General features: G+C 40.0%; 3 protein-coding genes and 1 long non-coding RNA gene across 11 annotated transcripts; 2 read left to right on the top strand and 2 right to left on the bottom strand.

Annotated features, from left to right (window-relative positions):
• Nucleotides 1–19,640: 19,640 nt before the first annotated feature.
• On the bottom strand, nucleotides 19,641–85,703 carry LOC122560134 (dnaJ homolog subfamily C member 5). The gene is made up of 5 exons (XM_043710417.2): nucleotides 85,567–85,703; nucleotides 44,831–44,943; nucleotides 37,131–37,344; nucleotides 33,928–34,102; nucleotides 19,641–26,136 (listed from the first exon to the last, which is right to left on the bottom strand). The coding sequence occupies exons 2-5, from the start codon at nucleotides 44,935–44,937 to the stop codon at nucleotides 26,045–26,047; spliced, it is 588 nt and encodes a 195-aa protein (XP_043566352.1). The 5' UTR covers nucleotides 44,938–44,943; nucleotides 85,567–85,703; the 3' UTR covers nucleotides 19,641–26,044.
• Nucleotides 85,704–86,011: 308 nt separating this feature from the next.
• LOC122560133 (glucose-induced degradation protein 8 homolog) lies at nucleotides 86,012–128,738 on the top strand. 2 transcript variants are annotated; one of them, XM_043710416.2, is made up of 5 exons: nucleotides 86,012–86,120; nucleotides 110,877–111,004; nucleotides 113,415–113,608; nucleotides 124,144–124,341; nucleotides 125,546–128,738. In XM_043710416.2, exons 2-5 carry the CDS (start codon nucleotides 110,887–110,889, stop codon nucleotides 125,717–125,719), a joined length of 684 nt encoding a protein of 227 aa, XP_043566351.1. In that variant the 5' UTR covers nucleotides 86,012–86,120; nucleotides 110,877–110,886; the 3' UTR covers nucleotides 125,720–128,738. The 2 variants fall into 2 exon arrangements, with proteins under 2 accessions (XP_043566351.1, XP_043566350.1); XM_043710415.2 differs by having other exon boundaries at nucleotides 113,412–113,608.
• LOC148147641 (uncharacterized) lies at nucleotides 113,777–148,636 on the bottom strand. 2 transcript variants are annotated; one of them, XR_015759572.1, is made up of 3 exons: nucleotides 147,672–148,492; nucleotides 115,310–115,422; nucleotides 113,777–114,128 (listed from the first exon to the last, which is right to left on the bottom strand). It is a non-coding gene; the product is annotated as an uncharacterized LOC148147641 (long non-coding RNA). The 2 variants fall into 2 exon arrangements; XR_015759571.1 differs by lacking the exon at nucleotides 115,310–115,422 and having other exon boundaries at nucleotides 147,672–148,636.
• On the top strand, nucleotides 148,358–204,674 carry slc17a9b (solute carrier family 17 member 9b). 6 transcript variants are annotated; one of them, XM_087994873.1, is made up of 14 exons: nucleotides 148,358–148,445; nucleotides 148,819–149,017; nucleotides 155,649–155,846; nucleotides 162,246–162,385; nucleotides 168,951–169,050; nucleotides 172,611–172,741; nucleotides 172,867–172,963; nucleotides 178,542–178,638; nucleotides 180,363–180,450; nucleotides 187,729–187,763; nucleotides 187,862–187,977; nucleotides 190,388–190,443; nucleotides 195,926–195,955; nucleotides 202,684–204,674. In XM_087994873.1, the coding sequence occupies exons 2-14, from the start codon at nucleotides 148,896–148,898 to the stop codon at nucleotides 202,824–202,826; spliced, it is 1,353 nt and encodes a 450-aa protein (XP_087850999.1). In that variant the 5' UTR covers nucleotides 148,358–148,445; nucleotides 148,819–148,895; the 3' UTR covers nucleotides 202,827–204,674. The 6 variants fall into 6 exon arrangements, with proteins under 6 accessions (XP_087850999.1, XP_087851000.1, XP_087851001.1 ...); XM_087994874.1 differs by lacking the exon at nucleotides 148,358–148,445 and adding an exon at nucleotides 148,504–148,589; XM_087994875.1 differs by lacking the exons at nucleotides 148,358–148,445; nucleotides 202,684–204,674 and adding an exon at nucleotides 199,832–202,677 and having other exon boundaries at nucleotides 148,547–149,017.
• Nucleotides 204,675–248,001: the final 43,327 nt, after the last annotated feature.

The raw sequence follows: 248,001 nt of genomic DNA, 5'->3' as shown, positions 1-248,001 counted from the left end.
GGCGATCGACTGAGTGTGGCATCAAGGAGCCCAAGCAAAACTGGAATCAATGAGTATCAGTGGGCAAACTCTCCATTGGTTGGAGTCATACTTGGAAAATAGGAAGATGGTCGTGGTTGTTGGAGGTCAGTCATTTCAGCTCCAGCTCATCTCTGCAGGAGTTCCTCAGCGTACTGTCCTCAGCCCAACCATCTTCAGCTGCTTCATCAATGATCTTCCCTCCATCATAAGGTTAGAAATGGGATGTTTGCTGATTATTGCACAATGTTCAGCACCATTTGCAACTTCGCAGATACCGAAGCAATCCACATGCAAATGCATTAATTCTGGACAAGTGACTAGTAAACCAGGCTTGGGCTGACAAGTGTGAACTATACTGTAAATAGAAGAGTCTTGGGAAAGGTTAATGAGCAGAGAAATCTGGGAGTTCAGGTCCATTGTACCCTGAAGGTGGCTACACAGGTGGATAGAGTGATCAAGAAGGCATATGGTATGTTTGACTTCGTCAGACGTGGTATTGAGTATAAGAGCTGGCAGGTCATGTTAAAATTGTACAAGGCTTTAGTTCCACTACATTCAGAATACTGTGAACAGTTCTGGTCGCCACATTACCAAAAGGATATGGACACTTTGGAGAGGGTGCAGAGAAGGTTTACGAGGATGTTGCCTGGGATGGAAAGTTGAGTAGGTTAGGATTGTTTTCATTAGAAAAGAGGGGATTGAGTGGGAGTCTATTGAGGTCTATAAAATCATGAAGGGTATAGACAGGGTGGATAGAGATAAGTGATTTCCCAGGGTGAGGGATTCAATAATGAGAGGTCACGCGTTCAAGGTGAGAGGAGGAAAGTTAAAGGCAGATACATGCAGCAAGTAATTTACACAGAGGGTGGTAGGTGCCTGGAATGCGTTCCCAGCAGAGGTAGTAGAAGCAGGCAGGTAGATTAATTTAAGGTGCGTCTGGACTGATGCATGAGTAGGTGCGGAGCAGAGGGATACAGATGCTTAGGAATTGGGCGACAAGTTTAGACAGTGGATTTGGATCGGTACAGGCTTGGAGGGCTGAAGGGCCTGTTTCTGGGCTGTGACTTTTCTTTGTTCTTTGTTCCAAATTCGCAATACACAAATACCATGCTATGACCATCACCAACAAGAGACAATCAAACCACTGCCCCATGACATTCAATGGTGTCATCACCGAATCCCCAATTGTCAGCATGCTGGGTATTACCATTGACCAGAAACTCAACAGAAACTGAACTTACTACATAGACACAGCAGCTGCAATAACAGGTCAGAGGCTAGGAATACTGTGGCAAGTAACTCACTTCTGAGTCCCCAAAGCCTGTCCAAAGTGCAAGTTGGGAATGTGATGAAATACTCCCCACTTGCCTGAATGAGTGCAGCCCCAACAATACTCAAGACTCTTGACATCATCCAGGACAAAGCAACCCACTTGATTTGCACTTCAACCACAAGCATCCATTCCGATCCAGCACCAATGCTCAGAAGCAGTAGTGTGTACTATCAACAGGTGCATTGCAGAAATTCACCAAAGATCCTCAGACAACACCTTCCAAACCCATGACCAATTCCATCTAGAAAGACAAGGGTAGCAGATATTCAGGAACACCACCACTTTCAAGTTCGTCGTCAAGCCACTCACCATCCTGACTTGCAAATTTCTCATCATTCCTTCACGGTCACTGGGTCAAAATCCTGGAATTTCTTTCCTAATGGCATTGTGGGTGAACCTACAGAAGGTGGACTGCAGTGGTTCAAAAAGGCAGCCCAGCACCACCTCCTCAAAGTCAACTATGGATGGGCAATAAATGCTGGCCAGCCCAGCCAGCAATGCCTACAGTCGACAAATGAATAAAAAAAAGGATGTCATGAATGGTGTGCCACAGCGGTCTGTACTGGGGCCTCAACTGTTTAAATTTACATAAAGGAATCAAAGATATGGTAGCTGAAGATGTTGATGTTACATAGCTTGACAAGTGAATTGTGAAGAGGATATAGGGGTATAGATAAGATAAGTGAGTGGGCAAAAAGCTGGCAAATACAGTATAATGTGGGAAAGTGTAAAATTATCCATTTTGGCAAAAAGAATAAAAAAAAATTATCTAAGTAGGGAGTAGTTACAGAACTCTAAAATATAGAGAATTCTGGCATCATGACGCATTAATTATAGAGGTTTACTATGTAAGTATAACAAGTAATCAGGAACTCTATTAGAATTTTATGTTTTATTACTAGGCAGGTTCAACCCATATCCTCTGGACCTTCGAAGAGCCATAGGTAACTTAATTGAAGCCTATAAAATCTTGAGGAGATTTTTCCTCGTGTCAGAATATAGATTCATAGTTTAAAAATAAGGGATCACGGATTAAAAAGAAAGATTACAAAGTATTTTTTCTTTCAGAGAATTGATGGCGTTGGAATTGTCTTTCTCAAAAGATGATGGTTGCAGAATCTTTAAATATTTTTAAGACCGAAGTAATTTAGTTCGATTACAATTGTTAAGATAGAAGTAATTTGGTTCTTGATTACAAAGGGGATTAAAGATTATCAGGGATGTGTAGGAATGTAGAGTTGAGGTTAAAATCAGATTAGCCCTTGTCTTATTGAATGACAGAGCACATGTGTGAAGGGTTGAATGTCCTACTCTTGCTCCTTGTTTGTATGTTCATTAATTTTGTGACCCCCTTTCTGTTTTATCTAATGCTCTTGCAATAGTGAGACAGCTCCACTGGCAGATAGACAAGAAAATATTTGGAAGCCTTATGCTCACTACGCAGTAAGCTTTTGAGGCTTTCATTTTAAAGATTCTTAAATCCACATATCTTGTTCCATTCCAGAGTGAAAATGATAAATTAAATGACAACTTTCACTTGGCTTTCTTAAATCACTCACCAAATTTAGAAATACGGTCTCATTCTAAGAGTAAGTGTGTGAAGGCTTTAGAAATTTTTTTTCTTAACTTTGGGAGGAAGGCATAATGGTCTGTATCTAATATACATTTCTCATTATTATCCCTCCAAAATTTACTGCAACTTCTGAAATCTGCACATGCACAGTTAAAGACAGAAATCCCAAAATTCCTGTCACTGTTTCTATACATCATCATAGAGTGTATTTGGAGGTCCCCAGGCTGCAACCAATTAGAGTTGTATAAGTACTATGGCTAAACAGTGTACTATGTTTATAAATCTGGTCCTTAAAAAGTAAGATTATTTTGTACATATCTCTATGATGAAAAATCCATTTTTTAATGTGTTCATGTTTCATTTTCTGCCTTCATGACCATGGTCCAATCATTTATTTTATTCTCAGCAAATGAAATAAAATTCAAAAATTCATCGTATTTATTGCTGGTTTGATGGCAATGAAAATAATTAAGCATGATTGACTGCCTACTCAGACATCAATGTTGCTGTGTATGTGGACATTCAAACTGGTTTCTTACCTGGTTCTAATGACACAGGAAAGGAGAAATCCACACCACAGATGTCACTGTATCACTTGAGTAGCTTTGTTTAAGTGAGTGCTGTTGCTTTACTATTTAATGTAAATTCTAAGCCTACTGGTATTTCTTGTGAATTGGTCTGCCCCTTCCATAGTAGAAGTAGATTTATCTCAAGAGGGTTGGAATGTAAAAGCAGTGATGTGCTACTGAGACTACATAAAGCTCTGGTTAGGCCCCATTCAGAATACTGTGTCGAGTTTTGGGCCCCACACCTCAGGAAGGACGTACTGGCACTGGAGTGTGTCCAGCGGAGATTCACATGGATGATCCCTGGAATGGTAGGCCTAACACACGATAAACAGTTGAGGATCCTGGGATTGTATTCATTAGAGTTTAGACGATTGAGGGGAGATCTAATAGAAACTTACAAGATAGTTCATGGCTTAGAAAGGGTGGATATTCAGAATTAGAGGGGGTCATTTTAGAATGGAAATGAGGAGACATCTCTTCAGCCAGAGAGTAGTGGACCTGTGGAATTCATTGCCACGGAGCACAGTGGAGACTGAGACGTTAAATGTCTTCAAGGCAGAGATTGACAAATTCTTGATCTCGCAAGGAATTAAGGGATATGGAGAGAGAGCGGGTAAGTGGCATTTAAATGTCCAGTCATGATTGAATGGCATAGTGGACTTGATGGGCCAAATGGCCTTACTTTCACTCCTATTTCTTATGGTCTTAGATAGCAATGATCGAAGTATCTTCAGCAGGGAAATAAAATCACCTCCTTGGCCAACAAACAAGATGATTGGCAAAAGACAGTATAATTTTAAACTAAATGAACTTGAATATTGTTGCCACATTTTTCTGAAATGAGTCTATCTTTGCCACAAATAATTCATAATGAGTGTTGGTGGCATTTCATTGTGCTGTCACCAAAAATAAAAGACATTGCACTGCCACATCAGAACTCAATTTAATAATGGATTGCACAACTTGATCTTAGTAAATACATAGTCATGGAGTCATACAACATGGAAACAAGCCCTTTGGCTCAACACTTTCTTGCTGACCAGGTTTCCTCAACCGAACCACTCCCATTTGCCTGCATCTGATTTGATTTAAGCTTTATTGTCATGTGTACTCAAGTACAGAAGCACAGGAATTAAGTGACAAGCTTACATTGTCGTCACACAGCACCATCTTATCTCCTCATCTCTGTTTTGAAAGGTAGTCCCTTTACTCTAAGGCTGTGCCCTCGGGACCTAGTCTCCCGTTCCAATCAAACATCTTCCCAACATCCACTCTGTCCAGGCCATTCAGTATTCTGTAAGTTTCAATTATATCCCCTCTCATGCTTCTAAACTCCATTGAGTATTGATCCAGAGTCCTTAAATATTCATCATGTATTAAGTTGTTCATTCCTGTGACCATTCTTGTGAACAGGCTCTGAACAGGCTCCAGAGCCAGTATACCCTTCCTGAGATATGGGGTCCAAAACTCCAAATGTGTTACCTCTCTCCAGAACTCAAGTATGAGAAGATGAGAAGGAGAGTGAAGAAAACAAAAAAAAAGCTGCTGTGGGCCTACCTTAATTGTGCCACCATGTTGAATAGTTGGCTCACTTTCCCCTCTGCGCTGTTGTGTCTCACGCTGTCCTGCTGCCACTGTTTTAAAAAGAAAAGAGGACAAAAAATCAAAAGCAAAGAAACAAAGAAAGCAGATGGAGGTGGAAGAGCCCTGAAGCAGGAGTTCATATCCCTCTAACCCTTTCAGAAATAACTCCAAAGAGGCCAGTACCCCATCACCAAGAGATCCTTTATTTACACATGGAGAGTCCTTGACACTAATCCAGCTTCCTCAGCTCTCAAAGTGAGCAGAACCTCGTCAGCCAGGGCTCCTTGATTGACCAAGATTAACAACTCCAATCAGAGAACTCATTTTCCAGGAGTCCAGCTGGCTGACCTCGTTACAATAACTACACTTTCCTATCCATGTACCTGTCCAAATGTCTTTTAAATGTTGTTGTTGTACACACCTCTGCCATTTTCTCTGGCAGTTCATTTTATATATGCACTACCCTCTGCATGAAGAGATTACCCCTCAGGTCCCTCTTAAATCTTTGCCGTCTCATTTTAAACCTATGTTTCTAGTTTTGGACTTCCCTACCCTGGAAAAAGGACTTGGCTATTCACCTTATCTGTGCCCCTCATGATTTTATAAACCTCTATAGGGCATCCCTTCAGCCTCCTATATTCGAAGGAAAAAAGTCCCAGCGTATCCAGCCTCTCCTTACAACTCTAATCTTCCCGTCTTGGTAACATCCTTGTAAATCCTTATTGCACCCTTTCCAGTTTAATAACATCCTTCCTATAGCATGGTGACCAGAAATATACACAATACTCCAAATGTGGCCTTACCAATGTTTTGTACAGTTGTAACATGGCATCTCAACTCCTGTACTCAATGCTCTGACTAATGAAAGTGATCATGTCAAATTCCTTCTTTACCATCCTGTATACCTGTGATGCAACTTTTAAGGAACCATATATCTGCACTCCTAGGTCTCCCTGCTCGATAACACTCCCCAGGCTCTACCGTTAACGGTCTAAGTCCTAGCTTGTTGTACCAAAATGCAACATATTTATCTAAATTAAACTCGGTCCAATGGCCCAGTTGATCAAAATTCCATCGTACTCTTAGTTAACCTTTTTCACTGTCCATTATACCAACAATTTTGAAGTCATGTTCAAACTCCTAATCATGCCTCCTATATACTCATCCAAATAATTTACGTAAATGATGAACATTAATAGACCCAGCACTGATCCGTATGGCAGACCATTGGTCCCTGGCCTCCAGTCTCCGTCCTACAATCCTCTGCCTCTTATCATTAAGCCAATTTTACATCCAATTGGCTATGTGATCTAACCTTACTAACCAGTCTACAATTTAGCCTTGCTAAAGATCATGTAGACAACGTCTACCACTCTAACTTCATCTCTCTTATTGATCAGCTGTTCAAAGAACTTCAATCGAATTTATGAGACACTATTTCCCACACACAAAGCCATGCTGACTATCCCTAATCAGTATTTGCCTTTCCAAATGTATGTAGATCCTGTCAGAATTCCCCTCCAACAACTTACCCACCACTGATGTCAGGGTCACCAGCCTGTACTTCCCTGGTTTTTCCTTGAAGTCTTTCTGAAATAATGGCACAACATTAGCTACATTTCAGGCTTCTAGCACCTCACCCATGGCTGTCAGTGATACAGATATCTCTGCTTAGGTGCTAAGCAACTTCTTCCTTAGCATCCCACAATATCCTGGTGTACACTTGATAAATCCCAAGAATTTATCTACCTCCAGCACCTCCTCTTCTGTTGTGTGGACTCTTTTCAAGACATTATTATTTATTTCCCTAAGATTCCTAGTTTCTATGTCTTTCTCCAGAGACAATACTGACATAAACTATTCATTTAAAATCTCACCCATCTCCTGTGATTCTACACCTGGATGACCTCAATTATCCTTAAAGGGGACCTATTCTCTTCCTCATTACTCTTTTGCCCTTAATATACTTCAAGAGTACCTTTGGATTCTCCTTATCTGCCAAAGCTACCTTGTATGCATTTTTTGCTCTCCTGATGTCATTCTTAACCGTACTCTTACACCCCCATATTCCTCAAGGAATTCACTTCATCCCAGGTGTCTATATCTGACATATAACTCCTCCTTTTTCTTGATCAGAGCCTCTTTAGTCATTCAGTATTCCCTACTCCTGTCAGCCTTGACCTTTACACTAACAGGAACATGCCGTCCCTGAACTCTCATTCTCAATTTTGAAAACCACCTACTTACCAGACTTGCTTTTACCTGTGAACACTGTCTGTCCCAATCAACTTTTGAAAGATCCTGTCTAACACCATCAAAATTAACCTGCCCCTGGTTCAGAACTTTAACTTATGGACTAGGTCTATACTTCTCCATAACCATTTCAAAGCGAATGGAATTACAGTCATTGGTCCCAAATAATACCTCAGTCACTTGCCCTGTCTTTGAGTTTGCCCCCTCTCCAATGCAGCCACCTATATATTAATTGAGGAAGTTTTCTTGAACACACTAAAATTCCTCCCCATTCAAGCCCTTAACACAATGCAGTCCCAGACTATATTTGGAAAGATAAAATCTTCTACCATTACACTATAATTCTTACAGCTATGTATTCACTCAATTTCCCGCTGGCCTATAGTACAATCCCATTGGAGTGATCATCTCCTTATTTCTCAGCTTTGTCCGTACAGCTTCACTGGACAATCCCCGAGGAATATGCGTGATGTTTTCCTTAATCAAAAACACCACTCTCCCTCCATCTTTCCTACAGCATCTATACCCTGGAGTTTGGGTTGCCAGTCCTGTCCATCCCTGACCCATATTTCTGTAATTGCTATGATACCTCAGTCCCATGTTCTTAACCACGCCCTGAGTTCATCTGCCTTACCTGCCAGGCCTCTTGCATAGAAATAAATGCAGTTTAATTCATCAGTCTTCCCTCATTCTCTGGTACCAGAAATTCCAAGCAGATGTACAGAGCATAGATCTGGAATTTGTTATGGAAGCAAGCTAACACGTAAACAGGAGAGTTTGTCAGCTACAGCTCATATTACTTGCTCTATAACAACATTATATGAATGTGTATAGGTTTAATGTGGAAAGATTAGAAGACAGTTCACAGAAGCATAGGCAGGCAAAGGAAGTTAAAAAGTGGATTTCATGGAGGGCTTGCAATTTAAAAAAAAACAAGATCAATGACAATTGCACAATTTGTAATAGAAGTCTAATCACTCAGTAGACAGCAGCACTCAAACATCAAATGAGGAAACTTTCTACACTCACCTTCAACCAAATCCTGTCATAGCTCTCTTTTCTGAACACTACAGTCATCTCCAAAATCCAAAGAACATGGGGGTAAACGTCAGGTAAAGAATACATAGAAGCACCACTTGCAAGCTGGCGTCTAACAAAAACTATAAAACCTAAACTCATCACACTCTCAACTCTCAGAATTTTTCACTGCTGTGTCAGAGTTCTGACACTTGATAGAATTTCAGTCAGAATGTTTTGTTCAAACACACTGCTGAGTCTTGTGTCGTTTTGAGAACTGATATTGGATACCATAAATGCACTGAGAAGTTTCAGATAACTTCTACTATCTGCAACAGACTATTCTCCCCATCAGCTGCAATTTTTGACCCAATATTACATATTAGAAACAAGGTTAAAAAAAATTACACAACACCAGGTTATAGCCCAACAGATTTATTTGGAAGCTCTAGCTTTCGAAGCGCTGCTTCTTCATCAAGTGGTTGTGGAGTAGAATCATACGACACTGAATTTATAGCAATAGGATTGCAGTGTTACGGATGTAATATTAAACAAGTTTAGCTTGAGTCTTTCATCTTTTAGAATTATGATGTTAGTTTCATGTCCTTCATATGTAAATTCCAGAACTTTTCTCAAGATAGCTTTTAACAATCGGTGCCATCTCAGCTCAGATAATGTATTGAAGGTGTAAAGTTAAAGTCTGCCTGTGCCCCAATGTTAGGTCAGACTGATTCTATTTCTAAGGTGAGATTTACCAAATTTTACATGGATTTTGCGTTTCTTGAGCAAAATTAAATGTAATTCTGCAAGTACAAATTCACCCTACAAACTTGTGTGTTTGTGCAGGGGAAACCAAGTGAGTGTGTGCAAGTGGGTATATGTGCGGGGGTGTGAGTATGTTAGAGAGTGTATATATGTGCATGCGTTTAATGGGGTATAAGTCTATGAGAGGGTGTGTGTGTGGGTGTGAGTGTGGGGAGTATGTGTGTGAGCGTACGAGAGAGAGTCTGTGTGGGTCTGTTAGGAGTGTGTGTGTGCACGCGTGTGCATTTGTGTGTGTCTGTGTGTGTGGGAGAGAGTGTATAGTATAGCGGGGTCACCTGACATGAACCCAAGGTTTCGGTTGAGACCATTCCATGGGTATTGAACTTGGCCATCAGCCTCTGCTCGGCCATTTTGCGTTGTTGCCTGTCTTGAAGACCACCTTAGAGGATGATCACCCGAAGATCTGAGATTGAATGTCCCGAAGGCTGAAATGTTTCCCGACTGGGAGGGAACACTCCTGGCTGGTGATTATTGTGCGGTGTCCATTCATCCATTGCCATAGTTTCTGCTCAGTCTCACTAGTGTACCATGCCTCAGGGCATCTTCGCCTGTAATGTATGAGATAGACAACGTTGGCCGAGTCACATGAGTCGCCCCAATCCAATACTGGCACCTCCAAATCAAATTAGAAACATGCTTAGAATAAACACATTAAGTAGTCAGCTTGAAATAGGTCAGGGATTAAATTGGTTCTGCAATCTTCATTTCACTGGAAATAAACCGGTAGAATGACTGGCCTCATATTATGGTAGTTAGTAAAAAGGTTAGCCATAGCTGACTAAGTGCATGAATAGACAACCAGGTTGTAAAGTGGTGTTAGTATTTTCTAATTTAACTTTGCTTAATTAAACTACTTGCTGGAATGTGAAATTAATTAATTTTTGCAGATAACAGTTCTCCATAGATAAATCATCTAATGATTCAATAGCCTGATAAGGGATTAAAGGTTAGCTGCCCAGTGTATTATGACGTGGAGGTACCTGATGGAGCAGCGCTCCGAAAGCTCGTGCTTCCAGATAAACCTATTGGACTATCAGCTGGTGTTGTGTGATTTTTAACTCAGTCCATTATAAACAGATTAACAACTCATGGGAACAAATCTGATATAAATTACAGATGAACAGGCAAATACAAACAATGAGCCCCTTGACTGAAAGTAGAAGAATAGAGTTTGAAGAATAGAGATACTACACTTCAAGAGTTAATGCAAAAAGGGCAGGGAGGCAGGCAAGCCAAAGCAAACCATGGAAGGAGGATGGAATTAATGTTGGGACACTCCTCTATGTTTCAAAGTACTTGATATATCATTGAACATTTTGTTTGAAGGGGATTGTTTATCAATGAGGTCCTGTTGATATAACTTCAAGACTGAAAAATAATATAAAATACAATTTTTGAAGCAAGCCATAGCAGTAAGCAAGACAGAGTGTCTGCCAATTTTGGATCTATTTAAATCCACTTCAATCAATTAACACTCCTGGTTGGTTTGTGTAGGTTTTGAGGAGAGGTAGGATACTAAGAAAGGAGAGGGAAAAGAGAAGAAGTGCACATACATACCCTACTTAGCCTGGATCTGTACTCACATCTTCTCAGAGCCAACTGTTTTTGTTATAGGTCTAACAATGAATTTCTGTTTAAGCATACCCACTATATAGTATGAAGTCAATCTGATATTTTTACAAATAAATTGTACTTAAAATAAATTGACAAATTTAAAAAATCAAAGCAGAATTTGCCGAAAAATAAATAGCACGTGAATAATTAATGTACATATCAGCTGCAACTTGAGATAAGAAATACTCAAATTGCCAATCACAGGGTGTGAATTAACATAGGAAAATAACACATACATAACACTTCATCCAACAAAGTTGTTAAGTAATTATCATTGTAAGTAAAAATGCAAAAACTTGATTGTTAATGACTACTAAATCAAATTCATGCCTAGCCAGTGAACAGGTACAAAAAATAGTTTTTAAAATTTATTCATGCCATAAATGCTGTTGGATGTGAATCTTATCAGATTGAGTGGATCGGTTGGAGAGACCGATAGAAGTGATGAGGAATTTGCAACAGCAACAGTATGTGATGGATGGCAGTTATTGGAATGAGGGAAAGTCTCAGATACAGTCACATAGATGGGTTAACTCCAGGAAGGGTGAGAGAGGTCAGCACCTAGGGCAGTACTCTTGTTGATATACCCATTTCAAACAGATATGCTGTTTTGGAAAATGTAGGGGGTGATGGATTCTCAGGGGAACGTAGCATGGACAGCCAAGTTTCTGTATTGAGACTGGCTCTAATGCAACAAGGGGTACATCGGCTTCCAAGAGATCAATTGTGTTAGGGAATTCTGTAGTCAGAGGTAGAGACGTTTCTATGGCCAGCAGAGAAAAAGCCCCAGAATGGTGTGTTGTTTCCCTGGTGCCAGGATCAAGGATGTCTCAGAGAGGGTGCAGAATGTTCTCATGGGGGAGAGGGGCCAGCAAGAGGTCATTGTCCACATTGGAACCAACGATATAGGAAGGGAAAAGGTTGAGATTCTGAAGGGAGATTACAGAGTTAGGCAGAAATTTACAAAGGAGGTCCTCAAGGATAGTAATATCTGGATTACTCCCAGTGCTACGAGCTAGTGAGGGCAGGAATAGGAGGATAGAGCAGGTGAATGCATGGCTGAGGAGCTGGTATATGGGAGAAGGATTCACATTTTTGGATCATTGGAATTTCTTTTGGGGTAGAAGTAACCTATACAAGAAGGACGTATTGCACCTAAATTGGAAGGGGACTAATATACTGGCAGGGAAATTTGCTACAACTGCTTGGGAGGATTTAAACTAGTAAGGTGGGGGGGGGGGGGGGGGGGGGGGGGGGGGTGTGTGGAGGATGGGGGAATGGTGGAACACAGGGAGATAGTGAGGAAAGAGATCAATCTGAGATAGGTACAGCTGAGAACAGAAGTGAGTCAAGCAGTCAGGGCAGGCAGGGACAAGGTAGGACTAATAAATTAAACTGCATTTTTTTCAATGCAAGGGGCCTAACAGGGAAGGCAGATGAACTCAGGGCATGGTTAGGAACATGGGAATGGGATATCATAGCAATTACGGAAACATGGCTCAGGGATGGGCAGGACTAGCAGCTTAATGTTCCAGGATACAAATGCTACGGGAAGGATAGAAAGGGAGGAGGAGAGGAGGGGGAGTGGTGCTTTTGACAAGGGATAGCATTACAGCTGTGCTGAGGGAAGATATTCCAAGAAATACATCCAGGGAAGTAGTTCTGAGAAATAAGAAAGGGATGATGACCTTATTGGGATTGTATTATAGACCCCCTAATAGGTCAGAGGGAAATTGAGAAACAAACTTGTAAGGAGATCTCAGCTATCTGTAAGAATAATAGGGTAGTTATGGTAGGGGACTTTAACTTTCCAAACATCGATTGGGACTGCCATGGTGTTAAAGGTTTAGATGGAGAGGAATTTCTTAAGTGTGTACAAGACAATTTTCTGATTCAGTATGTGGATGTATCTACTAGAGAAGGTGCAAAACTTGATCTACTCTTGGGAAATAAGGCAGGGCAGGTGACTGAGGTGTCAGTGGGGGAGCACTTTGGGGCCAGCGACCATAATTCTATTCGTTTTAAAATAGTGATGGAAAAGGATAGACCAGATCTAAAAGTTGAATTTCTAAATTGGAGAAAGGCCAATTTTGACGGTATTAGGCAAGAACGTTTGAAAGCTATTCGCAGGTAAAAGGACGGCTGGAAAATGGGAAGCCTTCAGAAATGAGATAACAAGAATCCGACGAAGTATATTCCTGTCAGGGTGAAAGGAAAGGCTGGTAGGTACAGGGAATGCTGGATGACTAAAGAAATTGAGGGTTTGGTTAAGAAAAAGGAAGCATATATCAGGTATAGACAGGATAGATTGAGTGAATCCTGAGGAGAGTATAAAGGAAGTAGGAGTATATTTAAGAGGGAAATCAAGAGGGCAAAATGGGGACATGAGATAGCTTTGGCAAATAGAATTAAGGAGAATGCAAAGGGTTTTTACAAATATATTAAGGACAAAAGGGTAACTAGGGAGAGAATAGAGCCCCTCAAAGTTCAGCAAGGCGGCCTTTGTGTGGAGTCACAGAAAATGGGGGAGATACTAAATGAATATTTTGCATCAGTATTTACTGTGGAAAAGGATATGGAAGATATAGACTGTAGGGAAATAGATGGCGACATCTTGCAAAATGTCCAGATTACAGAGGAGGAAGTGCTGGATGTCTTGAAATGGTTAAAGTGGATAAATCCCCAGGACCTAATCAGGTGTACCCGAGAACTCTGTGGGAAGCTAGAGAAGTGATTGCTGGGCCTCTTGCTGAGATATGTGCATCATCAATAGTCACAGGTGAGGTGCCGGAAGACTGGAGGTTGGCTAATGTGGTGCCACTGTTTAAGAAGGACGGTAAAGACAAGCCAGGGAACTACAGACCGGTGAGCCTGACCTCAGTGGTGGGCAAGTTGTTGGAGGGAATCCTGAGGGACAGGATGTACATGTATTTGGAAAGGCAAGGACTGATTCGGGATAGTCAACATGGCTTTGTGCATGGGAAATCATGTCTCACAAACTTGATTGAGTTTTTTGAATAAGTAACAAAGAAGATTAATGAGGGCAGACCAGTAGATGTGATCTATATGGACTTCAGCAAGGCACTCGACAAGGTTCCCCATGGGAGACTGATTAGTAAGGTTAGATCTCACGGAATACAGGGAGAACTAGCCATTTGGATACAGAACTGGCTCAAAGGTAGAAGACAGAGGGTGGTGGTGGAGTATTGTTTTTCAGACTGGAGGCCTGTGACTAGTGGAGTGCCACAGGGATTGGTGCTGGGTCCTCTACTTTTTGTCATTTACATAAACGATTTGGATGCGAACATAAGAGGTACAATTAGTAAGTTTGCTGATGACACCAAAATTGGAGGTGTAGTGGACAGCAAAGAGGGTTACCTCAGATTACAACAGGATCTGGACCAGATGGGCCAATGGGCTGAGGAATGGCAGATGGAGTTTAATTCAGATAAATGCGAGGTGCTGCATTTTGGGAAAGCAAATCTTAACAGGACTTATACACTTAATGGTAAGATCCTAGGGAGTGTTGCTGAACAAAGAGATCTTGGAGTGCAGGTTCATAGCTCCTTGAAAGTGGAGTCGCAGGTAGATAGAATAGTGAAGGTGGTATTTGGTATGCTTTCCTTTATTGGTCAGAGTATTGAGTACAGGAGTTGGGAGGTCATGTTGCGGCTGAACAGGACATTGGTTAGGCCACTGTTGGAATATTGCATGCAATTCTGGTCTCCTTCCTATCGGAAAGATGTTGTGAAACTTGAAAGAGTTCAGAAAAGATTTACTAGGATGTTGCCAGGGTTAGAGGATTTGAGCTATAGGGAGAGGTTGAACAGGCTGGGGCTGTTTTCCCTGGAGTTTGGAGGCTGAGGGGTGACCTTATAGAGGTTTACAAAATTATGAGGGGCATGGATAGGATAAATAGACAAAGTCTTTTCCCTGGGGTTGGGGAGTCCAGAACTAGAGGGCACAGGTTTAGGGTGAGAAGGGAAAGATATAAAAGAGACCTAAGGGGCAACTGTTTCACGCAGAAGGTGGTATGTGTATAGAATGAGCTGCCAGAGGATGTGGTGGAGGCTGGTACAATTGCAACATTTAAGAGGCATTTGGATGGGTATATGAATAGGAGGGGTTTGGAGAGGTATGGGCCAGATGCTGGCAGGAGGGACTAGATTGGGTTGGGATATCTGGTCGGCATGGACGGGTTGGACCGAACGGTCTGTTTCCATGCTGTACAGCTCTATGACTCTATTTTGTGAGCTGTGGATGTAACTAGCTGGCCAACATTTATTACCCATTCCCGGTTTCCCTTGAGGTGGTGGTGAGCTGAATTTTTGAACCGTTGCACTCCACCTGCTGTGGGTTGACCCACAATGCTATTAGGGAGGGAATTGTTGGATTTTAACCCGGCGACAGTGAAGGAACGAGAATATATTTCCAAATCAGGATGGTGAGTGACTCGGAGGGGAACTTGAAGGTGGTTGTTTTCCCATATATCTGTTACCCTTTCATTCTAGAGGTTTGGAAGGAGCTTTCTGAGGATCTTTAGTGAATTTCTGCAGTGCATCTTGTAGATAGTACACACCGTTGCTACTGAGCAACAGTGCTTGAGGGAGTGGATGCTTGTGAACATAGTGCCAATCAAGTGGGCTGCTTCGTCCTGGATAGCGTCCTGCTTCTTCAGTGTTATGGGGGCTGCACTCATCCAGGCAAGTGGGGAGTTTCCATCATACTCCTGCCTTGAGCCTCATAGATGGTGGACAGTATTGGAGGAGTTGTGAATGGTGCTGAAAACATCCCCAATTCTGACCCTATGATGGAGGGAACATTATTAATCAAGCAGCCAAAGATGGTTGGGCTAAGGACACTACCCTGAGGAACTCCTGGAGCGGAGATAACTGATCTCTAACAACTATAATCCTCTCCCTTTGTATCAGGTATGACTCCAACCACTGGAGAATTTGCCCCGATACCCACTGATTCCAGTTTTGCTAGAGCTCCTTGATGCTACACCTGGTAGAATGCAGTTTTGAAGTCAAGGACTGTCACTCTCACTCACCTCTGAAATTCGGTTCACTTGTCTATGTTTGGACCAAGTAATGAGGTCAGGAGCTGAGTGGCCCTGGCAGAATCCAAACTGGATATCACAGCAGGTGCTGCTTGATAGCACTGTCGACGACACCTTCCTACACTTTACTAATGATTGCAAGTAGACTGATGCAGCGTAATTGACCAGTTTGGATTTGTCCTGCTTTTTATGTACAGGACATACCTGAACAATTTTCCACCTTGTCTGATAGATACCAGTGTTAGCAAGTTTTGAGAAGATTTGTAGCTCAGGTTGAGGTTCAGGTTGTAGGTTTGCTCGTTCAGCTGGAAGGTTCATTTTCAGAAGTTTTGTCACCATACTAAGTAACATTTTCAGTGAGCCTCCAGATGAAGCATTGGTGATGTAGCCAGTTTCTATTCATATGTTTGGGTTGTGATGTCATTTCCTGTTCTTTTTCTCAGGCGGTGGTAAATGGTGTTGCCAATGTTGTAACTGCACTGGAAGAGTTGGCAAGGTCTGGAGCACAAGCTTTCAGTACGATTGTTGGAATGTTGTCAGGGCCTGTAGTCTTTGCAGTATCCAGTGTCTCCAACCGTTTCTTGATATCATACGGAGTGAATTGAATTGGCTGGAGACTGGTATCAGTAATGCTGGCAGCTATTGGAGGCGGCCAAGATGGATCATCCACTTGGCACTTCTGCCTAAAGATTGCTGCAAAAGCTTCCTTCTTATTCTTTGCACTGATAGGCTGGGCTCTTGAGGATGTGGACATTTGTGGAGCATCCTCCTCCAGTGAATGGTTTAATCGTCCATCACATTTCACAACTGGATGTAGCAGGACTTCAGATCTGTTGGTTGCGGGATCGCTTAGCTCTATCACTTGCTGCTTATACTATTTGGCAGCTTCACCATGCTGACACCTCATCTTCAGGTATGCCTGGTGCTGGTCCTGGCATGCCCTCCGGCAGTCTCCATTGAACCATAGTTGATCCTCTGACTTCATGGTAATGGGTCAGTGGGGGATAAGCCAGGCATGAGGCTACAGATTGTCCTAGAGTACAGCTCTGCTGCCCAATCTTTAGTTACTAGATCTGGTCAAAACCTACCCCAGTGGGCATAGTGATAATGCCACACAATAGGATGGATATTATTCTCAATGCGAAGGCAGAACTTTGTCTCCACAAGGACTGTACAGTGGTCACCCTTACAGGTATTGCCATGGACAGGTGCATCTGAAACTAGCAGGTTGGGAAGGATGAAGTTAAGTGTGTTTCAGGTGCCTGAATCTTTCAGGTTAACTGTTGAAGCGTAAATGAAGTCAAATTCAAAATGTTATTATTAATTTCTTTTCCACTTAATCCAATCTTTCTCTGTAATAAATTTGAGATTGAATTCATGTACTAATTTATCCTCTATTTCAGTCCTTCAGCCAAGATTTCTCAATAACTAAAACACATTTCAGCTTTTTCTCAGCAACCACCAAATGCTGGAGATCACAACAGGTCAGGCAGCAAAAGCTGGTTGTTCCTTACGCGCCAAGATCTTGTATGCTCCACAATCCACTAAGCTCTTGACATCTCCTACCTGGCAACATTGCACAGAAAATTAAATATGCATGAATAATTTCTAATCAACAGGACACTTGGGACTACCCTGGTCCAGCAGAATTTGGATATGTCATAAGTGAATCGCATAATATTTTTAACAATAGCTTTAAAATTAGGCTAACTTGTGGGTCAGGTGACCTGTTCTGCAGTCTGTCTCACAGTCAGCAAGGGTGGTTTGATTGTTAGAGACCAAAGGAAAGCTCCGATTGTTTTACTGAGAAGTTAAGCAAGGTACTTGGGCTTGGAGATGATGGCAGCAGTTTGAGTTTACCATGAGTAGCCTTCGACCCCAAACTTTTCTCCTGGGTTGGGTGCATTGAGGAGAAACCCCAGCTCTGTGGACCTAACCTTAAAAAAAAAGGCAGCCTGCACTTCTGACTTTCAATTCAGGTTCATGAGCTGGATTAGGTTCCTAATACCAACTGGGTGGAAAGTATGCCTTGGGGACTTCAATACAGTTGTCAAAGTTTACAAAACTTAAAACATAAACTGGCTCTCTTGTTCAATTCCCTTCATTCTCTCATGCTACCTATACATTATTCATGTCAATCCACCCATGCCCCACAACTCCTCGTACAACCCATTTACTATCCCCATATCTCATTATAACTATTTCCCCATTACTTATAATACTAACTCAAGTACCCACAAGCACTCACATTTAGAAAGAAGTTCTATTACTTAAAAATTTAAAGTCGAGAGAAAAGCTCTCTCATTCATTAAAAACAGTTAACAGTTCTTGATAGGACAACTTGCTGACACTATTTGATATTTCCAAGATCTTTTTGCACCTTTAAACTGTAGAGAAAATTGTACATATAATTTTCTAAAGGAAACTACTCTCTTCTGCCCAATTACCTCCACAAAATGATTTCCAAAATCCTACCCAAAGGATTGCTATGACCTATAAACAGTATGGCAGCTGTCCAAAGTAAAAGCACTGAACAGACCTGCTCTAATCTCCACTCTCATTTAAATAGCCAACTACCTCTGGGCAACTGCATGCAGGAACTATGAAACACACCCAGTCCAACTTTGGTGGGAATGCTGTAAGAGGTTTGGGATTAGGATTGCAATTTCCACCTTTTGGCATTTGCACTACAGCAAAGTGTCCTGAAGTGCCAGAAAGATGATGTTGGTATTTTTAATCAATTCATAGGACATGGGTGCCATTGGCGAGTTCGGAATTTATTACCTTCAGGAAATTAGAAATTGGTGGTGGTGATGAATGGTTTTTTAACCTCAAGGATTGCAGTGGTTCAAGGGACACCCAAAATGCAGTAAAGGAAAGTTCTAGTACTTTGACCCAATAATAATGGAGTGGTGATTATGGTTCTAAATCAGGATGAAGTGTGGCTCAGAGGGAAACGTGCAGTTGGTGGCAGTTCGGTGATAGAGGACTGTAAGGCACTGTTGAAAGAACTGCGGAGAATTACTGCTAAGCATCTCATATGGTACACATTGCTGCCAGTAAAGGAAGTGAATGCTTAAGGCTGCAAGTAGAATGCCAGTCAAATGGGCTGCCTTTAATTAAGCTTAACATTAAAGTTGCACCATCTAGGCAAATGGAGGGTATTCCAGCACACTCTGACTTGTGTTTTAGTCGACAGGCTTGGAGGAGACAGGAGAGTTACTCCCTACAGAATTTCTATCATATGACATGCTCTTGGAGCTACAGTATTTATGTGGCTGGCCTGTTCCAATTTCTAGGTTGATGGTAACTTGCAGGATGCTTTATAGTAGGGGATTCAGTGATGATAACATCATTAAACAAGAGGCGATGGTTAAATTTTTCTGAAGATAGTCATTGTCTGCACTTCTTGGACATGAATATTGCTTGACCCTCAGTCTTAACCTGGGTGATGTCCAAATCTTTCTGCATGTGGATACAGATTGCTTCAGCATCTGAGGAGTCACAAATTGTGCATAAGCAATTGTATTGTCCCTTTACTTCTAAAATGCAAGGGGATTAGGATTAAGGATAGCAAATTAGCCTTTAGGTGACTGCAATGTTAATGCATTTCATGTTGCCATGGGGGAAAAAGGGCAAAGTAGTCATTTCTGAGACCAGGTTACAGATTTCCCCACAAATCAGCAAATATGACAGATAGGCAGCAGTTGTGTAACTACATTGTACTATAGAAAATATGCAAGAGTTTAGGTGTGAGATTGGTATGGGAAAAAAGTAAATACAAACATGTTTTAAGCAACAGAAACATTTATTTTACAACTGCAAATCAAATAAATTACCAATGATTTTCAGCAATACAGTACATAAATAACCATGCTAAAATAAACATGACAGTTTTTATGTACAGGAGTCCATGGGCATCAAGTCCTGTAGTTAACATAACCACATCTACTTACATCAATTTCAACTATGGTCCTAAAGAATATACCAAAAAATTTGCAGAACAATGGTTTATTCTATTTTTACACCAATAACTTGAATTTTAAAGAAGGTCAAGTTTCAAATACAGTTCACACAATGCATTCTGGCTTTACATTTTTCTTCTCAGCAGCCACATTCAACAACATCTGGGACAATCTGTAATTCAGTGTTATCTCTGTACCAAACGAGAGCAGTATGCATCAAATTAAAAAATGACAGTTGTTCATTTTAATTCTGGTAACAGATTTTAAAACAAAATCAGTTTATTTGATCACTGATAATAAATGTACTGAATGACCAAACATCTCTTCTGTAGTTGCAAATTTCAGCACGGTATGTCACAAAAAAGTACACATGCAATCTTGATTCTACTTCAGACAAAGAAAATTGCACCCTTGGTCTGCAAAACCAACATTCAGACAACACATTTCACTTTGTTTTACAACTTAATTGGAGAACACAAAAGGTTTGATTGAATTAACATTTGCAGAACGGTGAGAGGAAGCAATAGGCAACCTAAGATTTTCATCCTTCAACAAACAGGCTAGAATCCCTGTTTCACAAGCTAATTTTGCATTCCTTCATGTTGCTACAAAGATAATGGTCTTATTATTAAACTATTATCTGGCATAATTATTAAGAAAATGTTTACAAAAAATAGTAAGAACCTACACAAAATTCATCTGAATTTCAGTCAGAATCCCCAGCAGGCACAATAAAACTTATATTCCTTTTCAATGCTAGATAACTAATTAAATAAAACAGACTGCAAACTAGTTATGATCATATAGACCACCTGAATGTTTGACCCTTTGTTTTCTACAATTTGGTGCATTACACACCCTGTGCCAATGTCAGTATATCAAACAAGTACCAGAAATATTCAAGCAGCAGGAATAACTGGCATCATTCACCTAGTTCTTAGGAATGTGTTAACTATATTGCAAGATTCTGTAGTTCATTTATGCTTCCAGACTCATGAACATTAAAAATTAAGTACTGTACTCCATCATTCAGCACCGTGGTACCAGCTGTTCAAAAATCTGTTCTTTTATTTCACAATGTTAGCCTAAATATAAACTTCAACGCATGAGAGGAAAATAACTATGTATAAACAAAATAATTTACAAGATATACTATTAAAAAAATCAATTACACCTATATTTTGTGCACCTGAAACTGAATCATTACAGAATAAAGCAGTTAAATTCTCCACAATAGCATTACATTTCCACATGTTACTGTAGCAGACATATTACTACTGCGATAGCCAACTAGACTGATGCCAATTTAACTGAAATGAAGCAAACCATGCTGGAAATGATAGTTCACTTTGAACTTTCTTTTAAATTAGAGATGGACAGTGCATATAAGCTATTTAATATTATCAATTTTAAGAAAAACTTGATAAATACCATAACTAGAAGGAATGCACACTAAACAGTAGAGATAGGCGGCTTAGAGACAATACTTGAATAATTCTACGGACATTGTATTGAGGGCTCACATTGTTGGCTCCTGGAAATGCTATTAGTGAATTGCCACATCTCATTTCAGCAACACATTTTGAAATGCAGATAGAGTCCATCTTGCACCTTACTACAGCCAACAGTTTACAGATCCTTAGAGACTGCAACTTCCATATCTATCAATTACTATAGTAAACAATCACGAAGGAAGAACTAAAGGTGGCACAGGAAAAGGTTTTGGATACATCAAATGCACAAAAACACTACAAAAACAAGTCAAATAAGTGAATGCTTCACATAAACAAGTATCGGGTATTCTCAGCTGACAGCTCCAGAGAAGCTGACCTGGATTCAGCATTAACTACGTTTTGTGAACATCAATACAAATTCCATGTCAACGTCTTTTCGGTCCATTGTTACCTATTTTAAAATTATAATAGAATGATGTCTGTGCATCAGGGAGACAATGGACATGTTTCCCATTGATTATCAAGCAATATAATTAAAAGCAAAGTTCGGAGGATGGTGGAGATCTGAAATTAAAACAAAGTGCTGGGGGTTTCAGTAAATTTAACAGTATCTGTGCTGACAGGAAGAGTTAACATTGAAGTTGAAGAATCATCATAATACTTGAAACAGTAACATTTTTTTCCCCACAGATACTGCCAGACTTGCTGAATTGCTCCATCATTACACTCAAATATTTTTAATAAATCTGCTTAGAAGTGTTATTGTACTTTTCTGGAGCAGGTGGTACTTGAACCCACATCTTTCAGCTCAGAGGTAGGAACAGTACCACTGTGTCACAGGAGACCACACTTTATTAATTTAATTGACCTGATCAAGTTGATTATAAATTAATATGCAAGCTTTCAATATTTTACTCAATTAGTTAACTTTAATCCATTAATGATTGAATAATATTCTGAATTTTAGCTAAGTATCAATCCTGAAAAAAAACTCAACATTTTAAGTACAGTAGCATATTAGATTAGATTAGATTACTTTACAGTGTGGAAACAGGCCCTTCGGCCCAACAAGTCCACACCGACACGCCAAAGCGCACCCACCCAGACCCATTCCCCTACATTTACCCCTGCACCTAACACTACAGACAATTTAGCGTGGCCAATTCACCTAATCTGCACATTTTTGGAGTGTGGGAGGAAACCGGAGCACCCGGAGGAAACCCACGCAGACACGGGGAGAATGTGCAAACTCCACACAGACAGTTGCCTGAGGCGGGAATTGAACCCGGGTCTCTGGCGCTGTGAGGCAGCAGTGCTAACCACTGTGTCACCGTGCCGCCCACTTCCAAGGGATAAAATTTCTGTAATCTGAATATTATCTTTTGTGGTTTGTATGCTGAATTAATAAAATTAGATTTATTTAAATATCAGATTTACCACACCTCAAAAGCTTACAGAAGCAATGACATCACAAAGCGGAGTTAACATTAAGAAATAAATGACTTGCAATTACATAGCATTCTTTCATGATCACCAAACTTCTCAAAGCATTTTATAGCCAAGTACGTACTTTTAAAGGGCAGGTAACGATTGCAATATAGGAAATGTGACAGCTAACTTATGTGCAGTCACCTCCCACAAACAGCACTGTGACAATAAACGCGTTTTTTGTGATATCGATTGAGGGATAAATACCAGTCAGAAAATGGGAGATAATTCTTTTACTTCTTTGAAATAGTGCTATGGGATCTCTTAAACAAACCTGGGCAAGCAAATAGAGCAAATTTACCATTTGATAACCTGAAGGTGCAAACCTGCAAGGTAATTGTAATTAGCAGCATGAATGGTTGAATTAGACTTAATTACAGGAACAAATTTAGTATAATTTTGAAGGAGAAAAATAAGGTTAGCGATACAACTGAAATAAAATAATCTTATACTTCATTTCCATCTGAAAAGATATGATGCAATGACAAAGCAACTACAGACTAGACAAACTTATGACTTAAGCAATGAGCATAAAAAATTCAAGATGGAAAATGTTTAGAATGATTCGAGCCTTCAAAAAAAAAACAAATCTATTGCTACGACTCAAATTTTCTCTGCCAGAATCTCACTTTTATGTAACAACGTTCAATCTATTGATCTCTGCAGTTTTTGTTTTTTCCCCCTTTGTAGCAATGTTATATCCAATATAGATTAAAAACTAAAGGAATAAGTATTCAAAGCCACAATGGAATGAACCATCCATACTGGAAGTTATTTGCTTAAAAGATGCAATTCTTAATAAAATAAAAGACTTATTTCAAAATTAAAGTTTTTTATTTATCAGTGTCTTCTTGCAAATGATTGCCAACATTTGTTAAAATCTAGATAAACTTGAAGGTTATGGTCAAAAATTAAATACCCTAGCTTTACAATCTGCTTTCCACAAAAGCAAAGTTAAGGAGTAAAGCACAATTAATTCAGGACAGATGGCAACTTGTTCGTGCTGCAAATGTTCTGTCTCCCAAAACCTAGGCTTTTTAATGTTAAAATGGTAAAAGAACAATTTTTACATTTTATGATTTTTTAGAATTTTTCTCTTTCAAATGTAATGATAATGGAAAAATATAATTTAAGCAAAGCATAGTACAGATGAGGATTAATTGAAACTTGTTTAAAGCAAGTCACAACAGAGGATTTAGTGGGGGAAGACCTGTACAGTTTAGTGGTAAAGCTTCAAGTTAAAGCCACAAGCAACTTCATAGCTTTACATCAATTACAGCTTCACTTAGTCACTTTTAATTTAAACCCACTTACACCCATCTCTCATTTCTATAACAATTATGAAGTATAGTGTTTCAACTCTGCTAGCTACACAGTTTTTCAAGGGAACATACAAGAAAACAAAAGCTGTATTTCAAACAGAGCACAAGGGAGTAAAGTGTGCGAAACACACACTTGATCTATTTGCAAACTTGAATAGATAGATAGACAAACAATACCATTATCAATCCTTGATGTTGTAAAAGCAATAAGCCCCACAGTAACCCTTGCTTTAGTGCAATTGTTTCAATATTAAGATGCCAATAAAAATCAGCTCTTTCAGAGCAGTATAATTTTTAATATTAATTTAATTACTGTGGTCTGAATGACACTTGCATTGCAGTATCTATTAGCATTGAATTTTGACCAGTTTTGGAAGACCAAGCTCCAAGAAACTGGGCTGAGAACTAGATTTACTTCTTAGAAATTTTACAACCAGAGACAATAGCATAGATCCTCGTCAGCTTAGACAGAATTCAAACTTGGCTCTTGGAAATGAATGGAGGAGGGCACTTTTAAACATTTTATGAAAAATATCAATGCTGATGGAATCAACAGAAACTCTCAATAAAATGTTGAGTTTGCCTGGATTTTGTCTAGCAATTTGCTACAGCTATTAACATATTAGATTTTAAAAAATATGTTTTATTATTTTCAACTTCATAAAGGAGAGATTCACGAATAGTTTAGACTTGCATCAAACTATTTAACACTTCAGCGCAGAAAAAGTGCTAATTTAGTAGAGATAATCTTACTCCTATCAAAGATCATTCTTTAAATATGTATTGCCATCATAACATCACAATTAAACTGGAAATGTATAATTGTGGAAGCTTAATTTTTAAACATATTCCAAGTCAAGGTGAAAATAGGGGAATTGCAGAAGGAACATGCTTTTGTAAAATGAACATTAGGATAGGAAAATAGATCAAATACTAAGAGCTCACTCCAGCAGTACACACTGGTATTTGAACTGTCAGATGCTGTTCTTGCATGTATACTTATTTAGCATTCTATTTTCTTCAAATGAAACAAGGAATCCAAAGAGAAAATGTGCATTTTCAAGAAATGTCAAAAGTATGAACAATTTCTTAATTTTTGTCCCAAACCTGTTCTTTTCATGTGAATATAATTGTTTACATTGGCTCACCGATCATTAGTACAACCTGATTAAGTTTGCACCATAACTGAAAAAATAAATTTCATTTCAAAACCAATTCTCATTCTTAGGTGAATGTTTGCGTGGAGCAAGTTACTGAGTCCATACTTTACAGCAAAGTTTTTGATTATTACATGAACGTCAGAAACTGGCAGTAAAGCACCGTAGCAAAATACTACACAATTCGATAACTTGGCAACAGTATTACCTTGGACCTCAATATTAAGCTTCAAGTGATATCTTAGAAATTTTAAAAGAATGTTACGCCAACAAATGGAATACCATTCCCTATTACAAACAAGTAACTGAACACCAAAACTCCCTGAAACTTGAGCACAAAGTCTGTCATAATGACAAAGACATTATTGGCCATAATTACCCAGAGTTCCACACCCCAAAAATAAATCAGAACAAAACTCTTGATCTACAAAAGCTAACAGAAGGAAAACAACAACAAGAGTGTCAGTGGATTTTCAGGTGAATCTACTTTGGTTGTTTACATGCACTGGCTCTACTGGAAGTTAATTATGAGACATCAGCCCATATGCACCTTACAATATTCAATTCAAATGGAAAAAAAATGTTAGTCTTCAAATACTGGTTGCTACAGCATTTTGTTATGAAGGTAATGTTTAGTGTTAAAGGCAAGAAAAAGGAAAGGTGGTCTCCTCAATGTTGGTGGCTGCTCTCATCTTGGCAGGCAATCTTGTGAAAATTCTTTCCCCATCTATAGCTTTAACTAACCCAGTGTTGAAATGAATTTTAAATATACTTTTTAATTACAAGAACAAACTTGGCTTAGTTAAATCATTCGGTGTGATAGCTGGGGTGACTGTCACTAGTCAGCTGGGTTGTTTCTGTGGCCGATGTTGGCTGCACCACAATTGCTCCGTCTCCCTCTGAAAAAAAGAAAACAAAATGTTCTAGTCATTTTTTTAAACTAAGGATCAATCCTTACAAGTGCTGCTTTTCTTCAGGTTCATGCCAGTCATTGACAGGTGCTTAATTTGGAGTCTTTATTTTTAATTCAAGTAGCTATTTGAATACATTTTTCTAGATTAGTTTACTTGGGGGTGCACATTTTAGGTTATAAACAAACCTTCAGGTTGGTACTAAGCTCTGTTTACCATATTTGGACATGGCAGTGTAAGAACGAACTTTTGCCAATACAAAAACCAAAGGACTCTACGGTTTTCAGACTGAGGGGGAATGTGGGCCAGTGCTGTTGATTAACTGTTATTTGGCTTCCCAAACTAAGCATCTCAATGTAGAGTCTTTAAGGGCAACCAAAAAATCCAGAACTGGAGACAAGAATAACATTGTTATGGCTGATATTCAGCTCAAAAGGCTTAACATGAGCAAGAAAAGCACAGTGGCAGATAATGGCCTGGTGGAAAAGGATTAGAATCGAAAGAAAAAGCCATGTTCTCCATTTGGAGGTTAGCAGTGCTCAGCAAACACATGATACCAATCAGTAACCTCCTCAGGAAAGAAGTGAAAGCAGTTATTGAGGCTCCACAACAAAAGACACTGGCCCAACCTCCATCAGGGTATTAAATGGGCCCACATGACCCAGTGTTGTGGCATGAAAAGAAACCCCATGCAACTGGGGTTTATCAAGTGAAAAAGGTGGTAGTATAGTTTCAACAAGGGGACCCCAAAGATTATATCCAGAAACAGACACAAGCAACTCAAGGTTGATGATACTGTTCCTCTTACTTTGAAATAATTGAATAAAGTTAATTAGTCAACAGTGCACAAAATCATTACAAACAATACTGATATGAGTTTCTGGTAGAACCACATAATCGAGATTATAGGGAACTGAGCTAAAAGGGTTTCCGAGAAGTGCATCACTTTGCTGATGACTGTCTCTGTGGAACTGCAGTGGCGTAGGAATAGCTGCCAGATAAGTGACAAATATGAAGGAAACGGCACTGGAACTCCATAAAAAGTCTTGAAGGATCTTGTAGCTAAAATTGGTGCATATACACTGAGTGGGCTGCTGGATAAATTTGAGATTTTTTTTTGTTGTATCTGCTAGTGTATAATTTATCATTTATATTCAGCATAATGTATTTATTCATTCACGTTGACTAGATTCATTGTTGTTTTAACATTCAGGTCATGAGAATATAGGAGTAAATGCATTGAGAGAATTTTTGTTTTATATCATTAAGAAAACCAAACATAACATTTTCAAGCCATGATTTCTGCTTTTCACACTTCATGGTTCGCTTAACAAAAACACAGGAAATTGTGCTAATCCTTCCGTTATGGAAACAATATTTCAAGGTTTTATTTAATACTGCCCTCCAACATCAAGATCACGACTGTTTTAAAATTCCTCAATATTTGAATAAATGTAAGGACAATGTCACTTAAGCCTACACCGAAAGGATCATCATCTGCAGAATGCACATTTTATGCAATTAATAAAGTGGGTCAAAAAACTGCTACAGTGAATACATATTTATCAAAAAAGAATGCTTGAGAGTTTAATGTATATTTGTAATTAGACCAGTGTTACAAAATTTATCATCTGTGAAAGGAAACGTCATTTCCATTCTATATTCATCAGGATTCTGAATGCTGCTTCATGTCTCGATGCATGGGCAACCAGTGAGGTGTATACACTGATTTCTGAATTTTTTGAAAAACAGGTAACAGGTGCAGAATGACACTAACTACCAGACTTAAGTGTTCACGAATGACTGCTCAAGAGACAGCAGCTAATAAAATACTCTGACATGCACTGATCCAATTGCTCCCAGTCTGTCTGCCCATTTCAAACTAGCAGCTGACATTTTTGTTATTACACATCCTGTAAGGGAAGATAGACTCAAAAATATTAATTTTGAAAAAGTATTCTGTGGTAGTTGGTAACGTATTACAATTATAATACTTAAATTAAAAAAAAACAGCATAGTTTCCCTGACTATTCCTAAAGCTCAAAATGTGGGAACACTATTCCATGGTTAGTTCAGTCAAGCACCACTACGAAGGGGCACGGTCAAGTCCTAAGTTCCACCACATTCAAGCGATCATTTAAAAAAAGATAAGATGCTGGGTGGTATCTGGGCAATATTCTTAGCATCCTGAATATTAAAATTCCAATATCCACGAAGTTGAGGAAACAGATTTCAGGGCATATATTGGAAACTCTCAGAACACCATTTAATGTTAACCATAAATCGAGAGGAATGCGAATTAGGCTACCAAAGTATCAGCAACTTGCACCAATGAAATCAAATTTTACACGGTCAATCAAACTTCTCACACTGTCTTTTAGCAAAAATCATACCAGTGGTTCTTTTACAAACAACTTGAAGAAAACCTCCATTATTCAAATTGGCGTTTTACTCTTCTTACATGCCCAGGATGTGACCCGTTTTACAGATAAAGGCACTGTATACACACATTTTTAAAAAAAATTACACCTATACCAATGAAAATGGTGATAACGAGAACTATTAATTTATATACTTGGAATAGTGAGAACCACAGACTCTGGAGAATCAGAATGGAGCTGGAAAAGGCACAGCAGGTCAAGCAGAGAAGGGGAGTTGTTGTTTCAGGTTGGAAGCTTTTATCATGACCGGGGAAGAGGAAGGGGGCTGAGAAGGTGGGTGAGGTGGCAATAGATGGATCCAGGTAGGAGATGGCTGTGTGATTGATCGGTGGGAAGGGTGGAATGGATAGGTGGGATGGAAGAAGGGGCAGGGGCGCAGATTTGGAAGACTGCGAATTCTGTGTTGTAAGCTCTTGAGAGGAAGAGGAGGTGCTCTTCCTCCAGTCTGCCTCTGGTCTTGTGTTGATGGTGAAGGCAGCCCATAATGGACATGTCTTCAGGGGAGTGGGGCGGGGGGGGGGGGGGGGGGGGGGAAGGGGAGAAAAGAGTTGAAATGGCTGGTGAGGTTGACTGGAACGGTGGTTGGAGAAGGCCCAGGATGGGCATGTCTTCAGGCGAGTGGGTGTATATAGTCAGGGAAGTATATAGTACGCCCAAGTCTATAAGTTTGGCCTTAAAGATAAAAGGAGAAGGTGAGGACTGCAGATGCTGGAGATCAGAGCTGAAAAATGTGTTGCGGGAAAAGCGCAGCAGGTCAGGCAGCATCCAAGGAGCAGGAGAATCTACGTTTTGGGCATAAGCCCTTCTTCAGGAATGAGGAAGGTGTGCCAAGCAGGCTAAGATAAAAGGTAGGGAGGAGGGCCTTGGGGGAGGGTCATTGGGAATGCAATAGGTGGAAGGAGGTTGAGGTGAGGGTGATAGGTTGGAAAGGTGGTGAGGGTGGAGAGGTTGGGAAGAAGATTGCAGGCCAAGAAGGAGGTGCTGAATCAGAGGGTTGGCACTGAGATAAGGTGGGGAAGGGGAAATGAGGAAGCTGGAGAAATCTGCATTCATCCCTTGTGGTTGGAGGGTTCCTAGGGGGAAGATGAGGTGATCTTCCTCCAGGAGTCGTGTTGCCATGGTCTGGTGATGGAGGCGGCCAAGGACCTGCAGGAGTCCTTGGAGGAGTGGGAGGGGGAGTTAAAGTGTTCAGCCACGGGGCGGTTGGGTTGGTTGGTGCGGGTGTCCCAGAGGTGTTCTCTGAAACGTTCCGCAAGTAGGTGGCCTGTCTCCCCAATGTAGAGGAGGCCACATCGGGTGCAGCAAATGTTGTGTGTGGAGGTGCAGGTGAATTTGTGATGGATATGGAAGGATCCCTTGGGGCCTTGGAGGGAAGTGAGGGAAGTCAAAGGAATAGCTATAGCACTACTTCAATAATTATCTTGTCCTTTTACTGCATTTTGTTTGCATTTCTTCTATGAAGAGTAATGCCAATTGTCAAAATGAATCATCCCTCAAAATGGCAAAAGTAAACAGCCACAATAAATAAGCACCTGTTTTCTCTCCATGCTCCAGTAGAGTTACAGCACTCAAGCTATATTTAAAATGTACTACCCCTGGGAAATTTATCAGATGGATTTAGAACAGAAAAGTTTCTGAAAAGTGCTTGCTAAAAATCATTTAATAACATGAAGTGCCACACTAAAAAGGTTCCTGCCTCTTTTTTTTAAAAAGGAAAAGAACAAAGAAGAATAACCTTTGTTACAAATCAAGTGCTATTGTCAATGCTGGGACTTGAGGCTTAGAAAGATCACCTTGGCAACCATGTTATCGTAGAGATCCTTCCACAGAGTGCGGGATCATTTTGACTTTTATGCCACAAGTGCCCACTGATCGTTTAGATGCTACCAATAAGCTCTTAACTGGCATTTTGCAAGAATCCACAAATTCAATTAAAAGTAAAAGTTGAACAAAATAATTACGAAATGTTTATTTTCTAATTGTTGGACTTGAAATGTAGATTCTGATGGCAAAATTCTTTAATGTTGCGATTCTACAAATTGGGGTATTAAAAGAAAATATGGCACAACAATACATAGTTGCATCTACACTTATTGGCCTTCAAGATTTGCGAAAAGACTTTTAGCTTGGGTGCCAGTTATTGTAGTTATGGCTATGTTTGTCGAGCTGGGAAGTTAATTTGTAGACGCTTTGTTCCCTGTCTGGTGACATCTTCAGTAATCGAAGCCTGTGAAGCGCTGCTATACTGTGTTTTCTGGAATTTGTTTGGCTCCGTTCCTGCTGTTTCTGGTGGTTTGTTGTAGTGGCCAGTATATTGGGTCGGGGTCTATGTGCTTGTATGATAGAGTCCATGAATGAGTGCCATGCTTCTAGAAATTCTCTCTCTGGCTGACCTCTGTTTAGCTTGTCCTATGATCATTGTGTTGTCCCAGTCAAATGTGTGGTCCTTGTCGTTTGTGTGTATGGCTATCAGAGACAGCTGGTCATGGCATTTAGTGGCTAGTTGGTGTTCGCAGATGCGGATTGCTAGTTGCTTCCCTATTTGCCCTATATAGTGGCACGCTCAGTCTTTACATGGAATCTTGTAATTGTGTACAGAACAGATATCCCCTCAACTTCAACTGTAGATGCCTAACAAACAACTTGACAACCCAACACACTAACCATTCTACCTTATTTATAAAACGACTTAGAACTGACAGCCAGGGATCTCCGACCACTGGGATTCATGACAGCCCATGAACAGACAGCCACGCTCAGACAACAACAGATCGGGACAAAAGACCATACACCCACCATGTGCAAGAGTAGTGCAATTTACAAGATTCCATGCAAAGACTGCGTGAAACACAATATAGGGCAACCTAGCAAGTCGCACCCACAGAAACCAACTAGCCACTAAATGCCACAACCAGCTGGACCTAGTAGACACACAGACACACACCAAGGACCACAAATTCGACTGGGACAACACAACAATCATTGGTCAAACAAAACAGACGAAGTTAGAATGTCTAGAAGCATGGCACTCAGTTACAGACTCCATCAACAAGCACATAGACCGAGACCCAATATACTGGCCATTACAATGTACATCCAGAACAGATAGCCGGAAGCAGCAGAAACAGAACCAAATAAATTCCAGAAGACATTACAGCAGCACTTCATAGGGAGGCTCCAAAGCAGTGAAGATTTCATCGCCTGTCGAGATAATGCAAACATCTGCAAATCAACTTCCTAGTTCGGCGAACATATACACAACTATGACTTATTAGCCTGGATTTTTGCTGGACCCACAGTCATTAAGCCAACATAGATAGGAGTTGTGAATCTTGCAGAATTTGCATTGTAGCTCACTCCTACAGCAATTACCTGGGAAATTTAATTTTCTAATCAACAATTCCTCCATGCCTGGAGCTCCAATCGTTTCCATTTAAAATTGGAGATTGGAGGGTTCCGATGAAATAAAATAAAATAGTTACAGAGAAAAAGTCGGATTATTAAATACATAGCCTAACCCAAAGTAACTATTCAATAAACCCATACTTACCTGATACACACCGAACCAGCTACTCATTCTCCAGACTCCTTACACCCCCAACACATTGCTTTCGAACTCACTTCCTCTGGACTCTCCCGGAACTCCCCTGACACCACCCCTACCAATGCAACCTGAGCAGGTATCACTCCGCTGGGTCAGCCAACAAACCACCTCCCCTATTGAATGAGTCAAAATGTCCCCTCTGGACCTAATCCAACACCCTTCCACCCTTACAGGTGAACCCAACATAACCCCCCTCACCAGACTCAACATCTCCATATCCATCACTCACCTTCCCTGCAGCCCCCACACTGAATTCTCCCATTCATCCTAAATAGCGCATTACTAACCTTTACCACTTTGCAACCGACCCAAGTGGCATCCTACTAACCTAGCAGCCTGCGTTCCCAGCAGCCCAATATCACAATTACGTATTTGTTGTTTGACAGCAGCTGTCAAAGAGGTTATCAGGAATCTTAAATTTCAAAAAGGTAGCTAATTGCCTTCCTCTGACAGTTGTGCTACAACAGACGTGGTTACAATCTCCTCTCAGAAATGCAGAGCACCTTTCTTTTGTAAAAAATGTCCAGAGTGGCAATGTGCCCTCAGAAAATCTGGCCCATTGTTTTGTGATTTATGAATGCATAAACTATATTCTTAGCTTAGCTGAAAATGTGTTGCTGGAAAAGCGCAGGTCAGGCAGCATCCAGGGAACAGGAGAATCGACGTTTCGGGCATAAGCCCTTCCTGAAGAAGGGCTTATGCCCGAAACGTCGATTCTCCTGTTCCCTGGATGCTGCCTGACCTGCTGCGCTTTTCCAGCAACACATTTTCAGCTCTGATCTCCAGCATCACTTTCTCCTCCTATATTCTTAGCTTCCAAAGCATGACGGCCACCGTCAGCTGAGAAAACATCAGTGACTTGCTATCATTCCCAATGTTTCTGCACGATTGGTGTGCATCATTTTCCTTCCCCTGATAAATAACGGATATATTTTGCATAAGACTGCAAACACCACGGTCAACAACGACAGGCAAGTTTTAGCAACAAGTTAACTCCAATGGGTTGGGAATCAAATGCTCTAAATTCAAGCTGGATTGCGATAGCAGTTGGTTTCATATTGAAGGAGCACGTCGTACCAATTATCTCTGTCAGGATATCCCAGAGTACTTATTCAAAGACTTTAAAATACAGGTATTTTGCACCCAGCAAGATCCCACACTTCAGTAATTTTAAGTCAGCTGATTGGAGGGAAAATTAGCTAAGATACTGGCAAAATAGCTGCTCATTTTATACCCAGAATGCTTTACTACAAAAAGGTGCTATACAAAACAAATTATTGTTGTATTGTTTAATATTTTTGAAAGAATTGTTGCAGCAAACTCTAATCATTTTAGCAGTATCTAAGGCAGTGCTATGAACCGCATGACAGATACTTGCAAGCTGGCCTAAATAATGTATTCACATATAACAGTGCATTCACCGGCGCCAACAAGAGTCTTTTGGCATTCATAAATGTCAAATCTGCAAATTAATGGAGAACTTCGATCATAACGGAGATAGGTGTATGGTTTTTATAATGATATATGTTCATTTAAAGATACACTTTTCTCTTCAGGGTTTTGTTGATTACCCCAAGCAAAATTCAAATTGTTACACTACCTTACACTTTCAAAGTTAACCAAAATATGTTTTGACAGATGTAATAGTTCAGGCACTTTTAAAAAATACTAGCGTAAAGTTTCTCATCATCAGAAAGACTGCTTGATAATGAGAACCTAACTTCTACTATGTACCTCTTTCCAGGTCTGACTGTAACTGTGCCTCCAGATCTTCTGGTGAGACATAATAGTCGTGTTCCTCCCCCTCAGGAGGCTTCGGTTTACACTTCCCACAGCAGCAATTACAGCAGCAGCAGAGGCAGCAGCAGAAGTAGCAGCCAGTGATCACTCCACAGAAGACAAACAAAGCCTGAAAGAAAAGTCATTCACAGAAAGTTCAATCTCATGTGGGCTGGAACCAACCTGACAATATTTAAGTACCACAAATTTCCAGTAAATTCTACAATAACCATCAATTACTCTTTCAAACCTAAACTGTTCCTACGTTTAGAAATCTCAAACACAGATGCTGGTTTTAAGATATTTTCTAAATGATCTATTTATAGATTTATTACACATCTTTGGAGCAGGTGGTACTTGAATTTAGATCTCTTGGTTCAGAAGTAGGGATACTACCACAGCATCACAAGAGCCCTTGGGTGTTAGCTCTGAAGGCCCCCTTAAGTAGGTTGTCAAAACATACATTAGAATGGCAAATTTGATGAAGTGGCAGAAGGCTAAATGAATGTCAGTAACTACATCCCAGCAAAGTTCAAATTCTTCTATTTCTTCAGAACGGGATGGTAATATTGAAATGGATAATACATAAAAAGATTATTGGAAAGTTATGCACAAAAGCTTGAAAAAGATACAGATAACCGAAAATATTAATGTCCAGAAAGCAACTTAAAAGATTAAAACAATTTATTCCACATATAACCTCATGGATGACTGCAAGAGAAACTCAGTAACTAACATACGTGGGGAGTTCCAACTAAACATTCAGAAGCAAAGCATAGCCATTTGATTTTAATAAAGATGCTTAAAGAGTAACTGGTGGATACCAACAGAAAATACTTCAGGCCATTATCTTGTCTGAAATTTGAAATTCTTCAGAAGGTGCAAGTAATTTGGGGTTTTTGCCAAACGGATATGACTAGCTTATTGTACAGGTAGAAATAAAAAGAGGGTTAGGAGCTATAAAGCTATATACAGCTATAAAGGGGGAAAAGAAAAATCACATATTTGTGCTTTAAAATGTAAAACATTTAAATGGTAAAGTTTCCACTGGTTTGCCATTCTGCACCACATGTAACAGATAGACAGAATGCATACATACATCAGAATAACTGGATTCTAAAGAAATTTAAAATTAAAGCAGGGAAGACTCAAATTGGTTGCCTGGCTCCAGTCTAAAGCTTTCGAAGGTGACCTCTGTCCCCAATTTCCACGTTCTTTTATTAATGTGCTATGGTACTGATTGAAATGTGCAAACATTTATAAATCTAATGCAAAATCTGAACTGAACAGATTAATGAAAAATAGGTCTATATTCACTCGTTTGCACGGATTGAAGCATACAAAACAAATGGGGATATTTACTGATACTATCCTACCAAACCTGTGACCTCATGTCTTTTATTTGCTCAAATTGTCAATAATCAAGTATATTTAACCTAAATCAGTTTCCAAAATAAACTAGGGCTATTGAAGTGACTTGAAAATAAATAAACCTCAACAGGCACTGTCAAGTGAAAAGTACGCGGAGAATACAGGATATCTAAAAGGCAAAATGTAGATTTTGCAGCTTCTGATTCAAAATCAATGCGAAAACCTGTTTATGAAAACCAAACAAACTACTTTTAGGTGCTTTTTGAGGGGAATACAGCCTGGAGTGGTCCCTTGCTTGTTTCGCCTCACATGCCATAGGAGGGTTTACATGTTTAGAAAGTAGAAAGGGTCTAGGCATATATCACATCCAAAAGAAAGTGGCCCTGACTGGTGTCTGCCAAAAGTTTGCGCTCAAGAGGCTATTAAAATGCAGCAAATATTCTCAGTTTATTTATTGTTTAGCTGGCCTGGAGGTATAAAAAAAATTGTAAAATTTTGAAGGTTGGAGCTTTAAAGACAACAAAATTGTCAATCTAGGCAAAGGTGGTAACGCTGTCTGACATTTACACACGCATATAGCTGATAGAAACTTGTAATTGCTATCAGAGAAACCACACTCCTTTCAGGGTGTAGTGTTGCAGTTGTTGGAGATGAATTGTCATGAACTTCAACTTTTTATACAGTATTCTTAAAAAGCAACAAGAATGCAAAGCCTTATTGAATCTCATGAGTTTTTAAAGAGACCATGCCAATAAGGTTCAACACATTCTCACCTGCAAAGTTAATTTCCAAAGAATATTTTAAAAATTCTGTTTCTTTTTAAAATGCGAATTACAAATTTACGCTAGATTAGAGTCCCTACAGAATGGATACACACCCTTTGGCCCAACAAGTCCACACTGACCCTCCGAAGAGTAACCACCCAGACCCATTCCCCTAACCTATATTTATCCCTGACTAATACACCTAACACTACAGGCAATTTAGCATGGCTAATTCACCTGACCTGCACATCTTTGGATTGTGGGAGGAAACCAGAGCACCCAGAGGAAACCCACACAGACATGGGGAGAATGTGCAAACTCCACACAGATGATCGCCCCAGACAGGAATCGAACCCAGGTCCCTGGCGCTGAGAGGCAGCAGTGCTAACCACTGAGCCACCGTGCCTCTCAAGTTACAATTAGGTTCCACAAGCTTCATTCCTGATGAAGGGCTTATGCCAGAAACATGGACTCTCCTGCTCCTCAGACCCTGCCTACTTTTCTAGCACCACACAACTCTAACTTCATCCAAATTAATGCTGGAAATCAAAAACAGAATGGTGTTGAGTCTTATTCTGATGAAGAGTTATACTGAACTTGAAGCATTAAACTCCATTTGCTCGCTAGACACTGTAGGATTAGAGTTTCTCCAGCATGCTCAGTGTTTCTTTCTAATTTGATCTGTTGTGTATATGTCCTAATCTTTATTTCACTTTCTGTAAAAATATTAAAATGCAGATTATAAAGTCTTATTTGCTTTATTAGTATAAAGCTTCAATCAGGTCGACTGATTCACTAGTCAGCCTGCCTGCATTAGACCCAGCATATTGTCAAATTCAAAATTATGTTGAAATGGAGGAAATGGATATTCTACGGCTCACCAAATCTTTCTCGGTCATCTTTTCTTTGAGGCCAGAGGCAACTGCTGACCTTTTATTGCTGACTGCAATGCTTTAGTAGCCAGGCGTCTTAGCAAAGGATTAACATTTTTGCTCAAATATTTCATATATTATAAATCCTCACCTTTGCCCACCAGCTAGACAGGACGAAATACGTATTTACATTCTCCTCACCAAACTGTTCTGCCACGTAGAGACCCAATGAGCCATACTTATCATAGATATTCCGTTTTGTCGCATCAGTCAGAATTGCATGAGCATTGTTTATTTCTTTAAATTTCTCTGATGCTTCAGGGTTATCTGGATTTTTGTCAGGATGGTACTTCAGTGCAAGTTTTCTGTATAAAAAGGCAACATATACAAGTAGTTAGGAAGAGTAATTCACTTATGTGAACACCAAAGAATGGTGCAACTTTTAAAACTGTTTCAATCTTGTTATCATAACTACTAAAACTCCTGCTCAAGTTGCATAATAGATTGATCGTTAGATAGGTAGTGTCAGGAGTTATTTTTAAGAACTACTGACTTCAGTACATTACATACATCAGTACATTCAGCACATTGTACAGTACATATCTTGTGAAATTTCTTTCCAAAGTTATCTGCACTCCAACACAGTACACTAATATCCACTCTGTGGGCATCCATTGATAGAATCAGGGCCCTGAGCTATTGTGAAACCAACAAAACATCTTGATCTTTCACCCAGGCATGCATTTCCACACTAAATATTCACTGTAAAGACAAGTAAAATAATGGACAGCAAGCTAAAGGAGTAAGTTTTATTCAAGATGTTGCATTTTAAAAAGGGATTTAGGGGAGGATGGTTGGAGCTTAGTATGGAGCCAATTAAAAAAACAGCCAAATGGCAACGGCAGCAGTAGCTTCTTACATTTATAGCACTTTTGATGGAATGAGTTCAGAGATGCTTCAGGAGCATTATAAAACAAAAATATTGCACTAAGGAGTTACTATGTTAAGTAAACAAAACATGCAGTCTTTAACTCATTAAAAGGAACAAAGAGGGAGCGAGTGAGGTAGAGAAACGGACAAACAGTAGTTCAGAGCTTGAGGCACAGTCACTAAATGGAGAAAATGAAAATCAACAGGCCAGAATTGGAGAAGAGCAGAGGTATCCCAGAGGGCTGTTGGGCTGGAGGATATTACAAAGATAAGGAGGCAAAGACCATATAGGGATTTGAAAACAAAGTATTTTAAAAATTGAGGTATAAATTTAATGTAGGTTACTGATCAGTGGGACAGGTCATTGAGGAAATGGAGTCTTGCTGAAACTATACAGGTGCTAGTTAGACCACACCTAAAAACGCTGTGGGCAGATTTGGTCCTCTTATCCAAGAAAGGGTACACTGGTACTGGAGGCAGTCCAGAAATAATCTTATGAGGAGAGGCTAGAGGCCTTTAGAAGAACAAGAAGTGATCTTATTGAAAATAAGATTTAGACGCTGTTTTCCCTGTGGGGCAGTATTGGACCAGAAGGCATTACCTTAGAGTAAAAGATTGTCAAGTTCAATATAGTTGACAATAAATTTCTTCAGAGGGTAGAGAATGCTGTAGAAGTTGGGTGGACAAATATAATTCAAAGCCAAGATACATATTTTTAGCTAGTAAAAAAATGAAGGGTACTGGGGAAAGCACAGGAAATTGCTGATGTGAATCAGCAGATCAGCCACTATCTCACTGAATGATGAGCAGACTTGATGAGCTGAATGGCCTTCTTCTGCACAAACATCTTATAGTCTTATTAATGAGCAGAGATAAGTCAACAAATGGTTGGTGAACTTTCAGTAGTGCAAATAAATGGAATGTGACGGAGAGGATTTGGCGTCAGAAATTTAGATTAGGACTGAATAGGGTGCACAGGTTGTGAATATTTAACAAGGAAGGCTAACACACAGATGACAGGAAACACCAATATCTCAAAACTGAATTTTAAAAATACAAAAAAAAGGGAGGGCAAAGGATAGGAAATTGGAACTTAAAGTCTGTAGTTGTAAACCAGTGGGAGCCTGTTCTCCTATCACACCATTTTAAAGCTAACTTAGTAAAATACAAAACTGAAAAACCTTCTTGGTGAGCACAATGCCCATATCAAAAAGTGAAAAACTGAAGAATCAGCACCTCAAAAAATTAGATGGATCATATCTAACTCAAAAGAACTTATGCTGCAGCCATTACTGTGATCAGTTTCATTGCATTTCATTCCCAACAGTCAGAAATGTACAAACTACTTCTAATTTGCAAGCAGCAATTAAATGTTGTGGTTCTGTTCGCTGAGCTGGAAATTTGTGTTGCAGACGTTTCGTCCCCTGTCTAGGTGACATCCTCAGTGCTTGGGAGCCTCCTGTGATCTTTCCTCCGGCATTTGTAGTGGTTTGAATCTGCCGGTTTCACCACTACAGATGCCGGAGGAAAGATCACAGAAGCGCTTCACAGGAGGCTCCCAAGCACTGAGGATGTCACCTAGACAGGGGACGAAACGTCTGCAACACAAATTCCCAGCTCGGCGAACAGAATCACAACAACGAGCACCCGAGCTACAAATCTTCTCCCAAACTTTGAGCAATTAAATCTCATTTTAACTCAAATTGTATGATTCATTCAAAGTTGACCTGCCCCATGTCAAGACTAAACTACAAATTGGCTTTGCAGTTGTACGATATACTGACTTTTACATTGTAATACACAATTATAAAACAATGTTGCCTGGCAAAAACACTTTAGTATCAGAATTAAGCATTTTGAAACCAATTTGTTGTTTAAATTCACCTCATTCTTCAGTTGATCACAGAATTAGAATAGGTGATTCAATTTAATATGCAAAGCCAAAAACAATTCTAGAGGTTAATGAAAACAACTAATTTATTTAAGAATGCAAGGCAAAGCCTGAGAACTATAGACCTGCGAATCTGACTTCGGTGGTGGGTAAGCTGTGGGAAGGGATTCTGATAGATAGAATCTGTATATATTTGAAGAGGTAAAAACAAGGACTGCAGATGCTGGAAACCAGATTCTAGATTAGAGTGGTGCTGGAAAAGCACAGGTCAGGCAGCAACCTAGGAGCAGGAAAATTGACGTTTTGGGCAAATGCCCTTCATCAGAATATATTTGAATGGGCAAGGAATGATTACAGATACTCAACATGGTTGTGTGTGGGGGAAATAGTGTCTCAGAAACTTGACTGAAGTAACCAGGAAGCAACCAAAAAAAAGATTGCTTACTTGGATTTTAGTAAAGCCTTTAACAAGGTTCCACATGATTGACTAAGTAGTCAAGTTAGATCATATAGGATTCAGAGTGAGATTGCAAATTGGATTTAAAAAGTTTGCTGAGCTGCAGGAGACAGAATGGAGGAGGACAGCTATTTTTTGCACTGGAGGTCCATTACCAGCTGTGGTCCACAGGGATCAGTGCTGGGTCTACTTTTGTCTGTCTGTCAATTATATAAATGAGTTATGAAAATATAGAAGGCATGGTAGTAAGTCAGATGACATCAAAATTGGTGGTATAGTGGGCAGTGAAGCAGGTTATCTAAGAGTACAAGGATCTTGATCAATTTGGTCAATAGGCTGAGGAGTGGCATATGGAGTTTAATTTCCTTAAATGCAAGGTATTGCATTTTGATAAACAAACCAGGACTTATTAGGATTTGGGATGTCGCGTTGAAGTTGTACAAGATATGGTGAGCCCTCTTCTGAAGTGCAGTTCTCATTGCCCTGGTAATAGGAAAGATACTACTAAGCTGGAGAGGGTTGACAAAATATTTACCAGGATGTTGCCAGGAACGGAAGTTATAAGCAGAGGTTGGATAAACTGGGACATTGTTTTCCCACTGGAGTGGAGGAGGTTGAGAGGTTACCTTATAGAGGTTATAATATTATTATGGGGGGGGGGGGGGGGGGGGGGGGGGCATAAAATAAGGTGAATAGCAGGTGCCTTTTTCCCTAGGATGGGAAATTTCAAGACTAGGGGGCATATTTTTAAATAATTTTCCTCTCATCTTTAAAGACATGATTGACAATACTTTATCTTAAAAAAGGCAGTGACTTGTGTGTGGAATAAATTTTCAAAAGAAATGGTGGATGCAGGTACAGTTACAATGTTTAGAAGACGTTTAGATAAGTACGATTGAGAAATGTTTGAAGGGATAGTTTAGTTTAGGATTAGGGTCGACATGGACTGGTTGGACCAAAGGGTCTGTTTCCATGCTGTATGACTCCAATTCAAAGACACCAGCATAGAGAATGAAATTGACTGTACTGTGCACGTACAGTATCTCAAAACATATACTTCAGTGAATAAATTGCACCCTCTAGTGTTTTGTTTCGTAGTGACAGTATTTAATACCATATCAGTAGTACTGAAATTGCAAGGCTTCTCCATTATACCACAAAAATCAAATTCTTATCTAAGAAAGAAGGTCTAGAGTTGAGCTTGCTCAGTCACCAAGATAATGGTTGACCTCTTTCCACAATTCCATCTTCCTGCATTTATTCCCACAATCTGTAAATCTATTAGCACCCTAATATTTACATGTATTGAATATACATCTAGATGGGTATATCAATAGAAAAAATGTAAAGTTCTCTGCAACAGAGGATTCCAAAGACACTCAACCCTTTTGACAATAAAATTTCTAATTTATTTTAAAATAGCAACCCCTCATGTTGAGTCTATTAACTGGCATTCCAGGTTCCCAGCCACTGGATGCATTTTCTCAACATCAGGGAGAACTAGCCATTTGGATACAGAACTGGCTTGAAGGTCGAAGATAGAGGGTGGTGGTGGTGGGGGTTGGAGGCCTGTAACCAGTAGAGTGCCACAAGGATTGGTGCTGGGTCCACTACGTTTCGCCATTTATATAAATGATTTGGATTTGAATATAAGAGGCATAGTTAGTAAGTTTGCAGATGACACCAAAATTGGAGGTGTCATCTGCAGTGAAGAAGGTTACCTCAGATTACAATGGGATCTCGATCAGATAGACTAATGGGCTGAGGAGTGCCAGATGGAGTTTAATTTAGATGAATGCAAGGTGCTGCATTTTGGGAAAGCAAATCTTAGCAGGACTTATACACTTAATGGTAAGGTCCTAGGGAGTGTCGCTGAACAAAGAGACCTTGGAGAGCAGGTTCATAGCTCCTTGAAAGTTGGGTCAACGGTAGATAGGATAGTGAAGAAGGCATTTAGTATGCTTTCCTTTATCAGTCAGAGTACTGAGTATAGGAGTTGGGAGGTCATGTTGCAGCTGTACAGGATGTTGATTAGGCCACATTTGGAATATTGTGTGCAATTCTGGTCTCCTTATCAGAAGGATGTTGTGAAAACTAAAAAGGCTCAGAAAATATTTACAAGGATGTTGCCAGAGTTGGAGGATTTGAGCTATAAGGGGAAATTGAATAGGCTGCAGTTGTTTTCCCTGGAGGATGGGAGGTTGAGGGGTGATCTTATAGAGGTTTATAAAATCATGAGGGGCATGGATAGGGTAAATAGACAAGGTCTTTTCCATGGGGTGGGGGAATCCAGAACCACAGGGTATAGACTTAGGGTGAGAGGGTAAAAGATGTAAAAGAGACTCAAGGGACAACTTTTTCATGCAGAGGGTGGTACGTGTGTGGAATGAGCTGCCAGAGGCTGTGGTGGAGGCTGGTACAATTGCAACATTTAAAAGGCATCTAGATGGGTATATCAATAGAAAAAATGCTGGCATATGGGACTAGATTAGTTTGGGATATCTGGTTGGCATGGACAAGTTGGACTGAAAGGTTTTTTTCCATGCTGAACATCGCTATGATGCTGCTGCATTCCAATAAGGACTGCATATATTTAATTAGCCCAACTGCCATTTTCCAAAATGGCAGAGACCACAAACTCAGTCCACTAAATTGCTCCTCACAGACTAACTTGCTCATTCTAGGAATCAATTTATTCATGATTCTACTTCCTATGAACAAATATACGGGCAGGGATTGGGGGAGGGTGGAGCAAAAAAGACAGAAGCAAAGCCACAACCATGTTCCATTAGAAAGAACAGAATGGCAGTTTTGTTCTGACAATAAAATAAAAAAGAAATAGCAATTTAAAAGAAAAGCAGAAATTGATGGAAAGGAGAGTCAATATTTCAGATCCAGTAATCCTTCATCAGAACTATTTACCAGTTTTGAAGGCGGGTTACTGGACCTGAAACATTGACTGTTTTCTCTCCACAGATACTGGCAGATCTGAGTTTCTCCAGCAATTTGTTTCTGTTTTAATTCTAGTTCTGACAATCTTCAGGGCAGAGTCAGAAAGAAGTCTCAAGTTGCTTTAGCAGTACTTAATGTTTTTAGAATTAACTGAGAAAAATCAACATTTGTAACCATTGGAGGGAGACAGAGAATCACAGTGCGAATATGCAGAATGTCACTGATAGGAAAGACTTCTGACCTCATTAGAAGAGTAAAAAATTCTGAAACGAAGATAAGAGCAATATTTCAAAATCAGATTTTGTGGTTATAAAAGGATATTGTTGGAAAAATGGTTATGGAAAAATGGTTACTTTTGCTATTGGCTGGTCAGGACTAGATCTTTCCAAAGTGCTTTACGCAGATTTGGTTCATTTTCCTTTTGTGCAATACACTTGTAATACTTAGATGGATCACTTGAACTGCCACTGTATACACGGAAACAGGCCAAGTGTTGGAAAACATAACTAGGATAGATAGGTGCTTGATAACCCAACTTGATTGGGTTGAAGGTCTCTTTCTATACTGTAAAACTAACTCTAAAGAATGCTACATTGTTGTAGAATAACACTATTTTACCATGATTTAATGATTCTGTGATACGACATTACATCATCTAAATTTCAATGACTATAACTAAAACGACCTATCTTCCTACAATATAGTTGACTAGTCATGATACTGTTCTTTCGACATAAAATCTGCTCATTCTCAATCAAAATCCTTATGCATCATTGTTTCAATCTTCAAGTATAGAAATTGGAAGTTGAATTGAATTAAAATAGAAGTCATCTTTCCTTATTTGCACTCTCTCCCTTAGGGCGAGGAGGAACACAAGAATGACTGGCTACCTATACGAACAAGGAAAGAACACGTCGCTAAGGGGAGCATCACAGTCAACTAAGAATTTAAAAAGAATACAAATGTCAAGGTTGGGTCAGTTTGATACAAACTAGGGAGGTTTATTTAATCAGAGTTTTTGAAGCAGCAATTGTGAAAATGAGATGGGCTCATCTTCTTCGAAACCATGGTGATAATTACTGGAAGTGAAAGAAAGGCAGTCTCCAAAGATTCAACTCCAGACAAATACTTCAAAAATCAAAGTCTCAGGCTTTGAAAGAAAAAACAACCTTTGCATAAGAGTCTTCAAATTGTGCGAACAGCAGCATTTCATTTTGAACTTTGTTCCAAGAACCTTTTTTAGCCCGGTAAAAAGAAACTACATGATAATGATTATTCACATATTTAACTGTCTGGTTTAGCTACTTATCAATTTGGGATTGATTATCTTAAAGAAAGACAAGCAAAAAGCATCTTGCTTTCTCAGTTTGAATTTACTAATTTCTTAATAATCTTAATGAAAATGAGCTACAATGTACTTCACTTGATCACATTTCTGATTAGCACTCATTCTACCAGATTTATTTTTCACCATTTGTGGTGCAATGACCTGTCAATATTTGTTTCACAGGCCACACTTTCAGGTGTCATAGCTCTGAAAGGCAACATGGTAAATAAATACTGAAGATGAGGTGTAGATATCACATTATTTGTGACATTCCACATTATTTGAATGCTTTACCTGTATGATTTCTTAATGTCTTCTGGTGTAGCATTTTTGTCAAGTCCCAGAACAACATATAATGTTTCCCCTGAGGTGGACAATGAGCGCTGCCTTTGGTCAGCCATTTTACACTAACAGAGGAGAGAAAAAAAAAGTTGATGAGAAAACACAAATGGTCGTTTCTCAGCAAATGTAGGTTTAATTCAAATAGCATTTTCAAAGCACAGTGAATTTTAACCAACTGGAAATGTGTTACAGTAACATGGTTTTAGAAACTGTTAATATTAAAAAAGAAACAAATTTAGAGAAAATTGACCTAATCTTTCCAGTGCATTCTCTCTGTACTGACTGATTACAACTGCATCCTGTAATGCTTAACATGGATACCTCCAAAACTGTAGATTATGGTAAAATGCATTACATTGAATTAATTAATTATAATGGATTGTCTGTAATATGATGTACAGATTTCTGTTTTTACTGTGTATTTTACAAGCTATATTCTGCATTATTGCATTAGAAATTGAAATGTAAGAAGTTGTGGAAGGAATTTCAAACTACATTTGAATGTTTGCTATTTGCCCAGAGAAACATCCTGAAAATCTATAAACATCTATCAAATTGAGACAAACTATCTCCCTGCATTCATCTGCAAAACTGTACAGAGGTGGATTTTACTCCATGTGATCAACACATTTTATGGGCAGGTGCAGATTGAAGCTACCAACACCACACAATGCCCCTTCATTAATTTTACACTATTGCAGCCAATACATAACACAAAAAACAGTAAAACATATACCTTTATACGTATTGGTTACACATTTACAATAACCTTTAAATAAATAACATGCTTCCACTGTGTTGCGATTTTTAACTAGATTTTGATTTCATAAGTTTTAGGTTAAATATTCAACGTTTTTGCCATCATGTCCATCTTTTGTGTTTTACAAGAAGTGATTTGGATTTTCAATGCACTTATTAGAAAAGATGCACATTGTTATTTATCACTAATGAAAACAATGTGCTCAAATTAAAATACCAGCAGACAGACATTCAAGATGTTACAGCATAGCTTTCCCCATGAGTAAAAACAATTTAATATTCATCATCACAAGTATTCTGATGGATTTATATGCAAGTCATCATTACCAGAAAGTACTTGCCCATATTGCTGGCTGCCAGTAAAAGTCTTGAAAATCAGTAAGTGACAAAACAAAAAGCTAGAACATAAAGAGACACACCATGCTGACAAGAAACAATACTGAAAATGCAAAATCATGAAGTTCAAGATTTGCGTGAAGATTTGTAGCTTGGGTGCCAGTTGTCATAGTTAGGAGTAGATTCTCCGAGCTGGGAAGTTGATTTGCAGAGGTTTTATCCCCTGTCTAGGTGATATCTTCAGGGCTTTGGAGCCTCCTGTGAAGCGCTGCGCTATGGTGTCTTCTGGAATTTACTTGGTAGTCCATTAGGTGCCCCATTGATCTGTTCATAAATTTGGTTGTTGAATGTGAAGGGTGTTATCTAGTACAGGTTTAGTAGTTTGAGCATGCAGTCCTTCTTGATAGGTACCCTCGTCTTGTTGTCTGTTCTGCCTGTCCAGGAGGTTGGCTACTGTCTCTCTGGCTTGAGTTTTGTCATTTGAAGTGAACAGCGCCGTTACATCAAATGAGCCCATTGCTTTGTCTTTGTCTATGTTTATGTTCTTGACATTGACTAGGAATTCCTGTGATGATTGCAGAGAGTGTTTGGATCTGCTAAGAAGATGTTTCAGTTGTTGTTTGAGTTCTTTTGTCAGTTTGTGTGATGGAATTCCTAGAAGTGCCACCATAGGTCTAAGTGGTATGTCTGGTTTATGTACCTTTGGTAATCAGTAAAATCTTGGGGTATTGTTTCCTTCTGGTTTCATTCTTTATAGGTCAATCCTGGTTAACAGTCCGCATACTCAAACTATTAGACTTGTGCTTGATGACACACTTCACATTCAACAACCAAATATATGAACAGATCAACGGGAAACCTATGGGCTCAACCACCTCCAGGCTCATAAATGAGAAAAGTATACAAGGTATGACCAGGTGGGGAAAGAGTTAAGTTTAGGGTTGCTTGACAAAGGTTCAGCTAGCATAATTTTGACCAGATAAGAAACTGCAGTAAACAATGAGGTGCTGGAGGAAAGGGTAGTGGGTTAATGAGGTGAAAAGCGTCCATTATGTAATACCAGTTAACAAGGATAAGAACATCCACTGTATAATGCCAGATGGTTTAAACATTACTGCAATGCTTGCTGATTGCAACAGTCACCCAATCAACATTGATGCTGCCTTATTCAGATGCTGCAAGTAATTATATAATTCCTTAAGAATTTGCTGTTCAAGAGAAGACCAAGAATTGAGAGGCAATCGTTTCTTCTCCCTCCAGGGCCCGGAATAAAGATGAAGGAGGTAAAGCTATACTGGTCTCTGGGTGTTTGTTTTGACTGATACGGAGATAGAGAAATGGGACGACAATAGCAGAAGCAGTGATATAAAGACGAGTTTCAAACAGCCCTCACACAAATCTGACCCAAACTCTGGATCAGACATCTGGACAACACTTGTGTAATTAAGTTAACAGAGATTGAGAACACACCAATACCATGCTTACAGAGATCAAATTTACGAGAGAGGAGAAAACCAACTATCAACTCCCATTCCCAGATATGGTGGTAGAAAGAACACAGAACAGTGAATGCACCACAAAAATAAAAATGTACAGAAAAGCCACACACACACTGACCAGGTCCTGAACTACAACAGCAACCATCTAAACATACACAAAAGAAGCTGTATTAGGGCCCTGTTCAAAAGTGCTGCAGTGATTTGTAGCCCTCTCGACCTGCAAAGAGAAGAACACCTCTACAGAGCCTTCATCAAGAATGGATATCCCAATAACTTCATCCATAGATGCCAAACAAACAAAGACTAGGACATGCCATGATCCAACACACTAGCCACACTACCTTACAGAAATGCCTCTCAGAACTAACAGCCAGACCTCTGGGATTCATGGCAGCCCATAAACTGACAGCCACACTCAGACAATTCTCACCAGGACTAAAGATACTATACCCATGTGCAAGACTAATGTAATTTACAAGATACTGCACAAAGACTTCACAAAACATTAGGAAGGAACAAACTGGCAGACAACTAGAAATCTGCATCCATGAACACTAAATGGCCACTAAATGCCACGACCAGCTGTCCCTAGTAATCATGCATACAGAGGACAAGGACCACAAATTCGACAGGGACAACACAACGATCACTCAACAAGTAAGCAGAGGACAGCCAGAGAATTTCTAGAAGCATGGTACTCATCCACAGACTCCATCAATGAGCACATTGACCTGGACCCAATATACCGGCCACTATGCCAAACAACTGGAACTGGCAACCGGAAGCAGCAAGAATGGAACCAAATAAATCCCAGAAGAGACATTACAGCAGCACTTCCCAGAAGGCTCCAAATCACTGAAGAGGTCACCCAGACAGGTAGCACAACATCCACAAATCAACTTCCTAGCTTGGCAAACATACATCACAAATTACTGTGGCTGTGGGTATCAAAAAGTGAACAACAAAGGGAAGTAACTGACATGCGTGCAGTATGAAATATAAAGAACATTTGGCAAGGATATCAAAAGGAAAAAGATCTTTCTTGACCAACTTAGTCAATTTTACTTTTAAACAAGGTAACAGAGACAATGAAAATGCATTTTGTAGAATCTACCTGAACCTTCAAAAGACATTCATAAAATGTCAGACAACCTGTAGTTGGGCAAATAGCCAATTGGACTGGTAGCTAACTTCATTTAGATAGAAAACAGTGAGAGTAAAAGGGGTAGTCATTCTGAGTAATAGATGGGAAATTCCAGAAGGATCACTGCTGGAATCAATGTTTCTCGAAATTTACGATGATTTGAACTTCAAAACCAAAAGCCATTTCTAAATGTGGTGCTGCCTTTTGAATTGTTTGCTGCATCTGTATATAAGCTTGCAGTGACATATGAACAAGGATACAAAGGTCTCTTTGGACAAATACAATTTCCAGTCTCTCATCATTTAAAAAAAATGCTCTTCACTTTTGTTGCTCCTCAAAATGGATGATCTCAGTTATCCACATTTACATTCCATTTACTGGGCTCTTGTTCACTCACTCATCTGCTCTAAATCCCCTCTCTGCATCCTCTCATTCATTCCCATCAGGTTTTTATCTTTAACAAACTTGGAAAAATTACAACTGGCCCCACATTCAAACATCGGTATGGATTGTGAAACGTTGGAGGACAAAGCCCTGATCCTGAAGGTACCTCACTTGTGGCAGACAGCCAATTGCGAATGACATTTATTCCTATTCTTTGCTTGTGGGGAAATGTTGTTTGGACGTAGATGATCAGCCCTGATCCAGAACGGCAGAGCAGGCTTAAGGGGCTGAATAGCCTACTCCTGCACACATGTTCCAAGAAACATACTCACTGCTGTGTCGTTTGGATGCTACAAAACCATTTGACTCCTGACCTCGTTAAAACTTTGGCCCAAGCATGAACAAGGATTGAACTCCAGAGGAGGGGAGAATGACTGCCTTGGAGATCAAGATAGCGGTTGACTGAGTATGTCATCAAGGATCCTTGAAAAACTGGAATCAATGGAACCAGAGTGAAATACACTGCTCGTTGTAATCATATCTTGCACAAAAGATCATGCTCATGCTTGTTGGAAGCCAATAATTTCAGTCCCAGGGTATCACTGCAGAAGTTTCTGAATGTAGTGTCCCAAGTCCAACTAACTTTAACTGCCTCAATCACCTTCCCTCCATCAGGCTGTTCTGTATCATTCACAACCTCCCAAATATTAAAGTAGTGCCTGTGCGCATGTGCAGCAAGACCTGGGCAACCTCCAGGGTTGAACTATTGAGTAGCACAAATGCTAATTGCTAGTTAAGTGGCAGGCAATGAATATCTCCAAGAAGAGAATCTAACAGCTTCCCTTTGATGTGCAATGGCATCATCACTGAATTTCTACTCTCTACGTCCTGAAAGTTAAAATTGACCATAAAATGAACAGGATTCAAGTTCAGGAAATCAGAATAAAGAAGTGGTTTGGATAGAGATGGAAAATTATAATAAAAATGAAATCACTTGCAGAAGTGCTGAATAGGCCCTAAAATATAACTACATAGCAGAATGGAGTATCAAGGAAGATAATTTTTGGACTTCTTTGAAAAAGGCACAGCAATAAATCATGGGAATCTTCAGTTGATAGGAAAAGTAGACTAGGGAAAAAAAAGATCAGATGGTCATAAGGTAGCCTAAGTTGTGAATGGGGTGCCATTGTAACATCCACGAATACTCTCGTGATATTCCATCTAAATCCTGAAATTGCACGTTGAATTCCTCCATCTTGCTCAAGTATGCTGAGGTCTTCAACATGAAACCATTTTTTTTTTAAGCCTTCGTCTCTGCCCTTTTCCACTTTCACAGCTTGTTCAGAACCAGAAAACGAACAACCACATGTTGACAACTCAATACATATTTTATTTCTTGATTTAAGAAAATTGGTGATTTAAGGCATATCTAAGTATATGCGGGACTTTTCATCAACTTAACTACTTCAGAATGGAGGAGTTGTTCACTGTAGCTCACATTGAGTTTAAGCAAGGCTTTAAACAAGGGGTGCTGAAGGGCTCTTGTTCATGTCAAATCTGTGACCTTAACAGCAATTTTTATTGCACGAGAAAAGTCCGTAACCTTACTCATTTTTGCTTGCTAGAAGATTATACTGTGGTTATTGATCAAGAGCAGAGGAGAAATAGGACCATTTCTGCAAAATGCAACCACAACACCATATTTGCATAAAGCAGAGCTAGGGTGTCAGCAGTTGTAATGGCAAAATAACTGCACAGAGGCTGATGTCTAGTCACCCTTTATTTAATTGTGCACAGTACACTGGTTGTAGTCAGCCAGCTCAGGATAAGTCCCCTGAACTAAGGTGATTCTAAATCCCTTGTTTACATTAGCGAGTTTTAAGAAAATTTGTAGCTCAGGTTCTGGATGTAAGTTTGCTCGGTGAGCTGGAAGGTTCATTTTCAGATGTTTTGTCACCATACTAGGTAACATCATCAGTAAGCCACCAGTGAAGCACTGGTGGTATGGCCCGCTTTTTGTTGGTGTTTAGGTTTACTGCAGTTGGTGATGTCATTTCCTGTTCTTTTCCTCAGGGGTGGTAAATGGGATCCAAGTCAATGTGTTTGTTGATAGAGTTCCAGTTGGCATACCATGCTTCTAGGAATTCTCGCACGGGTCTCTATTTGGCTTGTCCTAGGATGGATGCGTTGTCCCAGTCGAAGTGGTGTCCTTCCTCATCTATATGTAAAGATACTAGCGAGAGTGGGTCATATCTTTTTGTGACTGTTGATGTTCATGTATATTGGTGGGTAGCTTTCTGCCTGTTTATCCAATGTAGTGTGTGTTATAGTTCTTGCAAGGTATTTTGTAAATGGCATTAGTTTTGCTCGTTGTCTGTACAGGGTTTTTCAAGTTCATTAGCTGCTGTTTTAGTGTGTTAGTGGGTTTGTGGGCTACCATGATACCAAGAGGTCTGAGTAGTTTGGCAGTAATTTCCGAGATGTTTTTGATGTAGGTGAGAATGGCTAGGGTTCCTGGATATATTTTGTCTGCTTGTTTGGATTTGTTGCTGAGGAAATCGGCAGACTGTGTTCATTGGGTGCCCTTCATTTTGAATACGTTGCACAGGTACTCCTGCATAGGAATTCTTCTGCTCTTTGTAGTTCCTCTGTGCTGTAGTGTATGTGGCTTGTTGAAATAATGTTCTAATGCAGCACTGTTTGTGGGTGTCGGGATGATTGCTTCCGTAGTTCAGTATTTGTCCATGTGTTGTTTTCCTGAAGATGTTGGTTTGAAGTTCCCCATTGGCTGTTCGCTCTACTGCGACATCTCTGGGATGATTGAACTACAGAAACAGTCAATCATCCCAGAGATGTCGCAGTAGAACGAACAGCCAACAGGGAACTTCAAACTAGCATCTACAGGAAAACAACACAAATACTGAACTACAGAAGTAATTTCATTTTTTTGATCAAATTAGCATTGCCCCAGTGACACTGCTCGTCACTGGCAATTCGGGTGTTTCTTTTCTTCCTGGTGGTGGAATATGAAGAATCAAATTTTCCACACTCGTGGTTTTTGCATTGTGTCTTCCAACCTACACACATGACATAGGTGCTGGGAAAAATAAGCACTGCTGCTGTTTGGTGGTAGTGTCAGGGTTTAGAAATAAAAAAGAAAAATATATAAACAAGAGGATGTAAACGTTTGGTCACTGAGCTGGAAGGTTCAATTTCAGACGATTTGTCACCATACGAGGTAACATCATCAGTCAGCCCCCTGTGAAGTACTGGTGGTATGGCTTGCTATACCAGGTGAAAAAAACATTAGGAATATTCAGAAAAATAGATCTTAATGCTCTAGAAAAGAAAAATGGCTTTATCAGAAGGCAAAGTGACAGTAGTACTGACATCATGCTTCGCTGACTATTCTGGAAGTTTCTCACATTTACCCCCCAGGTCAACAAGCAGGCCGTTGGCCTACATTGTCATGGTGAACTCTAACAGTCCCACTGCTAACAAGGCCTTCAAAGACTGTGGAAACGCTCAAACACATGAAGCGACAGATACCAAAATGTTCCACCTTCAGCAAAATGCAAGAGAAAAACTTAAGATAGGGGGTAAATTACCTAGTCAGAGCCTGTACTTTTGCATATATAATCTACTTATGATTAAAAGAAAGGTCTGGGATTGTAAACAGTATTCAATGTTGAAGTAACTCCACTTTATGAAGCAACTCCTCTCGGAGACAGTGAATATCTGAAAAGCAGAAACAAAGGACATGTTCCTTGTAGCAGGTTGGTCAGCAACAGCACAAAGCAGACCATTCAAAATCTACTTAGAAACAAATTATAAATTGACATTCTGCAATAGCTTTATGTTATACAGTACACATTCCATATCTGTTAACTTAGCACTCGAGTACCTCTTTGTTTAGCTAGGACTTGAAACTGCCTTCTATCAGAATCACTTAAATCTAGTGGGGAAAAAAAAATCTATCATTGACATTTAAAGGTTTATTAATGAATAAAGAGACAAAATACTATGGATGCTGGAAATCTAAAGTAAAACCAGTGTTGGAGAAACTCAGCAGGTCTGGCAGCATTTGTAGAGACAGAAACATTGTAAAAAGTAATCCTCAGTTCTGAAGAACAGCAACATCAACCTTGAAAGATTAATTCTATTTTACTCTCCATTCATGAACAATGATTTGGAGGAGCCGGTGTTGGACTGGGGTTGGCAAAGTTAAAAATCACAACACCAGGTTATACTCCAACAGGTTTATTTGAAAGCACTACCATCTGAAGCAGCAGCACTTCGAAAGCTACTGCTTCCAAATAAACCTGTTGTGATTTTTAACTTTGCCCACCTCATTCCAACACCGGGTCCTCCAAATCATTGTTCATGAATGGAGAGTAAAACCTGGTGTTGAGTGATCATTAAATTCATGGCTAAGACTGACTAGCTAACCAGCAACTGCAACCCTGGAGTATTGCGTGGATGAGGCAAACAATGAAATTGACCAAGTATGATTGATTCTTCCATTTTTAAAACTGGGTGGAACATCTTGGGAGTCAATTTAATGAACAGAGCTTTGCTCGTTTCTCTCCTCCACCAAACACCCCATTAGCCACTTTGTTACTAGCTGATTACAACATAATGGAGAGGACTTAATCTCTTAGGACTGGTCGGTAGGCAACAGGAACTCCTACCAAATGGCAAGATGATGAACTTCTAAAATTCAAAGTGCATCACTACAATGAACCTGACCAAAACATTAGTACCTAATGCAACTGTCTTTTGTTATATGCAAATGTAAAGTTTCAGTTGCTATTACTTTACTTTTTGTAATCAATTAATTGAAGCACACACAAACAATAGATCAAATTATGTGCATAACCAGTCTTCAAAATACAGTTATTGTATAAGCATTTGATGACACTAGGTCTGGTGTACAATAAATGATGTGATTTGTGTGTACTGGTCTTTACATCGCTAACTGCTTAGAACATGTGGTGCATTGGTTAAGCAACCTTTCTCTGCAAAGTCTCTTGGCTGTTAAGCATCATAGGTCAATGCTCAATGCTTCTAATTGTTGTTTGAGCTGAAATGTATTAACATGGCCCAAGAATAAGTTAGAACATTCCCTGTTAAAATGCTTCTATACCGTAGCGTATGGTGTTTTCATCCACTGAATCATTAGGGAAACTCAAAATAGCCAAAAGCAGAAACATGCTATTTCTGAACCTTTGGACCTTAATCCACAAATATTGAAACACAGATCAGTCCAGAGACTGGGTGACTGAATTAATGTATAATCTCTAAAAGTGACAGACTACACACCATTCTTATCTTGCACTATGATGCTTCAGAATAAAGTCAGAAAATTAAACAAACATTATTTGCTGGAGTCTGGAAATCTGCATAATGTAATTTTTTTTTACATTCTCCCTCTCCTGCACTATATTCATTGAGTTTATTGCTTTCTAATTGACCTACAAGATGGTAGCGATACAAAAATAGCCAATGTCGCACTGGAAAATTGCTGCTCAGCATGATAATTTTTATAAAACTGATTGTTCCCTTCAAAAGAAAAACCAAAGTACAAAATTAGGGAAGTCATGCTAAAAACTATGCAAGGCCCTAGTTTTACCACACATGGAATAGTATGTACAGTTTTGGGTTCTGATCCAAGGAAATACGTACTGGTATTGGAGGCAGTTCATATTTAATCTCAGGTATGGATAGATTTTATGAGGAGAAGTCGACTAAGTTGGGCCTATACTCACTGGAATTTACAAGAATAAGAAAAGACCTCATTGAAACATACAAGACTCTTAGGGTGATTGACAGAGTAGAGGTGGAGATGTTGGTTTTCCCTTCTAGAAGACACTACGACTAGAGAGCATAATCTAGATAAGGGGTCACCCATTTAAGACTCACGAGAGATTTCTTCCGAGAGAAACATGAACCTGGAATTCTTTACCACGAAGTTCTGTGGAGGCTGTCTCATCAAGTATATTCAAGGCAGAGACAGATATCTTTAAATTTGTGAAGAAATCAAGAGATGCAAGAAAAAGGCAAGATAGTGGAATTGAGAATGATCGGATCAGCCAGGATCTCATTAAATGGTGCAGCTGACTCAATGTCTTACATTATATCGGCAACTTTCCACTGTTGGGACTCATAACTAGCACAAAAGATGACTATGATTGCCAGTAGTCAGTCATCTCAGCACCAGGGCACCTCTGCAGGAGTTTATTGGGACAAATATTTTGAATCAATCCATTCACGTATGTTGTGAGACACTTCTGGTGCAGATGTGAATCTGTTAAATCTGAATCTTCAGGAGCCCCAATCACCTTCAACGAACCTTCTTCCATCTTCAGGTGAAGAGTGGGGATGGTTACTGTGGATTGCACAATGTGCGGCACCACTCAATTCCTCAGATACTGAGGCAGTCAATGTCGAAATGCAGCAAGACCTGGAGGATATCCAAGTCTCAGCTAACAGGTGGCAAGTTACTACACCAAATATTAAGCAATGACCATCTCCAATAGGAAAGAATCAAACCATTGCCTGGTGACATCTAAAGGCACTTCTATTATTGTTCAAAGTTTAAAAAGAAAATCACACAACACCATGTTATAAAATTGGAAGCACTAGCTTTCAGAGTGCTGCTCCTTCACAATCAAAGTTAGTGCTTCCAATTAAACCTGTTGGACTATAACCTGGTGTTGTGTGATTTTTAACTTTGTACACCCCAGTCCAACACCGGCATCTCCAAATCATTCTATTAGTGTATTATTGTAACACTTTTAGGGGTTACCACTGACCTGAAACTAAACTGGACTAGCCATATAAATACTGTGGCTACAAAAGTTGGTCAGATGTGACAAGTCCTGTAGTGAGCACCTCAGTTGACTTCCCAAAGCCTATCCATCTACAAGGTGTAAATCAGGCACGTGAAAGAAAATGTAATCTTTGGTATTGGGCATTCTAATGGTTTTGCTCATCATTGATTGCCATACTTTTCAGATACCAAGTACATGTGCTTTGGAATCTCAACTGAAACCTTTCAGTTGCTTCATATCAACTGCTTAGAAGTGGAATTTCTTCCACACTGAATTAGATATATAGTGATTGTATAATTGTACAATATTAAAAATTAGCCAGGATAAAGGAGAAATACCTTGTTTGGAAAATACATGCCAGTTTGATAATAAGGTTATGTTGGAACCCTTGTTGATTTTTTCATTATCTTTATTTCATTCTTTAAATCAATTTTGGTTCGGAGCTATGAACTGAGAAGAGTTGAAAACATCCTCTTGACTGTTGTCAGCAGCATGTGTTTTAAAAAACCCATAACAGATAAGCTGAGGTTAGTCCTGAAGTTAATTGTAAGTTGAATCAGAAAACATTTACAGCTGCTTGTACACCAGGGGAGAACAGTATGCTTAACAGATAATGGATACCAGGTGCTGGCCACGAATGTGGTCTGCACCTAGGAACGGTTTCAGCAAGTCTGGGAGAGACCTTACACGCCAACAGACGACATCTGTTGAATGGTAACTGGGAGCTCATGGTGAGATGATCATTCTGACTATGAGTGGCTAAGTGTTCAGCACTGGGCTTTCTGGAAGAGTTTGGTTGTTGATATTAGAATGTTAAGATTTGAAAGCTCCCCACATAACCTCCTAATTTCAACCATTAGAAAGTTCAAAGAATAGAAAATAAGTTACAAGAATTACAGACTTCCAACCGTGAGCCAAAAAGATAGCCATGATTGGCATCTTCAGAAAACCAACCATGAAATAAATCATATGCATCTGTGAAATAATATTGTGAAAACCACTCAAGTAATCTGAAAGAATGACTTTAAAATTTAAAAGTAGATGATAAAATTGGCTTCATTATCCTGGTATATTAATAAAAAAAAATTTGCCTTCATCTGGAGCTTAAGATTGACACTTGTGACCTTATGAAGAGTTAGCATTTGCTCCCAAGGGTGATGCAAGCTCAAAAGCTAAAATAATTAAGAGGAAACAAAATGGCAGAAACGCCGGGGGATGTTTCTGTGGACCTAAGTAAAGAACAATTCAGAATCAAATATTTCACTGATCAAGGGGCACGTTCCATGTATCCTTTAATCTGTCCCAATGTGCCATGAGCCTGTGAGTGGCACTCTCTACGTAAAGGATTCTCTACTTGGCTCCAATTTCTGAGTTAGTGTCAGAAATGCTGAATTATACGGTTTCAGCTGTTGCTGATATCCACCCAGAATTGGATCTAGAACACAAAATTCATCTGGTTAAGCATGCTACAAGCTAAAATGGGGCCATTCATTCAAACATCCTAAACAACATAAAATTCCAGAAACAAAGGAGTGTGGGAATTCCAATGGGACCAAATTGTACGATTGTGTAGAATGTGACAGTAAATTGGCAGCACATTTCCATTGTTCTAGCTTTGCTTTGTTTCCATTGAATAGGTTGGTGAAAAATTTGTTAACATAGATAATAAACAAAAAACTCTGAATGGTTGGGTGGGCCAGATCATGGATGTTATAACATAAATGCATATGTTTCTATAATTAATCTGATCTATTTCTCCACCACAGGTAAAAGCAGTGTTTCTTGGCTCAAAACATATTTCCCGTAATAAATATGTAGATAGATTTCTGTAGAAATATTAAAAACACATGTATTTGCAATCACTTGGTTTGAAACACAAAAGCATTGGTAACTACTGCATAGCCTTTCAATTGTTTAGTTAGCTCACTATGCACTGCACTTCGCACTTGACAAGCTCTACAAAAGATCTGAAGAGCATGCTATTGAAAAGGTTAATTAACAACAGTATTGGACTATTCAGATTGAAGAGAAAATCATCTGCAGACTGGATAACAGAAACTAGTAAAATGGCATGTTTCACCAAAATTAAAACCGGAGTTAGATCTCAACACTGTGCAGTTTTGCTCTCCTTGCAATGTTGGTGATATTAAGGCCTAGACATTAATTATCAATCAAAAAAAAAGTAGGATTCAACATAGAGTGGGGAACAAGCACATTAAGTGGCAAGCTGGTGAAGGCCTTTTGCTAAAAATGTCAAGAGTTAGTCCTATTCTCAGAATAGTATACCATTAGAATAGGCTGGCGAACATATCTTTGAATCTCTTCAAAATAAGAGCTAGATCTGTTTCTGTCAGGAGCAGAAATCATCTTTTATAAAAACAGAAGGCACTACAGAGTAACAATCAGGAGCAATATGATCTCCTGGAATGGTTTCAATCTGTTAAAAGTCAAGAAGGATTTCAAAGGTTTATTCCACGAACTCACCTTGCATTTCAAAATCAGGTTTCCATCTGTGTCTGGAGATCCATGGTTTTGGGTGACTATGTCAACTACATTCCATACACACTGCACGGAATAACACAATAGTGTACAACTAAATCTTCACCAGCTTGGAATAAATAATGTTACCATAGTTGATATCCTTGAACTACTTCTTCCCAGGAAACTAAGTTGAATGATTCTTTTGATTGTCTCCAAAATAATTTCAAAACTCATCAAATGTAATATTTGAAATTCAATTTCATCTCAATTGTATCAACAGTTGCCTCTTTTTACAAATATTATATTTGCATAAAAATGGATAATCAGCTGCTAGATGTAGATATTGAGCACTTGCACTTGCGTTCAGTTCAGTTTAAACTTTTATTCAAGTGATGCAGCTCCATTTCTCACTGATTTTATGCTGAAACAAGGAGGACTTGGGCCGAAAAGAATATTGTAGCCAAGATTAGCAACACAGAGGATACCATTCATTAGAACAATGAATCTTAAGTTTGTATATTTGTACTTAAAATAAAATAATGCAAACTGCCTCATAATATCAGCTTGAAACAAAATCTTGAACAAATGATTGACTAATTGCTTTAAGGTGATTAATACAAAGACCAAAACAAAGTTAAAAATTGCAACACCAGGTTATAGTCCAACAGGTTTATTTGGAAGCACTAGCTTCTGTCATGCAAAAGGAGAGATTGCACATCTAATCTGTGTAATATTTCAAAAAAAGTAGGTGCTAAGCAAAAATGTGCCATTGACTTGATAGACTCAAAACAAATCAGAGACAAACGATTATCAGACAAAAGCACAGGAACAGACTGTTTCAAAGCCACAAGGTGCACTGGTCTGATGCATAGTAACAATGCTTATGAAATACCTTTTAACGTATATTACAACTAATGAAAACAGTTTAATAAAGAAACTTAATTTATTTCTGCAGTGTACATCATATGCACCTTGCACTTCCCTTCCATCTCCCAAACACAATTTTCTAACTAGGGACAGCAATAATATACTACTTTGAAGTAGTTTCAATCTGACTATTGTGTTAAGACACACAAGGGTTTTATCTTCAGCTATGGCAGAAGTGGAACAGTGGGCCATGCTGAAGTGATCATGTCCCTGTCCGTGGTTCAGAAGGCCCAGGTTTAATTTCCACCTGTTCCAGAGGTATGTCATGTCACGTCTGAATAGGTTGATTAAAAATATCTAGATAAAACATGAGGGAGGAGGTGGAAGAAAAAATTTGGGGGCCAAACAAATCAATAAAATTAAATAGTTTTGAATAATAAAACTCAAGAAATGGATTTTTTAAAAAAAATCTAACTGCATTATTTACTGCTTTTCAAAAATTCTGGATATCTCAACTAACTTCACAGCTAATGGTATAGTTTAAATTATAGCTACTGTTGTAAAGTGGCAAAAATGTATAAGAGGTTCAGACTAAGGAGCAACATACAATCATCTACAACTTGTGGACATGACTTATGTTGAGTGTTATTGACGCCATTTAAACCTTAGATTATTTCAAATTAAAAAAAGTATAGAAGTAAGCGTTGGAGAATATGCAAAATCAATTTGCAGTCTGGCGTTTAGCAAACCATTTCCCTGCATGTGACCAGAGCCACCCTTCAATTGATATGGCCTTCACAAGACTGTCAGAAGTAAAACTGTGTCAAAAAACAACAAATGCTGAAATCACAGCAGGTCAGGCAGCACCCATGGAGACACAGCAAGCTAACACTGAGTCTACATGACTCCTCAGAACTAAAGTGAAGTATGGACAGCATTTATGCTATAGTTTGGGGAGTAGGGGGTGTGGTAGGGCAGTGGATTATAAAGTGCTGTGGGACAAAGGATATTGATCGTTCAGATTAAATGATTGCAATGAGAGAATGGCAGAACAACTGTGTATTTTATTCCCAGACTTGAAAAGAACAGACAGTCCCACTGGAGTGTAGAGAGGGAGAGAGAGGACATGATAAAGAATGTAACAAGTTAAAAGAAAAGGGAAAGCATGGGAGTTGGTTCACAATTTGAAGGTAATTAACTACACATTAAGTCCAGAATGCTGTAAAGTGCCTAGTTTGAAGAGGTGTTATCAATGAACGCATAAAAGATGCATAAATCCCCAGGACTAATCAGGTGTACCCTAGAACGCTGTGGGAAGCTAGAAAAGTGATTGCTGGGCCTCTTCCTGAGATATTTATATCATCGATAATCACAGGTGAGGTGCTGGAAGACTGGAGGTTGGCAAACGTGGTGCCACTGTTTAGGAAGGGTGATAAGGACAAGCCAGGGAGCTATAGACCTGTGAGCCTGACGTCGGTGGTGGGCAAGTTGTAAGAGGGAATCCTGAGGGACAGGATGTACATGTATTTGGAAAGACAAGGACTGATTAGAGATAGTCAGCATGGCTTTGTGCATGGGAAATCATGTCTCACAAACTTGATTGAGTTTTTTGAAGTAGTAACAAAGAGGATTGATGAGGGCAGAGCGGTAAATGTGATCTATATGGACTTCAGTAAGGAGTTCGACAAGGTTCCCCATGGGAGACTGGTTAGTAAGGTTAGATCTCACGGAATAAACGGAGAACTAGCCATTTGGATACAGAACTGGCTCAAAAGGTAGAAGACAGAGGGTGATGGTGGAGGGTTGTTTTTCAGACTGGAGGCCTGTGACCAGTGGAGTGCCACAACGATCAGTGCTGGGTCCTCTACTTTTTGTCATTTACATAAATGATCTGGATGCAAGCATTAGAGGTACAGTTAGTAAGTTTGCAGATGACACCAAAATTGGAGGTGTAGTGGACAGCAAAGAGGGTTACCTCAGATTACAATAGGATCTTGACCAGATGGGCCAATGGGCTAAGAAGTGGCAGATGGAGTTTAATTTAGATAAATGAGTTGCTGCATTTTGGGAAAGCAAATCTTAGCAGGACCTATACAGTTAATGGTAAGGTCCTAGGGAGTGTTGCTGAACAAAGACCTTGGAGTGCAGGTTCATAGCTCCTTGAAAGTGGAGTTGCAGGTAGATAGGATAGTGGAGGCGACATTTGATATGTTTTCTTTTATTGGTCAGAGTATGGAGTACAGGAGTTGGAAGGTCATGTTGCGGCTGTACACGACATTGGTTAGGCCAATGTTGGAATATTGTGCGCAATTCTGGTCTCCTTCCTATCGGAAAGATGTTGTGAAACTTGAAAGGGTTCAGAAAAGATTTCGAAGAATGTTGCCAGGGTTGGAGGATTTGAGCTACAGGGAGAGGCTGAACAGGCTGGGGCTGTTTTCGTCGGAGGCTGAAGGCTGACCTTATAGAGATTTATCACATCATGAGGGCCATGGATAGGATAAATAGACAAAGTCTTTTCCCTGGGGTTGGGGAGTCCAGAATTAGAGGGCATAGGTTTAGGGTGAGAGGGGAAAGATATAAAAGAGACCTAAGGGGCAACTTTTTCATGCAGAGGAAAATGTGTATGTGTACGGAATGAGCTGCCAGAGGAAGTGGTGGCGGCCGGTACAATTACAACATTTAAGCGGCATTTGGATGGGTATATGAATAGGAAGGGTTTGGAGGGATATGGGCTGGGTGCTGGTAGGTGGGACTAGATTGGGTTATCTGGTCCAACCCATCCATGCCGACCAAAGGGTCTAGTTCCATGCTGTACAGCTCTAGACATAGAGTCATAGAGATGTACAGCACGGAAATAGACCCTATGATTCTATAAGTCTAGAGCTGTACAGCATGGAAATAGAACCTTCGGTCCAATTCATCCATGCCGACCAGATATCCTAAAATTAATTTAGCTCCATTTGCCAGCATTTGGCCATATCGCCCTAAACCGTTCCTATTTATAACCGTTCCTCTTAGGTCACCCCTCAGCCTCTTACACTCCAGAGAAAATAGCCCCAATCTATTCAGCCTCTCAGTGTAACTCAAACCCTCTCGTCCTGGCAACATCCTTGTAAATCTTTTCTGACCCCTTTCAAGTTTCACAACATTCTTCATGTAGCAGGGAAACCAGAATTGCACATAATATTCCAGAAGTAGCCTAAGCAATGTCTTGTACAGCTGCAATATGACCTCCCAACTCCTATATTCAAATGCTCTGACCAATAAAGGCAAGCGTACCAAACACCTTCTTCACTATCCTCTATGTGTGACTCCCCTTGCAAGCAACTATGAAACTGTACACTCCAAAGGTTTCTTATTTCAGCCTCACTGCCCAGGACCTTTCCATTTTGGTGGATTTATATACTTATTGCTAAGTACCTCATATTTATCCAAACTAAACTGCATCTGCAACTCCTCGGCCCATTGGTCTATCTGATCAAGATCCTGTTGTACTGAGACAACTTTGCTGTCCATTACATCTCCAATCTTGGTTTCATCTGCAAACTTACGAACCATACCTCCTATGGTCACATCCAAATCATTTACATCAAAGGATGAAAAGCAGGTTGGCATGGTTGCTCAGTGGTATGCACTATTACCTCACAGGGACCCAGGTTCGATTCCTGCCTCCTCCCACAATCCAACGATGTGCAGGTTAGGTGTATTGGCTATGCTAAATTGCCCATAGTGCTCAGGGATGTGTAGGTTAGGGGCAGGAGGCTAGAGTAAATGCAGAGTAGTAGGGGAATGGGCCTGGGTGGGTTACTCTTCGGAGGGTCAGTGTGAATTTGTTGTGCTAAAAGACCTTTTTCCACACTATAGGGATTCTATGATTTCAGGGTACCTAGCTAGCACCGATCCTTGTGGCACATCACTGGTCACATGCCTCCAATCTGAAAAACAACCCTCCACCAGCATCCTCCAGCTTCTGTCTTTGAGCCAGTTCTGTATCCAAATGGCTAGTTCTCCTTCTATGCTATGTGATGCCATCCAATCTACCATGAGGAACCCTGCCGAATGCCTTACTGAAGTTCATAAACCATGTCCACTGCTCTGTTGTCATCAATCCTCTTCATTAACTTGATTTGTGTTTTTGAAGTAATGAGACATGATTGCCCATGTTGACGATTCCAAATCAGTCATTGCCTTTCCAAGCACTTGCAAATCCAGTCTCTCAGTTTTCCCTCTAACAATTTGCCCACCAGTCTATTGTTCCCTGGCTTTTCCTTACCACTTTAAATAGTGGCATGTTAGCCAGCCAACCTCTGGTCTTACAACACCTTTCCTGTGGCTATCGATTCAAATATCTCAGCAAGGGGCCCAGTTATCACTGCCCTAGCATCCCACAGAGTTCTAGGGTACGTCTGATCTGGTCCTGGGCATTTATCCACCTTTATGTGTTTTAAGATATCCTCTGTAATATGGACTTTTTTCCAAGATGTGGTTATTTATTTCTTCACATTCTTTATCTTTCTTTTTTTTGTGAATAAAGTATATTTTTGAAATAAATAAACATAGGCCCACAGATGCACACACATTGCAATGATATTAAAAGCACCAAGTATAGGATTATAATATGACATGACAAACGTGTTACACATACATCTTTGGACAGCTGGAAACTGTCTACACAAGATTGCCACGGAGATAAAAATCTGGCCATACTGGTAAAGAAAAATAGGAATTTTACATTTCAAACAGCAGAAACCTTAAAATATCTCACTTTTCATACTACAACAATTTTTACAAGTGGGACTAATTTAGATTGGAAAACTGTCAGCATGGATGCATTGTGTAATTCTATAACTAAGGATATCACAGATTAACAAAAGGAATGTATTAAAGATAATTATAAATCAACTCCTAACAATATTCTTCCAAATAAAACAACAATTTCAAGTGCCCAGTGTGCCAAAATTCAGTTATAACCATTCTTTCCACCAGAAGAGCTTTCAAAGCCTGTGATGCAGTGAGTTGGTGTATGTAGAAAACAGATTCCCAGGACTTTGAAGATGTCCTGGACTGGACACCAAATCAAATCATTCCCAAACCAAACTGTACATTTAATATTTGGAACAAACTTGAAAACAGGTCAATAGTGCAAGGAAACATGAAAGGTGATGTGTAGATGATTACTTATCTTATGAAGACTGAGTAGTTTAGGCCTATACTCCCTGCAGTTTAGATGAAAAGAGCTCTAATTGGAGGTATAAAAGATGCTAAAGGGGATTTACATGGTAGAAAGAGGTTTTCTCGTGTGGTAATCTAGAACTAGTGACCACCGTTTTAGGATAAGAGGTGGCAGATTTGGAGAGAAATTACTTCTGTCTGAGTGTCATGAATCTTTGGAATTCTCTAGGCCAGTGTGCGGTAGATGCTGGGACATTGTGTGAATTTAAAAGCAGGACGTGGAGATTTTTAAGTAATAATGGTATGAAGGGTTTAGATTAGATTAGATTAGATTACTTACAGTGTGGAAACAGGCCTTTCGGCCCAACAAGTCCACACCGCCCCGCCGAAGCGCAACCCACCCATACCCCTACATTTACCCCTTACCACTATGGGCAATTTAGCATGGCCAATTCACCTGACCTGCACATCTTTTGGATTGTGGGAGGAAACCGGAGCACCCGGAGGAAACCCACGCAGACACGGGGAGAATGTGCAAACTCCACACAGTCAGTCGCCTGAGGCGGGAATTGAACCCGGGTCTCTGACGCTGTGAGGCAGCAGTGCTAACCACTGTGCCACCGTGCCGCCCACGGTTATGGGGGGCATGCAGGAAAGTAGTGTCAAGGTGAAGATGGTATGATCACACTGAATGCAAGAGCAGACTCCTGAGGCCGAATTCCATGCTCCTACTTCTTATATCCTTTCAACACTAATTCTAGAGTTTTTTTTGCCACTGCCATTTATGCTTAGTGACATGCAGTTGCGACATCACTGCAAGGCTGCTCCAGGATCCTGAAACCCTGGCAATACACTCTACCTCAGAAGTTTTCTTACTGATCAGAAAATTTTATGTTATATTTATATACTTTTTCATACAAGTTAGATTACTTCCTTTTAACATTTATTACATACTTTTATCAATGTCTCTTCTGCCCTCCTCAAACCTTTATCGACCTATTAACAGATGAATCAAAATAATCTATGGTAATATATGGAAACAGGAGGTAAGGTTGGTGATTTTGCTTGATCTCTGGCATTTGTTAAATTAGAGATTCAACTGATCTGCCTGAAGGAATTTGCAGTGATGCAACTTCAGGATTCTATAAATAAACTGCTCGAGGGGGAAGGGAAAGTGATGGGGGCTAAAGTGCAAGAAATGGGTCGGCTGAGGAACCAGAGATCCTAATTACAACAAATCAAAGTATTTAGCTCCTTTCAGTTAGAAAGTCATACAGTAATTAAAGTGTGTGTTTTTTGCTCTCTCCACAGATGCTGCCAGACTGGAGTTTAGAGATTTCTATTTTTGCTCCTGGTACATTTATGGTTACGATGTATACCAGTATTCAATACCATTGTGTAAAAGTGTAACTTTGAAGTCTAAGCCGGAGGACAGTACTTGATTTTTATTTCTTCTCTATTTGTCTGTCTTGAATCCAAACTGATATTTTATCATGTAGTATGAAACTTGATAGTGATCTAGAGTAATTACCCTTTACCAATGATAGGGTAACTACCTGAATGAGGTAACTGCTCGCAGTATAATTTCAGCATATAAAAGTTTCTCAATTCAATATTTAACTTAGACTATTCTCAATCCTAATCACTTTTATATCTGAGAGATTACTGCTTAATAGTTGTAAAAAATAATTTATCATTTTACCAACTTCCAACTATGCAACTGACCATTGAATTGCATAGCCAGAATAGTTAATTGTTTTCTATGACAACACACACCGCTCAAGTGAATGCTACATTTGAACGGAGCTGGTTTTTAGCCCTCTCCTGCTTTGTTAAATAATTTCACATAGATCAGAAATAAAATGGCAGCACTGAAAGCTGTACAAATCTCACCAGGATGCCAAGTCTAATTAGCTAATGGCAGCCAGATGAAAACATTTCAGTGCTGACCTATACGTTAACATAATTTGATTTCAAGTTGTTAGTTCAGTTAGGCAAAAAGCACCGTCAACCAATATTCTTGCGTCTGCAAATAGGAGTAACTGAAAAAAAATTAGTATGTACAAACTTTAATTTATTTGCAAGGAAAGCTGTTCCTCAAAATGGATCAGTGAAACTGGAACAGACCCAAAGCATACAAAACTGCAGCCTCTTAACTGTCAGTATAAAACTTTTAGTATCTCTGTTGGAAACAAAGTTGACTAAAATATTCTTGCATCACCACAATTCATGTATTTCCACATCAACTCTTCCTTTTCATCTCAACATACAAAGCAGAAACTGTTCCCTTCGCAATTATTTATGTTTCTCCACTTAGGAGAGATAATTCTTTTCCTATTAAGTTTTTCCACACACCATAGAAATAATAACACAGCAAGTCTTCATCCCATTGCACCTGTGCCAACACTTGAATTATTTGATTAACTCCTGTACTCTATTTCCCCTTAGTGCTGTACTTTAATTTTTTTTCCCCTCAAATTAATTACTAATCCAATTTTGTTTAAATGTTACCAATGAATCTGCTTCCACTCACCACTGTACAGTCAGTACGTTCCAGATCACAACTGAATTGAAAAGGTTCCCTCATTTCACCACGAGCTCTTTTATTAAGAGTTATTAACTCTTCAACCACTGGGGAGTTGCTCCATGCTTTATCAAAACAATGATCATGAATGAACACCTGCTATCTTAATCTGCCTTACACATTTTAATCCAATATCCAACCATAAATCCACGAACTGCATGCTCTCATTGCTGATACTACTCCACTGATTCTCTTCGGCACCATTTCCAAATCCTTGGTATTTTTAAAAAATGTGTCAGAATTGATTACAACACTTTAGCTGAGGCCTAGCCAATATTGTATAAACCTTTAGTGTAACTTCCTTATGCTTGCATTTTCCACTATTAAAGTATTTGGAGCAATTGGTTTTAAACAGCATCTCAATTTGTCCTGCCATCTTCAAAGGTTTGTCTACAGTGTATCCTGGATTAATGTCTCCAACCATTGCCTAATTACCGATAACTAGCTTTTTCACATACTAGCTTTAACACATCTTTTAAAAAGACAGATATGTAACATTTGCAATCCACCAGTGCTTTGATACAGAAAGATCCAAAGTGCTTATGCATACTTCTGGAAAATTGCACACGATTCTGGTCGCCTTTCAGTAGGACAAATATTGTTAAACTTGAGTTGATGCAGAAAAGATTTACAAGGATTTGCCGGGACTGGAGGATTGGAGCTGAAAGGTGAGGCTGAATAAGCGGAGGCTTCTTTTGCCTTGAGTGTCGGAGGCGGAGGGGAGACCTTAAAGAGGTTTATAAAATCATGAGGGGCATTGATAGGGTGAATAGCCTACAGTCAGGGTGTCCCGAGAGGTGAGGAGGAAAAGATTTAAAAAGGACGTGAGGGATGGATTTTTTTATGTTGAGAGTGATGCATGTATGGAAGGAAATGACAGGAAGTGGTGGAGACAGGTACAACTGCAACAATTAAAATGGCACTTGGATGGCTATATGAATAGGGTGGGTTTAGAGGAATATCATCCAAATGCTGGCAAATAAAACCAGGTCAGATTGGGTTGTTTAGTTGGTCCAACTCATCCGTGCCAAAGGGTCTGATTCCGTGCTGTACATACTGCATATAAGCCATGGCTCCTGTGCTCACAAGATGGTGTCCTTTTCAATCTCTACCCACGCCCCGCTCCTTCCCACCCCCCCTCCCCCACCCAATCCTTCTTCTGACCATCCTTTTACTTGTTACATATTTAATAAGGCTTCTGGGCTCCTTTCTTATTTTAGCACCAATTCTTATACTGTGCCCCTTTTCCTTTACAATTTCCTCTGAATTTTCCTGCATACAGTTGGCTTTCAGCCACATTAAAAAATTCACAATTGTCATAAAACTGTCTAATTTTAACCATTATTGTTTTAACTGGAGCACTTGAAATTTGATGTCCTTTCTCCCCTTTTCTGGGAAAACGTACCTACTCTACCCAAACCATTTTGTCTTTAATAAGGTTCCCATTGTTCTGTGACATTTTAGGTATTACGTTTTGACTCCAGACCACCTGTATTAGGTCCCTTTTCAACTCACTGAAATTAGTTTTCCTCCACTAAGTATTTTTGCACTTAGTTGTAAAATATCATTTTTCCTAACTATTCTAAATTTGAAATCGTGATCACTGTTCCACAAATGTTCAAAATTAAACATATGCCCACTTGACCAATTTCATTCTCTCAAAGTCAAAGCCAATCTCTCAAAACTTTTTATTCACTGGTCAAGAAAGGTCTCTGTGCACATTTATGAATTTCTTCTCCTTTAGCTTTGAGATACCCCAATCTGCACCAGAATAAATTAAATCTTCAGTTATTACTGTCTTGGAGTTCTTACATAATTTGCCAGTTACTTTGCTCTAATCGCTCCTTCCCACTATTTGATGGTCCACCAATTTACACATACCTTAATACTTCTGTAATACAAATCCAACTGACTTTTTATGCCTCAATTATATCATATCTATGCAAATAAATCATCACAGCACTGACAAATGTCACAAAACAAATATCCTCCCTCAGTTTTTTTGAATATTTTAAAATCACAAACAACAATTTTATTTGAGCCCGAACATAGTGCAATGTGGTCAAATGGGTTTAAAAGTTCTTCAACTATAACAACTATATTTGCTGTATTTACAAACAGGGGTGGCACGGTGGCTCAGTGGTTACCGCTGCCAACTCTCAGCGCCAGGGATTACCACCTCAGACGACTGTCTGTGTAGAGTTTGCACATTCTCCTGGTGTCTGTGTGGGTTTCCTCCGGGTGCTCCGGTTTCCTCCTACAACCCAAAGATGTGCAGGTCAGGTGAATTGGCCATACTAGACTGCCCACAGTGTTAGGTGCATTAGTCAGGGGTAAATATAGGGTAGGGGAATGGGTGAATCTAATCTAAAATGGACATCAAACCCATCTTGTGTTTAAACCATGCCATTTCCTTCTCTCAGTCTCCTGTCACATTATTTCCCAGCTCTTGTTTTATTCCAGTTTCCGCCCCTGCAAAATTATGTTAAACCTTCCCTCTTAATATTTGCAACGCTTTTCATAAGAACAGTGGTGCCAACTGTGTTAGGTTCCTCAAACTGGTCCTTTTGCCCAGAAATTTGAGGCCCTTCCTGCTACAATCTATCAGTATGACATACTCTAGTGAAATATAATTCAACTATACAAACACATTACGAAGAGCAGCCATTTTGCCCCTCGATCCTGCTCTGCCATTCAATAAAAATATTATTGGTCTGATCATATCTTCAACCTTACATTCCTGCCTACCGAGATAACCTTGGACCGCCTGGTTTGTCAAGAATCTACTTCTGCTGCTAAAAATATTCAGTGACTTTGCTTCTACTTGTGTAAGAGGTCTAAAAGGCTCATAACACTCAAAATTCTTCCTCTTCTCCACATTAAGACCACTGGTAAATGAGCTGCTTAGTTCTTGCCTCTCTCAAATTGCCCTTTTGACAATCTTCAATTAAGAAATTCATTAGCTAAAACAAACATGAATCTGTTCAAAAAATGCCACTGAGTTAAGAATTGAATAATTCTGTAAATGCCTCTATTAACAATATTTGAGTATGTTATGAATTACAAACACTTCCATGGAGTGTAAACAATGGATTCTTGATGAATGGATAAGAACTTAACATCTACTGCACAAGATTAAAAAAAAAGTGGGCAGATCTATAAAAATTTTCTTTCAGATCGCAACTAATAAATAAAATTAAATTGGCTTGCCAAGGGCCTTAAAACCAAAAAGCTAAGTGGATTCATATGATGTCAGAGATTGAGAGATTGCTTTTATGTAATTGATTGTGTACATTTAAGTTCTTGCAACGTATCAAAGCAGTTTCAGCAATGGAATAAATTGGGGCAGGGCAAAAATGTGGAGAGATTGTTTTTACATTATGTGCCCTGTGCTTTCAAATTCTGAAATTTAAATTCCTATTAGAATGTAACAACATATTTTTCCACTGAGAATGGAGCAGGGTAAAAATGTGGAGGAGATTTAAAAAAAAACTGAAATTGTCGTGAAGTAAAGGAAACCCTTGAACATTAACATGCACCATCTGTTTGGTCATGGCAGCTTCACAGCAAAGAATAAGCCAGGAATAACTTTGATTAGTCAGTCTTCATAGCACTCGAACAGATGGTCAACATCTGTAACATGAATTTAAAAGCAATCGTTCCATGTCAAATTATGGACACTCAGAATGAATAATTGGGAGAGGAAAAAAAAATGCCAGGTGTTGGTGTTCGGTGAAGAAGAACAATGATTAGAAGTCAGCTTATTTCTTTAACTTGGTTAGGTAGCTTTAACCTTTATGATTCAACCATACTGGAGTTCTACTTCCGGTAATTAGAAGTTACAGTGGAAGCATCATACTCGCACAAAGTTAGCAAGAAATCAATTTATTCATAATGTTCAAGTAGTTTCGGATGTAATTCCACAAGAGTCCAACAATGTAGAAAAAGAGATCGTTAGTATAAGCAAAGGTAAGGGGGCTAGGGGTGGGTAGATGATGACATGGTACAGGACCTGTCTATTGCTCCAATTAGTGCAATTTCTGGCAAATATATAAAAAACAATTTCATAACTAGAGATAATAGTTAAAACTAACATAAAAATGGAATAATTTTAAAATTTTTCATTTTTCTCTTAATGAGCAATGTTAATACTGGACAATACTCCAAGCACTTATCCTCAAGAATTGTTGTGCAAAGCTTTCTTAACTTAATAATACTGCAGCTTTACAAGAGTACCCCATTCTGCATCATCCTTGCTACATCCATGCAACTAAATCCTTCTTTTGTTAAAAATAGCAGTAACAGTTGAAGTGATGGAGTAAAGCATTTATAAGAAACAGTATATCTGTTTCTTCACGAGGATACAACAAATGATTTTAACAGCTTTCTTTTCACATAACTGCATGATTCAGCAGCATTAGACATGACATTTATGAGTCACTAGATAAACCCGGCAAACAAAACAAATGAATGACATTAATCTCTTCAAGACTCTTCTACTGAGTTCAAATTAGTATGTTATTTAAATAATCAGGAAAAGTAACTGTAAACTTCAACACTGAATAAGAAAAACATGCTATGGAAAATAATGTGCAGTGATACTGACTTTTCACCTCTAGAATGAGGTATTTAAATCCTGTAGTGTTAAACGTCATAATGAGGTCTATGACAGTTAAACTATTTCAGATGAGTTAATTCACCTCAAAGCACTAAGCTAAACCATTTGATAATTCACCTATTTCTACTACATTGTTACAAGTTCCTTGGGGGTGGTACTCTATATTAATTGTATCAGATCAGTAAAAATTGATGTTAGTTGGAGAAAAGCAGACAAAAACGTAGTTTAACATCTGTACTTCAGGAATGCCCTAATTTTAAGGGCTTTGGGTCTAGTTTATGGGCTCTAATCCTAGAATAAGAATTGAACTCTCAAGTTGGTATGACATAATCAAATCAGGATGGTCACAAATCAACAAAAATGCTCAAGCAGCAAGAGTCAAAGAAATAATAAACATTGTTAATAAATTTCAAATGAAGTTTCTTTCCCTTAAAAGTATGGTTTACAAAATGTGTGGGAGTTCAAGGTCAAAGTGAAGGATATGGAGCAGCTTGACTGCAGAACCTGTTTGGAAAATTGAAACAGGAGTAGGCCATTCAGCCTATTTGAGACTGCCCCCCAGTCAATAAGGTCATGGCTGCTCTGAGACCAACTTCTGCATGTCTGCCTTGACCTATATCCCTTGATACCTTTGCTTAAAAAAATTAAATCTGAGAGAGACAAATAGTTAACAATTGATTAGCATCAACCACCTTTTGAGGAAGAGCATTCCAAACCTCCACTACTCTTTGCATGTATTTCTAATATCTCTCCTGCATGGCCTGGCCCTAATTCTTAGACTATACCCCAGGCATCTAATCTTTCCTCGTATTTTAAGCTCAGAATCCAAGTATTATCCTTGTATTATCCCTGCACTGAACAATCAAAACATCCTTCTTAAGGTGGTTCTCCCAGATCTGCTCACCTTATTCTAAGTGGATCTAACTGGGGCTTAGTATGACTGCAGCTTAATTTTCTGTATCCTTTTACTCCAGCTCTCTAAAGACAAAGGCCTGCATTCCAGTAGCCTGAACTATTTTCTGCATTTTAAAGAGATATGCACCTAAACCTCCCCCCCCACCACCTTCAAATCTCTGTTTAACTTTGTGCCTTCTAATAGAAATGGAGCTATAATTCCAAAATGGATAGCATCACACTTGCTTATATTAAAAAACATTTGCCAAAACTTTGCCCCTTCGCCCAATCAACAGCCCATTGTAACTTTATTCTGTCAGCACCACTGACTCCAATGCTGCCCAATTTTGTGTTGTCAGCAAATTTGGATATTTTACTTTTTATGACATTATCCAAGTCATTAATGGATATTATGACTGGGCCCTAAATACAGGTCCATATGGGATACCAATCACATCCTGCCAATTGGAGTAGTTACCCAGTATTCCAACTGTGTCTTGCCACTGAACCAATTTCCTATCCATGCCAGTAATTTGCCCTCAATTCTGCTTTCCACTTTTTTTTAAAACAGTCTCTTTTATAGAACTTTAACAAAAGCCTTCTGGAAATTCCTATAAACAGCATCCATCAACTTAGCATTACTTTTGTCACCTCTTCAAAAAAAAACTATGTGAGGTTTGTCAGGCATGACCTACGCCTTCATAAATACATACTGATTCCCTCTGATTATCTGAAGTTTTTTTGAGATGATCAGTAATCTGATCCTTGATTACAGACTCCAACAATTTCCCTACCATAAATGTTAGGCGAACTGGTCTGCAGTTTGCTATTTTCAAGAGTACTCTGTCATTCTTCAAGAGTACATGGATATGAACAAATTTCCAAACCAGAGGTACAACCCCCAAATCCAGGAAATACTGGAAGATTAAGGTCAGGACATGCTATTACAAGGCTACTGGCATACTGAATTACACGCATTCCACAAACGCGTTTTTCTGCTTTTTAGATGAAATTCCCTACAGTGTGGAAACAGGCTCTTCGGCCCAACCAATTCACACCGTCCCTCTGAAGAGTAACCCATTTCCCTCTGACTAATGCACCCAACACTATGGATAATTTAGCATGGCCAATTCACCTGACCTGCACATCTTTGGACTGTGGCAGGAAACCAGAGCACCCGGAGGAAACCCACGCAGGCATGCGGGGAGAATGTGCAAACTCCACACAGACCGTCGCCCGAGGCTGGAATCGAACCTGGAATCCTGGTGCTGTGAGGCAGCAATGCTAACCACTGAGCCACCAATCAAAAATTCTGCAAAAGATACTTCCTACAGCTGTAAAGCAGAATGCAGTTAACACTATTTAAGTATCTTCATTTGTTAGTGTTATCTGCATCAAATACATTATTGCTGTTGATAGTTTTGTGCACTTCAATTTGTTTAAACTTTAGATATTAGAGCCATAAATTGCATTCTTTGCAATTCCAATGTTAACTAGAATGGCACTGACCTGAAAAATAAGCAAAACAGCCATTCATCGTATTCTTTAATGAAAAGCTGGGTTCAGGTTTACTATTTTGTTGTAGCATTGCTCATTGCCTTCAAATTATTAAAAGAGATGCCTTTTTCACAATGCAAACTTCAATTATTCACTCAGCATATGCAGGAAAAAAAAATCACAAATAAACAATTATCCAACATCATTCAGAAAAATTACGTTCAAGTCATATTATTTGAAAAAAATCTCAATTGTATGAATTATATTTTGAACCCGACGACATAGGAGGAGTAGTAAGCCAGCAAGTCCACTGTAGTATTAAAGAAGATTATAGCTGAGCTAATAATCCTCCACTTTCCTGACCTCCAATCCCCCCCACTATTTCACCCTCGATTCATTTACTGATTAAAAATATCCACCTCAGCCATTAATTGTAAGGGAAATGTCGACCCTGCCAGGTCACCTATGCATTTTACCTTTCAATAAGGTTGCCTCTCATTCTTCTAAACTCGAGTACAAGCCCAGCCTACTCAACTTCTCCTCAAAAGAAAATCCCTCCGAGAATGTTTTGGGAATGAGCAGGTAGGGAAAAAGAGTTAAGTTTGGAATGTTGTGAAACAAGACGTTCAGCTGAGCATGACTCTGATCAGATTAAAAACTTGCAGCTAACAATGGAGTGCTGGAGGCAAGGGCAATGGGTTAACAAGGTGGAAAAACATTCATTATGCAGAGCCATTTAACAAAATTGGAAGCATTCAGTATGTAAGGTCAGTTTAACAAGGTGAAAAGTATTCATTATGTGAAGTCCATTAAGGTTAAGAACATTCCATTGTGGATCACCAGATGGCATATTCTTTATTATTGACGCGCTAATTGTAACGGTCATCTAATCAATATATATGTTGCCTTATCTCGATGCTCCTCTCTGTAAAACAACTATATAATTAATCAAGAAACTGCTATTCCAGAGAAGACCAAGAACACATGTTCCTGTGCACCAGGGCCAGGAATAAAGATGAAGGAGGCAAAACTATACTGTATCTCTGAGCATATTGCTTTGACTGAGGTGGCAGGGCGGGGGAATGGGACAACAATATTAGCATAGTAAGCAGGATCCAAATGAATAGTTATGATTGGACAGTGTTCCTGGTGGCCGCTGACATCGGTATCATGCAACAGTCGGGCCCACAAGGTAGATTTTAAACTTTGGTCCCTCTTGATATTCCAGATATTCCTGAGGTGGGAACTGAACCCGAGTCTCTGGCGCTGTGAGGTAGCAGTGCTAACCACTGTGCCACCGTGCCGCCCACTGTGTCGAGAGACACAGTTTCGCTGGCACACTGGTAGGCACAGGATAGAGTGCTCTGTGCTGCATGGGGGGGTGGGGGGGGGGGAAGACGTGTAATACAGGTTACAGTCCCCTGGGTGGGTTGATTTGAGGTTCAAGTCCTCCATGCTGTGCTGAGGTTCAACCTCTCTGTTTTTAAGTGGGATTTAAGGCCTCTGTGTTTAACTGGGGTTCAAGCCCCAGTGAGAAGTAAATTGAGAAAGGAGTTACAAGTCCCCTAGTGGCAAAATTTGAGACTCCGTGAGTGTTTGTTCTGGGGGAAAGAGAGTGGCTTACACTGCAGCACTATGTGTACAGTGCGAGGGTTTTCTGTTTTTAAGTGTAATTTTAGTGAGAGGATGCAAAAAAAAAAGAAAAACACTGAAATTAAAGTTGTACTAATACTTAGGGTGAAAAAGCAAAACTTTAATGTAAATTATGCCACGCTGAGTATTTGATGTTCAAAAACTTTGGTTTGTTAAAATCCTGGTTCAGAAAATCCTTTTAGTTGCTGTTTTGCTTTGAATTGAGATCCTAATTCAAACAATATGTTTTGTCGGTTACATAATGAGGCAGATTTTGTTTTTACATCATAATTGTACAACATTATGTTCTTTTTAAAAATGGTCAAACTTAAAACCTTAAAACCAATTGATTTATTGGTTTGCAATTCTACAGTGTCTGTTTTTAAAGAAAACAGTTGGGTCAGTGGTCATGCTTTAGCCAGATGAGAGTATTGTATTATATCTTTGCTGCTGTGTTTTAAATGTAAGAGTGTTCACAAAGAGTGTATTTTAATTTTATTTTGTTTAGATTTGAGAGATTACTAGAACTGGAGGCTGAGCTGATTCAGTTTTGTTAATTATCGTGAAGACTTCATTGGCCCCCTTCCTATTTCAAATTCAAAGAACGTTGATCTCTACCAAAGTTGACACCGTAATTCTGACTTTTATTCGGGAAGTTTCATTTGGAGAACACATTTAATATTCAGCAATATTTGAGATTTAAATCTGAACTGAATCTGACTCTTCAATGGCTAAAGCACATGAAACATTGTTATTTTCTTGCCATTCCAGACTTTTGAAATACTTATCCTGACAGTTTTCACATTAGGCAAGTATCAACTTATTAAAGGAAAATATTTTTTGAATAACCTGAATGAGGTAAGAGGGTCTAATTTTAGGAATATTGATTGTTGTTTATTATTGACTGAATTGTTTAGGCAGCACAATTTAATAGTCTACGGATTGTATAAAATTTGATAATGTCATAAATAGTGAACAGAATAACAGACTTAAAGAATTCAAAGGATGTTGAAATAAGCAGACACAATTTAGTGTAGTTAAACGTGTAACTGTCATCATACTGATAACCACCTTGGCAAGGAAAGAATGCAACAGGAAATGAAAAGATACTTTCAGCAGCTAACATCTTCTCTAGTCTTTCTCCATTCACAGGTAAAACATGCCTTCGGACCACCGCCCATCCCTCCACAACCTGATCCAACCAGCTCCCCAGTCATGAGCACAAAAAGTGAAGAAATTAACAGTGAAGATGAGGGTCACTGATCAAGCTAACATCACAACAACCAGTTAGCTCTCTTTCATTTAAGATCAGAGCAGGAGCAGAAGCAGCAAAGAATGCTGCATTCCCTGAGCCTGCTACTGCTGCATGGTCAGATGCCCTGGTATCCTCCATCTGAAGCATCGCCAGAAGGATGGATGTTTCATCAGTTTACCTGCCCTTATCCAAGGACTCAGATTTCTCCATGGAGTGGTGTGCAAGGACAGATTGGATTATGTTTTCAGATTGAACTTTACTGAAGGGGATTTCTGGAGAACTGACTCATTTTCACTTGACTTGGAGGGGATGGACTGGTCACTAAAGACTGTGGATTTAAGAACTTTACTTGTGAATTATTTTTCCCCACATGGGAGGATTCTCATAACTCTACTGTAATAGACTAGTAATTTTTGATGTTATAATCATTGCATGCTGCGTATCAAAACTTGCTTAAATACTTGCTGTCAGAGCCTTATGAAAGCTGGTAGTGCCATCTTGGTGGTTATCATGAAATAATAAAAAGAAGGAACGAGAATGTGTTTCTGGTATAAGCAGGTAGGGAAAGAGTTAAGTTTTGAGATTTGTGAAACAAGATGTTCAGCTGAACATGACTCAGATCAGATAAAAACTTGTAGTTAATAATGGCATGCTGGAGGCAAGGGCAATGGGTTAACAGGGTGGAAAAGTATTCATTAGGTAGAGCCAGTTAACAATATTGGAAGCACTTAGTACGCAAGATCAGTTTAACAAGGTGAAAGGTATTCATTATATGAAGCCAGTTAAGGTTAAGGACATTCATTGTGGTGTAACAGCAGATGGCTTAATCTTTACTATTGACACTCACCAATTGTAACAGTCATCCAATCAATTTGGATGTTCTCTTATCTGGATGCTCCTCCCTGTAAAATGACTATATAATTAAATCAAGAAACTGCTATTCCAGAGAAGACTGAGAACTCATGTCTGTGTGCACATGGGCAATTGTTTTCTCTCCCTCCAGGGCCCGGAATAAAGAAAATGGAGGTAAAACTATACAGTGTCTCTGAGCAATTTGCTTCAACTGAGGTGGGAAACGGGATGACACCTCCACATCCTGGATCAACTGTGTAAACCTTCTCTGGACTGTCTCCAATGCCAGTACATTGTTCCATTATCTAAGGAACAAAAACTACTTGGTATTCTAAGTGTGTTCAACTGGTGCCTTGTTGGGTTTTAGCAAGACCTCTGTATTTTTATACTCCATTTCCTTTGAACACTCTGTTTACCTTGTCTATTAAATACTGAAATCTTATCCTAGCTGTTGTGATTCATGCACAAAAATGATCAAATCTGTGCACTGCAGGTTTCTATGGACTTTCTCCATTTAAATAACATTGAACTCGTCTATTTTTTTTCTGCCAAAGTGCATCATTTCACATTTGCCCACACTATATTCCACCTGCCAAACTGCCTAAATCTTTCTGTACAGTGCATCAGTAATTGCCTTCCCACCTATTTTTGCATCACTCGTACACTTTCCTGATACCCATGGCACTTCACTAGTTGCAGATTGCCATCCTGAAAATGCCCCCCTCACCCCAACTGTCTTCTATTAGTTAGCCAGTCCATTATCATTGCTGAAATACTATCCTCAATACATAAAGTACCGAATCAAACGCATTTATGAAAACAAAATATATAACATTTAATTGTTCCACTTTACCTCTCCTTCACAAAGAATTCTAGTAAGTTTGTTAAGTGTAATTTTCCTTTCACAAGGTAATTTCTTCTTGGTTTTTAAAACACAGTCACAATCCTCTGATTTACCAGAGGTCTTTCTCAGTGTCAAATTTGAAAGAAAATAAATACAATTTGTAAAATGCTTCACTGTGATATATCTTTGCTGGAGTCTCAATCATGTCATTGTCATGAGGTTGATGTCAGCCTTGTAGTTTTGAACTCAATTTTGCCTCAACTAAAGGGGAATTTCCACCTTCTGGCTTGACCACAAAGGCCTTGTGAAGAAGAAAAGTCAGCTAGCCAGTTGGAAACCCATTCCACACAGCAGATGGGTTAAATAGGTTCTAAGTGGGAAATCTGCCCTTCACCGTGAGGATGTCCCACTCTCACATGTTGCCAGCTGATTTAATCAGCCTGTGGCTAAAAACAGGCCAAGTAGCCCCAGAACACCATAGTGGACACCACAAGAGTTGTAGGCTGGCCCAATGGATCCAGTTGAGTCAGAGGCCTTTGAGCTCTTTTTTGGGGTAATCTGGAGAGAGTGGGGCAGTCAACGACTATCATTCAGCGTTAGAATACTTCTTTTCCACCCTCCACTATCTTAAGCACTTGATTAAAAGAAAATCCACGTGCGTCAAATGGTCCACAGCAATGTTACTTTTTTTTTCTGGCATCCTTAATTATTTACCTATGATGGATGCATAGACAATTTTGGAACACAGGCATCTCCTGTACAGATACCGTTAACTACAGTTATGGGAGATTTCATGGATAGTCTCAACCTAATTTCAATAAGCACAAAACAGTTCTAACTTGCATTTAGATTAAAATAAATTATGTTTTATAAACAAAAAGGTGTATTTCTGAAATAGAATGACTCCAGCAATGTGGTTAACACTTTTGAAATTAACCATCAAGCCATCTTACATTCAAGACAGCTGTTCATCGCCATGTCCTCAAAGTGGTTATGAACAGACAATAAATGTTAACACCTTGCCAGTGACTGCCACAAGCAAGCAAATAAAAATTGTTCTGATACATGCAAAAATAACCCAAGGAAACAGCAAATGGATATGCATTGAAAAATCTGTGACAAACATTTTTTTTCAAAATGGAGTGCCAACATCTGGCAACTCTTGAAGTTTGCTATTTAGGAATTGTATGAAATTTCTGTATGAAAAGACATCAATACATTTCTTGAAATATTTATACAATCAACCAACAATGTTATGTACAGTTTCTCTAAAAGATGCTGCTAATCCAAAGATGAAAGGAAATAGAAACTGCATGAAAGAAGAGATACTGGGATGCCATTTTAAAAAGTTGTCAGCACTATATGTTATTAAGTCTGAAGAGGATGCATTCTATGTTGTTGAAGCAGCCTTCCAATCTTCCTTTGATCTGGTGTCATTCCCATAACAGGGGTCTGCAAGTGTGACACCCCATTCAAAAAAAGATAAACTAGAGATGATCTCGTTAAGTGTAGGCTCCTCCACCCAAGCTTTGAGGTGGGCAAACTTAACAGCACATAATCCAGGACAAATATACTGTTGTTTAGAAAGAAATGGGCCACATAATACACCTGTTAACAAAATTAAAGCCCATTGGACTAAAGGGGCATTGAAGAGACAGCTGGTTAAATCACAGAAAGCAAAGAGTAGTGATTAACAGTTGTTTATTAGACAAGATAAAAAAGTTAGCACCGATTTGACACCCAAATACCTATTGAGGATGGAGGACGGGAAAATTTGTGGCTGAAACAGCTGCTCCTTTTTTGAGGTATTGTAGGTGTTGGAGGTGATTTCCTTGCATTCCAGGAGCAGCAATTATTGTCTTATGTGCTATTGCATTGTTTTGGAACTTTGGAATAAAAAGTCAAACAACGGCACTTTTAAAAGGGAGAAGGACAAAACGTAGGCAGCACATGGTCAGTGAAAGACAGAGAAAGAAACCCTCACTGCTAACTGACACAGCAGTGAATCTGCACAGTTACCGCCTTTGCTTTTTAAATTCAGGACATCAAGGTGCGTCTAGGAAAACTTAAACAGCAAAATTCAAAACTGATCTTGGAGGATCCTATTTGGGAGAGGTCACAGCACAGAAACAGAACAGTTCATAATTAATTGTAGCCTTGCTGTAAATCTACAGTAGTGAGTAGAGTGGGCTCGTTTTTGATTATATATTTTATTGAGACCTCTCGAGTAAATTCTAAAAATATAAGCCATAAGTATCAAGTTAGCCTGGAACAGTATTTTGTAGAGCAATAAGAAAGTATTATTTTTGGGTCTGCTGATTGGAAGGAGGAAAAATGGCCTTAAGTAAATTAATATGCTCTCCTTGTCCAATGTGGGAGTTTTGACAGAGTTTACGTTTTACTGAGGATTATAAATGCAATAAATGTCTTTGGTTGCGAATGTTATCAGATCGAATGGATCGGTTGGAACGACAGTTAGAGGCAATGAGGAATTTACAACAGAAAGGGGGTGTGATGGATAGCAGTTACAAGAAGGAAGAAAAGCCACAGATATGGACTTTCAGGAGAATGTAGAACAAACAGCCATGTTTCTTGTATCAAGAGAGGCTCTAATGCAATGAGGGGTACGTAGGGTTCTAAGTGATCAACTGTGTTAGGGGACTAGAAGAAAGTGAGGACTAGACCAGAGTCAAGAGTATTACCCTGGAAAAGCACAGCAGGTCAGACAACATCCATGGAGCAGGATAATTGACATTTCAGACATAAGGCCTTCATCAGGAATGAAGCTTGTGAGCCAAAGGGATGTAGAGGTAAATGGGAAGGGTGTGTGTGACTGTATGTGTGTGGGGGGTGCGGAGGTAGCTGAGAGTGCAATAGGTAGATGAACATCGAGATAATGGTGATAGGTCAGAGAGGAGGGTGGGGCAGATAGGTAGGAAGGAAGATGGTCAAGTAGGACAGGTCATGAGGGTGGTGCCGAATTGGAAGGTTGGATATGGGATGGTGAGAGGGGAAATGAGGAGACTGGTGAAACCCACACTGAACCTATGTGGTTGCAGGGTCCAAAGGTGGAAGTTTGGCGATATAGGAAGCTGAGGACCTGCATGTCCTTGGTGGAGTGGGAGGGGGGAGTTGAAGCGTTCAGCCACGGGGCGTGGGTTGGTTGGTGCGGGTGTCCCAGAGATGTTCTCTGAAGTGTTCTGCAAGTAGGGGTCTTGTCTCCCCAACGTAAATAAGACCGCACTGGGAGCAATGGGTACAGTAAATCACATTTGTGGAAGTGCAGGTAAAACTCTGATGGATGTGGAAGGGGAGGAATGGGTGCAGGTTTCGCAATTCCTGCAGTGACAGGGAAAGGTGCCAGAAGAGAAGGCTGGGTGCAGGATGACTACAGAAATTGAGGGTTTGGTTAAGAAAAAAAAGGAAGCATAGGTCAGGTATAGAAGGAGAGATCGAGTGAATCCTCAGAGGAGTAAAGGCAGTCGGAGTATACTTCAGAGGGAAACTGGGAGGGCAAAGAGGGGACAGGAGGTAGCTTTGGCAAATAGGGTGAAGGAGAATCCAAAGGATTTTTACAAATACATTGAGGAAAAAGGGTAACTAGGGAGAGAATAGGGCGATAGTAAATGGGTATTTTGCACGGTGTTTACTGTGGAGAAGGACATGGAAGATATAGATGGTGACATCTTGAAAAATGTCCGCATTAGAGGAAGAAATGCTGGATGTATTGAGATGCATAAAAAAGTTGATAAATCCCCAGGACCTGATCAGATGTACCCTAGAACTCTGTGGGAAGCTAGGGAAGTGATTGCTAGGCCCCGGCTGAGGTATTTATATCTTCGATAATCATGGATGAGGTGCCAGAAGACTGGAGGTTGGCTAATGTGGTACCACTATTTAAAAAGGTAGTAAGGAAAAGCCAGGGAACTATAGACCGGTGAGCCTGACTTTGGTGGTGGGCAAGTTGTTGGAGGGAATCCTGAGGGATGGGATTTACATGTATTCAGAAAGGAAAGGGCTGATTCGAGATAGTCAACAGGGGTTTGTGCGTGGGAAACCATGTCTCACAAATTTGATTGAGTCTTTTTAAAGAAGTAACAGAGCATTGATGAGGGCAGAAGGGCAGACTTGATCTATTATGGACTTCAGTAAGGCATTTGACAAAGTTCCCTATGAGATAGTGATTAGCAAGGTTAGATTTCATGGAATACAGGGAGAACTAGCCATTTGGATACACAACTGGCTCAAAAAGTAGAAGACAGAGGGTGGTGGTGGAGGATTGTTTTTCAGGGTGGTGGTGGAGGATTGTTTTTCAGACTGGAGGCCTGCGACAAGGATTGTGCTGGGTCCACTACTTTTCATCATTTATATAAAATGATTTGGATATGAACATAGGAGATATAGTTAGCAAGTTTGCAGATGATACCATCTCTTCCCTAGGGTGAGGGAGTCCAGAACTAGAGGGCATAGGTTTAGGGTTGGAGGGGAAAGATACAAAAGGGACCTAAGAGGCAACTTTTTCACGCAGAGGGTGGGGCCTGTGTGGAATGAACTTCCAGAAGATGTGGTGGAGGCTGGTACAATTGCAACATTTAAAGGCATCTGGATGGGTATATGAGTAGGAAGGGTTTGGAGGGATATGGCCAAATACTGGCAAATGGGACTAGATTAGGTTGAGATAGCTTGTCAGCATGGACGAGCTGGACAGTTGTGTCTGTTTCTATGCTGTACACCTCTGACTGTGATTCTGGAACAACCACTTTCGGATGTACTATGACAACAAATTTTGTAATAGGAATTTATTCTCTTAAAAAATTGATGTTTTTGAAAATTCTCTTCCATGAAGCCTTAGACTATTAACAAGTAAATTTGCTAATTGATTTTTGATTCACAAAGGAATCACCGATTATGTGTGACAGAAGCGTTAAGATCACAATCTGCTCAACAAATGATCTTATTGACTCAGAGAGCAGGTTTGAGGGTCCAAATGGTCCATGCCTTCTCCTGTTCTTATCTTATGGAAGGCAGAATTTAAAAGTTTGTTTACTACATTTCCAAGTATCATGTTTCTACACTGAACAAAGATAAAGGTACTTCAGAGGACATAGGTTTGTGAAAGGGGCAGATAAAGTTCAAACACAGGATGTACAAAGTGCTGTAGCTTGTTAGAAAAAAAATGCAGTAAAGTGTGAGTTACAATTTTCCAGCATGAACTGGAAAACTCATTCACAAATCTTTGAAGATGACAAGAAAAAATGCAATGAGCTGGGTGTTATAAATTGAGCACAGTACAAAAGCAATGCTAAACTTTTATAAGTTACTTGATGAGCTTCAGATCGGAAGAATGTGTCCAGTTCTGCACGCATTTCTTGAAGGATGTCAAAGGACGTTTACTATCATGTCAATAACAGTTATTCAGAAGACTAAAGCAGCTTGGAATGTTATCCTCGCAGCACAAGGAGGTAAGGGCAGATTTAGTTAATGATTTTGAAGAATAGGAAGAAAACATTTTCACTGGTAAGAGATCAGTAGCTGCCAGACTGAGGTTTTAAACAATCTGGAATGGAATTAAGGGAGGTTTTTTTCCAAAAAAAAGGGGTTGTTGTAATATGGAACATACCAGAGGGAGTAGTGAAAGGAAACTGAATTAATATTTTCGCAAGGGTCTTGGTTATAAACTTGGAAAGGAAAATATGTAGGGCTATGACCAAAGTGTATAGCCCAGACTAATTAGCTGGCTCCTTTAAAGAGCCAAATAGGCACAACAGATCAAAATGACCTCATTGCATTGTACAGTTTATCATAATTGAAATTAGATAAAATGCTTGTTACATATTAAATCCTGAAAAAGTGAGAATTCTGTAGGTTTACAACTTCATTACAGGCACTGTCACTTTAATTTCAGTAAAATAAATAATTTGCAATGAAAAAAATCTATTCACTTTTGGTTGATAACATTTGGCATTTCTGTATCACCTTCAACTTTGTTGTGAGGATTTTGCCTTAAATACAGAAGAAACCTGTTGCCCATACTGAACAACAGAATTCTACATAACTTAATACAATTAAGTTACCTAGATTAAAAAAAAAGCCATTAGGAGTTGCAACAGTATAGCCACCACTGCAGCTCAATAATAAAAATTGCTCATGCTCTACGTGCATAAAAATAGACATGCAATTTCTCGTCATATGCAAAGAGCGGTGTTACATTTATGCGCTAAATATATGATTCATGAATGCCTCATCTAGAATTTGCACTAGCTATTAAATTTACAGCACAAAAAAGGCAAAATACTTGTAAATTCTCCCTGAATATAATACACATTTGAAAAATGAGTTTTCACGGAGGGATGTGCTACATTTTTAAAACAAAACAAAGATTCGGCCGGGGAATGATTAACAATCTATCCAAGTCCTGTTACACAGGCTTCCCCATCTCTGGAACTGGGACGAGCTGGGATTGCTCAACTCGCCGACGTTCACCATTTGCCGAAATCCAGGACACCGTGCCCGATCACTGACGCATTTTGTGCGGAAAGGTGTTGAAAATCTTGCCCTCGATTGATAAACAAGTGATAGCCAGAGACTAAGACGAATTTGGCACCGCCAACAATAACCCAACGGTTCAGAAGCTTGCATCCACGGCGACAGTGCATGCGATTAAAAAAAAAACTGCAATGCTGCTGCGCTTGATCCAAACCCTGGAGCTTCTCATTCAAAAACCTGTGACTGTTGGTCCGCTGGGTCCCCTTCACCATTTCCCCCTCCCCCCCAAGTGCTAACATATCACTTCAATGTTAAGAAGTCATCACAAACTAGCAGGCTTAAAATAAAAGCGTTTTAACGGTGCAGGCGAACTAAATCCTCCCCAAATCCAGAGCGGCACAGATTTATAGCGCTATCTGCGGCAGCAGATTAGACCCAACGCCATCATGCAATGGCTCAGATCGCAGGCAACAACTAAAACACCGGCAATGGGGCAAAGCAGGGGCGGACTACAGGGTCAATACGGATTAAAACCCGACGGATTTTACTACCTTCTATTCTTGCTCGTCTCTCTCTTTCTGGCGAGTTAGCTTTCCTCAAGCTCTTGCGACATGAACCATATCAGAGATTTCCGTCAGCGCTTCACCTTTCGCACAGCTTCAGCGTCTCTTCACTTCCTCCCTTTGCCCCTCCCACCTCAGCCGGCCCCTCATTTACTGTCGGCAGAGTCAAAAAAACGTCCCGCTGCATCCTGGGAACTGGAATCCCGCCCACCCCAAGCGCTGACCGTTGAGCCGGCTCGCGGACGCAGACGCGCACGCGCCGTTCCCCTCTCTCAAAGCTGTTGAGGACACCCTTTCCCAAAGTCCCAAACCCCACCAGGCGGATAAGTGACAACCGCGTTCACCAATAGTCAGCCGCACAAGCCGAGTGGGCGGGACGGTGCCCAAACGCTCCAAGGGAAAGCCACCAATCAACGCTAGGGAAGGGTGGCAAGCAAGTTCGGTTGCGTCTCGGTCACGTTCAACCAAACTTTTGTTTGAAAGATCGCGAGTTTTCCTGCCCTGCGGTTCCTGGGTACAAACAAAAATCTCCCACACTTGAGGTAGGTGCGCTAGTTTTAAAATTCAGCTTCTGACTGAAAACCGCTTTCGTTTTCAACCACTGTGTACGGTGAAAATAAACTAGGTTCCTAAATGTTCCCGTGATTCTGTATTTGCTGAGAATGTTGTTGTTTACCTGTGGCAAGTTTTTTTTTGTGTCTGGTGTACGTAGGCCTTGGCGACGCAGTGACTTTTCTAACGCTCTGCTGGAAATCCTGTCGAGCAGCACAAGCTTTTCACTTCCATTTACAAATTTATTACCAATATAAACTTGGTTCTGTCGCAGTTCGTTTTAAGCCTTCATTATAACTCAAGCTTTGAGATTATGAGGCAATCTACAGTTTTGAGATGAAAGTCTTGATTTTTTTATTCGAATTTATGCTTAAAAATTAGAGGAATTGATGCAGTTTGTTGAACTGGATGTACAGACAGTCGACATGTACAGACAGTCGACAGTCGAAATGTCAAGACATTTATTATTTAAGTACATATAAAGCAGAGGTTTAAAAATCCTTGTACCTTCTGTCGTTTATGAAAAACAGAATGTTTTGAACAGCGGTATATCATTTTCGATCTTGGTTAAAGGACAAATTTATTTCTCAAAATACAGGAACGTGAAGAATTTGTGTGTGTGTTTACATTTTTAAATGTGAGCAAAGAGAATTTCACACTTATAAGTGAGTGAACTTGCATTTTTCAGTTAACTTTCTATACTATAGATGCATCGATGCGACGTCGATTACTGTGGAGTATGAAGAAGATTAGATTAGATGATTTACAGTGTGGAAACAGGCCCTTCGGCCCAACAATTCCACACCACCCGCCGAAGCGCAACCCACCCCTACCCATTCCCCTACATTTACCCCTTCACCTAACACTACAGGCAATTTAGCATAGCCAACTCACATAACCTGCACATTTTTGGACTGTGGGAGGAAACCCAAGCAAACACGGGAGAATGTGCAAACTCCACACAGTCAGTCGCCTGAGATGGGAAATGAACCCGGGTCCCTGGCGCTGTGAGGCAGCAGTGCTAACCACTGTGCCACCGTGTATTGAACACTCAATTTCCTGGTGAAGGGCTTATGCCCAAAACGTTGACTCTCCTGCTCCTCAGATGCTCCCCGACCAGCCGTGCTCCTCCAGCACCACACCCCTTGACTCGATCTCCAGCATCTGCAGTGCTCACTTTCTCCTAATCAGTGACTCCAGTCTAGCAGCTTTACAAGTTGTGATATCACAGTAGTCTGCTTCATCTTGCAGACCTTTAAATTTCAGCAATCTACGTAGACGATTTGGAGTTGAAGACCACATGTAGTGTGTCAAAGTTTGCAGATGACACCAAGATGAGTGGTACAGCAAAGTGTGCAGAGGAGTCTGAAACTTTGCAGAGGCACATACAGTTTGAGTGGATGGACAAAGGTCTGGCAGATGGAGTACAGCATTAATAAATGTGAAGTCTTCCACTTTGGTCGGAATAACAGTAAAAGAAACTATTATTTGAAGGGCAAATAATACTCTACTGTGCAGAGGGGGTGGGTGACCGACAGAAGGATGGTCGGCGGATGCTGTTAAAGTACAGATTTCAGACAGCCCAGGGAGTCCTTGTGGACTCAGACCTGTAAGCCTCTCTTGGTTTGTCCCGGAGAATGGTGTGGAAAACAAATATAGTTTAAAAATTGAGTTGAAAATGCAATTACAGGTTTTTAGATAGATTTAGTATAACATACTGTGAAGGTGAGGGCAATTTAAAACATGAAGTGTTAAAAGGAAAAGCAGCTGTACGTGAAGTGTGGGCAAGAAATAAGGTGGTAACAAAGTCTAGTTACAAGTGATTGGTGAGATGGGTAAGAGTGATAAAATAAACTTACTAGGACATGGGCTGACAGGTTAATGACTTGAGCACCACACCAGGCTTGTATGGATGGTAATATAAACTCTGAATTGATTGTAATTTATGCAGAGTAGAGGCTGTCAGTATATTTAAGAAATCATATTTTCGGACCCGTGAGTCTGGTTTAGAATTTTGATGCTAGCTGGAAGGAGAGGTTGGAGGAGTAATTTAGGTTTTATGAAAATGGGAAACAGAAACAGTCATGGAATGGTGATAGCTGAAAAAATATCACTCCTGGTTAACCTGTCAAGTTGCTGTATCTCTGCACTTAGCTTGATGTTTCAATTGAGGAGTTGATGGAGTCAAAACTTGAGACTTGTAGGTGTAAGTAGAATCTGCTGCTTTTGATGACATAGCGTTTATATGCTTTCAAGACCAGACACTCAAACCCTACTCAGTCCATTGTAAAGAACATCATTTATATGAAAGTATATCTGCATTGGCTATTGTTGGTTCTGAATCTTTGTTTTTTTCTCAGTCTGGGACCAATCATATAATGCTTCTTCAGCTGGGGGTTTCCTTATGGTTTTCAGATGCTGTTATTCCACAGCTAAATTGAGGCAGAAGATTTGGGTCCAGTTTTTTGGAAGAAATTCCTGTAACACCCCTTTCAGAATACAAGAAATGACATGTCTTTAAATCGAAAGTGCTGTTTTAAATTAGCTTGTTGCATGTTTTTGAACATATCAGGTTGCTAACAAAGTTTAGATCTATATTGTTAAATCTTAGAATTTGGCCTTCTAATGTAGTTGTGCTGTGACTACACAGGTGGTTGAAGGAGCAGCGCTCTGAAAGCTAGTGTTTCCAAATAAACCTGTTGAACTATAACCTGGTGTTATGTGGTTTTTAACTTTGTCCCCTCCCAGTCCAACACCGGCTCCTCTACATTATGCCTATCCTTAAATTAAGTGACTTTCAGCAATTTCCATACCCGGTTCAGAGTCAACCATATCACCGCAGATGTTACGGTATATGGGGACCTGGCCAGATAAGGACAAGAGATTTCCTTCCTGAAAGGATGACTAAGCCCCACTCTCTGCAACTGGATCCTCAGTTTCCTGACCCACAGACCACAATCAGTGAAGACTGGGGGCAATATTTCATCCTCAGTAACATTCAATACTGGAACCCGCATGGGTGCGTAGTCTGCCCCCTACTGTACTCACTGTATCCTCATGACTGTGTCGCCAAATATCAGACTAATGCCATTTACAAGTTCGCTGATGACGCCACCATAGTCGTTTTTTGAATCATATAAGTTGGAATAGGATAAAGTACTGATCTAATGCACCAAGGTAACTGTTTGATATTTTGGTGTAGCAAAAATAAAATTTGCTTTTGACAAAATATTTCAAGTTACGTATACACTTTTTTTGTTATTGCCTTTATATGATTTATATTGTGTTTTCTGTTAAAAGTACCAGTTAGCATAATCAGTGATTCTCCATTATTTACAGGTATTTATATAACTTCATAAAGTCTAAGGACAGAAATGGACAATGTGACCCAACTGGTCTGTACTTCAAATAAGCCTTATCCACCCTAGCCCCTCTAAAGCTATCAATGCATCTTCCAATTTGCAAGCTCCAGAATTGCCAGATTAATGTGATCATAAAATTAGATTCAAGAGTTTTTACAGCATGTGATTTGATTTGACTTACTATTTTCACGTGAATAGTGAAAAGGTTTGTGTGCAGTACAGGTAGATCACACCATACAAAGTGCATTAGGATGATGGAACAGAACAAAGAACACAACGTCATGTCTGCAGAGAAGGTGCACAAACAGCGCAATCAACATTAAATTTAAAATCTGAAGCCTAATACCAGCAGGGAAAGAAGCTATTTTTGAATATGTTGGTACATGTGTTTAAGCTTTCGTATCCTCTGTCCGATGGAAGAGGTTGGAAGAAATTATAACTGGGCTGGGACGGGTCTTTTATGTTAGCTACTTTCCCGAGGCAGTGAGAAGTTTAGGTGGAATCAATGGATGGAAGGTTGGCTTGTGGATGGACTTTGATAAGGTGCCACACGGGAGGCTGCTGAGCAAGGTGAGGGCCCATGGTGTTCGAGGTGAGCTACTGGTATGGATTGAGGATTGGCTGTCTGACAGAAGGCAGAGAGTTGGGATAAAAGGTTCTTTTTCGGAATGGCAGCCGGTGACAAGCGGTGTCCCGCAGGGTTCAGTGTTGGGGCCGCAGCTGTTCACATATATTAATAATCTGGATGAAGGGACTGGGGGCATTCTAGCGAAGTTTGCCGATGATATAAAGTTAGGTGGACAGGCAGGTAGTACTGAGGAAGTGGGGAGACTGCAGAAGGATCTAGACAGTTTGGAAGAGTGGTCCAGGAAATGGCTGATGGAATTCAATGTGAGCAAATGCGAGGTCTTGCACTTTGGAAAAAAGAATACAAGCATGGACTACTTTCTAAATGGTGAGAAATTTCGTAAAGCCAAAGTACAGAGAGATCTGGGAGTACTAGTTGAGGATTCTCTAAAGGTAAACATGCAGGTTGAGTCCGTGATTAAGAAATCGAATGCAATGTTGTCAATTACCTCAAGAGGATTGGAATATAAAAGCACTGTTGTGCTACTGAGACTTTATAAAGCTCTGGTTAGGCCCCATTTGGAGTACTGTGTCCAGTTTTGGTCCCCACACCTCAGGAGGGACATACTGGAGTGTGTCCAGCGGAGATTCACACGGATGATCCCTGGAATGGTAGGTCTAACATATGAGGAACGGCTGAGGATCCTGGGATTGTATTCATTGGAGTTTAGAAGATTAAGGGGAGATCTAATAGAAACTTACAAGATAATACATGGCTTGGAGAGGGTGGAAGCTAGGAAATTGTTTCCGTTAGGCGAGGAGACTAAGACCTGTGGACACAGCCTTAGAATTAGACGGGGTAAATTCAGAACAGAAATGCGGAGACATTTCTTCAGCCAGAGAGTGGTGGGCCTTTGGAATTCATTGCCGCAGAGTGCAGTGGAGGCTGGGACGCTAAATGTCTTCAAGGCAGAAATTGATAAATTCTTGATGTCACAAGGAATTAAGGGCTTCGGGGAGAATGCGGGTAAGTGGAGTTGAAATGCCCATCAGCCATGATTGAATGGTGGAGTGGACTCGATGGGCCGAATGGCCTTACTTCCGCTCCTATGTCTTATGGACTGGCCTGTTATCCCAACTCTCTGCAATTTCTCATAATCCTGGGTAAAGCAGTTGCCATACCAAGTTGTGATACATCCTAATAGAATGCTTTCTGTGGTCCCTCTTTAAGAATTGGTAAGTGTCTTTAGCCTCCTGAGGAAATAGAGGTGTGGTTGTGCTTTCTTCACCGTAGCATCAATGTGGTGGATCAGGACAGATTGTTGGTAACTATCACTACTCGGAACTTGACGCTTTGGACCATCTCCACCTCGGCACGATTGAGGTAGATAGGGGCACCTTGCTTTCTGAAGTCAATAACCGGCTCTTTCATTTTGCTGATGTTGACAGAGTGATTATTATGTTTACATCATGCCAGCAAGCATTCTGTTGCCTGTATTCTGTCTTGTCATTGTTCGAGATTGACTTATAACTGTGCGTCAGTGAACTTGGAGATGGAGTTACGACAGAAATTGGCCACACAGTCATGAGTGTATAGGGAATAGTAAAAGGTACACAGTCTTGCAGGGCACTGGTGTTGAGGATTATCGTGGAGGAGTTGGTGTTGCATATTCTGACTGCAGTCGGTGGGTCAGGAAATCAAGGATTCAATTGCAGAGGATGGAGTTGAGAGCTCGGTCTCGGAGTTTGGAGATTAATTTGGTTGCAATTATGGTGTTGAAGGTAAAGCTTTAGTCAATAAGTAGGAGCCTGACATTGTTTTCCAGATGTTCCAGGGATGAGTGTAGGGCCAGGGAGATGGAATCTGCTGTGGATCTGTTGCAAAGGTAGATGAATTGGAAGGGATCGAGGTAGACTGGGAAGCTAGAGTTGATGTGAACCATGACTAACCTCTGTTGAAATTAAATCAACTCAACTCAAATGCTAGCAAGAGCAAAGAAAAAGTTTGTGTATTGTGTATTGAGTCGACTCTGCAGGGTCGACTCAATACATTTGGCAAAACGCCTCCTGTAAGGGGTGTCTGAATAACTTTCACATATTCCCGTTATACTAAACTTCGCTTATCCTTATCACACCTTGAGGCCAAGAGCTTGGAACATTCGAGCTCCTTTCCACATATGGAATTGTTTTTTCTCATTCCTTGACTGTTGCTATGATAGTTTACTGTCCTTGTGAGACTACTGAGAGTCTGGTTTCACTTCATATTTTTCCCTGACTTTGCTTTTCTGTCTGCCTGCAAGACTTTGCAAGGTATTCTTTTACAGATTTCACAATAAATGTTAACTTTCCATTACACTTCCCCCCCCCCCCCCCCCCCTTGTCATTTTATGACTACAATGACAAAACCAAAAAAAAATGTACAGAGCCAGATAGCTATACATCAAATTGCTTAGGGAGCACCAGGCCTTTCTTCAGATGTGCTTCATATGGCGTGATCTCTGCCCCCATTATGTCCTTGGGTGGTGTCAATCCACTATGGCTGTTATGGACTTCAGTGAGACGGCTAAGATACTGGGACACTGTCTCACCTTCTTGTTTGCACATTGCAATTTTGGTCATGTCCATTCAGACTGGGAATGCCTCCCTACAGGCGGTTGCTAGTGCTGCAACAAAAGCATCAAAGTCTCTGTTCTCCTCCGCTTGCGGGTTGGCTACTCTAGCATGGACATTTTGCAGCTGGCCAATTTATGCTTGATTTTGGTGACATCGACAGCCAGTTTTTGTCCCAGGAGACGTCTCATCTCATGTGACGTGGGACGGAACTCAATACGAACTTTGTCACTACTTCTTCGAGCTTATTACCTCCAACCTCACATGGTCAGGCAACTGCCCATAGGCACTTTCCAGTTCCTTCATGGTCCATGGCTGGTGGACCAACATTGAGTACCCTTCTGGATCTGCAACTTCAACCAATTGTGCATGCAAAACCACCTAGTTAGGCGATCGTACGCAGTACTCCCGCCGTCTGTCATGGGGTGATCGTGAACAGGCCCTGGATACCCTTCCATCTTGGAGTGGCCATCCTTCTTTTGGGCTGCTTGCTTCAATTGGTTGTGAGTACGAAGTGCTACCGGTGATCCAGCAAACTTGGAGGTAGCGGCCGCTGACTTGGAACCTTCATAGGGGGGCTATAGGTCTCGGAGGGCTGTCATCAAGGTCAGGATCTGAAACAGATTTAAGATACTGTACAGCTTCATTAGGTTGTTTTCCGCACGTGTCTGCATGTGCGCTGGTGTTTTTATGTGTATTTGATCTGTCTTTTACTTGAGGTTTCCTTTTCCTGATATCAGCCTCAGCTTTCCACATGTTATAAGCACTCTAATTCACAGATTCTATCTTTCCCTTCCGTTTCTCCTCTCTCTCCTCCAACTGCGACCTCCATATTTCCAATTGCCTTTTACTAAAACTTCCTCCCTCAGGAAAACCACATTCCTTGATCCACAATTCTAACTGTTTTACAGACTCTGGGCTGTAATTACTTGGAATGACCAACCAAAAATACAATACAATACATGCTAAGTCCTGTGTGGACCCTCTTTTTGTTTGCTCTTGTTGGAGCCTATTTTCACCGTTACTGGAAAAGTGTTCAGTGCTCTCTGTACCGTTATCTATTCCCTTTGACTTTGCTTTTACCTCCGGAGGGCCCCTCTCGCATTGGACGCGTCCGTCTCAATGCCTTGATTTTCATAAACCAAGAAACCACGTACCCGGTACGTCTTTGGTGATTCCAAGTCTAAAACCACCCCTTAAACTTGCTGTCTCTTAAGCACTCTAGAGACAGCAATCTCTTCCCTTGAGTTTTACTTGAATACCGCGTGAGAGTTCACTGGACTCTTCCTGATTTATTTATTCTATTAAAACGAGTCTCTGTAGGATTACGTAAGCTACGACTCTTACCCCGACCCTATTTGGTTCAGACCCCGGTGCTGGGGCGATCCACAAATTCCCAGTCCTTTCATGCAAAGGGGCCAATTCAGCACTAGGGATGAAGTGAAAGTCCTTCAAAGTGCTGGCGCCAACGCCTCCTGGAAATCTTCAGAATCTTCCCCAGTCATGGGATCCCGAGCATGCCCCCGAGTTTACTGTCGTGGAAATTAAATCGACTGGACTCAAATGCTAGCAAGAGCAAAGAAAGTTTATTTTGGAGTCTGCAGGGTCGACTCAATACATTAGGCAAAACGCCTCATGTAAGGGGTGCCTGAATAACCTTCACATATTCCGTTTATACTGAACTTATCCTTATCACACCTCAAGACCACGAGCTTGGAACATTCGAGCTCCTTTCCACATATGGAATTGTTTTTTCTCATTCCTTGACTGTTGATATGATAGTTTACTGTCCTTGTGAGACTACTGTGAGTCTGGTTTAACTTTACATTTTTCCCTGACTTTTCTTTTCTGTCTGCCTGCAAGGCTTTGCAAGGTATTCTTTTACAGATTTCACAATAAATGTTAATTTTCCATTACACTTCTTGAAGCACTTCATAATTATGGAGGTCAGAGGCACCGAGCGATAGTCACTGAGGCATGCTGCATGAGTTTTCTTTGGCATCAGGAAGATGATCTTGTTGAAGCAGGTAGGGACTTCAGATCATAATAAGGAGAGGTTAAAGATGTCAGTGAATACTCTGCCAGCTGACACGTGTCGGATCTGAGTGCAGAGCCAGAGACTCCACCTGAGCCAGTTATTTTCTGTGAGTTCACTGTCAAAAAGGTCGATCTGACATCTGCAGTGAAGACTAAGAATGGTGTCCCGTTTGCACCCCTCAGTCGAAGCAAAGCACTTAGAGACACCGTTTTACCTCCTTCATCTTGGAGGGAGAGAGAATAATCGCCCACGTGTGCTGGGACATGAGTTCTCAATCTTCTCTCTTGAACAACAGTTTCTATTTTTTTTTCTCTTTTTATTTCTTTTCTTTTTTCTCTTTTTTTAAATAAAACCCCCACACTACTGCCTAACTGCGGTGGTGTTTGTATTAGAGTGGTGCTGGAAAAGCACAGTAGGTCAGGCAGCATCCGAGGAGCAGGAAAATCGACGTTTCGGGCAAAAGCCCTTCATCAGGGCTTCATCAGGGTTCCTAATGAAGGGCTTTTGCCCAAAACGTTGATTTTCGTGCTCCTCGGATGCTGTCTGACCTGCTGTGCTTTTCCAGCACCACTCTGATCTAAACTCTGGTTTCCAGCATCTGCAGTCCTCACTTTTGCCTAACAAAAATAACTAGTCTGTTACAGGAAATAGAGTTTGAAGAATCCTCCCATGTGGGGAAAAAAATCACCAGTAAAGTTCGTAAATCCACAGTCCTTAGTGAGCACTCCATCGCCTCCATGTCGAGTGGAAACAAGCCAGTTCTCCCAAATCTCCTTTAGTAAAGTCCAACCTGAAAACAAAACTCAGGCTGTCCTTGTGCACCACTCCTTGGAGAAATCTGAATTGGATTAGGGCTTCCACCGACACCCTCCTTCGACTGACCGAACTGGTCCTCACCCTGAACAACTTTTCTTTCCAATCCTCCCACTTTCTCCAAACAAAAGGAGTAGCCATGGGCACCCGCATGGGCCCCAGCTATGCCTGCCTCTTCGTAGGGTATGTGGAACAATCCATCTTCCGCAACTACACTGGCCCCACCCCCCATCTTTTCCTTCGCTACATTGATGACTGTATCGGCGCTACCTCGTGCTCCCACGAGGAGGTTGAACAGTTCATCCACTACACTAACACCTTCCACCCCGACCTCAAATTCACCTGGACAGTCTCGGACTCCTCCCTCCCCTTCCTAGACCTTTCTGTTTCTATCTCAGGCGACCGAATCAACACGGACATCGACTACAAACCAACCGACTCCCACAGCTACCTGGACTACACCTCCCATCCTGCCCCCTGTAAAAACGCCATCCCATTCTCCCAATTCCTTCGTCTCCGCCGCATCTGCTCGCAGGAGGACCAGTTCAAAATACGTACAACACAGATGGCCTCCTTTTTCAAGGACCGCAATTTCCCCCCCGACGTGGTCGACGGTGCCCTCCACCGCATCTCCTCCACTTCCCGCTCCTCCGCCCTTGAGCCCCGCCCCTCCAACCGCCACCAGGACAGAACCCCACTGGTCCTCACCTACCACCCCACCAATCTCCATGTACAGCGCATCATCCGCCGTCACTTCCGCCACCTCCAAACAGACCCAGCACCAAGGATATATTTCCCTCCCCTCCCCTATCAGCTTTCCGTAGAGACCACTCCCTCCGCGACTCCCTTGTCAGATCCACACCCCCCACCGACCCAACCTCCACTCCTGGCACCTTCCCTTGCAACCGCAGGAGGTGCAACACTTGCGCCCACACCTCCCCCCTCACTTCTCTCCAAGGCCCCAAAGGAAACTTCCATATCCGCCACAGATTCACCTGCACCTCCACCCACATCATCTACTGCATCCGCTACAGCCGGTGTGGCCTCCTCTATATTGGGGAGACAGGCCGCCTACTTGCGGAGCGATTCAGAGAGCACCTCTGGGCCACCCGGACGAACCAACCCAACCACCCTGTAGCACAGCATTTCAACTCCCCCTCCCACTCCACCGAGGATATGCAGGTCATTGGACTCATCCACCGCCAAACCACAACAACGCGACGGTCGGAGGAGGAGCGTCTTATCTTCCGACTGGGAACCCTCCAACCACAAGGGATGAACTTGGACTTCACCAGTTTCTTCATCCCCCCTCCCCCCACCTTGTCTCAGCCGAATCCCTCCAGCCCGGCACCGCCTTCCTGACCTGCAGTCGTCTTCTTGACCTCTCCGCCTCCATCCTACTCCGACCTATCACCCTCACCTTGACCTCTTTCCACCTATCACATTTCCAACGCCCCTCCTCCAAGTCCCTCCTCACTACCTTTTATCTTCTCCTGCTGAACACTCTCTGCTCATTCCTGAAGAAAGGCCTGTGCCCGAAACGTCGAATCTCCTGTTCCCTGGATGCTGCCTGACCTCCTGTGCTGTTCCAGCAATAAAGTTTCAACTGTTAAATACTTAACCAAACTGACTAGACTTTTGGAGATGCTTCAAATGGAAGATACCAGTGCATCTGAGTATGCATTGCATCTGCAGGTATAGCAACAGGCTAGGTGAATGCAGCATTCTTTGCTGCATCTGCTCCTGCTCTGCAGTTAAATATAAGAAAGCCAACTGGCCGTTGTGATGTGATGACCACTTGATCAGTGAACATGATCTAATGTCCATAGGAAGGCCACCGACAAAAAGCGCACCGCCCTTCTCTTCATTGTTGTTGTTAGTTTCTTCACTTTTTGTGCTCATGATTGGGGAGCTGATTGAATCCATTGGATCAGGCTGTGAAGGGGTGGGTGGTGGTCTGAAGGCATCCTTTACATGTGAATGGAGAAATTCGAGAGACTATGTTAGCTGCTGAAAGTATCTTTGCATTTCCTCTCACATTCCTTCCTTGCCAAGGTGGTTATCAGTATGAAGACAGTCACATATTTAACCGCACTAAATTGCGTCTGCCTATTTCAACATTCTTTGAATTCTTCAAGTCTATTACTCTGTTCACTGTGACATTATTAAGTTTTATACAATCCGTAAGCTTTTAAATTTTACTGCCTAAACTATTCAGTCAATTATAAACAACAATCAGTGGTCCTAAAATCAAACCCTTGGGTACCTCATTAAGGTTATTCAAAAATTATTTTCCTTGGACAAGTTGATACTTGGGATAATGTGAAAGCTGTCAGGAAAAGTATTTCAAAAGTCTGGAATGGCAAGAAAACAAAAAAATGTTTCCTGTGCTTTAGCTATTGAAGAGGCAGTTTCAGTTCAGATTTATATCTCAAATATTTAAGGGAAACAAATGCTGAATATTTTAAAATTTGTTCTCCAAATGAAACTTCCCAAATAAAACAGTCTGAATTACAGTGGCAACTTTGGTAGAGATCAACATTCTTTGAATTTGCAATAAGAAGAGGGCCAATGAAGTCTTAACAATAATTAACAGAATTGAAACAGCTCAGCCTCAAGTTTTAATATTCTCTCAAATCTTAACAAAACATTAAACTCAAAGTGCACTCTTTTTGTGAATAATCTGCATTAAAACACAGCAGCAAAGATATTTTAATACAATACTCTCATCTGGCTAAAGCATGACCACTGACCCAATGTTTTTTTTAAACCGGTATTGTAGGATTTCAAACAAGTCAGGGGCTCAAGGCATTGAATCAATTGGTTTTAAGGTTACATGTTTGATAGTTTTAAAAAGGACATAATGTTGTACAATTTTAATGTAAAAACAAAATCTGCCCCATTACATAGCCTACTAAACACATTGAATTGAGATCCTAATTCAAACAAGACAAAACAGTTACTTGAAAGGATTTTCTGAATCGGGATTTTAACAAACCAAAGTTTTTAAACGTCAAACACTCTCAGCATGTCATAATTTGCATTGAAACTTTCCTTTTTCAACCAAGTATTAGTACAACCTTAATTTTAGCATTTTCTCTTTTTTGCATCCCCTCACTGAAATTACACTTCTAAAAGAGACAGCCCTCGCACCGCAATCCAAGCCACTCTCTTCCCCTGAACAAAGACTCGCAGAGCCTCAAATTTCACCACTAGGCGACTTTAACCCCTTCCTCACTTTTCTCCTCACAGAGGCCCGAAACCCAATTAAACACAGAAAACTCACACAGAGAGCTCAAACTCCAGCATAGAGCGGACAACTCGAACCTCAATTATCCCACCCAGGGGATTTGAATCCAAGTACTGCGCAGAGGACTTGAACCTCTGTTTGTCAGCACGCTTGCAAAATTGTCTTTCGACTGAGCTAATTACCATTTGAGGAATCTGTAGAATAGAGAGCGATCGAGGGAGTGCACCATCTCTGGCACACAGGAATATCGAGACCGACCAAGATTTAAAATCTTGTGGACCGGTCCGTCCCGTCTCGAGACATCGATGTTCTGGGCAACCGTTGACACCTTCTGATCGTAACTATTTGTTTGGATCCTGCTGACTATGCTCGATTATCCGAAGATCAATTATCCCCGCTCTGAGGGGCGGTGTGCTGCTGCCTAGTCTCCTGAACATGGAGCGGACTTAGCAAGTGCTCACTGTGTCAATCCCATTGAACCGATGGGGTTGGGGGGTGGCTTCAGCAATGCTGCAGGTCCCTTGCACACAAGTGTGTGTCTGCTCAGAAACAAACCCTGAGACACAGAGGGAGCGAGGAAAAAGGAAGCTTCAGAAAACTCGAAGCCCCAGAGGAGAGCCATTGAATCAATTAACCGAATAATCAATTATCTGGACACAATGGTGCCTGCCCAGCTCATTCAGATAATCTAGGTTCCTCTGTATTGTCATCCCATTTCTCCCCCTCAGTCGAAACAAAATGATCAGAGACATAGTATAGTTTTACTTCCTTCATCTTTATTCCAGGCCTGGAGGGAGAGAGAACGATCGTCCATGTGCGCAGGGACATGAGTTTTCTGTCTTCTCTCTTGAACAACATGAACAAATGAATTATATAATAATTTTACAGGCAGGAGCATATTAATTGGGTGACCGTTACAATCGAGTGTCAGTAGCAAACATTAAGTCATCTGGTGTTACACATTGAATGCTCTTGACTGGCTTCACATAATGAATACTTTCACCTTGTTAAACTGACCCTACATACTAAATGCTTCCAATTTGTTAAATGGCTCTACGTATTGAATGCTTTTCCACCTTGTTAACCCATTACCCATGCCCCCAGCACCCCATTGTTAACTGCAAGTTTTTAACTGATCTGGGTCATGTTCAGCTGAACCTCTCTTGTTTCATTAAACTTAACTCTTTCCCTGCTCATACCTGAAATGCATTCTCAAGGAGACAGGTGCATTTGAGCCTGATTGGGCAAGTAATGTGGTCTCACTAACCACCTGTTCAAAATAAGCATAGAATGCTTTGAGAGCGTCAAAGAGGGATGTAATTCTGCCCATTATTCCATTCTGTTTCATTATGTAGCTTGATATATTGTGTAAGCCTTGCCACAAATGATGGGTGTCCATGTGGTAAGTTTGGATCTCTAGCTTCGTCTGGTATTGCTTTTTGGTGTCTCTAATGGCCTTATGTTGGTCGTACATGAATTTCCTGTAAAGGTCAGGCTCGTGTGACTTGAACATTTCACACCTGGACTTCAGATTAACTTCTTTGGCAGGCAGATTTCTACAAACTTGCTAATGAAGTCTGTAACAGTAGTGGTGTACTTATTTAGGTTGGCTGCTGAATTCTCAAATGTGGCACAGTCCACTGATTCCAAGCAGTCCTGCAGAAGTTCTTCTGCTGCCTCAGACCAGCACTGTATTACTTCCTGTAATCGAACATTCATCTGTTCTAATTCTATTTTCCAGCAGTTTGCCCACAACCTTCTATGCAATGGTGTTTTAAATGCTCATCTAAATTGCTCTTAAGTATCTTGAGGGCTCCTGCTTCTACCACCCTCCTGGAGGAGGAGGGGGGAACAATTTGCTCAAATCCACTTAAACTTTCTACCCCTTACCATAATGTTAGGTTCTTTTCCTGAAGTTTCACACGAGATGCAATTCACACACACCAACTTCTACAAACGGTTAAAGTTTAATAAAGCTTGTATAAGCTAGGTGACCCCCTTTTTGACCCTCTTCGCAGGCAAGTCAAAGTGAGGCCCTGAACAACGAAAACACATCTCCTTTTATACAAGTCAGTTGGCTATACCTACAGATACTCTGGCCAATCCCCCATAGTCACATGCAATTCAAGACAACCCCCAGTCACATGTTACCCCAGGTACAGTGGTAGAATGAGGTCGAAAGAGATTGATAGTTTAATTTGTTGATAGTAGGGGAATAGTTGCAAATGACTGTAATTGGGATGTGAGTGATTCACACTCTTGCATGAATGTCATCCCCACCCACTTCCAGAATGTTCAGCTTTGCAGTATATTATATTAATGTTCAGAGAGAGATTCCCATTTAATCTTTTAACATTACAATAAAACCATGCCCCTGGTTATTCACCCCTCTACTAAAGGTAAACGTTTATCCTGATTTGTGCTCCTGAGAACTTTGTACACCTCAGTCAGATCCAGCCCTCAACCCTCTGCTCTAAGGAAAATAATCCCACTCTGCCTAGACTCTGCATAGCTGAACTGCTCTTGCCTAGGCATCATCCTGGTGAAGCTGTTCTGCACCCTCGCTATGGCAATCTCATTCTTCCTATAGGATGGTGACCAGAACTGCACACAATAATGAGCAATGGTCTAACTAGGTAGAATTGAAGGAGATACAATCCTCCAGATGGATCTATAAATGGTGATGAATTCCAGTTAAGTTCAAAAGAGATAGATACTAAGAGATAAAACTACAGAGTAGAAGTACACTTGAAAATATTGACAGGTGTAGATATTAGTTTGAGACACCTCTGTAGCAGTGGGGTCCTGAACTTGGGATTCCTGGCCTAGAGGTAAGGATACTACCACACTACCACAAGAACTCAGATATGTTGCAACACATCTCGGTTGAGTGGTCTTGAACCCGCATCTTTTGGCCCAGAGGTCGGGGGCACCATCACTGAACCATAAAAGACTTAACAGCATACTCTGCCCTTCATTAAATATCTTTGAGTGTAGCTTGGAAGACGTTTCATTAGTCCATTTTAGAAAATAAGAAATATGAAAGTGAGCTAGTTTAAAAGTCAGAGGATATCTGTTTAAATCTGTAATGGCTGGTTTTTAGTTTATTTCAAACTTACAAAACTTATGCAGTCCAAAATTGTAATTGTTGCTTGGTTGCACTCGTTAAAATCTATTAAATTTGAACAGTAATTAAAATTGCTCATGGTTCTGTCAGGATGTGCTTTTTCAAGACTGAGAAAAATGTATATTGCCTAATCTTTATACAAAGGAATTCAAATATTTCAGCAATACTGGTATAAACTCAGAAGGGCAGTGTCCAATATTTAAAGTAATTATTACTTGAAGTCGAAACATTGAAAGGTAGTGAAATAAAACAAACAGATACAAGATGTAAATGGATTTGATAAAAATAACTTGGGCAATTGTTGTGACCTTCCAAAAACCTTCTCATTGCAGCATCTTTTCTCAGATTTGTATGACTTTAACCCTTTGATTAAAGTTTTAGATACTAGTGAGCTACTCATGATATTGGCTGATGTCAACTGGTGAATGTTTTTATGTGCATGCAACAAGGTAATAAAGAGTTAGAAGTGAAGCACAATTTCCGATTGCAATGTGACAATAAAGTTGAGCAGAAAATACTGACTTTTCCTTTTTTTTTTCTTTCTATCTCTACCATATTCTTTGTCCACCCCATTTTTTTCTTTCACTTTTACTTTCTGTAAATAATTTGAAGTGAAATGGACTATTTTAGTTTAAATTTTATGGTATAGATTATTCAATTTAGTTGACTAGAGTGACACAAAAGTCAGATTCCCTGTAAAGGTAATATACTTTTTTGATCTAATAACTGGAGGCACCTGTACCCTTACCAATAGAAAGTAAGTGCAGATTTAACAAACAACTAGCTGACTACAAAATGAAAACTCATCAACAAACTGCATTTTCAGATTATGCCTAAATATAACTCGTACATCAAAATTATCTGCCTGCAAGACATAGGCAAAAGTGAGGACTGTAGATGCTGGAAACCAGAGTCTAGATTAGAGTGGTGCTGGAAAAGCACAGCAGGTCAGGCAGCATCCGAGGAGCAGGAAAATCGACATTTTGGGCAAAAGCCCTTGATCAGGGCTTCATCAGAGTTCCTGATGAAGGACTTTTGCCCGAAACATCGATTTTCCTGCTCCTAGGGTGCTGTCTGACCTGCTGTGCTTTTCCAGCACCACTCTAATCTAGTGCCTGCAAGACATATCCAGCCTAGACATTGCACTTTCAAATGAAAGTTTGTTGAAATAAAAATGGGTGGAGTTGGTAATGAAACAGTCTTAGAAGATGCCATAGTACATTGCTTTTCAATAACTATGCCTGTAGTGTTGGGTGCATTAGTTAGGTGTAAATGTAGGGGAATGGGTCTGTGTGGGTTGCTCTTCCGAGGGCTGGTGTGGACCTGTTGGGCCAAAGGGCCTGTTTCCACGCTGTAGGGAATCTAATCTAATCTAATCTGCATATTCTCTTCTGTGGGCAAGAATAATTTCTAATGGCAGCATTCTGATTTAGTTTTGGGTAACAAATGCATTTTTAAATTTCTTTTGAACGTTTGTATGCATGTTAATTGCAAATAGTAAACACTGAAAATACTTAGCAAATCTGGCAGCATTTGTGGACAGAGAAATGGGATTATACCATTTCACGTTCACCCTTTGTCATGACTTTATTAAAGCTAGTGAAGAGTCATCAAGCTCAAAGGTTAACTCAGTCCCACTCTTCTCACATGTATCAGATCTGAGTGATTCCTGTACTTTTAGATTGTAAATTTTCAGCATGGTATTTTGTGTTTTTAATTATTTGTTCATGGGATATGAGATGGGCCAGAATTTATTGTTCATCCCTTTTTGCCCTTTAACTTGATAGGACATTTCAGGGTTAGGTCTGGAGTCATATGTGGGCCAGACCAGAAAAGGATGGCAGATTTCCTTCCCCAAAGAGCATGAATGAACCAGATGGGATATTTACAACAATTGGCTGTGATTACATAGTGGTCATTAGACTAATTCTTAATTCAAGATTTTAATTTGATTAAAATTTCACAGTCTGTCATATTAGGATTTGGGCCCATGTCTCCAAAAACTGTGGGAAAATGGGATTAGAATAGTTGGTGCTTGTTTTCAACTAGTGTGGACTGGTGGGCTGAAGGGCATTTTTCATTGTTGCAGACCTCAATGTCTCTAGCATTTGTTTGGGACACTAGTGGATCATTAATCTGTTGACATCACCATGGTACTAATGCCTTTTTGTTGTATATATTGATAAACTCCAAACCTCTTTAAAATGAGAGAGAAAATCTTAACCTACTAAGTCTATTCTCTTTAAGAATGTGGCGCAGTATAATTTTAACATGTTTATTCAAGTCTCTTGCCTAGTATTGCATTTGAGTGAAATATCAATCAAAGATTGACTGTATTCAGTAATTTCAAAATGTTATTGTGACCATGACTGGATATGGTCTGAAGTTTTTTTTCATTATACGATTTAATGTGAAAACAGAACATGTATGCAATAATAAAAGAATTACACATGAATTTTCTCATTTTTGCGTGAATGCTCAATACTAAATTGTTATCAAACATTTTTGTTTCAGTTAATTTGTAACTGAATAATATATTCACTCCAGTGACTGGGAATTTGCAGTAAGTCAGGGGGCTCCACAGTGATCAGTCAGCTGTCTGGTCACTCATCCACTGAATTAATTGTCCAATTCAGTTGGGGATAAGCCATTGTCAGTCCTGGGGGTCAGCTCATTGGGGTGTATAAGGAGCCACTACTATGATAGGCTAGTGTGGGAAGTCAGTTGTGGGGATTGGAGGCATCATGCTGGCATTCTGAAGGTGCAGTGATTGTTAAATCGAGACAAGGGATGTAAGACAATAGTGCATCACTTACTGAGGGAGTGGGTTGTTCGTCAACTGTCACAACCACTCTGGCTTCAGCAGGACAGTGCAGCATGTTGGTTGACATAGCTAAGCTGCAAGACTAGAAATCAAGGGATAATATTGGGAGATGAAAGCCTAAGTGAAATTAACAAGGGAACATTGAAGTTTGGTGAGACTACTTGATTACCAGGCTGAGCATGCAACCTGCATTGACAAGCAAATCCTGAATTGCCCTCCTTCTTCTTGTGAATTGTAAATGTGCAATGGAAATTGCAATGGAGAAAGTAGGTAAGAACTTTCAAAAATTGATTGGGTAAAGGGATGGCTGGAAAATGAGAGGCCTTCAAAAATGAGATAATGAGAGTTCAGAGACAGTATGTTCCTCTTCGGGTGAAAGGAAAGGCTGGTAGGAATGCAGAATGACTAAAGAAATTGTGATTTTGGTTAAGAAAAAGAAGGAAGCACATGTCAGGTATAGACAGCAGAGATCGAGTGAATCCTTAGACTACAAAGGCAGTAGAAGTATACCTAAGAGGGAAAACAGGAGGGAAAAAAGGGAACATGAGATAGCTTTGGTAAATAGGTTAAGGGCATTCCAAAGGGATTTTATAAATACATTGAGGACAAAAGTGTAATTAGGGAGAGACTAGGACCCCTCAAAGATCAGCAAGGCAGTCCATGTGTGGAAATGCAAGAGATGGGGGAGATTCTAAACAAGTATTTTGCATCTGTGTTTACTGTGGAGAAGGATATAGAAGATGAAAGAATGTGGGGAAATGAATAACCACATCTTGAAAAATGCCCATATTACAGAGGAGGTGCTGAACATCTTAAAATGCATAGAAGTGGATAAATCCCCAGGACTTGATCAGGTGTACCCGAGAACTCTGTGAGAAGCTAGGCAAGTGATTGCTGGGCCCCTTGATGGGATATTTACATCATCAGTAGTCACATGTGAGGTGCCGGAAGACTGGAGGTTGACTAACGTGTTGCAACCTTTTAAGATCGGTGCTAGAGAAAAGCCAGGGAACTATAGACCGGTGAGCCTGACATCAGTGGTGGACAAGTTGTTGGAGGGAATCCTGAGGGACAGGAGTTACATGTATTTGGATAGGCAAGGACTGATTAGGGATAGTCATCATGGTTTTGTGCATGTGAAATCATGTCTCACAAACTTGATTGAGTTTTTTGAAAAAGTAACCAAGAGGATTGATGAGGGCAGAGCGGTGGATGTGATCTATGTGGACTTCAGTACGGTGTTCAACAAGGTTCCTCATAGACTGGTTAGCCAGTTAGATCACATGGAATACAGGGAAAACTTGTATTTCACTTCAAAGGGATTTTATAAGTACATTGAGGACAAAAGTGTAACTAGCGAGAGACTAGGACCCCTCAAAGATCAGCAAGGCAGCCTATGTATGGAACTCCAGGAGATGGGGCCACTTGGATACAGATCTGGCTCGAAGTTAGAAGATAGAGGGTGGTGGTGGAGGGTTGCTTTTCAGACTGGAGACCTGTGACCAGTGATGTGCCACTAGGCTCAGGGCTTTTCGTCACTTATAAATGATTTGAATGTGAACGTTAGAGGTATATTCAGTAAATTTGCAGATGGCACCAAAATTGGAGGTGCAGTGGACAGTGATGAAGGTTACCTTTGGGTACACTGGGATCTTGATCAGATGAGCCGCTGTGCCGAGAAGTGGCAAATGGAGTTTAATTTAGATAAATGTGAGATGTTGCATTTTGGTAAGACCAATCAGGCAGGACTTGTACACTTAATGGTAGGTCTTGGGGAGTGTTGCTGAACAAAGAGATCTTGGAGGGTTGCCCAGTGACTCAGTGGTTGGCACTGCTGCCTCAAAGTGCCAGGGACCTGGGTTCAGTTCCAGCCTCAGGTGACTGTGTGGAGCTTGCATATTCTCCCTGTGTCGGCGTGGATTTGCTCCGGTCTCCCCCCACAATCCAAAGATGTGTAGGTCAGATGAATTGGCAATGACAAATTATCCACAGTGTTAGGTGCATTAGTCAGGGGTAAATATAGAGTAGGGGATTGGGTCTGAGTGGGTTACTCTTTGGAGGGTCGGTGTGGACTTGTTGGGCCAAAGGAACTGTTTCCACTACTGGAGGGAATCTAATCTAATCTAATCTACAGATTCATAGTTCCTTGAAAGTGGAGTCTCAGGTAGATAGGAGAGTGAAGAAGGCATTTAGTATGCCTTTCTTTATTTGCTAGAACATTAACCATAGGAGTTGGGAGGTCATGCTGTGGCTGTACAGGACATTGGTTAGACCACGTTTGGAATATTGTGTGCAATTCTGGTCTCCCTCCTAGCAGAAGGATGTGGTGAAGATTGAAAGGGTTCAGAAAAGATTTACAAGGATGTTGCCAGGATTGGAGAGTTTGAGTTATAGCGAGAGGCTGAATATGCTGGGCTATTTTCCCTGGGGTGTTGGAGGCTGAGGGCCGACCTTTTTATAGAGGTTTATAAAATCATGAGGGGCATGGATAGGGTAAATAGACAAGGTCTTTTCCCTGGGTTGGGGGTGGAGGAAGGGGAGTCCAGTACTAAAGGGCATGAGTTTAGGGTGAGAGGGAAAAGATTTAAAAGGAACCTCAGGAGCAACTTTTTCACGCAGAGGATAAGACCATAAGACATAGGAGTGGAAGTAAGGCCATTCGGCCATCGAGTCCACTCCACCATTTAATCATGGCTGATAGGCATTTCAACTCCACTTACCCGCACTCTCTCCGTAGCCCTTAATTCCTTGCGAGATCAAGAGTTGATGGTGCATGTATGAAATGAGCTGCCAGAGGAAGTGGTGGAGGCTGGTACAATTACAACATTTAACAGGCATCTGCATGGGTGTTTGATTAGGAAAGGTTTAAAGGAATATGGGCCAAGTGCTGGCAAATAGGACTGGATTAATTTAAGATATCTGGTCAGCGTGTACATGTTGAACTGAAGAGTCTGTTCCTTGCTGTACATCTCTATGACTAGATGCAACCACATCTGGAATGGACAGAGGAGATGGTTATTCTTCTGTACCAGCACATGTGCTCCACTTATGGTGACATAAGGCCTTTCAAGGGGAAATTGTATAAATGGGGCATGAAGCTGATTTAAGAATCAAAAAATTGTACAGTGTGGAAAAGGGTAGTGTGACTCATTGAATTATACCAATCCTTCGGAAAGCTTTCCACCCAGACCCAGCTTCCAACCCTATCCCTGTAACTCCATAGCTACCATGGATAACCCATCTAGCCTGCACATCCTTGGATGTAATGGGGCTATTTGCTAAGGCTAGTCTACCTGACCTGTACAACATCTGTCTCCCCTTGAACTGTAAGTATTCACCAACATGTTATTATATTCAGGGCTGCTTTGCACATATTAGAAGCAGGTCCCCTATATCAAAGATCCATTCAGAGTCATTCTATTGCCCTTATTGTTCGAGTCCTCCATGTCCCTCTCTGCTAAAGCACTAAAGTGTGGTCATGACTGCTGACATTGCCAAGAACATGATCTTTTGTGATCATAGATTTATTGGAACCGTGTCCAATGAATCTAGTCACAGCAGAAGTCGTCATTATTATGGCAGCAGAGTTATGAAGATTCAGATAAATGGAGGAGCAATTGTGCCAGCGATTCCTGTAGCAGCAAGAACCTCCAGTGGTTGCCAAACAGCCTCTCATTATGAAGTCACAGCTGAAAGTCCTCTCAGGATGCAGAGAAGGTGCAGGAGCTCCGGACATATCATCATCTGCTATTTTGTCCAGATGGACAGAGAATGTCCCAGGACAAAGTATGCTAACTACTGATGTGCATCTGTTGCCTGAAAGGATGGTTGGTCATCCTGTTAGCAGTGCAGTTCATGGTAGATCACTGCTTTGTATCATTTTTCCATGATGAGGTCAATGCTGCAGCGCAAACAGTAATCAGTCTTATCATACTGTGCTGCTTGCTTCAGATGAGCCAGGTGCATTGCTTCAGACTAAGGAGATCCTGGAATACTGTCACAGAACTATGCCAACAGTTAGTGTGGGATCTGTGACCTGTACTGTGTGGCCATTAAAGTGACAGTTGTACTAAACATTCAAGGTATTGTCTGCTTTAAAAACTTACTGATACCCTATGTGGAATCTCATAGTCTTCAACCCACGAATGTATCAAGACTGCTTCCAGTGTAATTTATGGTAGAGCTCTCAGTTTTGTATCATTTTCCCATGACTAGGTCAGTGCTGCAGCTCAGGCAGTAGGCTTTGATAACTAGTTGGCTTGCCCTAGGTTCAGCGTGCTATAGACTGTACACACAACTCATTGAGAGTACGATATCATAAGGCAGCTGACTTCTTGATCAGAAAAGGATTCCATTCCATCAATCTACAAGTCATCCATGGTAATCTATATCTGATTAAAGGATGTGCAAATGAAGCAAGGGTTTGTGAGAAAAATCTTTTTTCACACAGTAAGTTGTTAGGGTATGGAGTGCATTCCCTAGAAATTTGGTGGAGCCAAGCTTCATTGAGGCATTCAAGAGAGCATTGGGTGGTTATTTGGATAATAATGGCATACCTAGATGTATGGTAAAAGCCTGAAATTATACTACTGAATAGAGCAGGTGTAGGCATAATGGGCGAAATGACCTCCTTCTGTACCATAATAGTTCTGTGATCTGAGAAGTCTGTGCAATGTACTCTGATGCCTGTATCCTCGAGAACTTGTTCTTGCTTTGTTTCAAGGACTGAATTTCTTACAAGGGTAGTTACTATATGATGGTTGCCTTCTGAAGTCATGGCATATGACTCCATTACACAGCCTCCTTGATTGAGGCCGAGCATAGCTGCATTTCAGCTCATTCTTCCACCACTTATGCAGCAGACTATCGTCTGACAGATCAGGTTGGTGGAATCTTGCAGTACTGACATGATAGAGTGCAGTGTTGGGCATAACAAGCCAAACAGGATTTAATTAACACCGGATTCTAATAGAACTGGGCACAGTGATCATTGACTGCAAGTTTGTGGTCGCATGAAAGACGAACTGATACTATCATTCTCAGAAACGAACATAGCTTTTTTTAGTTTTTTGCCTTAGCCTTTGCCATTGTCCGATTAAAGTGAAGATCTTCAACCGTTTGAAGGCTTTCAAGTATGTGATGCTCTGTGTTGAACACTAAGGTAATATAATGCTACGTGGTGTTACGGAAAGAGTAGAAATCTTTAGGACAGGATTCTAAGATGGTATGACATAAAGATAGTTAACCTGATGCTTGTAGTTGCTGTTACAGTGATTGTTGATAAGACACATAATGATGTATGATAACAATACATATGTGAAAGTGAGTTTGTGTTAGAAATAAGATGTCACCCATACCACCCTCTGAAGCATTTGTATTTAGTTCCCCTCCTCCAATGTGCACTGTGAAGAGCAACTCCTATTTTGTTCCTGCTGGTATGGCTGACTTTAAATATGGTGCCATGATGTCCGCATAGTGGCATGTACTTCCATTTTTGCTCACTGAATGGTTGCATGAATGGAGTACCATAGAGGCATAGTGTATGCATAATCAGGTGAGCAGTAGAGAATTGTGTTGGAGAAAGAAGCTCTAGCTCACAAGAGAAGTCCTTCATGAAAGTTCCTGAACTTGGCATTCAGTCGAGTTTTGGTGAACTTCAGTCCCACATTACTGTTTTGTGGAAATGAATTTCTTCTTCTTCATCAAAAAAGCAACTTTTCTGTTTGCTGTCAATATCACTATTATTACTGTCCTCAAATTGGCTGTCACATTTCCTGCATTAAAACTATGACTACCAATGTAACGTCTGATGTATTTTCACATATGGCTGTTCTGCAAAGACCATACTATGTGCATAGATCTTAAAAGGAATCTTACCCTCCTGTTGACTGTTTGTTTTCTGTGCACCAGCCTTATGGTTGCTGCAGGACTTGCATCTATATTGTTAGAGGGAAACTTGGCGACTATACTTAAGTTCCTTAACTGTAAAACACATGCCTTCCTGTGATTGTGAAAGGCACTCTATAAATGCAAGTCATTTTCTTGTTTTGTTTTCCATCTTGTTTTTGATAATTAATTCTGAAGTTTTAAGGTTTACCTTGTCTTATTTTAATTGATCCTCAGCGACATATTTATGTGTTGTCTTTGTCCTACAGCTGTTTCACTATGAGTTACACAGAAAAACCAGATGAAATTACTAAAGATGAATGGATGGAAAAACTCAATAACTTGCACATCCAAAGAGCTGACATGAATCGTCTTATAATGAATTATCTAGTTACAGGTAAGACTGATGCAAAAGATAACATAGAGATAATATAAATAATAATAAGAGCCCTTAATAACCCAGTATTGCAGGCAGAATTTTAGGAACAAATCTATTTTGCCAAAAAAGAACCTTCATCTGAAGTGGATTAATTTTCCTAGTTTTGAGACCTTGCAAGAAATTGCTTCAAGGAAAGGTTTATATTTTGTAAAAACTAACTTGAAATAAACTGTTCAAATAATGAAAATGGATAAAATGGTAATATGTCAGAATTTGTGAACAGGCAGGTTAATGTTTTGTGTGTAAAGGTGTTTATTTTCTAACTATGTTTAACTGTCAATGCCTATTTTATATAATGCAATATTAAGGGTCATTTCTATTGCATATTTATAAATGATATTTCATCATCAGATAGATAATATCTTTAAGGTATGGAGGATAGAGGAATAGAGTACAAAAGCAAGGATGTTTACATCTTTATAAGCCACTTGTTGGGCCACAGGTGGAGTTGTGTTCAATTCTGAGTGCCAGAAAGATTAGGAAGGATTTTGAGATGTGAGAAGTTCTGAAAGCAACTTGTCAGACCACACCAGGGACTTAAGATCTATGAGTTAATCAGAGAAGCTGGGATTGATCTCCTTGGAGCAGAATTGATTAAAGGGAGATTCGATGGACATGTTCAAAATCTTCAAAGGGTTTTGGTTGGTTTTTGAGAAAAGCTTTTTGTAACTGATCAGAGTTAAGTACTTGGCAAAAGAGTTAGAGGCAAGACAATTTTTTTAAATGATGCACGTTGTGCACTGGAATGCATTGCCTGAAGCAGTGATGGAAGTGTATTCAGTGTTCACTTTCAAAAGGAAATTGGATAAATAAGGAAAAAATAGAGGGCTGTAGGGATAGAATGGAACTAATTGGACAGTTTTTCAGAGGCACAGGTCTCCTATGCAGTATTTTTTTATGATTCCCTAAATGATTGGACTTTAAATTGATTATATGAGTTAGCTGAATCAAAATAATGCATTTTTTTTTTTATTGGTCAGTCAAATTAAGATTTTTTGTACATTGAAAATTTAAGTTAAGTCAGTGGGCACTTAAATATCATAACCATGCTAATTTTTATCAAAGACTTGAGGGTGTAATTCAGTAATTGCTCTTGGTTTTTCTGTTGTGACTTTATCAATGGTATCAGAAGTTTGAACAATTTAAAACAGTACTCGTGACTACGTTTTTTTGCTGCAGCCCTGCAGAGTATTGCAAAATAGCAATACAGCTATTCTGCAAACATTTGTAACTATTACGTTGGAGAAACATATGATATTGAGAAAACTCTTGACGTAATTATGCCAATTTGTCTTAGCATCTGCCCATAAACTGTAGACACCACAACAGTAAAGTACAGTGGATGCTGGAAATGTTCAGCAGATCTGGCAGCATCTATGGTCAGAAAAGTTTAGTTACGTGTAAAGTAAGTGTCTTTTTATCAGTTTGAAATTATTATGAAAGGTCAGTGACAAGGAATGTTAGTTAACTCTGTAAAGAGGTTGCCAAACCTGAATGGTAAAAGCTACTTGTGTTATGCTACATTTTGTTTTGCTGGAAAGGTTGCAATCAAGTCGAAGTCATCTGCAGTGAGTTCAACTTAATTTTATAATAGCAACATATTCAGAATTCTAAGATTAAACATTCAGAATATGTACTGCATTTCAGTTTGTGCATCTTTGATATTTTGTTTTACAGTTAACATTGGGCCTAAGCCAAAATATGGTCCATTTTATAGGAGATAAAATGATCAGGCACACAAATGGATGTTGCCGTTATTTCAAATGTTCTAGAAGTTGTGCACCTTTCTTGGATTGGCCAACAATACTTTTTGTTGCATTGTTTTAAGTGTGGGCATAACATCAGTCAGTAGTGTAGGTAGGATGAGTTTACAAAACTTAATGTCACATTCATCAAGAAGAAAGAAAAAGTAATGAAGGATTTAAGATGGAATGGGAAAGAACCTAATGTTACTATGAATCTAGATCATCTTGGGGTTATTAAGTTAAAGTTTAATTGAAGACCTACCAGAAATTCTTTGATAGTTTTGTTTTAAATTGCAGAAATGGGACAGACTATTGATGCACTAGTGAGGGATTTGGAAATGAGGTCAGCCATCACGTAGTCAGTAGCACATGTCCTGTTTTGTATTTTATGGTTATGCAGTGATTGGATGTGTATGGAAACACTATATTCATGTTAAGCATTCTTTCAAAGTGTTGTGTGTGATGTGGATTAAATTTAATGGTATGGAAAACTATGAAAGTTTGATTTTTCACTTCATGTGAAATTTTAAGGAATAATAAAATATTTTGTGAGAAGTTTCCAGGATAATTTACGGTTTACCTGCTAATACAATTATAATTTAATGTATGATTTGTTTCAGAAGGATTTAAGGAAGCAGCAGAAAAATTTAGAGTGGAATCAGGGATTGAGCCCAGTGTTGACTTGGACACCCTTGATGAACGTATTAAAATTCGTGAGGTGATACTTAATGGACAAATTCAAGAGGCGATTGCACTAATCAATAGTCTGCATCCAGAGCTTTTGGATACAAATCGTTATCTTTATTTCCACTTACAGGTAGGGAAATCTTGACATTCAGATGTTAAAAAGGGGAGTGTTGGTGGGGTCAAAATCTAGGTCCTATTTATTTATAAATTATAAGTAGCATTTGATGAACAATTGCTTAAAACACATATTTGAAAGTTTGACTTGTGTGTATATATACAGCCATAATTCAGACCATAATAGGCATCATAAAATTTATTTTTACGTATAGTTATGACGCTGTTTAACTTCTTCATGCATGTAAACTATTCACCTCATCGCCAACCCCCTTTTCTCAAATTCTTGGAAGTGTTCATTGCCTCCCAAACCTTTGTCTACATTCATACAATTCTATGTACAAATTCCTCCAAGCAGATTTTCTGGCCAAAGACTGCAACAGTACTTAAAGTCATAAATGCTGTTTCTTATAATAGTAGACATGATAAACTTTTCGGTTTCATCCTTCTCACTCTATCTTCAGCAGGAAAATGTGATACCTGGGCCCATATCCTCAGTGCGAGAATGGAAAGAGCATTGATTGAAGGAGCAGTGGCTGTGGAAGACAGGAAAGTTTTCATTAGAGGAGCAGTGAACTTAGCTGATCAAGTTTGAAGTTGTGGGGGGAAGGGGTTGTGTATCTAGAAGTGAGTATGAGTGGAATGCGAGGACTTAGATACTGCCACAGAATCTAGGAGACACTGCTAAAAGGTTGTGATTGGGTGGGGATGTTGGAAAATTCCATTGTGGCTGGTTTTCTCGTGCGGGGGGGGGGGGGTTCTGTGGAGCACTTGCTGCCAATATTGGATTACAGCCAGGTTTAGGATTGCTCCCTACTGAGCAGCATTCGATAGCTTGTGATTCAATCTGGAGCAGGATGGCCCAGAAAGACTAACAAAAGTTATATATACGTAGTGAACACAGCTCATCATATCCATGTGAACACATAAATACATTGGATGAAGTAAATGGATTTAATCTCAATGCATGCTTCATGATTTCTGACCTGCAGGTTTATGAAGAAAGTTGGGTTATTTATCATAGGGCACGGTTACTAAACACCTACTTTTAAAACTGGCAGGGCAGCACATATAAAAAGGAAACTGCATTTGAGTTGAAGCTATGTGGATGAACAAATTAATTTCATTTCATTATTTGCTGAAATTAGTGGATTTTTAAGATTGTGCTAAACCAAGTTGTGTTAACCCTTCCTACTGCTGTCACATTTCATCATCTCTCCTGAAAATGTGAACTCTTGTGTCAGGACAGGTGTGGCATCCATGAGAGGAATAAGAATGTGACTGGACGAAGAGTTATGATGGATATGGAAACAAGTGAAATCAGTGATCAAAGAGTTTTGACAGGACATAGGCATGTAAAGAGAGACTTGAGATGAGTGGGAGCTGGAAGAAAATGAGACCGGGACAGGCTGGGGCTGGAGGAGAGCATTAGATGGGATGGATGGGAGCTGGAGAAGAGGGAGAACATCAGTAAGGTGGTCATCAACCGGGTGTTGATGGCTTAGTGATATTATCGCTAGACTATTAATCCAGAAACTCAACTAATGTTCTGGGGACTTGGGTTCAAATCCCACCATGGCAGATATTAGAATTTGAATTCAATAAAAACGTTTTGGATTTTAGAGTCTTATGATGACCATGAAACCATTGTTGATTGTCAGGAAAAATCCATATGGTTCATTAATGTCCGTTAGGAAAGGAAATCTGCTATCCTTACCTGGTCTTACCTGATGTGAATCCAGACCCACAGCAATGTGGTTAGTTCTTAACTGCCTTCTGGGCAATTAAGGATGAGCAATAAATGCTGGACTAAGCAGCGACGCCCTCATCCTGTGAGTGAATTAAAAAAAATCTGTGCTATCAGGTGACACTTACTGAGCCAATAAGAATTAGGGACAAGAGATAGCTCTGTACTGGATAGCATCATATCTACAACAAAGGAAGACGGTTATGATTGTTGGAAGTCAGTCATTTCAGCTCCAGGAGATGACTGCAGAGGTTCCTCAGGAGAATGTCCAATGTTACATCATCATCAGTTGATTTGTCACTTTATCTTCCCTCCATCATAAGGTCAGAAGTGGAGATGTTCACTTTTGACTACAGTGTTCAACAACATTTGTGACCAATTGAAGTAGTCCGTATCCAAATGCAGTAAGACCTAAATAGTTTTGGCTGATGAGTGATGAATAACAAGTGGCAAGAAATGACAATGTCTAACAATTAAACCATTGTCCTCGACATTCAATAGAACCACCATCACTGAAGTCCCAATATCAACATCACCAGTGACCAGAAATTGAATTGGACGAGGCATAGGTATTCTCTGGCGAAAAGAGCAAGTAAAAGGCTGGGAATCCTGCATCAAATAACTCACCGAAACCTGTCCACCATCTACAAGGCAAAAGTTAGGAGAGTAATGGAATACGGAATTCCCCAATTGTCTGGATGATTGCAGCTCTAACAACACGTCAAGAGGTATGACACCATCCCAGACAAATCAGCCTTCTTGACTGGCACCGCATCCACAAATATTCACTCCCTCCTCCACTGATGCTGCAATAGCAGCAATGTGTACTGTCCTGAAAATGTATTGCAGAAATTCACCAATGCTTCTGAGACAATATTTTCCAAATTATTGACCACTACCAGCTAGAAAGATGACAGTAGCAGATACATAGGGATGCCACTTCCTGCAAGTTCCCGTCTGAGCCAGTTGCCATTCTCACTTAGCAACCTTGAAGAAATGGAAATATGTTTTCAGTGTTTCTAGACCCAGTAACTGCAACATTCATGAAAGCAGCTCACCCATATCATCTTGAGGACAATCGGGGATGGGCAATAAATGCTGGCCCAGAGTGATGTAAATATTCTGCTGTTGTGGTTGTGTGGGTATGTTTGCCGAGCCAGGAAGTTGATTTGCAGACATTTTGTTCCCTGTCTAGGTGACATCTTCAGTGCTTTGGAGCATTCTGTAAAGCACTGCTGTACTCTCTCTTCTGGAATCTATTTGGTTCTGTTTCTGCTGCTTCTGGTTGCTGGTTCCAGTTGTTCATTGTAGTGGCTGGTATATTGGGTCTATGTCAAGGTGCTCGTTGATGGAGTCCATGTCTGAGTGTCCTGCTTCTAGAAATTCTCTGACTGTCCTCTGTTTAGCTTGTCCTATGATCATTGTGTTGTCTCAGTCAAATTTGTGGTCCTTGTCATCTGTGTATGAATACGAGGGACAGCTGGTCATGGCGTTTAGTGACTAGTTGGTGTTCATGGATGCGGATTGCTAGTTGTCTGCCTGTTTGCCCTATATCGTGTTTCATGCAGTTTTTGCATGAAATCTCCTAAATTACATTAGTCCTGCACATGATTAGGTAAAGGGTCTTTTGCCCGTGAAAGTTGTCCGAGTGTGGCTGTCTGTTTCTGGGCTGTTCGGAGAGGTCTGGCTGTAAATTCTGAGTTTGTTTATGTAAGGTAGCGTAGCTAGTGAGTTAGGTCGTGGCATGTCCTCATTGTGTTGTTTGTCTGTTAGGTATCTGTGGATGAAGTTGCGGGGATATCCGTTCTTGGTGAATACTCTGTAGAGGTGTTGTTCTTCCTTTCGTTGGCCGGGAGTGCTGCAGCCTGTTGTAGCTCTTTTGAACAGGGGCCGAATGCAGCTTCTCTTGTATGTGTTTGGGTGGTTGCTGTTGTAATTCAGAACCTGGTCAGTGTGTGTGGCTTTTCTGTACACTTTTGTGGTGCGTTCACCATTTTGTATTCTTTCTACCGTTACATCCAGGAATGAAGTTGATTGTTGGTTTCCTCCTGTCTCGTAAATCTGATCCCTATGAGTGTGATGTTGATAATCCAGTGCGTATTCTCGATTTTGGATCTCTTAACGATAACAAAATTGTCATCTACATATCTGATCCAGAGTTTGGGTTGGATTTGTGGTAGGGCTGTTTGTTCCAATCTTTGCATCACTGCCTCTTCTATGAGCCCAGAGATGAGTGAGCCCATAGGTGTTCCATTGATCTGTTTGTATATTTGGATGTTGAATGGGAAGAGTGTCGTCAAGCACAGCTTTAGTAGTTTGAGCGTACCGTCCTTGTTGTTAGGTTCTCTGTCGTGTTGTCTGTTCTGCTTGTCCAAGAGGTTGGCTATTGTCTGTCTGGCTAGAGTTTTGCCAATTGAATCAAACAGTGCAGTTACATCAAATGAAACCAATGCTTTGTCCTTGTCTATGTTTATGTTCATAATGTTGTCAAGGAATTCCTGTGATGATTGTATAGAGTGTTTGGATCCATTAATAAGATGTTTTCATTTTTGCTGGATTTCTTTTGCCAGTTTATGCGATGACGCCCCTGGGAGTGTCATGATGGGTCTAACTGGTATGTCTGATTTGTGTGCTTAGAGTAATCCGTAAAATCTTGCAGTGTTGATGATTTCTGGTTTCATTCTTTGTAGGTCAATCCTGGCTATAAGTCTGTTTTTTTAAAGGTTCCGTAGTGTGTTGTTTATTCTGTTGGTTAGTTGTGGCATGGGGTCACACTCCCTCTATATAGGTAGGTGTCAGTATCTGCAAGTAGTGTCTTTGTCTGAATATGTTTCTTGATCTTGTCCATTAAACTGTCATTCTGCCGTAATCCGCTCGTACTATGATTATGTTCTTGTCATTTTTGAGTGTTTTTTGGGCTTCTCTCTCTCTTTGGTGTTGAGGTTGTTCGTTTGTCTTTTTTTTGTTCGTTTGTCTTTTTTTTGTTCGTTTGTCTGACTTTGCTGTATCTCTTCAATTACTCCATTAGTTCTGAGCGGACATTCTAGTGCAGCTAGGAAGTCTGTTGTTTTTGCATCTTTGTGATTGTAGTTGAGGTCCTTGGCTAGTATGGCCTTTTTTTGTGTCTGTAAGCTTTAGAAAAGTTTCTAACCCAGGTGTCTGTCGTGTTGTCTTCTCCTTTGTTGGTTAGCTTAGTCGTTTTGTCTTGTAGTGACATTCTCTTTCTGTATGTAGTTCTGTTCTGTCCTATGGTGATAGCCTGTTTGATTATCATGGTCCACTTCTGATTTGTTGTTTTTGAAATTAACAATTTTGGCGCACAATTTCTTGTTTGTACCTCTGTGGTCTGTTGTGTGCATCCATAATCATAACCCTGGTCTTCCTGAGACCATTTTGTCTGACTGTTTCCCTGGCTTAGAAGTATGACACTCATCCACAGACTTCATCAACAAGCACATTGACCTGAACACAATATACTGGCCACAACAATGAACAATTGGAACCGACAACCGGAAGCAGCAGGAATTGAACCAAATAAATTCTATAAGAGGCAATACAGCTGCACTTCACAGGAGGCTCCAAAGCACTGAAGATGTCACCTAGACAGGGACAAAACATCTGCAAATCAACTTTTCAGCTTGGCAAACATGCCCACAACTGTGACAAACAGTACCCAAGCTACAAATCTTTACACAGACCTTGAATATTCTGCTGTGTTGGTGCTTTATAAATGCACGTTTGCACGTTATACAAAATGGAGTAGGGAAGTTTTGGTAAATCTGTGCAAGACACTAGTTGACAATGGCTGGAATACTGCAAACAGTTTTGGATCTGCTATCTAAGGAATGTTATATTGGCATTGGAAGCAGTTCAGAGAAAGTTCACCTGGTATAGAAGGATTGCTTTATAAGGAGAGGTTGACTATTTTGGGCCTGAACTCAATGAAGTTTAGAAGAATAAGTGGTGACGTTATTGAAAATTCTGCATTCCTAGGGGGCTTGATGTGGAGTGGTTGTTTTCCTTTGCGGGAGAGTCTAGGACCAGAGGGTATCATCTCAAAAGAAAAGGTTGCCTAGTTAGAACGGAATTGAGGAATATTCTTCCTTACAGGATGATGAATTGGCGAAATCTTTCCCATAGACGGCTGTAGTTGATGGGTCGTGAAGTGTGTTCAAAGCTGAGAAGTTTTTACTCCATAAGTGGATTAAAAGTTGTGGGGAAAAGACAGGAAAATGGATTTGAGGATTTTCAGATTAGTCACAATCTCCGTGGTCTTGTGGTCTAACCTTACTGGATGGAATCCAAATTGCATGAAAGTAAACAAAAAAAGGGATTAATCAGTGATCTGTACACTTGGCTAGAAAAACAATTCTGAAATCTGAGTGTAGAGATGAAATAGACTTGGGCTATTAAGATTAGCCTGATAGGATTGCGAGTAAGCCATTCAGTCCCTTGACTTTGCTACTCATTCATCATCAATAAAATTTAGCTCTGACCAGAAAATTGAACAATTTCCTTTGGTCTGCATGTCTCAGCCAAATCAAGATCAAGTCTATTTTTTTAAAAAAAGTAACTGGTTGAAGAGAATCTTTAAATAGAATGTAGGTGGGTCAGTAAAACGTTTGCTGAATAGTTGGCAGTAGCATTGGTAAACTGTCATTTTATTTTTCATTGAAATCCGATTAAGAAGAATTAATTATTACCGTATCTGCCTGATCTTCAGTAAAACTTTCTTTTAATTACAGTAGATATTTAATGGTGCATTAATAGTAAATATTTGTGGAGAAGAATAACTTTATTGCTCCTTCTCCATTGGAATCCTCTAGCGTCTGAACAGGTTCAAAACAAATCTGAGCAGTCTATTTGTTGGTGCTTCTGGATCATCAGTCAAAAATGCTTGCATACTGCTAGTAATCGTCTTGAGAAAAGCTGTAAGAATGAATTGATGAAGTAGTTGCCAATGTTAAGACATTGACATTAAAGACACATTGGAATGTAGTAGAGAAAAGTCTTACTTTTCATGTGGCAATTTGACATGAGTTTTAATGTTTGTACTAACTTTCTAAATTTGTGCAAAAATCCACTGGAAGAATACTATTTTACAGATCAAATATTTATATGACTACAAAATTGAAAGTAGTATTTCATTTTTGTTTCATCAAAATAAGATGCTGAGAAGGATGGAGGTACCAATTAATATATTTGCATGACAAGATGTTGAAGAATGCGAAGGAGGCAGTTATCTGACCTAGTAGTGGATTAGATGTGCCTTCTGAACTTTTGGAGGTTAGATAATGGAAAGTGTTTCTGTTGACATCATGATTTGAGGAAATGGCAGAGATCATTCTGGAGGTTGATTGAGTAGGGGTTCAGAGAACCCTGTTGTGGATTGAGGCTATGTAGGATTGGGAAATGTTTCTTTCCACAGATGGTCCCAAACCTGAATATTTCCATAACTTCTGTTGTTTTTATCTTCTGTTTCTGTGTCTTGACTTTGACTGTTCCTTCAATAGGCATTGACCTAGTGGTATTATCACTGGACTGTTAATCCAGAGACCTTGATAATGTTTTGGGGACCCAAGTTTAAATCTCACCATGACAGATCATGTAATTTGAATTCAATAAGGATCTGGAATTAAGATGACCACAAATCCATTGCCAATTGTTGGGAAAAACCCATCTAGTTCACTAATGCCCTTTAGGGAAACACACTGCCATCCTTACCTGGTCTGGCCTACATGTGACTCCAGACCCACAGCAATGTGATTGACTCATAACTGTCCTCTGGGCAATTAGGGATGGGCAATAAACGCTGCTTAGTCAGCAATGCCCTCTCCCCGTGAATGAATTTAAAAAATAACAATGGATTTGTTCGGTTTGTGTACGTGGGTATAATATTTTTTCAAGGCACATATCATAGAATCCATAGAATGCCTAAATATGGAAGCAGGCCCATTGAGCCCACACTAACCCTCCAAAGTCTATCCCTGTAACCCTGCATCTACTATGGCTAACTCACCTAGTCTGCAAATACTTGGACACTTTGGACAATTGAGCATGGCCAATCCATCTAACCTGCATGTCTTTGGAATATGGGAGGAAACTGGAACACCTGGAGGAAACTGGAACACCTGGAGGAAACCCACACAAACACGTGCACAAACTCCACGTAGGCCGTCACTGAAGAGTGGAGTCAAACCCAGATCCATGGTGCTAACCACTGAGCCACCTTGCCATCCCAAAGAAATGACCTCAGGAATTTTATTGAAACTGCTATTTCCCTCCGATTTTTTTTAAACAAAAGGTCAAGAATGAAGGTGACTAAAAACTGATTCAGACTGTGTATTTAGAGACAGTCGGTACCAGGTGTGTAACAATTCGCACTTTTTGTAAAACACTAAAGGAAATGTCTTCAAGCTGTCTCCAGCAAGTATTTCTGGGAGCCCGTTCACATTCTAGATTAGATATTTTGATACAAAGGTTAATCCTGATGCTTTATTCATGCAAGATCTGGTTTTCAGGTTTTTAAATTTCAATTTATTGATGCAATCTGCTACTATCATAGCAAGAGTGCTTTTATGATTTAAAATGAAACTATGCAATAAAAGTAATCTGGATAAAAATGAAATCTGCATTCTTAGTGGCCATCTTTCAAGCATAGTTTTCAACTGTTCTTCGTTTTGATGCTTAAAAAAAACCTGCTCCAGCAGTTTGCAGTTAAAATGTTATTTTGTTACTTCAGCATGAATTAATATTTTCCAGTGACCTAAAATGTTTTTAACTTCAATTTAATATTTAAAACCTTAAATTTCTACCTCATCTTCCGGTGGCATGCATCAGTGGTGGTTAAGTTGTTGAAGGGGATTCTGAGGGACAGGATCTACATACATTTGGAAAGGCAAGGACTGATTAGGGCTAGACAGGATGGCTTTGTGCAAGGGAAATCATGCCTGTCAAATTTGATTTGAGTTTTTTGAAGAGGTGACCAAGCAGATGGGTGAAGGCAGAGTGGTAGACATTGTCTACATGGACTTTAGCAATGCTTTTAGCAAAGTTATGCATGGTAGACTGGTTAATAAAGTTAGATCACATGGGATCCAGGGAGATCTGGCCAATTAGATATAAAATTGGCTTGACGATAGGAAACAGAGTGTAATAGAGGGTTGTTGTTCAGACTGAAGCACTGTGACCAGTGTTGTGCCGCAAGGATTGGTGCTGGGTCCACTGTTGTTCATCGTTTATATAAAACGTTTTGAATGAGAATATAGGAGACATGGTTAGTAAGTTTGCAGATGACATCAAAATTGGAGATGTGTTGGACAGTGAAGAAGGTTTTCTCAAGAGTACAATGGGATCTTGATCAACTGAGCCAGTAAGCTGAGGAATGGCAGATAGAGTTTAATTCAGGTAAATGCGAGGGGTTGCATTTTGGTAAGACAATCCAAAGCAGGACTTGCACAGTTAATGGTAGGGTCCTGTTGTCAAACAGAGACCCAACGGGGCAGATAGTGGTGGCATGAAGGCATTTGGCATACTTCTTGGACAGAGCATTGAGTTCAGGAGTTGAGACAGCATGTTATGGTTGTACCAAGACATTGTTAAGGCTGCATTTAGAGTATTGTGTACAATCCTGGTTGCTATAAGGAGGATGCTATTAAGCTGGAGAGGGTGCTGAAGAGATTTACAGAATGTTACTGAGACTAGAAGATTTGAGATATAAGAATAGGCTGGAAGGTTTTTCCCTGAAGAATCGGAGGCTGATGGGTGACCTTATTGAGGTTTACAAAATGGTGAATGGAATAGATAAAGTGAATTGCCATGGTCTTTTCCCCAGGGTAAGGGTGTCCAAAACTAAAGAGCATTGGTTTGAAGTGAGAGGGGAAAGATTTAAAAGGGACCGATTTGACTCTCTGACCACTGTTAGAAATTAAGCAGGATGCCATTGACCAGGTCCTGGTGCAACAAGGTATATTGCAGTGCTTTAGACTTGCCCCTGTACCTCTTCATTTTAAAATGTTTTTATGCTTACCAAGCTGATGACAATGCAGTGATGGGAGAAGGAGAATCCAGGACTGGAGTGAATAGGGAAAAGAACAGAACATCTCCTTGCCCAATGAGATTTAAGAATTGAAAAATTAAGATTGAGAAAGAAATTGGATATTCAAATGTCAAAGTTGAGATTTTAAAAATAATGGATAAATAGGGAAACTTAAGACTGGATTGAGACAGAAAGAAGGAATGAAGGGGCACGTTAGGGTTTTTTTAATGTTTTTGAAATTCAAAATTTGAAGGACTGTGACTTAAACTTCTAATAAGTAGTGTTCAGATAAGTAGTGGTCAACAATTATCATGTTACTGAAAGGGTACTTGCTGCAAATTTCACAGTATAAACATCAGCTTCAGGTATGGCTTATATCCACACCACAAATACAACAACCCCGTGATATGTAATGCATGTCAAAACTCAGGCAGGTGGCAGACTTCCAGTTTTGTAAAGCTAACAGTGGAGCACAAGTCAGGAAACAATCTTTGGACGTTAACATATAACTGCATTTGCTTCTCATCTAAAGTTCCTCTACAATTTACTTATAAATAATAAGTACACCATTGGATTCTCCACTATATTTTGACAGTAAATTCTGGTCCAGTATAATGTAATCTTTAGCAGTAAAACAGAAAACTAATTTTTAAAAGAAGAAACCTACTGGAACTAGAATGTTCTTGCTGAACAACTGTGTACCAATAACATTACTGGCTGTATTGTTGATTAGTTAACCTAACATTATTAAATGTGCTCTCTACAGCAACAACATTTAATCGAGTTGATTCGCCAGCGTGAGACAGAGGCAGCTTTGGAGTTTGCCCAGACCCAACTTGCTGAGCAGGGAGAGGAGAGTCGGGAATGTCTGACTGAGATGGAACGCACACTTGCTCTACTAGCTTTCGATAATCCAGAAGAATCGCCATTTGGGGATCTGCTTAATATGATGCAAAGGCAAAAGGTAATAACTTCAATTCAGTACTGCACCATTAAATATTCTTAATAGAAAGATTGGTTAATTATGTATTGTTGGAAATATTAAATGTACAGATTTTTTCCTATGCAATTAAAATGTCTGGTAAAACTTGCCATAAACTGTCACATTGCATATAGGACACTGGTATAGCTATATGATTCTGCATATAATTACCTATAATTTAATTGAAAACTGCATTTGTGAAAATCTATTAAATCTTGCACATTATTGTTGTGCAAGACCTGCTTGATGGCATCTTCAATGACATTTTCCAAATGTGATTGAGAGTAGACTAATTTGGTGTAATTGGTTCGGTCTGTCCTGCTTTTTATGGCCAGCTTTAATTGAGCATATGCTGTTTCTAGAACATTATTTACTAAATAATTCTCTGTACTAAGAATTACACTCACAACCACTTTGTCTTTTTAATCTGGTTTGTAATGTGGTCCATTTCCCAGTAGTGGAGTCTCAATATATTATTATGCAGCACTTTGCTCTTCACTGACAGAACATGTATACACATTCTATCTGGTTAATCTTAACAAAATAGGTGACTGCCATTCTGTTTCAATCCTTAGGACTATGCCTTGACCAATCAGAGGCAACTTGCTTAGTTTAAATTTGAACAAAGTTTGGCAGTTAACTATCAGTCACCATCGTTCTGTTGAATTCTCCATGGCAGCTCCTCTACCAATGTTCCAACCAATTATCATTATTTTTACATTTTATACTGTGTGAAAATAAAGCAAACAAGTTCAAATGCTGGAAATCTGAAAGAAATAGCTGGAGAAGCAGAGTCTACAGAAGGGTGACTTAACTCAATATTGACTCTGTTTTCTCTCCGCAGATGCTGCCAAACCTACTTAGTTTCTCCAGCAACTTCTATTTTTGTTTCAGCATAAAATGTTATTCCCTTTTACATTGGTATTTGTGCAAGTTTCCTGATGGGTTCAAGACAAAGCACTTCAACAGGATGTCTTTTTTTCCACCAAGCCTCTGCCACCAAATGTGTATTAGAAAATTCAACACTTTTATTTATGAATTAGTATGAAAGTGCTAATTTCTGTTTCCAGTAAAATGTGATCTTGAGTAGAAAGCTTCTGGTATCCAACTGTGTTTGTCTTTTATAGAAACTGAATTTGAATGTTGAATTTAATGGACTACAGTCCCTTTTTTGTTTTAAATCTAGGTTTGGAGCGAGGTGAATCAGGCAATTTTGGATTATGAGAACCGTGAATCAACACCTAAGCTAGCCAAACTGCTAAAACTTCTATTATGGGCACAGAATGAGCTGGACCACAAGAAAGTTAAATATCCTAAGATGACAGACCTCAGTAAGGGAACAATTGATGAACCCAAGTAAAGACTATATGATGGGACTGAACAGGATTATGAAGCATCTTGCTGTACGTTTACTGGTTACAGTATATGAGACAGGACTATAATTTCACTAATAAATGACAGAACATGTGAATATGACTTTATGGTTAAGAATGATCAGATTTAAGGCTGGGATGAAGTCCAAAGCATCACCAACACATTACATCGGAATGCCACCAAATGGCTGCTGAAGGGTCAAGAGAGTGCAAGATTCACCCCAGTCCTAAATTCATTTTTATGGTAATTTATAACTTTACCAACTTCACGCGTTGGACTGAAAATACTGAGTATTTACATTTGGCTGCTGTATAGGATTTCTATTTGTAGTTTCTTTGCTTCATATGCCAACAGTTCTTAAGTGTATGTTTATATATTTTCAAACCAAATTTTCTAAGTATCTGCCTGTTCTCGATTCAATATCCATACTACATCTGAAACTAACCTCATAATTTATTTCTTACGAAATATCCTCAGCAACGTTATTCTTAATATAGTATCTTCTATTAAAATTATTTGGAGCCAGTTGTGGATGTAACATGGATACTAAGAATGTAATTAGCATAAACTAACAATTCAGTTTACATTTTCTCAGTCCCATTAAAATTTTTCCACTGTTCAGGAAGAAGTTCAAATACTTGTTAACTTTCATTAAGTAGCCTTGCTATCAAACTAAAATTCACTAGCATGTAAGTCATATTATTTAATCTCAAGGTTTTGTATATTTTGTAGCAATGAGTCATTTCAATAAGTTGTTTGTATATAATGCAATTCCTTGCAGAAATAAGTAGTTTATTGATTTCCCAATACACAAGTGCTTTACACTTTGAAATTCATCCGTAGTGCTTTTAAACCCTTCTTTGTGTGTGCATTACGTGTCTTGAGCTTATTGATATGTTCTGTTTTTTAAAAAAACTAAGATGTTAATTTATCATTGCATATATTGGTGAATACTTTGAGAGTGTACAATGGAAAGTCATTGACAACTATTTTAATTAGTTTTATAGCTGAGGAATGCAGATTCTGTGTGTTAGGTACTTTTCAGACAAAATAGTTGATGGTACTTATTTAATTAGAAGAAAGATTAGAAGATGATTAGAAGTTTAGAAGAAAGATTCCAGATGCCATCATCTGTATTGTAAATATTCCCTAGATTGACTTTAAACATGTAACTGAAGAATGATGAGATCAGTTTTGTAGAAATAGATGCAAATATTCATTATTAACAAAAAGCCAAAAGAACTGTGGATGTTGGAAAACAGAAACAGAAACAAAAACAGAAATTCTGTGTTTGTTGCAAATGTTCACGTCTTCTCCCTAACCCCATCACCTACTACTCTTGTTTTTAAAGTTTGCTCATGATCAATTTAATATTTCAGGGGCTTATAACAGGGAAGCTTAACACAACTTTGAGAATGCTTTGTATCTTGGAAAAATCTTGATAAAACCTGTTTTAAATTTTTAAGGTTCTGTAAGGAAGTCATTGAAGTTGATTTTCTGAAAAATGATCCCCATCTGATTTAGTTTTAATACTTTTCTCAGCAAACATACATTATCTTCTCAGTCTAAAATTTGTGTCATTAACCTATTTCAGTCACCCAAAATGGACATCTAAGAGATAAACCATTGTATAGGTGGTTTGACCATACATCCAGTTATGCTATCTTTGTAGTAATGCTGTCTTGTCCCTCAATTCATCTAATAGATACAAAGGTCTTTTTAGTGAATTCAACGGTGCCATGTTAATTTTTTTTAGCTTCTTAAAAAAAAAAGAGCATGTTCTCAGAGATTAAAGGTTTGAAAAACCATAACCTTAACTAATTAACAACTTATCTCTACAAATGGTAAGGTCTTCTAATAGTTTGCATATTAAAGTAACTACTGTACAGTTAAATAAAAGTAGAAGATGTTGATTAAATGTTAAAAATACAAAAAAAGTGAAAGCCCGTAATTAGTAATTTATCCTTTGTAAAAACTATTTGAATGAATAATGGAAGAATTCAAAAATCTGGTTTCAAGACAACTCTTGTTTAAAATGCTGTTATGCAATGCATTATCTTGTGCAGTGAATGGACTGGAGGATATTTATTTTTGTCTGAGTACATGGCAGAATGCTGAAGAATGCACGAGAAGGATAATTATGGTCCATAGACCAAAATATAGTTGACAAGTCTCTTTATGTTCCCCTATCTGCAGCCAAAAGTAATGTGTCTAGTTTCTTGAATTTGCGAGAACTTGTCTCTACTGTCTTTCTAGGAAGCTTTTCTACGTGTTGATTGATCTTAGCACAAGAATCATTATGACCCTGTTCATAAATCATTAAATCATTAACATGTTTTTCTCCCTACTCTTTACTTCAGTTTTTATTTTCATGCTCTCTAATTTTTTTTCCCTGTTTTAAAAATGCTTATTAAAAATGCATTCAAATCTCATTTTTTGTTATTCACGGTTATCATAAAAAAACCTAGCATCACATCAAATAGGAATAAAAATATAGTAAATCCAGAACACTACTACAATGTGCAAAATTCGTGAAAAGGCAATTGTGACTGAGGTCAGAAGTAATTTGTTCTCTTAATGAATCATTTCCACTTGGATTGTTCTAGCTAGAGTGATGGAGACAAAAGATGTTAAATTCACTGGAGAAATGATGAGAAACATGCTTTTTTAAAAAAAAAATAAAGTGTGGATGAATGAATGTGGTACTCTTCAAATTAGATTGGTAAACGGAGAGAAAGATAGTACTATGAAGCATTGAAAGTTGTGTAATATTTTTAATGACCAACTTGAATGATTGGAAACATCTTGAGAATTAACTGAAAGGGTTATATTCTTTCCTCAATTAACAGGAGTATTAACATTATTTTGGTGGCAAAACCTTACATGAATGCTTCAAGTTAATTATTAGTAAATAAAATAATCTAAATTTTACTTAATTTACTTTTAGATTTCATAATTTGTCATTTGGACATAACAATTTATAAATAAAAGTTTTGTTTATGCTTGACCAATATTCTAAAAAGCTCTTCAGTTCTTTCACATTATAATGCATTGTTATGATATAAATTCCTAACTGATTTTAGCTGAATTACATTCCTTGGTTTCAGCATTACTTACCAATAGTTTAGATGTAGAGAGCATGATTAAGTTTGAAGGTGATTCGAAAATTGTCCCTGTGTTAGGGTTTGGGGAGGAGCAGTAAAAAAAAATACAGAAATTTGCAGGAAGATCTTCAGAGGACTGATCAGGTGGGTAGGATGTGAAATGTAGAATTCTATTCTGAGATGTGCGAGACCAACCAAGGCAAGGGAAGAATACTGGGAAGTGTAGAGAAATGGAAGGGCCTTTTGAGTGTTGCTGCAACTCTCTGAATATACCAAGTCAGGGTTAATAAGATGATTAAGAACACAAAGTAGTAATTTCTGGATGTAGGTTTGCTCGCTGAGCTTGAAGGTTCATTTACAGACGTTTTGTCACCCTATTAGGTAACATCTTCAGTGGGCCTCAGGCAAAGCACTGCTGAAAATTCCTGCTTTCTATTTATATGTTTGGATTTCTTTGGGTTGGTAATGTTATTTCCTGTGGTGAAGTCACTTCCTGTGCCTTTTCTCAGGAGGTGGTAGATGGGGTCTAACTCTGTGTTTGATAATAGAGTTCCGGTTGGAATGGCATAGTTCTCGGAATTCTTCTGCGTGTCTTTGTTTATCTTGTCCTAGGATGGATGCGTTGTCCCAGTCGAAGTGGTGTCCTTCCTCATCCGTATGTAAGGATACTAGTGAGAGAGGATCATGTCTTTTTGTGGCTAGTTGGTGTTCATTTATCTTGGTGGCTTTTTTTTTACTAGCCACCAGGATACATGAACACCAACTAGCCACAAAAAAAATGACCCACTCTCACTAGTATCCTTACATATGGATGGGGAACGACACCACTTCGACTAGGACAAGATAAACAAAGACACTCACGAGAATTCCGAGAAGCATGGCATTCCAACTGGAACTCTATCAACAAACACATCAGGTTAGACCCCATCTACTACCCCCTGAGAAAAGGAACAGGAAATAACCACCACTGGAAATGACATCACCAACCCAAACATATAAATAGAAAGCAGGAATTTTCAACAGTGCTTCGCCTGAGGCCCACTGAAGATGTTACCTAGTAGGGTGATGAAACATCTGGAAATGAACCTTCAAGCTCAGCGAGCAAACCTACATCCAAAACCTCAACCTGAGCTACAAATCTTCTCAAAACTCGCAAAGTAATTTATTTTACATGCTGAGGCAGAGAATGTGAGAAAACAGAGTTTATTGCTAGAACTTCAGATGCTGGTTAGGCCACAGCAAGAATATGGTGTACATTTCTGATTGCCACGTGATTGAATTAGAAAATGGACTGAAGAGGCTTAAGAGCATGCTGCCAGGATTGCCGAGGAAAGGTTTGATACGTAAAGGTTCTTCCCTTGGTAATAGAGGGAATTGCGAGGTGATTTAATTGAGGTCTCTAATAGGAGTCCATGTTTCCTTAAGTATTAAGTTATTTACTATTAGAAGTTGGTAGACAAATGAGAGGGGAGTTAAGAGTTTTTAGCCATGAGTGGAGTGGGAGACTAGAACTCACTGAAAGAATGGGAGAGGAAGAAACTTTCAAATGCATTAAAAGTGTACTTGGAGTTTTGCAACCTACAATATCATGGACCAAGAGCTATATTAGGCTGGGTAACTGTTTTTGGCTGACACAAGGGGCTAAATAACTTCGTTCTATACTGTAGATGTCAATGATGATTAAAATCAAGCTACCTGAGTTTAATTTCTGTAAATGGCTGTGTGGGCCACTGAAGAATCCTAAATAGGTCACGCTTGTCCTGTTCATTGACTAATTTTAAGTATAATTCCATCAATAGCTAATAAGTTTTTAATATGTTTATAATACATTGAAATTTATGATTAGTAAAGGGCAATGGCACTCCTGATCCCTCAAAAAGGTGCCCAGAAAGAGACAATAATCATTTCGAATTAATTTCCTTTTTCCTGATGTTAACAAAGTCAATGGGTTTTCTAGCCTTCACGTGATAATATCCTCAAGCAGGACAAACAGATAACTTCATATTAACACTGGTAACAAACCAAAGCCAACTCACTTAGATTGAGAAATGCACATTATATAAGGGTAGAAGCTAAAATATCAACTGAAATTTAAAACAAATGTTTAATCAAGGAGACACTTGGCACTCCAATATAAAATCAGTCCTTCAGGGCCTGCTTAGCAGCGATCATGAACTACAAAGTAATTTAAAATCCCAATTACCTCTCATTCAACAAGAAGTTTTCTAAGTGCCTTTAGATACTTTCTGATTGACCTGTTCAGAGATGTTATGACAGACATTTTGGAGCTGGTGAGACTTGACCCCATGCTTCCTGGTCCTGAGGTAGGGGCACTACCACAGTGCCACAATAGCCCTTCAAGTGCTTTGGATGCATTTGTCAATGATGTGTAGCTGATTGTATTTTGGAGTTCCACAGTAATTCAGCCTGTGGAGAAGTGTAGGAACACTGACAACAATTGAATTTTGCATGTAATTCTGTGTTACAGACAGGAGAAATTGCTGTTCATTTAAGAGGAGTAATGAGAGTAAATACTAACAGTTTCATCATTCTTACCACAAGTATCCAGGCCATTGATTTTGGCTGCTTCAAACATATCCTTAATTTGTTTACAATGTAGACCCTAAGAATTTTGCAGTGGGGCCATTACTTTTGTACATTGGACTCCTACAGTTCTGCTGTTAAAATGATATGTTTTAAATCCATATTACAGTTGAAAATGCATGCAAGGCAAACTATGTTTTGTTCCCAGGAGTAACAGTTTGCAATGGTAAGAACCCATTAAAGTGAAAGAACGGTCAGCACAAAGATTTTTCAATCTACAAAATTCCTGTACTGAGAAGGAAGATGACTGGAAACTGTCTTTGATGATAATAATAATAATGAAGAAATCTGATGGCCCTGAAGCCATGCTATTCCACATTAGCTGCAGAATACTTGCTTAATAATATACTAGTGTCCATAAAATTAGTAATCCATGTATGAAGTTGGCTTAGCAGATTGGCTTTTATATACAAAAACCTTTGAAAGAACTACCACATTTCATCTGCCACAACTTCAAAGTCTTTCACACTTTAAATAAAATAAAATCATTTTGTGCACTCTATTTTATCTGTGAGATGGAACTGGGTGTCTACAAATCACTTATGGGCAAAATGCAAATAGATTTGCTTTCCTTATCCACTGCAACTGACTGAACAAATTGATACCTCATACTAATGTTGTGTAAGTACACATTCCACTGGAAGCCAACTTCTTATGAAGGATATCAATTAGAAATCTGGTGTTTTTTTAACTTACTGTAAGTATTTGTGTTCTGTGAAGAAAAATAAAAAATAAACCATTCTGCATCTTCTTTACCAAAACAGCTGCAGCAGCATCTCCATGTTACAAAAGATAATGCTTAAATAATACTTAAATTCAACTTATGCAGAACTTGCAAACTTGAATAGTGATACTTACTAAATTTTCTGTATGAACTTTCTATTGCTAATTAGATTTCTCAAACTTGTAAAAATGTAAATACAATTACTATAACATAGCATTAAAAATAAAATCAGTGGCAATATTGCCAAAGCGCAAAGTTTGTCATTTTCTTTTAAAAGCTAGTACATCTTAAAATTTCCTCAGAGTTTGTTTTCATTATTTCATTCTTTCTTTTGGTTGTGTAAAATAAAGTTTTGATTACTTTCGCTATGCTGTGAAATTGACTTACAAAGGATCTTAATCCAGTGGGGGTTAATGGACAGCAAGTCCCAAAGCAAAATTGTCAAATTTTGCTGAAAGATTTGGGTGCTTGTAATTAGTTTAACTTGTGAGCGTCTAGTTGAATGGAGTAAGTGTTAAGCGGAAACAATTGTTGGATCTTAGCCAGCAAGTTTAGCTGTTTTGCCAGCTGGCATTATGAAGTGTTTTCATTTCTCATCCCGTCCTGGGTGTCTGAATACCTTCACCTAAGTCAAATAAAATCAATAAGAGAATACGTTTCCAACCCACCTCCAGCTACTGACAGATTAAAGTCTTAAACCTTTCATAGACTTGATGTTTCCATTGGTCTATAATTTCGCTGCTGTTTTGTCACATTTTTTGATTCTGGTGTACTGCTCTAATTGTAACCCAGTTTATTTGCTGGCTATTGTTGCGACACAGTCATTTTGCTGTGAATCTACTCCACCTTATACTTAATTTCAAACTCAATGGTACTTTTAGTTGCATTATTATTATTATTTATTGATAGTTTGGATCTTTTTCCTCAGTCACTGCAGACAGAAACAGGTTAATCAGACCAGCTGGTCAATACCATTGTTTATGCTTCAAGCAAACATCTACCCATCTTAACCTCATCTCACTCCATCAGCATGTCTTGCTTCATCCTCTCTCCAGTAGAAACTGAGCTTCCCCAATCGTAGACAACCCATCAATTTTAGGGAAAAGAATATCCGTTGCTTTAGCCTTACTTACTATAACTGAGAATGTACTTATTATCACTCATGAATATTTATTGCACATTCTTCTCTACCCCAGTTATAACATGGAGTTCAAAACTATGCAAAGTACTTTGTGGGGTCTTACATGTCCACTTTTCATTGGTTTATTCATAGACAGATAGCATAGTGCTTGGCCTTTTATTTTAATCGACTTATTTAACAATACTGTTACTTTGTGTTTGTGCTTTAAAGAGGAGGACAAAATTACTGAGTAAAACTTTGGAACCCATATATGGTGTGTAGTCCAAATATGGGACCTTTGTACAAGTGAATGGAGTAGAAGGAGCACCTAAATAAACTCCAGGCTCAACCTGAACCTGGCCAGCATTGCATAGTGGTCATTACTGAGGTGTGGCTACAAGACTATCAGTTGTCAGAAATAAATGCATCAGAATATAAATTTTACATGACTAGGTAGGTGGTTTGATCTGTCCTTTCTGAAATAACCCGAGTAAACTTGTATGGGACCCAGCAGAGCTGAAAGGATATACTGTCAAGAACAAAGGTTAAACAGGCTGACGATCTTTTCTACAGAAAAGAGAATGGTTGAGCAATGATCTGTTAAAGCTCGTTAAGACAATAAAAGATTGAAGTAGAGTAGGTCTATCAAAGATTTTCCTACTGTCAGGAAATACAGAATTATCAGCAACAAATACTAAGTGGAGGTGTTAAGAAAGTTTTTTTTGCCTAAATAGTGTAAGAATGTGAAGCATATTGCTATAAATAGTATTTATGATGTACTCGTGGGTACATTTACAAGGAGATAAGCTATAAAGGAATGTTAATTGGGCAAGAGGAAGCTCATATGGAGCATAAATGGTGGCATTGACTAGTTCCCATAAGTGGACCATTTGGCCCATCAAGTCTGCTCCACCATCCGATGGAAACATGACTGATTTCCTAATCCTCAACTCCATTTTCCTGCTTTTTTCCATATTTCTTGATTCCTTTACTGACTAAAAATGTCTATCTCAGCTGTAAATATATGCAATGACTGAGCATCAGCAGTGCTTTATAGTAAAGTTTGCACAGATTCTTTGCCCTCTGCCAGAAGAATTTCCTCCTCGACTCTGTCTTAAACATGAAATTCTTAATTCTGAGATTATGCTCCCAATCCTAGACTCTCTCTCAATGGGAAACGGCCACTCTACACCTACTCTGTTGAGTCCCCTAAGATTATTGGAAATTTCATAAAGTAGCATTTCATTCTCCTATATTCCAATGAATACAAGCCCAAACTACTCAATCTGTCCTCATAAGATAATCCCTCCATACCTGTTATGGTCTGTTTTAATACTGTAGACTGTGTCACTCCACAAACACAAATATTATGAAAAATGTAATTTGATTTAAATATAGTGAACTTCCACCTTTTCTTTACCTTTACCTGATTTTACATTGACATTGCCTCTGTTCCAGAAGGGAAGTCCAAAATAGAGTCACAGAGAGGTACAACATGAAAACATCCTTCGGTCCAACTTGTCCATGCCGACCAGGTATCCTAACCTGATCTCGTCCCATTTTCCAGCATTTGGTCTATATCCCTCTAAACCATTCCTATTCATATACCTATCCTTATGCCTTTTAAATATTGTAATTGTACCAGACTCCACCACTTCCTCTGGCAGCTCATTCCATACACACGTCACCCTCTGCATGCAAAGGTTGTCGCTTGGGTCACTTTTATATCTTTCCCCTAAACCTATGCCCACTAGTTTTGGATTCGCCCACCCCAGAGAAAACACCTTATCTATTTATCCTATCCATGCCCCTCATGATTTTATAAACCTCTATAAGGTCACCCCTTAGCCTCCGACGCTCCAGGGAAAAGAGCCCCAGCCTATTCAGCCTCCCCCTATAGCTCAAACTATCCAACCCTGGCAACATCCTTGTAAATCTTTTCTGAACCCTTTCAATTTTCACAACATCCTTCTAATAGGAAGGAGACCAGAATTGCATGCAATATTCCACCGGTGATCTAACCAATGTACTGTACAGCCATAACATGACCTCCCAACTCTTATACTCAATGCTTTCCTTGACTAATAAAGGAAAGCATACCAAATGCTTTCTTCACTAACCTATCTACATGTGACTTTACTTTCAAGGAACTATGAACCTGTACTCCAAGGTCTTTTTGTTTAACACTACTCCCCAGGAACTTACCATTGTGTATAAGTCTTGTTCTGATTTGCTTTTCTGAAATGCAGCACATCGTATTTATCTAAATTAAACTCCATCTGCCACTCCGCAGCCTATTTGCCCTTCTGAGCAAGATCCCATTGTACTCTGAGGTTACCTTTTTGCTGTTCACTACACCACCAATTTTGGTGTCATTTGCAAACTTACTAACTCCACCTCCTATGATCACATCCAAATCATTTATATAAAGACGAAAAGTAGCGGACCCAGCACTGATCCTTTTGGCACACATGTTGGTCACATCATTTGACTGTGAATATTTGACAACTCCTTTAACAAATAATTGACTGGACCCTACCCCTCTGGTTGTGCAGTTGTATCATGTTACAAAATGGACCATTCATAGAATAGTATTTGTGCCAATGCTGAGTCTGTGGGGAGAAAAATAAACCTCAACAGAAGTTGTTACAAGCAGCACTAATATGACAGAACTATAAGTCAAACCACATAATAACTGGATTTGACAGACTCAATTTTTAATTATTTTTCTGTCCCAATTTTACTCTTCATAATTATTACAAACAGTATTTTTCAATAAAATCCAAAGAACAGTACCAATGCCTAAGGCGTGCATGCTTCATTCCAGAAAGCAATACAATCTGGAGTGGTCAAAGTTTCGCTTGTGGAAATGGACAAAGACCAGTTAGTCCAGAGGCACAAACTGATTTTTTTTTCTACAAATCTGCTCTAGCCTTCTACTCAATTTCAAACTCAATGGTACTTTTATTTGCACTGTTCTTGATCCACGTTGAACATTTGTATAGTTACAGACAAAAAATAGATTAATCAGGCCAACTGGTCAATGCCAGTGTTTATGCTTCATGCAAGTATCTTCCATGTTAGCTCATTTCACTCCATCAACATATCTTATTTCTTCCTCTCTCAAGTACAAAATGAGCTTCCCCACTATTAGGCAACCCATCAATTCAAGGGAAATGAATATTTGTCACTTTAGTCTTACCTGCTCAGTACATCATCAGTTGTGATATCTTTCATAAGAATATTTATTGAACCTTCTCTACCACATTTATAAATATGAAGTTCAAACTATTCAAAGTAATTTTAGTGTGGTCCAACAAATTTTTGTTAAAAACATTAACTTTTCTACTTTTTATTTCTAACTGTCTAGAAATAAACAGTGTTTGGCTTTTTATAAATGGACTTACTGAGCAGTATTGTTACTTTGTGTTTGTGATTTAAAGGGAAAGCCAAAAATAGTGACTAAAACTTTCAAGCATGTGTAAAGTCTGAAGTCCAAATAAGGGCTCTTTATACAAATGCATGGAGTATAATGAACATATAAATAAACTCCAGGCATAATCTCAACCTGGCCAGAATGGTGTGGCTGCAAGACTATCAGGTCTCAGAAATAAATCCATTAACTTATAAATTTTACATGGAAGATAGGTGGTATGATCTATCTTTTCATTCCTTGTGGATTTGAGGTGCTGTCCTACATTGCTGGGTATTTCGACCAAGGATGAGGGATTAGATTAGATTAGATTCCCTACAGTGTGGAAACAGGCCCTTTGGCCCAACCAGTCCACACCGACCCTCCGAAGAGCAACCCACCCAGACCCATTTTCCTTTCACTAATGTACCTAACACTACCAGACCTCAAAATATATTAAGAAGGTACTCTAGACCCTAACTTTGTGCAATTCAATTGATCAAACTACTTGTCATTAAAAATACTCCAATTTATTCAAATATTATAGTTAAAATACAACAAATTTAAGAGGAACTTGGAGTAACAACTTTACTGGAAAACTTAAAAGAATAATACATACTGTAACTATGACTAATTAAGTGTTCCAAAATAGTAACATCCCATAAACACACCTTGGCTTCAAGACAAATTCAGAAATCAGATTTTTTCACATGCAATTACTGCAGTAGGAACAGAAACCCCAGCTTCTAGCTGTAACTGAGAGAGGGGGAAAGAATAGCTTTTACTTCTTTAAGACTCCAGCAGCTTGTGCTGAATTTAAAAGCTAAAAAAACCTAAAAATCTAAAACTCCTGCTTTGTGAGAGCTGACCACACCCATCCAGGTTGTTTCTTTGTTCCAACTCTATAAAGAACCCAAAGCCTCACAAGCTGTTTATGTTATCACAAAGTCAGAAGTCACACAACACCAAGTTACAGTTCAACAGGTTTATCTGAACTCACAAGTATTTGGAGCACTACTTCTTTGTCAGGTGAAGGAACAGTGCTCCGAAAGCTTAAGATTTCAAATAAACCTGTCGGACTATAACCTGGTGTCGTGTGACTTCTGACCTTGTCCACCCCAGTCCAACACCGGCACCTCAACATCATGGGTACATTACCACAGTTTGCTCTCCTTCCCCTGTTCAATCTCATGCTTAAAACAAACCAGGTCAAAATGTATCTTTTAAAAACACAGCCTCATCACACACCACTCTCTCCTTAAAAAAAACAAACCATCAATATACAAAGGTGGCTTCATTTTTAAAAAAATCTTTAGTCTTATACTATTATTACATTACAATACGTATACATTACTTTAACTCTAAGTATGCAAACACTCACTGCGACAGTCCATTTCAGTCTGCTTATTTCTGCCACTGAACGCTTCTGACTTTCTTGATCACAGTCATGATGTGTCGGTAATTACGTTCTCTTGTCCACATATAACTTTCAAATTGAATGGCTGCAATTATAAGTTCCATCTAAACAATGTGAAGTTTTGTCCTTCAATTTCTCCAAAAAACTTTAAGGGATCATATACAATGGTCTCAGACACATTACTGGCAATATAAATGTTGTTACTCCAACACCATGCTCAAGGCTTCCTTCTCAATTGTGTAATATTTCTGTTGATTATTATTCAATTTTCTGGGAAAATACACAATGGATCTTTCTACCTTCTTGTCATCTTCTTGCATGAGTATAGCACTGACAGCCACATCACTTGTATCGATTGTCATCTTTTGAATAGCTTTGCATAATTAGGTGTAGTTGACACTGGGACAGTGGTTAACACACTTTTCAGGCTGTCAAATACCTTCTGACAGTTTGCTGTCCACTCAAATTTTCTGCACTTCTTCAATAAGTCAGTGAGTGAAGCAACCACACACGGCTAAAATTTGGTACAAATTTCTTATTAAAAGCTTTTCATTCCCAGGAATTATTGTGTGACCTCTTTGTCGAAGATATGGGAAACTTCCCATTAACCTTTGTTTTCATATCCTGTGGGACCATCTGTCTATTTCCAATCATATGGCCCAGGAAGATGACTTGGGCTTTTGCAAACTCACTCTTAGGTTTATCACCAAGCCCGCCGCCTAAAGTTGATCAAAATACTACGATCGATGCTGAAAGTTAGGTCGATTTATGATTAAAAATCATCAGATCGTTGATGTACACCACACAATTGGGTAATCCAGAAATGATCAAAGTTTGTGAGAAGATTTGTAGCTCGGGTGCTCGTTGCTGTGGTTCTGTTCGCCGAGCTGGAAGTTTTTGTTGCAAACGTTTCGTCCCCTGTCTAGGTGACATGCTCAGTGCTTGGGAGCCTCCTGTGAAGCGCTTCTGTGGTGTTTCCTCCGGCATTTATAGTGGCCTGTCCCTGCCGCTTCCGGTTGTCAGTTTCAGCTGTCCGCTGTTGTGGCTGGTATATTGGGTCCAGGTCTATGTGTTTGTTGATGGGAGTTTGTGGATGAATGCCATGCTTCTAGGAATTCCCTGACTGTTCTTTGTTTCGCTTGCCCTATAATGATAGTGTTGTCCCAGTCAAATTCATGTTGCTTGTCGTCTGCGTGTGTGGCTACTAGGGATAACTGGTCGTGTCGTTACGTGGCTAGTTGATGTAGAGGGACAGGCCACTATAATTGCCGGAGGAAACACCACAGAAGCGCTTCACAGGAGGCTCCCAAGCACTAAGGATGTCACCTAGACAGGGGACAAAATGTTTGCAACAAAAACTTCCAGCTCGGCGAACAGAACCACAGCATCCAGAAATGACTTTATTGGTTAGTCTTTAAAAAGTGGCTGACACATTTTTCATACCTAATGGTATTACTTTAAATTGGTGTCACAAACGCTGAAATTGCCTTTGCTCTTTTGGATAAAAGTATTGCCAGTATCCTCTGACTAAGTCCAAGTTAGAAATATAAGTTGTGAGTCTCACCTTCTCAATACAGTCTTCCAAATGTGGACTACGATATGAATCAGACTTTGTACTGACTTGCTCCAGTCGCTGCAACTCACTTCAATTATGTTGTTGTTGAGTACGCATTCAGTCTCTTTTTGAACCTTTGCCAATTTTAGAGGGTTAAGTCTATAAGGATGTTGCTTAATTAGAACTGCATTTCCCAGGTCTTCATCATGCATAATTAGATTAGTACTTCCCAGCATATTCCAACACATCTCCCAATGTCATTGTAATGATTCTTTCAGGTCATTTTGATTTTCCTCCAAAAGGTAACTTAATCATTTATCACAATTTTCAAGAACTTCCTCATTGTTCGATTAAATTTGAGGAATGTCCAATTCTGATTCATCTGAAGTTGGTTCTCCACCAATAATACATTTTCCTTTTGCTTTCCTTCCCTATCAAAATATCTTTTGAGCATATTTACATGACACATTCTGTGAGATTTCTTTTTATCTGGCATTCGTAACAAATAATTCACCTCACTTAATTTCCTTTCAACTTGATGAGACCCACTAAACCTTCCTTTTAAAGGTTCACCTACCACTTGAAGTAACACTAACACTTTAACTCTACCAGCAAAGTTGTGAACTTTTGATTTCTTGTCTGCTTCATCTTTCATCACATGCTGTGCTACTTTCAAATGTTGTCTAGCCAACTCACCGCTCTATTTAAATGTTCCCTGAAATTTGGCAACTAGTCCAAATATGTGGTCTCTGAACTCACCAATTTCTCCTTAATTACTTTTTGTGGTCTTCTCACCTCATGCCCAAAAACTAATTCAAATGATTGAATTTGTTAGATTAATTTGGTGCACCCCTACTTGCAAAATGTTCAAATGGAATTCCTTTATTCCAATCTTCTGGACAGTCTTGACTATAAGCCTTCAATATGGTCTTTAAAGATTAATGCCACCATTGTAATGCTCTCTGCAATTCTGGATGGTACATTGTGGATTTGAATTGTTTTATTCCTAAGCTATCCATAACTTACTTTGAATCATTTTGATGTAAAAATTGACCCTTGATCTGATTGTATCTCTGTGGGTAGTCTGCATCGAGTGAAAAAATTGTATAACTCTTCTGCAATCTTTTTAGCCATGAAACTGTGTAATGGAATGGCCTCTGGAAATCTAGTAGACACATTCATTATGGTCAGCAAATGCTGATTCCCACTTTTTGTTTTAGGTAGAAGTCCGACGCAATCAATTAAGATCTTGTAAAAGTTTCCTCAAATGTGGGAATGGATATGAAGATTGCTGATTTTATTCCTGCATGAGATTTTCTAATTACCTGACATGTATGACATGTCCAGCAAAATTCAACCACATCCTTATGCAGTTCAGGCCAATAAAAATGTTTTTTTTGTATTTCAGCTTGGCTTTTCTGTACTCCCAAATAACCCCTACAGGTATTTCATGGGTTACCTGCATCACCTCCTTTCTATAATCCACCAGTGATACAACTTGATGAACTTCTGCCTGTTTCTCATCTGCTTGATTATTATGGTCTCCATTTCCTCAACAAGATGCCACTTTTAACATAGTAACATTCTACAATACACTCAGACCCTTCTGTATATGCTTTTTGATATAGTTACTTTAAATTAGATTATATTAGATTAGATTCCCTACAGTGTGAAAGCAGGTCATACGGCCCAACCAGTCCACACCGACCCTCCGAATATTAACCCACCCAGACCCATTTCCCCTCTGACTAATGCACCTAACACTAGGGGCAATTTAGCATGGCCAATTCACCTGACTTGCACATCTTTGGACTGTGAGAGGAAACCGGAGCACCCGGATGAAACCCACGCAGACACAGGGCGAATGTGCAAACTCCACACAGACAGTCGCCCAAGGCTGGAATCAAACTTGGGACCCCGCTGCTGTGAGGCAGCAGTGCTAACCACTGAGCCGCTGTGCTTCTTTAAATTTCTTTGAACCATAAGTATCATCTTTGTCTTACACCTGTTTATTTTTCTCAATCATTTGATCAAACATAGTCTCTGATAATTGAACTTCAGCTTCCTTATCTTCTAGATTTCTCCTCCTACTTCAACCTGTGACTATGTGACTTAGTTACCACACAGTCAGGAAGAATCACAGGATATACTTGTGTAACAACTCAGTTGCCTGGTTTTCCATTGGCTTTTCAACCACAGTAGGTATCAGTCCCACCTGTGATTCAGCTATATCATTACCAAGGACAAATTGTATTCCTGGAACCAAGAGTTACTCCAATACTCCTACCACAACTTCCCCACATTCAACTCTATAACCTCACTTCATATCCTGGAACACTTCTCCTCACCATGAATCCCACATCTTTTCTGGCAATGTTCCTTCAGAATGCATATCTACTCATCTCTCACCATCAAAGATTGAAATGCTCCCATATCTCTTAAAATTTTAATTTTTTTACCTTCTCTTCCTGGCAGATATGAGTAAACCGTACCCTCGTCAGTAAATTCTTTAAAGAGATCTGGCACTTTTTTCTCAACCAACCCCTGATCAGATTGTACATTCTGTTCCAGGTATTTAGTTTCCACTGTACTTTCCTTTACCACTTCAATAAAACTCATTGGTTTATCCTGTTTTCCCACACTTGTCTTCTCAGGGCTTTGTGACTTCATGTGGCCTACTTTATTGCAGTGAAAACACTTGAGCTTTTTTTAATTCACTTTCTCCCTTACGGGTTTCCTTTTTACCCTGTGGTCAACTATCTGCACTATTTTCAATGAGATGTCTTGTCCCTTACCACCTGAGGATTTCTCTTTTCCCCAATTTCTATCCCTCACAGACTCAATTGATGTCAGAAGCCAAACTTTGATTTATGAACCAAATCATAATCATCTGCCATTCCCGCTGCTTACCTTGCCATTTTAACTCTCTGTTCTTCCAAATGAGTTCTCACTACTTCAGGAAGTGAATTTTTGAACTCCTCCAAAATAATGACCTCTCTAAGAATGCCATATGTTTGATCTATTTTCAATGCCCTTATCCACCTATCAAAATTACTTTGATCTTTTCAAACTCAATGTATGTTTGACCAGGGTCTCTCTGTAGTTTCCTGAAATGTCCGTAGGTTTCTGGTACTAGCTTATATGCACTTAAGAAGGCATTTTTCACCTCATTATTCTCCCCAGATACCTCCTCTGATAGTGATGCAAATATTTCACTAGGTTCAGAGTATTCAAGAAGATTTGTAGCTCAGGTTGTGGATGGGGTGTTGACTTGCTCACTGAGCTGGTAAGTTGATTTGCAGACATTTTGTCATCATGCTCGGTTACATCACTAGTGCACCTCTGGTGAAATGTTGGTGTTCTGTCCCGCTTGCTATTTATGTGTCTGGGTCCATTGGAGTTGGTGATGTCATTTCCGGTTTTGTTGCTGGTTCTGTTTCTTAGTGGTTGGTATATGGGGACCAACTCTACATGTTTATTAACAGAGTTCCAGGTTGAGTGCCGGGCTTCCAGGAATTCTTGTGCATGTCTCTGTTGGGCTTGTCCAGGATGGATATGTTGTCCTAGTTGAATTGGTGTCCTTCATTGTCCATGTGTATGGATACAAGTGATAGCTGGTCATGTCTCTTGGTGGCTAGTTGGTGTTTGTGTATCCTGGTGGCTAATTTTCTTCCTGTTTGGCACAACAAAATAACAAAATATGTTCGGACACACTGGCCACACTGCCATACATAAAGGACATATGACCACCAGACTACTCTGACCCCTGGGTATCGTGGTAGCCCACAAACCAACTACTACATCATGACAGCTACTAACAAATATAAAGGATCCCATACTCACAACCAACAGGACCAACATTAAATATAAAATACCAGGGAAAGACTGCCTAAAGCACTACACAGGCAAACAGGAAGGAAATTAGCCACCAAGATGCACGTACACTGACTAGCCATCAAAAGACATGACCAGCTATCACATACATCCATTCACATGGACAATGAAGACACCAGTTCGACTGGGACAATGTATCCATCCTAGACAAGCTAAACAGAGACATGCAAGAGAATTCCTGGAAGCCTGGCACTCAACCTGGAACTCCATTAACAAACACGTAGAGTTGGATTCCATATACCAACCACTAAGAAACAGAATCAGCAACAAAACCGGAAATGACTCCACCAACCCCAGCAGAACCAGACACGTAAATAGCAAGCCGGACAGAACACCAACTAATTAGCGAAGGGACGCTCTCGATGTTGCCTAGAATAGTGACAAAACATCTGCAAAAAAAGTTACTAGATCAACGAGCAAGTCAACAATCTCACCTCACTAGCTCTACCTACCAACTTTGTTTGGATCGACAATAGCCACATTTGTTTAGCCACTTTCTGCATGAAATGAAAAAGGTTTCTACTCCTTCTCATTGACCTTAGCCATGCTTGGACATACTTAAACAGATCCCCACTGGGCCTTTGGCTACAATGGATTTGCTCATCATCACTATCCTCCTTATTAAGCCTACCTTCTATCTTCACCCTTGTGCTTTTAAGTCAACTTTCCTTTCTAATTGCCAGCTTATGATATTCAAACTCTCCCACTTTTTGCTTTTCTTCTCTTTTTCATCTTCTGCGTGGACTTTTTTTTCCTTTTGTTTTTATTTTGCTAAGGCTATTCTTTTCATTTCTTTTGCTTCCAATTCAAGCTAATTACTTTGCAACTGAATTTTAGCCATTTGCAAGGATTCTGATGGAATTTCCAACAATTATAAATGTTGAGTTATTGCTGTAATTACCACCTCTTTTTGCTAAGGAACAAAGGCAACCCCAACTCCAACTGGTCTGCCAATTCCAAAAACCTTCCCTTGCTCAGTTTCTGTAAAACATGCGACATGATTTCTTCCAACCCCTAGGAAACTCTGAGTGACTGAAAGCACCACATGAAGCACACACTGTTTACACCAATTGAATTCAACACTTGAAACAAAAGACACAAATACTTACCACTCACTGCTGTTGAGTCTGATAATCCTAAACAATTTAGAGAGTCTGATCCTGACAAGAACCCACGATTTTTATGGATCAGGTCAGACCCCCTCAAAATATATTAAGAAGGTAGCCCAGACCCTATTGTTTTCTTATTTCATGTGAGGAGCTGTATTCCAGATGCGATTTGATTGGTCAAACTACTCAACATTAAGCAAAAATACGAGATATTTAAACATTATAATTGAAATACAACAAAAGAAATTAGAATTTGGAGTAACTTAACTCTAATGGTAAACTTAACAGAATAATAGACGCAGTAACTATCACTAATTAACTGTTTCAATACAATAACATACCACAAATACACCCCTTGGCAAAAAGGCAAATTCATAAATCAGATTTTTTCACATGCAGCACACACAATAGGAAGATAAACCCCAGCTTTTAGTTATCACTGAGAGAGGGGAAAGAATAGCTTCTATTTCTTCAAGACTCCAGCAGATTCTGTTGAATCTAAAAACAACAAAAACTAGAAATCCTAGTCGATAAGAGCTGACCACACCCATCCAGGTTGTTTCTATTGTTTTGATTCCAAAAGAAATCAATGCTTCATAAGCTATTTACATTACCACAGACTGCTCTGCATCTTCCATTCAGTGTCTCTCTCTTAAAAGAAACCAGGACAAACAGTTCTCATGCAAGATTATTCCATTCCCTCTTCTCAGGGTCTTAAGAGCATGTTGCTGCTGATGACATCAAATAAGATGACACCATCTTATATATCATCATGTTATTAACACATTCATTCTTATTCCAATATAATTGCAAAATGTTACAAAGAGGAGTCGTCTTAGTAATTGAGGATATAAACACATCAATATAGAGGATATAACAAGAAGGGAGAACTAGCCATTTGTATAAAGAACTGGCTCAAAGATAGAAGACAGAGGGTGGTGGTGGAGGGTTGTTATTCAGACTGGAGACCTGTGACCACTTCTTTTCGTCATTTATATAGATGACTTGGATGAGATCAGAGGTATAGTTAATAAGTAAGTTTGCAGATGACACCAAAATTGGAGGTGTAGTGGACAGCGAAAATTACAACAGGATCTTGATCAGATGGGCCAATGGGCTAAAAAGTGGTAGATGGAATTTAATTCAGATAAAGGCGAGGTGCTGCATTTTGGGAAAGCAAATCTTAGCAAGACTTATATACTTAATGGTATGGTCCTTGGAAGTGTTGCTGAACAAAGAGACATTGGAGTGCAGATTCATTGCTCCTTGAAAGTGGAGTCACAGGTAGATAGGATAGTGAAGAATGCGTTTGGTATGCTTTCTTTTATTGGTTAGAGTATTGAGTACAGGAGGTGGGACGTCATGTTGCAGCTGTACAGGACATTGATTAGGCCACTGTTGGAATATTGCATGCAATTCTGGTCTCCTTCCTATTAGAAAGATGTGAAATTTGAAAGGGTTCAGAAAAGAGTTACAAGGATGTTGCCAGGGTTGGAGGATTTGAGCTATAGGGAGAGGCTGAATAGGCTGGGGCTGTTTTCTCTGGAGTGTCAGAGACTGAAGAGTGACCTTACAGAAGTTTATAAAATCATGAGGGGCATGGATAGGATAAATAGAAAAGTCTTTTCCCTGGGGTCAGGGAGTCCAGAACTAGAGGGCATAGATCTAGGGTGAGAGGGGAATGTTATAAAAGAGACCTAAGGGGCAACTTTTTTATGGAGCAGGTAGTACATGTATGAAATGAGCTGCCAGAGGATGTGATGGAGGCTGGTACAATTGCAGCATTTAAAAGGCATTTGGTTGGGTATATGAATAAGAAGGGTTTGGAGGGATATGGGCGGGTGCTGGCAAGTGGGACTAGATTGGATTGGGATATCTGGTCAGTATGGATGAATTGGACCGGAGGGTCTGTTTCTGTGCTATGCATCTCTATGACTCTAAATAAGCAGCTAATGGAAATGTTGAGTTGAATTAAGCAAATTATTTTAATTTTAATTTTAGAACATTGGGTTTCATTGGTTTATATTTGATTGATTAGAGTAATTTTTCTCCCAAACAATTTGGATACTTTCCCACAATATGTAGTATACCTGCAAACAGTAAATAATAGCACATATTTACAATGACTCTGGTTGCTTAGACATCTTGTGAGCTAGAGTCTGTTTCAGGTGGTCTGTCTATTGACCAATCTCCACATGTCTTTGGAATGGCTGGACAAACCATGCTACTCACTGAAGCAGCAAGTCATTTTCAAAGACCTTCTTTACACCTCTTACTTTCTGAGATTGTGCGCCATATAAGGTCATACATTTTTTAGGCCCATTTGGTTGATTTTTAATTACATCACCATCCTCTTGGAAGCTGTACCCTCTGCTCAATTTCAAGGCTGTGCTTGAACAGCCTTTGTCTGAAATGTTATCTCTAACACACTTATCAAACTCCAATGCTGGCGTGAAGGAAACGTTTTTATGGCGAGACAATGAGGTGACTTTTCTCTCACAGCTCCAGCACAGTTTAAAAACCAATTTGCAGATTTTAGTAAATCTGTGTCTTAACTGAATTGCTTATCCTGCCCTCCTGTTCTCAAACCCACAGTGAAGTTCTTCAGTGAAGGTACCAATTTATTCTTTGATCTTCCAGTTCATCACCAAGCAACACACACAAACCAGGACTCCACCACAACTATATATGTTCATTAATGCGAAAACAAGTTATATGATTCAAAGTAATTAATATAACAGTAAATAATGCATTGGCTTATAGGAAATTTGTGTGTTTGCATGTGCATATGAGCTTGCATCTGGCTGTGTGTGAGCATTGAGTTACAATAGTCTTCCTATTTTTTTTAAGAATGATTTGTCCTCCTTATTCTTTCTAGAATACATCCGTGATATTAAACGATGTTTATCCACATTTAAATCTGTCTGAAGTAACTTAACCTGATTAATTCTAAAGTGAGCAAATCTTCAACATAAAATGCTTAAATTTACATTACTTACATCAGGATTTTCAAAATATCTTCTCTGGAATCTAATGTCTTCCAGAAAGGATCCCAAACGATCTGCAAAGTCATCAGATTGTGCTATTTGACTCATTCGTATCATGATTTCAGTTAACATATTTGGAATACAAAAAATCTATTTCAGTTCTTCTTGTCAAGTTTTTGTTTCAAACTTTTCCAATGATAAATTACTATCTCCACAGTTATAATAGAAATTATTGACGTGAACTTGTCATCAATTATAACTCCTTACTGCCCCTGGTGGCGATATCCGAACTCGTCATCTTCATTAAGGTCTGCTTCCCAATTTAACTAAAATAATTAAAACAAATCAAACTTTTTTTAAAAAAGAGCAAAATGCAACCCCATTTAAAATAGACATTGGTATTATTATTGTGTCGCATAATGACACAGTTGATCATTATTGACCGTCCGTGTGTACTGACAAATGGGTACAAAAATTGCTACAACAAAGGCTGCGCTACTTCTCTTTCAATGATTGTCCAGTCTTGCAACAGTTGTGACATCTCTGCTAGGACTGTATCAACGTTTGCACGGGATTCTAGTATCAATTTTTGTACAGGACATCTCATTTTTCCGCGGGAACTTGGAAACCCCCACCTGGCAAAAGCGGACATGACACTCAAATGAAACAACGCCCGACGTACAGTAAAAGTTCTTCGGGCGCTAGCGATGCATGTTGTTGTTGTAACCGAGGGTGTTTTTCTATTTCTGCGAGGTTCATTGTGACACACGCCTTTGTAGTCCCACCGTAAGTGATTTCGTTGGTTCTTTGTCGGCAACGATCAAGAAACTGTTGTAATAACAACAAGTTATCATGAGGCAACGTCCGAGAGAATAACATTGTGCTGGGGCCAAAGGCTTCTTTAGTTTTAGAGTGATGGCTCTGTCAGAGGTAATTGTGGCTCGGAACTATGATTCTTCACTACGTTTGCTTCCATATTTTGCGGAAGTTCCTAAATTTAGTTAGATGTACCCGGAAGTGCTGAAATGGTTTTCGATGTGACACGTATTACTGGCAGATCCGGATCGGAGGAAAAGGAGGACAGTGGAGTTTGGTCTCAGAACGGTGGAGCAATGCTTTAAATTGAATCGAATTTGTATTTCTGTTTTACTCCAAGCAGAAGTGACTCCGTGGCTGATGTTTGCTGCTTAGCTTTCCTGGAAATCGGATGCTGTTGTTGCTCGGAAACTTCCTTTGATGGCTCATGCTGTACACGATGGTAGCCTTAAGAACAGCACCATGGGCTTCAAGCATTCGGACGAACGACAACGTGTGCTAGGAAATGCCACAACTAACTCCAATGGAAAATTCTGGTCAAAGTAAGTAAGGGACTTATTACCGAGGGACTACCATAAGTTAAAAAAAACCCTTTATTTTGACCGTCTACTTCCCGAATAGATATCAGAAAATAGCAATCGCTGTCTAGACTGTCCTGTTGATCGGTGGGAACTGAAAATCACGAGAACTCCATGTTTCAAAAAGGGCCGGAAAAACAACCAAAGAAATTATAGACTAATTTGATCTAATGCGGCCAAGTTTCAAAACTTATTAGGGACAGTGTGAGTGAGCGCTGGACAAATATGAACTGTTCAGAGAGTGTCTACAGGGATCTGTAAAGGCTAAATGAAGTCAAACAAATATTTCCTACATGTGTAAATCTACGACAAATAAAGTAGATAAGAGGTTATCAGGAAAGGTTAAGGTTAATATTATGGAGAAGGCTTTTGATATTGTTGCATAACCCAAAAATCGTAACGCTAGAGAAAAGGTTTTGGTAATCGAAATCCCATATTGACAAGACGTATAAAGATGCCACCAATTTGCTTAGCCCTGATTTTAACCAATCAAAACCCACTCAATACACAGCGTTAAACATCAGCCTCCGTGAGTCTAAATGCCGTGAAGAAACGCGCATATCAATTCGTAAAGATCAATAAATGTACAAAAGTGGTCAGGAGGGTTAATGTGGTCGTTAAGAAAGAAAACAGAGCTGGCATCATTTCTAGTGTGTTAAGACTGAGAAACAATGAGGTGTTAAATAAAAAGAAAAACTGTTGGAAATAGCAGGTCAATCAGGATCTGTCTTAAAAAAAACAGACCTTTCATTTATCTGAAACATTAATAGTACTGTTTGATAGATTCTGCCATCTAGTATTTTCTACTTTCATTTCAGATTTCCGTCATCTGCATTGGCCTGCTTGTCTGTTAGGAGTTATGTTAAACTTATATGGAACCCAGCACAACTGAAAGATATACTTTCAATAACAAAAGTTGAACAGACACAGGATCTTTCTACAGAAAGCAAATGGCTGAGGGATTATCTGATAAAGGTCTTTAAGATAATTAAGGATTGCAGTAGACTGGATGTAACAAAAATTATCCTACTTTCAGGAAGTCCAAAACTACCAGTTATAAACACAACATAGTCATTAGTACTGTGGGAATTTCAATTGAAGCTTTTTTTAACCCAAATAGTATAAGGATGTGTAATATGCTGTCACACAAAATATAACTTTGGCATGGTGACTCCGTGGTTAGCACTGCTTCCTCACAGCACCAGGGACCTGGGTTCAATTCCAGCTTCGGATGACTGTCGATGTGGAATTTGCACATTTTCCTGGTGTCTGTGGATTTCTCCTGGATGCTCCAGTTTCTGTCCACAGTCCAAAGATGTGTAGGTTAGGTGAATTGGCATGTTAAATTGTCCATAGTGTCCAGGGATGTGTAGGCTAAGTGGAATAGTCATTGGGAAATGCAGGTTTATAGGGATAGAGTGGGAGGAAAGGGGAGCAGTAGTGGATCTGGGTAGGATGCTTTTCAGAGGCTCAGTGTGGACATGATGGGCTGAATGGCCTGCTTCCACACTGTAGGGATTCTATGATTTAAAATGAATAGCATGAGGAGATAAGGCTAGAGGGATGTTTTGATGGGGTAGGTTAAAAATGACACAACACCAAATTGTGCGATTTTTAACTTTGTCCACCCCAGTCCAACAATGGCTTCTCCTTCTAGATGGGGTAAGAGGAAGCTCGTATGGAGCATAAATGGTGGCATTGACTAGTCACCATAAGACAGCCCATTAAGTCTGTTCCACCATTCAATGGGAACTTGGCTGATTTGCTAATCCTCAACTCTACTTTCTGTCATAATTCTTGTTTCTTTTACTGATTAAAAGTCTGTCTATCTCAGCTGCAAATATAATTAATGAGTTTCATCAGCCCTTTACAGTAAATAATTGCACTAATTCTCTCCCCTCTGAGAGAAGAACTTCCTCCTCGACTCTGTCTTAAATGTGAAATTCCTTATTCTGAGATTATGTCCCCGATCCTAAACTCTCTCACAAGTAAAAACAACCATTCTGCATCTACCCTGTCAAGTCCCCTAGATTATTGTATGTCTCAAGAAGGTTATGTTTCATTCTTCTCTATTCCAATAAATACAGGCCCAATCTTCTTGACCTGTCCTCATAAGGCAATCCCTCCATACCGAGTATGATTTGTTTCTGTGCTGTCAACTGTGTGTGTCTTTACTAACACAAATGATATGTAAATATAATTTGACTATTTAAATATAGTGCACTTCCACTTTTACCTTTGCCTGATTTTACAGTGACACTGCCTCCGTTCTAGAAAGAAAGTCCAAATGCAGCACTAGTCTCATTGTTTGAAAGAGAATACTTGACAATTTCTTTAACAAACAATTGGCTAGAACTTACCCCACTGGTTGTGCAGTTTTATTATGTTACAAAATGTATAATTTAAGAATACTATTTGTGACATTGCTGAAACAGTGGGAGCAAAAAAAACTTTATAGCAGTTGTTATAGGCAGCAATAACGTGTTTGGGCCAAAAGCCAAACCACATTATAATTGGGTTCATTTCTCTTTTCTGTTCCAATTTTACACTTGATAAATCTTACAATCCATTCTTTTCAATAAAATCCAAAGGATTGTTCCATTCCAGAGAACAGGACAATCTGGAGGGGTCAAATACCCACTAGTGGAAGACCAGTTAGAGCAGAGGCCACTATTGATATTAAGAAAGATTTTCTGTACAAAGTGAAGTGTGAGTTTGAGAGGTCTGGTGTGAGGTTGTTATGTTGAGGAAGCCGAGGGCAGCACACGCTTGGATTGAAAGAAGACACTCACTGAGGAAGTCTTAACTTTCCTTTAACACTCTTGATGGGCTGCAAACAGGTTCACCTGAATTGGGGGATGCTCCACTCAGGAGAAAGTTGAAATTTCATCTTGGCATCAATTTGGCCATGGGATTCTGAACTCCAGAGTACACTGTGAGCCTCATCAGCTGCCAAACAATAACATTGAAACCATTAAAATCTTGCTGTTCCAGGATGTGACAAGAACAGTTAGCCTGACATCAGATCTTTGTGCAGGAATCAATTGTTAAGGAAGTGTTAACTTTAGTGATTATGATGAGGAAAGCCAGGTGGACCTCATAGAATGTGAGTTCCCTGACTGGGGCTGTTAATCTGGAGCAATTTGGCAACTCTCCCTGACAGATAAGAACAGGAGTGTCAGACATCTTGTTCATTCTGTGAGCTGGCTCTGAGGGAGTTGGACCAGTGTCAAAGACTTTCTACGTGTAAGTAAAAGATGACTTTGTGACAGGATACCGGCCTCTGTGGAGTTATTTCATGAACAATGTGCTTAGAAAATCCCAATAATATTAAAGTCTGATTTAGAAAAGGGTAATTGTGTTTGACAAATCGATTAAAGCTTTGTGAGCATGTAACTAACAGGGTAGGTAAAAGGGTATCAGTTGGTGTACCTGGTACCCAAAAGACACTCAATAAGGTTCACACAAACAGTTAATAGCCAAGTTAAGGGCTCATGGAGGTTTTTTAAATGTATTATCATGGATAAAGATTTTGTCCAATTAATCAATGAGCAGAGAAAAGTGGGACATTTTCAGATTGTCAGACTGTGACAATGGAATGGTGCAAGGATCACTGCTGGGTTCTCTCCTATTTACAATCTAGATTAATGACTTGAAGAGGCAAAGAATAATATACCTTAATTTTTGAAACAGGATAAAACTAGGATGTAAAAAAGGTTTTGAGGATGATACAGAGAAGTTACATAGAGATATATATGGGCAAAATGAGTGGACAACAAAATGGCAGGAGGAGTATATTGCAGAGAAGCATGATGGTATTCACTTGTATTGTATGACCAGAAAGGCAGAATTATTTTTAGAAGGCATCAGATTTGTTCAGAGAGACTTGAGTGTGGATTTACAAGTAACACTGCTGTGGATCCTGGAATTCTGAATTAAACACACTGAGAATGCTGGAGAAACTCATCAGCTTTGGCAGCATCTGTGGAGAGAGAAACAGAATTAATGTTTTGAGTCCGATATGATTCTTCTTAAGAACAGTGAAGTTAGCTTTCCTATAAATCAAACAATTAGAAACACAATTGCCATGTTGGCCTTTATTGCAAGGGCATTGAAATTCAAGAATAAAGAAGCTTTGCTGCACATAAACAGGACTTTGGTGAAAGCACACTTGGAATTCTGTGTTCAGCTTTGATCACCGTTTTTAAGGCAGTCAAACAGAGATTCAATTGATTAGTCCCTCGGATGACAGGTTTGACTTGTAATGAAAAACTGAATAAATTTGGTCCCTATTTTCTGGAAGTTAGAAGAATGAGAGGTGCTCTCATTAAAATATGAGATTTTGAAGGATCTAGACAGTGTAGACGTTGAGAGATTGTTTTTGACAGATGGCAAGGTGTTGGAATAAGGAAATGAACATTTCAACAGAAATGAGAATAAATTTTCTCATTCAGAAGGTTTTGGTTCTTTAGAATGCTGATGTTTGCGGATGCTCCATCGTTGAAGATATTTAAGGCAGGGATGGACAGAACTTCTGTCTCTTGGGAAATCAAGGAATGTGGGGAGTGTGCAGGTAAGTGAAGACCAGGCTCAGGCTTGATTCTGTAATAAAAGCAAAAATATCTGGAAATACTCTGCAGGTCTGGTATAGCTACTCACTTCATTTCTTTCTCCGCACAGGCTGCCAGATCTGTAAAACATTTTTTAAAAAGATGTATTTCTCCAAATATGAAGTATTTTATTTTTATGTTGTCATTGTTGCTATTTGGTTCTAGAAACAGTTCATTCCACCTTTCCATTAATATTAACACAGTTGTGATTGAATGGTTATTAACCTGAAATGTGCACTCTCTTTCTTGCCACAGATGTTGCCTGATTCGCTGAGTTTTCTCAGCATTTTATCGTTGTTATTGTTATCAGTAAAAATCCATCAGCTGAGAAGGAGAACCATCAAAGTTGTATTTGTCTATTTTTATGTTCAGTTGTTTGTGCCTCAAAATTGGAAACTGGACCTTTTCCATAGGAAGTCCTGATCCTTCCTGTGCTGGGAACTACTGACTGGAATTTTAGGTGAATGAGTTGATCCATGGCCAGAGGGGATGCTTTCTGTCCAGTATGAAACCCTCAAGTATTGAAGGAGCTGCGTCCTGTTGGTCCGAGTAAAGAGGAGGAGGGCACTTCCATTTTGATTTGTCCTGTCAGCCATTTTAATAACTTGAAATTGGCCAGAGCCCCCAGGGGTGGTTTGTGGACACAGCTGCCTCTATATAAACAGGCGGGGTCTGAAAGGCTACATGGAACGCTGAGCCACTGGCCTTCTGCTACGATTCTTGATGAAGGGCTTATGCCCGAAACATCAATTCTCCTGTCCTTCGGATGCTGTCTGACCTGTTGTGCTTTTTGAGCTCCACACTTTTTGACCCTTCTGCCAGAAAATTCCAGACAACCTCTGATATTTAGCCAGAGTCTTATCTTAGTTGGCTTGTCGCTCCTTATGGCAGGGAGTCTTTCTGCCCCAAGACTACAGTAGAGAAAATGGACAGGGATGGAATAGTGACAGTAAACGAGCACACAGCAATGTGAACTTACATGCTGATCCCCTGCCTCTGTTCTTGCTCTGCAATGGACTGAACATTTATCCCCTGAACATTTATCATTTGGCAGTACCGACACTAGAAGTGATATTGCTCTTTACTGAGTCTTTTATTCAATAGTTATTTTCTGTAACATGGTCACTGTTTCCCTTTGTACCCTGGCGCACACTACCTGTTCACAGTGTGGATCAATGTCAACACAGCATGATGGATCATTGGATGAACACATTTTGCTAATTGCTCTAACCTGAAGCTTAAATAAACACTCTAGGATTGGACTGGATAATGATTTACCATTTGGGATGTATACTTCTTAAAAAAAGCAAAGAATAAGTTTGCAAATGTTCCCACGTATTTCAGAACCCACATGATATTTATTCTGTGAGTTTCCGTGCGTATGATTAAATCTTTCACTTTTGAGAATTATGAAACAGATAAAAACATAACTTCAATCTCCTTCAATGAATCAAGCAATTGCTATTACCTAAACTGTACAGAATAGACGATCACTAGTTTGATTCCTGTCAAAGATTGAATGGTTCAAATATTAAGGCTGAGAGGAATAAAAAAAATGCCTGTACCCTTGCTGTTGATTTCCGTTTAGGAAAATAAGTGTAGGCTTCTAGACATTATGTAAGAGCAGAACTGGACCTCCCTGTGATGTTGTTCAGTCAAAATATCTCCTGATGTTCATAGTGTGGGTACGAATCGTAGAAAATTTCACTGACTGCAAGGATAAAAGGATACTGTAAACAGTATGACTGGGGAGAAGAAAATAATAGATATCTCCTCTAGGACATGCCTACCTTTTATTATAACAATACAAGTTATGTTTTCAGTATATGAATAATAAAGCATTTACTGTGAAGTCAGTTAACTGTTCACGTTCATATTCTTTGGAAAAAGAGTCAACATCACTGCTTGCATCACAGTGCCTGCAGAAATGTTTTTATGGTATCTTCAGAATGATGAAATAGCTTTTCACTTTTTGATTCCAACAGGTTTGAAGCTAAGTCATGGATTGCCTTTTTGTTTGTGGGCACGTGCCTAGTGTACTGTGTCAGAGTAACACTGCCTATCTGCATAGCTACCATGGCAGAACAATTTGGATGGGACAAGACACAGTCTGGAATTGTACTCGGAAGTTTTTTTTGGGGATATTGTCTGACTCAAATCATAGGTGGCCACATCAGTGACAGGTGAGAAAGAGATCTTGTCTTAGTCATGGAAACTCTCATATTTGGGTACTTGCATGTTGTAAGTCCTTTGTTTTTAAAATATACTATAAAGCAGTATTTTACCTGCAGCATAATCAAGTAAAATGTAAAATTTTTTATCTGCTTCTGATCACTGAGGTTTTGGACTTACGCTATAGGAGAAATCTTTAATTGCTATCTAACCTCAGAACAACAGACTTCTTTGTACGTGTAGATGGTAATTATTTGGCTTGAACATACTGTACTTTGCAAGTAAGTTTAAAAAGTCACCATATTTAAGAAAGAAATAAATTGTTTTATCATGCACATGCCACCTTGCATCATATTGGTATTTGGTTTATAAATGACATGGACCAGCGAACAACACAGCTTCTTCTTGTGTCATAGTTCTTAGAAGCTTTGCATTTCATTTGTTTTTTCGGATGTGAGGTCATGGGCAAGGCCACCATTTAATGTCCATTCCTAACTGCCCTTGCGACCATGACAAGAAGCCACTTTCTTGAACTGCTGGAGTCCATGTACCAACCCTGGGAGAGACGCCAGCATTTTGACCAAGGAACAGTAATGTAGGTGCAAGTTTGTGATTTGGAGGTGAATCTGTAGGTGATGATGTTCAGCTCTGTCTGCTGCTCTTGTCTTTCCAGGTGGCAGATGTAAGTTTGGAAGATGCTGTTGAAGGAACTTTGTGAATTTCTTGAATTGCTGCAGTGCATCTTAAAGATGGTACCCACTGCTGGCTACTATAGGCTGTGGTGAAAGATGTAACTTTTGGCACCCTACCACTATCTTCATTTAGGCAGGTTATTTTGTTCTAGATGGTGTCATGCTTCTTGAGTGTTATTGGAGCTATAGTGGAGAGTATTCTGTTTTTATTGTTTTTCTGTGCCTTATAGATGATGAGAAACTAGAGGGTGAATTTAGGGACTGCAAACTCTCAGATTTGCTGCCACAGCCACAGTATTTATATGGGTTTTCTGATTAAGTTTCTGATCAATGATAGCTTACAAGACATTGATACTGGGAAGTTTAATGGTAACAATACTGTTTAATATGGAAGAAAGATTCTTAGATTTCCCTAAAAGTCAATACGTGGCATCTGTGGAGGTGGAGTGGGGGAGGGGGCAATGCTGAGAGCTGGGATTGTTTCTTGCCACTTATCAATCCACACCTGAAGGTTTCTTGATTCTTGCTGCTCATGGGCAGTGACTGCTTCAGTAACTGAGGAGCTATGAATGATACTGAACACAGCAGCAGTAATCAGTGAACATCTGTGGGCGGCACGGTGGCACAGTGGTTAGCACTGCTGCCTCGCAGCGCCAGAGACCCGGGTTCAATTCCCGACTCAGGCGACTGACTGTGTGGGGTTTGCACGTTCTCCCCGTGTCTGCGTGGGTTTCCTCCGGGTGCTCCGGTTTCCTCCCACAGTCCAAAGATGTGCAGGTCAGGTGAATTGGCCATGCTAAATTGCCCGTAGTGTTAGGTATAGGGGTAAATGTAGGGGTATGGGTGGGTTGCGCTTCGGCGGGTCGGTGTGGACTTGTTGGGCCAAAGGGCCTGTTTCCAATGTAATCTAATCTCAATTGTGACCTTTGTGATGGAGGCAGAATCATTGAAGCATTGAAAGTTGATTGTGCTCAACACTGTAACTTCAGGAACTCTTGCAGCAATACCCTGGGTTTTAGGTGACTAACCTCCAAAAATGTAGCCACTTTCCTTTGTGTGAGGTATGATTCCAACTTATAGTTTTCCCCAATTCTATTCACTGCCGTTCACCTGCTTCTTAATGCCACACATTCAGTCAAATGATGTCTTGATGTTAAGAGTAGCCAGTAATACCTCACCACTGGATTCTTATTCCTTTGCTGATGATTGAGAGTAGACTGATGAAGAGGATTTGATTTGTCCTGTATTTTATAAATAAAAATAAGCACTCAGTGGTATTCATTAAGGTTTGAAAGGCCCAATATCCACCAGTAAAAGTGGTAGTACCCCCACCAGTACAACCTTTGGGAGCCGAAATGATTTGAGTCCCTATTTGGTGATGAAACCCTACTCCATGCAGGACATTTAATTGCAGAACCCCCTCTACTCCCAATGTGAAAACGTCCAGGAACCATGAGCCTGATAGCTAGCAGCTAGTTCAAGTCTGGCAGCTGTCCTTTATTGGTCCAGGGAGTGACAGCATCTATCAATAATATACTTGGGCCATTACTAGTGTTCCTTATGCATGTACTGGAGAAAGGTAAGTAGACACTTGGTAGTACAGAACTTTGAATTAGGATGAAAAGTAGAAGTACTGTCAAAGCCTTCCATCTTGCATTCATCAGGATAGATACAACATTCCCACCCCCTCCTCCTCTACATTGATTGCATCGGCGCCACCTCGTGCTCCGATGAGGAGGATGAGCAGTTCATCAACTTCACCAACACAGCCCACCCCGACCTTACATTCACATGCACCATCTCTGACACCTCCCTCCCCTTCCTGGACCTCTCCATCTTCATCAACGATGACCAACTCAACACTGACATTTTTTACAAACTCATCACTCCCACAGCTACCTGGATTACACCTCTTCCCACGCTAACCCCTGCAAAAATGCTATTACGTACTCCCAATTCCTCCGCCTCCACCATACCTGCTCCCAGGAGGACCAGTTCCATCACAGAACACAGCAGATGGCCTGCTTCTTTCAAGACCATAATTTCCCCACCCATGTGGTTGAAGATGCCTTCCAATGCATCTCATCCACGTCCTGCACCTCCACCCTCAAACCCCACCCCTCCAACCGCAACAAGGACAGAACCCCCCTGGTCCTCACCTTCCACCCCACCAACCTCCACAGAAACTGTAAACGTCGACATTTCCGCCACCTACAAATAGATCCCACGACCCGGGATATATTTCCCTCCCCATCTCTTTCCGCTTTCCGGAAAAACCGTTTCCTCTGTGACTATCTGGTCAGGTCCACGCACCCCACAACCCACCCTCCCCTCCTGAAACCTTCCCCTGCTTTCGCAGGAATTGTAAAACATGCACCCACACCTCCCTCCTCACCTCCATCCAAGGTTCCAAAGGAGCCTTCCGCATCTATCAAGGTTGCACTTGCACAAATTTCATTTATTGTGTCCATTGCTTCTAATGCGGTCTCCTTTTCATTGGGGAGACTAGAGCCTTCTCGCAGTGTGGTTTAGGGAACATCTCCGGGATACCCACACCAATCAACCCCACCGTCCTGTGGCCAAACATTTCAACTCCCCCTCCCACTCTGCCAAGGACATGCAGGTCCTGGGCCTCACCACTCGATGCCTGGAGGAAGAACGCCTCATCTTCCGCCTCGGAACACTTCAACCCCAGGGCATCAAAGTGGACTTCACTAGTTTCCTCATTTCCCCTCCCCCCACCTTACCCCAGTTCCAACCTTCCAACTCAGCACCGTCCTCATGACCTGTCCCACCTATCTGCTCCACGCTCCTCTTTGACCTATCACCTTTATCCCCACCTTCATCCACCTATTGCACTCTTAGCTACCTTCTCCCCAGCCTCACCCCCCTCCCATTTATATCTCCACCCCGGAGGCTCCCAGCCTTATTCCTGATGAAGGGCTCCTGCCTGAAACATTGATTTTCCTGTTCCTCGGATGCTGCCTGGCCTGCTGTTTTCTAGCACCACACTAATCTTGACACAGAAAAAAGCAATAATTGTCTTGCATGGGGAAAGAGCAGTGATTGGTTGGCAAGTTACCTCTGACAGTCAAGGGATTGTCATGGCAAATGCACCAGGGAACTATTGCCCCACAATAGTTTCTCTTTAAGAAAAAGGCACAATTCATAGACATTTTCATCTTCCCTACAGAGGACAGGTCTCTGTCTATCAATGTATTCAGCTTCCAGCAAATAAAAGTGAGGTGCATGTGAGCCTACCAATTTTAATGCAGTTCTTAGTGTAATTTTTAGCACAATCCAGATTGCTCAGTAAGTTATTTTTTAAATTTCAGAATCACATCTAATAGAGTCATTGAGCTGTACAGCACGGAAACAGACCCTTCGGTCTAACATTTCCATGCTGACAGATATCCTAACCGAATTTAGTCCCATTTGCCAGCACTTGGCTCATATCCCTCTCAACCCTTCCTATTCGTATACCCATCCACATGCCTTTTAAATGTTGTAATTGTACCAGCCTCCACCATATTCTCTGGCAGCTCATTCCATACATGTACCACCCTCTATATGAAAATGTTGCCCCTTAGGTCCCTTTTAAATATTTCCCTTCTCACCTTAAACTTATTCCCTCTAGTTCTGGACTTCCCCCACCTCAAAGAAAAGACTTTGTCTATTTACCCTATCCAAGCCCCTCATGATTTTATAAAACTCTATAAAGGTCACCCCTCAGCCTCCGATGCTTCAGGGAAAACAGCCCAGCCTATTCAGTCTCTCCCTATAGCTCAAATCCTCCAACCCTGGCAATATCCTTGTAAATCCTTTCTGAACCCTTTCAAGTTTCACAACATCCTTCTGATAGGAAGGAGACCAGAATTGCACACAATATTCCAAATGTGGCCTAACCAATGTCGTGCACAGCCACAGCATGACCTCCCAACTCCTGTACTCAATGCACAGTCCAATAAAGGAAAGCATACTAAATGCCTTCTTCACTATCCTACCTACCTGCAACTACATTTTCAAGGAATTATGAATCTGCAATCCAAGGTCTCTGTTCAGCAACATTCCCCAGGATCCTCCCATTATGTGTATAAGTCCTGGTCTGATTTGCTTTTCCAAAATGCAGCACCTCGCATTTATCTAAATTAAACTCCATCTGCCACTCCTCAGCCCATTTGCCCCTCTCAAGATCCCATTGTACTCTGAGGAAACCTTCTTTGCTGTCCATTACACCTAATGTTAGACATTAGGTTTTGAGTTTTATAGGCACAGGCTCATTGAATACCATTATAAACTACCTGTTTCCAACTGCTAAAGGGATGCACTGCTTGAAGCGATCTTCCAGTCATAGGGATGTCTGACTTAAGTTTTTGGCATGGCACCAGCACTGAACACATAGTACATTACTCATTTGTGTGGTAAACAGAATGTCTTTCTCTTGACTGCAGCATCCTGTTAGTGGCTTATACCGCTTGTTTTACTACTCAGTAGGCAGAGCATGAAACAACCCACTTTAGGTATTATTTGCCTTTTTGAGATACTGTATTTAACCTTCAGAGTAATTTGAGATAGACTCTACTTTTTGCGTATGATTGTGGAAGCTTTCAGCTCATTTGTGAGTGCATGTGATATACTGCAAACAATAACCTGGATGGGGTAGCCATTATCCCACAGGACAGCTTTTTTGCAGTGTATTTCAGCATCACGTTCTACTCTGCAGAGTGTCCGGTCTATCTCTCGTCCTTAGCCTGCACCTTTCTATCCAATCAAACTCCATCTCCTTGGATCTCACTTCTAGGGGACTTTAAAAATTGTCCATTAATTCTGTTTCATACTCCACAGATGCTACCTGACCCGCTACCTGTTCCCGACTTTTTCTGTTTTATCTCTGGGTTAGTGTTAAGAGCTTAGGGATAAATGTTGGTCAAAGCATTGAGTGGATTATTATGCTCTTCGTCGAATAATGTCCTTCAAAGATGCAGTCTCTGAGCATATTTTATTTATTCTCTTAATACAGTTTCAAATTTCAATTAAAGCATTCTACTTTAAATTTGTGATTTTTGACTTTATGAGCATTGCAGTGCTGCAGACTTTTATTTTCACTGCTTGAATGCTAATCTAGAGGGTTGGTTTGTATGTTTTTAATATCATTTCATTTTATTGTGCAGCCTAATTTTGTTGGAATCAATCTGTCCAAACACATAACTCCCAGACAGTGAAGATGAAGTTTTATCTTTTGAAACCTTCCAATGTTATTGTAGCTTGTGTGCAACAAGTATAACAACTGGAGTCAACTTCGTGGTGGGGTGGGGGTGGGTGTTGTTGGTGACAGGGATTTGAAAATTTTTCTTGTCTAGCCTCAAGTAAAGAACCATTATATTGTTACCTCATTAGCACCATACCACATTAAAATTTAGGAAAAGAGTTAACTTTTTTTAGAAAAAGCTCTGAAACCTTAATCTGACTTTTATCTTTCCAGATGCTGTCAGATTCACTATCTTTGTACTTACCTCTGCTTTTAATTTGGATTTAATTCGTTTTTAATTTATATTTGTTAAAGGACAGAACTTGTAATTATATAGCATCTATTAATATGTCAGGATGCCATTATAATGCTTTCACATTGTATGGGTTGCAAGTTATTTTCATGCTTTCTCAGTAAAAAATGCTATATTTTCAGTAAGGTTCACTGACAAACTTATTTCTTTTACACAGATTGGGTGGCGATAAAATACTTCTACTTTCAGCTACTTCATGGGGCTCAGTAATTACCCTCACTCCGCTCATTGTTCACTGGAGCTCTACGCCAATCCTTTTTTTAACCTTATCCAGATTCCTTATGGGCCTGTTTCAAGGTGAGTAGCAATAATTGGCGGTGGAGGTGGGAAATGGGAGGGGGATTTTTTTTGGAATTTTAAACGTAATGTAGAGTGGCTGAATGCTGCAGTTTGTTATCCCAACAATTGACTTTGCTAATTTTCCATGTGGCCAGGCTCTGAATCATATGTACATGATGTCATCACAAATTAAAAGTCTCAACCGACCTCAGTCAACCGGCCTCATTCATCATAACAGTCTCAAAAATCCATTCTTTTTCTGTCCAAGATCCCGAAGAGGCCCAGAGAGAGGATGTGGAAAACCTGGGAATTAACTATTCCAGTTCATGCCTGCCTTGAATTACTTATCCAGGAAGGATGATCTGGGTTGGGCCAGGTCTACCAGAATGTGTAAATAGGGATGTTAAACAAATACAGAGGAACCTCGATTATCTGAACAAGATGGATGGGCACTATTTCATTCAGATAATCGATTTTACCTTAAACAAAGGAAGCCATACTGATCTAATGCTGAGCTCTACCGGAGAATTTGTTTAAATCTATAATTTTAATGAATCTGCCATTTAAACAAACTAATCCTTGCAGTCTGCAAATTACAGGTTAAAATGAAAAGGACTTACCATTACATAAATACTGTAAATCAAATCCCAGCATTAAACAAGGTCCCGAACAGCTTCTATGATCGCAAGAGCATTTTTCAGTTGCCGGGAACTCAGTATCACGATAGAAAGACAGAAGCGCTGTCTCACACATGCATTTACGTTCTCTGCCTTTTTTTAATGAATGCCCTGGTAAACCGAAGGGAATACAGTACTGTAAAACACTTACTTTGTAAAGGGCTGTGTAACAACCCTTACCTAAAAGTATCCAGTTGCGGGTGCTTGAGCTGCTTGAGTTTCTTTGTTTTTGCCAGCATTTTCACATCTTCTTCAGTACAGATAAATCAAATACACTTACCTCTTTAATGTAATTTTTTTGTGGGACCTTGAAATCTTCTTTGGATATTCCATTATTCGGATAATCGAGATTTGGGTAATTGAGGTTCCTCTGTAAATGGGTGGGTATTTTGTTGATGGTTACAATACCCAAATGATAAGTAGAAGAGATAAGAACAAAATTCAGAATACAAAAATAAATGCAGCTGCATGGAATCTGTGGTCAATGGTGAAATGATATTGCTCGCTGCTGACCTGGAGAGTCCACAAAGGACTCTCAATTTTTGTGACATGGATTTCACCATTCCTGACATTTCATTTGATTTTGGTGCCAACTACAGGGGATTTCTAGTGTCCAGCTACTGTGATGATATCAGTGGCTAAGCAGCCAGTCATACTGAAGAATTCTTACAGATGACAAACCAGAAAATGTAGCTCACTGGAAATCCTTCATTTTTACTAACTGAAAAACATTGACTGGGACAAACATACAGGATTAAAGTAAAAGCTAAAATTCCATAAGGAAGCATAAAAACCCATTATAAACCTAATGGTATTTTATGATAATGGAGGTATGACATTCACAATCATCAAGTTGGCATTTCAAGACCAAATAAGTTATTCAGTGATTATGATTTAGTTGCACCCTATTCAGATAAGGCGTGACATTTCCTGATTTTTAATAGCAAGTCAGAGCACAAGTGTACTTTCACAAAAAGCATGATTTCTAAAGATTTCTATCTGTGAGGGCTTCAATAATGTACCTTGTGGAGGGACAGGGCTGAGTGCCAGCAACCTCCACATTTTGTATTTTACTGTATACATGCATCCCCTATCATTGGAACCACAAAATATGTAGCAATATCAAAATTCAGAGTGCAGAGAAAAGTGTAGGGAGTAATAATAAAAACCTGATGAGAACAAAGCAAGAGTTCTGGAAAAGACAGGTATATTGCTTTATTTGTAATACACTGGACAAAGCATCAACAACAAACAGGAATTGGAGTCAATATTTAGATGGAAGGAAGTGGGTGTATTAAGAACAGCAAGTGTTGGAAAACCTCAGTCAAAACATTCCACAGTCTCTTGAACAATTGCAGAGTTTTCCCTTGATTACCAGAGTAGATTTTTGATTGGCTGATAAACAAGCCTGAAACAATAAGGCCTAAATTTTCCTTTTGCCAAATATTGTTGGCGAGCCATCAACATATGTCTTCTTATTGTGCCACTTCTCTTAGTGGTCTGGCTTACTAAATCACCAACTCTTTAATGCACACAATTTGAATTATATTCTCAGAAAGTAACAAAAGTAAATGAAAGGCTAAATTGGTGAGGATATTTTTTAAATTTGACTTTTTAAATAGAGGGGTTGATGATACGACCATAGGACATAGGAGCAGAAATTAGGACATTTAGCCCATTGAGTCTCCTCCGTCATTCAGTCATGGTTGATAAGTTTTCAACCCCATTCTTCCGCTTTCTCTTGGTAACCCTTGATACTCAAGAATCTATCTATCTCAGTCTTAAGTATACTTAATGAGCTGGCCGCCATAGACTTCTTTGGTAATGAATTCCATAGATTCACCACTCTCTGGTTGAAGAAGTTTCTCCTTATCTCCTTTCTAAAAAGTCTTCCCTTAATCTAAGGCTGTGCTATCAGATCCTAGTCTCTCATTCCAATGGAAACATCTTTCCAACACTTACTCTGTTCAGGCCATTCAGTATTCTTATGTTACAATTAGATTCCCCCCCCCCCCCCCCACTCCCTCATCCTTCTAAACTCCATTGAGTATAGACCCAGAGTCTTCAAATGTACCTCATATCTTACGTTTTTCATTCCTGGGACCATTCTTGTGAACCTCCTCTGAACAGACTCCAGGTCCAGTATGTCCTTCCTGAGATATGGGGCCCTAAACTGCACACTGTACTCCAAATGTGATCTGACCAGAGCCTTATAGAGCCTCAGAAGTAAATCCCTGCTTTTATATTCAAAATAAATAAATGCCATCATTGCATTTGCCTTTCTAACTACTGACCCAATGTACAAGTTTACCTTTAGAGAATCTTGGACTAGAACTCCCAAGTCTCTTTGCAGTTCAGACTTCTGAACTTTCTACCTATTTCGAAAATAGTCCATGCCTCTATCCTTCCTATCAAAGAGCATAACATAGAACATAGAACAATACAGCGCAGAACAGGCACTTCGGCCCTCAATGTTGCACTGACATGTGAACTATTCACAGCTCATCCCCCTACACTATCCCATCACCATTCATAACCTCACACTTTCCCACGTTGTACTCTATTTGCCACTTCTTTGCCCACTCTCCTAACCTGTCCAATCTTTCTGCACCCTCCCTGCCTCCTCAGTGCTAGCTGTTCCTCTATCTAACTTTGTATTGTGTGTAAATTTTTGCCAGAATGCCCTCAGTTCCTTCACCTAGATTGTTAATGTATAAAGTGTAAAGTTGTGGTTCCAACACTGAGCCTTGCAGAACACCACCTGTCACCAGCTGCCACCCTGAGAAGGACCCTTTTATCCTCACTCTCTGCTTTCTGCCAGACAGCTAGGCTTCTATCCAGCTAGCACCATACCTCTGACACCATGGGCCCTTATCTTACTTAGTAGCCTCCTATGTGGCACCTTGTCAAAGGCCTTCTTGAAGTCCAGGTAGATAACATCCATTAGCTCTCCTTGGTCTAACATGCTCATTACTTCCTCAAAGAATTCTAGCAGGTTTGTCAGGCATAACCTCCCCTTGATGAACTCATGCTGACTTTGCCCTATTTTACCATACACTTCCAAGTATTCAGAAATCTCATTCTTCACAATGGGTTCCAGGATCTTACCCACGACCGAGGTTAGGCTAATTGGTCTATTTTAATTTGTGCTGTTGCATCTGGTGAAATAGTATGTACCTTGGTGTAGCGGTTATAAATCTCAGGCAAAATCTTGATGGAGACATCACACTTAATAATAAATTATTTGTGTAAAAGTCATTTTTCTGATTGAAGTTAATGTAGTTCCTCTATCCAGATATCACCTCAGCAGAGCCACCTCCTTTTTCCTCCTCCTATTCTTTGCCAGTTTTGGAACAGAGCATTTATTACCATCGTTGAATAGCTAAAAATTAGTCCTGTAATAAACTTGGATTCCTCAACATGAAAGGAATGATAGATTGTGTAAGTAACATGTCCTAATTTTGCAGCAAGGAACGAAGAAGTGGTAAAGCACACAAAAACAGAAATTGCTGGAGAAACTCAGCAAGGCTGCCAACATCTGTGGAGAGAAAGCAGAGTTAATGTTTTAAGTCTAGTGCATTTGAAACGTTACTTCTGCTTTCTCTCCACAGTTGCTGCCAGACCTGCTGAATTTCTCCAGCAATTTCTGCTTTTTGTTTTAGATCTCCCGTATCCACAGTTCTCAGGTTTATTAGCAGAGAGATGGTGTTTGGTATTCATTATGCCCATTGCTGCCTACAGAGTTTCCACTGGTTGCTATGTGGAGATGTACATCTGATGGCAAATCCAATGTGGTACCTTCTACTGGTCATATCAAGAAACAGGCAGTTTAACAAATCAGTTTGAAGAATTTCATTGAGACAAATAGCACACAGGTGGATACAGATATGCCTGCACTTTCTCACATCTGGCTGCATGCTTGATGGCTGCCAGATACCTGCCTTTGGTCCCTTTTCAGGGAAGTGACTTCTGCGAATGATTGTATTTGCCTGTCAATGACTGGTAGGCAATTGAATGCATTCTTCACAATCTGCACTTCCCCTCCAATGAGGCTTGTGGTCATTTCGGAATGGTGACAGCCTCCAGATGGCAAGCTGGGGTGGGTGGATCTTGCAAAGTTACCCAATATGGAACTGCTGGGCTGCAACAACCATTGCCATCATTGGCCATCCTTTGGAGGACTTTCCCCTCAGCTGTGACAGTCTGGAAGCTGAGCTCACAGTCTGCTTTGCATTAATCTTTGGAGGCCGACTCCAGCCCCACACAGTCTTATCAACTACTATGGCAGCACCCCCTTCTCCTGTTGGAAGTGTTGCTGTTCAGAGCCTCATTATTTCTTCCATCAGTAGATTCTACCTGCCGTCTGATTGTTGGGTCTCCTGGAGGCACCCTCTTCATTCTGTCCTTCCTTCAAAATCTCTTCCCTGGTCCTTCTGTGGACACTTCTGTTTCACCAACCCATTGGGATTAGGGCTCTGGAACTAATATCCAGCCTGCAAAGTATAAGTCAGGAAATGTAAACTCAGTAAAAATCCTCCAATGCCATAAATCATGTTTAAAAAGGAAAATGACTTTTGGGAAATTCAGATGAGATTAATTAGATAGAAGAAGCACAAAAAGTAAAAGAAAAACATTTTTAAAATGTTCTCTAGCATTAATTATCTTCAGAGAGAATGAGACAGCATATATTCTCACTTGTCCTCAAAATTGATTTTACATATGTGCTGACATATGTTACAAGCACACATTGCTCACAAATGCATCAGCCTTCAACTTCTCTGTTGTCTTCAGTGGGAAACTAGTCAGCAACTAAGTCACATTTCATGGTTGAATTCATAATTGCAACAGTACACCCTGATGAGGAGCAAGATAGCTCTGGAAACAACACCTGGTTTTGCATACTCAAGTGCATGCGTGTGGACAGCAGAATTGCTGTGCTGTTAGCCTCACTATTAATCTATTAAGAAAATCCAGTCCATTATATTTTCTTTGCTTTTTGGAAGTTAAAAAGCATTTAAAACATAATTGAATGTTAAACTTGCTCTTCCGGTGCTGGTTTTTCTCATGACTCTCTACCCTAATTTTAGTGGCTAGTTTATTGTTCCATTGGTATCCCAGCATTTTACTCAAATGACTATTCTTTGTTTGAGAGTTTGTGAGATATTAATCCCTGGGGTTCATATAAATTGACGACAGCTGTATCCTTGCTTGATAACTTACAGTAGTGATTAAATAGCAGGAGCTGGAACAATGTTGATTTGTTTTCTCTCTCACTTTATACTGGGTTAAAAATTAATTCTAATCAGTCATCTTGCTAATTATGGTTTAGTAATGCACTGCATGGTGTATTCACTAGTGGAATTAAAGGAGAAGTGCTATTGTACATGTTTTTAATACTTTTTTAAGCAGCAGCACCGTTCGTCTTTTTGAAATGCATCAAATTTTATTGCACCATAGTCCAACACATAAATTGAGATAATGTTGGCAGTGATTACAGTGTATGTTAACAGTACAAACATTGTTGCAAAACTAGCAAAATTCAAATCACCGAATAGGGCCAATCAACATAGATAACACTTCAGATTAAAATCCCCATTCCAGTTTGGAGCATAGTTAGAAGCAAGTGCTAAGGTTAGTCTCAGAATTGGACCAGAGTATGATAACCTTTCTTCAAACCTGTATTCTCAGCATGAAGACTCAGCAGGTAGGAACAGAGTTTTGCAAAATTACCTCTTGTATGTTGAGTATCCTGCCTTGACAACTAGAGTTTAAGAAATTTTATAATGTTCTAAATGCTTTAATTCTGAGAATATTTTAACTGTTTTGACTTCAAAAAACAATTATATTTGAGTTAAATAATAATTGAATAAAATGTTAAATTTTGTATGTTTCTTGGGAAAATTTAGGTGTGTTTTTCCCATCTCTGTCAAGTCTATTCTCCAATAGAGTGCGAGAGAGTGAACGAGCATTTACCAGCAGTGCGGTGTGCACTGGCTCCCAGGTTGGGTAAGTCACATCTTCCAGGTTTATTGCAAAAAGTCAAGTTCGTATGTTGGGGTAGAAAAGACACTGTTAGCAACAGATGAAAAAACTGTATGCATTACCATAAAACTGAATTAATCAAATAAGGTTATCATTGGCATCACAAAAAATAACTAGAAACTTAGTTGAAACATTGTAGGCTAGAAATTGTTATAACTATTATTGGTACATCCCTGAGATTCTACTTCTGATACAATGCTGTAATTTCCTGAAATATAAAAAGAAATGTGCTGGAGAAACTGAGCAGAATATGGAGAGAGAAACAGAGTAAACATTTCAAGTCCAATGTGCACTGGATTGAAAATGAGCATAAGTTTGGTTCTGAGACTCTAGTGTCCCTTCTGAAGCAGTCACTCAAAGGTACAGACAATGGATTCATGTCGGGCTTTGTTTGCCATTGTCCACTTGGATGAACAGCACTCACCTGGCTCCATTTTTACCTGTCGTGGCTGGAGAATTACCTTTAAGTTCTGACAATTCTGACATTACAGACTGATGCATTTGTGCCCCTTGTCATTCTTAAATGTATGATGCCTGAAAACACTATCATTGTTCACATATACATTGATGACTCTGAGTTCGATCTCGCCATCACCTTTCTCATCCATTTCCCTCTCCATAGATTGCTTCCCTCATAATCAATACTAGATGGTCAGAAATGATCATTGACTAAGTATTGGAATGACCAAAATCATTGTCTTCAGTTCCTTCTCAATGACACATTCTCTCTCCCTGACCACAGTTTGTGACTAATCCAGAGTGTATGCAGCCTTGGTGTCATTCTTAACAGTGCGATGAGCTTCTGCACACATAACCATCGCCAAGACTGAATATTTCCACCTTTGTAATATTGCCTGACTTTACTCCAGCCTTAGCTTATCTTTGGTGATAAGGAAATTTTGAGAAACAGTTCTTTAGGTTAGACTTAATAGTCATGTGGAAAAATGTGAGCTGATTTGGAAGAGCCAGTATGGACCTATTGTGTCTAATTAATTTGCAGGTGTTTGTTAAAGAGGTAACAGAGAAGGTGACAGAGAGAGTGTCGAGGACAAAGCTGTTGATGTGATATTCGTGGACTTCCAAAAGACATTTGATATAGTGTCACATAACAGACTTGCGAGGAATGTTATAGGTCATGCAATAAAAGTGACAATAACAGCATGGATGAAACATTGCCTGAGGGATGTAAAGGAGAGAGTAATGGTTAATGAGCAACTTTTTGGGCTGGAAGAAAGTTTGCTGTGAGATCCCCAATGCCTGTTATTGCATCTTTGCTTTTCCTGATTTTTATAATTGATCTAGGTCTTGGTGTGCAGGAGATAATTTCAATGTTTGTATTTGACAAAACAAAGATTGCAACATAAAATCTGGAAACATTGTGAACAGTGAGGTGTATAGTGTAGACATTCAAAAGGACATTGACACATGATGAAGTGATAGATAGGAAGCAGATAAATTTAAGTGTGAAGAAACATGCAGTCATTTGGTACAAAGAACACGAAGAGACAGTGTAAAACAAAGGGTACTATCCTAAAAGGTGTATAACAGCAGAGTGACCTTTGTGTATATGTACATCTGTCAGGTATCAGGTCAGGTTGAGAGACCTGTTAGTGAATCAAATAGTATTCTTGGTTTCATTAATTGGGGCATGAAGTACAAGAGCCTGACAGTTATGATGAAATTATGATGATGCTGGTTAGACCTCAGCTGGACCATTGTGTACAGTTGTGGGTGCCACATTATTGGTAGGATATGATTGCATTGGAGAGAATACAGAAGACGTTTACAAGAATGGTTTCAGGGATAAGACACTCCAGTTATGAGGACAGATTGGAGAAATTGTGACTGTTTTCCTTGAAGAGGAAAAAGCTAAGTGGAGATTTGATAGAAGTTTTCAAAATGATGAAGGGCCTGGGCAGTGAATAGGGAGAAATCGTTCATACTCATAAATGGGTTAAGACTCAGGGAACACTGTCTTAAAGTGATTTGCAAAAGAAACAGATGCTGCCAGACCTGCTGAGATTTTCCAGCATTTTCTCTTTTGGTTTCAGATTCCAGCAATGGCAGTAATTTGCTTTTATGCAAAAGAAACAAATGGATGGTGACAAAATCTGGTTTCATACAGTGAATAGTTAGGTTATTGAATTCCTCCCTGCAAGAGTGAGGGAGTTTTAGTTGAGGTATTTAAGAGGGCATTGGATGATTATTTATAATTTACAAAGGTTATAAGGAAAAGGCAGGAGATTGACAGTAAGTTAAAATATTCAGAGGGCTCGTGCAGACATGATGGGTCAAATGACCACCTCCTGAATCCCTTTTGTTTTCTACAGGCTTGAACTATTCCAACAGCCTCCCAAATGCTATCCTTTGTAAATTCGAGGTAATCCAAAACTCACCTACCCATTTCCTAACTCCTAACACATCGTTGATTAAACATCCTTCTACTCTATGACCCACATTGGTACCAACTCAAACAATGCCTCTTGTCTCTCTTAATTGTTATCCTTTTTTTTCAGATCCCTTATTTGCATTGCCCCTCCCAATCTCCATGATCTCCTTCACCCCCACCACTCCTCAAGGTAAACTGGGTTTATCTAATTCTGGTCTCTGAGGAACGTCCTTGATTTTAATTCCTTCACCATTTGGAGCCATGCTTCAGCCAGGAAGTTCCTATGCTTTGGGATTCCCTCCCTAAACCCCTCTGTCTTCCATTAGTTGCTGTTTAAACAGGTTTGATTTAGATTTCTGTCACCTAACCTAATATCTTTGGTTTGGTGCCCATATATGCCTGATTCTGTTCATGTTAAAGGCATTTCATAAAGGAAACCGTAGTTATAGTTTCAGTTTCATTTACATGATATTACCATGAACTGTATTAACGTGTAGTACTGTCCTGACATTTTTGATAATTCTTCTCAAAAATTAGAATTCATTGCCACAGAAGGCTGTGGATGCCAGGTCCTCGATTATATTTAAGACAGAGATAGATAGGTTCTCGATTGTCAAGAGGATCAAAGGTTACGGGGAGAAAGTGGGAGAACGGGGTTGAGAAACTTATGATTGAATGGCAGAGCAGACTCGATGGTCTGAATGGCCTAATTTCTGCTCTTATGTCTTATGGTCTCATCGTGTCAAATAATTCATTTAAAATAATCAGTTTTAGTATTTGTGTTAAAGGTGTCACTGATCAATAGTTATTGCAGTAAATGTGCCTTGTAAGCATTACTCGGGCAGGGGAACTACATACAAATTTATGATCATTTAGGCCCTCAAATCTGTCTGCATTCAGTAAGATCATGGCTGATCTCATTGTTTCAAATTCCACATTCCCATTTACCTCTGATAAAATTAGCTAACGAGAATCTATCCACCCTGTCTTAAAAAATATGCAATGATCTCTGTCTCCACTGCCTTCTGAAGCAAAGAGTTCCAAAGCTGCACAACCTTTGGAGAGAAATTGTTGACTTTGCAGTGAATAAACATTTGCCATTGTATGTTGATAACCTATTTTTTTTATCCTTTAGGACATTAATAATCGGAGCTTTTGGCTCAGTGTTGTTGGACTGGTTTGGCTGGGAGAGTGTGTTCTACTTTTCTGGCATCCCTTCAATTCTGTGGGCCTACTGTATGTGGAAATACTTCCTTAAAGGAGAAGGTAAATAAACATTATCATTTTGTTATAGTTCCTGCCTTATAATTTTATTGTCAATGAGATATTCTGTTCCTCTATGCAAATACCTTCATATCATTATGACATTCATAACAATTTATGTCATGTAGACCAGATTATATCTTTGGAAAGTTTGGGCAACAGTCTAGTGAATTCAAAGGACGATAAAGTCGCATGGAGAAAACTGTTTAAAAGTGCTCCTGTCTGGTAAGTGACTGTAGTGTTTTTTTCTAGATGATGAAAGGAAGAAAGAGAATTTTTTTGTGTAGCTCCTTTCAAAACCTGAGGTATTAGTATTTCTCAGGACATTAGGAATTGCCCTTGGCCGCCTTCAAATTGCACCTTGAGATCTTTTAGTTTGGTATGGAAAAGCAAATGAAGCACCTGATGACAATAAGCATTTCATCTGGAAGCCGGAACTTCTGATGGTGCAATGCTTCCTTGCTATAGCCCTAAAGTAGTATCTAGATTGTGTATTCAGGGCCTGGAACTCATGACCTGCACATTAATTTAAATATGACCTTAAAATATGACTATTTGTGACAAGAGATTTATTATGATTAAGAAATTTATGTTTTCACTCTCTGAGAGACCTTTATGACATTCTGGAAACTAATAAAATAAGTGTAGAAATTTGGAGATCCTGTTGCTCTGTAGTACAATATGTATCCTATGTTAAAGTGACTAGAATGTGGAGGGAAGCACTATATCTCCAAAGGTGAGTGCTAATGGATTTCTAAAAACCCTTGTAATGTATTTAAATTTGAACCTGTGATGGTACAAAGATAAACTATTCAATTCTGCAATAGATATTTGAGAAAATGACATTACAATTAACTTTATTAAGAAGTTTAAGATGTGCTAATATGCATAGTTACCATATGTACCACAAATCTACAAGGAACCTTTTGATTAATTACTTAATAGGATTTTCCTTTCTTCTGTTCTATTTTCTTGCTTTCGGCTTGTATTTTTGAATTGTTATAGGAATGGTTGCAGCATGTGAGGGCTGTTATGTTAGTATTGATAATCCATTGGTTTCAAATGACATAAATCCTTGTTTGAGATGATTGTACCCCTTTTAATGTTTACCTTCAGACATCTATATTAAAGGTGCTATGTAATGCATGTTTTGTTGATTATAAAAGAGTTAAGTTGTATTGATCATCTGCCAATTTGTCACTAGGTTTTATTAACAAATATTTCATAGCACAATTCTACACACATTGGAGATATCATGTTATTGCATGTGTTCATAACACTGGGTACCAATTAGCAAAGGCATAATTTTCAAATATTACCAAACACCATGGCACATGTAAAGTAATCTTTGGTGATTTATTTTATCTATAGGAAATGACATTTCAGGAGATGTTGTGATTAAGTGTGTGGATAAGTTTTTTTTAAGTGAAATTTGAACTTCTTGTACTGCATTGTATTACTGAAATAAGATTTCCCTTTGTCAGAAAAGGTTTTGGATGGGGTTTCTAGCCTCTAGATGGCAGCATTTACATTATAATTAACATAGTTACATACTTGCAGGAACTCTGTCGTTGAATTGTTTTGTGAATGAAAAGATTGATATTAAGAGTTTGTATCTGTAGCTCAGTTGTGGCACAGCGATCAGACTTTGGACATTTCTTTTGTATCCATAATGTTTTAAACACAGTTAAAAGACTTTGTATGCAAATTTGAGATGTAGCATTTTTTCTCATGTATTAAAAAAAGAATACATTTTACCCTCTTTTAAATTGATGAAAGAAAGTGGTCAAGGGTTAAAGGTAGAGGAAGAATACATACCTAATTACACTATGGACTGTGAACCAAAAGCTCTTATTGTTTGCTTCCCTGCGTAGATGTTCTATATTTCACGTTTGAAATTCCTCTATGTCTGGTGAAAATCAGGCAGGGTAGTTAAAATGGAGTGGGGAATTTGCCTACTACTCCCTTGCCAAAATTTTAAATCTGCCCAAAGACAGTGAGTTTTGTTTCTGAATATATAGATCAGACTCTGATAATACAGTTGCCTTCTGTTTACTTTCCTAACTTAAGAGCTAAGCAGTGGCAAGACCTGAAGAACTCTGGAAAACTGCATTTTTCTTCTCACAAAAGACATAAAATTCTGAAAATAGGTCTCACAGCATCTGCAGAATAAGAAATAATGTTAACACTTCAGGCTAATGACCTTTTCATCAGAACAAGAAAGAAAAGTAAGCTGCAGTAGGTTTTAAGCAAGTATTGAGGATGCGAAAAGTCGGGAGCTGGGAGGAAGAGAGTCTAATGATGACTGTAAATCCTTTGTTGATTGTTGGAAAAATCCATCTGTTCACTAATGTTCTTCTAGGAAGGAAACTTCCATCCCTCTCTGGTCTGGACTACATATGACTCCAGACCTATAGAGATATCATTCACTCTTAACTGTCCTCTGGAATGGGCAATCAATGCTAGCCGAGCCAGTGACACCCTCATCCTGAGAATTAATTTTAAAAAATAAAAGAGAGGGCAAAACCGATAAAATGGCAAGAGGGCTGAAAGGGCTTTTTAACAGGATTGGGACAAGTGAAAAGAAACAAAAGTTGTATTTGGAGGAAATGCGAATGGAAATGGCAGAGTCAATGCTAACTGCTATCTACAAAGCAAACAAGAAGTGGGGCAAAGGTAATGATCTGAAATTGTTGAATTTCATGTTAGTTCTAGACTGTTGTAAAGTGCAAAATTGAAAGGCGAGGTGCTCCTTGAGCTTGTGTTGAGCTTTATTTAAATGATGAGGCATCTGAGGACAGAATGAATTCAGTGGGAGTGGAGTAAGGAATTAGTATGATAGGCAACTGCAAGTTTAGAGCCACTTTTGTGAACTGAACAGCTGCTCAGCAAAACTGTTACCTTTTCAGTCTTTGGTCTCTCGCATTTTGAGCAGCAACTACTGTAATTTGCTGTTTCACCTGAGAGCAGCTTTTTGGGACAAAAGACCAAAGAGCAGAAATTGCTGGAAAATCTCAGCAGGTCTGGCAGCATCTGTGGAAAGAAATCAGAGTTAAAAATTCAGTAGGGATGGGTTTTATACAGAAGATGAGGAGTGGAGAGTGTAAAATGATAGGTGGAGGTAGAGCCCAAAGAGAGAGAAACAATTGGACAGATGAAGGAGTGAGTAAAGATCAGAATGGGGAAATGAATAGCTACTAATGGGGACTATTAGTGACTGGCAATGGATATTGTGGAAGCAGCCTATGTGATGCCAAGGTCTGGTATGTGGGGGTGGGGAAAAACATGGGGATGGGTGCTCAAGTCCTAAAATTGTCGAACTTGATGTTAATTCCAGAAGGCTACAAGGTCCCCGAACAGAAAGTAAGATATGATTCTCCCAGCTTACGCTGGGCTTCACTGGAGCACTGGAGCAAACCTGAGACAGAGACGTTGGCCAGAGAACATGGAGGTGTGTTGGAGTGGGAGGAAACTGGAAGCTCAGAGTTTTCTTTGTGGATAGAGCACAAGTGTTCTATGAAGTGCTCACCCAGCCTGGGACGCCAGATGGTCTTCTGGATAATGAAATGGGGATAAACCTGAAAGCCATGAATGAAGCGCTCAGCTGTGTTAGAGGCTACAGGGATAAACCTGACATTTTCACCGAAGACTGCTAACTCAGACCAGAGAGGAGAGGGGATATTGGAAGAAGAGATGGGTGCTAGAGGAAAATGAATGATATTGGTATCCTTTTTCCTCAATTAGGGATTCCTTTCCATTGTGGTCAACAGAACCTGCACTGGGGAAACCAAGTATAAATTGGGTGATCATTTTTAAGAATACTTGTATTTGCCTGCCAGTGTGGACATGAGCTTCCAGTCACGTGTCATTTTAATTCTCTGCCCCACTTCCTCTGTCAAGTGTTTGTCTTCACAATTCTACATAATTCATATGAAGTTCAACATAAGTTGAAAGACCATCACCTCATGTTTTGATTTGACAATTTACGGCCTTACACTCTCAATATTAAGAACAAACTAGAATGACGGGGAACGGGAACATAAAAAAAGGAGACAGGAATAAGGGAAGCAAAGTTGAAAATGAACAATAGAAAAGGAGAATGAAAAACTGGAAGGTAGGAGAAAGGCGGGCAAGCACCTAGAGGGTGGAGAACCTGTGGAATTCTTTATCACAGAATGCTGTGGGGGTGACATTACTGAATATATTTAAGAAAGAAATAGATTTTGAGAAGATAAAGGTGTCAAGTGTATGTGGAGAGAACAAGAGTGTGACTTTGAGACAGGAGATCAGAATAATCATGTTGAATGGTGAAGTTGGCTCAATGGCCACGTGACCTACACCTGCCTCTACTTTCCATATTTCAACAAATATAGATTAAGTCTCTGCACTTTGTTTTTGGGCAACACTTACTAGTGATTCTGTAATCACAATTTACATCTTCTCTGATCATATCTTAGTGTTTCTTTACTTGTTCCATACCCATTTCCTTTTGTCATTGAATCTTTCCTGCCTTCCACCTTATTCCTGACTTTGCTCAGTCCCAGCAAAAGCTCACTAGGTTGCATTCCCATTCATCATTTTATGTTAACCTCAATCTTCCATTCAAGATGAATCTGAGGTTGTGTGGCCAAATACAGCAAGAGGTTCTGACTAATACTTTAGTGCACGATCAGTTAATGGCGGTGCTGCATGAAACAGTTGCTATCATTCATAGAATTATTGAATGCATATATTGATCAGCTGTCAAAAATAAAATCTACATTGATTCTCTGAGTAACTGAGTGACATCTAACTGTTGCAGAATGATGTTCTATCTCTTGCCCCATCTTTGCCTTCTACCATTTGTCATTGACCAACTGAATGAACAGTAGCTTCCTTTCTCAAGCATTTCAAAAGTTGGTTGTGTGTGCTGTGGCTGGATTTGTGTGTAAAAGCTTAGGAGTGAGAAAAAAAACTGTGTGACCCATTGAACTCTCCCTTTTCATTGGTCAGATATGTACAGTCCACATTCATTAATTGACTTCATCCACACCCAAACTTATATTCTTAAAGAAAGATTTGATAGAAATGGTCCTTAACTGGCAAAGATGATCAAACCAAGCTCTACAATATCTGCGTTTGGAAACTTATCATCCTTGGTTAGCCAACTTCCAAAATTAAAGCAACCTGCTGACAATACAGAAGCTATCTTACCCTCCCCTATCATTTCAGCGCATTAATTTTCCGCAATCTTCCAACTATTCTTAGCTAGATATTAATTCACTGATTTTGCAAAGCTTCTTAATTAAGCATTGACTTTTGTGCTGATGTTGTCTTTCACATCACTAAATATGGGGAGTGGAAGTTGTTTCCCCTATCTATCTGATTGAGTCCTGTTCATTTTAAACCAATGCCTTGCAGTTCTCTGCTCACATTCAAAATTAAGTAGATAGATTATATCTACAGAATCAATAGGAAAGCATTGTCTTTTCTTGTGTTTCATTTCATCCTACACCTTTGTCAACTCCAATTAAAACAACTTCTGTTAAAATGTGGACTGAGGTCTCCAATAGTTTTTCTCTCTCTCACAGGGGAGGGGGGCGGGGAGGGGAAAGCAGTTTTATCCGTCCTTAATGTCTCAAAGCAAATGTACAGTTTTGATCACCTTGGCATTGGAGTTTCATTGATTTTGACTCTTTTTATGATGTCTTCCTTTCTCATTGTCAATTTGATTCAGAGTTATGGTCATTTTCCATCACTATTACATTTATATGATTTAATCTGTTGCACGTCATTCTTTTAATAATGTTTGTCTTTTTAACAGGGGTGTCATTGTAGCTCATGTTTGCATCAGCGGTACTTTTTTCTGCCTTTTGTCATGGATGCCAACATTCTTCCATGATTCGTTTCCTGAATCTAAGGTGTGTTGTCTCTAGCCTGTGAACTATATCAAGTTCTTTTATAAGATGTAACAATGACTTAAGTAAATTATATTTCAATTTTAAAAAATCAGAATTTTGTGATTACATGTGCTACTATTTTCTAACTAAAACAGGATCTTCAAAACTAAGGGTTAAAGCAGAAATAATTTCTATCTATCCAATGTTCTGTCCATTCTATCATTATTCTGTGTAAATTGTAATGGTGACCATGGTGATGAGGTTCTGATCTACTTCATAGCATCAAAAGGAAGTAAATCCTTGTGGTTTGGTGTTTCTCCCTCAAGGAAGATAAAAATCCTGAGTATGTGCAAACGGTTTTCTTTTTGGCACTACTTTTTTAAGCATGTGGGTAGAGCTATATTAGCAGAGATTTGAATGCTGTTTCTGTTGAAGAATGTTGCATGCTATATGAAGAACAGTGGAAAGCCTGGAATAAGATTAAAAAGCTAATAGTTGTACAGGCTCATTTTAATAGGTGGATCTATGCGACTGTGCATAAATATTAAAATTTTAATCATAAACTTGACCAAATCTTTAAAGTCCAGAATAGCTGTAAAACATTTTTAATTTTAGTAAAGTTAAATCTTCACACATGCTGAACTGGAAAATTGTGATTGAGCAACAGAAAACATTTCTCTGTTTTCTACTTCTAGGCCAGTAAATAAAGGGCAATCTCTAATGATTTTTTAGCTTTTTTTTTAGAAACTATTAAATCTAATTCTTTGCTGATTTTCTCACAACATTACTACTGAGAACTGGCAGCAGATTTGCTTTATCAATATTGTAAAGTCACCTCTTTTTTTTGGTCAAGGGACTGGAGCCATATAATTGTAAATTTAAGGAAATAGATTATTTTTGTTGTTGCCCATCTGTTCTTCAGACACTGGGAAAGTTAAGGGAGCAAAGGGAATATTTTGTATTCATTCCAACACATGGCTGCTTTCTTATGAAAAAAGTTACTTTTTTCTTGCTTCTGTAGCTTTGCAATTGGCTGGAAAACCTATCCACAGAGAGGAAGCAAAATCATCATTTTCACTGAGGGAATTTAAAAGACATGTTGGATTAAGCGTGGCAACAGATTAAGCCTGTAAAATAATTTTTTTGCTTCAAGTTGATTGTCAGATTCCAAGAAGCTACATTAACTTGTCATAGTCCTTGTTAAAGTATCCTTTGATTGTATATAATTTTGGAAGATGTTAACACAGCTGCAGCTCAGACTCTGAGAGCACAATGCAACATACGTATGGAGTTGAAATTTTAAATGCCGTTGTCTATTTACACTTTGCTGCTGGAAGAGATCAACCTTCCTATTTATCATTGCAGTAAACACCTACTTTCCATTATACACTACCACATGCAAGGGGCTTCACCCGCAACACAAAGTCAGAGAACTATCCATGTTGATACAATAGGGTTTTGTATCTATTACAAGACTCCTCATTGAGAATATTGTTATCATTTCTGCATGGGTTTCTCTTTGATTCTGAAATGTACATTAACTTTATATAATCTCTCTTGCGCTTCCTTTGTGATTGGAAAAGAGAATACATTAGTATAACCAGGTGAGCAGCTGACAATATGGGAGTTTTTGTTTGATTATACATTTCTTGGACATTCAGATACTAAGATTGAATGAATAATTTTTGGATTTAATTTGAAGAAAAAGGTTCTCATTGAGATTGCATTCTGTCTTTGTCTTTCAGGGTTGGATTTTCAATGTAGTTCCTTGGGCTGTTGCAGTCCCCTTCTCATTGTTTGGTGGCATTCTGACTGATCATCTGGTCAAGCTTGGTGAGAAATGAGCTTAGCCTTTCTTGTGAAACTGTATGAACAAACAGAAAACAAAATAATCTTCAACTGAAAATAATACAACATGTTTTCAAGGTTGAGTTTTCGTGGAATAATAGAGTTGAGGAATTTAATTAAGCCAACATCAATATGACTTGATCTACTGAGCATAAATTCATGGACCTACGTATATGAATGAGGTCAAATCAGCAACTTTCTAGTTATATATCGCTCATTTTCATATATTGTTGACACTGCACCAATAAAAACATAGGCATACTACTCAAACACACAACTCTTTGCCTCACCTATGTGTCCCTCTTTTCTGTGAACCAGTTCACTTTCCCAACACTCAACTCTGCTTCATCCACCAGCTCAATCCTTCCTAAACCCTTAACCTTTAATTAATACTTTTAACCTAATGCCCTTCATCCTCCCCCACCCCCGCCACCCCAGTTTCTATCAATGTTTGGCCTTTCGCCCACAACTTGATCATCCCTTCGGGCTTTGTGCAAAACAATGAGCTATCACTTCGTAATGTTCGTTCAGGATTGGTGTGGTCAGTACAGTAGGATCACGTAAGCTTATCTTGCTTCCAAAACTTCACAAACCCTTTATAATGGAAAACATTGGGTACACAAATATTGGGAGATTTCCTTTCCATTTTCTGTTCCACCACCAGACAATTAGTGCTGTACTGTAAACATTGTTAATTATCCTGTAATAATGAAAATCTAAAGAAACAAATTTCATTAACAAATAAGTAATTTACTGTTCTGATATACGGTCCTGATCTATTTCCAATTTTGCTTGAATAGTTGATCAGTGATGACGTATGCATTCATAGAATGTTATTGGGAGAGCTCCTGAGACCAACAGGTTTCGTATGAAACATGAGAATGTGCAGTCAGCATAATGAATGTTCTGAAATGAAGGCAGCCCTAGGTAGCAGCAACCATTGTATCTTTTATTCAGTTTGAGGGAGAGAGGAGTGGGTCTGAGCCTATTTTAATATGTAAATAAGAACAGTAATGAAGACATGAAAGCAGAGCTGGCTAAAGTGAATCGGCAAATTATTTAAAGAATCAGTCAATAGAAATGTACTGACATATTAAGTGGATATTTCAAAATATACACAATAGTTTGTTTCAATGAGGAAGAAAAACCCAAAGGATGGGCCTGCCATTTGGGGTTAACTAGGTAGAAGGTGATTAACTACTTTAACCAGGTTATAGGTAGTATCACACTTAAGGAAAAGCGTAAATTGTGCAAAGACAGGAGGCAGGTCAGAAGTTTAGACAGAATATAAAAGAAAACAAAGAACAATCAAATTTTAAAAAGGAGTATACAAGAGAAAGCTTCTGAGAAATATGAAAAATTTCTATAAAAATTAAACAAAGAATAGAGGTGACAGAGTATTGGTCCCATAGAGAGTCAGACTTGAAAATTAAGAATGGAAAATAAAGAATAACATGAACAGATATTTTGCATCAGTCTTCACTGTAGATGATACAAGTAATATCCCAAAAACAGCGATAGATAAGGCAATGGAAGGGAAGAAGAAGCTCAGGGTACCTCTCAGAGAAGGAGTACTGAGTAATTGTTGGAGCTGTGGACTGACAAATGCCTGAGTCCCTAAGATATAAAAAGAGATGTCTAGTGAGGGAGTTGGAGCATTAGTTCTAACTTTCCAAAACTTTCTTGAATCAGGGACAGTACCATTAGATTGGAAGATAGTGATAATTGCAACATATTTGGCCACTCTTCTAGCCTTTCTATATATTTTGTAACCTCATATTCCCTTCACAACCTACTTTCCTACCTATCTTTATGTCATCAATAAATTTAGCAACTATGCCATCTGTCCCTTCATCTAAATCATTTCCATAAATTATCAACAGTTGAGATCCCAGCACTAGTCCCTAACCATATCTTCATATCTTCCTAACCTGAGAAAAGGCCTATTCATACCTATTGTTTACTTCCTGTTTGTTACTCCATTTTTCAAAAAGGGAGGAGGAGAAAAATTAGGCAACAACAGGCCAGTTAGCTTAACAATGTCAAAAGCTATTATGAAAAAAAGCTCAAGCATCATACTTACAAAAGTTTTGGTCAGTTACAGCCAGTCTAGTTTTCTGAAAGGGAAATCATGTTTGACCAATCTATTGGCATTCTTTGAGGAAGTAACCCATAATGTGGTTAAAGGGAAACCAATGGATGTAATGTACCTAGTTTTCCAGGAGGTATTTGATAAGAGGCTGCGTCAAAGTTATTGTGAAAAATAAAAGCTCAGGGCAGCCTATTGACATGGATAGAAGATTGGTTAGCTAACAGGAAGCAGAGAGTGTTTGAGAAAATGTAACAAATGATGTGCCACAGGTATCAATACTGGGACCCCAACTGTTTACAATTTATATAAATGACTTTGATGAAAGGATGGAAGGTATGGTTGCCAAATTTGCTGGTGAAACAATCATAGGTAGGAAAATAAGTTGTGAAGTGGACAAAAGGAGATTATACAAATAGTAAATGAATGGACAAAAATGTGACAAATGGAGTATAGTGTGGGGAAATGTGAAATGGTCCATTTTGGCAGGAAAGATGATACAGAGGCATGTTATCTAAATGGAGAGAGACTGCAAAGCTCTGAGATGTAAAGCAATCTGGGTGTCCTTGTGCATGAAATATAAATGGTTTTTATGTGGTACATAAGTCATTAAAAAACCACTAGAATTTATCCTGAAGGTAATTGAATACAAAGTAGGGGGGTTATGCTTCAGTTATTTAGAGTACTGCTGATACTGCATCTGGGATACTGTGCACAGTACCCCGGTCAACTTATTCAAATGCTCTAGAGGCAGTTAAGAGATGAATTTACTGGACTATTACCTGGATTGGATGTGTTATGAGAACAGGTAGCACATGCTAGGCTTGGAATTTTGTCCATTATCAACATATTGAGGTGGGGGGTGGTAGCGGTTAACATCAACCAGAAACTGAATGGGACTATAGATACAAGTACTGTGGCCACAGTCATGCAGAAAGTAATTCACCCACGGACTTCCCAAAGCCTGTCCACCATCTACAAAGCGTAGGTCTGGAATGTGATGGAATACTCCCCACTTGCCTCGATGGGTGCAGCTCCTACAATGTGAAAGAAGCTTGAAAAGCTCACTTGATTGGCTTTACATCCACAACATTCACTCCCTCCACAATTGGCACTTAATACCAACAATATATATCAATCACATCCTGGCTCAACCCATCCATTCCCGACTGTGTACTTCAGGCTAATGGTTTTTCTATCCATCGTATGGACCGTACAGTGTCCTCAGGTAACTCAAAGGGTGGAGGGGTTTGCTTTTTAATCAACAACTTGTGGTGCATGGACATTGCAATCCTGGGCAGCCATTGCTCGCCAAACCTTGAATTCCTCACCATCAAATGCCGCCCTTCTATCTACCATGGAATTTACCGCTGCTATACTAACCGCTGTGTATATGCTACCACAAGCAAAGGTTGAGGAAGCTCTGGATATGCACTACTAACACCCTGGAGACGGAACACTCCGAGGCCCTGTTTATTGTAACTGGTGACTTCAATCAAGCCAGTCTAAGGAAGGTGTTGCCCAAGTACCATCAGAACATTACCTGCCCCACCAGGGGCCTGAACATTTTAGGCTACTGCTACGTCACTGTGAAAGATGCCTACCACTCCATCCCCTGCCCTCATTTCAGGAACTGTGACCACAATGCTATGTTTCTTCTCCCGGCCTACAGGAAAAGCTCAAGCAGGAGAAACCCTCGAGGTTACACATCCAGTGCAGGTTGGAGGAGACACTCTGGTGCTGTCTGGAATTGGCTGATTGGGCAATGTTCAAACAGTCTGCAGGTACCTTGGATGAGTATGCCACTGCCGTCATAGATTTTATCAGTAAGTGTGTGGATACCGAGGAAGTCAGTCTGGGTGTTCCCCAGCAGGAAACCCTGGATGAATCAGGACATAGAGAACCTGCTAAAAACCAGGTGTGAGGCTTCAGATCAGGAGACCCACTCAAATATAAGGAATCCAAGTATGACCTTTGCAGAGCCATTAAGACAGCCAAGGACCAATATCGATCCAAACTAGAGACGCAGACAGACAACCGGAGACTATGGCAAGGACTGAATGACATCACAGGTTCGAAAAAGAGACAGTGCATGATAGCAGACGATGACATGTCCCTCCCAGATCGTCTCAACACCTTCTATGCTCGCTTTGAGCAGAATTTCAGTGGAGAGGCAACACCATTTCCGACAAGTCCTGACGAACCTATCCCAACAGTCAGTGCATCAGAGGGCAGGTCAGTTTCCCTTTGTGTGAATCCAAGGAAAGTGACGGGACCAGACAGAGTACCAGGCCATGCACTCAGAGTATGTGCAGATCAACTGGCAGAGGTCTTCTCGGACACCTTCAACCTCTCCCTGCAGCAGGCCCCTGTCCCTGCCTGTTTCAAGAGGGCCAACATCATCCCTGTGCTGAAGAAGGCTCATGCAGCATGTCTCAATGACTACCGCCCAGTTGCCCTAACCTTGGTGGTCATGAAGTGCTTTGAAAGCCTGGTCATGGCGTTAATCAACTCCATCCTCCCCACTACTCTGACCCACTCCAATTTCCCTATCAGAGCAACAGATCCACGTCAGATGCCATATCACTTGCCCTTCACTCCTCCCAAGAACATTTTGACACCAAGAATAGCTACATAAGAATCCTACTCATTGACTACAGTTCAGCCTCAATACTAATATCCCTTCGAGACTGATTACTAAATTTAGTAATCTTGGATTAAGCCCCACTCTCTGCAACTGGATCCTCAGTTTCCTTACCCACAGGCCACAATCAGTGAAGATGAGGGGCAATGTTTCATCGTCACTAACAGTCAACACAAGAACCCCCAAGGGTGCGTATTCAGCCCTCTACTGTACTCACTGTATATTCATGACTGGGTCACCAAATACCAGACTCTTGCCATTTACAAGTTCGCTGATGACACCACCACAGTCAGTCAAATCTCAGATGGCAATGAAACAGACTGCAGACAGGAGGTGGAAGACCTGGAAAAATAGTGCACTGAGAACAACTGAGCTCTCAATGCCGGCAAAACCAAGGAACTCATTATTGACTTTTGGCGGGATGTTACTCATGCCCCCCGACACATTAACAGCACAGAGACTAGATTAGACTAGATTACTTATAGTGTGAAAACAGGCCCTTCGGCCCAACAAGTCCACACCGACCCGCCGAAGCGTATACCACCCAGAACCATACTCCTACATTTACCCCTTCACCTAACATTACGGGCAATTTAGCATGGCCAATTCACCTGACCTGCACATTTTTGGACTGTGGGAGGAAACCAGAGCACCCGGAGGAAACCCACTCAGACACGGGGAGAATATGCAAACTCCACACAGTCAGTCGCCTGAGGCGGGAATTGAACCCGGGTCTCTGGCGTTGTGAGGCAGCAGTGCTAACCACTGTGCCACCGTGCCGTGGAATGAGTGGAGAGTGTCAAGCTCCTGGGAGTAGTCATCAACAACAAGCTTTCTTGGACTGTTCATGTGTATGCCTTGGTTACAAAGGCCCAACAACATCTCTTCTTCCTCAGGCAGCTGAGTAAATTTGGCATGAAGGCGAATACCCTTGCCAACTTTTATAGGTGCGCCATCGAGAGCATTCTGTCCAGAGGTATCACTACCTGGTATGGCAACTGTACCATTCAAGATCAGAGACGGTTACAGAGAGTGGTGAACTCGGCCCAGACAATCACAAAGGCCATCATCCCTTCTATAGAATCCATCTACCAGGCCCGCTGTCAAGGAAAGACCGCCAGCATTCTCAATGATCCATCTCATCCTGGCAATGTTTTTCTACAACCTTTACCAGCGGGGAGAAGGTAGAGAAGCCTGAACACACGCACCAGCCGGTCTCGAAACAGTTTCTATCCTACTGCTGTTAGAATATTGAATGGACTCACAAACTCTTAGCATTCGCCTGTACCTGTGTTTTTATTTTTGCCGATGTTTACCTATTATTTACTTATCTATGCTATTTAACTCTGTGATCTACCTGTATTCCTTGCAAGACAAAGCTTTTCACTGTGCCTCAGTACACGTGACAATAAATTCAATTTAGTTCAATTCAGTACAGTTACACCTCAGAAATTCACCAAGGCTTCTTAGACAGCACCTTCCAAACTCATGACCACTACCATTGAGAAGGACAAGGGTAGCAAATACGTAGGAATGCCATCACCTGCAAGTTCTCTTTCAGTCTTGAAATAGCTTTCTAATCATTACAGGAATCAAGGGATGACCCAGGAAAGTAGAATTGAGATTTATCGGATTAGCCATGATTTACTTTAATGGCAGAACAGATATGATGGACCAAATGGCTGATTGCTGCTCCTACAAGTTACGTCTTAAGCCACTCACCAAACTGACTTGGAAATGTATCTTTGTTCCTTCTGTGTCGCTGGGTCAAAATCCTGGACCTCTCCAAAAAAAATAACATTGTGATTGTACTTACATTGAATGAACTACAGTCATTCAAGAAATCAGCCCACCATCACCTTTTCAAGGGCATTTGGGATAGGCAATAAAAGCTGGCAGAGCCAGCAATACCCATGTCCTGTGACTTGATTGAGCCATATAAAACCCTGAGGGACCTTGACATGGTAGATATGGAATGGATGTTTCCTCTTGTGGGAGTCGCTGTTTAAAAAGTAGGGGCCATTTAAAACAACTTTCTTTGGGCAATTATCTTTCTTTGAGATTTGTGTGTATTTGGAACTCTCTCCTTGAAAAAGTGAGGGAGGTCAGTAACTGAATATTTTTAAGGCAGACGAATGTAGATTTCGGTTGATCAGGGTTTGAAAGATTGTTGGTAGTAAATGGGAATGTGGATTGGTGGTTACAGTCAGTTTAGCTATTATTGAATGGCTGAGCAGGTTCGAGGGGCTGAATGGCTGAAATGATTTCCCTGTTGAACAACTAGCTCAAACTTTCTTGTGAAACTATGAATCAACGGAAAGCAATGGAAAACAAGCTTTGGTTTTGGTGTCATAAATGTTTTGAATTATTAACAGGTCTATTAATCGCTAAGTTTTAGAAAGGAAAAAGAAACTGTAAATTGAACTGAACATATGGAGGAAAATGTTAATGTGAATGCAAAACGTATACAAATATTTGCTAGTAGCGATAATTCTGTCTTTGCATTTTACAGAGTTTACTTTTTTTTTAGGGTTTGACACTGCTAAGGTGCGTAAATTAATGCAGGTATGAAGACTAGTAGCTTATTTAAAATATTTTTAAAATTGTTTGACTGTATGAGAGAATACAATTAAAACCAGTTTCTTATATTTTCCTTCAAACAGGTGATTGCCATGGGATTATCCAGTATCTTTACAGCATTATTGAGTTACTCAGGCAGCTATTATCAATCCTTACTGTGTATATCAGCTAGTTTAGGACTTCAGACCTTCAGTCACAGGTAAGCTAAGATTAGATACAGTATATTTTCATATCTTGGGCCATCTTTGACACAGTTTGATATTATACATTGTTGACTTAAGTTATTAGCTTTGACTCAGTGGTTGGCCTGTCATTGCTGAGCAAGAAGGTTGTGCGTTCAAGCCATACCTGATATTATCTGCTCAGTATTCTACTGGCAGATGTGCCAATTTTTAGTAAGTTACAAAACTGAGGCCCAATCTCATGTGGACATAATAGGTCTTTTCTTTTTATTTTATACTTTATACTTTATTCATAAAAAACTTTATGTATACATAGATTCAAATGCAGGTCAGGTCTGTACAATAGCATATGAAGAGAACAAAGCAAACATTGGAATTTGACTATTAAACAAACAGACCTAAAGCATCTCTTACTTGTACAAAACCAAATGCACATAAAAAGATCCTATTGTATTATTGAAAGATGAGCAGGAAAGTTTTCACAATGCCCTGGCTAATGTTTTCCTTTCCAAAAATACCTATACTAGGTGTCATTTAGATCATAGTTCTTTGTGGAAATTTTGCTATATGTGATTTGGCTGCCCCAATGTTGACAACACAGAGTACATTTCAAGAAGATACTTTGATGCATCTGAAATGCATTTAGGATTTCTGTGCATGTGGCAGGCATTATGTAAATGCAGGTTGCACCTTGATTTTCCTCAGTCTAAACAATAGCTATTATCTTTTAGTATGTGGTGAAAAGACCATACACATACTGTCCTCTTTAACATTTTACCTGGTTTTATCTTTAACATTTTACCTGGTTTTACCTTTAACATTTTACCTCATTTTTTCCGAATCTTAGAAAACCTTTGGGCTCTGAATTGATTTTCAATCCAATATTTCTTCATTTCATCTCGAACATCACTCATCACCATTCTTGCCTCAGTCCATCTAAGACTGAAACCCTCCTCCATACCTTTCTTACCTGCAGATTTGATTATTGAAGTGCTCTCCTCCAATTAGCTTTCAACCAAAGTGCTGCTCCCTGTTTCCTGTGCTGCTTTCCTAAATTCCTGCGCTGACCTGTCTTTCTTCAGTGGGACACCCACACCTACCAACCCCATCACCCCGTGGCTGAACACTTCAACACCCCCTCCCACTCCGTCAAACCGTTACTGCCGGACGCCTGGAGGAAGAACACCTCATATTCCGCCTTGGGACCCTACAACCACATGCGATTAATGTGGATTTCACCAGTTTCCTCATTCCCCCTCCCCGCACATTATCCCGGTCCCAAGCCTCTAACTCAGCATCGCCCTCCTGACCTGTCCATCACCTTTCCCATCTATCCATTCCACACTCCTTGACCTATCACCTTCTCCCCCTCACCTTCATCTACCTATCACATTCCCAGCTACGTTCCCCCCCCAACCCAAACCCCCTCCCATTTACCTCTGACCCACAAGCCTCATTCTTGATGAACAGCTTATGCCCGAAACATCGATTCACCTGCTGTGCTTTTCCAGCATCACACTCTCGCCTCAGTGGTATCACTGACTTCTGAGTGAAAGCATTATAGATTCAGGCTACATTCCAGAATATGAATATGTAATCTCATCTGACATCCCATCCCTTAGAGGGATTGCTAGATTGTTAGAGGTGCTCCCGCCTTTCAGTTGTTACATTAAACTGAGGTTGCTTCTGCCGTTGAGATAGATGTAAAACATCTCATTTTAAAGTAAACTGGTATCACATCCAACATTAGTATTTTAATCCTAATCTATTCAATCAGATGATGTGGGTATTTATTTCTTTCCAGTTTCTGGGCCTTTGTGTGCCAAATGGCTGGTGTGATTGCCTGAGAAAATAACATTTCAAAGATCAGTCATTAGCTGTGAAGTGCTTTACATGTCTGGATTACATGAATAATGCTTTTAACTGCAAGTCTCTCTTATCGAACATTACATTGAGATATTACATGCCTGATCAGGTGGTCAGGGATAATTCCACGGCATTTTTTTCCCTCAAACAATGACAGTAAAAAACAGATTATCTGGTTATTTATTGCAGTTGCCATTGTGGGATCTTGCTATTTTCAATTTGTCTGCCACATCCCATAATAGCAGCCCTGCAGGAATTCCATTGATTGTAAAGCACTTTAGAATGCCTGAGAATGTGTTAAATGTGCAACAGCACTAGCTTGTTAGTTTTTTGTGGATAGTAACAAATCATCTTCACAAGTAATTCAAAATATTAAATTGAGTTCTAATTTTGAAATTGAAATTTTGAATAAATGACTAAAGGAGCTATTGTCTAAAGGCTTGCAAATTTTATTTACCTGATCGAGGGTTAGTGCTAAACAGATCTAAGTTTATTCTAGATGAGTGCGTTGTGCAAACAAGTAATGGTTGAAGTATTGTTTTGTTCTCTTTGTTTTCATAGTGGGGTATCTGTCAATGTTCAAGATTTAGCACCATCCTGTGCTGGTGCACTGTTTGGTAAGTAACAGTTACAAAAACATTTTGCATAGCTATATATATCTTCTACATTCTGCTGTGATAATAAATATATATCAGAGGTTAACGATCATTCACAAGGCCCAACCATCATTCACCTACTTTCTAATTATGAGTTTACAGTGTGTGAAGTGATGTGTGTGAATCTCCATTTAATCACTTTGGTAAAAAGCATGACAGGCTGAAATCAAAGGACAAAAAGGCCAATCAGTCCATCACATTAGTATTGTCCTCTGTAAGAGCAGTTCAATTAGTTTGATACCCCCTCCTTTGTTGTGGTTCTGTTCACCGAGCTGGGAATTTGTGTTGCAGACGTTTCGTCCCCTGTCTAGGTGACATCCTCAGTGCTTGGGAGCCTCCTGTGAAGCGCTTCTGTGACCTTTCCTCTGGCATTTGTAGTGGTTTGAATCTGCCGCTTCCGGTTGTCAGTTCCAGCTGTCCGCTGCAGTGGTCGGTATATTGGGTCCAGATCGATGTGCTTATTGATTGAATCTGTGGATGAGTGCCATGCCTCTAGGAATTCCCTGGCTGTTCTCTGTTTGGCTTGTCCTATATTAGTAGTGTTGTCCCATCGAATTCATGTTGCTTGTCATCTGCGTGTGTGGCTACAAAGGATATCTGGTCGTGTCGTTTCGTGGCTAGTTGGTGTTCATGGATGCGGATCGTTAGCTGTCTTCCTGTTTGTCCTATGTAGTGTCTGCCTGTAGTGTCTGTTTGTCCTATGTAGTGTCACACACACACAGCAGCATTGTGGTGTACACAGTGACTAGCAATATTTCTAAATGGTGCAAACTAAAAGAAGTTAGACAAAAATAAAGTACCGAAGATACTGGAACTCTGAAATAAAAGCAGAAAGTGCTGGAGAAACCAAGCAGGTCCCACAATATCTGTGCAAAGAGAAACTGAGTTAACTGTTCAGTCCAATATGACTTCAGTGAGAAAGTGGTAGGTTTGTAGAAAAAAGTGAGGTGGAGCAAGTGGAACAGAAGGGAAGGTTAGAGAGTGTGACATTACAGATTATGTGGGTCACAGAAGAAAGGATAAAAAGAATGATAATAGTTGTAGAGATGAGGGGTGTGTCTCGAGTATGTGTTAAAGACATCTGTGCTGAAGGCAGAACAAAGAAATCTAGACACTGGGGAGGGGGAATATAAGGGAAGGAAAATGGAGGACATGATGTTCATTGTCTGAACGTTTTGATCTCACTGTTGAGTCCAGAAAGTTACAAAGTGCCTAAGCAGTAAATGAGATGCTATTCCTCCAGCTTTTGTTGGGCTTCAATGGAACAATGCAGCAGACCTGGCACAGAAAAAAATGGGCATGGGAGCAATGCAGTGTCTTCAAATGGCAAGTGACCAGAAAGTTGCGGTCATGCTTGTGGACTGAGTAGTGGTATTTCACAAAATGGTCACGCAGTCTGTGTTTGATTGCTCCAACATAGAGGAGTCCACATTGTGAGCAGAGAATACAGTAGACTGAATTCAACCTTCTTTCAGTCTATTTGTGACAATGTGACAAGGACTTGGTCAGAGTAAAGAAAAAGCAGACAGACCTGAGGCAATTGTGCTCTGAGCCATCTCTTTAGTAATGTAAGTCATATTCATGCAATCTGTAAACAGTTGTTGAAAATCAATTGAGTTCATATTGTTTACTCAACTAAACACTGTCTTCATCCATGCTAGAATCACTAAAGCCTTGAAGGCACCCACACATACAAAGCTATCTGGTGTGTTTTCTTTTTATGAGGATTTTCAGAGAAGCAGAGAGAGAGTGTGTGAAGGTTTGTTGCTCTTTAACCAAGTTATCTCTGCCAATGTATTCAAAATTCCTTGCATCCACAAACTGGATAATGTGATCTAACTATGACAGTATTGTAGACATGCAAATTATATAATCCTTACAGTGTGGAAGCAGGCCATTTGGCCCATAAGTCCACACTGACCCTCTGAAGAGCATATCACCCACCCACCCTGTAACCCTGCATTTACCATGGCTAATCTACCTAGTCTGCAATCCCTAGTCACTCGTGGTGCTGGAAGAGCACAGCAGTTCAGGCAGCATCCAAGGAGCAGCGAAATCGACGTTTCGGGCAAAAGCCCTTCATCATGGCCAATCCATCTGCACATCTTTGGACTGTAGGAGGAAACTGGAGTACTCGGCAGAAACCCACATAGACACATGGAGAACTCCACACAGAAGTCATGCAAGGCTGAAATCAAGCCTGGGTGGCTGGCACTGTGAGGCAGCTACCATGCTCATTGTCATTGTAGTGTCTTTGCTGTTGCAGCCAGTACCTTTTGCTTTGAAAAGTATCTATTTTCAAAAATTCAAAAATGCATTCAATTCTATTGTAAATTAATATTTGGATCACATATCTTCATAACAAAGTATCACAATCTTCCTCTCAATACTTCCAAGTTGTCATCTGTACATTTTGAAATTGAGTCTTGTACACCCATCCCTAAATTCTTAATGTACGTCAAGAAAAAACATTGGTCTTGATACTGATCAACTACACCATGAATATACTGGACCACTCTGTTCAGACTCTCAAAAATGAATAATTTTTCGAGTGACTACCTGGAACTTGATAATGGATTATTTTTCATTGTCATTAGGCAATTGAAATCTACTAAACATTCCTATATTTGCGCTAATATCTAAAAGCTATTACTCCACAGTGATTACTATACTCAGAACAGCTTTCAGAATCAGGAAAGCCAAAAGAATATGAAGGGAAGACATAACATAAAGAACTTCCAGTGTGCTATGAATATAAGTTTTGTAAGATCATTCTGGATTTTAAGGTTTGTTTTGTTTGCACCAATTGAATTTTGTCCAGTTTACTGCTGAAAGGCAGTTCTAAAATACTAATTTAGTAATCTTTAGACAGGCTGTGTTATTTTATAAATCAGTTTACACCCCACCAGCACTTGTATAAACTTGTACAAATGTGGAATTTTAAAGTACCAATTTTTCCCTGACTATTAAGCATGTATTCAGTGGTGGGATGTTCATTTTTTCTTACTGACATCTAACTAATAATTTTATTCCTGCTGAATTAGTAAAATAGTTAAGCTGGTTATTGACAAAGAAAAATGCAGTTGCTGGAAATCTTGGATAAAAAGAGAAAATGCTGTAAATATTCAGTAGGTCTTGCACCAACTGTAGTGATAAAAGTGGAGTTGACGGGCAGGTGATTGAGAGCTTGCTCACTGGTTAGAGAACCTGTGAAAGCCTTTTGTCCCTCTTTCTGGAAAGACCAGTCACATTAAATGCCAATCAGGCATGTAGCTGGGTAAAGGGCCTTTCCCAGGATTGCAAATGCTGGGGGCGCAGGTCCTGCACCAAGATCAGTGGATGGCTGCTCTATATTGCTGAGCAGCGCCACCAAGGACACAGTGGCTGCTGTCGGTAATGTATCCACCCAAAGTCAGAATGTAGAAACGACTAGGCCAAGAGAGTCCTGCAGCAGCAGCAGCAGCAGAAAGCTGACTTTTATTGGTCTGCCTTTTTGCAACCCATGATCACCCTTGATCAAGAGACATAACTTCACCCACCTTGACCCCTCTCCCAACAAAAGCATAAGTGTCTCTGGCGGGTTTTGTATTTCAGATTTCCCAAATAGTAAGACCTGCTGCCCACTGTTGCCTGTCTAACAATAGGTGGTTGTGGCCTTTATGTGGGTGTTAATTGCCGACTTATGGCACAGTTGGGGTGATGCAGGAAGTTTATCTATGAGCCTTGCCAGTCCAGACTTCACCAGCAGTGGGGTCCTTACTCATCTATCTCCCACCTGATTAAATGCTCTCATCTGCCACAAAACCAAATACCAGGAAGAGTCATAGAGTCATAGAGATGTACAGCACGGAAACAGACCCTTCAGTCCAATCCATCCATGCCGACCACATATCCCATCCCAATCTAGTCCCACCTGCCATCACCCGGCTCATATCCCCCCAAACTGTTCCTATTCATATACCTATCCAAATGCTTCTTAAATGTTGCAATTGGACCAGCCTCCACCACTTCCTCTAGCAGCTCGTTCCATACACGTACCGCCCTCTGTGTGAAAAAGTTGCCCCTTAGGTCTCTTTTATATCTTTCCCCTCTCACCCTAAACCTATGCCCTCTAGTTCTGGACTCCCCAGGGGAAAGACTTTGTGTATTTACCCTATCCATGCCCCTCATAATTTTGTAAACCTCTATAAGGTCATCCCTCAGTCTCCGACGCTCCAGGGAAAACAGCCCCAGCCTGTTCAGCCTCTCCCTATAGCTCAAATCCTCCAACCCTGGCAACATCCTTGTAAGTCTTTTCTGAACTCTTTCAAGTTTCACAACATCTTTCCGATAGGAAGGAGACCAGAATTGCCCGCAATATTCCAACAGTGGCCTAACCAATGAACTGTACAGCTGTAACATGACCTCCCAACTCCTGTACTCAATACTCTGACCAATAAAGGAAAGCATACCAAATGCCTTCTTCACTATCCTATCTACCTGCGACACCACTTTCAAGGAGCTATGAACCTGCACTCCAAAGTCTCTTTGTTCAGCAACAGTCCCTAGGACCTTACAATTAAGTGTATAAGTTCTGCTAAAATTTGCTTTCCCAAAATGCAGCACCTCGCATTTATCTGAATTAAACTCCATGTGCCACTTCTCAGTCTGTTGGCCCATCTGGCCGAGATCCTGTTGTAATCTGAGGTAACCCTCTTCGCTGTCCACTACACCTCCAATTTTAGTGTCACCTGCAAACTTACTAACTGTACCTCTTATGCTCGTGTCCAAATCATTTATGTAAATGACAAAAAGTAGAGGACCCAGCACCGATCCTTGTGGCACTCCACTGGTCACAGGCCTCCAGTCTGAAAAACAACCCTCCACCACCACCTTCTGTCTTCTACCTTTGTGCCAGTTCTGTTTCCAAATGGCTACTTCTCCCTGTATTCTGTGAGATCTAACCAGTGAGAAGATTAAATTCTCTCGTGGTTCAGCTCAATAACATTTTAGTAGAATGATCCATCGCTGTTCTAATGAAAAGTTAAAAAGTTGGGTTGAATTTATGGGTCGTCCATGGGCAGGAAACCAGGTGAGGGACCTCATGAATTAGGGCACTGTGTGCCATTTGTGGCATGCTCTCCATGGTTCCACCTTGTGGCAGGTGGGTGTGTCAGATGGGTACCTGACCTGTCACCCAATTGATAACCTTAAATCAGCGATTAATGCCTAATTACATGACTCATCACTTTGCCTCTCTGGTTGAATGGTGTTGGGTGAACCAACCTTCAGCATATAATCCAGCTCATTAACTCTGTTTCTGTCTCCACAGATAGCATCAATCTGATTATTTTTTGTGATGTATCTCATTTCTAATGTTTTTCTATCATCATTATTTAATCATGCTTCTTGGAGAGTAAAGTCAAAATCTGTAGATCTTTAACCTTCTTTTATAATTATTTAGGTGTTATGAACACCGGTGGAGCGTTATTTGGTGAGTTTTGTTTTTACTTTTACATTTGGGTTACCACTACATGTTGCATAATTGATTTTATACATACATAATGTCCATCATTAAGTCCACAAAAACATAGACTGTAATGTATTTATAGAGCTGATATATCCATTCTCACCATTTTGGTATTTGAAATTTGTGGCCACAATGATTGCTTCCTTTCTTTCCATTTAAAGGAATTACATAGTATTGCTGCAACATGGAACCATAACAACTCATCCCCAATTGCTCTATGCTGGTATTCATATGCCACAAACATCCTCCTGCTTTTAATTATCCCTTCTGACTCTGGTACTATGTCTTCATGCTTGGACTGACTGTTAAGTGTGTCAATGCTATCTGGTATCAGGTACTCCATGTGGCAGCATGTCCTAGTTTCTCAATGCTTTCTGAATAGAGAATTATTTCTAACTTCTTGTTGATCTTTTAGTAGCTGTCATATTTATGAGGCCTTGTTCAGTAGTCATGCACAAGTTAAAGTAGATTCTCTATTAGACTCTTTCATACTCGTAAAGACCTTTATCTCTCCTCTCCTTATTTTTTATCTATTTCAGGATTAACGTGACAGTCTGTATTGCAAATTATGTTGAATAATTTGTTTCTGGTGATAATATAGAAACTATCTTGACAAAGTATATTGAGTGCAGTCAGGTAATTTTGGGAACTGAAGGAAATAAATTTTATAGTATATATGTGATATATGTTCTATAATTATCCAGAAAATCTACAGCAAACATGTTTAGATTAGATTAGATTACTTACAGTGTGGAAACAGGCCCTTCGGCCCAACAAGTCCACACCGCCCATACTCCTACATCTACCCCTTACCTAACACTACGGGCAATTTAGCATGGCCAATTCACCTGACCTGCACATCTTTGGACTGTGGGAGGAAACCGGAGCACCCGGAGGAAACCCACGCAGACACGGGGAGAATGTGCAAACTCCACACAGTCAGTCGCCGGAGGCGGGAATTGAACCCGGGTCTCTGGCGCTGTGAGGCAGCAGTGCTAACCACTGAGCCACCGTGCCGCCCATGTGATGCTGCAATGTCCAGAAAATCTCAGGCACTGTCTCATGTTCCTTGCTCTCTATCATATAACGCCCTGTTCCAAAAGCCTGAAAGACAGCTGGCTGGTTTGCTGTGTTGGTGCACAAACAAAAATTGGTACAACCTTTAGGAAAAGTCAGTTTTAGTGTGTAGTAATTAGTAATATTCTTCCAAGATGATAACTTCTGAATGTTATTTTTGAAATTTTTTTAAAAAGTCTTATTGGCTTGACCCCCACATTGTGTATTATTTTTTGCATTTAATGATATATTCCCAGATGCTTTCAAGATCACATTCAATAAATACCCTTATATATAAATTTTCCATTTTCGAAGAAATCTTAAATAATATACACTCTCTCCGAATTGAACATTTGGAGAGTGACTTAGTGCAGCATTCCTGTTTCCAAGCAATGGCTACTAAGAAAATGAGGGGGGAGCAGGAAAAGACAAAATAGGTTTTGTGTCTTTTGAATTCAATTTTTTTTTTCTTTTAGGATGACCTTCAGACAATGAGCACTTAGAACGTAGTAAAGTACAGCACAGAACAGAATCTTCGGCCCACGATGTTGTGCCGAGGATTAATCCTAATCTAAAATAAAATAACCTAACCTATGCACCCCTCAATTCATTGCTGTCCATATGCATGTCCAGCAGTTGCTTAAATGTCGCTAATGATTCTTTTTCCACCACCTTTGCTGGTAACGCATTCCAGGCATTCACAACTCTCTGTGTAAAGTACCCACCTCTGATGTCTCCTCTTTCCCTTCCTCCTAACATTTTAAAACTATGGCCCCTCGTGGCAGTCAATCCTGCCCTGGGGAAAAGTCTCTGGGTATCGACTCTATCCATGCCTGTCATTATCTTGTACACCTCGATCAGGTCACCTCTCTTCCTCCTCTCCAGAGAGAAAAGTCTGCAACAGCCTCGATACTATTAATGGCACCTCTAACTTTTGTGTCATCGGCAAATTTACTAACCCCAACCCTCAACTTCCTCATCCAAGTCATTTATAAAAACTACAAAGAGCAGAGGCCCAAGAACAAAGCCCTGCAGGACACCACTCTCCACTGACCTCCAGGCAGAATACATTCCGTCTACAGCTACTCTCTGCCTTCTGTCAGCCAACCAATTCTGAATCTCCCTGTATCCCATACCTTCTGACTTTATGAAAGAACTTACCATGGGGATCCTTATCAAATGCCTTGCTGAAGTCCATATACAACACATCCACTGCCCGACCTTTGTCAACCTGTCTCGTCACCTCCTCAAAGAACTCAATAAGATTTGTGAGGCATGACCTGTCCCTCACAAAGCCATGCTGACTGTTTTTAATCACACCATGCTTTTCCAAATAGTCATAAATCCCATCCCTCAAACTTCTTTCCAAAACCTTGCTGACCACAGACATAAGACTGACTGGTCTGTAATTGCCAGGGATGTCCGCATTCCCCTTCTTGAAAAAAGGAACAACATTCACCTCCTTCCAATCCTCCAGTACGACTCCAATGGAGAGTGAGGAAGCATAGATCTTCGCCAGTAGCTTAGCAACCTCCTTTCTCACTTCCTAGAACAACCTAGGCTAAATCTGGTCTGGCCCTGGGAACTTATCAATCTTAATTTTTGCCAACTTCCTCGATCTCAATCTGTTCAAGCCTGTTTCCCGGCTCCTCGAAGTTCTCATTCACACCAAGGTCCCTTTCCTTCGTGAAAACCGAAGCAAAAAACTCATTTTGGGCTTCTCCTATCTACTCAGACTCCACGCACAAGTTCCCTACCTTCTCCCGGATCATTCTCTTATTCCTCATGTATGAGTAAAATGCCTTTGGGTTTCCTCCAGGTACTCTGGTTTCCTCTCTCAATCCAAAGATGTGCAGTTTGGGTGAATTGGCCATGCTAAATTGCCTGTAGTATCCAGGGATGTGTAGGCTAGGTGGAATAGACATGAGAAAGTGAGATTTATAGGGATAGAGTGGGTGTGGGGAGGTGGAGGAGGCAGTGGCGGGTCTGGGTGGAATGCTCTTCATAGACATGATAGGCCGAATGGCCTGCTTCCACGTTGCAGGGATTGGTGAATTGGCCATGCTAAATTGCTCATAGTGTTCAGGGATGTGTAGGCTAGGTGCATTAAGTTAGTTGAAATGGAGAGTAATAGGACAAGGGAATTTGTAGGATACTCTTCAGAGGGTCAGTGTGGACTTGTTGGGCCAAATGGCCTTTTTGCACACTGTAGGGATTCTATGGTGATTCTATGATTCTATGATCACTGTGAAGCAGAAGTTATCACAGACAAAATTAACAGTGGTGCTAACAGGCCACTGTTCACAAAACTAATGCAGGATCACACGGACTGCACATGGCATGCAGCTGATTCCCTCTCACCTTGAACTGAAAGTATTCTGCAACATGCTCTGTGCAATGCTGCCTTTCAGTGATATGTCACTGGGTATGAGAAGATTTCAGTAACATAGAAAACATAGGAATAGGTTTAGGCCACTCAGCCTCTTGAACCTTTTCCGACATTCACTGAGATCATGGCTGATTGTGACCTAACTCTATCTACCTGCCTTTGGCAGGTACTCATACAGCACTGACAATCACCCACTGTTTCTTTATGACATGTCTGACGCTGCATTCCTTGGAATCAAGTCCAACTCGAAGTCTTATGGAGAGGCATTCCATGGCCCACCTTGTCGGGGAGCTCCACTTCTGACTGTATGGGGCAGCATGTGAAACATTCATCAGACAGTGATGTGAAGGCTGGCAGCTCACATTACAAAGACCTTTCTTATGTTCCACACACAGGTTCATTGAAAATGTGACCGATGGATCCAGCCCCAACAGGGGCTATATCACTCTTATTGTAATGCAACAAAGATGCAGGTAAACAAAAGATGAACAGATGTGTCAGCAAACCCAGGGCCAGCAGCAACTCCAGCAGATGCTGAACAGCATTTACTTAAAGAGGTTATAGCTGCTGCGTGCAGCAGGATGTTAAAGGAGGCATGGGAGGTCCAGAGTCCATCATCTTCAACGAGTTTTCTCTGGATGAACAAAATGCAGTGTTGCCGAAGACTGAGGACGTCCTAGACACCACCATAGACAAGGCTGAGTGCTGGAGTGGGACAGACCACCTGAAAGGGTGGGTAGTCATTCTATCCCAGTGGCTGTCAAGATGATTGTTACATTGAACTTCTATGCAACTGGCTGTTTTCAAGGAGCCACTGAGAAATTTTGTGAGATCTTTCAATTCTTCATCGCATTTCCCCTTGATAAGGGCAATGCTGCAGTTCAGGCAGTAGGCTTTGCCAGCCTAGTTGGCTTGCCATGTTCAGTGTGCTGTAGACTGTACACACACACACACTGAGAGTACTGTATCATGAGGCAGCTGACTTCATCAATAGAAAAGGGTTTGATTCCATCAAAGAGCAACTCATCTGTGATCTTTGTTACCACATTCAAAGTCTATGTGAGGTTGGTGGGGGAAGGGCTTGCTGTTGAATGCAGACAGAATGTGCAGCCTTACTCTAGCACGCTGTCCTCTGCACAAAGCAGGCAAAGCAGGGATGTGATGGAGGCTCATGAGCTGGGAGAGCAGGAATCGTTCTTTGAGGAAGAAGGTAAGGAGGAGCAGCACCTTCAGCATGAGAGTGCTGCTTCATCAAATGCAACAAGCCTTACATGATTGAATTGACACTCGGGGGTTTCAGATAGATGAGAGCTGAGTGCAGTGATCACTCATTGATAGTAAATTGGTTGTTGCTTGAAAGGAAGCCATCTGTTTCTGCTCTGTCCTGACAGTCAGAAGCAGCTTCTGCTTGATTTTGTTTTGTTTGTTTCTGCTGTTGCTGAATAAAAGTGAATGTTTTGAACCATTTGAAGGCTCTTCAGAATATAATGGACCCACACTGAGAAATGGGAAGATACTGGCCTAGGCTGGGCATTGGAGAAAGGGTAACACTCACTTAGACATGATTGTAAGATGGGATGAGGCTAAGGAAGGGTAAATTCTTAAAGAGCAATAGATGTAAGACAATGCAATGAAACATCAACAATGCCACCTCTGTCTTCTGAGATGCATTGGTTGCAGTTACTCTCCGACTATGTGTACCATGAAGACAAGTTTGGCCTGCCTGCACTTGACCAGGTATGTGGCTGAGCTTTAATGATGGCACTGGTGCCAAGGATCCTAAGATGTTCCATTGCTGGGACAACTACTTACAGTGAGTGGGAGAATAGGATGAGTGCAGCATCATAGGGGCATGATAGATAAATAGTGAGGCCTAAAATCTCTCTAGGCCTGATACAAAGTAAAACTCTGAAAATGACATTCAATCAAATTCTGGTAAGCCTTTTAAACTTATAGTTTAAATTTTTTAAACTTTTAAATTCAATTTTTCTAGAAGCGGACTAGTTTCTCACTATCTACTCTGTCCCAAATTCTTATGATTTTTGGTATCTCTATCAAATCTTGTCTCAACCTTCTCTTTTCGCAGGAAAATAATCTCACAGAAAGACTGGAGAATTTGAATTTGAAGTCCATCATCTTTTTTGCACCCTCTCTAACCCATTGCCATCTTTTCTAAAGTGTGGTGCCCAGCTCTAGAGACTAGGTTTAAAGCATATTTATCATTACTTCTTTGCTTTTGTATTTTGTGTCCCTCTTCATAAAGCATACGGTGTTGATGCTTTAATAACTTTTTTCTTGACCTGCCTACCACCTTTGATAATTTATGCAGATATACACCCAGATCTGTCTGCTTCTGCATCTTACTTTGAATTGTAGACTTTATATTCTTTCTACTAAAATAAAATACTTCATGCTGCTCTGAAATAAAATCCATCTACCATCCTCATCCATTTTATCAATGTGTGTACAGTGTGGGCGGCACGGTAGCTCAGTGGTTAGCAGTTCTGTCTCACAGCACTAGGGTTCTAGGTTCGATTCCAACCTCAGGCGTCTGTGTGGAGTTTGCGCATTCCCCCCGTGTGGTTTCCTCCGGGTGCTCGAGTTTCCTCCCACAGTCCAAAAATGTACAGGTCAGGTGAATTGGCTATGCTAAATTGTCCATTGTGTTGGGTGCATTAGTCAGAGGGAAATGGGTCTAGGTGGGTTACTCTTCGGAGGGTCGGTGTGGACTGCTTGGACCGAAGGGCCTGTTTCCACACTGTAGGGAATCTAATCTATCTAATCCTTTCGAAGTTCTGCACTAGACCCATCACAGTTCAAAAAACTTGCAAGTTTTAGATCATCCACAAATTTTGAAATTGTGCCTTCCACTCAGATGTAGGTCATTAATATATCAGAATGGGTAGGGCTCCTAACATTGACTCCTGGGGAACTCCACTATAAATCTTCCTCCAGTTTGAGGAAGGAAGTCTCTTTTAAACTTAAAGGTGTAACAAATTGTAGTTGAACTGTGCCTACTTTCTGTAGATGGACTCTTGTATCTTGACATGAATAAATGAGTTTTAGATCATCGACTTCAAATTTTGTTACTAATCTTGTACTAATGCATATGAAAATCATGCCCGATGCAAAAATGGCAGAACGACCAACTTAAATGGGGCACCAGAGATTTATGTTGAGCTACTACACGTGCTTTCTTTCTTCTGTGAACACCAACATAGTTAATTTTATTTTCTCTTCATTACAGGCGTTGCTTTAGTCTACTTTGCAGGTTACCTCATTGAAACTTCAGGATCCTGGCCATCAGTTTTCAGCTTGATCAGCATAGTCAACACATTTGGCCTTTCTATCTTTATCATCTTTGGCCAGGCTACACGAGTAGACATTTAATTAATGGCAATATTTCAGATTGAATTTCAAAGTTACTGAACACAGACTTCAAGAAGAAAGAGAGAATATAGTTTTTAAAATATAAAAGTTCCGACCAGTTTTTCTTGGTTTGAGGAACTTATTATTGTACTTTGTTTATAAACAAATTGCTGCTGAAGTCCTGTTTTGAAAAAAAAAACAAGACTTAAATATACACAAAACCATTTATGCTATTTTTAGTGATTTTATTTGTTGGAGAGATGCTATTTTTACATGAATAAACTATTTATGAGAAATAAATATATAAACTTATAAATATATAAACTTGACTTGTCAGAAGATGTGATACAAGATGTGTCTTCTTAAAGGTGGATGCTGACAGAGAGCCAAACATAAATTCTGAAAAGATGTAACTGCCCTATGCTGTTCTTCAGTTGTATCAGCTGTTTTTCATTGACTCCATGCTTACAGGTGCACTTGGAATTTTTGTTTCCTATTAGCATAATAATCTAATACCAGCATTAGTAGTAAATGTTAGATTAATAAGAATTTTCATTTCTGAATCTTGCAGCTTACAAGTTTATCGTTTTTATATTCCAGTTTCTGGACCTATAACTTGTGATGAAAGCAGTATATTATACGATTTGGATCCAAACAAAGGCTGGTAGCTATGAGTCAGTTCTGTGAAGTTTTTTTGTAAAAGGTTAAAAAGCAACTTAGAACAGTGACTTAAATACATAATTTCCAGAAAGCATATGATGGCAATTAGGCGTCTGGTAGAACCCTGTAATATTAGTGAATATTAGTTTATACTATTAGGTTTATGGAAGGTAGAGTAAACACATTAAGGCAATTGGTTTAGTTTTACTTTAGAACAGAGGTTCAATTTTGTTTTGGATCAGAAGAACTCAGACTTCCGTGCCAAACATAAAACAGTTTCACCTCGCAAAGCAATTATGTCAGTTCACAGGATCCAGTGAGCTCAGCAGAAATCCTTTTTAGTGTATGAAGCTCCAAAGTCAGGAGATTCTGGATAACTGCCGTTAAGTTGTGCAGACTTATGATTCTTTCCGTCATAAGAATTTTGAGAGGTTAATGCCAATGGATTCAGAAAGGACAAAACTATCTCAATAATAGAAGTGAAAGAAACTGTAAAATGCCAGTTAAATAAAGTTTTAAAAAACTGAGATAGGAGTGATATTTCTCAGGGATTAAGTCTCTGTAATAGATAGTAATGGGAACAGGTTGAAACTTTGTTCCTTTAAAATCCACTTATGCAGTTAATTATTATTATGCACATTCCAGAATATTTCATTTAGTGTTTATCACTGAGTATAAAAGCGGCAATTGTCTTTTATGTGTCCTGGTGATAAGAAAGTCTGGCACCAAGCAGCTATCCCAGTCCAATTTTTATCATATTTGCGTGTGGTATTTTCTGACTGTTGCCTTGTCAACTCAGTGAAATGCAGTTCATTTACAGTCTATGTTACGTGTATATCACAGTATGAATTGAAATGTGCAACTTTTAAAATTTATTTTTGCATGCTTTCACTTTCTGCTTTTGCAATGGGAACAGCAAATCCACATGGCAACTTCAATTTTAACATCGGATTACTGCATAAAATAAGAATAGTTTCAATCCACTGTGTTTGTATTTATAAATATCTGTATATTCAGAATCAAACACTTATGTTTAAATGCTATCTGTAATTATTCAACTTTAACTTGCTTGCAGTTGTAAGATGCTTAAATAATAAATCATTTCTAAATCATTAACTCTGCAGATAACGATTTATCTTACGGCCAAGTTGAAATATTTGAACTGTTGCTATTTTGTAGAATGTTGACAATAAAGTTTTAATTGTATCTTATGGATTGCTGAATTTAGAGTCTGTTCAATGACATTTTTTTTTGCAGATTTACCATATTAAAAATTTACAACTGATCCTTAATGCTTAATTTAAAAGAACACCTTTAATCATTTGAAATTGTTCTCAATGTTATAATACTGCTGAAATTAATACTTCTTAAAAAAATTAGTGTCAGTAATTCTTAAATCAAATATGCTTTTTGAAAATTCAGTGGACAATGTAATATCTCAGTGTAAAGTATTCCTTAAAGGATGAACAGTGTCAGTTCATTTTACTTTCCAGAATGGAAAAAGTTGAATTCACCCTGCCTGATCTGGAGTAGATATAGGCCCCTCAAGGAGGCTATCGTTAAAACAGTCTCATTTTCATATTTTTCTACATACATGTGTGCTGTCTTTTTGACAGTTTGTAATTTTTTTAAGCTTTGATGACTGATACTGCTTATCGTTATCTGATTGAGCTTCATAATAAAATGTCCCCTATATTTTTGCTATATAGAGTCATAGAGATGTACAGCATGGAAATAGACCCTTCGGTCCATCCCATCCATGTCGACCAGATATCCCAACCAAATCTCGTCCCACCTGCCAGCACCCGGCCCATATCCCTCCAAACCCTTCCTATTCATATACCCATCCAAATGCCTCTTATATGTTGCAATTGTACCAGCCTCCACCACATCCTCTGGCAGCTCATTCCCTACACGTACCACCCTCTGTGTGAAAAAGTTGCCCCTTAGGTCTCTTTTATATCTTTCCCCTCTCGCCCTAAACCTATGCTCTCTAGTTCTGAACTCCCCGATCCCAGGGAAAAGACTTGGTCAATTTACCCTATTCATGCCCCTCATAATTTTGTAAATCTCTATAAGATCACTTCTCAGCCTCCAACGCTCCAGGGAAAACAGCCCCAGCCTGTTCAGCCTCTCCCTATGGCTCAAATCCTCCAACCCTGGCAACATCCTTGTAAATCTTTTCTGAACCCTTTCAAGTTTCACAACATCTTTCCGATAGGAAGGAGACCGAATTGCCCGCAATATTCCAATAGTGGCCTAACCAATGTCCTGTACAGTTACAACATGACCTCCCAAATCCTGGACTCAATACTCTGACCAATAAAGGAAAGCATATCAAACGCCTTCTTCACTATCCTATCTACCTGCGACTCCACTTTCAAGGAGCTATGAACCTGCACTCCAAGGTCTCTTTGTTCAGCAACACTCCCTAGGATCTTACCATTAAGTGTATAAGTCCTGCTAAGATTTGCTTTTCCAAAATGCAGCACCTTGCATTTATCTGAATTAAACTCCATCTGCCACTTCTCAGGCCATTGGCCCATCTGGTCCAGATCCTGTTGTAATCTGAGGTAACCCTCTTCGCTGCCCACTACACCTCCAATTTTGGTGTCATCTGCAAACTTATTAACTGTACCTCTTATGCTCGCATCTTGAAAGACTGATACAAAACTAGTCATCATATGTTGAATCTGGGGCATTCTTTTCAGGAGCAGACAAAACCCACCAGAAATAAATTCACAGGACATCTGTTCTCACACCATTATGTTATTTCATGTAACATGCCAAAATAAAACATACAGTCTACACAGTACTGCTATATATAATGATTTTGACTTCGACTTCTATGCTTTTGTTATCTGCTGCAATTTTTGGTGTCGAACCCCATGAATAGCCAGAGCAAAATATGCTTTCGTTGACTGGAGAACTACACCATACAGTATGTAAACATTTTTTTCTGTCGTATTTTTTTATCTGAGAGCTTTTACATTGCCTGTTCCAGTTGAAAAAGTGATTTTTTTAGCCTTTCTTCATAGCTATGATAATTGATTCCTGTAAAGTTCCTGTGCCATGGTTGTAATGTCCTGCCTATATTGGATGCATGTATTTCACAAATTGTCACTAATTAATATCTTACATAATTTCAACACCATTACTTTCCATTTATATCCAATACCTCATGTCCATTTACTTTTTTTTGTATATGAAGTTGAATCTTTAAGAATATTTGTATTATTATTCTTGAATGCCTATTCCTTTTGCCAAAGTGTATTACTTACATTACCTACCTGATCTGTGAAGGTATACGCTGACCTTCCTTACAGTTTATAATGTTTTCTAACTTGAAATCAGCAAATCTGATGCAAGGAAAATTGAAATTAAGGCTAGAGACTTGTAGGTACTGCTGAGCATCCGAGGAGGGTCTTAGTCCAGTAAGGTTTCAGATCATTCAATTTTAATGTCAGTCAGGAACTTTGATAGCACAATTTGGGATTATTGTGGGACACAGAGGTGAAACTAAATGTTGATATACAGAACAACCTTGATAATCTAAATAAGACAGGCGGGTGTATTTTGTTCAGATAACTGACTGCTCGGATAGCTGATTGCTATCATGTTTTTACGGGACCTTGAGATCTTGTTTGGATAATCTGAAATTCGGATAACCGAGGTTGTTCTGTATACATGTTGAACTTTAACTTGTATAACATTGCTGAGTATCAGCACATTGATGAAGAGGGCATGAGAAGGAACCCTTTGCCACACTAGATATAATTGTGTAACAGGTGAAGAGAAATTGTTGGAGAGATGTGTTGCCTTCACTGTGAAAATATGCATGAATTAGGATTCGGGGCTGTGTTGGAAGTGAATAGTAGGTGGATTGTTTGATGGCAGTACTGTTCTGAGAGCAGAGTTACCCAGGATTTTACTTCTGACCTTCTTTAAGATTGTTGTACAGGTGTACCCCCATATCCGCAGGTAATACTTTCCATGACCTACCGCGGATGTCTGAAACCCGGATAGTAGCAAAACGCCATCATTGAAATGAGAAACTTACCTCCATGGCAGTCCCTGGAATTATTTTTGGAATGTTCCATGTAATATTTTCGAGCTGTGGTAACCGTGGATAACTGAAACCACGGCAACCGGATCTGCGGATTTGGGGATTCTACTGTATATGTACTCTTGGGTGTCTTTTCCTTCATTCCATATTTGATTACCTTCTTTGAATTTTTTGCATTCCCCTCATGTCCCCCCAAATATACTACTTTGTAATTCCTTGCGTTGAGTGTCAGAATGCAATGTCTGAAGATAATTGTGATTCCCTCCTAAGAGTTATCTAATTCAAGTTGTGAGGTTGGATCAAATGGGATCCAGGGAAAGCTAACCAATTCAATACAAAATTGGCTTGATGGTTGGAGATGGAAAGTGGTGGTGAAGGGTTGTTGTTCAGTCTGGGGGTCTTGACCAGCAGTGTACCACAAGGATTGTGGCTGGGCCTGCTGTTGTTTATCATCTATATAAATGATTAGGATGAGAAAATAGAAGGCATGGTTTGTAACTTTGCGGATGTCACCAAAATTGGTGGTATAGTCGACAGGTTATCTAAGAGTACAATGGGATCTTGGTCAACTGGGCCATTGGGCTGAGAAATGGCAGATGGAGTTTAATTCAGATAAATGTGAGGTGTTGGATTTTAGTAAGACAAACCACGATAGGACTTACACAGTTAATGTTATGGCCCTGGGAAATGTTATTGAACAGAGAGACCTAGAGGTGCAAGTATATAGTTCCTTGACCATGCCATCACAGGTACACAGGTGAAGAAGACGTTTACCATATTAACCTTTATCGGTTTAAGGACTGGGAGTTGGGAGGTCACGTTACAACTGTACAAGGCATTGGTAAGGCCACATTTAGAGTGGTGTGTACAATTCTTGTTGCCGTGCTACAGAAAGTATGTTATTAAACTGGAAAGAGTGCAAAACAATTTACAAGCATGTTACCAAGACTGGAGGGTTTGAGTTGTAAGGAGTGGCTGGAGAGGCTAGGACTTTTTTTAACCTGAAGAGGCTGAGGGGCTATACAGGTTTATAAAATCATGAGGGGCAGAGATAAGGTGGATGGCTAATGTCTTTTCAGGATAGGGGAACTAGAGATCATAGGTTTCAGTTGAGAGGGAAAAGATTTAAAGGGTACCTGAGGGGGAACTTTATCACACAGGTTGGGTGCATATATGGAACGAACTGCCAATGAAGTGGTAGAGATGGGTACAATTACAATATTTTAAAGACATTTGGACAGGTACATAGATGGGAAAGGTTTAGAAGGATATAGGTCAAACGCAGGCTTATAGGACCAGTTCAGTTTAGGAAACCTCATTGGCATTGATAAGGTGGGCTGAAGGGCCTGTTTCAATACTGCATGCCTCTATGACTGTAAGTCATTCAATCGATTTTGTTGAGTATAGGGAAGCATACTTTTTTGCATTCTTCATATAAACAAGCTTTAATAAAATAAACTGGAAAGGAATCATGATTATTTTCATTTGATAGTCAGAGAAAAACTAGTCTAACCAGGAGTTTTGAGAGTCACATCGGACTTGAATTTCTAACTTTGTTTCTCTCCCCACAGACGCTGCCAGACCTGCCAAGGTTCCCTTACACTTCTTATTTTTAACCAAAAGGAACCTGCTTTGACTGCTTCGCTTCTAATCAATTCATTACACTGAGTTCTTTCCTTAGTCATACTCATATCGAAACCAAACTTACATCAGAAATGTCAATTATTTCAATAGGTTTCATGGATGTTATTTTAATTATTTCCTAGCTTTCTTTACTTGCAGTTTAAATTATATATTTGTATTTATAGCTAGATCATGACAGTGGGAAGTATGATTTAGAATAGGCCAAAGATTAAACAGAATTGGCCCTAAGATAGAGGAGCCCAAGTAGACAATTTGACTCACTGAGTATACTCCATCATTCAGTTAGATCATGGCTAATCTAATAATCTTCACTGCTACTTTCCATCCTTACCCCCACAACCTTTGTATTCTTCTATGCTTATGTCATGCGATATTCATTTTTTTTTACACAGAGGGTGGATGCACATGGAATGAGCTGCCAGCAGAAGTGGTTGAGGCGGGTACATTGCAACATTTAACGGGCATTTGACAAATACTATACAGGATAGGAAAGGATTAGAAGGATATGGCCAACTGCATGGAAACGGGGTTAGCATTGATGGACATTTTGGTTGGCATGGAGCAGTTTGGGCCTGTCTCCATGCTGTAGGACTCAAAAGATTTTTTTCATTGAGTTTAAGTTTAAGGAAGTTAAAAATCCAAAGATATAATTTGAAACTTCTGAATAAATCAAATAATTCAATTGTTTAGAATGGGGGGGGGGGGGGAGATGAACGATGTTGTGAAGATTTGAGGGGTCTAATTAACCTTCAGTGAACAATGTGTCATTTTAATCTCACATTCTGAAGTATGGCCGTAAGTCCCTAGAAGGATTATACAGTTTATTGGATAAATGTAAATTTTGAAAAATAGAGCATCTTGGAGTCAAAAGTCCCATAACCGTGTGGCTTAGTGGTTAGTACTGTTCCCTCACAGTGCCAGGCACCCAGGTTTGATTCCAGCCTCAGGCAAATGTCTGTGTGGAGTTTGCACATTGTCCTCGTGACTGCGTGGGTTTCCACCAGGTGTTCCAGTTTCCTCTGACAATCCAAGGATGTGCAGGTTAGGTGAATTGTTCATGCTAAATTGCCCATCGAATAGGTTAGGTACGCTAGTTGGGGTAAATATAGGGAAATGGTTCTGGGTGGGTTGATGTGGACTTGTTGGGCCGAATGGCCTGTTTCCACACTGTAGGGAATCTAATCTAATAGGAAAAAGAGCAGGAGCATACTTAAAGCAGAATTCCAGCATTTTCCCATTTGGTAATGCCGACGCTGCAATTGCAATTATTTGGTGATTTTTCGAATCGACCTTAAGGCATATCAGTACATACCTCCGGGATTTGGACCTGGACCCCCATGCTCAAAGTTTGAGACATTACCCTTGCACAAGAGCATCTGTAAAACTGTCTTAGCCGCATATAAAGCACTTCTGTTTGAAGCTGGAGAAACCAGCTAGCAATTCTCAGGGACACAATCTGTACTGGTCCACGCTGTTCCCCAAAACCAGAGAAATTTGTCGGCTGTATTTTTGAGGAGCTGGAAAAGTAGAAGTATTTGTTGTGGCTGCAGAAAAAAACAATGGCTCGCCTCATTCCTCAGCACCTAAACTCCCACCCCTCCCCGTTGTACAGATGGGCGGTAGGTTGCTGTAAAAAAGCTGACTTGGGGGCAGGCAGGGCGCTCGTAGCCCCTTCTGTTCTGATGCTGAATGGTATGAGGTCAGACCAAAGTTGAATTGTTGACATACAGTTTCCATTATCCTTATAGCTTCAACAGGGCCACGCCTGAAAGAATTGAGGATTCATACATGTCAGATTTTTAAATCCGATGATTTTCTAGAAACTTTGTGGTAATGTTATAAAAAGAACGCGATTTTCTTTCCATCCTAAAGCAGCTACTGTATAGAAAGGAGCGGGAAACTCAAGAGGAACATTTTGGATTGTTCCAACAGGTTGCTTTGCACAATTATTATAAACTGTACCCACCAACGGAGGACTTTTTTACCAGTTTTTTTTTAAGTTCATGTGAATTTAGGTCTTAAAATTTTGTGTAAACTTGCAATGAGAATTTAAATTCCCGTTCGTATCTGTCGACCTTTCGGCTATAGCGTGGTCCCAGTGTCAAATTAAGCTACCGTTAAGAGATGTGGACTTAGAACAGTGTATCTAACCTGTGAACAGTCTCATCAAATGTATTTTCACAAGAACATCATTTAGCAGCTTTCACGAGAAGTAAAGAAGTTGTTTATTGAAATAGCAAAATGCGCGGTTTGGGAAAACGTGCCTAAATTCTTAATAGTTGGCTACCAAGAGTATTGTCGGTTCGTTGGACTAAACTCCCAGGTCGAGAGGGTTACAACGCAATATGTTCCCTTTTCATCGCGTAAAGTGGCACTGTCCTGTAAATGTGTATGCACCTCACACAGTAATAGTCATGAGGTAAATTTAGTGCCTCACTCTAATCGGCACAAACGGGCAATGTCGGAGCTAAAGTGGGCGATTCATTATTTTCAGACTCTGGTTTCTGCTACCGTGCTGGTGAGGTTCTCCCGCACCCAGCGGTGCTTAGTGTTTGTATTATTTGAAGTGTTTAAATGGTTGTCCCATGGTGTAGATATGACTTCCTTTGAGGAATTGATGGCAAACAGTGAGCATACTGCTCCACTCAGTAATATATTCCGTGGCACTATTTTAAAGACATTTGAAGAATTCCACCTGAAACAGCATCCCTGAAACTTGACTTGATCATTGTCACGCTGCTGCTTTTGGCGTCTTGCTGTGCACTGAAATTTCCGATGTTATAATGACTACACTTTCAAAAGCTCTGCATTGACCGGAAGGTATTTTGAGTAATCTCATAAATCAACGTAAATATTTCTTTTTAATAGTATAGCTAGACTCTTGGAGGTGTACAGCACGGAAACAGATCCTTTGGTTTAACTGGTCCATGCCGATCACATATCCTAAATTAATCTAGTCCAACCTGTCAGCACCTGGCCCATATCCCTCCAAACCCTTCCTATTCATACACCCATTCAGTTGCCTTTTAAATGTTGTAATTGTACCAGCCTCCACCACTTCCTCTGACAGCTCATTCCATAGACACACCATCCATTGCATGAAAACATTGCTCCTTAGGTCCCTTTTAAATCTCTCCCCTCTCACCTTAAATGTAGTTTTGGACTTCCCTGCCCATGGGAAAAGATCTTGAGTATTTACCCTATCCATGCTCCTCATGATTTTATAAACTTCTATAAGGTCACCCCTTAGCCTCCAACTCTCCAGAGAAAATAGCCCCAGCCTATTCAGCTTCTCCCTTTAACTCAAACCCTACAACCCTGAGAATATCTTTGTAAATTCTTTCTGAATCCTTTCAAGTTTCACAACATCTTTTTTGTAGCAGGGAGACCAGAACTGAATGCAATATTTGAAAACTGGCCTAACCAATGTCCTATACAGCCCAGTGGAAAGGCCCTGGAGATAACTGTGAATGGGTGTGACCTTTAGTCAAGAGGAACAGAGGGCTTGGCTACAGACTGTAGTACCAGGCCACATTTTACTTGAACAGATACCTTGTGATGTGGAGAAATCTTTCCGCAGACTTCAGCTTGAATTATGTGTAAAGTGTAAAAATACAAACGAATATTAGTGCAGTGAAGTTAACAGGATCTTGGGAGTCTCTGTGAATGAGGGAACCAATGGCTGATCTGCTTAGTTACTGAATTGTAAAGACTGAGAAAGAAACAGGTAAACCTGGGAAGCAGCGTGAGTTGGAGTCAGATTAGGGACAAATAAATAAAGGGGTTTGAAGGATTAGATTAAGGGACGCAGGAATGAAACGGTTCAAACTGATTACATTCTGAATTGGCAGGTTTACTGGCATTGTGTTAACAATTGTTACATTATTAAATGTGCCATTTACTGTTAAATATGAGTCTTAATTTTCTGCAGTACTTTCAACTAAAGTGGAAACACCTCAAGTTCTTAAAAAATAATGGGGCCAGCAAAAGGTGAGTGCCACTTGTGTGAAACAAATAACATAAACAATGGCAATGGGCCAGCAGGTTGTGGCAGTTTGTGATTTATCACTGAGTCCACTGAACTCCTTCCTCAATTTCTGCTATCAGAACAGTTTGCGGCATTTACATGCTGTTGTTTTTTCCCAATACACATTTCGTCCATTATGTAAAATAAGTTGTGAATTAAAGATTGATTGAATATAGACATAAAGCAAACTGCTGAGCGTTAACAGATACATAAACTTGTGGGGAATAAAATGTCTTGTTATTTTTAATGGGAATGGTGATTGAGTATAATTGAAATGGTTGGCAGAGAATTTATTCAGTTCCTTTGTACAGTTCAGGCCACTAGAGGGCGCCTTTTCCTTTAGAACTCCAAAGTTAGGATTTGATGCCATGAAAATATATTCATTGCGATAATTTTGGATGATTTCGTTCATTTGGTCAATTTGAATACATCCATTTGGCGAGGTTCTAATATAATACCAACACAAACACAGTTCATAAAGTCTAAGTTTATCCTCCAGTATTGATTAGGAAGTTGTTTCCATGTGCTACCCACTCATTCACCTGGTCTTTAATTTATCTGATCCAGTGAGTGTGGGAAGGGAGGTGCTGAGAATTTGGGAATTGGAGAGGGAGAGAGAGAAAGACAGGAGCTACCAAACCCAAGATCCCGACCAGTCTGAAATCTGGGGGATAGGCAGGTTATCAAGGAGTGCAAGGAACAGGTTTCTTTGTGGTAAGAACATAAGAGGCCTCCAAAGTGGGATAGGTCTTAAAGGAGATTGGCGGCCACATGGAGAAAGCCAGGGTTAGGGCTGCCCAGTCATGGGTGGAAATTGATTCACTTGCAGCATCTGGCAATCCTCCACCCAAAGCATGTTGGCCAACCATCAAAAAGCACTCTGAAGAATTTTTAAAAATTCAGTCTAACCTTCTACTAGTTTAAACCTAGGTGCTTTTCAGTTACAGAATTGCTCTGATGCAGGAGGCCATTCAGTCCATTATTGCTCCATCTTTCTGAGCATTTTGACTTTGTCAGTTCCTTGAGCATTGTTTCTGTTTAAAATTTCTATTTAAATATTTGTTTAATGCCTCAATGGAAAGTGCCACCACCATACTTCCAAGAAGTGTAATTCAGACCTTAACAACTCACAGTGTGAAAAACTTGGCTCACCTCACATTTGCTTCTTTTGCAATGCTCTTTATATCTCCCTTTATTAATTCTTGACCCTTTTTAAGAGTGGAAACAGTTTCTCCCTATCTACTCTACCCATACATAGAACATAGAACAGTACAGCACAGTACAGGCCCTTTGGGCCTCGATGTTGTGCCGACCTTTTATCCTACTCTAAAATCAAACTAACCTACATACCTTTCATTGTACTATCTTCCATGTGCCTATCCAAGAGTCACTTAAATGTCCCTAATGTATCTGAATCTACTACCACCACTGGCAGTGCATTCCACATACCCACCACTCTCTGTGTAAAGAACCTATCTCTGACATCGCTCTAAACCTTCTTCCAATTACCTTAAAATTATGCCAGCTCATGCTAGACATTTCTGCCCTGGGAAAAAAAGTGTCTGGCTATCCACTCTAACTATGCCTCTCAACATCTTGTACACCTCTATCAAGTCACCTCTCATCCTTCTTCGCTCCAATGAGAGAAGCCTTCGCTCCCACAAACTTACTTCATAAGACATGCCCTCCAGTTCAGGCAGAATCTTGGTAAATCTCCTCTGCACCCTCTCTAAAGCTTCCGCATCCTTCCTAAAATGACGCAACCAGAACTGAACACAATTTTCCAACTGTGGCCTAATCGGGGCTGTATAGAGCTGCAGCATAAGCTTGTGGCTCTTTAACTCAATCCCCTTGCTAATGAAAGCCAACACACCACACACCTTTTTAACTCGATCAATTTGGGTGACAACTTTGAGGGATCTATGGACATGGACCCCAAGATCCTTCTGTTCCTCCACACTGCCAAGAATCCTGCCTTTAACCCTGTGATCTGCATTCAAATTCGACCTTTCAAAATGAATCACTTCACACTTTTCCAGGTTGAACTCTATTTGCCACTTATCGAACCCAGCTCTGCCTCCTGTCAATGTCCTGATGCAACCTACAACATCCCTCCACACTATCCACCACCCCACCAACCTTTGTGTCATCTGAAAACTTACTAACTTACCCTTCCACTTCCTCATATAAGTCATTTATAAAAATCACAAAGAGCAGAGGTCCCAGAACCAATCCCTGCAGAACACCACTGGCCACCAAGCTCCAGGCTCAATACTTTCCATCTAATGTTACCCTCTGTCTTCTATGGGCTATCCAGTTCGGTATCCAGCCAGCCAAATTTCCCTGTATCTCATGCCTCCTTAATTTCTGAATGATGCTACCCTAGGGAACCTTATCAAATGCCTTGCTAAATTCCTTGTACACCACATTCACTGGCTACCTTTATCAAATAACTCAATAAGGTTTGTGAGGCATGAGCTGCCCCCCACAAAGCCATGCTGACTATCTCTAACCAAGCTGTAGTATTCCAAGTCATCATCAATCCTGTCTCGCAAAATCCTCACCAATAATTTGCCCACCATAGACGTAAGATTGATTGGTCGGTAGTTCCCAGGATTATCCCTATTCCATTTCTTGAACAAGGGAATAACATTTGCTGCCCTCCAATCATCTGGCACTATTCCAGTGGACAGTGAAGATGCAAAGATCATTGCCAAAGGTGCAGCAATCTCTTCCTTTGCTTCCTGTAATAACCTTGGCTATATTCCATCTGGCCCAGGGAAGTTATCTTTCCTTATTATTTTTCAAAATTGTTAGCACGTCTTCCTTCTTAACATCAACCTGTTTGAGCATATCAGTCTGTTTCACACCACCCTCACAAATATCAAGGTCCTCTCAGTATTGAAAACTGAAGCAAAGTATTCATTAAGGACCTACCCTATCTCCTCAGACTGCAGGCACAAGTTCCCTCCACTATCCCTGATCAGCCCTACCCTCACTCTGGCCATCCTCTTGTTCCTCACATAAGTATAGAATGCCTTAGTGTTTTCCTTAATCCTACCCGCTAAAGCTTTTTCATGCCCACTTGTAACTCTCCCAAGTCCATTCTTCAGTTCCTTCCTGCTATCTTGTAACCCTCTAAAGCCCCCTGTCTGATCCTTATTTCCTCAACCTTAAGTAAGCTGTCTCACAGCGCCAGAGACCTGGGTTCAATTCCCGCCTCAGGCAACTGTCCGTGTGGAGTTTACACATTCTCCCTGTGTCTGCATGGGTTTCCTCCGGGTGCTCCGGTTTCCTCCCACAGTCCAAAGATGTGCATGTTAGGTGAATTGGCCATGGTAAATTGCCCGTAGTGTTAGGTGAAGGGATAAATGTAGGGGAATGGGTCTGGGTGGGTTGCTCTTCGGAGGGTCAATGTGGACTTGTTAGGCCGAAGGGCCTGTTTCCACACTGTAGGGAATCTAGTCTAACCTAATCTTCCTTTTGACGAGATGTTTCGCATCCCTTCTCACCCAAGGTACTTTCAACCTACCATCCCTTCTTTGCCTCAGTGGGACAAACCTTGTCTAGCAAGTGCTGCCGAGACAACCTCCACATTTCTGTCATGCATTTCCCTGAGAACACCTGTTCCCAATTTAGATGCACCAATTCCTGCCTAATAACATTGTAATTCCCCCTCTCCCAATTAAGTACTTTCCCATACCATCTGCTACTATCCCTCTCCTTGAATATAGTAAAGGTCAGGGAGTTGTGACCACTATCACCGAAATGCTCTCCCACCAAATGCCAAGCACCAAATCCAACATGGCCTCCCCTCTAGTCGGCCTACCTACACATTGAGTCAGGAACCCTTCCTAGACACACCTGACAAAAACTGCTCCATCCAAACTATTTAATCGAAGGAATCCCAATCAATATTCGAGAAGTTAAAGTCACCCATGACAGCAACTCTGTTACTTCTGCACCTTTCCAAAATCTGCCTTCCAATCTGCTTCTCCGTGTCTCTGTCAGTATCGGGGGAGGGGGGGGGGGGGGGTGGTGGAGATCAGTAGAATACTCGCAATAAAGTGACTGCTGCTTTCCTGTTTCTGGCTTCCACCAATACTGACTCTGTAGACAAACCCTCCTCTATGACCTCCCTTTCTGCAGCTGTGGTACTATCTCTGATTAGCAATGTAACTCCACCACCTCTTTTACCCCCCACAGCTCCTTTTGGAGCATCTAAACCCTGGAACATCCAACAACCATTCCTGCCCCTATGATATGCAAATCTCAGTAATGGCCACAACATCATAGTTCCAAGTACTGATCCATGCTCTAAGTTCATCACCCCTATTCCTGATACTTCTTGCGTTAAAATAGACACACTTCAACCCATCGGACTGACTGATCCTTTGCTCTATTAACTGTCTGTCCCTCCTCACAGACTCTCTGCATGCTGTATCTGTTTGTTCACTAACTACTCCATCGTTTGATCCGTTGTTGCAGTTCCCGCCCCCCTGCTAATCTAGTTTAAACCCACCCAAAAGAGCTCCAGCAAACCTCCTGCCCAGGATATTGGTGGCCCTCCAGTTCAGGTGCAACCCGTCCTTCTTATACCTCTTCTGATTTTGAAAACTTCTGTCAGATCTCCTCTTAGCTGCATTCTCTTCAAGGAAGACAGTCCTGAATTCCCCAATCTATCCTCATAACTAAGTTTCTCATCCCTGGAACCATTCTTATAGACTGCTTCAATATGCTGACCAATGTGTTCACATCCTTTATAAAGTATGGCTTCCAGAACTGTATGCAATACTCCATCTGAAATCTAACAGAAGTCTTATTCAAATAGCATAATGCTTTATGTTTTATTAATGCCTTTTCCACCTGTCCTGCAACTATTAATTATTTATGCACATATGCACCCAGGTCTTTCTGCTCTTGCACATCCTTACAAAATGCAACTTATTCAATACTGTCTCCACATGTTCTTTGCATTAAAATGTATCATCTCCTCCTTCTCTGCACTGAATTTAATCTTCCACCTATCCACCCATTTCACCAACTTGTTGGTGACTATTCTGCCTTCATAATTTGCAATGCCCTAAAATTTGAAATTGTGCCTGCACACAGGTGTAGATTATTTATATCTACACTAGGAAAACAAGGATCCCAATAACCACTCCTGGGGAGTTCCACTTCAAATCTCCTTCCAGCCTGAAAAACAAGTACCCATTGACCATTATCCTCTCATTCCTATCTCTCAGCCAATTTTGTATCCATGTTGCTACTGCCATTTTTATATCATGAACTATAACTTTCCCCACAGTCTGTTGTGTGGCACTGTATCAATTGCTTTTTGGAATTCCAAGTATGTGGCATCAACAGCCTTGCCCACATCAACCTTCTCTGTTACCGCTTCAAAAATCTCCAAGTTAATTGCGCATGATTTTCCTGAACAAATCCATGCATCATCCTTCCGAATCTTCCCACATTTTTTCATTTGACAATAATCCTATTGTGAATAGTTATTTGAAGAGGGGTACCAAACTCCACAGTGGGAAGTGATTGGTCTGCTAATACTAGGCCTATGTTTACAATCCTTTTTAGAAAATGGTATAATGTTTGCAATTCTCCAGTCTCCCAGCACTACCCCTGAATCTAGGAATGTTTGAAATATTAGTTTGTTTTACTCCTATAATTAATCCAACTGTATCTACATACTGAACAATCTCTTACAATTTCGTAATGCAATTTCTCAGACACCCTCTTTCCAAGCTGAGAATCCCAGATTTCTCCAGTGTTGGCTAGTATCAGTGATTTGAGTTTTATCTGTCTCAATGCATGTATTTGCACCGCTTGCAGTCCATAAATGACTCCCCGTTTCTGGGGCTTAAGATTGGTACAGAACTCAAGGTGTGATCTGAACATAGCGTAGTCCAGTCTTGTTATTCCATCTTTTAACTATGTTCAATTGGCCACATTATGTGAGACAGCATGTAGTTTGCTTTGTTGATTGTTGCTCTGTATTGGTTGGACATGCTTAACATCATGTGTAGACCAGTCAGTTTTATGTTGGTGGTGGGCAAATTATTGGAGAGGATTCTTAGAAATGGCAGATGGAGTTCAAACTGGAAACATGTGAAATGATTCATTTTGGAAGATCAAATTTGAATGCAGATTACAGCATTAAAGGCAGGATTCTTGGCAATGTGGAGGAACAGAGGGATCTTGGGGTCCATTTCAATTGATCCCTCAAAGTTGCCACCCAAGTTGATAGGGTTGTTAAGAAGGAATATGGTATATTGGCTTTCAGCAGGGTAATTGAGTTTAAAAGCCGCGAGCTTATGCTGCAGCTGTATGAAGCCTTAGTTAGACAACACTTGGAGTATTGTGTTCAGTTCTGGTTGCCTCATTTTAGGAAGGATATGGAAGCTTTAGAGTGTGTGCAGAGGAGATTTACCAGGATGCTGCCTGAACTGGAGGACATGTCTTATGAAGAAAGGTTGAGGGAGCTAGGGCTTTTCTTATTGGAGTGAAGGATGAGAGGTGACTTGATAGAGGTGTACAAGATGATGGGAGGCATAGATATAGTGGATAGCCAGAGACATTTTCCCAGGGCAATATTGGCTATCATGATGGGGCATAATTTTATGGTGATTGGAGGAAGACTTAGGGGATAGATCAGAGGTAGGTTCTTTACACAGAGTGGTGGGTGTGTGGAATGCACTGCCAGCAGTGTAATAGAGTCAGATACATTAGGGACATCTAAGCTACTCTTGGATAGGCACATGGATGATAGTAAAATGTAGGGTATGTAGGTTATTTTGATCTTAGGATAAACGGTCAGCACAACATTGAGGGCTGAAGGGCCTGTACTGTGTTGTCCTATTCAATGTTCATTCAGTACTTCGCTCCCATGCCAAAAGAACTTATTGGATACATACTATTCTTAGTTTTCAGCCAGTTTTTATATTCATTGTTAAGATGTGGGAGATAGATGATCCGTCTACAAAGCCTTGATATTTGTCGAAAGAGCTTCTTACCAGACCTCACTAATAGCTTCAATCTCATGCTTAGAGATTGAAAATCCATTTATTTTGAGTCGATTTGGTGACAGTGTGTGGTACAACAAACAACCATCAATTCCAAAAAACTCCCAAATAGAAGTGAAATCCAAGATGGATGAAGAGCCAACCCATGAAGAGATTGAAGTCACTGCAGTGTAGTTAACATCAACAAAGGCCTAGAATAGATGGGCTTCTAGCCAAGATCCGTGAACAAGGAAGTGTGATCCTTGCAAGTTTACAGATCGGTGGGACAATGAGATTCAGTAATTTTGTCCAACCAAAACAATGGAGATAAGTCTGCCTGCTCTAACTACATAGGCATGTGCTACTTTCCATTGCAGATAAGTTATTGGCTGCAATGTTTCTAACCCTAACCTTAACCCTACCTAGACTTATTCTGACAATAGTTGAGGAATCCTTCTGAAGTGAATGCAGATCTGGACCCAATACGTAACTACAGATTTTTGTGTTGAGGTAGAAAAGGGGAAATTTTGTGTGCAAAACATGAACCGGTACACCTGTTCACGATATTGCCAAGGCCTTCAATAAAGTAAGCTGTGACAGTGTTGCAAAGTTACTGTCATTATTAAAGTATCCTCCATTCTCCATCAATAGCATGCAAGTTAGAAAAGTTGAGTAAAGCAAAATAGAGTCCTTCCAGGGAGCTTCCCTATCTTTGGTGGTGTTAAGCAAGCATGTATTCTAGCTGAGAACCTTTTCTCCTTAATTGTGATGCTTCAAAAGGCAAAGGCAAGCTTTAAAGAGAGCATATTCATCCACTTCTAAACAGATAGCAGACTCCTCAACTGCAAAGACTATACCAATACCATAGAAAAAATTCTCATGGAGCTGCCTGGCATAAATGCAGCAGACAATGTGGCTCATTTTAGTGGTTACTCTGAAGCAGCAGACTTTGGCCTTTTTAATATCCCAAAGAAAACAGAAGTGCTGTACCAACCAGGGCACCAAGAACATTGTAATATCTTTGGGCAGATCTATAGGCATATAGCCCTTGTCCGTGGACATTAGCATCTGACATGTACCAGTGTTAGGACACCGAAACAGATGAACCAAATCAGCTTTTCGACCTTTGTATTTAAAACACAGTAAAGTAAAACCTCCAAAATTGACCTGAACAGTTCCTAACTAGACTTTTGAATAACCAATTCCGGACTGCAAATAATTGATTATCATTTTGTACCTTAAACAAAAGACTTAGCAGTTTATTAAGAATCCAATCACTATAATGGAACAACATTAAACAACAAAGAAATCTAATTGGTCTGTGTTTAAACTCAAAAACTTTCATTCACACAAAAGACAGACAGATTAAAGCAGTTAAATAAAATGACAAAATCAGCCAGACTACATATGTGGTTTTGACAATGTGTTGTTCCACAGTTGGATGATGGTTTATTCCTTAAATTTCTGAAGATGTTGATCCATGTCACCATTATTGTTCACTTGGATAAAGGCAATAATACAACTTAGTTTTCTGAGCTTTCATAAGTGTAGAAGGAGGTTAGACTGGGAGCTTTCAAAACTTCATGCTGTAGCAACAACAGTGAGATTTCTCCTTACAGAACATACATTTCAAAACCCAATTCAAACTCTCCCTGATAGACTGACCCTCACTTCCATGAGGCTTTAGTTACCATTCAAGATCTGCCATCAGCTTGTGCATAAGGAATTTTCCAAACTTGCTGGAACCAATTTCCAGGTACTGACATCGTTAATAGCCAACTTCTGTGATCGGTTTAAACATGATGCTGTTCCCCAGTGATGAAGCAGCTGTGGAATCTTTTGATTAGGTACCAGCCTGCGGCTATCTTCCAGGCATAGCCTCACGAATAAACAAAACCCAATTTGGGCTATTCAGAAAAATAATGAAAAGTTAATGAAGCATCTAATACCAGCCTCACCACACTCTTCAGGCATATCCCTGACCTACTTGCAAGACGATTCCATGTTTTGATGTTGCACTTTGGAATACAGCAACACTTTTCATTGCCATGCTGCTGCTAGGACAGATTGTATCTCAGTCTCAGTCTCTTGGTGCTCACTCACTTTATGCCTGTTTGGATGCTCACAGCATTCCTATCTTGCCTTGCGTTTTTGCATTTTGCCCCTTCAGCTAGAGCTTACAGACTGTCAGCATTTCTATTTTGCCTTGCCTTTTAGCACAGACACAAAGACAGGCTACTTTTCATGGAGGTCAATCAAGGAGTGGATATGCTGCTGTATGGCAGTCTCACACATGTAATATGGGTGCCAATGGTGTACATGCTAAATACACTGCGTATGATTCAAGCAAATGACCATATCATACTCTTAACAAGAATTAGTCCCTTGTCATGTCAAGGGAGATACCCTTTACTAAAGGGATCTAGCACAGTAATTCAAGAGTAGCCTCTGATATTAGTCCAGGAGCTTGGGTATGGTCAGTTGCATACTTGGAACATTCAGGGCCAGGGGCCCACATCTGTACAGTCTGGGAAGTGGGCCACAGTCCGTTCTGTCCAGCAAGATCTGTGAAGTGATTTGCAGGAAGTCAGTTAGGAGCAGTGTACATATCACTCCGGGGTCTGGTCCCTCACTGTTTGGAGCTACTGATCTAAATCATTAAGGGGCTTGGTCACAATCAGCACTGGGGATCCATCCAATAAATGTCAAGATGGGTTACCAGGGGCCACTGTTGTGGAGTGAAGCTGGGGAGCTTAATTGTGTAGTTTGGAGCCAAAATGTTGGGATTCAGGAGGAATAGCAATTGCGAGGTGGGGGAGGGGGGGAGGAGGGGGAATGGGGTGGAGTCAAAGTAGAGGGAGATGATTGAGTATTAAAGGCAAAGGAGTAATGCAGGGGGGGAGGCTTTTCCAGTCACCCTGGTCTTGATGCACTATTAATCTGGCATATTTACTCAATAACTTGGGGCTAGGGATGTAAGGTACAGAGATGAATGTTTACATGGATGGTTTGGGTGGGAATGTGAGTAAGTTCAAAGCTGATAGAGTTGGCAGGGAGATCTACTAAGAAGAGACTGTCTACATTTGAGGGTTCACCAAGGGTAAAAGGCCAAGCCTGAGACTCGTTTGCTGTTTCCTTCTATCGTGATACAAATAACCAGTGTGCAATGGAGCTGAAAATGGCTGCCACCACATCTGAAGTGGGCAGGGTAAGTGTTTCATTCTCTGAGGAAGAGGGCTTCATTTTTGAGTGATAAGGCCCGATAATTGGCAAAAGCATGACACACATTCATGTAGTACAGGCGAAATACATGTAAACTGAGGCATTAACTATGTAAGTTACCAGTGCTGGCCCAAAGCACTCGACCACCCATTCAAGAGCAGAACTCAATTCGTCTGATGGTTGTGATATACTTCAGTGTTTGGTGGCTTGGAAATATTCGCTCTTGATGCCAAAATTGCCAGTACTTTGCAAGTTCACACAGCCTGCACCTCACACACAGGACCATAAAACATCATGTGATGCTTAGGGTTATGAGCCTCAATAGCTTCAATCTTCTCGGTGCTGCTAGACATATGTTAGCTTAAACAGCTGATCATGAAAAGTGACCATATTTTTAGAGTGATGACTTCTTTACAATGAAGTGTCATCAGTGCCACCCATCAGCCTTCAGAAGGTTTCCTTTCTTTCTCTACAGCTGGGTAGAAGGGAGCCTGCCCAACAGTCCGGCCCATGCCTGGGAAACTCAATCGGGGTGTTTATGTCGAGGTGGCCTAGACAACTTGTATGTGTCCTGCCCAGAGACAGGTACACCCTCTTTGGCTTGAATTTCCACAGGATGGCAGGCAGGGTGGAGGTGGAGGGCCTGGCCACCTCTGGAATGTCCTGACAGGAAATGTCTGGTGTGTTTGGGTTTTCCTCCAGCTAGACATCTACTGGCACTGCCCAGTCTCCTTGTGAGGAAGGGCAGCTGGAGTGAGGTTAGGATCCCTTGTTTCTCCTGTTGCCTAGCTATTGGTGGTAAACACTATTAGTTATTGCAATAGAGTGCAAGCCTCTGAGCATATCCACATGAGAGAGCTTGACCTGGCTCTCAAAGGCTGCTGCTAACATGCCCAGGGAGGTAGCCAGATCCTCACGGCATTGCTGCACTCCTGTAACCTCTGAGCCAGGTTGCACAGTTTCACTGATAAACCTGCCTGCAGAATCTGTGTCTGCTTGTTGTTGTTTTTTAGGGGTTTGTGACTACAGTTACCTAATATAGATAGTGGATGATTTATAGCAATTTTCTGATTGAGAATGTATGACCTATGATTTTTTTATCGATTCTACTATGATCTTTACTGATCCTGGAGCTGTCCTGTACCATGGAGGAGTAGGGACAATGCATTCCCATGTCCCAGTGGTTTTACACCCTTTTGGGATGGTCTCTGTACCAACAGGCTTTGTTCTTCCCTTGGACTGATGTAGTGGAACTTCTGGCTCACCTCCCTGGATCTTCTTGTCTCTTTAGCCCCTCTTGTACCTATTAATATTCCGTATTTTGTGTGCTGGCTATTAATGCTATGTCAATCACCAGTCTAATGCCTTGTGGCCAATGGCCATGAGATGGCTACTCATGAATCAGATAATCGTTGTCTCCCTGCCCACCTCTTCTTGAAGATTAGTTTTCATTCATTCTAAGATCAAAACCACCTTATTTTTAACTCACTGCATTGTAATGTAGTAGGATGGGCCTGATAAATCCTTGACATAAGTCAAGACCTTGGCAATTCTTATGACATCTCTGTTTTTGTGTGGAGATTTTGTTTCAGTTTGCAGGAGGCTAGTTACTAATTTGACACAGTTACATTAGGTCTCATGCTACACAGCAAACACCAAATATGGAATGCTGTGTTAACACAGTTCCCAACATTGTGCACTTCAATGAAGCTGTTAATGGCTGACACAGTGGGGTCCTCTTCTGTCCTGGGATGAGCTAATGCTTGGTGCCCTGAGTGCTGGCAGCCTGGAGGATTTATTCCTCAGCCAATTGCAGAGGTGGCACAGTGGTTCAGTGGGTAGCGCTGCTGCCTCTCAGTGCCAGGGATCTGGGTTCAATTTCAGCTTTGGGTGACTGTTTGTGTGGAGTTTGCACGTTCTCCTTGTGTCTGCATGGGTTTCCTTCAGGTGATCTGGTTTCCTCTCACAGTCCAAAGATGTTCAGGTCAGGTGAACTGGCCATACTAAATTGCCCATAGTGTTAGGTGCATTAGTCAGGGGTAAATATTGGTTAGGGGAATGGGTGGGTTACTCTTCAGAGGGCTGGTATGGACTTGTTGGGCCAAATGGCCTGTTTCCATGTTGTAGGAATTCTAATATGGCAGTGGCTGTGCTTACCAGCATGTACTTCTTACTTTTAATCGAGCAAAACCTGCCCTCTGAGGTGCCACTATCTGAGCTGAAGGGGAGAGCAGAAAGTAGCCTACATGATGCTTCTCCTGAGGCATCCCTGCTTTTTCTCTCAGGTGGAAGGGGAGATATGTTGTGGCATGTTGGACACCAGGGCCTTGCAGATGCCACTCATGCCTGCAGGAGACAAAAGAGCAAAGGTGTCATAATTTCAGGCATGTTAAGGTATGTTCAGGCATGTTAAGGTATGTTCATAGTGAGGTAACAGGTGAGTAGCAAAATTACAAAGCAGTGTAATTGCTGGGTGGATGTTTTCCTTTATGGGAGAGTTTAGGGCTGGGGGAATACTCTTGTAATAAAGTGGTGCCAATTTAAGACTGAGATGAGGAGGAATTCTTCTCTCAGAGGTTTGTCGATCTTTGGAACTCCTTGCCACAGAGAGGCAGAGCCCTTGCGTATATTGAAGACTGAGATAGATTCTTGATCAGTAGGGGAATCAATGGTTATGGGGAAAGGACAGGAAAGTGGATGTGAAGTATGTCAGATCAGCCATAATCATGTTGAAAGGCAGAGCAGGCTTGAGGGTTTGTATGTTCCTATTTCTTAAGGCCTTTAAACACTGGACAATGCTTCTTTATGGGTTGCTGGGACATTAAGATTTTGACATCACCGCAAGAGCTCTCCTGGTGTTTTCCAGCCAATAACAGGATCATTTCCTTGTAAGGAATGAGGAACTGAATTTTGGGCACCTCGCCATTCCTCTTGGCTCTCTATTCTCCTGGAATGAGACAAAGGAAGGGATTGAGTGAAATGAAGTTGGCTGTCATAGCTGTTTGTGCTGGTGCAAGTCCAGGAATGATGGTGAGTGTCCTGAATGAGTGAGTCGGCAGTTCAGATGACCTGCAGGGTTAGTAGTGGGAGCAGGGAGGGAAGCTGGAGGAATGGTGAGATAAGAGTGAGTGAGAGAAGTGGGTGTATACAACAGAGAGTCTAATATGATTCTTCAGGTGCTGCTGGATTTGGAGTTTCCACAGCATTTACTGCCATTCAGCCAATCAAACCTGTTCCATCATGTAATGGAATCTTGGATAATCTGTCGCCTAATATCCATGCTATTGATCCATATCCCTTAATACCTTTGCTGAACAAAAAAAAAACTATCTCCGATTTAAAACGAACAACGGATTTAACATTAATTGCTGATTGTGGAAGAGTGTTCCACACCTCCACCACTCTTAGCTGTAGAAGTGCTTCTAACATTTCTTCTGAATCGTCTGGCCCTAATTGTCAGATTATGCCCCATAGTTCTAGAATCTCTACCTGTGAAAATAGTTTATCTAACATCTTTTCCTGTTAATGCATTGAAGACTTTGATCAGATCACTCCTTGACCTTCTACCCTCCTTTACAACAGTTCGTTTGTGTTAGTGTTTCCTAAAAAAAAAAATTGCCTGCTTTATGCTGTTATTTTTGCAAACGATCCTCAAGTATTCAACATAAACTGACCTTCAAGACTTTAGAGCGTGGTTATTAATTGTCAACATCAAGCACTTAGCATTCTAATGAGGAAGATTTTAATTAATGAAGCACTACTCTGCAAGTTTACAACAACAGAAGGAGTATTTTGGTAAAGATTTGTATCTGTTAAAATTCAAGTCATATTTGGAGTAAAAATTTGTTTAATTTTATTGCTTAAATTTAAAAATAGTACCTTTCTTAAAAATATTGAGGTACCATCTATGTTCTAAGCCTTCACAAAATCTTACTCAATAACCGTCAATCTTATTCAAAACCCTGACTATTGATTATCAACCTGAAATATTAATAATAGTATTTGAATAAAAGTGGCTGTTCAGAATTGGAGCATAATCACACTCGCAAACCCAGATAGTAAGTAAAAACAACTTTAATGGTAACTAATATTTGTTATTCAAAAAAATTATACTTCATCTCTGGTTGCCCATGTAGCAAATGTAATAAAATTTCATACTGAGCATCCTGTTTATGGCTCTGATATAATGTGAAACAAAATTGAGCTTAAAGTATTGGAATTATTAGAATAGAGGGATAATGCTGTTTCCATCGAGGATCCAGACCCCTGATTGGAGAATCAGCAGGAGGCCTGTGTTGCTACAGTGGGGAATGTCTAACATCATCAAGCAAGTGTCAGGCACTCATGGCCAGCATTCTTGGACCTTCCTGGGAGCTCGCTCCCTGACCACACTGCAGATCGAGTGATAGACTTCCACAGTTCAAAAAGGTAACTCACCATCACCTTCTCAAGTGTCATTAGGGGTTGGCAATAAATACTGGCCCAGCTAGCAATGCCCACATCCTGTGTATGAAATTAAACATAAATCCTCCCTGTAGCCCTAAAGTTTTAAGTGTTTAACTAATTTCCTTTTAAAAACCACAATTGAGTCCATTTCCAGAACATTCAGGTAGTGCAGTCTGGTTCCTAGCCACTGGCTGTGTTAAAAACATTTTTCTTTACTTCACCATTGATTCTTTTACTAGTCATCTACCAGTCATCTTAAATTAGTGCACTCTAATTCTCAACATTTCCATCAAAGGAAACAAATTCTCCCATCTGCTCCATCTAAATCTTGCATAATTTTGAACATCTTTATCAAAAATCTCCTCAACTTTCTCTTTAATACCTGTCACGTAATTGAAATCCCTCATATCTGCAACCATTTTCTGCTCCTTCACATTCTTTATAAAGTGTGATTAAACACCATATTCCATTTGAAGTCAAACTATTTTGTGATAGTTGATCATAAGTTTTTTTTTGCTTTTGTAGCCATGAGTTTATTTATAAAGCCCAGAATTCTAAGTCTTTTAAATCACTTTCTTAATCATTCATACTGCTTTCAATGATTTGTGTCTATATACACCATCCCAAATCTCCATTTTCCTGCACCCCCTGTAAAAATTATACCCTTTGGTTTTTTTTTTAATGCTTCTTTTATTTTGTCCCACCAAAATGTATTATTTCACCCTTCTGTCTTCAATTTTATCTAACAGGTTCATCAGTCTTATTCTCAGGATGATGGGAATATCCAATGAGGAGAGTCTGGGGAAACTGGACTTGTATTCTTCAGAATTCCAAAGAATGAGAAGTGGTCATATTGAAACTTACAAAGTACCTACAGAGATAGACAGGGAGATGCAGGTACGGTACTTCTGCTGATTCTAGGGGGGTCAAGAACCGGGGACACAGTTTACAAATAAGCGGGTTTGAAATGTTGAGGAATTATTTTACTCTGAAAGCTGTGAAACTTTGAAATTATCTGCCTCACAGGAACATGAAGATTTGATAGTTGAGCATGTTTAAAGTAGAATTTAATACAGTTCTGATTATCAGGTTTATGGGGATGGGATGAGTCAAAGGCATTGAAATGTTGATCAGCCATGATCATATTGAATGGTGCAGCGGGCTCGTTGGGCAAAATGGCTATGTTCCTATACATTCACCCTCCCACCAGCCTGTCAGTGTCCTCTTGCAGTCTATCAGTTCATAATGCTTCCAAAGTTTATGTAATCTGCATATTTTGAAATTGATACCTAAATCTAGGTCATTTTACAAATTAAAAAAAATAATCCCACCATCAATTCCCTGGGAAATCTCAATGTCTGGCTTCCTCCAATGTGAAAAGCAACCATTCCCATCTTTCAATTTCCTGCCACTCAGCCAGTCACTTGTCCTTTTCATTCAATGATATTTTACTTTATGTCAAGCCTCTATATGGCACTTTAATAAACACCTTTTGGGCATCATGGTAAACCACATTTCTCACATTGCCTTCATCATTCATTTCTGTTGCATTTTCATGAAGTTCACTCAGGTTATTTAGATATGAGCTAGGTTGTATCATTTGCTATCTTTTAATTCTCTGGCACCACTCCTGTTTCCACGGAGAATAGGAAGATTATGGCCAGTGCTCTGCCACTTCCACTCTTTTATCCCTTCAACATCCTTGGATGCACGATATTTGATCTTGGTGGATTAGCAACTTTAAGTTCAGTTATTCATTCGAATACTTCTCTATCAATTCTTAGCCGGTCCGGTATCTTAACTGCTTCCTCTTTCTTTGAATTTGGCAGTGTCATCTGCCTTGGGTAAAAATATACAAAATATTAATTTAATACCTTGACCGTGCTTTCTGTCTCCATACATAGATCTCTAATTGGCCTACCCCTTCTCTTCCTACCCATTTATGTACATTTATTTGATGTTTGGGATCCCTTTATATTAGCTGCCAGTTTCTTCTCTATCTTTGCTTCCATGAATTCCATTTTCACTTCCTCTCTGAGATTCTTGTATTCAGTTTGGTTCTCACCTGTACTATCACTTAGGCATCTGTCCTTTACAACCTTTTTCTGCTTCATTGTTTTTAAATTTTGTCATCCCAGGGAATTTTGACTGCCCTACTTTTCCCCTTACAGAAGTGCACCTCGGCGATATCCAAACCATCTCTTCAAACTCAGCCTATGATTATCATTCTGTTTGTCAATCTCTGCCAGTTTACCTGGTATGGACCATTCTCCCTCAATTGAAAATGACCCTCCCTGCAATAAAATATGTTTATTCCAGTATGCTCCTTGGTCTTTTCAAAATTGCTAACTCAAATCTTAACCTTATTAAAGGTGCTCGTTCTCAATCATATTCTACCTGATGAAGAAGCAGCACTTTGAAAGCTAGTGCTTCCAATTAAACCTATTGGTGTTGTGTGATTTTTAACCTTGTTCACCCCAGTCCAACACTGGCACCTCCAAGTCATATTCTCAATTTATATGGTAAACAATTCCTGTTTAGATGAATAGGCCTTTAAATCTTACATTTGAAGAATATACATTGAAAATATTTGCTTCAAAATTGTGCCCTTGAATAAAAGTATGTGCTTGCTTAATACATTAATGTATAATCTGTTCCTGCATATTTTAACTTGTTGAAAATAGATGGAGAGGAATTTTAACTTAATGTATTAAGTGATTCAATTTTTGAAAATGTTCTTCTTGGGACATTCTGGCAAAGCTGTAATTATATTCTCTGTTACTGTTTCCCCAAGGTGATGTTAGGCCTTCTCCTTGAACTGCTATAGTTCTTGTGCTGATGTGACTGTCACAATGATGTTAAGTAGGGAATTTCAAGATTTTGATCTGACTGGATGAAGGGGCAATGGGATATGTTCATTTCAGGATGCCTGTGAGTTGGAGAAAATGCAGAGTTGAGATATTCCCATGACATTGCTGATCTTGGTCTCTATACATCAGCTAAACTGCAAATCATGTAGAAGTGGACCTCTTTACCAATGAATTCTGCTTCACACAACATACCATGTTGAAATCTATTGCAAGTATTAGACTATTATAATCACCTACTCTCCACCACAAAACATAATGATAACATGCAAAGATAACTGTCCAAGTAACGGACTAATTCACTTTCAGGATAAGTCATTAATGTATTGATTGGCTCTTATCCTGATTCCTCCAGTCTGCCCTCGCCAGTCAAAACAATACTGCAGATGTGAATGGCTCATAGTATTCTGATTTCCAACTTCAAACCGCATAAGTCAAAAAGGTGACAACCAAAAAGAATCATTCATAACATAAATATTCCAGAGTGTCCAGATTCATATCTTCAACTCTAAAGTTTAGCATTTTTATGAAGCTTAATTTTAAAGTTGCTGAAATGTAAATAATTGTCTAAGCGTACTCATTAAAATGTGAGCAGAAGGAAAAACTCCTTGAAGATTATCTGAAGAAGTGAAGGTAGGCATTTCTAAGAGAAAACCTAACTTAAGATAGAATCCCTACAGTGCAGAAACCTAACTTAAGGTAGAGTCCCTACAGTGCAGCCCATCAATTCTGCACAGACCCTCTGAATAGCATCCACCCAATCCCTGTAATCCTGCAATTTTCATGGCTAATCCACCTAGCCTCCACAATTTATCATAGCCAATTCACCTAACTTGTATATCTTTGGACTGTGGAAGGAAACTGGAGGACCCAGCAGAAACCCACACAGACTTGAGAAGGCTGGAATTGAACCCAGGTCCCTGGTGCTGTGAGGCAGCGCTATTAGCCACTGACCCACCATGCTACCCATAACCTTGGAGTTATTAGCATCATGCTATAAGCATCTGAGCTAACCAGTCAATGTACCCCAAAGTGAAAGCTTTGAGTATTTTAGCAATAGCTAAACATTGATGGGGTTTTTATGATTAGCACAGAAGTTGCTTTCTCAGAGAAGATTAATTATAAATGTTGGTTTGTAGTCCTCCAAAAAACAGAGACTTTGGGCCGAATCTTTTTTTTTTGATTAAGTGTGAGTTGCATCTAGTGTTTTGGAGGGATTTTTGCTGCAATTCCTTGTGAAACTACTCGCTGTATCTTACCAACCCTGCGCTTATGACATCTCTCCTGTTTGATTTGTGCCACATCTTACCGTGCACCATTTCCGGAACAAGCCACCATTCCCTGGATATCTGCCAGGAGACCAGCATTCTCTGACACCAGGCCATAGTTAAAAGGCCACATGCATCCAGACAAGCACTGGTATTCTGAAACTACCCATCCCGGTCAAGAACAGAAGCTGAACATGTTGGAGAAGTGGAAAATAGTGCTGCAATTCTCTAACAGGGACCTGAAGGTCCTGATCAAAGGGATGTTACAAAGAAAAAGGACCAGTGGAGATTTCCCCACAACCTCCTTCACCACTAACCCTTGTATGATTTCTGCACTGCCTAATTACTACCTTGGAACACCTCCTGCTCCTGCAGCAGCACTAACAGCTGGACCACCCACTTTCACCTCACTCAGTCCCAATGACTTTCTGTCATTCCAGAAGAAGACCTACCACAACAGGTCAGAAAGGGACTGGATGGGTGGAGGGTGCCTGACATTTGACTGCTCAGATTCTATGAGCAGAGAGTCTTACTCCTCACAAGAGACAATGGAGATCCCTCCTGCAGGGATGTCAAGACATCCATGTCCCCTCAACTGAATGGATACTATTCATCATTGCATTGAAACTCTCATACTAACCCCACTAATAGTGTCATTCACTGCACATCACTTCTACCTACTGGCCATCATACCATCTGTCTCTTGAGTTGCAGGTACCAACAGGATGTCAACCACCTCTGCACAGAAATGGCTGGGTCCCCCAAGACAGCTACCTCTGGCACCCCACCAGTTCAGATCCTGACACTCACTGCGAATTTCAGTCCTAGAAAGTGCAGGAGCACTAGCTGGTGAGTACTTCACATGACAACTCCAAAACTGGCCAAGAAAGGAACACCCCAGGCTGGATGTAGGTTTGCTCGCTGAGCTGGTAGGTTCATTTCCAGATGTTTCGACACACTACTAGGTAACATCTTCAGTGGGCCTCCAGGCTGTTTTAATGTATTCAAAAAGAATGGATACCCAATGAACACAGTCCATCGATTTCTCAGCAACAAACCCAATCAAGCACACAAAACACGTCCAGAAACTCTAGCCAGTCTCCCCTACATCAAAAGCATCTCAGAAATGACTGCCGAACTACTCAGATCCCTTGGCATCGTGGTAGCCCATAAATTCACCAATATACTAAAACAGCAGCTAATGAACTTGAAAAACCCTGTACTGACAACAAGCAAAGCCAATGTCATTTACAAAATACCGTGCAAGAACTGTATCAAACACTACATTGGACAAACAGACAGAAAACTAGCCACAAAACGACATGACCCTCTCTCACTACTATCCTTACATACAGATAAGGAAGAACACCATTTCAACTGGGACAACACATCCATCCTAGGACAAGCCAAACAGAGAGACACATGAGAATTTCTAGAAACATGGAATTCCAACCAGAATTCTATCAATAAATACATCGAGTTAGACCCCATCTACCACCCCCTGAGAAAAAGAACAGGAAATGACATCACAACAGGAAATGACATCACCAACCCAAAGAAACCCAAACATATAAATAGAAAGCAGGAATCATCAGCAGTGCTTTACCCGGAGGCCCACTGAAGATGTTACCTAGTAGGGTGTCGAAACATCTGGAAATGAACCTTCCAGTTCAGTGAGCAAACCTACATCCAGAACCTCAACCTGAGCTATAAATCTTCGCAAAACTCGCTAACACCCCAGGCTGCTCGCACTGGAGGACTGGAGAAGACCAAGTACCTGCTCCACCTCAGGCCAGAGAGGAGCCTGTGGTTTCAGGGACTTAGTCAGGGAGGATCAGGAGCAGCAGACAGGGATGTGGGTCACTACAGGCCTCATTGCTCAGAGGCTGCAGTGGGCAGTGATTCAACAACCATCTGGCTGTCTCCATGGACAGGTTGGTGACTGCCATGGAGACTCAGGCCCAGCACCATCAGGGTCTGCTGGAGAGGAGCACACAGCTGCACTCCCATCTCCCCAGCTACTGATCCTCAGGACCGAAGGCGTGGTGACAGGGGCATGTCACATTCATGAGGAGATAGGGCAGTGCCAGGAGGCAACCAGTCAGAGGAGGATCCACACACAGGCACCACAGAGGACATTCCAGGCCCTGGTAGTCAGGCCCTTCACCTTCACCATGCCTGTCCCCATGTAGCCATTGGAAACCACAGCTTTGGAGGGCCGTGGATTAACGTCTGTGTTGACAGCCTGCTGCAGCTTGTGATAACAGCATGAACAAGGTGCATATGGGGGAATGGGTTCTGCTGACACCATTGCTCCTTGTAGCCAAGCACCCTATTTTCACCCTGGCATCTGTGTCCAAACATGTTGGTGTGAATGAGGTGCTGTGTGAGTCAATGCATTTGGATGACCAGGGATTAAGGACCTCACAGGTCTGTGCCCTGTACACTGCATGGGTCTGTGTGTAATGCTCTTTCCTTTTAAGGTGCCTTGCATCACTGGATCATCCAGCCCTCTACTTCACAAGTCATTCTGAGTGTGGTCACAGATACTTTCTTCCCCATTGCACACTTTTGATATTCAGCACTATTGAAGGTTCTTCAGCCAATGGCTTCCATGTGTGTCAATGAGGTCCCGCGCAAGCAGATTCCTTTTCTGATTGCCCTTCTGATGAACCCCATAGGCTTTGCACCTCCCAGTCACTACCCAAACTATCTCCATGAGCCTATACTTGACCACTCCACCCCAACCCCAACCCCACAAAGCATGCACATTCATTGTCCCACCCCTTTGCAACCAGGGTGCTCTTGACAGTGGGTGATTCCATCCCCCCAACCCATATTAGTCCATTCCTATCCATGCTGTACCATGTTGACAGTTGCTCATGATTGTCATTCCCCTCCTCTTTCCCCCAGCCTGCAGCCCCCAATTCTAAGGGATAGATTCTTGAGTCATTCCTGTAGCTGAATTCCCTCTTTCTCCCCCCGCCCAGCCCCCTTTCCCTTAGATTCTGTGGACGGACATGATGGACTCACTGTGGTGCATTCCCTTGAATAACCTAGCTGAACAGTCCAGTGTGATAAATGCCCAGACCCCTGACTGGTGTTTGTACATTACCCTGTTTGTATTAGCCTTACTCCATGCACTGGCTGTGTGGAGCCACAGGATTGACCATGATCCACACACACTCAGACTGCAGAGGCACAGATCCCCTGACCAAGGACACCTTTACTGGACACCTCGGTACAGCCTCATATTGGAAACTGCTCTTGACCAACTGTACCAAGATCACCCTCCCACTGAACTTCAAGGTGAGGATTACTCCTTGAAGACTTAGAGTATGGCTGCTTGCTTGTTGCATATGCAGCGTGTATGCTGGCACAAGATGCAAGTGTGTGACATTGAGGTAGTACACAGGGTCAATCTGGCTGTGGGCCATGGAACATATCTGAGATGTTGAGCAACGTGAAGGTTCCTCACAGCCAGCGGTGAGCTGAATTCTTCAAGAGCGTGTTCTGAGATCTGTGTTGAGATTTCTTGACATCTAGCTGGTAGATGTGTTTGGGAAGATAAACTGAATATTAATAAAGTCAGTTGAATCGAGAAGGCATTCATCAGGCTATAAATACCTTTAATTAGCAACACCCCACTGTCAAAAAAAGAAACTCATTTTGCAACTTGTCAAAAGCAGAAAAGATGCAGTAAGGTGCTACTGACTTCAAGATAGCCCCCGCCAAACTTCTTGTTCAATTCTGCCACGTATCTCCTCATAGCCCACATTGCTCAGGTCCCACTAAGATTCCACCCACAGAATAGTTTTACTTTTCATGAAATGGTGCTTACTGTTCATCCAGGTGTTATTTTTGGTGGCTAATCCACTCTAAATGGAAACGTGGCCAGAATAGTTTTGCATCTCTACTCCAGATCTCGCTGGAAGGGACTGCTGAGAATGATCCTGGTGAATGTACCTGAATCACGTCCCTTAAATTGTCAAACCTCTTTCTGATCAGTAATAGCTGCACCAACCTCTCGGACAATATCATGGGAAAGATTTCTATCTTGCAATCATCTCTTACCAAATGGTATCCGATCATAGGGAAATGTTTGATTTTTGCATATTTGCCAAGCATTGAAGCAATGGCTTTAAACTAGCTTCACTGTTTTGTTGCTTACAACTTATTCTATTGCTCTAAAAATGCTTTGTAATTGTTTAACTGGGTGCAATTTCATATTTTATATGTTTGACTACTTAAAATATTTAAACAATCATTTTCAGCCTGCTTTAATTACCTGTGCAACTTCCAAACATAAAATATTGTTATAAGTACAATCATTTTCACAATAAATATATTTGTGAATTATATAAACAAAACCATATTTATTGAATACTTTTGAAGGGTATAAATGTACAAAAAAGTGTTAATCTGACAATATTTGTGCTCTGAATTTTGCCATTGTGTTTAAAACTAGCATAGTTTGTTTTATAACAGATCTATTCTTGATCAAACCTGGAGTGCTGAATCTGGATTTCAAAGAGTTTCTCAGGCTCAGGCTGAAATTAGCATTATTTTTCCAGTCTTAATCTGCACACTTTCTCCATTGAATGGTTTCAAAGAATGAGAGCTGCACTGTCACCGAACGTATTGTTTTAGATCCTTCCAGCGAGAGCTGAAATAAGCTTCTTATCCCATAGAGAACACTGAGTGTTTAACTGCCTCTGACACTTTCTGACCTCTGTTACAGTGTGTCTATTGAGAGTGAGATAGAACAAATACACCTGGCACCATAACAATCTGATTTTGTTTCATTCTGGTGGTTTCTTCCATAAAAACTTGGCTGTTTTATTTAAAATAAATCACATTAATCCTCCACCACTGAGTTTACTTTGTTTCTTAATGTTACACCAAGTCATAAATGTAATTAAATTTTAAAAAGGAAGGAGGTAAATACAATATTCGTAATAAATTTGAAGCTGATCTCAACTCTTTACTTCTAGTCTTGAGAATCACTGGTGAAGGATCTTGGTAATTGCAGCTATATCTCGTGAGGACCTGGGCATACAGTGAAAATTGTGCTGGAAAACCTACACTGAAAATGTCTAATGTAAACAAGGAAGTGCATGAGATTTTTATGTTTACACTTCTGGTGCTCAAGTGGTTGTTGGCTGAAAGGCAAAACAATAAATATATTCAGCAATGTAAATTTTACAAGCATATATATTTGGATGTCAGTCACAAAAGCTGATGCTAAATTCCCTTTAGCTTCTTATAAGGCACAACAGTAATTTGACTTAGTTTCTTCTTAATACAGTATTCATTGCAATAGGAATACATGGTATGATTTTGAAATACTCAAATCTGTATTTTGACCTAATTTATGGAGTTTAAATACGCAAACAATACTGATGTACAAAATTGCTTGCTAAAAAATTGAAAACAGAACAAACTGGAAAAAAACTTGATAAAATTGCTTATTCTTTTAAATGGGTTATTTATCACCTGATCCTGTAGTGATGAATGAATCAGGTAGGGCTAGTGAGTACTGATCGAACAAGGAACTCTCGATTTTTCCAACCGAGAACTCTAATGGTTTCTACATTTCCTGCACAGAGATAAAGACCCATAATGTGTGCATGCATTTGCCATCTGGCTCTGTACTTGTGAGCCTTATGGAGATGCAGGCTGTACAATCTGTAAGTGGTCAGGAGCCAGCAGGCTCTCCCCAGAGGACACTGCATATAGTCAAGGTGACAGATGGCATGAACGTTGCTCTGGCCTCAGAGACAAGATCAGCATCACCTTCAGCAAACATAAATTTAATTGTTGGACAAAAATTCTTTAAAAAGACATGGCGTCCATCAAATGTTAATAAAGACTTTTGCATAGATCACCATCCCCCCAACCCCCACTACAGTGACCAAACCTCTTACAATGATCTCGCATTTCATATAAATTTACAAAAGTAACGTTGTAAAGCTTGCCAAAATGTTTAATGCATAGCCTTACTGAGACATATTGGCAGCAAGGTCTTTTTAATGCGCAACATGCTGGCAGGCGTATGAGCAATCAGGAAAACAGAGCATACTGAAAAAAAGCATGCTTATATTCACACTGCAAATTGGAGAAGTGGCAGTTTACAAACTGAAGAAGAATTAAGTAAAAAAGGCTTTGTATTTAAATCGCTTTTGAGATACAGGTAGCCCCCACGTTTTGACCGTTTGCTTTACACAATTATGCTTTAATGAAAGACTACATCAGTACCTGTTTTCGTGAATCAGAAGAGGATTTTCACTTTTATGAAAAACGGCAGTAGTTTTTCTTATATAAATCATGCATCTTTGCTTTACGCCATTTTTGGTTTATGAAAGGTTTCCTGGGAATGGTGTACTTTCGGATAGTGGAGGGCTACCTGTAATCAGAAAATGCAAATTGTACTTTGTTGAAATTGGAATATTGTAGAAGCCTAGAGCGTATAAGGCGGCCATTTGGTCCATTGAACCTGTAACTGCTCTTTGAAAGAGCTATCTGATTTAATCCAACAACCCAGCTTCTTTTTCATAGCCCTACAAGTCCAATTTCTGTTTAACAGTTCATGTGAAATCTGATTGTAACATTATTCTTGATCTTAGTAAGCACTTTGTCCACGATCCCCTGTTTCTTTTGCCAATAATCCTAAGATTGTGATTTTTGGTTGCCAACACACTTATCAGAGAAGATCATTTTTGTATCACTACAATTACCATAAGATCATAAGAAATAGGAACAGGAGTAGACCATTCAGCCCCTTGAGCCTGCTCCGTCATTCAATAGGATCATGGCCGATCTGACACTCCTCACAGCCACTTTCCTGCTGTTTCCCAATAACCCTTGATTTTCCTACTATTCAAGACTTATCTTTCTCTATCTTAAATATATACAAGACCTGTGTCCCAAGCTCTCTGTGGCAAGAAGTTCTGAAGACTCTCAATCTTCTGAGAGAAGACGTTCCTCCTCATTTTATTCTTAAACTGGTGCCTCTTAATTCTGAGACTGCGCCCTCTGGATGTGGGTTGAAAGGGACCAATAACGTACAGGATTATGGGGATAGTGTGCAAACGATAGCAATGTGTACAATCGGCCATGATCATATGAAATGGTGGCACAGCCTCAGTGGGTTGAATGGACTACTCATGTAGCTTTGACAATGATTAATTTCTCCCTACTTTACCTAATGAAGATTTAAATATCTGTATTAGATCTCCCCTCAACCATTGCTGCACTAAGCAGAACAATCCCAGCTTTTGCAATCTTTCTACAAAATTGCAATTTGAAAGAGACAAGTGACAGGGTGTCCCCTCCAGATTTCTGGTCTCTATGGCCAACCTCGGGTAGAGGTCAGAAAATCATACTCTAGTGAGAAATAGACTCAGACTGACAAGTGAATGGCCAGACAGCAGGTTTCCCCATCCGATTAAAGATGGTGATTGGATCTCAGAGTTCTATAACCTTCCAAGCTGAAAGCCAGGAGTATGATACATGGCAGGTAAATGAATGAGAGGATATTTCAACATCGAAATGTTCCCTCTCCAATCTTCTCCATGTAAATAATAAATGGCCTTTGTATCTGGGCCACTGCATTAGAGGGCTGAGTGGGAGGTGTGGTGGGGAGAGGGTGGACAATCCTTGCGTCTAGTAGCCTGTAGCTAATGCTGCATCTGGGCAGGCAGCAGGGGCTTCAAAGGCTGTCTAAGACACTGCCCCCCCCCCCCCTTCCTGTGGTCTGTCACTGGATTAATACTTTAAAGTAGCGAACCTAGCTCCACTCACCTCTAGGAACCTGGAGGTTGATTGGAAAATTCTAGTCAGCCTCCTTGAATTGGTCCTGCCTGGTGGTTAACCTAACTGCATACCTGTGGGCAGACAACCCTTCCACATTCCAACGCTGCCTCCAGGAAAAAGGTCTGGCATGCAGACTGGAGCTGGGGAACTGGCATGCAGACTAGCTGTGCTGTTTCAGTATCTGCCCACCTCTGTTCCTCCCTCTGGCAGGAGTCTAAAAGCCCAAACCAAGTTAATTTGACATCTCAGAAAGGACCATCTGATAGAACTGAATTCTGGTAACTACCAATGAAAGGACACCCTAAAACATTCACATCTGTTTGCACTTTCAGTTGTTGTTGTAAATGTTGTGTATATTGTAGAATTTCTGCCTCTGTTCTTGCTGATAATGGTGATTTTCCTTTTCAGTTCTCCAATTTCTATTACCTGGCTTACGATTTGTTCTCACCATCAATGCAGATAATTCAATGTTAACCTTTAGCTCAGCTTGATTTATAATATTACTTGTAATGGATAAATTTAAAACTTTTTTAAGACCAAAAGCATCTTTTACATAGCACATTCATAGAAAAATAGTAAATGCAATAAAGCATTTTAACACTATTCCAATAATGGCTAAAATTGTCAAAGTTGGGACAAATATGATGCCTAGACTTTGTGAATGCTGCTATTAACATTGTAACCATCTATTCACAAACATATGCAGAGACAACAGAAGCCACTTTGCAGAGCCAACTATTCTTCCATTAAAAAACTAAATTCTTTCAAAGGATACATGTTGTATTTTGGACACTGTTGTTTGCAGCTTGTAAATCTTGCTATTCCATAAAAATCTTACAGCCCACTTCTGTTGATATGCTGGGCTTAGAGGAAAAGAGAAAAGCTTGAGAAATCGAAGAATGAACAGCTAACGGGTTGTTACATGTGACACCCAATAAACTTGAGAGGACACAGTGACATTGAAGTAGAGTGTTTGCAGAAAAGCATTGTACACTGTAGCTTGTCCTCTGAGACTTGCCATAGTCATGTCACCTCTGAAGTAGTTGCTTTCTGCATGAGACAAGTAGAAGCCATTAAAGTCAAAACATGGTGTTAGAAATGTGCAGCTGAAAGTGTGTGCATCTCGAGAGCTATAAAGGAGTTAGCTATTATATGAAAAGTCCAAGAATGGTTTGAACTTCAGTCTGCAACTTTGTAGTATTGGGTGAGTCAGTGTGGATTTGACTTTCCGAGTCTCTGTGCTGAGGCGATGAAAGGTGATTTGAGACATAATTGAAACTGCTTCCAGACTAAGTGGCAAAAGTATGAGATAGCCATAGAGTTTCAAAGAAAACCTGAACAAATAAGAGTAGCAACTCTGTTTCAGAATGTTTAGAACTGATAACAAACTATAATGCACCCTAGACCTCAACGAGGAGCAGAAAAGCCAGACTTGAGAAATTTTGAAGGCCTTGAAGTGCTATTTGAAATCCTCTACTAATATTATTTAAGAACGGTATGTGTTTAACATCAGCGGTCAGAAAGAGAGGAGAATATTAACGCGATTACATTGAAATATTTCACAGAATCTTGTGAATTTGGGCAATTGAAAAATGATTTTATCAGATATATGATCAAATTGGAAATAAAAGCTTTCACAATGAGAGCAGACTTGCTGAGAGAAGAGCAGCCTACTGTCAAAAAAGCTAGCGATTCATGTGAAACTCAAGTTGTCAATCATCAGTTGAAGAATATTAATGGGAGAACTGATGAGGCTTTGTGCTATGCTGAGCAATAGTCCAGGCCTGACAAGAACAGCACAGTGGAAAAACCAATATTTCCAGAAGGGCCAGCAGAAAGATCAAGGCCAGAGTACTCAATGTAAATATTATGGAGGACATCATGTAAGAGAAAAGGAAACATCTCCAGCATTGGGAAAGCAGTGCTCTATTTGTAAGAAGCTGAATCACTTCGCACACAAAGTGTGTTTTTGCCAAAAGCAAACAGCACAAGCTTGGAAAGACAGCTGCTGGAGAGATGTCGGATGACGATTCCAACAAATTGGTCTCCACCATAGAACAGTTTGGCACTGAACAGTCTCAAGGCATTAAATGGTTGTGACTGCTAGATTCTTGACTGCAGAAGGACAGCATTAGTAAAACTGAAATGTCAAATAGAAAATGGCAATGTTATGAGCTTTACAGATTTTTGTGAAGTGTCTCAAGCTGAGTACCCAAAAATAAAGCTATCAAGAGTAAAGTAGAATGGTGGAATGATGGAACAATGCTTGATCGACAGGGACAAACTAAGCTGAAAGCCATTGTTCTCTGAAGAACAAATGTCTTCAGTTCCAGACAGTTGACACTAAAAGCAAAATCTACTCATTTGAAACTCAGCTAAAACTTGAATTGGGAACCCTATTCTACAAACATGTTATTTGAAATATGAATTTAGAATATTATTGACTAAATATCTATATTGTAGATTTTATTTTAGAAAAACACTAGAATTCAAAGAGTGTAATCAGAATGGTTTCTGAGAGCAATATGTTGTGGACCCAACCAAGGATCAGGCTTTTTTTGGACCTGATAATTTCTATTGAGGCCGTTTTAAGAAATGTATCAGAGTAAAAGATCCTCTCGGAAACAATTACCATAACATGGTAAAACTTAGCAATCTGTTTGAGAGGGAGGAATTAATAAATACCTTGTACTAGTTTTCTCCGTGGGAAAACACTAATAGCGTACCATAATTACTAAATATTAAAGGGGCAAAAGGATGGGAAATAAATACAATAATTATTGTTAGAGAAACTTGGAAAGAATACATGTGACAATAAAGCTAATTCAATTCAATTATTTATGTGCATTGTTTGTGTGTGTACAAGTTCACAGTTCAGCCCAATTTACTATGATTACTTAATTACTGCACAGAACTGTAGTTAAATATACTACCTTTCAAATTTTAACTACAGACACTCAGTGCAAAAACTCAAGATATGTTCCATACCCTGGATTAACTGGAAAAACTCCCCATTGCTTGTAATGAAAAAAGAAGATGGTAATTTCCTCATTTGTATTTGCTTTGCCATCATTAGTTTAGGATATTGAAGAAATGTCAACAGGTTTCTGATTGTATACAGTGCAATTTCATCACGCTGTAATGAGCAAAGCTATGATTTTATTCAAAAACTTAAATATAATGAAAATCAAGAAGCCTGTTTTCTCTCTATCCATTTTATTGTGAATATGCAAATTAACAAAATGGTCAGATTGCAAACTGAACTTTTGGACAGTAAAATCTTTCAGTTGAAGCTAGTCTAATTACAATCAGTGCAAGGACAATAGCAAGTATTTTGCCTCAATAAATGTCTTTCATTCGTTTTATGTATTTCTGATGTGCAAATATATACTGTAATTAAAGTTACAACATCCTTTTTGGCCACTCATAATGCATGCACTTTGCGTGAAATTTCATTAAAACATGTCTGATTAATAAGATATCTATATTAAATATAAGTATCCATATAAAAGATTTGCAAAAATGGAAAAGACAAGATGCTTTCAAACATTTAATTTGTCATTTTCTTTTCAATCTTTTCAAACATTTCATTGTCGATATTATTACTTATGAATGGCAGCAATATGCAGACAGAAATATCTTCAAACATTAGAAAACTGACCTTGATGAAATTTGCATTCTTTTGCTGCGTAATTTTGATCATGGATTGCCATTAAACATGTACAGGAAAACCAGCCTTTCAATCACTGGTAAGGAGTAGTGTAATTTGTGTCATAAGTAAGAATGGATGGATCCCAGTTGGTAATCAAGGTCAATAGTGCATAGTGAATGAATGTAAAATTACTCAAATCGCTATTAGTTTTAATTTGATCTGTTGTAAGGCAACTTCAGTACACTAGGGTGAATTGCTCCCAGTCATGCTTTCTAACCAATGCACCCTGTAGGTGCAGTTTCCAAACAAAGATCACTCCTTTAAAGTTTTGCACATAATTCTCACATCCTGTCAAGGTAACACTTATATTCCTGTAACATTTTCCTGGCACACCATCACTGTTAAGATAAATCTGTTCATCTTACATGCTTACACATATCGTCCAACTACACTCCAAGATGGATGGTACAGTTCCTCCTGTTTCTCTCTTTTCTCCTCTTCTCAATCACAATAAAAGATGATGTTATGGTGATGGATCAGAACCCTAAATTATTTCTAGACCTTTTTTTCACTTTGAAATTGAATTTGTGCTGTTTTTAAATGGAGGACTGCTCTGGAACAGCTGTGTAATTAAATTCAGTGACTGTCTTGTAAACTTCTGTGTGAAACCCCTGGAATGCCTCAAATGTAACACCTATGGCATGAGGAGCTGACTACTTCCTGAACAGTAAGCCATTTCCTGTAGATTATGTCACAAACTGCAGACACATTTTGTGTTTTCCCTTTGAAGAACACATAAGGACAGAGGTTAAAAAGCCAGTTCAACATTATTGGAGTGGATTAGTGGTACTGAATGCTCTAATGTCTACCAGCATGTGAATGAGCATTAGCATGCTGTCATGGTCATTATTGGACCATCTCGGACCCGATCTCAAATTTACCTGGACCATCTTGGAAACAGTTCATCTTCCGTAGCTACACTGGCATCATCCCCCACCTTTTCCTCCACAACATTGATGACTGTATCAGTGCTACCTCATGCTCCTATGAGGAGGTTGAACAGTTCATTAACTTCACTAACACTTTTCACCCTGACCTCAAATTCACCTGGACCATCTCAGACACCTCCCTCCCCTTCCTGGACCTCTCCATCTCCCCCTCCGGCAGCCAACTAACCATGGACATCTACTACAAACCCAGCAGCTCCCACAGCTAACTGGACTACACCTCCTCCCACCCTACCTCCTGTAAAAATGCTATCCCTTATTCCCAATTCCTCCGCTTCCACTGCATCTATTCCCAGGATGACCAATTCCACCATAGAAAATCTAGCCTTCTTCTTTAAAGACTGCAAATTCCCATCCCACATGGTCGATGACGCCCTCCAGTACATCTCCTCTATTGCCCGCACCACTGCCTTTGAACCCCACCTTTCCCAACACAACAAGAACAGAACCCCCAACCACCCACCCACCCCCCCACCCCGGTCCCCACCTTCCACCCCACCAACCTCTGTATACATTGCATCATCCTCTGCCACTTCCACCGCCTACAAATAGATCCCACCCCGAAGGATATATTCCCCTCGCCACCCCATCAGCGTTTTGGAGAGACCATTCCCCCTGTGACTCCCTTCTCAGATCCACTCCCCCCACTCCCGGCACCATCCCCTGCCAACACAAAAAGTGCAAAACGTGCGCCCACACCTTTCCACTCATTTCCATCCAAGGCCCCAAAAGATCCTTCCACATCTGACAGAAATTTACTTGTACTTACACAATTGCCATCCATTGCATGGTCTCCTCTACATCGGGGAAACAGGATGCCAACTTGTGGATTATTTCAGAGAACATCTCTTGGACACCAGCACCAACCAATCCCATTGCCTGAACGCTTCATCTCCCCCTTCCACTCCACCAATAACATATAAGTTCCTGGGCCTCCTCCATCGCCAAACCCTAATGACCGTCGCCTGGAGAAAGAACGCCTCACCTTCCACCTTGGGACCCTGCAACCACACGGGATTAATGTGGTTTTCACCAGTTTCCTCATTTCCCCTCTCCCCACCTTATCCCAGTCCCAAGCCTCTAACTCAGCACCACTCTCTTGACCTGCCCATCATCTTTCCCATCTATCTGCTCCATCCTTCTCTCAGACCTATTATCTTCTCCCCTACCTTTATCTACCTATCACATTCTCAGCCACCTTCAGCCCAGTCCCTACCCCTCCCATTTATCTCTCAGCCCACCTGGCCAACAAACCTCCTTCCTGAAGGGCTTGTCCCCAAAACATCGATTCTCCTGCTTCTCGGGTCATATGACACTGGTCATATTTGAAGAACAGTTTCCTAATTACCTCTTTTGTGTGGGTAAAGACTCTCTTTCATTCTGAGTGCTGTAGATCACTAGCAACATCCTGGAGAATACCATTGACCAAAAACTGAACTGTAGTATTCATATCAACGCTATGGCTACAAGAACAGGTCAGAGGCTTGGAACCCTGCAGTGAGTAACTTTCTTCCTGACTCCCCAAAGCCTGTCCATCATCTACAAGGCATATGTCAAGAGTTGATGGAATACTCCTTATTTGCCTGGATGAGTGCAACTCCAACAGCATTCAAGAAGCTTGACACCATCCAGTACAGAGCAGCCCCACTGACTGATGTCATGTCCACAAACATTCACTCCCTCTACCAACAATGCTCAATAGCAGCAATGTGTACAACCTACAAGATGCAATGTAAAAATTCAGCAATTCTCCTTGGATAGCACCTTCCAAATCCAGAACTATTACCATCTAAAAGGCACAAGTAGCATATATGAGAACGGCATCATCTGCAAGTTCACCTCCACGCCATTCACCATCCTGAGTTGGAATTATAATACAATTCCTTCAGTGTTACTGTAGCTCAAACAATCAACCTGAGACTGAAGCTAAGATGACAGTTTTGCGTGCAGTCCCACCTGTTAGAACTGAAGAACATAAGAATAAGGAGCAGAAATAGGCAATTCAGCCCTTCGAGCCTGCTCCACTACTTAATGCAATCATGGCTGATCTCATTTCATTGCAGCTTCACTTTCCTGCCCAATCTTCACAACCCTTCAACCCATTACTTTTTCAAATTCTGTCTATCTCAATGTCCCTATCTCCACCATACTGGAGTAATGAATTCCACAGATTTTGAGAGAAGTGATTTCTTCTCATCACAGTTTTAAATCTGCCAGCCCTTGTTCTAAAACTATGACCTCTTCTTCTAGATTGGCTCACATGAGGAAACATGATGTCTATGTTTACCCTGTCAGTTCCATTTAGCATCTTATTTACCTCAATTAGATTTCCTCTCAATCATATAAACTCCAAAGAGTATAGGCTAAATTATTCAATCTCTCTTCATAAGATAATCTTTGGAATCAATCCAGTGAAACTGCTCTGAACATCCTTTATCCCAAATCTCTTCTTTCTGTTGGTTAGCCAATCCTCTGTCCAAGCTAATGAATTATCCCAAACTCAATGTGATCTTACAACCCCATGTGATCTTACCTTGTGTATTACTCCTTTTTGTAGCACCTCATCAAATGCTTTCTGAAAGTCCAGGTATTCTACAACTATAAGATCCTCATTATCCACTTTGCTTGTTACATCTTCAAAGAACTCTAACAAGTTAGTCAAACATGATTTACCCTCCATAAAACCATGCTGACTCTGATGGATTGTGTTTTGACTTTCCAAATGCTCTATTATTACCTCCTAAATAATCAATTCTAACAATTTACCAAACTAACTGGTCTGCAGTTTCTTACTTTCTGCCTCCCTCCCTTTTTCAATCAGGGTATTCAGTAGGAGTAGAGTTTGAGGAAAATTTGAATGTAGAAGAAAATGAATCAAATGAAGTTTGCCAGGCTGCAGGCCTGCCAGCAGTTCGAATGTAGTGACACTGCCACTTTGCCCAAATTGATGATCAGTCATGTGTGACAAATCTTGATGGTACATGGTCAGGACAAACTCAACAGCAACAATTTCTTTAGTAATTCTGACCAATGAAAAATCCCAACAAATTATGTCAATGGAAAGGAAATGCTTCATCAATGGCTACAATATTCCATGTCAAAGGAGTTTGAGTTTTTCTTCGGTTTGAAGCTGTTTCTTAGTAGTGCGTCATATCTTTTCTGATAAAGTTTTAAAACAGAAGAAAACATATCTGCAATTCTAGCAGTGCACAAAAGTAGTCTGAACTGTTGGAGATTCCTACTACCTGTGAGTTTGATAATTTATAGCAGTTGTATGACTGTATATTCATGTTTAAAGTGGGAACTCCAAACTGTAGGTGCAGATGTAGTCAACTGTAAGGAAATTAAAGAACTAGTACTTTAAAATTATCAGACATTACTATAAATAAAGACAGTAAAATACCCAAAATAAACTACCTAAAAATCTAAGTAATAATCCTGAGTTCACACCTAACCATTTGAAAAAATTAATTCTTTCAATGGGTGGCATTAAACTACAAATGCAACCA

This window comes from Chiloscyllium plagiosum, unplaced genomic scaffold, assembly GCF_037043375.1.
Source record: "Chiloscyllium plagiosum isolate Xiang-an unplaced genomic scaffold, Cpla_swu_hap1 HiC_scaffold_15, whole genome shotgun sequence".
NCBI classification, from domain to species: domain Eukaryota; kingdom Metazoa; phylum Chordata; class Chondrichthyes; order Orectolobiformes; family Hemiscylliidae; genus Chiloscyllium; species Chiloscyllium plagiosum.
This window is presented reverse-complemented; position numbering and strand designations above follow the sequence as displayed.

Excerpts from the sequence above, each read along its gene's own strand:
- LOC122560133 (XM_043710415.2), top strand. The coding sequence starts at position 110,887 with ATGAGTTACACAGAAAAACCAGATGAAATTACTAAAGATGAATGGATG. Across the intron at positions 111,005-113,411 it reads AATGAATTATCTAGTTACAG|AAGGATTTAAGGAAGCAGCA; the intron begins GTAAGACTGATG and ends GATTTGTTTCAG. Across the intron at positions 113,609-124,143 it reads ATCTTTATTTCCACTTACAG|CAACAACATTTAATCGAGTT; the intron begins GTAGGGAAATCT and ends TGCTCTCTACAG.
- slc17a9b (XM_087994873.1), top strand. The coding sequence starts at position 148,896 with ATGGCTCATGCTGTACACGATGGTAGCCTTAAGAACAGCACCATGGGC. Across the intron at positions 149,018-155,648 it reads AATGGAAAATTCTGGTCAAA|GTTTGAAGCTAAGTCATGGA; the intron begins GTAAGTAAGGGA and ends TGATTCCAACAG. Across the intron at positions 172,964-178,541 it reads TTTAAAAGTGCTCCTGTCTG|GGGTGTCATTGTAGCTCATG; the intron begins GTAAGTGACTGT and ends TCTTTTTAACAG.
- LOC122560134 (XM_043710417.2), bottom strand. The coding sequence starts at position 44,937 with ATGGCTGACCAAAGGCAGCGCTCATTGTCCACCTCAGGGGAAACATTA. Across the intron at positions 37,345-44,830 it reads GACATTAAGAAATCATACAG|AAAACTTGCACTGAAGTACC; the intron begins GTAAAGCATTCA and ends CTTTTTATACAG. Across the intron at positions 26,137-33,927 it reads ACAGTCAGACCTGGAAAGAG|AGGGAGACGGAGCAATTGTG; the intron begins GTACATAGTAGA and ends TCTTTTTTTCAG.